A 260,819-nucleotide genomic window follows, 5' to 3' on the forward strand; every position below is an offset into this window, starting at 1 on the left:
ATGAACCATCTCGACCTCTGAGGTCATCAGGTAGGCCTGCTGGTCTGCTTTCAGTCCCTAGAGTCAGAACTAAACATGGTGAAGCAGCGTTTAGTCATCATGCACCACATATGACCTTTTTATCTATGTATCTGACACACTCCCTGAAAGCTGTATAGGTCCACTCCAACTCTCACATCTTTTAAATAAAAGATTAAGACTTCTTTTATTTGCCTCTGCCTTCCTATCTTAGCTCATTTTAACTAATTTTAAATGCAAATTTTAAATGTACTTTTAATATATTTCTAATTATCTTTTTCTTTTCTGTTTTAGTATATTTGTAATTTTAATTGTGCTCTTTTGTGCTTGGCTGAATGTTTCCAATGTTTTTAATGTTTTAATGCTAAAACATAAATTCAGTAGGCTTCTGTGATATCTTGCTTAAGGGAATTGTGCAATGAATGTCCAATGTAGATGTATGTGTGGGTTTGTCTGTCTTGTGGGTTTCTGTGTTTTCTTAGCAGTTTTTATTTTTTTAATATATTATCTATTGCACTGAAACAAGATTGCATTTCGTTGTACTTGAGACAATGACAATAAAGATATCATTTTCCATTCTATACATTTAGTTACCCTCGTGTATGAAATGTGCTATACAAATAAAGTTGCCTTGCCTTGGTTTATCATTATAACACTACTCCTCTACGCCCTGCACACCCATGAGCAGGCTGCAGGGATGTTGGGTGTCTGTGTCTGTGTGTGTGTGTGTGTGTGTGTGTGTGTGTATGCGTGTGTGTGTGTGTGTGTGTGTGTGTGTGTGTGTGTGAGAGAGAGAGAGAGAGAGAGAGAGAGAGAGAGAGAGAGAGAGAGAGAGAGAGAGAGAGAGAGAGAGAGAGAGAGAACTGACAGGTATATAGCTGCCGTCTCCTGGTGAGCCATAGGTAGTGCAGCACACGGCATTGTATGAGGATGTCATAGAATATGAGGTCCATACAGCGGGATGAACTGTGTCCCATTGAAATCAATTGTTAGCCCATTATTGAGCCACCCTGTGAATGTGGGCGAAGAGGCAGCAGGTAGAGAATTCAGCTGCTAGCTTACCGGGGAGGGCTGGACCACCCCAGCAACCGGCTTCCGGGGATTCAGGAGCCGCATCGGTTGACGGCAGACGTCGGTCGGTAACGGGGGGGGGAAGGGGCGAACCACATCATCGCCTTCATTCACCTCCAGATTTCAGCGACTTTCGAGATGTCGAGAAAGCTACAAAGGACAGAGGTCTGCGCAGACTGCAGTGCGCCAGGTAGGATAGAGGAAAATAAATAAAAAATACACCCCCATTTTTTTTTAAAAACCCTGCCGGGGTGCGACATGGAGGAAACAACAGGACGGAGCTCCAGTGGCTGTCAGAGCAGGAAACCAACTCTGGGCTTCCCAGCGTCGCTAAGGCCCCATATAAACAGTGTCAGATAGGCGTCAACACACTGAGAAAGACCCTTTTAGACCCTTTTATCGCAGATGTGGTCCATTGAGAGGAATGTTAAACATTTCCATCAATGACATTTGCAACGATCTGCAGCATTAAGTGTCAACATTACGTCAATTCACAACTTGAATAGATTTGTTTTGATGTCTGAGATCAGGATGGGCTACTTAGCGCGTTAGCTTAGCCAGGCTAACGAGCATGCGTTTTTGACATATTGTGCTGGCTTTACTATTATTTTACTATTCTGATCCCAGATGTGATGACAAACAACATCCAGATCTTATTCTGAAATTATTGTGTTAAAGCCATTCATTACCTGTGGTGTTTTCAGGTTGCACATCAGGTTAGCATTGGTAGTTTAGCTACAACTTTAGCTGGTCTAGCTAACTTTTTGCTAATGGCCAGTGCTGCTGTGAACCGAGTCAGCTAAATGGTCTGATAAATGATATACGATTGAATTTAGGATATTCATGTTCCCTGTATAATAGCCACGAAGGGGTGCACTTAGTATATTGTTTAATTATCTCGCTGTCTTAACCCTCCTGTTATGTCAAATTGACCCTTTTTAAAGCCTATTTTAGGCAATATATGCCTTCCAAACCAGCTAAATGCAGCATTAAAATCTGCATGTGACAGAAGAGGTGTGTTACTTTATCAACATCACTTCATAAAAAAATAATAATTCAGTAAGAAGGAAGAAAGATCTAATGAAATAATTACGTGAATAGAAATAATTATACATTTTTAAAAAGTTATATATATATAGATAGATGATTTAGATTATCTCCAGCACTGAATCATTTCCAACAGTCAGTGTTGACCCTGATGTTTAGGTGTCTTTTCTTTAATATTCACAATCATACTGACTGTACTTTGCTACCACTATGCTATGAAAAGCTGTTCAGGTGAATAATGAACTTGCACATTCATGCATACTCGTACTTCCACATACATGTTAAGCAAAATTTGGGCCAGTGGCAAATCTAGGTTATTTATTTTCTTTAAGTTTGTAGACTTTGCCAGCGGCTTTAAAAATGTCCTAGTTTGACAGAAAACCAGTGCTACAATCTTCTTATTATACACAGTTTGTCAAAATCAGAATGCGATTTTGTTCAGCTGCAAATTGCGTCCAGTTACAGCTGACATAAATAATCAGGTGAGATGATCGCCTGAAATGTAGATCACCGATCACAGAATACACATGATACAGCTTCAAAATCAATGTGTGATGAATCTTTTACTGAAACAGATTTGCTGGTGAGAAGTTTCACAGTGGCTTGTACCATTTTCAACTGACTGTCCATTCATGATCCAGCAGCTTGTGACGTTTTTAACAAATATGTAGCTCCTTATCCAGCGGCTTGTGCCATTCTCTACCAACATGTTGCTCCAAGCTAGCATCTTGTGTTGTTTTCGATACTGACATGTTGATTCTAATCCAGCAGCTTATGCCATTCTCTACCGACATGCCAAGCCCCCATCGCTTTTTATTGATCAGTCATTAAATAGTCTGATACATCGACGTGTCACAACTTGGACAGTAATCGGAAGAGTTCGTACTGTTTTTTGTTTTTTAATAAGTAACCATGCTTTGCTAGACCTTTAAACCTCTGAACACTGCTCCACCTTGCAGTGCAAGGGATGGTCCTGTCACACACTCATCAGGCTGAGGCTGGTAGAGTCGCTCCTCTCTCAATCAGAAGGTCGGGGGTCCGATCCCAGCTCCTGCAGTCACAAGCCAAAGTGTCCTTGGGGCAATAAACTTAACCCCAAATTGGTACTGTTCTTGGTCAGCGGAATCTGGCGTTGTAGCTAGATCCTCCTTCAGTAGTTTTCACCTTAGTGATCTCAAGCTATTCTTCCTCATAGTTATAAAGTGAGTTACTGCGGCAATGTTTTAAGATCCTTACCTCTTAGGAAGGCGGTGTCACATGAGACCAGATCCAGACCAGATTCACCCGTCCCTCTTGAATAGAGCAGAATCCCTTTAATTGTTTAACAAAGAAGGACATTTAGATGCCCCATAGCAAGAAAACGTTCATATCATTGGTATATCATTAATTGGCAGATGTACTATAATAGTGGAGTGAAAATTAATATTCTTCACAATGCTAAAAACTCTTTCCATCACACATATAATGCCTATAATGTAATAAAATCATCTATTCATGTTTGTCTGACAGACCCTGGCTGGACCAGTATCAACCGAGGGGTCCTGATCTGTGATGAATGCTGTTCCGTCCACCGCAGCTTGGGCCGGCACATCTCCATAGTCAAGCATCTGAGGCACAGTGGATGGCCTCCTGCACTACTGCAGGTACGTCACAGAAATAAGGAGTGAGTCAAGGGGGCAGGAAGCTCGTTTTAAGTAAATGCCTGAAATACCACTATTTTAAAGTGAGCATAAGTACTTCAACCTGACAGAGCATGGAGGATGCAAGTCCAATCCAACAGGCTGCAAAATTCTATGCATATTTGTAAAGTTTTTCTAAAAGCATTAAAACACAGAGCACAAGGCCTGAAGGGAGACTTACTTGAGAATATTCTTGTATTGTAAGGATGGCTTTGCAAGATGGTGAACCATCACTGAGTCATTGCTTTGTTTGCCTGTTTCAGATGGTTCAGACTTTGGCAAGTAACGGGGCCAACTCCATATGGGAACACAGTCTCCTGGACCCTGCTCAGGTGCAAAGTGGGCGTCGGAAACCCAACCCCCAGGACAAAGTTCAGTACGTATACAAAACCACCCCACCTTACAAAGTCCTGGTTATTAAGTGAAACACCAGTATCTGTTTTTGCTCATTGAGCCCAAACAATCTATTGTTAATTGCATTGCCTTATGGAATGGCACAAGGGGTTTTGGGGGGCCTGAGAAACTATATGTATGACTAGTTTAACAATTGTCTGCAAATAAGACATTAATAAGCCATTATGTCTTCTTGTTTACTTCTATATTAGCGCTAACATGAATGTATCCAACAAGGGTGTCTTCTCCCATTCCCCTTGGAAGCCAGATCCACATGCAAGCAGACACATTGCTATCCAGCAGAGTTCAGCCATTATATTCTTTTTTTATTCTACTTTGTTTACTTTATTTTTCTCATTTTCAGCAGTTGATCACTTTTTCTCCTCTGCATTGACACTGCTGAATTTATACCCACAAGCAGGACTCTCTGTGATACTGACAGACTTGATGAAGGTAGACTATGAGTTTACCTCGCAGCTGTGTGTAGTGTGTGTTTCTGTCATAAAATAGAACTGTAGATTGCTTTGCCTATGCAGGCATTACATTTCCCCAAAGTGAAGCTGGAGTAGAAGAAATAGCTGTTAGACTGTTATTGTCTTTAACTGTTGAATGGACACAAGACCAAAATAAGATAGAGGATAGTAATATGAAATACTTAAAACAAAATAAAACCATTACATGTATTGTAAAAATAACAATAACTATATTATATAATACATATATTATAGATAAATAATACACATAATATGATAATAATAAATACATATATCATGAAAATTAATATATCATAAAATACACATTTATAAATATATAATACAAATACATAAAATAAATGTATAATAATAATCAATACAATAAGATCAGAAAAAAACAGAAACATACAATAAGAAAGAATAAAAATAAAATTATTTTTAAAACATGGTTATAATGGTAATAACGGTAATAATGGTAATGATGGCAATAATGCACTCCAGGGCTAATAAGAAATTACTCCAAGTTTAAAGCCATGACCACAACTCATTTTCAGAGCAACACACCCCAGTGCATGCAGATGGGAGCAAGTCCATATGTTAGTTACACAACAGACATAAAAATAACAACTGTGTCAGGCAGAAAATGACACTAGCACTTGTGTTGTGCTACTATGCCCTGGTTTAAGATGGGCTCCATTGTCTTGAGTGTTCAGAACACAATTCAGTTCTTAGATTAAAGATGGAAAAATTATTTTCCATAGCACTAAGAATCAACTAAGAAAGAGATAAATGGTGGAGAATAAATCAGCAGCTTTTCAGTGACCTGTTTTGGGAAAAAGTGACACTCTCTTCTTACATTGCAGTCCCACAAAGTCAGAGTTCATCAGAGCCAAATACCAGATGCTGGCGTTCGTGCACAAGCTGCCCTGCCGTGAAGATGATGGCGTAACCACTAAAGACCTCAGTAAGGTAGGGGCTCAGTGTTTTACAGCCAGGTGACAAAAAATGAATGAGACAAAGTGTGAGCGCATATCATTTTCATTAGCCTTTTTTTTTTATATAGTAATGCAATAAACTCTGCACCAAAGCCACTACTCTGGCTCTTTGTTTTCCTGCACCAAGCACGCTGTCAAAATGTTGCCTCGCTGTGTGTTTTACGCAGCATGACAGTGATATGGTTTCTCATTTTGATACATCTCCTCTTTAGCAACTCCACTCCAGTGTCCGAACAGGGAGTTTAGAGACGTGCCTTCGACTCCTGTCCCTTGGCGCTCAAGCCAACTTCTTCCACCCGGTAGGAAAAAGTCCTCACATTGAACCGTCTTTCAAGAAATAAGTCAGGTTGTTCAGCTGTTTTCTTAAGGCCAGCCCTGATACTGTGTCTGTCCGCTTGTGTATGTGTGTGTGTTTCTACCTGAACATCCAGGAGAAGGGCACTACACCACTCCATGTGGCTGCCAAGGCAGGCCAGATCCTGCAGGCTGAACTGCTAGTTGTATACGGTGCAGATCCTGGAGCACCTGACATTAATGGACGCACACCTATGGACTATGCAAGGTACAAAACAGGAGAGGCACATTTTATTAATAACACAACTTGCACTGACTATTGAAATTTAAAATGATATGTTTTGTTATAGATGGGCAGGAGGGAATGCATTGAAAAGGGAAAAAAAGACAGTATCTGACTATTACTAACTATTTGCTTTTGTGTCTACGTTTCAGGCAGGCGGGCCATATAGAGCTAGCAGAAAGGCTTGTAGAATGCCAGTATGAACTAACGGACAGACTAGCTTTCTATCTTTGTGGACGCAGACCAGGTAGCTCCCTGCACTAGTTTCTGACCTACTTGCATGCACCTCAGCATCTCAGAAGTTAATTCATGGGCAAACTGTGGTTTATTCACTCACAAAGTGCCCTCTCTTACTTCCCTTCCCTTTTTCCCTCTCTTCTCCCTAGATCACAAAAATGGCCATTATATCATTCCCCAAATGGCAGACAGGTATGGACTGTGACGTTATCTTTGTATTGAAGCAGTTTTAACAACCTTGCATGGCATGGTTTGATCGCATGACGTCTCTGTGTTGACATACTTGAACTTTGCAGCTGCCTGACTCGCCACAATCCTTTTCACTGTCTCTTCCTGGCACGGATTAATTGATACTGATGCAGTTCAGTGTTCTGACCTGAGCGTGGCACTACAGTGTGTGAAACTTCCCCCCAGAGTGATTTATTTAAGGAAAGACAAGAGCACCTAGAACCCAGATTGCTATTTATGGTACAAAATAATGTAAGCTTCACAGTTATCTACGATGATGGTTACATTGTTACATTCATCGTTTCTTACCATTTCTTACCAAAGTAGAGATGCAGATTTGTAATTATATTGATAAATCATTGATACTGAAGCAGACAGTAATTATTTATTTTAATTCAGTTTACAAATCTAGAAAATCATGATGTATCCAAAATATAATTCCCAGTCTCTTCCTCAGATTGAGGAACTCAGGGTGTTGATTTGATAATGGTATTTGATCAGTTCGGATCGGTATTGGCCCATATCAAAACCGGGGTATCAGTAACAGATATCGAGACTTATAAATTTGGATCAGTACATCACTGTAAGAAACTTGTGCAAAGTTTGAAATTGTGAGGTACATATAATGCTCAGTTTGTGTCAACACCCATCGATCAACCAATCAATAAATCTTTATTTATATGCACCAAATCACAACAAATGTTATCTCTAGACCCAACATCAAGACAGGATAAGATCCAGTCCCATCTTACAGACAGGACTCAGTCTGATCTCATCTTAACCCACCATGAGCAGAGCACTTTGCAGCATTTAGCAAGTTACAGAACGAGGAAAACCTTCCTTTTAACAGGTAGAAACCTCGAGCAGAACCAGACTCATGTTAGACACACCTCTGGTGAGACCTAGTTGAGGTTGGAAAGAGGGATAGATGGAGACGAAGACAGAGAGAGATGATAGTGGTGAGACAGATAGTTGTAGCACTTGATGAATCTTATTAAAAGAACATAATCAATGTACTGCTTACCAGACGAACATTCTGCTGTGTTCTTTGTTGCTGGGGATTTTCTTGTAATTCCATTTTTAAATAATCTGGAGAGTTGGCTCAAAGACGCATTAGGTAAAATGAAACATTTTAGACAGAAGCTGGAAGAATACCCTTTAAGAATACATGTGTTCCTTTAAACCCACTGACGCAGTGTTTAGATGATTCTGACATTCACCAAAGTTTTCTTTGATGAGATTTGTTCTTAGCTACCCCTTCTCTGTCTATTTCTTCTTTTTCTCACTCATCTTCTGTTCTCTCCTATTTGCTGCGCTTGGTGGAGACAGAGCTCGTCCTAAGTGCCCAACTCAGAGGTATCTTTTCCTTCCTTGCTTCTGTTTCCCAGAGTCTTTTCCCACATTCCATTCCCCCTGTCTCTGATTTCCGATCTTCTGTTTTTTTCCCCCTGTTGTTCGTCTTCTTTAAAGGTTACACAGTGAGAACATCATGAGGTCTTACTGTATTAAAAGTTGAAAATAAAGTTGTAAAGTTAATTATGAGAGAAAAACATCTGAATCGATAAGTAGGTATGTTCACAGTGTACTGTTATATCCTTCCTAAACATCTTAAAGTTGGTTCTGAAAAAAAAGTATAGCCCTAAAATGTAATTTCAGATCTTTTATATCTAAAGATATTATATCTAATAACAGTTTGTTACAGTCTGAAGCCAAATATAGTGAGTAGGTTATGCTTTGGCTTCAGTATATGCTTTCAGATCAGATTCTATTTATCTAGATTTTGCAAAATCAAAGATGAGCCCTGTTCCTTTGACTCTACAATAAGTGTCTTCCAGGTTAACATGGCTCCAAATGGCTATCATCACTACATCAAGCCCCTCTGATCTAACACCCAGCTCTGATTTCTCCCACTCTAGAATCTGCCCTCCCTGTCCCTGCCACTCCTTGACCCCTCTCCTGTCAAGCACCTTTCTCACCCCCTCATTTCTTTTCCCTCTTTCAATCTCCAAGTCTTTCTCCCTCCCTCTGCCTGCCTCTCTTTATTCCATTAGCCTGCCTGACTTGTGTCTTCTGTGTTTTATAGTCTTGATCTCTCAGAGTTGGCCAAGGCTGCTAAAAAGAAACTCCAAGCGGTGAGTTGAGTCCGACCACACAAAAAAGTCACAGCTTATTTTCTTGTAGATTCACACTGATGCCAACTTGAATATTAGATGGTTTCATTTCTCTCTCTTGTTGTTAATATTATGTGTTAGCATACAACTGATGATCAATCTGGAGGTCAATTTGCTTTGTGTTTTTGACAGCTCAACAATCGGCTGTTTGAGGAGCTTGCAATGGATGTCTACGACGAGGTAGATCGCAGAGAAAACGATGCAGGTAAACATCATGGTTTCCCTCCTCTGTCCTTTCTTTTGACACATTTTCACTAGACACAATAATTAGAATTTTGGGAAGAGAGACATTAGATAATTAAGGCAAAATCAGGTGACCATCTTGGATTTTCACATACTTCAGACCTGGTGAAAAGTTCAAGAATTTAGGGGATTTAAAGATGGTTGGGGGGAAATTGGCTCTATAGTGTCCCCTAGCAGTTTTCAAAAGTACAACCCCCAGAGGCAGTTTCACCTAAAAAAGATGTCATTTAGATACACATATCTGGCTTCCGGATACTTAAAAAATGTCTTAACATTGGGGTGTAATATTGACAGAAGGTCCACCTTTCCAGCATCCATCCGATCCACTTAAAAGCAGTTATAAAGCTCGAAGAGACCAGAATAATGAAAAATAATTTTAGAGTTGTGCAGAAGTCGAGGGCAATGCATTATTTGCCATAGGAAGTAGATTTTTGAGCCCAGTGAAGAAAAAATACCTTTAATATAGGTTTAGTCATTGGGTGTGGCTAAATGGCTCACCCCTAAGCATTTTCCAAAATTCAGCCTCTGCATCACGTTTGGACGAGAAAAAGGATCTTCAGTGGGCTCATATATCATGCCTGGACCTAAAAAACAAAGACTAATTTTTTTGTTTCATCTTTGTTTTTCTAGTGTGGCTTACAACCCAAAACCACAGCACTCTGGTAACAGAACGCAGCGCAGTTCCCTTCCTACCAGTCAATCCTGAATACTCGGCCACACGCAACCAGGTAAGCATACAAAGACCTTTAAATCCACAATCAATGTGTACTCACATACAGATGCATTTGAGATATTTTTATTTTGAGACAATTACAAAACGGACACCATTAGAAATTATTTGAAAGGAACTTTTGAGAACTGTAAAAGAAGAGGAAAAATGTACCGTAATGTAAAAGTGACCTTTTACTCACTCACATAATACTAGCTTGCTTTTTAATTACAATGATTTTGTTTCTTTCTTTTGTATATACACACAGACTTTTGCTGGCACGCATTCAGATGTGTTTGTTTGTTTGTGTATGAGTGCTGATAATGACGTTTTTTCCACTGGTCCTTGACCAGAGCACTAACACAGGCAGTAAACCACCAGAATTTGTTTGGCTGTACTGTGTCTACATTTCCACAGAGTTTATGATGGAAAGTTTCTGGTGATTCCAGATGGATGTGTCGTGTTGTGCATGTGTGCATATATAAAAACAAAGTGTTCTGACCTGTTCTTTAGGGCCGCCAGAAGCTGGCACGTTTCAATGCTAGGGAGTTTGCCACACTCATCATCGACATCCTGAGTGATGCCAAAAGAAGACAACAGGGGAAAGGTCTCAGCAGCCCCACAGGTGATGCACAGATTTTTAAATGTGAATTTGTAAATACAATGTCAATTAACAAGGGTAATTGCCTTTTTCCTGTCCTCTCTGTATAGAAATACGATACGATGTCCTTTATTGTCCCTGTAGGGAAATTTGTCTTTGACATCAGTGCTGCACCGTTACCCCCTCTTTAAAAAAAATCAAAATGACAACAAGAACACACATAAAAAATACAATAAATAATACACAGTCATACATCACACAACATTCTCTTAAATAGCACCATAACACTTCCCAACAGTAACAGGCTATTTACTATTTAAAATTCTGATAGTGATAGGTACAAACCATTTTAAAACAATTCACATTGAATGTGTTACTTTTACTTTCAGAAGCAGTTGTGATAATAGTTTTAAACAGCAACATTTTGAATGTGCTTCAGTCCCTGTTCAGGGGGGAATGAGGAACCAAACAACCCAAACTATCTTTATATTTAGGTAATCAGATGCAATTTTAAACAAACTTATGAATATAATATTAAATTCCCAGAAGTGTGCTCTGCTAAATGGCACTAAATACTACACACTGTGCTCCAGAAAGGTCTATGATTAGTAAGTTTAATGGGACAGGGAGAGTTAAAGTAAGTGACAGGCAGGCAGAGGAGAGAGGGGAGAGATAGGATCCCAGTGTGTCAGTTCCCCTGGCAGTCTAAGCCTATAGCAGCATAACTAAGTGCTGGTCCAAGCTGGAGCCAGCCCGAACTGGAAGCTTTATTGAAAAGGAAAATTAATTTAAGCATGCTCTCAAAAGTAGAGAGAGTGTCTGTCTCCTGGACCCTGACTTATAGATGATTCCAAAGGAGAGGACCCTGATATCTGATATCTGAAGGCTTGACCTCCCATACTAATTTTAGAGACTTAAGGAATGACGAACAGGCCTGCATGTTGGGAGCGTAGTGTTCTAGAGGGGTAATAGGGCACTATGAGTTATTTGTAACATATGTATGAATGAATGAATATTTTTATTTTGGTCATTAGTTTCGAAAGAACAAGTCAACAGTTTGTGTGAGTAGTCCTCTAACAAAAAAAAAAGATAACACAATTTTACATGTTGACACTGATTTGTTTCGCACACTAAAATTTACAACAAGAAAAAAACAACAACAACAATGACCAAAATAGGAGTAGGCTGAAGCCCCAGGCTTATTTTCTACCTCTCCTGTACTATCCTTAATATTACCCAAAAAACATCAGCAGTACCAGTAGGCCCTCACTGACTAAGCGGTTCTGGGGATATTTTTCAAACAGGCAAGTTAACCTGGAATGAAAGCGTCAGACAAGAGAAGTCTCAGCAGTCCGATAATCGCATAAAAAACTGTGCAAATATAGAGAAGGACGGGATGATACACGTAATGTTCAGAGGAGTAAAATGTTGTTTTATTGTTTCCTTTGTCAGACCCAATGGACCTGGGAATTGACGATGATCAGCATGACTACGACAGCGTAGCCTCCGATGAAGATACAGACAGCGAGCTGTCCACCCAGAACAACAACAACACACAACGCAGCAATCGTGCAAAGGTATTGTACTTCAACACACAGTTTTCAAAACTAATGCACATCTTGCAACATCCACTTTAAAATCCCAACCCACAACTCTGCACATGCTGACACTGTGGAAGATAGAAATGAGTTTTTAACAAATCAGCTCTGTTCCTCTGATTGAAAGTAGTCCTGAAAAAGAAGAGGAGTTATTCCAGCATCCTGCAATGCTTGTCATGATTTGCTTTTTATGACTGCTTGTCACAGCATGATGTGCAGGGAGTGGCCAGAGTCAGAGCTGCCAAGCATCTTGTGGGTACATGATCAGCTATTCTTGGTCCTGTCACAGAATGATTGTTTAAACAGAAAGGGGTAAGTGAATGTAACAATAGGGAAGACAGGAGATGGATCAAGACAGGAAGTACAAATAACAAGTAAGACAACAGCTAAGCCCATTGGGGCGGCTGTGGCTCAGTGATAGAGTCAGTTGTCTCTCATTGGGAAGGTTTGGGATTTGATCCAAGGTCCCTAATTGCCACATGCCGAAGTGTCCTTCGGCATGACACTTAACCTCAAACCACTGCACTTGACCTCCCCTACTGCATCTCTGATCCTATACTACATCATGCATTGTTGTTAACATTAAATACAATACATTTCTTTTCAAAAGGTTCAATATTTTATTTTGAAAAGCGTTGCAAGTCTCATAATGACTTTCTCTCCACCCTGTTATCGTCTGTCTTTCTCTTCTTCGCTTCATGTCTCGTCCATCCAGAGTATGGACTCTTCAGACTTTTCAGATGGTCCCATAACTCTGCAGGAGTACCTAGAGGTGAAGAGGGCTCTGGCCTCCTCAGAAGCCAAGGTACAGCAGCTGATGAAGGTCAACAACAACCTGAGCGAGGAGTTACGGCGGCTTCAGAAGGAGGTAGGGAGTATGTAGGGGGGATGGTCGGCCAATAAGGTTAGACCAATCAGTGTGAACAGAACAGAATGTGGGAGCTGGAGAAGGAACAGATATTTGGAGTTGAGATTTTTCTTTGTAACCTTATTTAATAACGACAGAGTGTAAGTGAGTCAGCGTAATAACCCTCATCTGCTCTTCATTGTTGCCTTTGTTTGTCATTAGCTTTATTGTGTTGTTAGTGGCTGCCAGTGCCAGCTTATTGACCAGTGATTTATTCATGTGTTTGCTACTTCAACCAGGATTCAAGTCAGAGTTGAGGAAGACACTTTAACTATCAAACACTTGTGTGAACACACTGCAGACAACAAATAATGTGGTGTATTCAGGTAGTAGCCCAGTACAAGCGGGCCCTCGTTCCCCCTCACAGCCCCTTGAGAACAAACGACGTATCGGAATTCAGCCTTCCAAACCTTTTCAAAACCAATCCCTGTCTTGCCATGCAACCTGTGAACTGTCTTGACCACACATTCCTCCCCTTCCTCATAGTGATCTGAGTTAACTTGTATAAGCCTTTTACTGAACCTGTGATCGCGGATGCTTGTCTTTGACCATTCAGTTGACCCCCTTCCCTTTAACCTCCCTTATGCCACTCCCTATGTGCCCCTCCATCCTCTCATCCTCCCCTGCTTCCCCTTCCTGCTTTCCTGTAGATCACGCGGATGCAGACAGAGAACAGTGTGCTGCGGGGGTGCCAGCAGGCTGGGGGGGCCGCTGGCTATGGGGTAGGGGGGCCTGGTGGAGGAGGAGGAGGGGTAGGAGGAAACAGGCAAGGGGTTGGGGTGAGAGGGAGTATAGATGGCGGGAGTCTGGGTGTGTTTGGGACTGGAGTGGAGTCCCCGGTGCTCTCTGTGCCCTCCTCGGCTGTCCCCCACTCATATCACCACCGGAGGGACCGCCAGGCCTTCTCAATGTACGAGCCAGGGGCGGCCCCCAACCCCACGGCCCAAGGTCCCCCAGCCCTGGACTCTCTGGCAGCCCGCCTGCAGCCCCTCAACACACCCAGTGTAAGTTAGAACTTCCCTGCCCCCTTCTACTTTCCACCTTCCAGTGGCTAGTAGCTCTCTTTAGCCTGACTGCTGGGTGGTAGACCCGTCCTAAACACTTCACACCCCTTCAGTTCTCTCTCTCCCTTTCTCTTAGTTCCAGATCCTTCTCTTTGAAAGGTCCAGTTGTGCATGACCTTCATTTAAATGTGAAAGTGTTGCACTAATGTGTCTAAAAAAAATACAATCGCTTTAGTAAAGTGAAAGAAGAAAGATGGAAAAGGGACTCTGTTGTGTGTTTAGTAGCCTGCTTGACAATTTGTCCACACTCTGCCTTGCTTTGCCTCCATTGACCTTCTCATTCTCAACTATTCGTGACCGCCTAGTTAGCTCTTCTCCCTCTTGACAGCTTCGTTCAGTTAGAGTAGTAAGTACACACATGGACACTCACACACACACACATGAACACAAGTTATATAACCTAGGCTACAGCAACCTCTTTGTAGCTACATATGCAAACACACAACCACAAACTGCCACCTTTCTGTTGAGACCTCTATGGAGTCCATTCACCACCCCCTTCCACAAAGATTTACCTGTATGTTTCTTTGTTTCCTTTCTGTCTGTCTCTTCACCTGTCTGTCCATTGCTCACTGAAGTGCAGCTGTGCATCCTCTGGATGTAAGCATTCTGTCTGTCATTGCATTATTTGCTCATAGATTCCCTGTAGGATTCTTTAACATGCAACTATTCATCACTAACTGCTTATGATCCATTCTGATTCTGGGAGTCAACGTTAGGGTAAAGTATTTTTTGTGATTTTTAGATGCGTGATGTTAAGTTGTTCACCACCAGCTTGTTTAATTCATAGTGTTAGAGACCCACGTAGTTCTGATTAGATACTGAGTGAGCTGCAGAGTTGTTCTGCAGCTGCTCTCACTGGTTTACTCATCCTAGCTGTTTGCTGTTTATAAAAACATCTTCTTTCTCCCCCTGCCAATAAATATATTTATATATATATTCCTCAGTCTCTTTGGACTTAGTTGTTTCTTTTCTCAATCTGTTATCCACACACACACCTCTGTCTTTTATCTCTATTCCTCTATCTCTCTCTTTCTCTTTCTATTCTCATTTTCGTCTCCGTTTACAGATGAGAAAGGTTGGTTCTGGGGGTCCAACACCATATGGAGGCCATCATCTATCTGGATCCACAGAGATTGGGAGATACATGGCAAGTTCTTTCAGTTTATGGACAGTTTAACGATTGAGTAAGATAAAATCCAAACGGCTGACCTTGCATGTAGTTGTGTTCAGGGTTGGACTCTTACCAAACGTGAAATTTGCAGCATTATAAACATTGTATGCTAGAGTTATACGAACTTCCTGATTACTGGCAGCCAGCAGAGTTTGGATGTGCCGCTAAACCCAACCTATTTTAAGAGAGCTCAAGATAGGAGGATTTTTTTTATTGGACTGGATGAAGTGCATGACTGAACGAGGATACAGAAATTTGTGGTATAGAAATCCTTATTGCTCTCTCCGGGAATGAGCAGCACACGTGTTTTTAATGAGATTACTGTTAACAGCACTGATAGAGCATGTTCTGTGTTTTCCTTTACAGGTCCCTAAACATGAGAGGCATTGCAGTGGCACTGACAGCGACTACGACAACACACAAATGTATGAACTGTCGCTAAGGTCAGACACATTGCTTGTCACCATACATGCAAGGATGAAAGTATAACACTGACATTGCTAGTACTAATCACACCTTTGGAATTTTGAATTACTCAGAGTGCTACGTCAGCGAAGCCTCTTATTGATAAATGCTCCCTGTAACTGATGGATCTCTTGTGTTTGGTAAAGTTGTCAATTTAAGTCTAGTTACATGTTTTCTTTTGTTTTTTCTTTGTATCAGTATGCGCCGCAGCAGTGAGGAGGAAGGTCGTGGAGAATCTGAGGAGGGGAGTGGAGATGCAGGGGAGCCAGATCCCACTCTGCCATGCACAGAGGATGTCATACTAAAGACTGAACAAGTGACAAAGAATATCCAGGAGCTGCTAAGGGCTGCTCAAGAGTTTCATCATGACAGGTGAGGCACTCCAGAGATGTATGAAAGTGATAACACATGAGCTGACTTAGCCTAAACAGATTGTGTTTTATTGATTGATATATTTTTTATCTGAAATTATAAGATAAGATAAAATAATACTTTATTGATCCCTGTGAGGAAATATGGTTGTTGAAGCAACACAGACATAGTGGCAAGAGTAGAGCAAGAATAGAACAAAAATAGAGAAAAAAATAATACAATAAAGTAAAAGTAAAAACAGATGAATAAGATACATTTAAAAAATGTAAAGGTATATGCAAATATTACCCATGGTATTAATAGTTGTAATTATACTGGCAGTAAGGACATGTTAGGCAGAAGTGACAGGTGGACATGGTGTGATTATGACAGACAGTAACAGGGTGATATAAGAAGACAAAAATATAACGAAAAAGGAAAGGAAAAAAAAGAAAAAAGTACCATGTAATAATAACATTAGCAGTATGTAATTATTGTAAATAATATTATATATTATAATAATGTAAAATTATATTAAATAATATAATATAATATATTATATTAAATAATATATAATATTAAATGATATAATAGAATATGTATTGTGATATAATATATTGTCAAATCATGCAGTAATAAGTGCACCAGGAGAAAGCTCTACATTTTGTAATGGATTTTTAATACTTTTAATAATAATACTTTTATTTGTATAGCACTTTTCAATGCAAGTAACAAAGTGCTTCACCAAAACAGTAAAAACAGCCAAAAAAAAGCAGAGAGGTAAAGCATTAAAAATTAGAATAAATTCACAAAAAAAAAGCTTTACTACAAAGGTGTGACTTTTTCTCCATCTCATAATCAAAGAATGATCAGTGTTTCAAAGCTTTGCTATTTAAGCGTGGTTGATAATGTGGGTTTGGGTGATGTATAAAACCTGCAAAGATTAGACCAAAGTAACAGAGTAACAGCTGACCTTGTTCCCTTAAACATCTTGTCAGCAACTTTTTCAAAATCTGCATTTCTTTTGTCTCAAGCTTTGTCCCATGTTCTGAGAAGATCCACTCTGCTGTCACTGAGATGGCCTCACTCTTTCCCAAAGTAAGCTTCATCTTCTGCCGATGTTCCATTTCTTCCCTCTGTTGTCTTCCCCTCCTTGTTTGCTCTCTATATCACTTTGATCTGTTCCCATCTGCCACCAGCTACCATGTGAGTTGAGCTTTGACTCTCTTCATCTCCTCACAGCGCCCAGCATTGGATGCTGTCTACTCCTCCCTCCGCCTGTTGGCCTCCAGCGCCTCGCGGCTGCAGTTGGAATGTCGAAAGGCAGCTCCTTCAGATCCCGGGGCCCCTGCTGTGGACTACCAACTCCTCACTCAGCAAGTCATCCAGTGCGCCTACGACATCGCCAAGGCGGCTAAGCAACTGGTCACCATCACCACTCGTGAGAAAAAACAGTGATGCATGGACGGATGGAGAAGAAAGATAGACGGGGGATCAATACATAGGTGTGCAAAGTGAGATGGGATGGTTAGGGGTGGGAAGGAATATACATGGGAGGGGGGAGGCGACGTAAATGATGGGGGGCCATGATGTAATGAAAGTTCATAATACGCATGACAAAGGAAATAGATGGAATGCAAGAGTTTATTTTTTTAGAAGTAACACCAGAAGACGAAGAAAGGGAAAATCCAGAAGTGTGGGAGTGAACGTAGGGAAGAACGAGTGGGAAGATCCAACATGAAATCCGAGCTTGCTGCAACCGAAACACACTGTTGGGATCAGATGTGTATAATAATCAGCTCAAACTGTGTTAAGCATCCTTGAAATACAAGTACAAACCGATACAAGTGAACTGGATCCTAAGATGTTACTGCTTTATTTATTCTCACCTGTCACTCATCAGCCCTCCCCCTCCTAGTTTACCTGAAGAGAGGAAGGAAGAGTGTGCCATGACATGAGAGAGGTAAGGACAGAGGAAAGTAGATGGACCAACCGTGACAATACTCCACATCATCTCCGTCCCTTCATCCAGTGAGCAATCAGGACACTTTCACACTCCTTCCCTCACTAGGTCTCAGACATGATGAGCTGCCCAACTCAAAACCCCCAGACATATAACCTGAGCTTTACTCTGACTTGACATGCAACATCTCAAGGCCGATGACTCATCGTTGGTACACAGCATGATCCGGTATGTTTATTTTGTTCCTCTTTGTTTCCTTATGTTTTTATTTTTGAATACGCAGATTGGTTTGGTCTGCGACTCTGAGGAGAAAATCAATGACTTACACAAACAAAATACTTACACTGGAGTTATTGTGATTTATTGTTGTTTATCATGCCTGTTGTTTTTTTGTATTGATATTTTTGCTGACTGTCATTTTGATATATCTGTTTGTGTATGTTTATTTTATTGTCTCAAATAGGAATCTCATTTATGGAAATAAGGAGAGAAGTGGTGATTATGTGCACAACCTCTTACTGGAATTCTTGTAGTCATGGGTTATATCGATACGTATAACTCATGCATTGACTTCAAACATTCTCAAGCACTACATTTCTTGATAACACTTCATATTTTCTTTTAACATGTTATGATATCCTACTACAAAGGGGTTGAACAAGCTTTTAAAAGAGAAAGGGTGGACGAGGAGATTGTTTTTTGTTTGCTTTGTCCTTCATGCTGAAACCTTTGACATTTTCACAGGGCCTTGATCAACACCCTTTTTTCATGTCTTCTTGGAATCATGTTATAAATTGCCTCATATAACGCAACCAGTGGTATCATCTCAGGATCGATCTGTTGACTTTTTTTTTATCAGCTGTGCCAAGCATAAAAACAATTTGTCCAGTTTGTTTTTAAAAGTTTAACCTCCCAAAGTTAAGTGAAAAAGCCGGCTTTTTTTCTTACATGTTGGATCTGCTTATGTGTGCTTGTTTGACACAGCAGCCATCACTTACACGCATGAAAACACAGCATAGAGTTGATGCATCTGTTCAGAAAATACTCTCAACTGAAATGGATTTAGCCTGCTTGATATGAATTTGGACTGGCAAGCACAATCAACATTATTGTCTGTCATGGCCTGCTGATGTAGGCCTCAGAGATTCAGAAGTTACTAAGCTAATTCTACTAATGGGGAGATATGTTTTGTTTTCTTTTTCATATAACGCCCACTTAGGCGCCTTCTAAAAATGTTTGCGCTGTGCTGAACACATATTGTCAGACCTGTAACAAAGGACGCTTGTAGTATCCTTCTTAGATTCCAGTAGGAATGTCTTCTTAGTTCAGATTTGACCTCTGACCCTTCTCCAGTGATTGTGATGCTGGTTTCTCAAAGTGTTTGTGGCCTATCTAGTAAGCTGTTGTAGGAACTCTTGTGAATCATCAGACGTTCTCTGTAGATGAGATTTATTTGCATGAGCTGTCCTTAACAGCATCTCTATTATTTATTTTTATTACTGCTTTTTAGACGCATCGCCCAGAACACTTTGAGAGACTGATGCTACACCGCTTTTAGCACTTTTCCGTGCACTTAACTCATGTTTGGTGTTTCATTTTACACTTTTCATTACTTTGAGTCAATGACTGCCAGTGTTCCTCAATGCTGCACTCATGTCTCTTAAGGGATTTTTCTAATGTCCTCTTTCAAGGCTACATGTCCAGATCATAGACTGTTAAAAAAAAACAAAAGGACAGCGTTGCTCCGCCTTTTCCCGTTGTACGGTTTTGAAGCCAAAAAACCCAGTTCAAATGCGCAGCCATTTTGCAGCCAGAGTCTGCACAGTAGAGAATTTCTGTGTTGCCACGGTAACAAGCTTCGCCCTAAAGTGTACCGTCCTGATGTACTACAGAGTTTCTCTCTACGGCAGCTGTCAATCAAAGTGAATCCGGAAGTAAAACCCAGTTTTTTGACCTCTAATAACTAACAAAAAATAAACTTTTCAGAAAAAAAGAGGCCTTGAACATAAAACAGTCAAATAATAACTACATATCACCACAGCATACGGATGTGAGAAACATTCGTACGACGTGTATTTATTTTTTAAAGTTCAACTGCAGCCCCATTCAAATGAATGGGGGAGACAGAGTTTTTGACCTATACTGCAGCCAGCCACCAGGGGGAGCAGTTTTTGTGGAAGCCTCACTTCCAGCCGAGCGATCGGACGTCCATTTTATTTACAGTCTATGATCCAGATCAACATGGAGATGTGTCCTTGTTTGATACCATATGCGTCATACTCTCCTGATAAGTTGTCTGAGCTACAGCGGTGTCCTGACTGCTGAAACAACGACATTTCTCCCATTACTCATGCACTAAGGAGGGGCAGAAGAAAAGCTTGTCCCTTTAATTAAATCATGATTGCCCAACTTTATAGAATAGAGTAATTTATATCAACATGTATTTTCATGTTAATATTTTTATAGATATATATGTCATGGTTGTCTCTTTGTTTGCCAGAATAGGCTTCAGACTCTCAGATCTATTGACCAAACCTTGGATTGGCACTCAACACTAATGTACTTTTATATATTTTTAACCTTTTTAGTATGCTGTGGTATTACCTCCTTACAAAGTGGTATTGTGCATACTATGATCCTACTAGAATACGCAGGGAGTGTAGAGTGAGAACAACGGTTTGATTTAAGTGAGCACTCAGCAGTGTGGTTGCACTACTTCAAAAACCAGATGGGTGACATAGGATCTACATTATGTTCTGCACTCTCCGTGAGGTCCTAGTTCTAGTATAATCTGTGCAGAATGCAACAGTTGATTTAGAATCAGTAAGAAAGGTCTATCTAAACTGTCTTAGTAGTTTCCACTTTTCCTACACTTCGGCACTACACACAGAAATCTCAGAATGGTAGGACTAAGTAGTGGGTCTAAATTGCAAATGGCCTTGACCTTGCTGTAGTAAGTACATTATAGGGGCTGCTTCCAGACTGAATGTTAAAGCATCCATGGGATCATGTCTGACGCACTTTCTTCACCTTCATCATGTTGCAACTTCAGCACATACTTTTCCCACATTAAAACATACACCCTCTATCAGTTGGAGCAAGCCATGCACAAAAACAAACTACATTTCCAGACAGTGAATTATACATATGTACACACACACACACACACACACACACACACACACACACACACACACACACACACACACACACACACACCTGACACAGCTGGGGCATGTAATGTTACTGTACCTGTTTCTTTTTACAGTTCTAGATTTTGGGAGATGAGTAACAGGAGAGTTTTATTTTAACAGAATACTTTAAAAAGTGTATATAAGTAACGAAAACAATGACTTAAATGTCAAACGTGATGGAAACTAATAAGCTGTACATTTGTAATAAAATTGTTAAACAAGTTGCCGTCCTGATCTGTATTTTTTTTCTCATTGTATGGCTGATTACCTTTATAGAAAAGTGTTTGACTATATATCTTTAAGAAGTTAGATACATCTGTAGCAACCAGCAGCTCGATTATGGTACCAAATTCTGGAGCCAAAATGGAGCATCTGAGCCGTGCTGTGGTAAATAAGCAATTCAGACCACAACACATTTTTGCACCAGGCTGTTAACATGTTTATGTTTGCTGTAAAGGTTAGCTTTATTGCTTGGATGTGTATGTGGTTTCTGGAGCCAGCCTCCAGCGGACTCTTGATAAACTGCACCCCCATCACTTACTTCAACTCTCCCTGTCCCATTAAAGTTACTAACCATAGACCTTTTTGGAGTCCCTGAGCACCATTGTCTTGTAGATTCTTCTGAGTCGCTGCCATAGACGTCCTCCTGCTATCATCTCTCTCTCTCTTATTCTCCTCTAATCACGCTTTCCAACCCCAAGTCGGTCGAGGCAGATAGCTGTCTAACATGAGTCTGGTTCTGCTCGTGGTCTCTGCCTGTTAAAAGGAAGTTTGTCTTGCCGCTGTAACTAGCTAAATACTTCCAGGTGAATGCTCATGGTGGATTAAGATGAGATCAGACTGAGTCTTATCCTGTTTCAATGTTGGGTCTTTGTTAATAATTAAACATAGAGTACGGTCTAAACCTGCTGTTTATAAAAGTGTCTTGAGATGACATTTGTTGTGATTTGGTGCTATACAAATATTATGATTATTTGATTGTTTGTTTGATGATATAACACTTCTGCATTAGCATTTTTAAGACCAAAGTTTGCCTCTTGGTCTGAGGCCGTTAGTTGGTCATTCTTTTTCAAAAGGCCAAACTCTGACATGGAAACAAGTCCAAGCAGCTCAACTATGCTCAAAAACATAAGACCTGGGGTACAGAAAAAGGGAAGCAGGTGCTCTGGACTAATGAGTCAAAATTTGAAATATTTGGCTGTAGCAGAAGGCAGATTGTTCACTGAAGGGCTGGAGAGTGGTACAGTACTGAGTGTCTGCATGAAACAGTGAAGCGTGTGTGTGAATTGTGTGGAAAACAACTACTATTTGCATAACAACTTGGCAATAGACCATGATTTTGATTGTTGTGCTTTGTTAAGCTGGTTCTGCACTGGATTAAAAGTTAATTAATAAAACAGTTCAATGCTGATGCAGCAGCTTTTATTTTCTGTAGCAAATTCAAGAAAAAACACCTGACCCCAGATGTATGTATTTATAAAAAGTACCACTGCAACCCACACTAGAATTTAGCTCTAAAACTAATGACACCATTTTGTTATTGTATTGCTTGGAAGCAGTTGTAAAATGTACGGATAAGCTAGAAAATAATTCAAGCAAGATAATTGCAGTGTTTAAATCCCAGTACTTGACAAGCTAGAAAATCCTTTGCTCAGCGCATTTCTCAATAACAATTTGAATGGATCTTTATCATCACTGATGGTTTGAAAAATATTTGCAGACAAATTTCACATATTTTAGATTTAACTTTTTTGAAATTGGAAATAAGAGTTCAGTAGAGGTCTCATAAACGGATCTATCAAATATATGATACACTTGGCGTTATAGGGTTAAATAAAACACCCCCCTCTATTTCAGAATTTCTCTTATCAATTGAAAATACAACATTTCCATTGATATGTAAGGAAGCCCTAAAACAACATGATTAAATACAGTGGTCTTCTCTGGAGCCCTTTCAGAGGAAAATGCATGAAAAAGTGCCCTCTGGATGCCCATGTAGTTCATTATATTATGTTATTTAAATTATGTACTATCATCAATAATGTAGAATATATAACTTGTTTATTTTTTTCCTTTTTCAGAATTCAATTTCCACCACAATTGGTCAGATAAATATTCACCATGATGCAGGAATGAAGTGCAAAATGTTCTGAGGGACGACCCCTGACCCCCTTCTTGTTAACGCTGCCTCAATACATTTAAATTCTCTGTCTCAGTGGCTGGAGTCTCTGTCTCAGTGGCTGGAGTCTCTGTCTCACTGACTGGAGTCTCTGTCTCACTGACTGGAGTCTCTGTCTCACTGACTGAAGTCTCTGTCTCAGTGGCTGGAGTCTTTGTCTCAGTGGCTGGAGTCTCTGTCTTAGTGGCTGGAGTCACTGTCTCAGTGGCTGGAGTCTCTGTCTCAGTGGCTGGAGTCTCTGTCTCACTGACTGGAGTCACTGCTTCAGGCTCTTCCTGGGGTGTTAGGGTCGTTGCGGTCTCAGTACTGTTGATCTCTGAGTCCTCAGGCTCCTCCTGGACTTGGATGGTCGGTCCCTGCTGAGTGACCTCTGCAGCCCACTGTTGGAGAGTAATGATCATGGCTTCATATTTTTTCTGAGCTCTATGTAGGACTCTCTGAGGCTCTCATGATCCTCTTGCAGAAGCACATTTTTTGTTTTTCTAGCTGAAGCTCAGCGTTGAACTTCTCCTGTCTGATATTGTGTTCCTCTTTCAGGTCGTCGTGTTTTTCTCGAATTTCTCTCAGAGAGTTGAGCTGATTGCTCAGCCCCTCCATCACCTTCAAGAAGTATTTTTTCTGGGAGATGATGGTCGCTGTTGTTTTCCTCGGAGGGCTTTCAGGTCAGTTTTTAACTTCCTGATGAGCCACTGGTCTTCCCTCTTCCTGTTTGCATTTGACTGGACTTGCTTCTTCAGCTGGTTTTGAAGGTTTACAGCCTGATTTCTGACAGTGAAGACCTGTGTTTGGTACATCTCACCGAGCTTCTGGTATGCGCCTCTCTAAGTTTGGAAAAATCTATTGGGTCCTCCTGACATTTGCTTCTGCCTTTGTTGGCCTTGGCCACTTTCTGAGTTTGTTTGGGCATTTTGAATGATTGTTGAGTGTGGACGTCTCTCTGATACTCACCGACAACAGATCTCTGATGGAGAGAGCTGCTGTAGTATATACTCTCCCAGCTGGAATCATTGGATGTTATGTCATAGAGTCCATGTTTTTAGAACACACACACACACACACACACACACACACACACGTTGCTTTGGACAGGCACTGATGGATAGAGAGAGAGAGAGAGAGAGAGAGAGAGAGAGAGAGAGAGAGAGAGAGAGAGAGAGAGAGAGAGAGAGAGAGAGAGAGAGAGAGAGGAGAGAGAGAGAGAGAGAGAGAGGGAGAGGGTGAGTGAAAGGTGACTGCAAAAAGTTGGTGTGCCACTGCTCACACAGCTGGAAAAAGAGAGGGGCACTTGAGCAAGCCCAGAAGCGCCTCAATTGTTAAAGCAGAGCTGCAGTAAAATGTTTGATTTCTTCATATTTATTGGTGAAATGATGTTAATGTTGATGACTGAGAGTTCTCATCAATAAAACTGCTGTTTCCACATCCTTTTGTGTTATGATGTTTTTATTCTTATGAAAAATGCTTAGTTTTCATTCAGCCCTATTCAGTACCAGCTTTAAAAAAAATCAAGTTATCAGTCGCTCAAATGTGTCAACATCCACAATAGCTGTTCCAAACATCAATCCATGTACTGATATAAAGTTTTGTTAAAAAAAAACATCCAAATGTTGCAAATCACATTTACAAACTTCAGAATAATAAAAAACATCCCATACAGTGTTGCTTAGAACAGCAACTTACATATCCACATTTTAAACTTTTACATTTAAAATTAAACTGCTTCAAAATAAACAAAGTCATAAAATGTAGCAGTAAAAACAATACTTGGGTACCAAACTTCACAAGGCCACAAGGCTTAACATTGATCTTAAAACACAGAGTAAGCAAATTCTAATACACACTGTCATTTTTAGAAGGGTATGATAAAAACAGTAGAGACAAAGTTGTATGCATGTAGAAAATATGCAGCTTACTCAATGCACTCTGCAGGCTTGTCTTTGGACTGATTCATGTTGCTATGATAAACATTTGAACTCCTCCCATATTATTGTCATTATGGTTTTTAATGTTAACATTAGACCGATCGGTCAATTATCCTACTTTGCTGTTCCTGCAAATGGCTGTTTATCACGTGTCTGGTCTGCCCAAGGTTTATGCCCATTAAAAGGAAGTATTTCCTGGCAATTGTTACTTTCCAACTGTGGCAAGTTGTTTGCTCATGATGGATTAATTACTTTAAATAATACAACAAAGAGTATAGTTTTCCTCTATTCTGTTTGTAAAGAGAAATAGAAATTGATTGATTGAATTACTGATTAACTGGTGGACTGATTGATTTGGTATTCATAGGGTCAAAGTTTAAAAGGGTTAAAAGACTGTTTAGACACACCAGCTCCTTTTGCAATATTCTCTGAAGAGTGTATTTTTGGACAGTAGTTTTGTAATAAAATTGTTCCTAAGACAATGCTTGTTCATCCATCCATCCATCCAATATCTTGACCGCGTATCCCGTTTCGGGGTCACGGGGGGATGGAGCCAATCCCAGCTGACTTCAGGCAGAAGGCAGGGTACACCCTGGACAGGTCGCCAACCTATCACAGGGCAAACATGGCAAAACAGACCATTCATGCACACACTCACACCTACGGGCAATTCAGAGTGATCAATTAACCTGGTAAGCATGTTTTTGGACTGTGGGAGGAAGTCGGAGTACCCGGAGAGGACTCACGCATGCACAGGGAGAACATGCAGACCAATGCTTGTTTATGAGGGTAAAACTGTGGATGGGGACAACTGCTCTGCTGACCTAGGCCTCCCTCTCGAGGAAAAAAGGTGCAACCAACCTAAAAAGCCCAAATGCAGCCAATGAGAGACTATTGCATCGTCTGCATAGTCATTGATCGCCAAGATCCCACCGTAGCAAATCATTTTGGACACGAGATCGAACTGACCTTTGAAAGGCAGTGTGGTACTTCAGTTTTCAGGTTATCTATCAACAATTGCTCAACAATTGAAAGGCCATGCTCACCATACTGTGGGTGTAGAGATTGGATGATTTTTTTTAATACTGCTCTAAAAACAAGTAGCACCCGTTTTGCACAGCCCAGATCTCATTAGTGTTTTTACAAAAACATTCCACATATGACATTGAAAGTCAAGTGGTTGCAAACATAAAGTCTACCCCTTACCTCTTCCACTTGCCGGGGGACTTGCATGCATTATTGACATTTGTGCAAATGTTTCCTTCATTTATTCATGGGTGTTCATCTGAGCTGGAGGAGCTTGGAATAAAAACACACTCCTTTCGTCTGCCCCTTTTCAGCCTCCTCTTTGCGATTCGTATCCTCCTGCGGATTACATCTTGAGGAAACACACACACAAAAACATGATGAGATAATAAAATAGTAAAAATAAGTTCATAAAAAAAAGTTCACCCCCAGATCCCTATGTTTTTGATTCCAGTTAGATAGAAGAATCTCTGCTATCTACTTTACAAATCTGATATTAGATAGACAGTTAAAGGCAAAGAGGAGCACCTTGTGCCTCGACCCTTTGAGATCCACATACCTGCCACGCTGTCATACTCCTGTTGTGGGTCATGCCAGTAAAGACTTGGCGATGTCCTCCAGTGACGATACAGGCGTGTGTGGAGCACTGACAGGGTCAAGAGAACCAGCAGGAAGCCGAGTGCTGCCGCGGCCCACAATGCCTCATCATTCCTCTGGATCCTCGACGACCCCTTATTTACAACAGCAGCATTGACTTTGCTCTCGCTTTTGTTGTGTGAGTTTGTGGCACTGTGTGTGTGTCGCTGCTTCAACTCTCTCTCTTTAATATCTCCAACTTTATAATCCACTGTGTCACCTTCTGTGTTCTTTTGATCAGAGTTTTTCTCTTGGTTGCCATTGTATTCCATGGGGTGGTTGGCAGAGTCTTTATGTCTTAATTTGGTGGAGTAGGTACCTTCATTTTTCGAATGCATGGCAGGTGTAGCAGTATGTTTATGTTCACTGTTCACACTATCTTCAAGGGAACCAAATCCTATTGAAAGTTTTTGTCGACTAGCATTCTTAAGACTGAGCTGCCATACTGTTTTTTGTCCTGAGAGAGTCCTGTTCTCTGAAGGCAAATCTGTTGGTGATCCAAGTGTGAAATTGTAGTTCCGGGCATCCCCTGTTCTATTAAACAGGGTTTTGTTGGTTTGGTTGGACAAAAACCTGGAAACATGAGTTCTGTTTTCTTTCGTGTCCTCATCCATATTACTCCTTTGTTTTCCTCTCATGCTAGATCTTACGTGCCGGATTCTGCCTTTCTCTTTCAAGTGTTTCAAGCTTTCCTTCTTCATGTGTGACTGTTCCTCTGGTTCAACAGCTCCATTCGGCAAAGAGAAGATGGTCTGCTCACAGCATCGCCTCAGAGGCTCCTGGGAAATTATCACAACATCTACTTAGAGACATCCACTGCAATACTGTTGCTGTTACTGAAATCATTAAAGTAACCCTTCAAGTCTCCAAACCTTCATTTTTGCTGGGTCTTCCTCTGGATGTGCATGTCCCCTTCTGTCGGCCTCAGCTGACAAGGTTAACAACAAGTTGTAGTTTCTGCTCTTGCTTGAATCACCAGACTCATTTCTTGTGGATGATATTGTCTCCAGCCAATCACAGACGTCTAAAGTGGCCATGGTTGAAAGCTCCAAAGTGCGACCCCAGGATACCAAGACTATTGGCTAAACACAGAAGACAAGTTAAATTAACTATGCACACCAAAACAGAAAAATAGAAAATACATGTGAATGATCTTTCTCAATTGTATTCTATTAATCCCATTCTAACAAGACCATGTAATGGATTACATTTTAGACCAAATATACAACAAACTGCTGCTATATGTGATCCCACAACACATTGCGATTAAATATATATAAATATATGTATATATATATAAATCCTGTGTATGGTTATAAAGTGGATAAATCTAACTTGTCGTCTCAGGGTTTTAAACTGTTATTTCCTCGGCAGGTCAGCACTCTGAGAGTAAAATGTTCCAAAATACTAATGGTCTGATCCAGCGCGTCTTTGGTGAAAACACGTCATCAATCAGTGTTCTTTACTAATGTTTTAACACAGGTAAGCGTACTGTGCCAATAAATCAGCATGTTTTGGTGATGAAACCTTTGCTTAGGATTCAAGGTCCTATACCTCATTAATAACCCCAGTAACGACCATTGACTGTATGTAGCATGGACAATAAGCCATCACTTTGCCTATTGTGAGATGTGAAGATCCCCTTGATCGGTGCTGACATATTGCGCTGGTGGAGCCAAGGCATGTGCTGAGGCGACCTGGCTAGTAGAGCCTCAGGACTGATGCCATACCCTTTCAGCTACCCAAAACACACATTTGACCAGGTGATAAAACATCAAAGATCCCTGAAGCTGACTTGAAGCAGACATTTATAGCTTTGGAAAGCTCAATGACTCTTCCATTTGTTGCGTTTTCTCCTCCTCTGCTAATTCTGTACAGAACACAGCAGGAGTCCAAATTTGTCTACAGAGTTGTCAATCAATCAATTAAAAAAAAATAATACTACAGCTTTTTTTTGTTATTCAATGTGTATTCAAATTTTTAGTTTGACCCATAATCCATCTGTCATAACTGGGGAGGACTTTATGATCAATACTGCAGCCAGTCAGTAGGGGGAGCTCCAAGTCTTTCGGCTTCACTGTCAGTGAACACTTATGGCTCCGTTTTAATACACAGTCTATGGTTGTGACTAGCACCTAGGACTGTGGATTTACGCACGCCCAGAGACGCTTAAAGGCACATCTTGATATGAAGCACTATTGGAAGGAGCACTGGAGCAGGAATGGCAACATGTAACTAGAGGAATAAACACATCAACACGTATTTCGCTTTTAGCATTTAGCTTTCCTTTGACGCCATGATCAGCCTCTTGAGACCATCCCCCACCCCCACCTTACAGACACTCCTGAACATTCCTAGGACATTTTTCGAAGGGTATGTAAGCAAAGCTTTGGTATTATTACAGTTATAACAACAGTACTGTTACAACAGTATTTCAATTAATGTACAAAGGTAAATGAGTCTTCCATCCATCACTGCCTTTAAAAGGTAAGAAAACAAAAGTAAAGGGTTGGTCTCACTGTGTGTGTATTCAGCTGTTTGTGTGGAGTGATGATGTAGTCTGGCAGACAGGATCGAGCCAGGGCAGACAGAAGTAGACGTTCGCGTAGAGGAGCACAGGGATGGTAGAGCAAAACAATAGCTGCATGCTGTGAGAGACAATGTAAGCAAACACATGACTTTCATTATCTCCAATGTTTCCTTTTCATCCATGTCTTACCAAAGTAAGGACACTCCGTAATATTACTTCTATCAGTGCAGATATTGAATATGATGTCTGTTTTAATAATGTGCTGTTACCACTAAAACATGTGGAAATATTTTTTTGTAATTTGAAAAAAAAGGCAAAAGTTATACAGTTTTTAAACATGGGACTAAACTACACAAGCAAGAGCAGTATTAAAATGTATCTCAAACAGATATATGGATAAAATGTTAAATTTTAAAATCAAATAAGGTAATTCTTTGGCAGTTACAGTGGAGACAAAAGGCAGATGCAGTACCAAGGAGTGTTTGAAATTGTGACTTACGTTTAAGTTATTGAGCCAGCGTTGAGGAGGACAATACAAGTACTCTCCACTCTCTGCCCTTACTGGTCTGAACGCTCCACTACAACATACATGCACAGTGACAGACATGCATCTTAATATTCTCTAAAGCCCTGAAGATACAACTGATGACTTAACTGTAGTGTTACAAAGCAAACAAACAACAAATGGATAAAAAACCTTACCTGTTTGGAATAGTATGTTTGTAGGAAATAGATTTATCCATGCATATCTGCCTGGCTGGCTGCAAAAGAAATTAATGTATCAAATTAGATTTTATCAGCCTATGCCCAACATCCATTCCTTGATCATTTTGTCTTGTAACATCACTTTAAAATTCTAACAAGTGCAATCGTGGTTGGTTTGATATTTGTACCCAGTGTAAATTGTAGGGGTGTTGAATTTGGATGTTGAATTTGGAATAGCCCATTTAACAAAGTATTTACTTACCTCAGGATCATACCATCTGTCAATGATACGGGGAGGTCGCTGAATAGGAGATAAAAGAAACAGAACACTGGTTAAACAGCTGCATATGGTTCTGGCTACACCTAAGGACCATGTGCAAAACCTGCATGGTGAAGCCATCTGAATCCGAACCAGGGGGCAACGAAACTCCAGGATCAGAAAATGATTTTCAAATGTTCTCTAAGTGCTGAGTTATAAAGAACTTGTACCACTTATTTGTATTACTACATTATTCCAAGGTTCAGGACATCAGGCACGTGTGAGGCTGAAGAAGAGCAGGAAGGCAGGGCGCAGCTCCAGGTGCCAGATGAAGCTGTTGGGCTAAGCCCTGACCTTTCTGGGCGAAGTTGGTGAACTGGTCCCGGGGGAAATGAGCGGAGAGAATATGCGGGTCTGCTTTGGCACCACTCGACCATGGTTCAACAAAAACACAGCCCACTGTTTGTCAAGGAACGACATGCTGTCATCTACACTGGTGGATGTGCAGCCAGGGACAGCTCAGGCAGTGCGTGACTAGCAACCAAGCTAATAGCAAAGGCGACAAGGAGTTGAGTCACAACTCACAATACAGTACAGAGTGATTCCAGCCAGCACATATATTGCATCTCAATCCAAGAGTCAGGGGTTTGATCCCAGGTCCTGCGGTCCAAATGCCAAAGTAACTGTGACGTGCCATCAGTGTGTGAATGGGATCAGTTAACACTGATGGGCTTCTTACACAGCGGCCTCTGCCTTTAGTGTATGAATGTGGTGTGAATGTGTAAATGTGACATCTAATGTAAAAGTGCTTTGAGGGATCAGGAGACTCAAGAAAACGCTATAAAAACACAGTCCATTTGGATGGAAGATCCAAGCTCTGCCATCAGCTAGTTAACATTCGAGGGGTGGACATCGAGGTGGTGCCAACCTATAAATATCTAGGTGTACACCTGGACAACAAGTTGGACTGGTCCCTTAACACAGGTGCACTCTACAGGAAGGGCCAGAGCCGCCTCTTTTCTTAAGGGGGCTCAGATCCTTAGACATCTGCAGTAAGATGCTGCAGATGTTTTATCAGTCTGTGGTGGCAAGTGTGTTATTCTATGACGCAGTCTGCTGAGGAAGCAGTATAAAACACAAGGATGCGAGGCGACTGGACAAACTAGGGAAAAGAGCTGGCACTGTGATTGGAACCAGGTTGGACTCACTGGGGGCTGTGGTGGAGAGATGCACACAGAAGAGGCTAGAGGCCATTCTAAATTACACAGATGGTAGATAAGCTGACACACACCTGAATTACTTGTTTTATGTGATTTTTATAATTTTAGCGGCCAGACACCTGAACTTCCCTTCAGGGATTAATAAAGTACATTCTATTCTATTCTATTCTATTTACAAGCCTGGCATGCAGAGTACAATAATGGACTTAGTAAATTCCCAACATGTAGGCTACTGATGGACTATGGGAGATAACTTACTCCACCAGAAGTGACAGTTTGACAGTGTGTAACCCAAACTTCTTTTCCATTGTTGTTTTAGCCTGGCACCAATTTTATTAGCTATCAGTGCACCCATGCATCTGAAGCAGTGACACATTCAAAGTTTGAATAGGATTTTAATTATGATGCGTTTTTTTGTAACCATACCTGACTGGGCTCCAGCCAAGGCGTACCCGGACAGTCCAAATAAAGCGCACTCTCAGGGAGGTCCTTATCCAGAGACAGCTGTCACACACAAACAGAGAGGACTTTATGACTTATATGTTAAATAGATGCGGTTACATACACATATTCAGACAGGACAGAGTCATAAAGTCTACCTTTCCATTGTCGCATTGTGGCCCCTGGGACTCTGACACACCGCACCGAACCAGGACGACCCAAAGCGCGACCAGCAGAGTCCCTGTCAGCGATGGGGGCATCGTTGTGCTTAACAAGTCGAGAACCAGTCAGTCCTTAAAGTCTGACAAAAACACCAGTCAGCTTTTCATGTCTTCCTTTGGTGTCTAACTACTCCATGAGTGTTAAAGAAATCACATCACAGAATGCATGCGCACAAACAGCCCTCACAAAGTTTCACAACAAAGCAAAGTCTACAAATGTTGCTTTGAAATGTAGCCGTCCCTGGGTGTCGTGTTTCCGCTGCTGTCTGTCTGTGAATAAAACCAGCTGCGGGAAAGTAATAGTTCTTCTACATGACACAGTTTCAGAACCCTGAGCGGTTCAGTTATCGGGAGGTAAATTCTGAAATGTTTTCAACTTCTCACTCTTCTTCAAAGCACAGCTGTCAAGTTACGTAATTGTGAAATGACGATTTCCGGTTGAATTTCAAAATAAAATTATCATTATATCTTTGTGTCTTCTTCCGAACACCATGACACGGTTAAGTCTATTATAAACAATCTTGTTTTTATAAGGTAATGCTTTGGAAGCTCTCTTTAAATCATTGTATTTTAGTTTTCTAGTCTGTAGTAGCAGCCTTACTTTTATTTAGAGCACAGAGTCCAAATTTCGGAAGTACGTGGGTTATCTGCATACTTCCTATTCTCTTTACTTTGTTTGAAACTACGGAATCTTGTAAGGAGCAAAACACATGTTTATAACTAAGCTGATCACAATCACTGACTAAAGAATATGTTGAGGAATCAGAGATACATTATTGAAACAGTGTATATCTTTGGATGTTGGAATAATATGCATACAGATCCAAGGGAACACATATCCTCCATTATCCAGATCAAACCACATCACCCTCATGAGCTGATTAAAATTAAGGGCGAAATCATAGACTGAGCGAATTATGCGGTGCGCACTTCGTGTCATTGCTTATTGTGCATAACATTTTTGCAAATCTGATTTACCCTTTTTAAGTCTATACTCGCTTTACTGTGCGGAATGTGTACCCTTATCTTCATTTTATGAAAACTCTTGCAGTTACAAGCATTACCTGTTTAGGAAGGTGAACTGGTCATACCTGCTGCAGGACTGACACGTCTATCAAAGTAAACAGAACACTGGGGCTTAGGTGTACCTACTTTCAAAATAAAGCAGGCTATGAGTCAACAAAGTGAGCTATTGAAACGTCAGTTGCAGTGTCACAATAAATATCAGGAGTATTCATGAAAGGGTTTTGGCTGGTTCACAAAATGTAGTTGATATGTTTGTACATGTCGACACAAATAGTCTTTGAAAGATGGTTTATTTTGAAACTTGTGATGGGACGTCTCCTTGATTTTGTCTAACTTCAAACTGTTCCTGTTACCACACCCTAAAACAAAAGGAATGCAACACACCTTGTCATTTAAGTTCTTATAGGTGGCTCTGTCAGAGGAGACGTTGGTTCCTGGACAGAGGAGATTTGGACCAATATGGAGTCCCCCCGCCTTATAGGTTTGCTGATTTTTTTATTTTTTTATTAAGTTATTTAGTAGCATACTTCTTAACTTTAAAGAATGTGGGCTTTATAGAAGTCTTTTTGCAGAGCAGGAAAAAAATATTCCGGTTTCAACCTAATAATACATTTAAATTGTGCATGAGATGTGTTTAAAAAAAAGGAACTAAAAATGTGCACACCCTTTTTATTGTTTTAGTGTTCCTGTGTGGTGTGTGTGTGACTGTTTTTTAAGGTGTGTTTTAAATGTGTTTGCTGGATTTGTGACAAAGTACACCAAGGCATTAAATCCCATGCATCTGTGTTGTTTTTACAGTTAATGTTTAAACTTTGATATCAAATTATGGCAGTACAGGACTTAGGAAGTGCAGACTTTCAGTTCCCCTGCTTATTGAGGAACTATAAACTTGGAAATAAGAGTTGCAGTGTTATAGCTGGCTGGTTTGAAAATACTTTCAAAATCATCTGCAGGGTTTGAAGGATTCTTCACATATCTATCAAATTCCTCCCCCTTTGACAGGCCAGGGTGTAGTGGGCGTTGCAGGTCTGCAGGAGCCCGCAGCAGCCCCTGCAGGTAGTTTGCAGCCCCTTACTGAGGTTGTAGATCCTGTTTGCAAGGTGGTGGATGACAAGATGAAACAAGGACAGAAGGAAGAAGCAGGAGATGGCAAGGTGAGTTGTAGAGTAATTTAGAATTTGATTTTAATTCAAGGCCCAGTATTACCTTATCATCAAGTATTCAAGGCACCTCATGTCCATGATATCTATAAAAAAACATCAAATAAAGAGCCATCAATTGTCAATATAATGCTTATCAATTCTGTTCATGTGTAATTATTTTCTCTACATTGGATGCTAAAGATTGTGAGGACAGCGGATGACCTCTACTGTTTTTGTCTTTTACCAGTTGTACTCATGCGACAGCTCTCTGTCCTCCTCGGACAGTGAGGATGAGGGGTACAAGAAAGACAAAAAGAAGATAAAGAAGAAGAAGAAGAAGAAGACAAAAAAGAAGAAGAAGAAGAAGGTAAAAGTTATTGACAAAATGCATATCCCATGTTATTTCTTTTGAGACAATCTGCAAAGTACCACTCATAAACACTCAACAGCAGCAACAGCTAGTTGATCCATACAGCTTCTTGGGACAGCATGATTAAAGCTGCTCTGCCTTTTTTATTTGTTAGTTGTAGACTCTATAAAAAAGGAAAAAAAAGGGAGAAAGAATGCAATGAGTGCTGCATCTAGTCTATCTGATTTTTAGATGCAGGTCTGCAGACACCTTTTCAATGATTGGCTTACAGCAAAGCTGGAATGGGTGTGTCTGTGTGTTGCTTTGGTTATATGGTTGCTCATGTAGTCTTTCGTTGCTGAGTGCTTGACAGGGCCCCTCCCTTCTGTTGCCAGCTACACCGCATTCTCTTGGCAGCAATAGCAAAGCCTCTCCCCAGGCTGTTTGCATAAAGACTCATTTGATTAGATAGTCATATGTCACTTTCAGCACCAAAGGAGGTTATAGAAAAGCCTGTAATATTTAATGTGTACGCAGAGTTGAGCTGTAACTTCCCAATTTCTTTCTCAACAGGACTCAAGCTCATCATCTTCTTCCTCTTCCTCCTCCTCCTCCTCCTCCTCCTCCTCCTCCTCCTCATCTTCTAGTAGCAGTTCAGAAAGTGACAGTGAGGTGAGTTGTGGGTATAGCAGGATATGCCAATCTAGGATCCTGCAGTTATTTAGCAAAATATGACTCATATACAACTCCTGTTTTGTACATAACCGCAAGTTGCTGACTTATCACACCACTGGGGATTAATCATTTTAAAGGCACAAGAATCTTGATGCACAACCTCTCAATATTCCTTGAAGGAAAAAGTAGCCTTAAGAAAAGCTAATGAGACTGAAGATATGATGGTTTGCAACTATGGTTATGCAAATACTTCAGTAGTCTTTCCTGAGGCTCATATTAAATCAAGTTCTTGAACAAAAACACAAACAGTTTCAAACCAGCTTGTCTGTGATTGTTTGTTTCTCAAACTACTGCATCACCTTATTTGAGGATATTGAAAAAGCAAACAGTGGATTCAGGCCTTGTTTGTTCACAGTTTTTAAAGAGTCTCCAAGGACTACAAAATCAGCCTTACATTTTAATTTAGCTTCATATGACTGTAATCAGGTAACAGTTTTATAATCTCCCAACAGCATGGTGAGAAAATCTGGAGGACAAGGAAAAATGTTTGGCTCTCACTGTGCAAGCTTAAAGACAAGGACCAAAACATTAACAATTAAACAATTTAGATCTTCCACGGAAGTTTCAAAGAAAAAAACAAGAGCAGTATTACCAGAAAGTACACCCTAAAACACAGGAGTGCCTTTCACTCTGAGCTCTGGGTGGAGGCATTTATGTTCTAGATCTGGGAACAGGTGGAGTCTGACATGTAAGGCTCACACCCAGTGACTATGAGTGGAATTCCTTCTGTATTAGCCACGGAAAGTCATTACAGTACAGTTCTACCTTTATTTGGCAAAGGAACAACCCAGGTGTGTTTGCATGCTAAACACCACTTCAAGCATAGTTAGAAAGATTGTGTGTGAATGTATCCATCATTTGTGGAAACTGAATAAATCTCACAGTCCATGCAGAACATTTTTTGGGGCATGTCTGCTTAATTGAGATAGAGAAGGGTTCATAGCAAAGAGAGTTGGCTTGAATTTGAGTTCACTTTGCAACAGTAAGGTCTTTGCTGCTGTACACGAAGAGAGTGCTCAACCAGAAAAACTACCAGGATGAACCAAGGACAAAAAAGTATTTAACTTATTGTTGAATTCAACTCTGATGCGTTGATCTTAGTCCATGGTTAATTTTGAAAATGTAATGCTCACTTTTCAAACAAGCTCCATGTCCCAACATGCATAAAGCAGAATATTTTATATATAAAATGTATATTAAAAAAACAGCATTCAGTTATTAAATAAACATTTTGTTGCAGGATGACAAGAAGAAGAAGAAAAAGAAGAAGAAGAAGAAGAAGAAGAAGGATGAGAAGAAAGAGTACGTCTGGGACAGTGTGGTCATTTACCAGACTGGTATGTAAGACACAGCTTCAACCTTTGTTTCTGGTGCTGTTTAATGATGTTGTATTCCAGTATGTTGAAAAAAAATGTCTTTGTATAAAGTATACATAATAATAATAATAATAATAATAATAATAATAATAATAATAATGATAATAATAATAATAATAATAATAATAATAATAATAGTTTATTTGTAGAGCACTTTTCAAAAATCAAGTTACAAAGTACTTCACATGGGCAGCAAAATAAAACAGGCAGTTCATAAAATCACACAAGTTAAGATAAAGAAATAAACCATATTCTAAAAGACATAATCTTCCCCAAAAAGAACTCTAACAGAATACAATTATTTTTAAAATATATCTCTTAAGATGGTTAAAATAAAACAAAATGAAATAAAATTCAGATCAAATCAGGAAAACGATAAAAGTATGTTTTCAGAAGAGATTTAAAAGAGCTCACTGACTCAGCAGACCTGATCTCGCGCAGAAAGTTCCACAGTGTTGGATCCCTCACTGCGAATGCCCTGTCCCCTTTTGTTTTCATTTATATATATAAATATATGTTGATTTTTTTAATTGTCCATGTACTGTCCAGAGAGTTTTGTTTTGCAATAGACCATGATTCAGATTTTGTTGTGCATCAGTTAAAGCATTGATAGCTTACCAATAATTGTTAAATAAAAACAGCAACAAACAAGAAGAACGTTATGACTGTCCAGTCCAACCATGTTTATCTGAGGCAGTGGTGCTTTTTCAACCCACTATTTGACTCTTAAAAAGCATCCTAGCTAATAATGCATGGCACTATTCTAATTTATTAAAATGGTTATTTATATTTGAATGTAAATGTATATTTTTTGTATTTATATACTTTAGGTCCTGATGGCCAAATGGAAAAGCAGTGTGCAGATGTTGAAAAGTTGAACCAGGTAAGAGAGAAATAAAACAAAGTCTCTTTGTAAGCTTTTGTTTACCTTTAAGTTTTCAAGATAGCATGTCCTCTGTGTCCTGCTTCAGGATCTTGACTCATCAGATGATGAGAATGAGAAGAAGAAAGACAAAAAGAAGAAGGACAAAAAGAAGAAAAAGAAAAAGGTATGTCATGTTTTCTGAACATAAAGATAACATATTACAAAACTTCAGGTGTAACCTTTTTTAATAGAGACAATTTTTGGGACACCTGCTGGCGCTTAAAGCTTGATGTACAGACTCTGTAGTCCTTCTCACAGTGGCCCCGCTACACCTGGCCTCTGCATTTTGCTGCACGTCATCCCCTGCTGTTCTTCCCACATTACCTGTCTCTTTTCTACTGTTCCATCCAGTTAATACCAAAGTGTCTAATTCTAAGTGTCTCAAGTGATATATGTAAGATGTGTCTGTTCCACCTCTGTGTAAATAAAACTGATCTAAATGAATATGCTGAATATTTACATTTCTATTTATGTTAATCATTAATTCACAGGACTCAGGCTCCTCTTCCTCAGATAGCTCCTCCTCTTCATCGTCTTCTTCAGACAGCGATGATGACAAAAAGAAAAAGAAGAAGAAAAAGGACAAAAAGAAGAAGAAAAAGAAAAACAAGAAAAAGGTTAAGACATGTGGCAACATGGATGCTTTCTTTTATCATCTTTCTGAAGACTCCAGTTTCTTATAATTGTACAGTTTTTAACATGTAGTGTAGACTTTCATTTGCCATGTAGTCTAAAACTGATAATTCAGCAGTTGAACACAGAACACTTCTAAAAGTCAAAATTTTCATCCAATGTTTGTTTAAGTCCATGTAGCATAACATGTTCTCATTGGTTCTTTATATAGTTCTATAGTTTAAAAATGAAAATGTTTTTTTGTCATTGACACAGGATTCCAGCTCTTCGTCTTCATCCTCATCCTCATCTTCATCATCATCATCATCATCTGATAGTGATGATGATAAGAAAAAGAAGAAGAAAAAGGACAAGAAGAAGAAGAAGAAGAAGAAGGACGACGAGGATAAGAAAAAGGTCATTCTCCCTTTCTTGTTTTTGAAAAGGCTCTATTGTTCATCTTCCACTCTGTGCTGGAATGCAGAGTCAGGTCACATCTGTCCTTTTTTGGTTTCTGTACATAGGATGTACATTTTTCTTTTAACAAACATGAACAATATCTGGGCATCATTTTTATTTCTTAATGTAAAACTGTAAAGCAGCATGTGTTCTCTCTGTCGTAAATAAGATGAACAACAGTGCACTTCACTTTTGAGAACATTTGCATTTGCGTCAGTACCTGTTGGGGCCTGTGAGTTTATAAAAAGACTCATAGCTCAGATATGTTGGGAACTAAGTATTCACAGTATTAGAAATTGGCTTGAGCTTGATACTCCTTCTGATTTTTCACAGGATAAAGGGAAGTGTGAGCTCAAAAAGATTAAAGCATTGTCATCTGGTAAGTGTTTCTCCTTTACAGAGAAGAGATGATCATCATTGCATCTCAATCTATCCATGACACTGACGTAATACTGTTGGTCTGACTTCTTTCTGCAGATGGTGAGAATGCCCAACCATGTGCTGATGGAGAAAAGAAGGAAGACAAAGATGCTGATAAGGTGAAATATATTTACTCACTATAAACATGCCACAGATGAAGTATATGCACTCATGGATAGTAATGACTGTTTTTTGTAATGACAGACCAAAGAGGAGCTACAAGCCAAAGAGGAGGGGAGAGTGTCCTCTACAGTGGCTGGTATGTGTGTTGTATGTGTGTTGTTTGTGTGTTGTTGTGACTCTTAAACAAATCCAGCGTTTGTTCAGGGCTTGATAAAGACTTTGATTTGTCGTTATTTCTCCCATCCTGCAGGGGCAAAGATGGCGTTTTCTGATGCTGCTGAGGAAGGTCACCTCAGCGATGACGAAGGAGAAGGAGGGTCAGAGGGTGATAAAAAGAAGAAGAAGTTAAAGAAGAAGAAGAAGAAAGTAATTATGCCACATACATACATAGTGCTAGAGTATGAAAGCATTAAACTGTCAATACAGCTAAATGAGGAATTCAACTTGTGTAATTTACCACACTGAGATCCCTTTGAGTTACCCTTCAATTAAATTCTTTAATTTTGTAAATACTGTAATTGTCAATAATAATGTCCATATTTAATCTCTCGCTCTCTGTCTCTTCAAAGGATTCCGGCTGCTCTTCCTCTTCTTCCTCCTCTGATAGTGATAGTGATAGTGAAGATGACAAGAAGAAGAAGAAAAAGAAGAAGAAGAAGAAGAAGAAGGTACATCATATCAAAAAACCTTTAATACAGTCATTTCATTCCTTAGTGATCCTTTTTCACTATTACAAATTTGATATCTTCCCCTCTTATCTATCTATGTATCTGTCTCTCTATCAATCTGTCGATCCATTTATCTATCTCTCTAGTTGGAGATATATAGAGAGATAGACATAGAGAGAGATGGAGATATAGAGATATATAGAGATAAGCAGATAGAGAGATATCAAGAGAGATAAAAAAATATGGAGTTAGAGATAGAAATAGAGAATTGGAGATAGAGAATAAGAGAGATGGAGTTATAGAGATATGATAAGGATATAGATACAGAGCTAGAGATATGTAGAAAGAGATATAGATAGAAATATTATATGAGATATATACACACATCAACAGTCTATACATACATATTTTATCCTCTCTCTCTTTCTCTCTCTGTCTCCCTCTCTCTCTGTTTATATAAATTTACATAAACAGTATATATATTGTTTCCTCTCTAAACTACAGGATTCTAGTTCTTCCTCCGCTTCGTCCTCCTCGGACAGTGAAGATGACAAGAAGAAGAAGAAAAAGAAGAAGAAAAAGAAGAAGAAGAAGAAGAAGAAGGTACAATGAATCGAGCACACTTCAATTATGTCAATTACTCATTAGTGATCTATTTTCTGTTCATAATTCTAAATGAGCTGACTCCATTTTCTCTTGCTTTCTATTTTTTGCTCTTTCTATGTCTTTCTCTCACTCACTCACTCTCTCTCTCTCTTAATATCTACATTTACATAATTCTATACACACATATATATATATATATAATTTTTTTCCTCTCTATACTGCAGGATTCCAGTTCTTCCTCTTCACCGTCCTCCTCTGATAGTGATGACGACAAGAAGAAGAAGAAAAAGAAGAAGAAAAAGAAGAAGAAGAAGAAGAAGAAGGTAGAAGGTTGTTTTTATTTAATAACCTATTTTCCTTTAAGGATTTGCTGAAGATGAGTAACTCTCTTCCTCCCTCTCTTTTGCATTTTCTATCTATCTATCTATCTATCTATCTATCTATCTATCTATCTATCTATCTATCTATCTATCTATCTATCTATCTATCTATCTATCTATCTATCTATCTATCTATCTATCTATCTATCTATCTATCTATCTATCTATCTCTTTCTATTTATCTATCTATCTGTCTATCTGCCTATCTGTCTATCTATCTCTTTCTATCTATCTATCTATCTATCTATCTATCTATCTATCTATCTATCTATCTATCTATCTATCTATCTATCTATCTATCTATCTATCTATCTATCTGTCTATCTGTCTATCTGTCTATCTATCTCTTTCTATCTACCTATCTATCTATCTACCTATCTATCTATCTATCTATCTATCTATCTATCTATCTATCTATCTATCTATCTATCTATCTATCTATCTATCTATCTATCTATCTATCTATCTATCTATCTATCTATCTATCTATCTATCTATATACAGGATTCCAGTTCTTCTTCATCATCTTCCTCTGACAGTGACGATGACAAGAAGAAGAAGAAGAAGAAGAAGAAGAAGAAGAAGAAGAAGAAGAAAAAGAAGAAGAAGGTAGAACACAGTGATATTTTTCCACACTGTACCTTGCAGAGTTCATGATCTCTCTGTTTTAACTTCAGTGAAAGTAAAAACTCACCTGTTTGATGATCTGTCTGATATCTGATCTACCAGGATAGCAGTTCTGATGATAGCTCCTCTTCTAGTTCATCCTCATCTTCCTCCTCTGATTCTGATGATGACAAGGTGAGATGCTTTAGCCATGTGAAAAAGGCATATAGAGGTAATTCCTTCACATTTACTGTAATCATGTTTGTTTTCTTTTGTAGAAAAAGAAGAAAAGCAAGGATAAAAAAAAGAAAAAGGACAAGAAAAAGAAGAAAAAGGTAAGAACATTTCATTTATTAATAATCCTTCCAGGTATCTGTTTGATCTAGAAGTGATTCAGTTAGAAACTATTTTTGTAACACTATAAAGTCATTCACTAGCAAGGACCACGCCACACGAGAATATAAGTTTGAACATGTAATGATTTATTGTGCGTTGTATAGCCCAGCAGATGGAGACTCAGGATGGGGATAACGTCTCAGCGTTATCCTAGCCGGAGCTGATCTTGATCCCAGGCAGTACCTGGAATTAGACAAGGGCACAAAAGAGCGTTGAGTAGTAAGGGGTAAGAAAAAAGGGCAATTAAAGCAGAGCAAGGTGAGGGAGGGCGGGTTGAAGAGCAACAGACGAACGGTTGAGTAGTCTTGCTACGTTTAAGTAGGCTTGTCAGGTGATTGAGGGTGTGGTTTAGGCGTGGTCCTGCTCCCGAATTTAAGTTAACACCTTAACTTCATTAAATTCAGATTTAAAAAAATCTCGTTTTTTTTGTTTAATTAAAGACAAAAAATGTCCAGATACCTACAAATGTGAGAAGACAAAAATGTTCTCTGTATTGTGACATTTCTGAAAACAAAAAATATCTTATGTTGATTTTTTTTCTCTTATCATTTATTTTCTTTAGGATTCTTCTTCTTCTGACTCCTCCAGTGACTCTTCTAGTGATGATGACAAGAAGAAGAAGAAGAAAAAGAAGGATAAGAAGAAAAAGAAAAAGAAGGACAAGAAGAAGGTACATTATTATGTTGCATTTGTAACACGGCATCCTTAACATTACTTTATACAACAACTGCAATACTGCAAACCATTTATTCAAGTTGTACCTTTACTTGTATCAAGGACACCGATTCTTCCAGTAGTGATGATGACAAGAAGAAGAAGAAGAAGAAGAAGAAAGACAAAAAGAAGAAAAAGAAGAAGAAGAAGGTAAATTAGACTGTAATCTAGAAGAAGACTTTATTTTAATTTGTATTTAAAATAAACATGACAGAGGGTTGTATGCTCTGTCTTCGTTCAGGACTCAAGCTCTAGTTCATCAAGCTCATCTGATAGTTCCAGTGATTCCAACAAGGAAAACAAAAAGGAGGAGAAGGAGGAGAAGGAGGACAAGAAGAAAAATAAAAAGGTTAATTTCTCTTAAAATCTAAACAACATCAGATTATAAGTGATGTGAAGGGTTTACAATGTCTTTTATGTGTTCGTGTGGCCTTTAGTGTCCGGGGTCACCAGGAAGTGAAACAGACAAGACTAAAAAGATGGTACGTTTATTCTCATATATTATGATCTGAAAGAGATTATGGGGATCACAAAGTTAATGAACTTTTTGCAGAGTTAGCTGTCTTTCAGTTAATCATGTCGTGTGGTGATGTCGATGTCATTCCAGGGAAGCCCTGATGCTGATAAAAGTTGTGACCCAAAAATGGAAAGTTTGGGGACATATGGTGGAAGAGTTTTGGCTTCAGGCAGCAGCACCTCCAAACCTGTTCCTGCTACTGTCACCTCCTATGTGTCCCTCCCCTCCAGACCAGCTGTGAGGCGGGATCCTCTCAATCCTTCAGCCCTCTCTAACCCCTCTGTCCCTGGCTCCACTCTGAGTACTGGAACCCCATTTCGCAGACCTCCCAGCCCCATGGAGACATTGATGATGGGGAGTCCAAGGATGCCTGGAGAGGGAGGGACCCGTACCACCTCTCACCTCACTTCAAGTGACCTTCTAAAGGGTCCAAAGCCTTACCATTAACACATTATTGCCAAAGATCAAAATAAATGTGACCTTTTTTTTAAAAAAAAAAAAAGCATTGCTCACATGATAAAGCAATAATGTTCATGTGATCATGCTCTTATAAGGCCAAATAAAGACAAAAACATGAGTCATCATGCATAATAAAAGCAGATGTGTTTGGCGTGTTTTCTGGTGAAATACTGGTGAGTGGGTAAATATGCATTGTGACATTGAAAAATGTTTGAGATAAATAAGAATACAAAAATAAGATATACATTTTTGTATCTAAGCAGACTTCCTGGCTTAAATGTATAGTTACAACAATTCACTTTGCTAACTTTGCTGATTAAAACAAAGTTTACGACATATGATGATCCCTTCTTGATTTCTTATTTCTAGAAGTTGATTTTAAATATTGTGTGTAAAGTCTACATCTCACCTCTTTCTAATAATTTCTTCTGCATAGAAAATACAATATGATTCTTGTAAAGAAGCACAGGAGAGTGATTGTTTGCATTTCCTCTCTGGACTGATGAGGACAGATGTGATGTTTGTGATAGCAGAAGTATAAAAGTATATTCTGAAATGATTCATAGGCCTACTTCAGCCTGCGAACTGTGCACTTACACTTATCTTTCCTTCACATTGTCAATACTTGGTTATTGAGGCCATGTAAATGTGTTAACTAAAGCAGCTAGTAATGAAATAACATGCTGGACAAGCTTTTCCAAGTTTGTCTTATATTGTTTATTATAAAATAGATCCCTTATTGGTCCCCAAGAGTACTGTTCAGCATAATATCTTGAGTTGCAAGAATCCCGCACACTGTCCAACATGCAAGTAAAAAGTTTAATGGCAACATTTCAGTGCTAGACCTTCATCAGGCAAACATGTTGTTCTTGCTACTCAAATTTTGTGAGCTTCTTCTCACTTCTCTCCTACGTACCTGTCCTTCGAAGTTGATGTGCGAGGCCTTTCCTTCCAGACTTAACCTAATTTATTTTTTTATGTCTGGAAACATCACCAATAGATCATATTTTAATGACATGCACTGCACATGTTTGTGCTTGATGTTTAGAATTCAAGATGGAGAAGATTTTTCACCTTGTTATATGTTTCAAAAAACCTCAAATAAGAGTTTCTTGAGTTTCTTCAGTTTTTACATTTGAATGGAAACTATCTACCTAAAAAACAAGAACTATTAGCATTCCTTAATCTACCTATCTTCTCTCATTTTGGTCCCATTACCAATAGCGTGTTTAAAGCAACCCACATACAGAGGCTACCGTCCTCATCCCAGAGGTCGCCAATTCGACTCCGGGCTGCAACCATTTCCTGCATGTCTTTCCCCAACTCTCTGCTCCCTACGTTTCCTGTCACTCTTCAGCTGTCCTATCAGGCAAAAAGTCCAAAAAATATAACTTTATAACATACACTTGCACCGTCTTGAATCTTTAGTGGCCTTTAAAACAAAGTTCAGGCCCCTCTTTCCAGACACCCACTGCTTACAGTTTTTCTCAGTCACTTTGGTACATTTTTCGAATCATCCTCGACATTTGCAAAACAGTAAGTGCATTTCTCAAAACAACTCACACAAATAGCAAAACACCATGGATTACCTGCAAAAGCTAGTATCTTGCTCTAAATCCTTAGTTCATCTCTCAAAAGTAAATATCTGTGTCAATGAACATGTCAGTGCCATCAGAATGACAAGTTCTTGTGTACGGATAAGACAGTCAAATTGCTTAGTCATGTTGTCAATATAACAGTGTACTCTGGAGAGACGTTCTGATGTAAACTATGGCTAAAGTTTTGATGACAGATATTCTAAATTGTAAGTTACACCTTAGTGCATGTAGGAGATTGATTGCAAGAGACTGGACAAGATTCACATTTACGCTTTTACTGTTTGTACTTTAATTTGTTGACAGACCATGCCATTGCAATACAGAAAGAAAAAGACACCACTGCATAACACAAAGAAAAAACAAAAAAACAAAAGTAGAAATGTGAACATAGGGGAAACTGTACATGCAGTGCTGTTAGAATTACAGTGCAGTGCAGTCTTCCTACATCTCCTGACGTTCCTGTCTGTTGGGCCTTCGTTAGAGAAAGTCAAGATTCACCTGGGAGCAATTTACTAATTCAGAACAGATTTAGAAAAAAAGTCTAATTGAAAGGTACAGAAATATGTCTGACATATTCTGACAACATGTTCAATCATTCTGCGTGTGAAAACTTATGTGATGAACTAATGTCTAAATGTTGAGGTGGGTGAGACTATTCAACAAAGAGCCATTATAATACATTTTGATCAACATGACATAAGCCCTTGATAATGTAGGAAACAGCAGAGAATTGTACATAATCATTTGCATGGATATACCAAAGCATTTGCAACTTGTTCAAAGAAATGAGAAACTGCTTTTTTGATGTACACAAGTGATGCAATAATGTGAAGATTGAACAAGTAGTTTTGAGAATTTCAATTCTAATCTGAGAAATGTACCAAAGCCACTGAGAAAAACTGTAAAGTTCTGTGTGAGTTTCATGGTAACAAGGGAATCATTTCAAAGTTCTATCGTTATATTTTTAACGGCAATATACCACCCATTGTCAATTGATAGTCTTTGGTGGACGGATGTCCCTGATCTCAGCCCTGACGTTGACTGGAGCAATGTTTAGAAGATGGTAAAACCGTATTCCAGGAATCCCAACCATCAATTAATACACTTCAACTTCACCACAGGACTTATATGACCCCTCGTAGACTCTTCAGCATGAAACTGAAGCCCGACCCAAATTGCACATTGTGTCCATTAGGTGTAACTAGTACTTTTTACCACATGATATGGGAATATGGGGTGTGGCCACTTTTTGGAAAATGGTTAAGGAAAATTTGTCCCTGTTGTTATACGCGTCTATCCCATTGTCTCCTTCCCTCTTGTTTTTAGCAGGCTTGACGGCTGCTAAGACGATGGTAACCATTTGATGGAAACACCAACTACTGCTCACTCGTAAACAATGGTTGCTTATGTTTATTGATGTTGTGTATTTGGAACTTTCCACAACTCGCATACATGGAGCAAAAGCGGACATAACTCAGCTATGGTCTGTAACATTGGACGATCTTAAGAGCTTGCTGAGCAAACCCCCTCACCAACACTGTCTTACAAACCCACATACACACGCCTACATTAACATCACTTCACCACATTACCACAACTTATGCAACAACCTTGAACTTTCTTCCTTCTTCTTCTGGACCAAGCGGCAACCTCCGGTCTAAAATTATGGTTCCAATGCAAGCAATAAAAAACTGCAGTTCATCCAGGAACCACATACACACCAATTTAAAAAAGCGGATCTTTACAGCAGAAATAAACATGTTTACAGCCTGGTACAAAAAAAACAGTGTAGTCTGGATAACTCATTTCTCGATCGGCACACACTGTAGGGAGGGGATTCATAACGCTTTAATTTCAAAGATAATAAGATTACCAATCTTCCACAGAGAGGCACAGCTGACTTGATTGATTGACAGGCAGGAACACTGTAGCTGTTGGCTAGGAGGCTCAAAGCCCGCCTCTTTACGTCACAATCGCTCAACAGCAGCAATATGGCTCCTGCTGACGATTGGCCTCAAAACACTGTTTCAGAAACATGTGGGTGACGTCACAGATACTGCGTCCATTATTTATACAGTCTATGTTCTGGACCTATGTTCTGGACCTGTTTTTTTCGTAGTTTCTTTTTAGTTTGCTGTTTGTTTCTTTCTTTCTTTCTTTCTTTTTAATTCTCTATGGTCCTTGGTAATCTATGTTTGTTTGTAACTGCACAAATGACAATAGAAATTTGATCACAAAAAAAAAAAGAAAAAAGAAAAAAAAGTTCTCAAATTGATAAGTATTTCATAGCTTGTATAAGTACTTTTTAGGGCATTAACTAGGTCACAATCAAATGAGATATAATTAAGATGTAATGTCTAAACTACATTCCATGAACTCACCTCTCCTTTGACCTCACACCCTATGTAGGAGGGGTGAGGGTGTGCGGTTTCAGAGCGGGCAATCAAGGTATCTCTCCACCAACAAAACAAACACACAGCTTGTGTGGTAACACTACAAGAAAGGAGAACTTACTGGAGCCGAATGTCAGGTTTCGATCTATCATCAGGTAGGTTCAAATTTACGTCGATTGTTCAAGGTTATAATGTCTCGATTGTTACACTTTGTGTGTTTTGGTTGTTTTTATTTTTTCAGGCAGGTATTTGACTCTCAGCATAGGCACCTAAATATCTAATTTAGGCATCAGGTTTAAAATTAACATTTGTAAAACAGAAAAGTGAATCTAGTTTGTGACTGAATAGCTACCACTGTGTTGATATATTGTTAACATAAGTCCTTGTTTGTAGTTATTAATATAGAATCATGACATGTATTCTAACTTAATCCTTTAACCTGCTTACCTTGTGTCTCTTCTGTGCATTGCAGCTTTAGGTATGGAAGAACAAGTGAAGAAGGCAGAGGCTCAAAAGGATGAGATAACATGGCCTTGGAGCAAGGGTAAAGACGAGGTAGGGGCACTGTATGCAATTTTAAAAATAACAACACTTGTGTAGTTTATGAATTAGAAAACTGATATTTAAGAGTTGTTTTACCGGTGTATGTAATTCACCCTGACCCTTTTGATCCCCGCTGTTCAACAAAAAACAGCGAGCCCACACAACTGTTTACTCATTGCTAAATTATCTTGTATAAATTGAAAAAAACTGTCACAGATTTTTTTTAATCTAACCTTTTCCAATTTTAGAAAAAATGCAAGGGGAAGTCTGACTCAGGTAAAAAAAAATCTGATTGCAAGGGCAAATCTGACGGTGATGGCAAGTCAAAGTGCCACAAAGACGGAAGTAAGAAGAAGCACAAGAAGCATGGTGAGAAAAAAAATAATGGAAGCTCATCCTCATCCTCGTCTTCATCTTCCTCCTCCAGTTCAAATGAGGTAAGCCTAATGCCCCAGTTCTTGCCTATTTTATTTTTGATTTAAAATGGCTGCATTGTAGTTAAATATGTTTTACTGTGATGATTTCAAGTTGCACTTTGCAACCCCACAGGCAACATACCAGTCACACCTTGTTTACAGATTTGCTGTGCATATAAAAATTCATAACAGGTCATACCAGCAGTGCCAGTTTAGTAAGGCCTGACAGTCAACGCCCCTTTTGGATGCGTGCGCTGCTTTCATTGAAAGCTCTCTCTGTTCATTCGTCTATATCAACACTTTTTTTTCCTTCAGTCAATCTAAGTTTAGCTCCCTCTATCATGTCATCTAGTGCCAAACTGTCAAGGCTTTATTCTCTGGAAATAGAGCAGCACCTTAGTTGATTTTGAAAAATGTCTCCCATACAAAGCATGATAGAAAAGAACCGCACCCAGGGTGGAGAAAACGGGAAATGTCAGAAGGTGTGTCATTAAGTGGCCTTTGTCCTGGAAACTTGTTTTGGCATTTTTGATTTGCTTTAATTAACCGTGCTACCAAACTGCATTAACAACTTAATTCTCTTTTTCATTATAGGATTGATTCTCGCTGTGGGACTGGACTGTTTTTATTCTCTTATTTTTCCAGGAGAATAACTTTATTATGAATCTTATGATATAAAGATATGATAATTGAATCATGAAGCTCTTCAATTAAAGTGTATTTTCTTCACCACTAGATGTCAGTGTTGTCTATTTTCTTTTGTCAATCAATGCTTAAAGTCCAAGTTTTCAAGGTGGTATTTTAAAAGTTAAAATAAAAAATAGACACGATGATATTTTATATCTTAACTTATTTTGATGAAATGATTAAACAGACATAGAATGGCTTTAAAATTAAGATTAGATTAATTTAATTTTTTTCAGATTATTAAAGCACTATTTAGGACTGAAATCCTTGTTTTTATTATTTATTTCATCTGATTTTATTTTTGACCTGCAGTTGACAATCTCAGAAAGACCATACATTACAGTTCTTTAGCTCTTTCTTAGGTAAAAATGCAGAATTAAAGCATAAAAATGACTATACTTAAATACACAAAAACATCTAAACAGGTTCCATTTTTTTTTTAACAAATTTAGATTTGAGGTATAATCAGCCAAATGTAATCAAAGTATTAAGATAAATAATGTCCCTCCTTAATTGCAAATACAATTATTATATTATATTATAATACAGTCTATGGTTCTCTCCTATGGATCTCTCTCTCTCTCCTGGGATGTTCGAGCAGAATAATTCCCCAGGGTCTTGGACACTTTTAGTTAGTTCTGGAAGGGAGGTACCAAGTAAGAAATGGCGAGAGGGGAGGTTCATTGACTTTCTTTGATGTACATTTTTGGTAGAGGTTTTATATAAATATGTATTGTATATTTATTTGGGTGTGTTTGGGTTAATTTTAGTCATGGTACATGCCAATTAAGAGGGAGACTGGTATATAAGGCAGTCAGTCAATCTAGATAATTTAGATATTAAAAAGCTCAAACAAAAGTTAGGGCAGTTAGGATGTAAAAGCATTATGGATGCTGAATTTGCATTAGGATAAATTAAGAAGGCTATTGAAGGATCTGGATTTACTTCTCTGGGCAAAGATGAAATCTATATATTGTGTTAAAACATCTATGTGTTTTGGCATCTGAAACTGTTGGTTTTCCATTCAGTTTTCTAGCTTCACAATGGTCATCTATCAGTTCACACTGTTGAGATGTTAGCTATTGCTACAGCATTACAGTGGATAGAGCAACCGAGGCCACTCTTTGTTCAGATTCAAGTTCAGCTTTAATGTCATTACAGTCATTTATATCTCCCAGGCAGGACATTGTTTATGAAATATTCGAAACCCTGAGCCGGACTTCCACCGGATCCGTGTCCAGTCTGTCTCCACTCACTGGGGTTCTTCTCCGTGCTCTCTCAATCCATCCAATACCAGAATGTAACATGTTGCAGGACCACTAGACAGCTGGAGTCACAAATGTATTACTGAATCAACAATTATCCACCTCCATGATGAGCCTTTCCTCATCCATGTTGTCTTTATTAGCCTCTGAAAACCTTTAACCTGTTGACTCCAGGCCTAGCTCTGCTCATCATGGCTTTTTGCTGTTGTTGTAGTTAAGTGAGATAAGACCAGGCGATAACACAGACTTTTTTTTCTGAAAGAACGCCTGGTATTTTCATTTTGTCTAGGTGCCTGACTTCCTGTCCCTCTTGGTCTGCTCTTTTCTATTTGATGCATTGTGCTCAGGCATCTGTCAAAAATAGAAGTCTTGTGTATCAGCTGATTACGGAGCAAGTGGAAATGAACACATTGACTATAATTGAAACCTATATCAGCTCCCGTGCCCTGACGCAGCAGAGACAGACCAGACACAGATCTGGTGGAATTTAGCTGTTATACAGGAAAGCAATTGAAGATAACTTTCATGGGGATATTAGCATGTAGAGGGATAAGGGATATGAACATGTGGCTAAACAAGCAAAACAAGCAATTATGGACATACCACTCAGTAAATCTGAAGCCAAGAGAACCATCAAGAGTAACTTAACCAAAGAATGACACCACAGTTGGTATACAGGGATCACAGGGAGTCGGCTTCATAATTTACAGCAGAAAGTAGGCACAGTGAGAGCAGCTAGGAGGAATAAAACATTATAACAAGGATTGGAGTGGGTCACACAAGACACTGTTTGGCAGTGTTGGTGGTGTAGATGTAATCAGTAGAACATGTTCTTTTACATTGCCAAAAGTACTCAAGAGAAAGAAGAAAATGAAAGACAGATATAAAGAAGCTTGGAGAAGGGAAAATAACCCTGGGGAATTTACTAGAGGGGGGTTGTTTGTTTTGTTTGTTGTTATTGTTATCAAGGGGATAATAACTGTGGTCCACACTCCAACACAGTAGTTGTTTGTAGCGCACCTGAATGCTGAGCGCTGCCCACCATAAAACAGAAATAATAACAATACTAATGAGAGGGCAGTCAGTCTGTATACGTGAACATGGTAAAATGGAAATAATGAAACTCTGTTTGGCTTAAGTCACCTCTCCCTCACTTTTTCTCATTGGTCGTCACTCTGCCCCTGATATCAAGTGATGTCAGAAAATAAGGTTCAGAAAACAGAGCAGCTTGAGGAGCCAGATGATGAGGCACAAGGTACATCGGCTGACCAGCAGGGGGCAGCAACAGCCAACAATCCTGATAAGTTTGAGGAATTGAAAAGTCTTGTAAAGTCCCTTGTCCGCTCTTAGGCATCCAGAGACCAGCTGATGGAAAAAGAATCTATGCGCCAAGATCAGGCCAACCAAGCCAGTCAGCTGAATGAACCACCAGCAAGGGCGCTACACGTCCAAGAGCCCAGGTTGTACCACTTTCCTCTAGGGATGACATTGAGCACTACTTATCCATTTTTCTGGGTAACAAGTGGAACACCACTCATTACCCACAAGCAGTATCCCCTCAAGTCTGTTAAGGCTAGACAAGCTGCTAACTGTCTACTATGGCTGTTTTCAAGTGTAGGCATACTCATAGACTATGGCACTGCCCTTCCAAACATCTGAGACAGGTGTATCAATTGTTAGGACTGAAGGGCATGAAGACCTACCAACCAATACCAACCCCAAATGGATGGGCTGGTGTAGAGGTTTAACCAGACCCTGAACAACATGCTCCGAAGGTTTGTTTGTAAACCGGCTCAGATTGGGACCAGTGGCTGCCATGGCTGCTGTTTGCTCATAGAGAGGTGCCACAGAATTCAACAGGATTCACGCTCTCAGAGAACTGCTGTATCGTCAGGTGAGAGGGCCACTTGATCTCCTGAGGGAGCACTGGGAAGATCCGGGGGCTGCATCAGCCTACCTGAAGGATGTTGTCATCTGTAGACAAACCTGTAGGGAACATGTGGGGCACCTTCATTGAGACCTCCACCTGATCAAGACAGCTTGGCTGACCATCAATCCAGGAAAGGTACCTGGGCCATGTTGTCGGAAGAGTAAGGAAGGTGGAGGCCATCCACTCGTGTCTTGTGCTCACAACAGCGAGGTAGGTGTGTGCTTTTGTTATGCTGGTCAGATGGTACAGCGAGTTTATCCCCCACTTTGCTGAGAGGGCAGTAGTCCTCACTGACCTCACAAAGGCCTTGACCCCAAACACAGTGAGATGGACTGATGCGACGGCGCCTTCAACAATCTCAAGGGATCCATCACAAGTGAGTCTGTTCTATACAGTCAAGACTTCTCCTGACCATTCACACTGCAGACAGATGCCTCTGGTGTTGGCAGAGGAGCAGTGCTTTTGCAGGAAGCAGGTGCAATTTATGAGCCACAAGCTCCTTGACCGGGAAACAAGGTACTTGACAGTAAAAGAAGGGGTGTTCAGCCATAAAGAGGGCCATTGAGTCACTGAGGTACTACCTCCCGGGACGCCACTTCAACCAGGAAATGGATCATCGTGTTCTGCAGTGGTTAATCCGGATGAGGAACTGCAACACCTGTCTCACAGGTTGGTATCTGTCCCTGCAACCCTACAACTTCACAGTCGGGAACCGAGCAGAAAACATGGGGGCAGACTGTCTCTCCAGGGTACATGAAAACTGAGGTACTGTACCCTCGGGCAGAGTTAAACAACGACTGGCAGTGACAGCACTGACCAGTTAAAATTATGACTTATAAATGATAAAATGAATCACATGGGCATGTCATAATTCACAGTTGAATAATGATGCTTCATTTTCTCGTGTGTATGATTGTCCGATGTGCCACGGTTAACAGGGTCACAGCTGGGATGCCAGGCTGTTCCGCCTCGCCGTTCACCTGTGAATGTGTACAAAATGCTCATTGATGTATGAATCAACTGTGTTTCAGTAAATCGTGTAGCTTAAAGTAGCAAGTGAGGCTCAAATCAAAGTGTGGCTGTTTTGTAAATTGTGTATGGTGTTGGACATGAAACTCACCTTGGCCTACCCTCTCTCTCACCCAGGGTGTTTGGGCAAAATAATTCCCTGGGAGCTCAGACACCTTTTGATAGTTTTGGGAGGGAAGTACCAAGTAGAAAATGGGTAGAGGGGAGTTTATTGTCTTGCTTTGATGTAAATAATTATGTAAATGATTCAGGGGTATTTATTTAGCAGGTTTTGGTTGTGTGTATATTAATTGTATATGGTATATTTTTGATTTGCCTTGAGTGTTCTTCTTTAACAGTGGTTTGACGACTGCATTTTTCAGGGCCTGCAGAAAGACACAAGAGAGAAGAGACAATTTTACAATCTGATGCCTTGACTTCATGTCTAGACGGCAGGATGAGGAGTTCAGGTGATGTATAATGTCCAGGTTTTTATGGTAAATCCAATAGAATTGGGTCATGGTGTTTAAATTGATTTTAAGTGAACACAGCACTTATCCTGACCCTGATATTGAAGTACTGACTGCTTGTCTATTGTTCTGATTTTTTTCTGTAAACAACGACGCAAATTCATTGCAGACCTCTGTAGAATCAAGTTTAGTTGCTACTGGTTAAGTAGTTCCTTCCCTAACGGCACACACTGTACAGGGGATGAAATTTTTTATAACACGTTATTCTTGAAGATATCAAACTTTTGAGTTCTGCATCATTAAGAGCAGAGCTGACTTGACTGACAGGTTGGCACTCTGTAGCTGTTAGCAAGGAAGGCTAGAGCCTGCCTCAGCTCCTCCTCTTTGCCTCATTCAAGGTCAACTGAAAGTTAGGATATTATCAATAGGCTTCAAAACTCTACTTTACAAAAAATGTTTGACGTCAAAGAGATTATGTCCATGTTTTATACAGTCTACGGTCACAGCACACCATTCGTGAAGGAGCTGAATTATATACATTGGAACGGTTGAAATCACACAAAGTATGAAGGCTGTGCTAAAAATGCTAGATCAGCATATCTAATTGATAATGAGGAACTGAAAAACAATACATGGACATACTGAATGATCAGTCCCACTTTCAGCAGAGCCACTAAGAAGCATATTTTGATAGAAAACACCATTAGATAGAAAACTGGTGTGAACGCAGAAGGGTGACATGTAACTAGATGCAAATAACATCAAAAGGTAAGACTGCCTTATACTCTCTTATAGTCTCCAGTAGGTTAATTTCCCCTCATTAACTGATACTGTGGGTATGTTCAATTCGTTTTTTCATTGATAAAGGTAAAACACCGTTGTAGAAGTATACAAAGGTGTCTCTGTCGGCTATTTCTTTGAATACACTTTATTGCAATCATTGAAAATAACTCAGTAGTGAATTTAAGAACAGACACTAAATTAAAACAAATGGAAGAGGATCTTGGGATCCCAACCCATTGTCCAACAGGGTAGGCTTCACGCTGGGAGGTTACAAGTGTTAACATTCAAGTAAGATACATTTCTGGGTGAGAGCCCTTTATATTATCTTCTCTCTCTCTCTCTCTCTCTCTCTCTCTCTCTCTCTCTCTCTCTCTCTCTCTCCTAAAGCTGCTTTTCGACCGCAGGAACTTTTCCCAGGAACTTTTCTCAAGAACTAGGGACCTTTTGATTGAGGAACTGTGCACATTTTAACATCTTGGTCTAAATTTAGCTCTGAGGTCGTTCACAACTGTGAATTTTTGGTCAACTGTGGATTTTGGGTCAAAGCTCGACATATGAACTCTGGGGCATGCTCAAAACGCCTTGTCTGGTTTGGGTCAGACTGAGGTGTATTGATACAGGAGGAAATCAGCCCGAACCAGATAATCTAGGTATGGTAGTCCGACTTTGAGAAATTTGCCTTAGTATGATTTCAGTTTTGAGTCCTGTTTTAGTCAGACGAGCACAATAGATATTTTTTTAATATCATGTTAAAATACAGTTTCCATACTCTCTTGTCTCTTTCATTACTCCTCTTTCTCTTTTCGTTCTTTTTCTCTTGTCTCTTTTCTCTTTTTTACCTGTCTCTCTCTTCCTCTCTTGTATCTCTTCTCGCACCTTTTCTCCTGTCTCATTTCTCATTCCCTTTTTCTCACATCTCTCTCTCTCTTTTCTTTCTCGCCTCTCCCTTTTCCTTCTCTCTCTCTTTATCTCTCTCAATTTCTCTCTCCCTCTCTCTTTCCATCTTCAGCCCTTTTTTCTCTCTCTGTCTCCCTCTTTCCAATGGCGTCAGCGGTCTCCCAGCAACAGCCGGGCTTGAGCTCATCTCAATCATCCACTCCTGAACGCCATCAAGGCGCACAAACACAGGAAGACCACTAAAGGAACTGGTGGAATTCACCTGGAAAATAAAAGCACTCTGAGCAAAGCGTGTTTTTTTTTTAAAAGCTCCAGTTAATGAAGGCCCTAAGGCTTACCGCTTCTTACTGTGTGCTGGATATAGGCTAATTATCAGGTCTGCTGTGAAGAAGTTAAGCTACCTGGTTTAAAGGGGATTCACAATTTCAGCTGACACGTTTTCAAAATATGTAACATGTATAAGCTGTACAAGTGATTTAAGAATTAAACTGATAGTTACGGACTGTGTGATTAATTCATTGCATTTAGTGGCGTGGATTTATAATGTGAAAAGCATTGCATCCATGCAGACATTCTGCAACGGTTTCATGTTCAAGTCGCAAAAATAACCACTTTCCACACGAATTAACTGCACAGCACGTGAGAGGTATGTGAAGGTTCCTACCTCAGGATAGGGAAGAGTAAAGATCATGTGAAAGCCTCATAGACTGTATAAATAAGTAAGCCTGAATAATCGAGGATGGCTGTTGTTCTCTCGGATAGATAAACATATTAGAAATGAAAGCTTATTACTTGTATTGTGTGTTTTACTATATTTACAAAGCAGCTGTGGGTGTATGATTGGAGATTTAAGACATCAGGGCGTAATTAATCTGCCTTTTCTTAACTTGTTCTTTTTCTGCGATTCATTTATCACAATGAATGTGGGAATATGACAGCACAGTGTTTCTTTTTGACAAAAACAACTCGCATGAAAACTCATATATGTATCAAACTCAGTAGTTCTGTTTTTTTTATGGTTAGGGAGAAGGTGTAACAGTCACCTGGTATAACCCAATTATATTCTGACTGTTACAAAGGGTTTGAGTTAAGGAAAGTATGGGAGCACACACGGTTTAGACGGCTGTTGTCCATCATCCAAGGCTTGACAAACTGTAGAAATACTCTGCTCCTACATCATTGAGATCATAGCCGCTTTATTTTGAAAAACATCAATCGGAAATAGTCCGGATAAAACACCACTCAATTTGCTCCCTGGTCAGCTCTTCTGCATTATAACAGAAGCGACATGTTAGACAAATTCACAACGCAGACGGGAAAGATGCCAGCTTTTTGCTTAGTTTTTAAGTCAGTCTAAGAGAGGGATTTAATTTGCGTTTGATGGCGTTTGGACTTTCAGTTATTGCAAGCTTGCGTAAATTGTCTGGAGCGGTCGAGGAGAGAAAGAAGTGACCCGTGGCTACCAAAGGACGGGAGGATAGGAGGAGTTAAAAAAGCGCCCAAAGGAAAACGAACGCAGGTTTGATACATATGCTGTCGGTGCTTTTTCCCCACACATTTTCCAACACTTGTAATGCTGTATTGGAGAAATGTCGTTGGTGTACGCTGCGTAACACCCGGACTGCGTTCATGTCTCATGCCTCTAGAGGGATCAGTTACTTTTCTTCAAGGGAACTGTGAGCAGAGCTGAGATTTCACAGAGAAAGAAGGCATTTGGATAAAACTCAATGCATGAACAGTTACGAACGATGGGGAAGTTTCACAACTCAGACCTCTGGATAGCCTGGGTGGTCATTTTCTTCATGGAGGGTAAGTAATGGGACGATTGATAACTTGTGTTTCTATCACAATGCACCTCACAGACAAACAGTCCGTTATCCCACTACTACTGCTCATAGTGGGAAAACCAAAGCCGACTTCAACCACTACTTCTAAGACTGATACAAAATTGATAATAACAACAACAAAAACAATATTAATTATGATGATAACATCAATAATAATGATAATAATAATGACAATAATAATAATAATAATCACAACAACAATAGTAATAATAGTAACTATAACAATCTAGGGTATGTGGACAACATATCAAATGGCATAAGTATTTTCTGTCACGTGTTCTAATCATTTACAAGCCATCTGCATCAATTCTGCAAAAACAGATGCATCTGGAATTAAATTGTGCCACAGGTTCAATCTTTTCCTGTCAAAGACCCCCCACCTAATACTGTATGTTTGGATCAAGCGGACAAATCCCTGATATTACCACAAAAACTAAAGCACTGATTCAGGATGACGCTTTCCTATAAGTCGCCATGTCAGCTTACCCTGAAAGCACCTTTGGTTGTGCACATCTTGATTTTCTTTTCTGTCTGATGTATGCTTTTTGGATTTTTTACATGAGGCTATTTTATAGAAAACATGGAACCGCCATCAAAACACATCTATCTGGGGCACCACAGTGGAAGAGTCTGTTTTGTAACAGATGAGGAGGAGAAAGATTACTTTTGTATCCGCCTGATCAACTTTTATGTTGACCAGGCAGTAAAGAACAGTATGCAACCCCCTAGAAAAATCACAATATATATACCCATTACTGTCTCTTGAAGAACTGCATGTGTGACAGTAATGTAGAGGACACTTAGCAGAGTTTTGTAAAAGTAAATAGTATTTTAACATTAGCCTACTGCTACAAGAAGTGCATGTAGGTTAAGTAGTACACACACAAATATGCACATTCCAGTCTTTTTGCCAGTACATTCAGCACAAAAAACCCATCAGCCGAAGTAATGAGTGAGAATACAAGTCTGCTAGTGACTAACAGTAAGAGCGAATCACTCGGGCTATCTAGCTCCACTGTTCTATTAAATGGCCTTATTCAGGGAGAACTGCATTAGGCGGACAGTTTTTCTTCCTCTCCCTTTGCGTCCCGGTTGGGAGCTGCCAGTGTTTCTATAAATAAATTTGAATGCAGCAAAGTCAGTATCTGTTGTGGATGCTTGTTTTGTCAGTATGAACTGACCTCAACTTTTTTTTGTGTGTGAGACTTGTTACTGGATTAATCTGTTAATTATTCTAACAGACACTGGATTGTTTTGGGTTATTACCCGATGAGACTTTAATAGTTTCAATTTATCTTATGTGTAATTTCCATTGAAAAATATTCAAGGACAAAAGAGTGTTTCTTGATGTGAATTTAATAGTAGCTTGGTCCTACGCTGAACACTTAAAAAAAAGGAGTGGAGTTTTGTGAAAGGAGGAGGTAAAATCAGAGACGGGCTCAGCCATCTACCCAGTCTGTAGTGTCTGTCCTTCTCATCTCTTCATCTCATAGCAGCACAGTGAAGACGCTGGTTGGTTTAAATCTGCAGTTCCTAAAACTTGTGAAAGTTAGATGAATAAACAGAAGAGGCCTTATGCTGATAAACTAATCGGTTCAGCTGTTGTCACAACACAATCCCCCCGGCAACACCAACACAGCTCTGTCCATGATGCCCTAACTCAATGATTCACCCAGAACAACCCACAAGAGGTGTTGCAGAGACCGAACTGGAGTTCCAAGTAATACAACAAATTGAATTCAAGTGAAGGTAGTGACTCTGAAACTTTCAGATGCTTCTGTTTTTATTGGTTTTCTTCCGTGTAAATCCAATACAACATTACAATTTGAACAAACTGAAATGTTTGGATTGGACTCCAGGCTTCTCTTGTCCTGTAAGTCAGAAATTACCGTTAAAGTTTGGAGTGGGAGCACTTAAACATAAAAAGAACTAAACATTAAAAAAGGCGAATGGAGTGTGTGTATCCTCGTGGACATTAAGGGGTTCATGTTTGCATCAAAGCTGTATTTAGACCAGTTCCCCTTCTCAGCTTTCTCTGAGGGCTTGTTGCTCTGCACCTTGTAATTTAATTACCCAGCGAGCCTGGTCATTTTATTTATATGCTCATTATAATGGTTCTGTTTGAGTCTGTTTTACAATAAGTGTCAAGGTTTTGGATTTAATTTGGTGTAAAACCTGTTTAAAATCTTTTTCAGTAGCTATCAGTGTATTGAAGTTCAAGAGTTAATCTGTAAACCTACTGAACCATATTCACATGCATGCCTATTGAATATTTAAAGCTGCTTGGTTCATTTCTTCTCATACACTTGGAGGTAAACAAAAGAATGAGGGACCAGAGAGAGCAGAGTGATAAGAGCTTTGATGGAGTCTTGAATTTTGTAGCCAGAGGTGATTTTAGTTTTTTATAAACGTGTTTCAGGCCCAGTCTTAGGTTGAGCATACCCTTTGGTCTTAATTCCAATTGATGCAGAATGCTCACAATGAAAAAATCCCGTCTATGTCAGTTGTATCCGATAGGTTTTGCCCCCACCCCCCTTTTCTGCCTGCTGCTAAAAAGGAGCAGCTGGAACAAGAGTGTTCGACAGATGGAACTTTCCACCTCGATTATTTTTCTCTCTAAAAATAGCCTCTCAAAAAATTAAAAGACCTCTGGGATCGCTTGGAAAGTGCATGTGTGAGCATGCGTTTGCTTGTGTATGGATGATCAACAGAGACCCATAAAACTCAGATGATGGGGTCCTCAGATGATGGCGGTAGCAACCATCCTGGGATTGTGAATGAATTAATGGTGCAAGATATTTGGAGGAGAACAAGTGCAGCATTCCCCTGGTTCAAAAGTCTCTGAGGTACACACTTAACCAGGACTCAAAGAATGGACTGCCTGCTCTGCTGTTTCCCGAGCATCTGGGGCAAACATCTGATGTGGTCAATTTAGGGTTTTGGGGCCCTGACGTTTTGGCGTTGGTTGTACCTTGAACCAAAGTGGCAAGTGAGGAAATCCTCCTCCTGGTAGGGACATCATACCTCTTTTTTGTGGGGCTTTTTTTAACTTCTGACTTCTAAAACACCCAAAGTCTGAATCACTTGGCTTCTCTGTGGTAGGGCTTTACATTTTAGAAAGACGGTTTTCATTATCCAGTCAATGCACTTTTATTCTTCGGTGTAAGACTCAATCACATTGTGTGTTAAAGTTACTGCATGATCCACAAGATCATTGCAATGAGCTGCAAGATAACCTTTCATGGTTAAGGAGGGGTAATTGCAATTTAATAAACTCCGTTGTGAACATGCATGAGGTTAGCACATTCACTTTTTAGCTCAAAGATGAAAATGATACGCTACACTCCTGCTTCACATGGTATACCAAAGCAAGACCACAAAACACAAGTCAGTCTGCAGTCATTAAGTGTACAACAGTATCTTGGTTGATAACATACTGTGACAGATTGTACCATTTGGATGACTCCATTATCCCTTTAGAATGTGCGTGCAAAAAGCCTTGGGCTTCTGCATATTTCAGGAGGATGTCTTCCACATGTCAGGGCACCCTGAAGATCTTCTTCTTGAAATGAACAGTTTTGCTTTGCCGGCATTTGAGATTTTACAAGGCCTTACTGACAGGACTCGCTTACCTAAGAGGTATTTAGGGCATGTGGATTCAACATGACTTTCAAAAAGTGTAAATGTGCTGTTTGCATGTATAGGAAATATAGTTATTAAGTAAGTCGTATGTAAAAGTGTAAATTCAAGGAGAGTAAAACATGTTTTCATTCTAATAAATCCAAGGCAGGTGAATCACGTGAGGAAGAATTCTAAAAAACTACAGACAGAATTTGGGTCTTCCTCAGGCTATAGTTAAACAGAATAATTACTGTTTCTTTACAGAATATTGCATTGGAGCATTGTTAGTATAACATCTACATAACTGACAGATTTGAAAGAAATTACAAACAATAGTCCCACGTAACGACAGAACAGAAAATACATTCAAGTGGAGTCTAAAGACTCCATCAAATTATTTTCTATCTTCATTTAAAATGTATTTCTAAATAAAATAATATTGTTTTTTTTAAATAATGTCTGAAAGCCCTCCTTATTTTAAAATAAATGAGGTTTTTAATCAGTGTGTGCTTAACAGTTTTTTTGTATTGTATTGTCAAGCATAGTGCAGTGTTTAATCTTAAAGAGCTCAAAAAAATAGAGAATGAAAAAATCACTTTTACTACAAGTGTTCTCTTTCTGTGTGTGTGTGTGTGTGTGTGTGTGTGTGTGTGTGTGTGTGTGTGTGTGTGTGTGTGTGTGTGTGTGTGTCTCAAGGCACTCCCCAGGCAAATAACAATTACAGTTGATCCCTGAGGATCAGATTTACCCCGGTTTTTAATGACCTCAGCGGTTTGATCAACCAATCACAAATCTGCAGGTTACAGACAGGTAGATTCTTCTTGTCCTCTTGGTTCATTTGTCAATGAGATTCTTGTCATTAGTAAATGTATTAGCCACAGGGGATGCTGGCTAGCTCGGCCCTTTTGTTGAGGAACCTTCCAGGGAACCAGAATTGAAGCAAACAGCTGATCAGTATGCTGAAGAGCTAGGCTTTGTTACGTCTGCAAATAGTGCAAAAACGAATGGGCTTCCCTGTGACAAAGTGCTAATAAATTCCTCAGTAGAGCGTACTCTCACACCGAGTTGAGTGCTTGGATTGAAGTCTCTCAGAATCAGCAACATTTCATAGCAGAAAACTGTAGCCTAGCTTGCATGCCAGTTGTCCCAGCAGAGCTTACTGGCTAGCACACTTACTAGTGACATGTAAGTCATACAACCCCACTTCAAAATATCAAACTGTCCCTTTAAGATGAGAAGAATTCAGTCAACCCTGGTCAGCTATCAAACTTTGGTGCTTGACACTCGTTCGCTCAAACTTTAAATAAGCATAAACTCCAGTAGTCTGGATTAGGTCAGAGTTTTCTGATATAAGAGCAAAACCAGGACTAAAAATAGATATTTCAACTGTTCTCCCTGGAGTCCTGTGGCTTCACATCACTAATTTGATATTGATTGCCGATTGATCCACACAAGAACTAAAAGACCTTACAGCCCTTTATGAACCCAGTGGCCAAACTGGCTGGTGTAGCACTGAGAGATGTTACACGTTCTTTGGGCTGCTTTGAGTGCATGCAGTTTGGACTTTAGAGGAACTCAATTTTTGTAAATCACCCGGCGTTGCACTGCAGGTCCTCTGTGCTTTCTGTAATGGCAGGAGCCTAGCTGTCATAAATAACTCAATATTTCCAGTTTTTAAAGCTTATTATGAGGGTCAGATGTCTCAGAGGATAAGGTATAGTTTAAAAAAGATGTATAAATACGTCAGCTTCTAAAAGCTGCTCAATGCCCTGTATATAGTCTTATCCTCTTCTTCAGTGGACACATTGCAGAGTGAAATGTGACAATGACAGTGTGAAAATGACAATGACAAAGTGTTAAAGTAAAGTGTAACAACAGCACTACATTTTTACACAACTAATTTAAAACTTTCATCCTTCAAATACTGTGTGGTCTTTCCTAAAAATCCTTACACCCACAGTAGCTCAAGAAATTTAAATGCAGTATACTGCAAAAAGGGAGAAAAGAGGAGAACAAAGTGAAAACGGGGACAGATTCTCCTGCATAAAACATGCTCAGGGCTTTTCACAGCCATAGGTAATTCATAAACTGGCTGTTCAGATAAAACACTGTATTATTTGCGCTTTTACCCCCATAATCTTGTTCAGTGTCTCTCCTCTCACAATCTATTACCTAGAACCACATTTCTGAAAGCAGGAGGGTGACAAAGACATGTTTGAGTTAAGTTTTATCTTGTGTTACCTACATGTTTTGGTCATTGCACTCATCATCAAGGCTGTCATCTGAGAACATGACAACACAGCTAAAGTACACACAGTATTATATGTCAAAAAAAACTATTTGTATATATTAGCACACCAGCTTTGGGCAACCTTATTTGAAAACAACACAAAATCCAACGTAAGTTTATACCCCAAGTTGTCCATTTAAAACATGTATTACAATTAAAAAAAATCTTCTGATATTTTTAAAAGACAATCATCCAGGGGAGGAGGATTTATTCTCATCAACTGTTTTCTTTTTGTTTGTTTGTTTGTTTTCTTTCTTTTGGTGGCGACTCAATTTGAGCTTTACAAACCATGTAACTGCTTAGCTTTTTGGCCTGTTATACTGTGATTTGGCAGTGTCCCCCTGTTTCCAGATCCAAGGAAATACTTTGGTGACTGCAATGCTATGCTATCACGACAAACAAGGAGGATGGTCAAAATCCAAAACCAGTTATTATACAAAATAACTTAGCTGATGATGAACTGACATTTAACTTTGAAAACCAAATGTCTGAGCAGTTAAAAGCACAGGATGTTTGAATAAAGCTCTTTTCAGATTGTGTCCTGACAATCTCACCATCTTGTTTGGACCACTGCACTTTTACTTTGCTGTTTAGGACATGAGATGTCCCCACTGGAGTGGAAAGAGAGCTCTTGCTGTGACACACTTACGTTTTCAATAAATGAGTGCCCACGGATGCTCCATTGCCTTCCCACTCTCAAACTTCACAAGTCTCATTCTTTATAGCACAGGCCAAGATTCACAACCTCAAACATGACCTCTTCATTTCTCTCTTCCCATCCTCGTAGCTTTGAAGTTGTTCTAATGTTTTGCTTCATTTTACTATATTTCAGCATTCCTTACTTTTCACTTTCCCCCTTTTTCACTGTTTTTCTCCACCTTATATTGCACACTCTCAATTTTATCCCTTTTTGCTGCTGTGCCCCCCCCCCCCCCCCCCCCCCCCGCTCTATAGAATAATTACTTTCAGGAGAGGATGAAATTGAAAAGTGGTTCCAACTTGTTCTATCCTTGCATACAACTAATGAGCATGTCAAATCTGATGCATGTGAACAGCAGGAAGGATTGCATGGTAAGGGGCAGACAGACAGACAGACAGACAGACAGACAGACAGACAGACAGACAGACAGACAGACAGACAGACAGACAAGAATAGAGAGAGTGACAAGCAGCAGAGATCCCATCTGTGCATTTTTACAGCAGAATACACCTCAACACCTTGGCAGTTATATCCCGTAGAACCTGAGGGGGCACAGGTGGAACTATAATTAACTTAGGAAACACTTTTTTCTTTTCTTTTTTTATTTAAAATGTTTTTTGTTTTTTACGTCAAAGACCCTTTAGATGTGATAACTTTTCCCCCCTCTTTTGTTTTATTGCTAGATAAAAAACAAAAGTAAAAGATAATAGAAAAACACACGGGAAAGTACAATACAAGAGTCACAAGTTAGCATGGAGTGTTTAAAAAGCATGGGGTGGTTGCTTCGTTGATTAGTCTGTGTGTGTTTAGCTGGGATGGCTGTGGCTGTGGTAGAGTCAGTTGTCTCTTAATTTGAATTTTCGGGGGTATGATCCCAGGTCCCACTGTGTACTTGCTGAAGTGTCCTTGGGCAAGACACTCTACCCTAAAACTGACCCCGGTGCTGTGTTAACGGTGTGTGTGTGGGAATAATCTGAAATTGATGCGCAGCTTTATACATTCAATTGTCCCAGCAGAGCTGATATTTATATGCAATGTACCTGTGAAGGTTTTAAAACAGGATCCAAAGTCATGAACAAATTGTCATGAGTTGCTTTTTGTTGAGTTTTGTGACTTCCTTGTTTTGTATCTGGGTTATTCTTCCTATGTTATTCGCAGTCTTTTGCCTTGTGGGCCATGTCTTGTGTGCTCGTATTCCTTGCCTGTGTATTTCAACCCGTGTTAAGTCTTTAGTGTTTCCTGTTTTATTTTGTAGTTCCTGCTCCCTGTATGTCTGGTTTAGTTTGACCTTATGACCTTGTGTGTTTCCTTCCACTTTGATTGCACCTAATAAGTTGCACCTGTGTCTTGTGCCACACCTGTGTATGATCACAGGTGTTAACTGTGGATTATGTTAAAGTACATTTCTGTTTATTTCCTGGCTTTTTATGTTAGTCTGCATTTTGGGTCGTGACAGTAGATATGTACCTATAAATGTAAAAGTATTCACAGGTATACACATATAAATACTTATACATCCCATGAAAATGATCCTTGTATAATATTATTAAACCTGCATACTATAGGATACCCCTATATTACCATTCAGGGTAGGACTTGCAGAGGAGCTCACGTTACAATATGATATGATGAATTATGACTTTTTGCCCATTATAATGTCTATATTCTGAATTCCAATGCAGTGATTTCTGAATAATTGATCAGATGCTCATTAATCCTACATTGATGAATCAAGACAGGACAGGATGATTACCATCTTATTTATAAATCTTCCATTTTTTTTGTCTCTCAGGACTTATGTACGCAGAGTCAGTTCTAGTAGGGTTGTAATCCAGAGGACCAAGGTTCAATGAAGACCCGTATGTTGCTGCCATTTTTTCTGTTCATATGAACCCTGTGAGAAGGTTAAGCCAGTGGTTTATGTGTAGTGACTGCTTTGGTTTCCAGTGTAGCTGGATTGTTTTCATGGTGACTGTTCGTGATATGAGTAACAGGTTTCTGTATTTGGTTTAGAAAGTCTGTTGGTGTGGTGTCTCCAAGCAGAGAGATGTGGATAGAGGGATCATGCAACCCAAAATGTGTGAAAGTTTGTTTGTCACTGCTTTCCAAATGTTGTCAACTGGTTGACATGTCCAAATTGTTGACAAAGAGTTGTCTCTGCTGCCTAAGGTGCTTTATAAACAGATTTATGTCAGTGAAGTCCATTTTTTACATTTTTTTGCATACTTGGGTCCAGAAGTTGGGGTGGGATGAATGTCTAAATCATTTTTATGAGTCATCTGATAAGTATTTGGAGAGTTAAAATTGTTTCTTTAGAGCCTGTCATCTTTTTGATTTTTCCCCCTAATATGGAGGGGTTAAGGAGTTGTTTAATTTTGATTTAATGATGGATTTTAGCTGTTGGTTTTTATAAAAAATGATGACTCCCAACCCTTTACTTCTGGATCATAATACACTTTGGAAACATTTTTACAATCTATCCATGCAAATTACCACATTCAGACACCCTTAACAAATAATCTATTAGACATACGTTTGTAATCAGTGAGATAAATTACAATTACTTGTCGTTACAATATGTTCAGATAAAAATGACACATCACTTAAGACAGTCTGAAATGAAATGAATTGTAAAATCCATTTTGATGCTACTCCTGTCCTCCTATGAAGAGCTTTGGCTGCTGAGCCATGCAGCTTGTCTGCTAAGAGGTGATTTGTGAATATGGAACAATGTGTAAACTATTGAGCCAAAGCCTGAATCATCTACTAAGACAGGCTTTAGAACAGATTATGTCTGTCATTTGGTCTGTGACCCTGATTTATAGATTATAGATAGCTTTGGCTTGATTTGATCAGTTCAGTGACATACCAGCAAGACCTCATATGGACACTCATACAAAAGTTGCATGTAGACATAGTAAAGCCATGCTTAATTATATTTTGAACCACACGAAATGCCCTTCTTACCTATTTTTATGGGTTTCTTTTCCCAATTTCATATATTTCTTTTTCTTTTTAAAGTTATATTTTTGGGCATTTTTGCCTTTATGGATGGGACAGCTGAAGAGAGACAGGAAACGTTGGGAGTAGAGAGAGGGGGAGGACATGCAGTAGATGATTGAGCCTGCTACCTTTGCGACGAGGGCTATGGCCTCTGTATGTGGGGTGCTTAGACTGCTAGGCCACCAGCGCCCATCATATATTTCTATTGACACTTTCAGTGTGTGTTTTTGGACAAGCAGAGTGACAAACTCATATTTTTTGCAGACATGTTTGACTGGTTCACCATAACAGTCAGGATGTTCAATGACAATGCAGCATCAGAATGGGAGCTCTCTACTTTTTATTGGAAAGACAAATTCATAGTCAGTACTCTTTAATCAATTTAAAAGAGGAGTGTATCTTTCCAAAAATAACAAGTTATTTTAATTAGAAGATTTCCTCAGGTAATTGTTCAAAAGGATGAGTAGTTCAACAGAAACAGCTCGGTAGAAAATGCTACCACAAAGGAAGAAATGTTTCCACAAAGGAAAAAGAAGAGTCAAAATGACTCTGACTTTTTGTGTGTTTTGAACACACTTTCCCTGCATCCCAAAGCTCACAGTTTGTTCAAAATTGCAGACTTCCTGTTTACATTTCACAATAATGTTAACAAATGTGTCTTTTTAAGTCTGGGGAAGCCAATAATGTGAACTGATTTTCATCATTTTGGCGAAACAAAGGAGCTGTACTTTTAACACTTTTTCAATTTTTCAATCCAATGTCCAAAACCATAATATATCTATATTTATTTGTGCTAGGCCTGCTGGTACCACGCTTTGCCCTAAAAAATATAGAAATGAGCGACAAAGATAATAATAATCATATTAAATATTATTATTATTGTTATTATTATTATTATGGAAGGGGCCTCATACCTTCAGTCTTCAGGCCCTTAAAAACAAGTTTGTGTAAGTATAATACGATTAGCATATTTGGGTATCTCTAATGAAACTGTCAAAATTGGAGTCATCAAAGTAAGGTTGATGTACGGTCTATGTACGGCTGATGTAAACCAATTTCTGAAATGCTGCAAATGCAGGAAATATGCTGCCCAGTGGACCAATCACAGGGCTTTCGGTCCGTTTAACTCATAGTTACATTTTGGAGGAGGTGCAGGTCAGGCTACATGTGTAGGTTTCTACATTGAAATAGGGCTCTGGGACCTACAGAGTGGACCCCCTTTTGTTTAAAGCATGGTGGAGACTCAGGCCGGCATAAGAATTTATAGTTTGCCTTATTTGTTATGTCGCTCAAAATCACACAGGCACCTCTTTAATTCTGAAAGATGTTTTAAGTCTCACTTTCCATGATTGAGTTGGAAGTTCTGTAATGAGTTTTAAAACAGAAGACATATTTAAATATCAGGAGTAGTTTACATTTACGATGCTCTTTCTGTCCTTTTATTCCCCAGTCATATGTTGTGCTCACATTTCCTATAATCTGATTTCTTCATTTAAAGCTAATTGTTTTCTCCTGTAGGGGTCTTTTGTTCATTTTCTGCATGTCACCGAGCCCCCCTCCTCTTCGCCCCCTTTTTTATTAAAGAAGCCCTGTATACTCAACCTTAAAAGCTTTGTTTGGTCCTTAATGCTAAATGCCAGTCTATCTCTGCCAGGCGCCTATTTAGTGCTGGTCTCCTTGGTGATGAGAACCGCAATCAGGTCGTTCTGCTCCAGACACTGAAAGGTTTGTGCATGAGCGTGCATGTTTGAATGACTACGTATGTGTTTGTGTCAGTTTATACTACAGTTTTGCCCATCCACCCCCAACTCCCACCCCAACTCCACAGCCACTTGTTTTGAGACATATACAGTGTGTAAAGATGAGAAAGGGAGAGCGTAAATGCACTTATTTGCACATGTGTTTTTTGCTCATTATCATGTGAATGCATTGTATTTCCTGTGGACTTGCCACAGTCAAACAAGGGGGCTTCTGTTCTCTCTGCCAGGGCTTAAGATCCACAACCACAAGGCCCTAATGCGGTACTGTTCTGCACTGGCACAATTCACCAGGAGTTAAGCTCCATGGACACTGTTTTTGGCCTGACAACAATTCAGTCCATCTCGCATCTCGGCAGTCAGTCAGTTGGAATGTGATCGGACCATTTCTTTCAGAAATGTTGAATTATCGATGTTATTTAAAGACCATGATGTGGACAGGATTCTCTCGGATCCCCCCTACTTGCATTTTCTTTAGTAGTTTGTCACAGTTAGTACTTCTCTAGAGTTTTCATAGTTAGAAGTGTCACTTATAGGAAAACATACCTGACTATGGGCCTCCAATTTGTGAAGCAGCTACAGTTGGGCATATCTATTGCTGTAGATCTGGCACTATCCCAAGATAAATATAGAGATAAAATCAAATTTATGACTGAAGGCTTATGGGGAAGCATTTGTATAACTTGATTTATATTTTGAAACATCTACAGTCAAAAGTTACTTTAATTATGAATAAAAATAATATTTAAATCCACCATGTTTGCTTTAGCAATATCTTGTTCTGATGGCTCTCTGCAGACTGAGCTACTTTAATGGCTCATACTTCCACCATAATTTTGTTGTATTTGAATTGAAAAATCACTTGTGTTAAAGGGACATAAATTGGGGTGAATGTTTGAGTGTTTGTGTATTTCATAGAGAAAAAAGACAACTTGTTCTTTGTTGTTTTTATATCACATCTGAATAATCTTGACCAGTTTGTGTAACTATGCAAATTCTCTTTTCTTTAATGCAAGTGTGTCTGTGTGCACAAATGTTTGTTAATACCAGTGCTTACTGGACGTATGCAACAAGTGATTATAGTTGTCATGCATGGCTAATGTACTTCTTCGGATGTTAATCTCCTTTAGATTACTAATGAATGTCTGGGTTACAAAGTTATTCTGCATTTGTACATGATATTATGGACAGTAGAAGCCTTCTCCTTTAAGATGGACAATTGTTTTTCCTAATACACATTTGAAGAAACGAATATGTTGTGTTCAGAAATACTGCTCGATTTTACAGAGAGGGTTTACCATTCGGATTATAATTATCTTTAAATGAGTATTGTGCATTTGAGGCATCATTTCACCACCATAATGGACACATTTAAAGTGATTAAATGTCACCTTTTTCTATTAATTATATCTGCAAACATGTTGAAAAAACTTGAATAAGATACAATGTCTATAAACCCAGGTAAAGAAATCATAAGGTATAATTATAAATATCTGCTGTGTTCCAACAGAACACTTCATTTGTTTTATTTACAAATATATAATTTACATGAGCAGTATTAAAAGGTCTTATCATCAATAATGAATACTCTTTGTGCAGTAATGTAGGTTAAGGCCCATGAGGCCAAAGAGCTGGAATACAACACAAACAAATCATTCTCCGTAAAGAAAAACTTAAACACCCTCTCTAGTGCAGCCTACATTAAGGTGACCTGTATTATCTATTTCAAAGATGAGAGCTGGCAGTAAAAAAATCCTCAGAACGAGGAAGTCACCAGGGGTTTTTGATGCTTGTGTTTCAACTGTTTTACAGCTTGTCAGGGATGGTGTGTGTGTGCGTTTCTGCTAAATAGACAAGCACACAATCTCATTCAAAGGAATTCATTCCCACAATCAAAGACAAAAACAAATGAAGCCTTACAGAAATCATCAACTTGATTAGGTCTCTGAAGGGAGAAGAATCAGGTGTGAATACTGTGAGTCGTGAAATCATGTATGCCAAGGCTCTGGTTTTAAGAAATGCTAATTGTGTAGTTAAAAGAGATGCTCTGTGTCCTAAGGGAGTCTGTTCGGGCATGTAATCTCCAGCGTTGCTGCTGACCACCTGGTGATCATCTTCCTGCTTGAACACACTAGCTGAGGTGAGCTTAAGTGTAGGTGCGCCTCAGGGGAAAACAGTTTTGGCTCATTGAAGCTGCATGTTCACTGAGGAGGTCTAACTTTTTGTTCTGCTTTGTTAAGCTACTTCTTATCTTATCAAGAGGAATGAGTCACGTAGCTTGAGTCTTTGTCTTTTCATTAACATTTCCTTTTGTTTCATTTCATTGAGATTATCATTTTATCAACTTTGAGTTTCAGATGGGGGGATGGGGCTGTGTAAGACTTACTGTACTCCTAAGAAATTCAATGTGGCACAATAAGCTCACAAGCAGAGACAAACACACAAGTAAGAATCATGCTTTATGATTGATTCTTGACACAGTTGACATAAACAGTGTCATTTTGATTTCTGTCATATATTTATTGATTGGTTCTCAACGCTTCTACCATTCACACTCATTTTTGTTTTCACTGCAACCACAATGCAAGCCCACAGCATGTGAAAAACCTACAGAAGTGGCAAATGCATTTGATGACTACCCTAACTGACAAGCAGATGTCAGTACAGAGAGCCAATCAGATGACAAATTAAGACAATGACAGTGAGAACTGATAGAGTGCTGTAGTCAGGCTTGTAGACGTAACCTTCACATTCCTCTGATTGATAAAAACCTTTTTTTTAAGGCTTTAATGAATCAGAGACTAAAGAACAATCAGGCTTAAGTGGAATAACTGATTTAGACAGAAGGTATGATTAAGGTCTTTGCACAGACTTTGAATGTGCAAAGACAAGACACGGTAAATGTGTATCCAGTAGGGATGAGCATTCAAAGCAAAAATACAATTCAATAGACCTTGGTAACTAATTGTGATTAATCTAATTGCCACAACTGCACAAATTAAGTTCTCTAAACATACAAACAAGTGAAGTAAAAAAAATCCCTCTCTCTTCTTTTTTTTATATTTGTAAAGTAAAAAAAAAAGTACAGACATTTGCATTTATTTTTTAAATTTGGGGAGCACCAGTTCTTATTAAACCTGCTCTGATGATATAATTATATATTTAGTACGTGTCACAAATGTCAACCTTTTTCTGTTGCATATGCACTCATTGACAGCAATGACTGTATGCTCACTGTCAGGACAGGATTTAATTAACTTTCTCCGGTCAGGGTAGATGATAAGTCAATAATACACATGCACACACAAACACAAAGACACAGACACACACACACACATGTATGGACAGCCCTCACACAAACACATACACACAAACACAGACAAACAAACAGATAGACACACATTCTCTCTCTCTCTCTCTCTCTCTCTCTCTCTCTCTCTCTCTCTCTCTCTCTCTCTCTCTCTCTCTATCATTCTCTGTCTCACTCCTTGCTCTCCACGCAATTTAAATCAGAGTAGCTTTGTTGACATGAGGGTCAGGACAATATTGACAAATCCCATCACAAACAAGATAGCACATAAAATCAAACATTATCTACAATCAAAATTTACAAACCTACATTATACGACACTATTGTTGTTATATAAGCGGATGTTTAAAGAACCCCTTTAGCAGTAATTCATTAAAACAACATTTGAAAAATGGGCAATAAACAGGAATCCTGTGTTTGTAGATTGTAATGATTTGTGTAATTTATTTGAAAATTATAAAATAAAAAAACAATCAATATAAATACATGTGCACAGATATCACACATTCTAATGTGATGGATAAATGAAGAAGAAGGCAGAGTGTGGGCTGTGAGGAGACTGAGAACAACTGTCAGGTATTGTGATGGTTCTCTCTTAGGCTGTGACACAGATGGACATATTTTCCTTCTCTCTATCTTTCACCTTCTCTCTCTCTCTCTCTCTCCCTTTCTATCACTCTCTCTTTCTTTCTCTCTTGTTTTCCCTCTCTGCCTATTTTTCTCTCTGTTCTACACACATCAAATAAGTCAATATGTGTACCCCTGTTGTGCTGTGCCGTGACCAGAATGCCCTAACAATAACTTGCTGATGCAGTAACAGAGCACCGTCTGAACGGCACAGCTCAGTAGCCAATTGCACCGGGGTATTAAGAAAAGCGGCGTTCAGGAGCAGAGCATGGTGTTGATTCTGTCAGCTTGCTGTTTACATTGCTCTGATAGGGCACTGTATGATCTGCTTAGCCTTGCTTATGTTCTCTCAATACACAGTAATTATGTTTTCAATTCAATCGCAGGTTCAGTGTTTGTCCACACAATAGAAAAGGGAAAAAAAAGTCTTACACCCACTCTTTTCCTTCTCTCTATTTTCCTTCCCTTAGCTGCAGTGGGAGACTATAACAGCAAATCTGCAATGACGTGTGTTTAGTTGTGTGTTGACGGCTATATAGAGGAATAATTGAGGAGATATTAGGATTGGTTCGTGACTGCTTTCTCACTCAGTAAACATCAAATATGGATGAAGGCTTTCATATGCTGTTAGTCATAATATGACATAAGACACAAGCAAAAATATCACAGCAAAGATGTTACTGCATGCAATTGCTGCTACATAAAAAATGCAACTAGTAGAATATCTTGAATACCATATGTGGGATGGGAATGCTTGCTCAGCTATTTTTTTTAACATGTTTAAAATGTATGTTTTTCTGACCCGAAAAGATATTTCTACTGATTTGAATTAAAACATATTCTTCAATAGAACATCAGAATATTGCTTCCCTCCTGAAATTTGAAAATGTAATTATTGTTATGAAAACGACAGTTATAGTTGTTTTGTGTTTTACTAGGATTTGATCATTATGGCTACTGTGGGCTCTTTTTGGTGTATTTTGGGCAGATGGAGTCTGTAAAGGTTTATGTCTGTGGCCTTCCCTCTGTAGATCCCGGAGTATTTTAGTACAGAATAATCCCCACCATCTGCTGTCTCCTCCGCTACGTTTTAGTCCGCAGTATCTCTCTATCTGTCACTCTTCTGTATTCCTTTCTCATTGATTCTTCCTGTTTTACATTGCAAACCACTTCACCGAAGAAAGCGGACAATTTAACAAAAAGAATAAAGAGTGAATAACATTTTTTTTATTGCTCAATATGCTTGTTTGTCAGTAAAATGGAGAAACTAACACAACAGCAAAAGTTTAAGGGTGCAACCCAGGGGATTTTCACTGGAAAAATCAGAATCAGAATCAGCTTTATTGGCCAGGTATGCTTGAACACACAAGGAATTTGACTTAGGTGAACTGTGCTCTCTTTGTACAAGGCATAAGAATAAGACATACAAATAAAAATAAAATAAAAATAGTAAAAATAACATCAGCTATAAATACAAAAGAACAACAAATAGGCATGACTAATATGTACAGGCTAAAATAATATGATAAAAGTGCAGTGGTGGGGCGCTGGTGGCCTAGCGGTCTAAGCGCCCCACATACAGAGGCTACAGTCCTTGTCGCAGGGGTCGCCGGTTCGATTCCCAGTCGGTCGACCATTTCCTGCATGGCTTCCCCCGTTCTCTGCTCCCCACATTTCCTGTCTCTCTTCAGCTGTTGTATCAAATAAAGGCCAAAAATATAACTTTAAAAAAAAAAGTGCAGTGGTGAAAAGATGTGTTACTTGCTAAGAATATCTTTATCAAATAATGAAATATTTCAGCTTCCTCTTCAAGTACCACTAAGCTGCCTGTGCAGGGCATTTACCTTACAGTTGTTCCTCTGGAGTTGTTCTCAGCCAACCAATACATGATTTATGCAGAAATCCTGAAGTCTGCAAGACTGTATTCCCCCTTGCCCTGCCCTCTTCTCTTAGACTGATGTTCTAAGTGAGGCTGTGCTTTCAAATTAATGCAGCTTGGAACATAACAACACTTTTCCTAGTGCAGAAACAAATTAAGTCATTGATCATTTCCAGATTGAGACATTTAGCATGATATGATGTAAAGGGCAAGGTACAAGATTTATTTTTTATTATGGTGTCCATGGGTGACTCTGTATGACGGTAACAACAAACGCCCAAAATGTAAAAACTAACATGATCATGTCAGTGGTATGTAATGTATGTCAGGATGAACAGCACATCCCTGTACTAGCATACAGCTGGATTAAAAAAGACTGAATGGATTAGTGAGTGTGAGAGTATGTGTGTAAAAGTGAGAGTCAGACACAGATGGAATGATAAAACGCAGTGGTAACTCCAGTGTCATGTGGGTAAAAATGGATACTTTAAACAGAAATTGTTCTGAAATTTTAATATTTTGACTTAACGACCAATAACATCACAAAACTTTGTATTCGGCACATAAATGACTGCACTGACCAGATATTATTCTCATCATCTGACCAAAATCCATTAATATTAGAAGTCATACCGTCATCCATCCTCAACTCTCCCACAGTTTCCTCCTGTTCTGCTTACTGCTATCTTTGTTTCCCAGAGATCAGGTCCCCTGTGAGCTCATCTGAAATGACATGAACATAGACGGTTTTCTCAGCCTTGTGAGAACTTGTGCACGTCACAAGCTACTATGTCTTTTACACCACTCAATCTGCAAATTGTACTAGTTTTAACCTGACTGTTCTTACTTTTGTAACCATAACTGCCCTTATAACTTTATACCCTCCTTTGAAATTACTAATGTATAGTGGACGGGTTGCTATAGTGGATTAGGACTCCCCCTCCTTTTCAGATTAAACTTTGTAACTTAAAAAAAAGTTTGACCCCATATAGATTAGCCTCGGATGATTTACCAATTCAAAAAAGATGTTTCCTGAGAATGAAGTAGCATCAACCTGAAATAAATTAAAATAGTATGCAGACTATCTTTTTACAAAATTAATTTTAACCTGAAATAAATCAGTCCATCATAAATAAGTTTGATTGATCATTGAGAAGTTGATTGACCATTTCTGAGATGTGTTCAAGTCACATGACAGAACTGGCCTATTTCTCCTCCAGCTGTATGCCGAACTGACCAGCAGCAAGAGGGCCACAGAAAATACTCCAAGGGATTTGTAAACCACAGTGAACATTTTGTGAAATATTGGCAACAAATCTACTCCACTTACGGTACAATATTTACAGAGTAAATTTGTCTTCCACATCCCTTCCTCTCATACATTTCTTGGTTTGTTGTTCATTGGCCAGCAGAGTAAATTCAGTTGTCACATATGCCAGACATTTTAATGTAAAACTCTGTATCTTTTTATCACAATATTAATCCCACTTCATTATCAACTTGTTTATTCTTCAAAAACAACTTGAATCATAAATGCACACCTCTCCTCCCTTCATACACTACATACATACTGCCATACCTCTTACTTTTTCTGTGCGCGTCTGTTGACTTAGTCATCATGAGCACTTTGTTTCAGTTAATTAACTTCAAACATTACTTAACTTTTAATTAGTTTTCAACAATGATCTGTTTTAACAGCAGCTGAGCCGGGAGGAGAAAGGTTGTTGTTAGTCATGTGGCGTAACAGAACCACCAGAGCTAATAACGTGACAGTGTTATCGACTAACATCAGGTATAAACAGACACAGTTTACTTGAGACGTTACTGAAAAAAGATGACTCATTACAGGACAGATCCTCGACAATCAGAGCATTTACAGGACAGATGTAATAAAAGCTTTTCAGTACAGTACGTATGCCTGTCAGTGGACAGGACTGGGGAAAGAGAGTGCACTCATTCATTGTGGTATCTCTTCAAAAATGGATACATATATATATAATGCTAAAATGGCTCGACAAACATACTTTGGTGATTGCAAATATACCTGGGTAAAGTTAATGTGGAATGTTGAAGTTCATTAACTCAATAGTATTTACCATGTTGCAGAAAACATCTGATGAGGAGGGAAAAATTAAAATTTGAAGCCAGGTCTCTCTCTTGGCATTTAACATCAGTCAGTTTATAATAATTAGGGTTTTCTTTAAAATTAAATGTTACACAATGATATACACATTAAAATGTAAGACCTGAATAAACCCTTAGAATTTGTAACAGCACAACATAAGCTATTGTCACATGCTGCTTTCCACATACACCATGACTTATGTACTGTGTACGGGGGAAGGTTTTATTCTATTACGACATACCCCTCCATAATGCCTCATGCATTGATATGACTAAGAACCTCCCAAGCCCATGTAAAAGATAGAGTTCCTAAATACTGTCTTACTTGTTTCCAAGACCCTCAGAGAGAATACTTTGTAGAGCAGAATAATATTTATATGTCGGACATGATGTATCTTGGGAAGTCGATGCTGCAGTGAGTACAGTTAAAATCAAATTGCATCAATGTTTGGCTTCACTGGAAGAATAAAATGCCCCGGGAAAACTGATCCATCTGTCACTCATATCTCTCTCTTTCACTCCCTCTAAACCCTTCAACTTTACCTTTACGCTCAAGAATACAAACACACACAGTTTCAGACCTCTGTTTATTAGATAGACAAAGGTCAGAGGTGTAGAGTACTTGTAGAATGATAACATTCAATGCAGCTTACTACTGTCTAGAGCAGCAGGAAATCATATAGTAAACAACTAACTCTTCTAAACTTGTCCTGTCCTCTATCTGTATTACAGCAAAAAAGATAAACAGACTCCAATAAACAGCATGCCACCAAGTTATTTAAGGCTCATAGTGGGGTCAGATAACCAATTGCAACTGTCCTCAAAGTTGACCTTTCAAACAACCTCCAAATGAAACATAGATACCACACTACGTATCTCTTTTGTATATTCATTTGCTATCCTCCTTTTGGAAAAACCTCTTACATATTTTGTTTTGGCTTGATTAAAATACTTCAACAACTTAATCTACAAACTACCAAAAGTGATGTAATTTAATATAAATAAAACCTATTACTCAAAAATTTGATCTGAATGATGTTGCATTTGTGTTCAATAACTTACTAAAGACAATTCACAGCATGAAATTAATTTTGTTTAATGTGCACTGAGAAATCAAAGCGGTCCAGCAAGAGATCAAGAATGCTAACAGCTCCTTTTGAAATATAGTACAGTTTACTTCAACATCTGGTGGCCAGAAGTTACTGTGACATGTGTGGCACAGTTTGGGTTTGTGTGCCTATCTATCCCATTCTTTGTGGATTCAATTTTTGTAATAATGAGTGGATTCATTTTTGTTGATGGAAGGCCAAAGATCAAGGCCATTGTGATCTCTCAAAAAAGTATTAACCATAACTCAGCATTATTGGATAGTGAGATCGTAATAGAATTATGCCAGTGTTGAGATGTTTTACCAAAAGGTCAAAGGTCAGTTCACAGTGACATTATAATGTCATGTAATGCCATCCCCTGACCATTGATCATATCTTCTTGTAATGCGTTCTACAATTGCTTTGTGGATGACTCTGCTCTTTCTCTACCCTTTTACTTTTACTGTCTGATGAAGGTTTACTTACAAACACATGCCCTGCAAAGAACCACAGTTGAAAAAGGAGGATTTGTGATTGTCATTTACCTCCTGTTTGTTATTATGGTGACCTATCCTGTTTAATGTAGGCCTAGTTATGCTGTCATCACCAAATTATCATTTGAGACCTGCTGACTTTTTTTAATAAAAAAAAAAGAAGTTAAGTATATTTTGGGGCATTTTTCCCTTTGTTTGATAGGACAGCTGAAGAGAGGCAGGTAACATGGTGAGTAGAGACCTGGGGAAGACATGCAGCAAATTGTTAAGGCTGGGAGTTGAACCAGGGACCGCTGCAGCAAGGACTTTAGCCTGTAACTGCTTGACCAACAGCGCCCCCTGATTTCTTTTAAACAAACTTAAAGACGTGGTCCAAAAATACTTCTTTTTTTTCTCCCTGGTCTTTTTTTTCTTACGCTGGTTTAGCAAATTTGTAGTAACATAGGCTGGAGGGAAGACTATATCAGACTTCAAAGTGGATGACACAGATTTCTCAATTGCTACCCCAGAAGGCTGTAGCTACCACTACCTTTTCTACGTAAAAAGATTAAACCATGACATTTGGATAATTTTGATCTAATGAGCAAGTTTTTAAACCCTTTCCATTCATTTCATGTCAGGTTTCAACCTGTTGTGAGCTTGGAGTGAGGGAGACAGGGCTGGAGCAGTGCGAAGTGTCAGGTGACTAATTTAGAAAGGGATGTGTCAGAGTAATTGGAGCTAAGAGGAAACTCCTGCTACATATCACACACACACACACACACACACACACACACACACACACACACACACACACACACACACACACACACACACACACACACACACACACACACACACACAGCCTCTCTTACCGCTGACATTTTACACACTTGACCGGTTTTCCTTAATGAAACAAACAGATATGTGTGTCGAAGGAGTGGAGAGCATGAGCGCTTTTTAAGGACACTAAACAGATGGAGGGAAATATGGTGAGTTTGGAAATAGTGAGGTCAAATGACTGACTATAAGTGAGTTGACAGGAAGTGAAGAAGAGGGGGCAGGGAGGGAAGAGAGGGAACAGCTGTCCTTAGATGTCTGTCTTTGAGGGTCATCTCAGAGACATGTTTAAAGTTTCTTAAACAGTTGTAGTTGGCCACCAAGATGAGTATGCAAAACTGTGTCGCAGTTGTCTCTTTTTATCTATCTCTTCTCATCTCTGTCTGATGCATGGGCTCTCTGAGCCGACGTTTCAAAGCGCTCATCTCGGCACCTGCGGATCTGATCTTACCCATGCTTTAAGCCAGTTTTGCAAGTAAAATATCTTTCTGCTTACGAATAAAAAGAAAAGTTGACTCATAAAACAGACAATAGTGAATGGAAAGACAAGTATCTGTTTACATCTTTTTGTACTTATATTTTTTTATTGTGCAAGAAATGTGTTTAACTAAAGGCGGTGAGGACATGACAGGGTGATGTAGGGAAAGTAACAAGATGACAACAGAAGCAAAAGTGACAGCAACAATGAAAAAGAGCAACAAATATGAATAACATGGAGAAAGGAAAAAAGAAAACAAAGAAAAGGTGCACTAATTGAACAAAACAAAACAAAAACAATGAAAAAAAAGAGTGACAGTTTATGTATCAATAATGAAGGAGAGCCAATGAGAGATACGTGATTTTACCTGTTTAATTGAATAAAATCAAAATTGCATGAAGTGTTTTGAACTGACTTTTTCTCAGATTGTAATTTTGTTTGGCACATAATCATACTTAACTGCAAAGGAGTTAAAGGGATAGTCCGTTTTTTTTTTCTTAAGTGAGGATGAATGAGGTCCTCGTTAGTGTAGTACCCACAGGGGATGCCGGTCAGCTCACCCCCTTCATTGAGAAACACAGCTGAAGAACGAGAAAAGAAGCTAGGCTATCAATCACTGCAAAAAGGGTCAACACTACTACCATGTAGCTATTTTTCAGGAAAACAACCCAGTTGAGGGAAACTGAATATCCCTTTAACACTGTCCACGCAAAAGGCCTGTGGCCTCTTCATAATGTCCTGACTGGGTACTGCTTTGATTTGTTTTCCTCGCAACCTCCCATCTGCCTCCTAAATCTGTCAAGAATATGAGAGGGAGTGCTACCTACCACATTCACAGCCATGCATACAAAATTGACTTTTGCTTAAGGAGTGATAAATAATATCAAGCAATAACAATTCTTATGTTTCCTGTGATAAGTTTAGGATAGTAATGTGCATTTTTAGTGCACATACTTTTTTACAGATATGGTATCCCATTTACTTTTTGTTTGATGCACATTTGCACATGATTGCAAATATTTCAGTTTTTGTTGTCTAACAGTTTTAGAATAACTGTGTTCTTAATAATATTTATCAAAGGTAGACATGAAGATGATTATTTGTTAGAAATCAATCATCACCACCTCCTGGAGTATCAATAAAGATAATGATAATTTGATGTAAGGTCTTTTTTATGCTATCTGCTGGCATGTCTAATCCGAACTCAATTGCAAGTTACTCATTACTCAGCATGGCATCTATCTTGTTTTGAATTTTTTTTAGGTGAAGGCCACTGGATATATTTTATTTACACCTCAGTGAATTATTCAGGGAAAGTGCTTTTAGATGGAGCTAGCTAGCGAACTTTCTTTCACCTACGACTGGTTGAGTTATTCTAATGATCTTATATCTCCCTTATGTATTAGTGGCTTAACATAGCCTCTCATCAGAGAGTTTGTGGACTGAGGGCAGGATTGTTTCTCAGCAGAAGATGTTACTCTTGATATAACTTGCACAGAGGGCTGAGATGTTCTGCCTTCACAAACCTCTGCAGTGTGTTACATCTCCCCATCACCTCATGTGTGTGGCTTCATCCTTGTGTGTCCCTGAACTTTTCATGCAAAGATGGAAAGTTCAGGGACACACACATTATGCCTTCCTTTTGCAGAGAAACCCCTTATTTTTTTCTTTCATTTTTGTCTATCATTACCCTTTTATCATTTAACCACCATTTGCTCTCATTTTTTTATCCATGTCTTTGCTCCTTTTCATAGAAATCGCCTTTATACGCCTTCATCTCAGCTTTGAAGTGACCACATGACAAACCTTATCAAACAGAGCTTTATGAGCACCCCGTCTCATCTAAGGACTGTGTTCTTCAGTGTGTGTGCGCACACACCCTCACTTGTGTCTGTATGTGTGCTTGGAACAAGGCATTCTTACCTAAACAGATCTCTTTGAATACTGTCTGTCAGCTTTGACAAGATGTTCAAACAATACCCACTTTGAACATGTCTGACTTCAGGGAGCAGAGGGATTCACATCACAACACGTTGCGTTGCGAAAGCACGAGGCATGCAGCAGGAGCTCCACATACACGCACGCACACACACACACACACACACACACACACACACACACACACACACACACACACACACACACACACACACACATACACACACATTTAGTGATGTGTTGTTCTAGCTAGCAGGTACCTCCACAATATCCCCCCCCAAATACCCCTGTGGTACCACCTTTGACGGCACATAAGGAGCTCTGCCCCGCTATTCTGTCTCTGTGCTTTACACATTGTAGACAACATTAACAAGGGCTTAAACATCTCGCCTTGAACACTTCAGCTATCAGCTTGGGACTTCCAAAACACACACACACACACACACACACACACACACACACACACACACACACACACACACACACACACACACACACACACACACACACACACACACACACACACTGCTTCCTTTTTCTCCTCTTGAAATAGCCCCTAAGATTATCTCCATAGATTCTCTGATCTTCTTAAAATCAATTCCTCATTCCTCAAAGCAATAAGCGAGAAAGGGTGATGACAAAAATGAGATTCTAGATTACATGCTATCTATAGTTCTAGTCTTGGGCTGCTTCCCTGATTCATCTTCCTCCCACCCCCAGAACAATTAATTCACCTTTGGGTGTGAGACCAGTAATGCAAATAGACCATCTCCCTGATCGCAGTGCTTTCAAAATGAAACAGCTCGAGCTGCTTGATGAAAGGCCGCAGAGCTTCATGGTCTAAACACTTCACAGTCAACCTGTGAAGGCATTCACAGATAGACTGCAGGGTTTGCTTGCAGATGGAATTTCAGTGGGGATTTTTGTTTTAGTGGATCCCTAGTTCTTTGTCTACAATGAAAAATATGGCAAGATCTTATCAGGAAGTAAAATTCACAAAATTGCGATTTGTAGTGGCAGCCGGTGGTCACATTGGATGGGTGGGCTAGCAAATACATTAAACTATAAATCAAGGCAGATCAAGGGGGCGCGCCATGACACTTGTCACTCATTTATAAAGTGGTAGTAAAAAGAAGAGGAAACTGGCACATGTAGAGAAATTGCATGATTTTCTAACTACTTAGCTTGGTTGCTGTTTTCAATGAGAAATGTAGTAAGCCTGCTCATGCAAGTTGGTCACACTGAGGTCAGATGGATAGGTATATTCATGCAAACGTACCTATCCATCGTAAAAGAGACAGATTACCATGGTCTGCAGCATAATGGCATCTGTTCCCTTATGTTCATTTATAGACTGTGCCATACAGAAAAGGCATTCTCTCCTGACTCTCTTATATTTCATATTGTGAAGTATGGATTAGAGAGGGAAAGGCTAAAGATAATCTCACTCCCTTACTTTTTTCTGCCATTATCACTCTTCTGTGCTCTTTCTGCGACCATACTCTGTTCCCTTTTTTTTCTCTGTAAACCATGAGAATTTTCAATCCAAGATAAACCCCCTATTTAGAAGATGGATTATTTGTACTCACAATAAGTACAGCTGGTCTAATTTTTCTTACTGTAACTGTATTTTATACTTTCTTGTATTGCAGATGTTTCACAAACAAGTATGGTCTATACAGATTAAGAACTTTCAAAACTGTTTATTGAAACGTATTGTATATTTAAATACAGGTATTTAAAATACTTTCATATTTTTTGTTGGTTGGTGCTGTAATGACGGACTAAGTAAATCCTGTAGGCCACTTTGAAATGGTTTACCCATAGTTTCATTGTCTGATTTCAATACATGCTCTGATGATTTAAGTGTTTTTGTATTGTATTTACTTGAATGACTCAGTTTTAATTGAATAATTAAGACCTGTTGTTTTATTAATATCATTAACTGCATCTTATATACTATTAACACAAATAAGCTTATGCAAGACCTTTTTGTTTTTTTACACATTTTTTTCAAGGCTGCAAAATACAAATATGGAATAAAACAATCTTCCAAAAAAGATTTAAAAAGAGAGATTAAAATACATGAAATATGTCTGCACCCAGAGGCCTTATTTTACCCTTTTAATACCAAGGGCATGTCACATCTGCACTTTAAAAGTTGTACATAGACCTCAGTGCATCTTTTTAAAATAATTTTTACTCATTCTTTTTGATCTCTATCTCCTTGGCGATGTTCATCACCATTATCATTAGCATATTGCTGTTTTGATCTCTTTCATCTATCACAAGAGAGTCTCTGCTCTCTGAACCTTTAGGGACTGAAGTTTAACAAGAGGAAAAGAGGTGAGAAGATGGAGAGTGAGAATGAAGGAGAAAGGTGTAGGACCTGCTTATGATAGAAGTAAGGGATAACTTACAGTGAGCAGGTGGCAATGCAAATTAGAATTCCAACAGGGTGAACAGGACCTAGGTGATGACAGACTCCTATTTGCAGATTAATCTGGTCTGACATTTGTGATCAGTTTATTCCTGGCCTCACTTTTGCTGTTGAAAATGAACGACTGGCATTACTCGGTTTTGACCAATCAGGATTAAGTATTCAATTTAGCCATGTAACAACTTATGTTATTGTTGCATAGTTTTGCATCAGAACCAATTTTTTCTATACTCTTCATGTTTTTGTCTGTAGACTTTACTTTTTTGTTTTTTTAAGACAGCAGCAAGGGCAGAGAAAGACAATCTAGATGGATGACACTATTCTTTTTAATGCTGGAAGTTGAAGTAAGCCTTTGTTTGGTAGCTGACAATACTTGATTCATCACTGGGTGGTGATGATGCTGTTGTTTCATGCATAGAACAGGGCCAATTGTATCTTGTTGTAGACTTCCTGTATGTGTTCTTTTTTCCTCAAATACATTTCAGTCGAGTGCAACATGTCTAAAATGATGATGATCAGTAACAGATGTTTCTGAATTTAGCATTTCATGTATGCAATATATTATGAGAAGGTGGACTGTAGTACTGAATATCAGCATGGCTGATATTGGAACGACTGTTATTCAGGTATTGATATTAATGTCAATGTGCAGATCATCAGAAAAACAGAAAACAAAGTAGTGAAAAGTAAGAAGCAATGTAAAAATAACTGTTTTTATTTGTTTGTTTTACATCTAATTGGAAAGTACTGCTGAAAACTGGACTCATGCCAAGCAACCTGAATATTCTCCTGAACCCTGCATGTTATTTCTCACAGACTACAGTAGACCATCTGCCCTTGTCATATGTTCATTTATCTTTATACATCCTTTTGTCATGCAACCCATGAAAGAAGTCTGTTCATAATGCTTTCCCAGATACCAGCTCCATTATTTGAGACAAAGAACATCTGCTGTGATGTCAATCTACAGTATGAAAACAAATTGTTAGAATACACCATGTTAAGAGTCCTGGTGATGATGAACTCATAGGTGGCACCAGGGAGCGGCAAGGGTGTGATCAAGATACCCCTGCGTAGTACCCTCACAGCAGGGTTATCTTTAGATATGAGTCCTATATATTACAATTAAGTCAAGACATCACATCTACATGTTTTTCCCCCTGAAAATATATCCTGAAAAACCGAATCAGATGATTATTTTTAGCCAATTGCGCAGCAAGCATCAGACCTTAGACCTGCTGTACACTTACGTAAACTTTTTTCACCAGAGCCGGCCATTGACTGATGAATAGAGCAGGGCAGCCGACTGCTGCCGCTACAGTCCTACAGATAAGCAGTAACTAAACAGTCAGGTGACTGAAGCCCAAGGATAGCAATGATTCAAAATTGAAAAAAAAAAAGGCAAAATAGAAATTGGGTTTCTGTGCACATTTGTTTGGAGGCATGTGAAACAATTCTTGAGGGCATCATCAGACCATTTGTCTAATCTTCAAAGATCTGCTATCAACAATCTACTGGGGGGACTTTTTTTTTTCCATAACCTTTGAAGGGATTCTTCATCACATCATTGAAAATGGAAATGGATGGATGGATGAATGGATAGATGGATGGATGGATGGATGGATGGATGGATGGAGAAAAGTTGTATGTAATGGACAGCTCAGTATTTGCTCATGCAACCAGTTTCTGCTCATAAATTCCTACAATAAGGATACAGATACTGAGACCAAGTGCATGTTCTAACTGAATCTGAAACTGTGTCAATAACTGGTACAGTGTTGTCTAAGATTAATGTTTGTCAAATCACATGTACAGGCTTCTCATAGAGAGCTTGCTCACTCACTGAACTCCAGTTAGATAAAGAGAGCAATGCTGCCGTGTCAGTGGGCTACGCACCACTCACACACACACACACATACATCCACACACACACACTAACACACACACACAAAGAGACACACACACACACACACACACACACACACACACACACACACACACACACACACACACACACACACACACACACACACACACACACACGGAGTAGTCTTTCTTGCTTTAAGGCTTCTTCTGCTTGACTTGCAGTGCTTGTCCTCTTGTTGGCTAAATGACTCTGGGTAGCCTCTCAAATTCACACTATGATGGCGATGGTTAAATATCCCTCCAGTTAGACTGACAATGTCTATTGTTCAACTGCAGGACCACTTAAGTTTGGCAGAGCTTCTTTTTGATTTATTCAAAGACAAGGGGTGACATCAAAGACTATTTTTCATACACTCTCTTTGCAGATAAAGCATCCACATCACACTAACCCCCCTCCTAATCACACCCACTGTCTTGCCATTTTAGTGAGCTCTCAAAACAAATTTTAAAATTGTCATAATACCCAATTATAAACTTAATAATGGCAACTTGCTTTGTGGGGTTATTTTGTGATTAACATTTTTATTCAATTTTACACAACAGGTGACAACACCATGAAACACAAAATATTTACATATCACAATGCCTTGTTATGAAAATTACACACAACATTTAAAATGTATTCAAAAAGTGGATTTAAAAGACAAGTTTTAAATAGATCCCAAGCCTCTACAGTGGATGCTCCTGCCTAATGAATTACAGTCAATGATCCCTCTATAAGAGAAAGTAGTTCAACCATTGTTTGAAGGGCCGAGGTTCAACAGAGAACCAGGAATGTATTGTGGTCTTTGCAGCATTGTAACATAAATATCCTAATGAGTGTAGTATTATAAGGGTACACCTTGTGTTAACTTAAAAATGAATTAATTAAATAGATCTGGAAAATAATTTCCCTATATTGTTTCACAGATGTAGTGCTTTAGTTATGTGGGTTGGTGTTTTAAATGCCGGAAGGAACAGGGAGGGGAACCTAACAAAATGAGGACACCAGTTGGTGTTGGTGCAAGCATGAGTCAGTTTTGCTGCTTTGATGAGTAGTTGGTTAAATAATAAAGTATGGCCGTAATATAACTTTGAATGTAGAGCTAATAGAATTGTTTTTGCAAAATAAATTGGATCTGTAATGAATTATACTAGCATATTTTTCCCACTCCCTGTATTTGAACACACGTTTCACTTACACAAATGTAAACAAAATATAAAAACTTGTGTTATCTTGTTAATGTGTTGATGCAAATTCCCTACAACGCCACACATTTTTTGATGCACAATTAATGCACACACATTCACTGATCTGTAATATACAGTCTATGTCTGTGATATGACTTGCGGCCTGCCTTCAGTCTAGAGGTGATATAACTGCAGTACCAAATAGCACTAGAAGGCAGAGCCTCCTTTCTGTGTTGTTTATATGAGACTTCATTGTGTTGCGCTCTGACCAGAGTGAGGCGCTGACCGAGTTGGGGACTCTAGTTGGTGCGCGTTGGATAGAAGATGGGTGGGCTAGATGAGTCCCGGAAAATGCTAACAGCAGTTGCTCATCAGGTAGCTGAAGAGCGTTTGCTACATCTCACCAACTTTTTTTTCAGTCTGTCATAGCGCTGCCTCCACGAACCAGATCGTGAGGAGTCCCAGACGTGGCATTGTATGTTGTTCACTAAGCACTGCAAGTCAAGCAGAAGAAGCCCTAAAGCAAGAGAGACTACTGAGTGTAGGTGTGTGTGGAATCTGGGGGATACTATAGAGCTGAAGAAAGTTTATGGACACGCACACATGAATACATACTGTGATATTTTCATTACAGTCTCATGTGTATTGTGTTATTCGTCCAGGAGCTGAACGCAGCTGAGCTTTCAGTTGCACATTTTTCACAAACGCAAGTTTTCTCTGATATTCAGGATCATCATGTGTTTGTTTACCTTGGATCACCTGAAAGACATTCAGTAAACGCTGAAACAAAGTTTGTTCTCAAAAATTGATAAAATAAAAATAAAAAAAATGCTGAAATGTGTATGTCTCAGTCATCCAGGTCATGGTTAATCAAAGCGTGATCTAAAAATGGCGATGGGACTTGGTTGAACTTCAACTTCTTGAAGACATTTCAACGCTTGTCTGTAAGACTTCTACAGTTCTAAAATGACTGGAGGACAGAGTAAGAAATATAAACCTCTGTTTGTTTTCATAATGATTGCAGCAGTTGAATGATAGTTGTTAACAGGGCTGTTGACCTTTCCTGGAGTCATTAACATCCCCTGGTAGAGGATGAGTCATTGGAGCTGTCTTTACTTGGACTGTTGGCCCAAGTTCATATTACAAGCAAGGAAACCATAATAAAGATCCACCTTTTTAAGCTATATTTTCAAGCATTTTTGTCTTTATTAGATAGGACAGCTGAAGAGAGACAGGTAATGTGGAGAGTATAGAGTGGCCAGGAGTCAAACCAGCGACTGCTATGCTGAGGACTACAGCCCCCACTAGGCCAACCGGCGCCCTTAGTCTTTTTACTTTCATATTGATCCTGCAATGGCGTATTACCAGTGTCCCTGTGTGATTTTAAATTTAGGTGGGGCTTTGCGGAAGCTTGAAAGCCAGACACACAGCAGGAGCAACACAAACACACATACACACACGCTCAGACCTGCCTGATCAGTGTGATCCTGTCTGACCTCTGTAATGCTTTTGTTATTAACTCCAATGCTGGCACACCTGTGTGAACTGATGGTGAGATATTACAGGGGCATAAATATCACGCCTTGAACTGGCAATATGACAAGGAAAATGGAAAATATATAGTGCTTTTCTGGTCTTTCTGACCACTCAAAGACCTTTTACACCACAAAGAACTCTAGCTCTAATTAACACCCTCTGCTGTTGTGAGCTGTAGGTACCACATGATCAAGGTTGTGGATTGGGCTCTAGCTATTTTGACATTAAAAACTGCTTTAAGCTGTTGTATGTGACTAGTTGTAAGTTTTATCATTATGTGCATCAATGCTTTTGCAGACAGTGAAGTTAGAAAATGTCTTATATAGAGTACATTTGCTAGGTTAAGTGATAATAATTTAATGTGCTGTTTGAAGGTGAGATTGGAGTCAAATTTATATGAAAGATCGACAGATCTTGAAACAGATTCCGCTGCACTAAGTTTCAACCAGCACCTCATTGCTGCCTTGATACATTCTGTGAGACACTTCAAGATAACTACTATTTTCACATGACAGCAGCAGCTGTGGCACTGGAATGGTTGATGAAATTGTCTACAGTTATTTTGACAGACAAACAACCCTATCTGTTTACTTAAGTGTGTGTGAGAGAGAGATGAGAGGAGGAAAAAGAGTAGCTGAGAAGGCTCCTCTGACCCTAGCGAAAGTGAGTAAGGAATTCAGTTACTGCTGCAGCTGAGTGAGCTGACTATTCTAAGAAGCAGTGTACAGTTTCATCTTTGTTGAATTGAAATTCCAACCTTGGGGCCGCTCTGTCCATCTCTTTGAAATAGTGAAAGGAATTCCAGCTCTTTCTAGAGATCCAGATAACTTGGCTCAGCTCAGCATTAAGAGCCAGCTCTTTTGCATGTGTTTTATTTTAATAATCAATAGTAATTATGAAAAACCTGTTTATTTAGCTCACATCACAATAAACACTGATAAATGCTGATTGGTTTTGGCACAAGGTCTTCTTCAGAGTGGTCTCTTCAATGATTGTGTATTTGTTGTGTTGTTAAAGCAGGCGCAGTAACCACTTCTACACATGCCAGCTGTTGCCATTTAATTTCAACCGCTTCCTTTTTTTGTGAAGCGCAGTGATTTTATTCAATAGAGTAACAAACCTGGCCTGAAGTCTCTATTCTTGTGGCTGTTACACAGGAGATCAGAGCAGGAGGTAGCGTCGGCTCTTTGTATGGCTTTTTGAATTGAGTCGTAGGTAAAGCTATTTTCTTTGAACTGAGTTGCTATGGTGGTTTTTCACTGACAACTTCCACTCTGGAAAAAATGATGGCAACTTGGTTAAAAAAAGGGGGCCATTGCTCTAACGCTACATAAAAGATATCGTGATGACACCCTATTACTTTTGTAGGGCACAAAGGGAAATGTCAAGGACTTTGTATAATATCTTAGTAACAGTTCAATCTTCATAACATTCATCTTTAAGCAGAGTACTGACAAAATCAACTATTGTTATTTGACAATCCATAAAGACACAATTGGAACTATTGGAACACACCTCAATCTATTATTGAGACAAGGAACACAATTCATTATTGCATGCTGCCAGTTACCATCCTAAGCAATCGATGATATCCCAGTTAAAATGCAGTCATCATGCTGATGAATTCCACACTGAAGAAACTCAATGGCAACATGGTAGTGTCCCTTTTTTCTTCTTCTTCAGGATGCTTGCAAATGTGTGTGAGAGAGAGATAGCGAGAGATTGTGTATGTGTGTGTGCTGTGGTTTTTAGGCAGAGAGGCTGCTGGTATTATGCATTTCACGTCACAGCCAATTAAGCCTCTGCTTACTGGAGCTCCTTCAAGTGTGATTTTTCACAGGTGGAAGCGAAATGTCTCATGGATTGAATGATAATTACACCAACTTTATATTCAGACACTGAACCACAATTCCTACTCCTGTTATCTAAACTAGTCTAAAGGTTACCAACCTAAAAGCTGTGCCTCACTTTTGTCAGTTTCAGCCAGACCTTCATTTTGGGTGGATATGCTTCCATTGATGTAAAAGACAAGAAAAAAAAATCTACTTTCTTTTACAATGAAAACTCAAGCAAAGAGAGATTGAAAAAAGAAGTGAATTAAAATCATAGGACCACGAGGGAGAAGGGATACTATAACACTTGCAGCACTAAGTATCGGAACACTAGACAGACCTCTCTGCATATTTGGCCTTGAATCTCATCTGGTGTTATCACAAGCTAGAGTTAATGACTCTTCCTTGGAGCTACTCTATGTCTTAAAATTGATTTACTATTTAGACCTCATTTGGGTTGAAAGCAATCCTTGGACTTAATCTCTCCCTCTCTGGGATTGATGTAGGTTTTTCAGATATGGGAAGGAAACTCAAACATGAAACTTGGCTGTCAGTTTTTGTCCCCTTTGTGTCTCTTAATCTCACCGGTTACCGTTTTCTGTCTTGAAAGAAATAAGGTCTGAATTTCGATTTTGACATCATTTCTCGCAATGAAATGTATAACTGTTGTAGCTTGATCATACGCCAACATAGTATCTGCACAAAAATCTTGTGTGTATGAGGGGTCCCAGCCTGAACACATCCATCTATTACATTTTTTCAAAAAGCACAGTGCCACCTACTAGCAAGGAAGTTACTGTTTCCACATAATCACAGTCAAATCCCACCTGGTTATCCAAATTCTTTTCAAACAGGAAGTAGTTTTTTTGAAGGGCTTAAAGTACTTTTAGAGTCACCAAACGTGCTACACAGAATCCTGGTGGACAAATAAGATGGTTTATTAAGGGGTGATCGGTGGCGTGGTCCAACAACTGACTTAGCCACACCCCAAAAGTCCCAAAAAGTCCAGAAATTCAGCCCCCACATCCTGTTTTTCTTCTGTTAGTTATTTTTGGGGCATTTTTTCCTTTATTGATACGCCCCAGCCCCCACAGCCTGTTTAACCTAGAGACATGTGCTTACCTGGACTTGGCCTTTTCACCCTGTACTTGTTGTTAAGCTTGAGCAGAAATGGGTATTAAAAGTTAGTACAGTCCATCCTGAGGCAGGAAAGCCAGTATATAGTATGATAAAATCTGTTGGATGTAAGAGTACAAGTGTAATTGATCCAGAGTAGAGCCAAGGTACCCATCTAGCTCCAATGTATCTGATGACCTCTTGACTTCATCCAGGAGATTAAATCCTCTTCCTCCGATGAATGTTTCTACAAAATTTCATTATGCAGAAGTCTTCTTTATAGAGATTTTTGAGCTAAAATTCAAAAAAAGAGTTATTGTCCTGAACGTGTGCAAGTATGGTCATGTTATGAGTGTTTGAAGTACCTTGTGATTGCTTAGGGGACTGGTTGAGCCATTACTGTAAAGGATGTACGAGCAGGGACCAACAATTTTGAAAAATTATCTAATCGGGAATTTTTTCGAATTAAATTTTCAACATGCATTTTTCTAAGTTCCTTATCTTCTGTATTTTTAGCAAGCACAAGCAATAAATCATTTTAGATTATGATTCACACAGTGAATGTTTTGTCATTTATTTCAGCTGATCAGAAATTGTCATCAAGGTTGGACTTAGTGTGTAAATCTGTAAAGCAACATTTCACTCTCATATCTTCCCTCTTCCTTACCTTAGTTGGTTGATTTAGACAGCTAATGCAATGCTGTTGTGCCGTTCTTGGTGATCATCTAAGATATGGGGAAATTCATAACACATGGACAAAAGTGTTCAAATAGAGGAATGAGCATTACTCCAATCAAGAAAAAATGTCCTTCGTGGCCACTATACTGTTGATGAAAACTGTGTAACATCTCATTAATTATGCTCTGTAACATACTGCCAAACTAGGATGAATAAAGGCTTTGATACTAAGCGATTAACGGTGGTAGGGGCAAAAAACTGCAAATATCAAATTGTTCTGTCCTCAATATATGTGCTGTATATCTTGACAGACAGCTAAACTCTTTCTTTACATCTTGACTCTGAAGACGAGTCTGCTTGTCCACATGTTAATTGGTCCCTCAGAAAAGTGTGAAACTATAAAATATACACAACACATAATCAGTCCTGTGCTTGTCATTTACACACTGTGACACACATGCAGTGGAAATACACCTCACATGAATTAAATATTTTTAACATCACCTTATTTATATATTTATTTATTTATTTATTTATATTTGTCTCTGAACTTCTGTCAGCTTACGAACACAGCACCAAACTGCAAAATACATTCATCCTAAAATAATCCTCTTCAAACAAAGACACGGATTAAACAAAGAATACTTACCCACTATGCTATCAAAGGCAAGAACGTTCAAGCAGATGTCACAGGATTATTAAGGCCATAACATAACAAAACCATGTTGTCTAATGCCTCCTCACTTCCTGATTACAGGTCATGTGACACAACCACTTGAGGCATACTTCCTGTAGCTCTTAAAGTGATTGCAACCAAATTAAACACTACCAAAACAGGAAAAAACTTTAAACATATAAACTGTGTAACAGCATGCAAATAATAAACTGTCGTCCTGAAGAGTGTCTGATATAAAAACGTCTAAGATATTATCTTAATTGTTGGTTTAACAATGTGAGAAATCTTCCCTGTGTCCTCTCAAACAAAAACCAAACATACATTTGTAGGAGTTTTTATATTATCAGTGTTCTATTTTTAGCTCATCGTTGTCTCATCCTCATTATGGAATTAAAGGTAATTGACGGAAATTATTGTAATATTCGTGAATGAAATTATCCCTGATGGATTTGACTGATTTGTTTAACTTCCAGACTAATGGGGCTCCAGGGTTGGTAATGGTGGTTGAAGATGTTCCTGTGCCCACTCTTACTGCTTGTTTTCTGTGACTGAGGAAGCTGTGTAGCCAGTGAACAAGGAGTTGGGGCACCTTTAGATGGGGAGGTTTTCTGATCATCGGGTGGCACTGAAGTGTTTTGAAACTTAAGCAGACCTGAAGTCAAAGAAAAATCGTCAGGCAAAGTTATCAGGTTATCTAAGTTGCTGCAGGAAGGAGTGAAGGAGTAATACCAAAGGATGATCAGTCCCCTTTTTGGCTTTGTAGTAGAACAGATAAGGGTCTGACAAATGGCATGATGATGTTCAAAATCAGTTTTTCCAAGCATTTCATGACAAAGTGAGTGCAACTGGCTGGAACTGGTTAAGTTCTGAAGGATGGGGTTTCTTGGGCACTGGTATCACAGTGGATGTTTTCCATAGGGAGAGCACTGAAGCAGACCTGTAGGTCTCCCAGAAGATGGAGTGGAGAATAGGAGCACAGCTCTTGAGCACCCGTGTCTGGATGCCATCTGGTCCTTGAGCCTTGCCTGGTTGGCAGTGGCACAGCTGCCGGTGCATGTCCTCCACTGTGAAGGGCCCAGAGTGCGGTGGTTCAAGGATGGTTATGGTTTCTATGGTGTCAAATCAAGCGTAAAAGGAGTTAAAGTCTTTAGGAAATGAGGCAGGGCCAGTTAGTTAACAAATAGCTTGGGTTTTGGGTTAAAACCAGAGCATTACAAAAAAAAACTATAACATTCACACAAACATGGAGAGCTTGTCTAACTCTCACCCATCAGCCCCCTGAAATGCAAATGTATAAGATGCATTCCTTTGAGATAGGTGAAAAAAGACGCCTTAAAGTGGTAACATTAGGAAATAGATCTGAGTGAAATGTGCAAATTGTTCTTGTCTGACAGGGCTTTAAATTAAAACGCACATCTTGAAACAAAGAAAAAATAACTATTTTTGAGCCATATGTTAAAGTGTGATTTTTATGGAAATATAGAATTATATGATTTTAGAAAAAACTTTTTGAAAATGTCTTCCAAACTAAACTTATCTTTGTTAGGCACTTTGGCAAAAATGTTGATGATTAGGCCATGTATGATTTATCTTGACTTTGGCGTCTAAATAAATATCACATACTTTTTTCTCTAGACTGAGAAGTTTGTGTTTTTGTAGATTTACTTGCACTCTCACTCACTTCCCAAGTGTGTCTCAGTATGTGTGTGTGTGTGTGTGTGTGTGTGTGTGTGTGTGTGTGTGTGTGTGTGTGTGTGTGTGTGTGTGTGTGTGTGTGTGTGTGTCTGTAAAATCAACAAGCATAACCTTAACAAATGGGACTGCATCATGTGCTGATCATCCACTCGTCTGTCCTCAGGACAAACGTCTCCCTGCAACACTTTATAAGACTTCTCTGTCCTCTGTACTGTCTTAACTTAGACACATAAGAGTTTCTTAGGACTGCTGCTGTTTGAAATCAACTTCTGTAATGCAAACATCAGACAGGTAATTCAAATCAATATGCTGTGATCGGTAGAAATGAGACAACGGTTACTTTTGGCAATAATGTTTTACGAAAATACTCAACATACTGTGACAGGAGAGTTATGTTGTATACTGTGTTGGAATTGTTATTTATTTTTCAAAGAGATAAATTGATGAACATAAGATGAGTTGGAAATAAATTCAGAGATGAATCACCTGTTTTCGACTACGTATGTATGATGTCGATCTCCTGTTTGACACACTTAGAAAATTCATAGGACCATTTTATGACTTTTTAATAACAGTAATTAAAAATCTTCATAATTCAATCTATAAAAACAAAATCATGTTCATAAAGACAGTAGAACCAATTTATTTTTATGTAAGGACCTTATTGCCATTTTACAGCCCTTAGACAACAGTTCAAGCTCAGCAGCACAACTTAGTTCAGCAGTACGTGCTGTATCTTCCAAACCCCACCCATCCCTATTATCTTTGTTTGAATATAAACAATCTTTGTCAAACAGAGCATTATTTTGGAGCCCATACTTAAGGAATAATATGTGCTGATGCAGTGTAGAATCCTGGTAGGTTTAGCAAGACCTCAACAGGAAGCCAAGGTATCCGGACTTTTATAATCACAACTTAGCGCGGCAGTTAATTGAATTAATTCTATAAGATGCTTATATTAATACTAGATTAAAGTGAGTAAACTGAAACTTGAGTTAGTTTTTAGCTGTCTTGGATTGTTTTGATTACTTAAGTCCTTTTAAGCAAAACTACTCACTCACTAAGCATTTTTTCAGTATACTTCTAGAGTTAAGACCACAGAACCCAAGTTTACTTCTCCAAAATCATTTATCATATGAAAGCTAATTTCTCAAAACAAGTAAACACAAAATGTTTGGATTTTGGTTCATACAAAAACTGATACATTTATCACCTGCAAGAGCATTTGAAAAGTCTTAACTGATTATTTATCCAGTTCTAGTATTATATAAGGTTTTTATGTCTTCACAAGCAGTGGAGTTTTTGCATAAAGGGCGCTGTTCTTTAGAAGACAGGCTTCTCTATTTCAGACCCAATAATGTAATTATACTTATGTTAATAGAACAATTTTTTATAGTTGCTGGTAGTAAGTTCACTCCTTGTGTGTGGGGTCACCTTTCTATAATACTTATACTTCTGTTTGACCGTAGGGCACAGTGCTTAGTGGCTTCGTACTGGCATCGTTTTGACACTGAGTATTTGATGTTAAGCACTCTTTCTTTGATGTTGTCGATATGGTATGATACGTTTAAGATCTTTATTATTTCTGTGATTTTAGATGGCATAAGTCAGAGGGAACTTAATCATCAGCGGCTCTGTGACCCACTCTCTTAGTTGCATGCAGTTTATTTGTTATGCAAGTATGGTTGAATGTTATATAGTGTCCTGTGTTTGGATCATCAGATTTTCTTGTGTGAAAATTGCTTGGCCTCACCAGAATTTTCATGCCAAAATCGCCACTGTGCACCAATAGTGTGCATAAGTCACATTTTATATTTTTGAGGATGTGCACATAACGTGTGTTTATGTGTGTGATTGTATGTAGGAGTTTCTTTGTCTATGCCTGCTGTGTTTGCGTGTGCATGCGTGTGCGTGAGTTTTTGGGAATGGTTGTCATATTCTCACAAGGTCCAGGTGGCACGAGGAGGCATCCCTTCCAGTTGCTACATTGCAACCCACATACACACCCAAACTCACTCTGATAGATGACTGCACGTTTCTACGGATGATTAGATTACATAAGAAAACACTGCAGAGCCCTAATAGTTGGTAAACCCAGATTACACAGGATTATCGTCCCTTTTGCTCCGCCTCTGCTCTCCCCCACTGTATGTTTGTGTGTGTCAGTGTACAGGGAGAGTGGATGACAGGGGATAAAATAGAAGAAGGATGGGGAAAAGGGGCGGTGTGTGTGGTGTGGGGCAGTGAATGATGCTGCAAACACCAGAGCCAGATGGGACGGAACCTCTAAGCAGCTTAGAGCCACAGTAATCACGTACGCTAAGTTGCCATCAATCGTGTATGTGCATGTTTTTGAGTGTTGCATGCATATAGATGTGCATTTCTAGTATCTCATACGTGTAACTTAGGCAGTGCAGATGCATGCTCTGCAAAAAAAGCTAACTTTAGAGAATGTTAAATAAGATTTAAAAGATTAATTCTGCAGGAGATTCTAAGGCAAACGAGATATAAGTGGAGACAGTAAGAGAGCTGGAGAGAGAAAAGAGAAATAATTAGGACAAGCGTGCGAAAAAGATGATAATATTCCATACTTTTTGAGATATCACAGAAACAATGAAGGTGAAAATAATATAGTTATTATAGCCTTCCTGTTATTTCACCATGTGCAGTGAGAAGAGAATTAGCTTTAAATCTCCAAAACATCAAACTGTAAAACCCGAGAGAGAAGTATGCATATGTGAAATTACATACATGAATATTCAAGAATGGTGCTGCAGAACCTGAGAAGAAACAAGGGGAGAAACTGATTTATTTAACAGTGTTTTTGACATGCTATGCAATGATGCCATGGGCAAGCTGTTGGGATGCGCCCTGGCCTAGAGCTGAATGTATGTGCTGCTTGATATGTCCCTGCTGTGGCTTTCCCTGTGGAGTTTGAAGCTGCAGTATTGATTTGAACAGATCAATAGTGATGATTGTTTCCATAGGGATAATAACATAGGGCAGTCAATTATGGATAATGATATGCTTCATTTGAAAGTGTGCAATCAACATATTGTTTAATTTCTAGCAATTTACATAATCAGTGGTACTGGCCATCATTCATTTATGAGCTACTTTGTTCCAGTTGATTAAATAAAAGGCTAAAATCACATGCACTCTTTAATTCTACCACCGTAGGGTCTCATCTTCCTGAGTATTCATCCCCAGTTTCTTTGATCTCCTTCTTCCCTGACCTCCTCTTTTGAGAGGAAAGGGTCACAGCTTGCCTGACTCTCTGCTCATTGAACATTCAGCTTTGCTTTTGATGGAATTAATTTAAATGTAAATGATGCTATGATGGAAAAGCATTCATTGGCCCCAGCATAAATTTCACACTGCAATACCACTGGTGGGACCTCCTGAGGTCTGAGCCAGTCCACTGGGAGGGGAAGATAAATAAAGGAGCTATTACCTTTTCTTTGGCTATTAGGAACGGTGCAACAGGGGATTACAAGGAGTTACATTAAACAACGTAGAATACACTAAGTGCTATTTGTTAATGATTTAATCAATAAATGTCTTCATTTTGAGTTCTTCATTTCACATATACACCAATGAGCCATTTGTGTCATGATTTTGAAATTGACATAACACGATTGCACATTTGTTTCTTTGAAATGGCAGTTACAATGTAGGAAGTGCAGTAACTCCAAATGAAAATGTAAAATTAAATACAAATAAGATAAGTCAGCAATGAAACAACAAATAAGAGCGAAGAGTATTAAAGAAACTACCTGTGCTTCCTTTTATGTACATATCTGATTAATATTATAAATCAATCTCAAAGCCTGTTATTGATTGCATATATTTTTGCTTAACAGCAGTAGTCTCTTTTAGTCTGCATTACCCTCCACTTGGTTATCATGTTTTTCCCGTGTCTGCACATGACATCACAGTAGGTGGAGTTACTGCAGCTGCATTCTCTGAGAGGCAGAAAACATGAAGGCCACTGAGAAGTAGCATCAGCTTTCAAAAACACGAAAAAGATACAAAAAGAAGAAGGGGTGTACTGCAATGCAAGATCATAAAGCTGGCTCTCTTTTAATTCGGCAAGATCACCATGCAGAGATAGACGGTTTGGGACAAGGTTATGTTTGAATTTCGACTTCTAATCTTCTGAGACACCATACTTTCATCAGTTATCTGACAGATGCAAGAGGAAGTTTAGATCCTTAGCTAACAAAGTGTATATAGAAACACTTTAAATTGTAATATTATATTAATGAATCCAGTTACAGTTAAATCAAATCATAAATTATTTTGACTTCTGTTTGGCCCATTACTAAAATTATGTCCACTTTTTTTTTCAAAGTGTGAAAATTTCTGATTGGGCTGGATTTCTTGCCTATACAGATAAAGTAGTGTCATTGTTACATTTCAAGTGTTGTACAGTGGTTTACCTGCATATTAGAAATAAACAGTAATAAACAACAGTTTATCATACAGTAAAATCAAAATGTGAATTTTTGAATGAATAATAGCAAGGCTGTGCTTTGTGCACGATACCCTGGCCTTGAAACCAGAAGAAGCCAAATCACAACAAATGTTATCTCAAGTAGCTTAAAACAAGAGAGCAGGTGTAGGCCATACCCATTATATCATTAACAAACACCCAACATCGAAATCTGATTAAGAGTCAGTCTTATCTTACCTTAATCCACCGTGAGCGGAGCATTTTGCAGCCTTTAGCAAGTTACAGTAGCAAGAAAAACTTCCTTTTAAGACAGATACCTTGAGCAGAACCAGACTCATGTTGAACAGCCATCTGCCACCACTGTGATGGGATTAGAAAGGGGATAGAGGGAGATGCAGGGAGAGAGAGAGAGAGGTGGATAGAGTCAGACAGGAACAACAACAACAACAACAACACCTCATACAGACTTATGGTTATAGTGCCAATGATAATGGTAAAGGTATGTGCACCACTTCCAGGAACTGAAAATGAATGATAATAGACTGATTTCAATACAGCAGTTAAAGCCAACAGGTTGAATAGTAGCATTTAAAATAATGGTGACATAACATTGATAATAATGGTGACATAACATTGATAATAACAGTGACATAACATTGATAATAATGGTGAGGCTGATATTAATAGCTGTAGAGGCTGGATTCAGGCAGGCCCACAGCAATGTTCCAGAGGAATATGAGACATGGGAGCTCTGGGACTCCCAGGAAGGTCTATGGTTAGCAACTTTAATGGAACATGAAGATTTAAAGTTAATGACTTGCATAATGAAAAAAGAGAGAGAGGGAAACATGGGAGCTTTATCAAAATAGGAAGCTAAAGGCTCTACATCCTATACTAGTTTCAGAGGATTGAGGCAAAGACAACTGGGCCTGCAGATTAGTCCATTCATTCAACCAGAATGAGTAGTGACTCTCACATGTGTATAGAAGGCCAGCTGAATTTTTCTGCAAGCTGCATCCGGATCTCAGCCAAAATTCACATAAAGAAACCATACATGGAGTGGAGGTCTGTATTGGCTCTGTATCAGCTTCATGTCAAAATCCTGGAAAATCAAGTATAGAAGCATGTCCCGGATGCTTTTCAAAGCAAAAACCTAATCTGTTTTTTTTGTAGTGAGACTCCCCCTTGTTTTCACACAATGCTTTTATTTTGAAATTTTGTCAAGGATTGAAATTGTCCCAATGGGCAACTTTCATTAGATAAAAAAAAATCATGAAATAACTTGGCAGCAGATAAGCTATGTTAATAATTAAATAACATCAGGTTGCAGGAATATTTGGTCTCTTGCGATCTCTCCCTTTGCATCCATCTCTGCGCTCCTGTTACTGATCAGCTGGTGTCCGTGTTAAGCACCTGTTTTCTAACAATTTAGGTTCCTAAAGACCAACCCCTGACATCTTTACAACTCCCAAAAGCATTCCTTGATATAAATAGAAATGTACAGTACATAAAACTGAGTCATAATTTTGGTAAATGATTTTACTGATCAAATAACACCAGGTTAGGAGAGAAATAATCCAATGCAATCTCTCCTCCCTCTTTCCTCACAATCAACGGATTACAGTGTGTGTAGTGGATCGGTTGACTGAAGGTTGCCAAAAAAGTAAGACGGTACAGATCGGTTCTTCTGGAACCCTTCCTAGGTTCTGACAGTGGAAATGCACCGGCAATTGTGCACCATTCTGAACTGAACATTGCAGTTTAAGATGTAATGATGCCTGACCATTATGAACTTTGTTCAGAAAAAGGATGGTAAATTCTATTCTAGATTTTATGGGGAGCTGGTGTAGAGAAGCTAAAAACAGGATGTACTCTCTTTTCCTATTTCTAGTTTTACTCAAGCTGCAGCATTGTGGACCAGCTGAAGTCTTTTAAGACTTACTAGTGCAGCCTCTTAAAGGGAAATAAAATAATCCAACCTATGGGTCTGCATTGTTCTGACATAGGATGTGTCTGATTTTTGTAGTCTTGCAAAGGGGAAAAAAGATTGTCTTTGAAATGTGTGGGAGTTGAAGGACAAATCCTGATCAATAGAACTCCTTGATTCCTAAAAGTGTTGCTGTGTGCCAGACTGATGCCTGATCTAGGGCAGATATATCATTAGAAAGAATATTTCTCTGAGGTGTTTGGGGCAGAGGACAACAACTTCAGTTTTGTCTGAGTTTATCAGCAAAACAATTCTGGTCATCCAGGTCGTGATGTCTTCAAGGCATGATTCTAGTCTAGTTAACTGATTGGTTTATCAAGTATAATTGAGTGTCATCTACAGTGAAAATGTATGAAGTGTTTCCTCATGATGTTATAGAATGGAAGCATATTTAAAAGGGGGAAAAAAGCACCAAACTTTGTACTCCATAACTAACCTTGGCATGCTCAGAGGACTTTTCATTAACATGTACAAATTGAGATGGATTTAATAAATGTTAATTAATTAAACCAAGCTAGAGTGGTTCCTGTAATGCCAATTGATTGCTCCTGCCTCTGCACCAAGACGTGATGGTCAATAGGATCAAATGCAGCACTAAGATCTAATAGGACAAATACAAAGAGAAGACCACTGTCTGAAGACATTAGTAGGTAATTTGTAACCCTCAGCAGCACAGTGTTGTGCTATGGTGGAATCTAAACCCTGACTGAAAATCCTCAAATAAACTGTTTCTATGAAAGAAGCCACAGAGCTGATCAGCCACCTCTTTCTTCCGGATTTCTGAAATAAAGGGAAGCTTTGATATAGGCCTTTAGTTTGTCAAGAGGCCTGAATCAAGAGTAGGCTTTTTCAGAGGTTCGATCCCAGGTCCTGATGTTCACATGCCGGAGTGTCCTAGGGCTGCACTTAACCCCCAGCTGCCCTCGGTGCTGTGCCATCGGTGTGTGAATGGGAGTCGTCAAAACTGATGGGCTCATAGCAGCCTTTGCTATCAGTGTATGAATTTGACATGTAATGAAAGTGCTATATAAATGCAGTCCATTTACCATATACCTTTCAAGGTGGCTATACACAACAGCTTCAGTCAGGTTGAGATAACTTTTATGTGACATTGCCCCCTCTGTGGATACAAGCTGACACACAGGTGGAAAGTCAATGCAGAGAGATTTCCCAGACTTGCAAAGCTGTCACATCAGTTTCTCTACTATACCAGCAACACCAGTGCCTTCTGAGCAGACTGATTGTGACTCCATTGCTCTCCTTACTTACACCTGATCATGTGGACAATAGGCAGAAAACTAGACACTGTGAGTCTATTATTATTAGTATTATTATTCTGCTCAGTTCCCTTGTTGCAGCAATTCCACATTTAGTAGTCTGAAATACGGCTGTTGTGGTGGAAGATTTCCCCCTGTGGGGATTCAGGGTGGCTCAACAGTGCGGTATGCAGTATAACTGCCCCATTCTTTTTATATTTACTTAGAACAATTGTTTATAAATGGTATCTTACAGTGATCATTTTAAAGCTCACCACAGTATTTCTTCACAAACTGGCTTTTATGCAGGTTTGTTAAGAATTCCAATTACAAGAAATCAGAGGGTTCATTACACAAAGATGTCCCTAAAGCAAAGGCGATGTCTTTCATTCTGGAAAACATTGGACAAAGAGAACAATGCAATTTATCTGAATTTGTAGAATATACTTAGATATTTTTACATATAAAATACAGGTTTACAGTTTACATTATAAGATGACAACTTGAGCTAGATCCTATGGCCTTTGTAGATGTGAAGTAACCCATGGATCTTTATGGATATATTGTGTTTCTATTAAAGCAAAAGAGATTTACAGCAACTGCCTCTGACTGGCTACAGTATAGGTCATAAACCCTGCCTCTACTTTATTTCCAAAGGGAACATAAGTCAAACTATAAAATCAAAATACACGTCAAGTTAATACCTCAAAGAAGTTTCAGTTATGAAAGTAAGAACTAAAATAAGTATGGGCTGCTCAGTCACTCTGTGCTCGAGTTGGCAGCAGCTTCGTCTCGATAGCTAGATGGTAACTTGCTATCTGAGACTTCAGATTTGATGTATTTTCTCGTATCACATGGATTTTTTTGTTGCAGATTTTACAAATAGCCTTAACTAAAGTAGCTGGTTCTCCTTCATCATTTCGGGGAAAGCCGAACTGTTCTCAAAGCCTGAGTTGGAAAATGCTGTTATGCGTCTTCAGAGACAATTTGTATGAGCCTGCTCTGCATGTTAATATTTAGCGTGTTAAACAATTTGAATGCTGCCTTAGGTTAATAGAGCTGTAGTAAACACACTGGGTTTCATAACAAACACTTTGAAACTATCCTGCTATCAGTATTAGAATAACTTTCAGAACAATGATTTAAAAAAATAGAAATGAATAAGAAAATATGTTGGGGGAAAAATTACATGGCATTAGATAGAAATAATTTTTACATTGATCGTACATTATCAAAAAAACAGAAGTTTATTAGGAGGACACAGCATTGTAAAAGAGGAACATGTGGGACCTCATCAAAACACCAGAACTGTCTTACTTCAGGGTATGCTAGACTCATTAGAGTTCCTACAGACCCAAAATGTAAGATTTCCCAAATCTGCAACTGACCTATCTCCAGGAAATGATGTTTTATTAGGCAACTCAAGCTTCCTTAAGTATGAAGTGTCAACATTTGTGCTATATATTCAGTGTATTTCATATTCAACGGTGATATAAAATATTCATTGTATTTTATAATTGAATCCCAGTATCCTAATTAGAGCCTTCAGCCTGCCTACTTGCTGCCTACTGCTACACTTCTGCCGATATAGATTTTAAAACTACAGACTTACCACTTATCTTTTCAGAGAATAAAAGACTTGAAGGATATTCCTTAGTATGATAAGGTTTCTAAGAGTGCATCATTCTTTTGGATAATGTAAGCATTTACCAACCTTAAATAATAGCGACCTTGGCGTAGACAATTGAACCAGTCAAGATGTCACTGTGATGCTTTGTAAATACAGCCCCTGTCTGTGTTTTTACTTTGATGGAGTCATAAGGAAATCATATCTTTTGGAAATCTTACTTGTTCAATGTTCTCCCTACGGCTCTTGAGACAGAAATAGACTGATGAAGTGTGTGACTGTTTCCACACTAATTACACGATGAATGGATTCATTCTGTGGGAAGCCCTAAGTGAATAGCTTAACTGTTTTTACAGGGGCATGTTTTTTCTCTATGTGCGCATGTGCACTGCTCGAAACACGTAAGAATACATCACCTGAAACAAATAATTTTAAATGAAGAACAAAGCATGGCTGCTACTGTCTCTCTATACCTCTTTCCCCCAAATTTATTTAGGAAAGTGTTAATGAAATATCAAATGAATCTGTTTTTCAAAATTGCCCCCCAAAAACACACACTGAACTTTATTGATTTTAAACAACTATACCCTCCAGTGACTCCCCTACCCGTTTCAGACTGTCAAAGAGAGTCAGAGAACTCACTTTCATTGAAAACAACTAGAAACGATGGACAAAGAGAAGGCACTTTCAAAATAAAACAGGAAACACCAAATGCATGGGAGCCGAATAAAATTGTACAACAGAACAATGAAATACAAGACTAACATATCACAGACAGGAAACAACACAAGACATGAAACACGCGGTAAAACAGGAACTGGCTATTAACATAGCAAACAAGAAACTATGAAAGGGAAATCATGACAGTACCCCCTCCCAAGGAACGGATTCAAGAAATCCCATACTGTCTCTGAAAGAACACAAAGCAGGGTGGGCTGAGGGGGTCTGAAGGACGGAGTCAGGGCCAGAGTTCAAGGAACGGGGCCTTTAAGGCGCATGGCCTGGAGGTAGGGCATGGAGCCAAGAGAAGTTTGGAGGATGGCCATGTGGAAAATCTGGTGGACAGATCAGGTCAGGTGAATGTCCAGGGGGCTGACCAGGCTGTAAAACAGTCCCAACCTGGTGGGCAGATCAGTTCAGGCGGACCTCCAAGACACCCCACATGGGGAAGCGCTGAGCGTTGAGGGGAACACGGATCAGGGGTCAGCTGGGCTGCCATCAGTATACTAGGGGCTGGAGTTGCCTTAGCTGCCAACCTCGGGCACAGGAATTCAGAGCGCCTTTCTTGGCCGAAGACAAGGGGGTTGCCTCTATTGGAGAAGGCACAAGGGTCACCTTCCTGGGTGAAGGAACAAGAGTCCCATCTATGGGCATATACCCCAAGTCACCTGTCTTGGGACAGACACTTCGAAGGCCTTTCTAGGCACAGGCACTGGAGAAGCCATTCTGGGCACAGGCACTGTGAGAGCCATCCTTGGCATAGGAACTAGATCAGTGGGGCCTCCAACCTCCGACCAGGGAACTGGTAACGGTAGGACCTCTGACTGAGGAACAGGAGCTGATGGTGGCAGGACTTCTGACCGATGAACAGGAACTGGTGGCAGCAGGTCCTCTGACCGAGGAACAGGAATTGATGGCAGCTTGCCTTAAAAAGATGTCTATGTGCCCTGTCTCAAAACTTTAGATTAATTTGACCCAACGTGGAGAATGATATTTCTTACAGTTGGCTATTCAGCAACACCATTTAGGATTCTTTCTGCCAAGTCAGAGGCCATATGGGAAAACAGAGTACTCTGGTGTTTTTACTTCACATCCATTGCACACCTTTTACAGCAATGTAAACACATGCACTACCTTCTAATGAATTCTCTTTCTGCATTGCTTCCCTTCCACTGTCTCTCACATGCTTTTTTGCCTTGCATGTACGCTCATTTCCAATGGCTTTCTATTTTTATTGCAAACTTTTTCTTAGCTGAGGATTTGTAGGAGGCATGTTTGCCAGCCATATGGCAGTGCCAGGGGCGTCTGGAACAGATGTGATCGGCATTGGTGCTCTGCTCTGTCAAGCACATAAAAACACACAAAAGCACACTAAGACACCCACACACTCAAACACAGAGCAAGGATAACTTGATGTCTGTTACCAAGGAAGAGGTCCCAGAGTGACATCAGCTTTAAGGTCTGTTTCAGGCCCAGACCCGTGCCCCAGCCCTGGTCACCGCTCCAGCTCCATCTGTGGCTGCAGCTCTGACTTCAACTAGTTGTACCCTAAATAAGGCCATGAACTTTCAATTATTAATATTCCTTGGCTTGATAAATGTCTTTCTGTTAGGGAAAGGAGATATGCTTGTGATCTGCTATACAATATAATTAGTATCCACCAATCTATCACTCAATCAATCAATCAATCAATCAATCAATCAATCAATCAATCTTTATGTATATGGTGCTAATTCACAACAAATGTTATATCTATACGCTTTACAAAAAAGGGGGTCTAGACCATACTTTTTTTGTATTATTTACAAAGACCCAACATCAAGATAGGATGAGGTTCATCCTGCCTGTTACATTATTTTAACAGGCAGAAACCTTGAGCAGAACCAAAATGCACCTAGTTTATCAAATCCACAAATCCCAGAAACTTGGAACATGTTCCAAGTTGGAACCGGTTTTCAGTACCCAAACCTAAAGCTCGCTCCATGAGATAGATAAATACATTAATGGGTAGGTGATGTTTTAGTCTGAGTAAGCAATTTTTTATGAACTTCAAAACGTTTTTAATGGAAATTGTTGAATTGTGTTGCAGTGAATCTGGTATGTCCTTAAACATGAGTGCTATGGGGTGTTGGTTTGGCCAAGCGGTTTAGTCATTTGCCCCATGTACCGAAGCTATGGTCTTTGAAGCAGAGAGCCCAAGTTTGAATCCATCCTGCGGTCCTTCACTGCATGTTGCTCTCTCTCCTGGTTTCCTGCTCTCAGTCTCTGTAGTGATTTCCAACGAGTAATCATTGCCGAATATGATGATGCAATCTCCAATTATTTTATTTAATGCAGTTAAACATTATTCTGAAACTGATGAACTATGTTCCCATGAAGTCTCTTCCAGAGCGATGAACCTCCTCCTATTTTCACTTGTGAGAGACTCAGCCTCTCTACGCCCTCTATAGACCCAGCCATGTAACTAGCCTGTTGCAAATTAACCTTTATGTTAGTACAGGTTGGTTCTTTTTCTACACAACTTTATCAGAGTTTGGTTGTCCCTGCTCCGGCCTCTGAAATATGCCGCCAGCATCAACTTAAAAATTAGCTCTTTTTTTTCACAAAACAATAAAAAATGTCAGTTTCAACAATTTATATGTCCCATTTAAGGTATTTTCAACTGAATATAGGTAATTTAATGAAGTTATCATGTAGGCATTTGTACACGTCTTTTACACCAAACATATAGTTCAGGCAAACAGAAGTAAAGGGATTTAATTGTTACAGTTTTTCTCCCGTCTATTAAGTACTAAGTTACAGCAAGCTGTTATTTTAGCTCTGCACAACATGTGGAAACTGTGGGGAACAGCCTTTCAAGGCAAAAAATTCAACCACCAATTGTAAATCACTATTAACACATTATATTTGTAATTTTTGTACTAAAACGTAAATGTAAAAAGTTGTGGTCGATGCCGTACCTCTTGCAATGTGTTGTTAAAGCGCTGTACTAAATACCTTGTCAGGATGAGAATGAATGTGTGACAGTGCTTGTGACTTTATTTTTACATCAGCAGTGCTTTGAGCATGGTGCTTGATGAGTTCCCATTAAGCAGCTGGGTACACAACTTTACCACCTGGGTTACAATACACACTTATGTCTTTGCTTGCTTGTTGGTTTGCCCCATTGCCTAACAGGCAGTGGCAGCATCACAGGATCTGCCTCGCAAAAACAGTTTTTCTTGAAGCCCCTGGGTTTACTGCAAGAGAATAGTGCATAGTTTGTGTGGGCACAGGTGTTGATGTGTTTATGCGTTTGTTTGATCTCTGGCTTCTATTATTATATTCGCTTGCAGAAGATTCACTTATTGTTCTCAAAAACACAAATTCAGTAAGATCTCAGTGTGAAGCGGTTTAAGGGGAATAGCATTTTATAAATTAATCTCACTTGCTGTTTGAGTCCCAAAATTGAAAAAGAACCTGGAATTGGTCACAGAAATGTGGCTATAAGGCTTTTATAGTTATATATCACACAACTCAACAAGCAGGTATATCTACTTCAGGTTTGGTGCTGGTGTAGCGTCTGTGTGGGTCTCAGACAGTCCAATTGCCATCATCCATCTTTCCTTATCAAGACATGATTACTTCCTGTTGATTTTTTTGGTCATAGTTAAGTTCTTGTGGAGGAGATCTAAGTTGATTTAGTCTGTAATGTATTTAGCTGGTCTGGAAATAGCATAGACCTACAGCATATTTGTCTCTGTTGATTTGTGGTTGCTGACAGTGTAGGCCACATGAGGTAAGTAGCCTTGTAGTTCCGTGGTTTGAGAGGAAGGAGTTAAAATGGAGAAAACAATGTATTGTTTTCAGAGGTTGACTGTATGTTCCAAATGCCAAAATGAAAATGTAGGGGACAAACGATTGCAGTGAGGGATCAAAAACTATGGAACGATCTGTCCGAGGAGGTCCTTTCTTACAACATACGTTTATCGCAGAGCTTTTCCTGATTTTACCTCAACTTTATTTTATGGTTTATTTGAATTGAACCATTTAAAAAAATATTTCAAAAGAATTGTATTCCTTTATATTTCTTTCAAAGGATTTGTTTGTTTTAAAATGTGTTTTATTTCTTGATCTTGCCTTGTGTGATTTCATGACCTGCCTGTTTAATTTTGCTGCCTATGTAAAGCACTTTATATCCAGATTTTTTTTAAATGCTCTATAAATAAAGTTATTATTATTATTATTATTATTATTATTATTATTATTATTATTATTATTATTATTACTATTATTATTATTAGTTCCTCACACTCAAGATGCATGGGAGGGACCATGGAAAAGAAGAAAGATGAGAAAGATTGAAGATATACATTTTAGGAGACATAAGAGATCCTTTGCTATCAGTTTGAGATCTCAGCTGTCAGTCAGTTTTAACAGCTGTTTGCATCTGCACACATGTGCACTGTATTGATTGAGATTAAATACATTGAATCGGGTTTACTCTCTTGTTTTAATCAGTTTCAAGGCACCCCTTATCTGTTTAGAAGTCCATCTTTTTTAAGTTATTAAACTCTGGTATTGTTTTAGTTAAGTCCAATCTGCTGCAGCATCCGGTCATTGAGTGATCGTAAATACAGGCTGTGTCTACCAGTTAAAGGGCTTTTGTGAAAGCTGCTCTTGTGTATCCTTGCTCATTGCCCTGTTTTTTGTTTCCTCATTCCTCAATCCCAGCTTCTCCGAGCAGAGGTAGAGCTCTAAGGAGACTTAAGAAGCATCTCACATGTCTGTCATTAAGTCTCTTTATCTTACTCTCCAAAAGTGATCTAAAAGTGAGAGTGAAGGCGAGATCTACAAGATGCATCTTTTGGGTGTTTTGTTAAGATATATATCTTCCTGATGTGTCTTTCCTGATGTGGTGTGTGTGCTTGTGCTTTGAGTATCAAGACACTAATGTCTGCCATGTTCTTCTTGCAGTGTGTGTGCAGGCACTGGATGTGACAGTATCCCAGAGCAGTATCCAGGTGGCCCGTGGCCAAGCAGCCGTCCTGCCCTGCTCCTTTACCACCAGTGCTGCCCTCAACAACCTGAATATCATCTGGATGGTTATACCACTGTCCAATGCCAACCAGCCAGAACAGGTATTGTGTGCATCATTTAAGTATCAGGTTGTTCAAACTGAAAATAGCTTTGATTACTCTGGTGCATTAGAGTTGATCGATGCTGGGGCTGCACAATACATCATTTACAACCATTGGAATTTTCACACATTCAATAGTTACATTTAAATATCCAAGAAAATATGAGGGGCCTTTCACACATTATTCATGTTGGCCGTCTCACATACCAGCCATATTCTCCCTTTCACATGCATACGTGGTTTCTCCCTCCCATATACATATCTTCTTCCTCTTCTATATATTTAATGTAAAAGGAGAGTATGTAAGTCACAGGAGAATATGTGTGAGGAGAATACTGAGGTACGGATTTTAAAAACCGTTCAAAAAAGTGCTAGAACCCCAAAAAGCTATTCAATTACATTAATATGAGTAAATGCAATTAGTTACTTTCCCATCCTGCCAGTAACCAGTTCACAGTTTGTAATACATTAAGTGAGGATACAAAGTACAGCGGAAGTCATGGGCGTTGTTTGACCAAAGAGTCCTGAAGAAGCCCCAAATAACACTAATAATGATTATTGTTAATCCATTTAGTCCCCTCATGTTTGGATTTACAACATAATCCACGAGAGACTGTTGAAAAACCTTTTAACAACTTTTTTTTGAAGCCATCTGTCTTATATTATTTATCCATCTGCAATGTTACACATTCCAATACAGTATGTGGTGACGTTAAGGTCTGATGCTCAATTGTACGACAGTAGCAGTCAGAAATCTGTGAATTTCATGAAGAAAAATGTAAGTACCAGTAAGTTGGAAAGTAAGCAAACAAGATTACTAACAGTTTGAAGAGAAAACTAAGTTTAAAAGTCTTTATTACTGTTACTTCAAAATTGTCTGGTTGTAGTTACATCACGGCTTGAAAACACGTAGAGATTGTGAAACAGGTGTAGGGAGCTAATGGCTAATGTTCACTTTCTGCCTTTCACTCTTGCCAGCTAACAAAATGATGCACAATATTATTTAAAATGAAGCAATCGAAGGGCTTCTAATTCTGGTAGGATTGGGCTATTTAGAGTACATTTATGGACAGATTACTGAAGCTCAGAATAAACCCACACTCACTGGGAATGTCCTTTTTCTCATGGATGGCTTTACACTTTTTTAAAAAGATGTAGCCAGGGTCTGATGAGACAGTAAAACCAATATGATGTTACCTGACTGCACTGTGTAGCAGGCCTGGTTTACTTTATAAAACCACTTCCGTAGTAGCATGGTTGCCTTTCTCTCCTTCTGCCCTGTCTCTCAAACACACATATACACACTCACACAACCAGACATGTGTGCCTCTGCTTCTGTTGTATTGTTAATATTCTTCCTGAGAGGTTTAGGCTTTTGATGGTTATTTGTTTAATTATGCCATTATGTATAATTGATGCTGTTTAGTAGAATGAAATCCATTTTAAAGAGTAGTTGTTTGTGATTGTTTGTGCATGGACATTGAGGTAACACCTGGTGGTGGAAATAAGTGCTTAGATTCACACCTTGATTCCTCCACTTTTTAACAAATATACTCATTAAATACAAAAAATGTTACATTTCAAGTCAGAATAATACACTTATATTTTTCTGTTTTTGATTGTTGGTCCTTGATCCCAATGTGGTGCCCCGTTATTATTCATTATTCATCTTGATTCAAAGTTATATTTTTGGGCTTTTTGCCCCTTTTTTGTTAGAGTGGGGAGGACAGTGGTTAGTGCTGGAAACAGGGAGAGAGTGGGGGAATGACATGCGGGAAAGGGGCCGCAGGCTGGAATCGAGTCCGGGCCAACCACTTCATGGGTGCGCAATTTAGACATCAGGCCAAATCAGCGCCTGAAATATTTTTAACAACAGTAATCCAAAATTTCCTAATGATGTTTTTTTTTTATACTAATGATCAATCTCCAACAAAATTCAACCAGTGTATTTAAAGCATTTTTTTGTGAGTAGATAAAGAGTAAGAGACAGCTTTTCATATGACAAAGAGCACAGGCTTAAGCAGCTATTTTTGTATTCTCTCCTAAGATTAATTTTAATGTAATTTGGAGCATTATCAGCAAAAAAATACTGATTTGCTGATTAACTAATTGGTTGGCTGGTTGGTTGATTTACTCATGATTTATAGTGGCATAATTTCAACCCACAGGTTCATAAAGTTAATAAAACTCTCCTTCTCCACTTTTTTATTTTTCCAAACAAATATTGCAGAAATAAAAGATAACAAAATGTGAATTGTACTTATACTGTCCAGCCCTTCATTAGTAAATCTCACAAGAGATTTTCCAGTGATTGCAAAAAACATAAAGTCAACAGAACTGTAAACAAAAAGGATTAACAGATATTGACAAGAGGCTTCAAGTAAAAAAAATAAAATAATAATAACTTCTACTTTCATCCGCTGAGTAAGCATTCCTTGGGCATGAGGGAGATCTATAACTCTTACATGATGGTAATTGCTACTATCAGGCCATTGTTGTCGTCTCTATCAAGCGCTCTCTGCCTGCATCACTCTCTACCTTCTTTCTAGTCCCAACACGGTTGAGGCAGATGGCTGTTTAACATGAGTCTGGTTTTGTTCAAGGTTTCTGCCTGTTAAAGGTTTGTCCTTGCTGCTGCAATTTGCTAAATTCTGCAAAGTTCTCTGCTCACAGTTGATTAAGATGAAATAAGAGTGAGTCCTGCCTGAAAAATGGAACTGGATCTTATCCCGTCTTGATGTTGGGTCTTTGTTTATAATATAACATAGAGTATGGTTTAGACGTGCTCTGTTTGCAAAGCATCTTGAGATAACGTTTGTTGTGAATTGACATTATATAAATAAAGAGAGATTGATCGATTGGGAAGCCTTCATGATATTAACTTAATGTTTTATCTCAAGTGCAGTTAAACAACATCCCTTTCTACTATTGTCAATTTTTTCCCTTCTTATTTCTACTGCACTTCTCTGCTACCCTGGTAAAGCTTATGTGGTTCCATTTGATTTGTCTACATGCAGCTGCGGGACATACAAGCTCACCTGCCTCCCTTCCCTTTGAACCCTTGCGCTAGTCGGCCGTCCAAATAATACAATCATCTTCTGCACTAATTGTCTCACGCCTATTATAGGCTCTATATCACAGCTGTTCCCACCACACATATACACACACAGACACACACACACGCACACACAAACAGGCATACACATAAACACACACAACCACCCACAAATATATATATTTATGTACCCACTATGTTGGAGTGTGAATAAACTTACCTATAATATCAAGCACACTGCATTTTAGGAACATGTCCTCCCAAAAAAGTACAGCAAATACTGAGGGTGCAACTGTGGCCCAGTGGTAGAGAGGTATGAATGTGTGTATGGGTGAATGTGACATGTGATGTAAAAGTACTTCAAATGGTCTTAAGACTAGAGGAAGCGCTTTCCATTTTGAGATGATGGAAGAGTCTCTTGTGTATTGGTTCTTGGCGCATTGACAGACAATATTGGTGTGCATCCAGATTTGGGTTTGTGGTGCATAAAAGGTAAAGATGAGGCTAGAAAAGTGGACGTTGATTGATTGATTGAACTCATACACTATCTATCTTCATTTCTATAGCGCCAATTCACAACAAATGTTATCTCAAGACGTTTAAAAAAGAGCAGGTCTAGACCATACTCTGTTATATTATTGACAAAGACCCAACATCAACTCAGGATAAGATCCAGTCCCATCTTACATTCAGGACTATCTCTTATCTCATATTAATCCACCATGAGTAGAGCATTTTGCAGCATTTAGCAAGTTGCAACGGCAAGAAAAAAACTTTTAACAGGCAGAAACCTTGAGCAGAACCAGACTCATGTTAGACAGCCATCTGCCTCGACTGATTTGGGTTTGGAAAAAGGGGTAGATGGAGATGGAGATGCAGAGAGAGAGAGAGAGAGAGAGAGAGAGAGAGAGAGAGAGAGATGATAGTGATGATGATTGTGCTGTATTTGTACTAAGGGTTTAAAGAGGATCAGTAGCAAAAGTTTACCGCTGGGTTGGACATAAAGCTAGAGTCTTAAGACTGTTTTGCTATTACAGTGCTTTGGCACTGTAAAAGCAAACAGCCTTAAGACAGCAGCATAGCCAACCAGGTCAAACAAGAGGATGAGGTGATTTAGACATGCTCATACACACATGTATGGGTCAACAAAATTGATGTAGACAGAGTCTGGAGAGCGGGTGGAATGTGACATGACATCAATTGATGTCAATGTTCCTTTAATACAGTATTGATCACTGTTAATTGTGTAGGAGTGTCAGTAAACAAAACATAGATACAACTCAGAGAAATACAAAAAACACCATAGCATCAGGCCTGCTGGAATCATGAGCTTGGGCATGCCAGTGTAGCATGTGAGGCCCACTGATTGGATTAGTATTATTAAGTATACAGTTTAGTATATTGTCAAGTCATGCAAGGTATGTAACTTTTTAGGTCATTAGGAAAGCCAGGTCAAACTCATGCTGTGTGACACAAATTGAATAAAAGAAAAGGGGAGGAGACAACCAGACGTAAAATGGGGAAATATTTGATCAGAAAATATTGAATAAAGAAAGACGTAAGCCAGACTATACAGTTATTCGACTTTGAAATAGTCTATTGCTGAACAATCGTGCTCACTTACACACAATTCAAAAGTGATACACTCTTCTTGAGTGGATGAATGTACAGGGAGACACTGGAAATGCTTAGAATGGTTGCATGATGTCATCACAGATGAAGCACTGCCTATTCATCTGCACATAGGAGGAAAAAGCAAACATACTACATCACGGAAATTGAAGCTGCATGATTTATAAATGTTGCAGAGAACACAATCAGATATAGACATGTGCACTTTCATCCCAACTATTACTTCTACCTCATACATACACATAAACTCAACATAGAGCACACACACACTCACACACTTACAGATGGTTGTTTCCCTGCCTGGGCCTCAGAGCAGTTCAATAAGAGCTCTTTTCACCAAAGTGAATAGACCCTCTGATTTCCCTCAATGCTTTGTGTGTGCTTGTGTGCATATCTCCGTGTGAGTGCCAGAATTGCTTGCACGTAGTATATGTACATGTGTGTCCTGTTCAGATTTTGTGTGGGCCCAGCTGAGGGGTGAAAGCAATTTTGCATGTGAGTGGGTGCCTGACTTTTGTGTATGCACCAAGTGTTTGCTTGTGTCCTCTTTATCTTTTGTGTGGGCACATCTGATGGACGAGGGCTGGTTTGCACTTAGCTCTGTCCCACAAATGAGCTGTTAAATCCAAGTTTTCAGCCTGGCAGGAGCTTTTGCACTAATTATTCATTGCATATATAATTTTAATTTAAGACACGCTTACCTTACCTTCAATTCATAACTGTAGATTTGTTTTATCAATGCAGATGTCTTCTTTTAGTGTATATTATCAGCATTATAGTTTATGATGTATTGCCTGTGCAGAACCCTCTTTGCACAGCATCTGTTGGGACCTTCATATTGCAATTTAATTGCTTTCCTTTTCCAAAGTTGTAAATGTTGCAGAAAATTAAGTGTATGCTTTTATCTGAAGAAGCAAACACTACCATGAAACCATTAAAGCATACTTTAATTCTACTTTAATTTAACCTGGGAATCTGCCCTCTGAGAAAAGGTTTTTGTTTCTTTGTTTCTTTGGACATAAAACTGCCTTAATTCTCTGCCAACTGTCGAGCTATTTCCCAGTCTGAAAGTAGAACTAGGTCTCCCTCTAGTGACAGATATGGAAACAGGCTTCTAGAGACATGTTCAAGAATGAAGAATGAAAACTTTTTGGAAACGTAATGAGACAAATTTGGCACCCAAAGATACAATCCCTTGTACAAGAGGAGTGTTTTTTTTTTAGATATCAGATATTTGTTGATAATAGTCAATTATCTTCTCACAACATTCTCATTGTGACCTCTCTGCCACCTATATTTATTTCTTCCTTCCACCCCTACTGTCCAACTTCCCAATCCAGGTCATAATTTACCAGGGTGGCCAAGTGTTCAGCCTCGCCAATCACCTGAATGGCCGTGTGGGCTTTGTGGCCACCATGCCGAGTACAAGTGCCTCCATCTTCATCAATAACACCCAGCTGACTGACACTGGGACCTATCAGTGCCTGGTCAACAACTTCCCAGACAGAGGGGGGCGCAACATTGGCGTCATTGGGCTCACCGTGCTAGGTAACCAACTGCAAGTAATCAGAGAATGCTTATTTTCACTGTTTTTAGAAATAAGACAAAAACAGCTTTTATGTAGATATACAGAATATATTGGCACAATTCTATGACGCCTTGTTCAGTACATAACTGAGAACTTGTTGATTTTTTGTTTGTTTTTTGTTGCACAAAATATAGTTTAAGTTTCAGCTAAGGTCAAAACATGTGCTTTTATACTGAATAATGCTAGGGTTTTGCCTAGTCAACCTTCTTGACCCTTGGTTGCCCTGAATTTTTAGGGCACTCATTTCTTCCAATGGTAGAAAAAAAAAGTTAACAACACTTTAAACAGAGTCAGATTTATGAGAAATATGCATTACTTTTATTTCTAAATTTGCATTTAATGAGACAAATCCTTTAAAATGATTTTTAAACAGTTTACAAGCAGCATCTAAGAGGTTGGATTCATGAGTCTACTCCGCCTTTGAAGAAATGTAATTTCCTTTGCAGTAGAAAAATCTTTGACTTGCTTTTTAAAACAATTCCACCCATGCTCTCTCTTTCTGCCAGTGCCCCCCTCAAAGCCAGCATGTCAAATCCAAGGCACACTGGATATAGGCAGCGACATCATGCTAATCTGCAGTTCAGAAGAAGGCATTCCCACACCGTCCTACTCCTGGGAGAAGCTGGATTCTCTGCCCAAACTGCCGCACAACGCCATGCAAGGTATTTCAAACAAGCCGGCCACCAAGGTTCCCTTTTGACTCACGTTTGCTGGTAAATCTGACACACCCTTAGCACGGACTTAACAGCAGTCCCTAATCATGTAATGTGCGTGTCCAATAGCCCTCTCCTCACTGATCCTACTGAGGGTCAATAATGGATAGATGGAATGATTCAAACATGAGAAATTTGAATTTTTGTGTCAGGAAGTATTATTTTTGTGTTGTCCACCTTGTGTATGATACATAGAGTTTTACTTTTCTCCCTCATTCTTTCACACTGATTACAATAGTGACACATTTTTGGTTGTCTCCTGCTATCACATGCTGAAGTGTCCTTGGATAAGACACTGAACCCCAAATTGCCCCTGGTGACATGGATACTGGGGAGGTGTTGGGGCTGAAAGTTTGAGCGCAGCACTAGTGTAGGGCAGTAGCGGCACTGGTCAAGCAGAGGCAGAGACCAAAACTCTTACAGCTAAAATAGACCGCCTAATTGGGAGGATAATTTGTCAGGGGATTGTGAGACACGGACGAATGGCAAATGTGGAAGTAGTGCAGCTCAAGTTGCCTGTGTGAACTAGCTCACAGGCGTCGCTTCACATTTGTGTTCTGAATTGCATCACATTTCAATAGTATAGATATTTCAGTTAAAGCAGGACTTTGCAGCTGTTAAGCTATGGTGGCCTCAGACTGGAAGAGTGTGTTGGCTACATGAGAGCTTACAATTTACATTGTTACAATTAGAATTTTTAGCAGCAGCAGAATGATTGGTTGATAGAGGTTGAGGCTAAATCTGGTTGGTTGGCTTGCTTCTATCTTTTTTTTAAGTTGTGTTTTTCTGTTTTTACACCGTTATTTGGAGAGGACAGGACAATGGATAGAGGAGGAAACTGGGAGACAGCAGGGGAAGGATATGTGGGAAGGGAGCCGCAAGCTGGAATTGAACACGGGCTGCGACTTCACCATAAGGCCAAGCACGCTCCTGTCACGCTCCTATCTTAACCCTAACCCTGTGACATGCAAAACTCCTCGACATGAACCACATCCCAACTTGGGCATAGGTGTAAGGGCTCATTCAGTGCTGCTTGCCGCCCTACTCTTCAGCTTTGTCCACTTTGTAACATTTCCTCTTTTTAAAATTTTTATTTTTGGGCGTTTTACATATTTCATTTAGAGATAGGACAGAACAGTGGACAGAGCATTGTACAGGGAGAGAGAGCAGGGCTGGATACCCACGGGCTGTCCACTATATGGCTGAGCAGCTTAACCAGCAGGCTAAATATGTGCCCAACATTTTTTCTTTTTGGTGGTAGTCCTTTTACCTATAACCTTTTACATCAGAGGATTAAATTATGCTTTGTGTTATGTTTACGCTTTTTGAATTTGATTCAAACCTAACTGTAATTCATTTTCTATGCTTGTGTAGTTTGACATAAACAGATTTGAGACTTTCTGTCATGTTGCTGATAACAAAAAGTGAAAATCTGGCCTAACTCCACATGTTAAGGAAACACTGATGCCCTATTACTAGCAGACACCCTGCCTCAACCCTCACACTTTATGGTATTATTCCCCTTTTTGTAGTTTGTAGTTCTGACACTTAACTTACCATGTGGCTCACTGTGTGTTCTTCAGATCAGATGCAAGGCACTGTCTCACTGAGAAACATCAGCACCAGCACATCAGGACTCTACCAATGTACCTCCAGCAATGCAATTGGCAAGAGCACCTGTCTGCTCAACCTGCAAGTTGTAGCACGTAAGTTTATTCGGATATGGCTCTACTTTACTGATCCACACTGTTGAGTCATGGCTGTGAATATCTAGGGAAGTTCATTTATAGCTTCTCAAAATACTGTCAGTTGTTTGGAAAGTGTTTGTGAAACCTCTCCACTGTCTCTGCCCTGCAGCTCAGCCTCAGAGTATCGGGCTGATAGCAGGGACCATTGCTACAGGAGTCCTCGCTGTCATCATTTGTTTCCTGATAGTTGCAGTCACACTCTTCTACTGGAAAAACAAGAACAAATATGATGAGGAGGAGATACCAAATGAGATCAGGTTTGGCTTGTATCTATGATCCACAGTGTTTTTTCTGTAATTGTTACGGATTGTTTTTTAAGTCCAGGAATAGTAAAATGTCCCAAATCAATCCGTATCTAAATAAAGACTTATCTTCAAAATTCCTCATGGAGTGAAGTAATTGTTATTTTTGTTGATATAAGGTTTGCACTTATATTGCTATTAGATTATTTTGATTCCAGATCCTGTTATAGTGTTCTGTTTATTGAATATTTGTTTTTCTAACCATGACATATTAATGACACCAACTTCTATCTTCTTAACAGAGAAGATGACCTTCCTCCGAAGAGGTCGTCTTCAGTAAAGGCTTTCCATGCAGACGCCTCATCTTCAGAAAATGATACTTTGACATCTACCAACACATACAACAGCCGCTACTGGCACAACCCCAAGCCCAACTATGACACCAACTCGTATACACGCTACAATGGAGACACTCGCCATACCTTTTCTACCCATGCTCATGGACAAGGCCAGGGACAGGGGCAGGGGCAGGGGCAGAGCACAGGACACAGCCACAGTACTGTTGTCACAGCACCAGGTTCAGCCCCACTATCCCGCCATATGCAGCCCGCAACAGCAACAATTACTTCATTTGCCAATGGCAGCCACACACTACCGCCACCAAAGACTTTGGTTGTCACCACAAACTCTGCCCCTTCTCCGCCTACTATTGTGCGCAGCAATGGCTCTGTGAGCCTAAAACCTGTGGTACCTTCCCCACATGGGCAACACACACACTCCTATGCGGTGAGCCAAGCTACACTGGAGCGGATGGGGGCAGTGCCCGTCATGGTGCCTGCCCAGAGCAGAGCAGGTTCCCTGGTCTGAAGTCTGATTCCCTCTACTGTTATCTCAGACAAAAAACTAATTCATATTGTGACTTTGTGGAGTTCACCGCTGATAAACAGACTAAACATGAAGCAATCGACCAGCTGCCCTTTCACCACTGTAACTTTGGATAAATCCTAAACTGGTATTTTGAAGTGAAGAGTTTATTAAAACACTTGCTCATTGAACCCTTCATGGACAAAGCAGGACTTGGGATTTAATTTTTTCTTGGATTAATTTCCCTGGCATGTGGTCGGAACTACTTTTAACCCCTTGGATGTTTTGACAAAGTACATTTTTCTTCAGAACCATCATTTTTCTTAGCTGGCTCAGTGTGATCATCATTTTTGTTTGTTTGTTTTTTTGTTTGTTTTTTGGACTCAAAGCAATCTGTTTTAATCTTAGAGTGTCAATTCAACATAGTGAGACAGAAACAAGCATGTCATATACATGTATTTGTCCCTTGTTTTAGAATAACAAATTAAGACAAAAATATTTCCAATGATTTGATAATTAATATAATTGACTGTACTAAAACCGACAACATTATAGAACTCTGAAGAGAGAAGAGAGTACAATAATATAACTATGTCAAGTAGGCCAAGAGAGAAGGGTAATATTGGTCACAATACATTGCATAGTATATTGTGCTTCACTTCATGCACTTTTCTTTTTGGTTATGCCACCATGGAACTGCTGTCTTATGAGCAATATTTTTCACCTATTCCGCAAAAACAAGTTTTTTTCTCAATGCACAAATTACAGTCAGCATACGACAATCTACAAAGCTTTGTATTTTGAAAGAAAAACTACACAACACTTTTCTAAATAGACAGCTATCATTCACTTAATGACCAGACTAGACTTCAACTCTCTGGTGTTTGTCAAAAGTCTTTACTGTGTTTTTCCTTGCTGTTGTTTGAGACACATGATACTGCTTTGCGATGAAGTTGTTGTAAATGCTAACATGGTGTGACGGCTAACGTGATGATAGGAATCAACCCAACAAATATTGCAACAAGAACTGGACATGGGGCACCTGCTCTTCCAACTGAGCTCAAATATTTTCAACACATATTGTAACAATAGGCTAAAATTTTAATTTGATCATGTCTGAATGAAAACATATATGACAACTCACTTGTCTTAATTTTAATTTATTTGTAACAATGTCTTACAACGTGTTACAAAGTCTGTTACGGGACTGTTCTAATGTTTTGAATTTTTCAATCCTCAGTCATTATTGTGCATTATCTAAAAAGACAGAACAAATAACTTCTTGTTATTCCATCATGCAGCATAAATAATTTTTTCAGAGTTTGAAGATGCACTGTTTTGGCATTCAAAGTCTTATTTAATTTATTTAACTTATTTAACATGTGCTAACTAATCCATCTTTAACCTGAAACAGACTCATGGTAAATCGTGTCCAAATGACTTCCCTGACTCCAGGATTACTTTTTGTTTGCAAGAGTCATAAGATTTATGTCTTAATCCATTTTCCTTAAAGGCAGACGATCCAGTCGCAGTCCAGAAAAAATGCCATCCTTTGCAGCTAATTTTATGTACTTAAATCATAAATTATCTGACTTCCTCTTAATCCAAACAAGTATTTTGAAAACATTGGCAAGAACTACTCGCTGCTGCACTGTTGTGCTGCTGATGTCATCCCTTAAATTTACACTATGGTGGTTTCATGACAGCAGAACAGCTTAAAAAGTGGTTTGATTGTTTGTTTGTCTATTTCTGTTTGTCTGTAAAGGGTAATGTGGGCCTACTGGTACTGATTTGCCGGTCAAAAATGAATCTTTTTTACAGAGAAGGCAAGCCTGAGTTACTTCTAGTGTTGAATAACCTTTTATTATTTTACCCTTCTATCAGGTACTACAGTTTGTCACAGTTTTGTTCATCTTTGTACATTTAAACCCCTCTATGCAAAATTTCAGAACCATTATTCCAGAAAAGTTGGGACACTGTATAACATTTTAATAAAACATAAATTGATGGTTTGCAAATCATTTCAACCCTATATTTAGTTGTAGTGTAGTGTTAATACAAGATATCAAATGATGAAACTGAAAAAAAATATTTTTCTATCAAAATGAAATGCTCATTTTGAATTTGATGCCATTAACACATTTTAACAAAAGTTGGGACAAGGGAATATTTACAATTCTGTTCGCATCACCTCCTAAACAAGCATTTAACAACTCTGTAAATTTTCTTTTAACCAAGTTCCTGGAATTTTTTTAAAGTCAAAGGTTGTCCTATACTGATATTGGATTTCAGCTGCTCAACAGTTTGGGTCTGCTTTATCATATTTTTTGTTTTATGAGAAGTTGAGACTGCAATAAGACAGCTGTAATACCAGCAGAATGTGCAAGGTCTTCCCGGAAACAGGCATCGTTAACATGGCAGTATATGTTGCTCCATATTGTCCAGCTTCAATGGTGCTTTCCTCTTTTTAGACTTTAGTTATCTTTATTACATTTATTTCATTTTCACTTTCATATTTCAATTTGATATTTCTCAATTTAAAAACACATTATGCACCTTTAGAGACGGCATAGTAGCTTGCGAGATGATTTTTGCGCAGAAGTGGAATGTAGTCAAATATCATTCAATAATCAATAACCCCATCATCTCACAGAGAAACAGCACGCAAGCTAGACTACAGTTTTCTGCAGATTTTTCCACATAATTTGGCTAATTTTGAAAGACACCAACTGGAGCACGCAGTTTAGGTGTAAACTCTACTGTGAATTATTTTCAGCACTTTACTTTATCACCAGAAATCCTATTTGGTTTAGGACACAACACAGACATACTCTTCCGCTTGCAGCCCACTGGTCAGCTGTTCAGGTCTGCAGGCTTCAAAGAGACAAAAGTACAACTAAACTAAATAATGAGTGATTCTACACCCAACAGGCAGAGACAGTAGACCGTATAAGAGTAACATGTATAAAATAAACTAAAGGCAGGATGTAGTTAGAAGGTTACAATCAGCACACACAATATAATAGCGGGGATATCGACAGAGCAGAAAATTATTTATCGTTTTTTTTAAAGGTTGACTGGACTCCAGACTCTGATTGGACTAGTGCGTGACATAAAGTGAAACCATAGTGGAGCAGTAAATGCAGCTAAATGAATGCCAACTTCTGTAAAATACCAAAGAAGAAGAAGAAAATGAGTGTTTATGACTGCGCCGATGACGTGACGTCTACTGCGTACACATGTGGACACCTTCATGAGCTGGAGTTTTAGGAGGAAAAGGTGATTTAATGCACCAGAGTAAAAAGTGGAAAATTGGCATCCATTGTGGCTAGTACAATAACTAGTGACATACAACTCACATCCTTTTAATAATCAATTAGATGCACGAATAACTACATCTTTAGAGTAATTTATATTCTCTTCTTGGTTGTACTTAAAGATGAATCCCTTAAAAAAAAGGACACACTTTACAGAGGTACAGATGTTCTTAAGCTCACAATCTGCACTGGGAACCAAATGCAGAACAAGTCCATTTTGTAGTTGTCTTGCAGTTCCCACTCCCAACCTATCACTCCCTGACCAGCTCTATGGCCGGATATCAGGCTTCACAGGCTGAGTTTTTTTTTAGAACTTAACATTAACACAGGATTTTTGGATGTGATGTTGAGCCAACGTGAGTGATTTCAAATACAGAGTCTATTTAGATGCAGTGCCACCTGAGGGCCTATCGCCCTTGTTCCTTTTGTGGAGATTTCTTAAAATTTGCTGAAATGTTGCTGATTTATAAAATGATCATGTATTTTTCATCAAACAATGACATTTTTCAGTCCCAATATTTGATATGTTATCTTTGAACTCATTTCAATCAAATATAGGGTTTCAATGATTTGCAATCTATCGAAATCAGTTTTATCAACAGTTTACACAGCGTCCCAACTTTTTTGGAATTGGGGTTGTACTTCGGGGCTTAGCTGTAGTCATTTGGTCAAGTCCAGCTGTAACATATTCACAAACATTTCAGACTGGTGTAACTTTCATTTTTAATTCAGTTTGCACAAGCCGTGACAGGGGAAAAAGTGCACAATCCCCAGACAACTACTGACATTGACCTAAGATAAATTAACATCTCATGTTCTATCCTGATGATTGGTTGGTGGGTGGTACACCTGCTGGTATATGGACTGTGTGTGTACATGAATAACGACATGTAATATATTGTTGATTGTAAATATGTAAACAGAACACTAAGGGATGTCTCTTGGTGTGGGGTTCAAATTAAATAGGAAAATAACACTGGAACTTGTAATGAATAAATATATTGATACAGTCTAGCTGGAATCCTACTTATTTGCTTGTTTGTGTGAGGCATGTGATGGTACACATTTCCTTTGTTTTTAAAGGTGTCAGTAATATTTTTCAACGATAAATGATAATCTATACTTCGGTCAAAATGGATGCTTATGGAGCGATATTATTGTAACAAAACTATTTGTAAATGCGTAACTAGATCCACAGGATAACAAGAGGCAGCTCGAGGACATTAAGGGAGAAATTGTGAAAACCACCACCCAACTAGACAAAGGGGACGAAAGAGTAATGAAAGCAGAGGAGAGAATCCAACGGACATTGTTTTCACATACAGTAAGTGAAAATCTCCATATACCTGTCTCCCCAAATAGAAAAGGCACACCTCGCACTCGGACCCCAGCCACCTGAAAATACACACTGGTGAGATTCCTGAGCTTTAAAACGAAGGACACCATTCTCCGTTTAGCATCTGGCAGGGGAAGCATTAACCTGGATAATGACTATGCACCGCGCATCCTCCAAAAAAGACTAGAGTATACAGAGGAACCCAAAGACATCACAAAACTATTTGACATCAATTATGGCCCACTGAACTCAAATATTAAGTCAGGGTGGAATCATCAAAATAAACATCTTGCCACATTTGCCCAGTCTCCTCCAAACGCTTCCAGGAACTGTACCAACCAAACAATTAATATAATTGGATGTATTAATAGCTAGATACTTATGGCAGGAGAAGACTTCTAGGAACTGCTACAAAACATTACAATTGAGAAAAGAATGTGGTGGTATGGGCCTTCCCTCCTTACATGAGTATTACTATGCAGCACAGGTAAGACCATTTCCTTGTGTATGCCAGGATATTCCACAAGATGGCAAGGAAATTGAGAATACATTAACAGAGGGGGTACCTATTACGGCTATGATTGCAGATAACATATTAATAAACAACCCAGAAAAAGTCAGGATACCCTCCATTACGTCCCAAACATAATAAAAAGTCACCATCCGCTCCCTTACATTCCCTTCCTTTTAACAGGCAGAAACCTCAAGCAGAACCAGACTCATGTAAGACAGCCATATGCCTCTCCCGAGTTGGGGTTGGAAAGAGGGATAGAGAGGCGATTAAGAGAGAGAGATGGTAGTGTTGAGACGGATAGTAGTAGTAGTAGTAGCAAAGTAGTAGAGTCAAGCAGCTGGAGTCTGGAACATCCATAGTAATACTAACAGTATCCGCATGCATAGGCTAAAAGTTGTTCAGACTCATTCTCCAGTTTCTCCAGCAGAGGGCTCGTGTTGTTTACAGCCCGGTGATGAACATGCTTTGACTGGCAGTGATGCAGATAGGAGAGGAAGGAAACAGAGATGGGAGGGGTGCTTCTTTAATGTTGTTTACAAGTTATTCTCTAATTTCTCCAGCAGAGGGCGAGTGTCGTTTACAGCCCTGTGATGAGCATGCTTTAACCTGCAGCGATGCAGGGAGGAGAGCAGGAGAGGAAACAGAGAGGGGAGGGGTGCTCCTTATGCTGCTCATCCCCGTCAATATCCGGAGCCGGTGGGCGGTGCTGAGACCCCTGAAGATACCCAGATAGCCTGCTGATGCCGCTGACCAAAGGATCCGATAGGCCAGTGGGGATGCTTTTGCGTAGTGCTGTCATATTTTGTATTTTGTCAGGTGACGCGCCGCGACAGAGAGTCTGATAACTTGGAATGTTGAGACAACAGTCTTTTCTTTGTCTTCCTGCTCAGAGAATTCAGAGATAAACAACAATAGAGGATTTATTCTCCGGGAAACAGGCAGGGAATAAGGAGCTGCTTCGAGGGCTGTCAGATTGAAGCAGCTGGACTGATATTTTTTCCTCTTTTACAGGCTTATCTTCCATCATATTTCGTTAAAGGTTTAAGTCATCTATAGGCCGGTGGGATAAAGAGACAAAGCAGCAGCTGCTGAGGTAGGACTATGCGCAGACAAAATCCAGATCTGCTTATGAGTGTTTACGCGCTTACCGCCTGGGATGACAACGAAAGACGTGATGCAATTTGGTGAAAGCTGTCAACATTGATTTACAACAGAGGGCCCACCTCGGCGCATCTGTGAGTGTTAACGAGGCGTCCAGTATCCCGGAAGAGATTGACACAGATCAGAGCCCTCTGTAAACAAACAACGACGTGTTTCTGCAGGTCTATGCTCTTTTCTCTCGCGCTCTTCCTTTGGAGACTCTACCGACATTTCTCCATCATGTTCAGCACAGACAGACTCACAGTCCCGGAGTATGTCAGCCGGCTGCAGAGGGGCAGGAGCGGCCCTTGCCCAGACCCCAAAGCGGTCTCTCCGGGCATCAATGCTGACGTCCAGGCGGTTTTGGACGGCTCGCTCCCCGCCCTGCGGTGCGCCATCAAAAGGCTGAAGTCAGCCAAAGAAACCTCTGACTCCGACGAGACCAGAGGGGCTATCGCTGAGATCTTCCAGCTAGTGGAGGAGGCCTGGGTCCTGCCCACTGTAGGCCGTCAGGTGGCCGAGGAGATCTGCAACAGGATTCGGCTGGATGGAGGCCTGGAGCTGCTGCTGCAGCTTCAACAAACACCTGCTGTGGAAATCACCTATGAGTCTGCAAAACTGCTGGAGCAGATCCTCATCTCAGAGAACAGGTAGAGTGTACAGGGAAAGACAAAATGACACGACCTGTTCAAAACGACACAGTCCAACACGAATAGGTAATATTTTCACTTTAGATTGTGTCAGGGGGGTTCATTATACTATATGAGGTGTTTTTTGAGAGTCTTATACATATACAGTATGTTTTCTGTATTCAATATCCTCACACACCCAAAACAAGCAACATAAGAACCAATATAATACGAACAAATTAAAAAGGAGCACATGCTATTGAGGTTTCTTGATACCCAAGATAAAACTGCAGAGGCTACATCTTAAAATAAACCTCTCTGCAACCTAATATGATCAAGATAGATCAAGACTTCTGACAGCCTTACAATCAGAAAGGCAAATGCATTCAATTTTTTTCACATAGTTGGACATTTTCATTTATGTTTATGACCTACAGAGGAAAATTAAACTATCAGTTACAAGACTAATCGGTTATTTATAGTAAACAAGTCGCCAAGCAGGTGTCAGGTAGGGATTTACAGCAATCTATTATGCCTGTTTTGTCACATTACAGGGTAAAGGTGATATGTTTGTGAAAAGGCAGCAGGCAGGATGAGATTTGTCATCATAAAAACAGCTGAAACATTTAGATAACAAGAGCAAAGAGATAACACTAACATCATGACACACATAACACAAGGTCCACAGGGGTCACCAAAATTGACACAAGCCAAAAGTTCCTCACAGGATCTATAAGCATATCCTCTTCCTTGTACATTTGCAGATTTGTATTAGTTTAAACAGAAATTGAGGAAATCACATGCAACATTACTTTTTAAGGAAGATTTCTCACCTGCCATCACAAGCTAAAATGTTTCATTTGACATTGTTCAGTGTGACAAGGATGCAGCCTCTGTGCATGGGCTCCACCAGCTTAGATTATCTGGCATCCCAAGAATGACTAATTTCGAAATAAGTTTTAATTAACTTTTTCAGAAGTTTCTCTTCGACTTTCTCTTTTGTATTACATTCCTTCAATCAAATTATTTATATGATTCAAGTTTTGTTTCCACATTTACAAACTTGTGTTTACAGGGATTACATAGCCCGTCTTGGTCTGGGGGTCATCCTCAACCTGACCCGACAGCAGGAAGACGCTCAGCTGGCCCGCAGTGTATCAGGGATCCTGGAGCACATGTTCAAACACACTGAAGAAACCTCTGTTCACCTCATTTCTAATGGTGCCCTTGATACCCTCCTCTTCTGGTGCCGAGGCACAGACCCCACTGTTCTGCGCCACTGTGCTGTGGCTCTAGCAAACTGTGCCATGTACGGAGGCCACCGCTGTCAGAGATGGATGATTGAGAAACAGGCAGCCGAGTGGCTTTTCCCATTGGCTTTTTCCAAAGAGGATGAACTCATTCGCTTCCACGCTTGTCTTGCTGTCGCTGTGTTGGCTGCAAACAAAGAAATTGAGAAAGAGGTGGTGAAGTCTGGAACCTTGGAGCTGGTTGAGCCGTTCATCGCCTCTTTGGATCCGGATGATTTTGCCCGCAGCTTGCTGGACAGTGCAGACAGCATGCAGGGCAGGACGGCCTCTGATCTGCAGCATCTTCTGCCATTACTAGACGGCACAAGATTGGAGGGAAAGTGCATTGCAGCCTTTTACCTGTGCGTTGAGACCAGCATCAAGTCTCGCCAGCGAAATACTAAGGTACGATAATGTTCTACTTCTCACAGAACTCAAGATTGTAGATGTCATTGTCTGTGACTGAGTTTGATTGTGTTTTCCTTTGAAGATATTTCAAGAGATTGGAGCGGTGCAGAGTCTAAAGAGGATCGTCATGTACTCCAGTAATGGGACAGCATGTTCCCTTGCCAAGCGGGCGCTGAGCATGATGGGAGAAGAAGTACCAAAGCGTATCCTGTCAAGTGTCCCAAACTGGAAAACCTGTGAAGTCCAGACTTGGCTGCAGCAGGTTGGGTTTAGTGCTTACAGTGACCGTTTCCAGGTATGTTCAACCACACCGTGTGATAAATATGGGCGTTAAGATTCATACAGTATCTGATATTTCCTACTGTCTGTCTGTTATAGGAGCTCCAGGTGGATGGAGACCTCCTTCTGAACATCACAGACCAGGATCTAAGCGCTGACCTGGGAATGACTGCAGGTCTCACTCGCAAGAGGCAAGTGGTACAAACCAAACCTCAGTGTCCGATGCCGAACTTGTGACTGTTTTATAAAACTCGGTTCTTTCTCACCTTCAGGTTTTTGAGAGACTTGCGTGTGCTGAAAACATACGCCAACTACTCCACATGTGACCCAAACAACATGGCTGACTGGTTAGTTGAAGTAGACCCTCGTTTCCGTCAGTACACCTACGGCCTCGTCCAATCAGGGGTGGATCGCAACAATGTCCAACACCTGACCGATCAGCAGCTCCTGCACGACTGCTATGTTAACAATGGAGTCCACAGAGAAAAAATACTGTCCCTTAGTAGAAGGCCTTTAAAGCCATGCCACACTGATGCCCAGCCAGCAGGACCCGATGTGTTCATTAGCTACCGCAGGACTACCGGATCCCAGCTGGCAAGGTCAGAACTGAAACAAGATTAGTGGAATAGGAGGTCAATTAGGCAAAGGGAGTAGTGAGTTAAATCTAAGCAAGAAGGCCAGAGAGCATCAATGTCTCATTGTATCCTCATTGCTCATTGTAATCATCTGTTTCTCTTCCTGCTTCAAGTCTGCTGAAGGTGCACCTGCAGGTTCGAGGATACAGCGTCTTCATCGATGTGGAAAAACTAGAGGCCGGTAAATTCGAAGACAAACTGATCCAGAGTGTACAAAGGGCACGTAACTTCATCCTGGTTTTATCTGCCAATGCGCTTGATAAGTGCATGGGGGACACTGCCATGAAGGACTGGGTGCACAAGGTAAGAAATTGTCCACAAATTCAAGTTGTTGAAATGTCAAGTTATGGTTTTATGTATTACTGGAAATGCTTGCATCCCAACCCCTTATCAAGACATCCCATGTTCACGATGATACTAAAAAGTACTAAAAATTGGTGAAGGGAGCCGATAAGGTGCAAACAGATTCCCAACCCAAAGAAGTTATCATTGGGTTCTAACCAGCCTCTTGGCTGAATGTCTTTGAGATAAACACAAGGTACTCAGAGAAGATCCCAACCCACTATGTCCTTAACTGATACATTTAGTAGCCTACCCCATGGCTCCTGATATCCCCCAAAGCCTGAGATAGAAAGGACAGATGGGAACCTCCCTTCAATGATGTTTCGTTTAGTTAGGCCCATGACACCTCAGAGAGGCAAAACAGTTAACTCTGGTGTCTCAGAGAAACCCCCCTAACCATGCCAGCTCCCACTGTTCATCATATCCACTAGCAGAACACCCCAACTTAATAACCCAACCCATACAGTACTGCCATGTTCAAAGGACCCAGGCTCCATACATGCAAGCTCCAGGTAGTGACAACACTGATACTACCAACTCTACCACTTGAAGCGCCTGAAGCATGAAATAACATGAAACTGAACATTTAAATTCATGGTGGTGTCTAAACATTGGTTTGCTTATTTGTTATGAAATGCACTGAACTCATTGTGTACTGATCAATTAGACACAAGTATTTAACAGACAGGTAATGATGAGGTCTTGTTTTGCATTGTCATAGGCAAACCACATGTTCCCATTAAATCTCTACTTAATTATGTCTAGATTACACATCCCTTTGTTATTTGAATCAGGATCTGAAATGTCACAAACCTCTGTCTTCTGCCGACATCAAGTCTTACACCATCTCAGTCCTGTTGCTTTCATGTTCCCTGTGTAAACACTTAGCTGAAATTACATGTCACATAAATATTGATGTGAAAAAGATGGGATCAGATGTTTTGTTTATTTTTGCTTGCAGATGTTCAAATGGATTAGTGCTTTGACATACTCTCATTAATTTTGCAGGAGATAGTCACAGCCCTGGCGGGGAAGAAGAACATAGTTCCTGTCACAGACAATTTTATGTGGCCTGACCCCACGTCTCTGCCCGAGGACATGAGAGCAATTCTCAACTTCAATGGCATCAAGTGAGTGAATGAGATCTGTGAAAAACTCAAATAAACCAAAGCTAAAACTATAGCCTTGAATATATTTGAAAATCCCTTAATCAATAGGTTTAACAGCTAATGTAGGAGTTCAAATTTGGGTTGCGTGATTTTCACTATTTCATTTTTCAAGCTAAGATTATTAATATTTGAAAGCCTCTTTAATTTCTTCATAAATAATTCCTGAATACAGCTTCTTGTTGTTTGAGAAAGGTGTTGAGCTATAAGGAATTTATAATAGACATCTTAATTAGATATTGTGTGTATAATTGAATGCATGTTGTCCTTTTTTTTTTTTTTTAAATAGATGGTCCCATGAATATCAGGAGGCCACTATTGAGAAGATCCTCCGCTTTCTGAAACAAGACCAAATGGACAGCACAGACGCCTCCAAAGTGCAGAAAAAGAAATAAAGTGACTCTGTTTGATTTCAGTTTAAATATCCTTCACTGATGCCAAATTTCAACATGGCCAACCGTGAGCCGGCCAGCAGCTTATTCAGCAAATGCATGTGAATTAGATTACATGCTCACACACAAAGACCAGATATAATATACCGCGAAACAATAAATGAAATCCAAAGAGTGGTTTCATTGTATATGATAAACTGTAAGCCTTTAACAATAGTACCCTAACACTGCTGTATATGTGTAACCAGGTACAGTATACGCCTTCTGTCTCTCAGGAAAATAACTGTGATAGATCAGCCGTCATGGGCACCCAGCAAGTCATCAAGTATCCATTTCTCAAGCTTTCACTAACACATCAATGTACTCAATCATCTTTTGTTGAACTTTGTTGAACGTTTTTGTAAATGTATTGTTTGTAGCAGAACAGAAACTTGTCCCAGCAGATGTTTGTATTGATGATGATGGGCTTAGTCTGATGATTGGGACATGACATGTTGTCCAGCTACATAATGTAAAGCTGTAACCCTGATGCAACTGAATATTCATATAAGGGATGTACATGCAAGAAATATTCCAGTGTAGTGTTTGACATTTCCTTACCTCAGTAAAAGTAGGTACAAATTTCCTCCGTCCTGAAAGTGAAAATGATAGTATCTGCTTTAAAGACATGTAACCAGTTATAAAACGGAGTGACATATTAATTCAGTATACGCCTTCTGTCTATCAGTACAATTCACCAGGATTTTCCAACTTATTTAAATCTGTTTTTAATGCAAAACCTGCTTTAAAGTGAGATTTTTCATTGCAAACGTAGTGAACTTAATGAAAGCAGTGAAGTTAATACAATGAAATCCAGCAGTATGATGCACAGAGGCTTTTGACTATAAAGAACTGACGGCAAATTATATCACACCTGTGCAAAAAATAAAGATTATTATTAGAGAGTATTACAAATTATTTAATAGAGCTGGATATAAATAGTAATAAAATATGCATCAGGATGTGATTGTCACAAATTATTTTGTACAATTATTCTACTTATGCCTGGTTGCACCGGCCTCTCTGCAGGGCTTTTTCTGGTCTAGCCTTAATATTGTTTGCCTTCAATGTCAACCCATGTTATTGTACTATTATACTATAGTCCCTGTATGATTAAATCTTTATTCCAAAGTATAGTTAATCAGTGTTTAATTTTTTATCATGATGTTTTAGTGTCAGACAGATCATTCGAAACGAGATGGAATAAAATGTGTTGAAAACACTCAAAGACTAAATCCTTTATTTTCACTTCATTAAACTGTGGGACATTCAAAGAAAAAAAAAATTCAACCATCATCTCTGTCACAAACTATCAAAATGATCCACTTTTATTTTAGCGACTTAATCAATGCTACTAATAAATATTGCACACCTGATTAGGATGAAGAAACAACAGCTTCACAGATCCATTATGTTGGATAATACGTCTACAGAGCAGCTTTGACCACATGAACAAACAAACTACCGGCCAGAGTCGAAAATAATCTCTTAAGGATCAATTCACTTAACCTTTGAACTACCCTTGAGCATTTTGAAGCCGATTTGGTAGCTCCTGTTCCCTCATTGTGCCACCAGGACCTGACCCCTTTGTGCATATTGGCTGTGGGCCTGTGCTCAGGGAATATCCAGTGTTGTTTGTGCTGAGGGGAGGAAAGCTGTCAAAGGAGTTTGGACTGTGAGCTCTGCTTTGTGGAGCGGTCAAGGAGTGCTAACCGTTCCTCTCTCTCTCTCTCTGCTGTGTACCAACAAAATTTGGGCTGTTTGGCCCTGGTCATCTCCCTGATTAGGGTAATACTATGAGGCTTAGGTGCTGACATAACTGTTGTAAATCTTATTAAACCACATCTAATAACTTCTAGCCTAAGTAGTCCGTTTTCCTTCTGGCAAAAGCAGCAGTACCACACTGGGAACACGTCTGCATTTACCAATTAGTAAAAGTACAGAAGTATCACAATAAAAACACACTGCTAATCACTGAGAATGACCTGATTCTGCATATCATATTTCAGATGTTCACATTAATGAATTACTGTGTTAACTCTAATGCTGCACTTTCAATCATGCTATCTACTATTGGGAACTGGACCCATGGGAATCCATAAAGTCTTATCTTATCTAAACCTGTGAGCTAAGCATCATAATCAAAGCAGTAACTTATATAAGAAGTGAGAAGTTCAATACCAGCTCTAGGTGTTGAGCAGTTGAGGCATTGACTTCCCAACACTGAATGAAAAGCAGAATGGACAGGGTGGGAGTGTGGTTGGTAAAAATAGCTTCATCTTACAGTATGTACTGTTTACCAAATCACATGACTTTGATGGAGTTTGAACTCAACAAAAATGTGTTATCTGAAAGGTTGACAACCTTTAAAAAGAAAAAAATACTTTATTTTAAAGATCTGAATGAAATAAAGATCTTTGGATTGCACAAATATATCGGTGTTGGCTGATATTTACCATGTTAACAGACATCCATCCATTTGCAAACAATATGCCGCGCAGTGATAGCAGTAGCCAATGTTTATCTGTCTTATCAAACAAACTCTCATTTGTTTTCACAGTCAAATGTGGAAGTTAATGTCAGCAGAGTGGGAGTATCACATCGTCAGTGAGATATGTTTCAGTGACATTTTAAGGTGAGGGACTTCAAGCAGCAATTTAAATACATTCAAACTTATAGTTCATTTGAAAATTAGGCATAAAGACTACAGAAAACATCAGTATCAAAATTGGCTACAGGCTCAATTGTTATTTTTAGCATTGTACTTAATTGCCATACACTCAATATAGTAACTCTATTTTTTTCTGAGAAGATATAATAAGGTCATCTCCAAACGTTACTCAATTGTAGGGATGGGCATTTCAAGCCAAAACACTATTCGATAATCATTGGCATCTATTCAACGATTATTCGAATACACAAACACCTGTCCCATAACAGCCTGTTTGTGTGGCAGTCACGTTAACCAGCACCGGGACGAGGAGCTGCTAGTAGCGGACACTGACAGCATATGTCTAGATCTTTACGTCAGTGTTTCTGTGAAGCAGCAGCGTGGTGGTATGTTTATATTTTACAGCCATGCTCCCTCTCTGAATATCCATGTGTAGTGTGACATTCAGAAACGAAGGGAATCACTGAGACTGTCGCAACTGTTTTCTTCTTTTGCTATTTAATGCAGTTAGCATTCTTCTTCGCTTTAAGACGCTCTATAGCCACCGTCTGGCAGGAAAACCGTACTACAACCAGGCACCAGTAAAAACGATGAAAAATTGTACTTTTAAATTGAGAAAATAGTAACTCTTTGATTTTTACAAAGTGAACAAATATTTGAATATTCGAAAATCATTGCCCATCCCTACTCAATTGAGTTTAAAAATATAGCTTTACTGGCCTGTATGTCCCCTGTACATCAATCAAGAAGTAGCAGCATCTGACTCACCTAAAACAAAAATCTATAAGCTCACAAGAAATGTTCAACATTTTAGGATAGAAAGTTGAAGACACATAAACATACATGGTAGAACAAATCATTTCAAACACTTGGTTCAGTAAAACAATGTCAGTAAGTTGGCTCATTCTTCTCCTGTCTTGACTCCAGAATGCCCAATCAGAAGAATCCTGTTTACAGTCAGCTGTCCCGTCACAAGTCTCTCCCAGCATTACACATCAGGTCACAGTGGCTGGCTCTAGGTCAGAGCTGCTCACCTCATAGATCGACATCAGGAGGAACGTTTACTCTCTGACAGGTTCTTACCCTCTGGTTCTTCTCAGGTCAGCACAATGTGGAGTCTCTGTGGCCTTTCCTCTGCGCAGAACACTGAAGGGAACTGGAGAAACAAACATAACAAAAGCTGAATGAGCTAATCCTGAAAAAGTGGAAATTAAAATGATGAATCATTTGAGTCAGAAATCTAGGTTGCCGCACTGGAGGTCATGCTCCACTGAAACATGGCAGACCAAAGAAGTGTTGGCTTGATGATCAAAAAACATCCTGTTAAAGTTGAGCTCACTCTTAATTGGTATTACGTAACAATTAGTTCCGTACGAGTAACATTTTAGCTCATTTGTAACTTTTATTACATAACAGTTAGTTTCCTGCAAGTGATTTGATCAAAAGAGGCTTTACGTGAGCGCTTGAACAAAGTACAATGGCAGAAGCACTTCATCCATAAATATCATGCCACCTCAGGGGAGCAGAATACTGTAAATTAAGTAAGTGATAAAAGTATAGTGAGCAGGTCATTATACAAAATAACAAGTGGAGGGGCCTCGTCTTCCCTGAAAGGATTCTACAGTGCATAACAACCAGCCCACTATACATAGATTATGTCACTTGAACTGAAACTTTTGATTCAATGATCATTTTATTGATTTAAAGATGATCTATATATTCCAGTCAAAAAAGCCCTTCATTTTAATTCAGGGTAAAGTATAATATTAGACTTTTTCTGTTGGCAACCTGAACAGATGCAGAAACTAACAACAGCACTTGTCCTCGTGTGAGGGACATGTGCATATAGTCCTCCATCTCAGCATTTTCCTCTCACTCAAGACTCAAGAACCAGACCTGTAACACTTTCTGAACTCGAATCATGTGGCAGTTTGTGGTTTCCTGATGTTGGTTTTCTTCCATTTGGTCGTCATCCCTTTCACTTAGCTCTCATCCTTTGCTTGCCTCTGCACCGTTTGTCCTGCTCTCATCTTCTTTTATCTGCTGGTGACTTGTCAGCCATTAAACACTAATCTTACGTTTTTCCCTTTCCAAATAAATAGATTAATACTAAGAAAATCCTCTTTGTTGTTTACCCAATGCTGCCGAAGACTTATGTTTTTGTTACAATATCAAAAAGAAGATGTGAAATTATGAAGTTTATGAATGTGCAAGACTCCTTTCTGCCAATTGATTTGACATGAGGTGTGTGATCTAATTCTCCCTTGCAGCACTCTTGCTGTTCAGAATTAATAACTGATATCATGGGGTTTGAATCAGAATCAGGTATTTAACAGACAGATGACTTAGGAAAGCCAGGAAATAATTTGTCATACTAACATTAACGCAAGGAAGTCTGATCAATCTCATACTCTGGAGGATAGATAGCAATACAGACTAGTGTGAGTGCATTATAACACTTATTTGTTGTTTGTTACTACATCAGTCAGAGTCACAACTGGTAGCTGTTTGACTAAGTTAAACGAGGGATTAAACAACAAACACAACTGTTGTATCGAAGCAATATCAAAATCTTGCTTGTAATATTTCTTACATTGGGTATTGGGTTGTTACTGTTATTTGCTGTCCATGTACAGTAACCTAGACATGCTCTGAACAGTGAAATAGGAAACCTTTGTCCTAGTTGTTTCCACGCTACAATATTAAGCTCAGGTCTGAAGAAAAAGTTCCAAACTCAGGAAGCAGTGTTAGAAAATGATGATGATGTCAATGATGCCAAAGTCAACTCACCCCATTATTCCAGCGGGGATGACAAGCAGAATGGCAGCGCAGAGGAAGAGGAAACCCTTCATGAATTTCAAGGTGAGGGGGTAGATTGAGTTGAACAGCCCACTGCCTACTAGAAAACATAAACTTTCCATACAGGCAACAGTGGCAAACAGGGCGCCTGAAAGAAAGAATAAAGACACATTATGTACATTACTTTCAAGATAGCTCTCACTATAAGACATCTCCTCATGAATTCATATATTTGCACAAGAAAACAAGACCCATTCTCAACACTACACTATTGCACACAAGACAGCCTGTTTTTTGTTTTTTTTCACATGTTCAGTGACTGACCTTGTTCTGATGGGCCAACCAACCTGGACAGCTTTGATCTGAGCACAGGTAATGGAGCCATGAAGAGGAATAACAGAGCATAGCCTGAGGACAGAAAAATAGACTTATTCGACATATAATGTGGACTTCACAAAAGCCAAAAGCCCTATTTTTGAGAATCAGCTAAAAAGTGTTGCTCCATGTAGTGTATTTATTTGCCAAAATTCTAAATCCTGCTTTTGTGCTTTTAAATTTTCATTACTTTGCAAGGTTCAATTTGTTCTAATTAATCTCACAGGCCAATCGCCCAGTATCCAAGGTTTTCAACATGTTCAAGGTCTGTTTAGTCTGTCTTGTTCTGAGCTTTGGCTACTTGACAGCTTGTGCCTGATAATGTGAGAGTTAGTTCACCTGTGGCTGAAAGAGAGTGCATGTTTTCAAAGTGTTTGGCAGAGCTTGGAAAGCACAAACAAAACAGGACAATGAGAGTGAAAGGACAAAGTTCAACTCTTATGTTTTATTAAAGCTACCGTAAGGAACTTTACTTTTCTGTCAGTCTCAGCAACCCAGTTGAAAAAGTGTCTTATCTCTTTGCTGATCTTGTCCTGTACATGTGTAAGTAGTGTTTTCTGATGATTCTGTATTCTTTGAACTCTTAAACTTATTATGCAATGTGACTTTTTACAGCTGTAAATGTAAAGAAAGGCTGTCTCAGAAGTCTGCTGTTGACCTCCTCTTTAGAAACCAACTTAGTGGCAGCATTAAAATAACTATAGAAATAATCAATCTACTTGATGATGGTCTTATTTTCAGAGATTTTCCTTTTGGGCATTGTATGCTTTTATTTGGATAATGGACAGTGGACAGAGAATAAACAGAAAGTGGGGGTGCAGGTAGGATTTGAACCCAGGCTGCCTGCTTCAAAGACTATAGCCTCTACACATACTATTTAACCACTAAGTAAAACCAGTGCCTTGATGATGGTTCTTTTTTACTTTTGTCAGTCATGCAGAGGCAACAATATTAATTTCAGTCTGTTTCATGACCAGCAATAACATCCTCACAGGAGCTTTAAGTTAATATTGAATAAAAATGCTCAGATATGTTGTCATGTTTGAGATAGTTTGGTTGGTCATATGTTGGCATGCTTTGTAATTGCTTCTTTTTTTTTTTTTTTTTTTAATAGGACAGTGAAAAGTGTGGAGTTAGGACTATGGCCTTTGTATATCAGGCACAGCCTTTAATCGGCTAAATAATCTCACTAATGCTAACTTAATACTAAATAAACACTGTTTACCTCACATGACACTATTGGTTCTCTCACCTATGAACATGAGCTGGGTAGTGTCAGCCACAGAGAACACTAGCAGCCCAGCAATGTTGGAGGCCAGGCCCACGATAGCCATCCATGGGTCCTTCAGGCAGAGCTTCATGAGCTTCAGCCCAATCAAACTGGTGAGGTATGCCATCTGTTGAGCCGCTGCTCCATAGCCAATGAGGGTTGAACTCCAGCAAAGCGGTGAGCTCAGCTCATACATTACGTACAACTCCCTGCTGCCGAAATGCACAGTCACCACCAAGAAGAGGCTCAGGAAGTGAAGCCACAACCTGTATCTATGAGCACTTCCACCTGCCTGGGCAATGACGCCTCCTGTTGAGAAGAGTTGCCAGACATTTTTATGATGACGGTAGGTGAGAAGCTTGGCACTTGGGTCTGGTATGACAGACTCACGAACAAACAGGTAAACATAAAGAGCTGCCCCCAAGTTAGTGGCCAGTACCAGCCAGAATGGGTTGATGTACCTAAAAACAGGCATGAAAATAAAATGTTAAAAAGCAAACTCGTATGGATGATAATTTGTTTGAAATTATAATGCATAAAACTTACCCCTGTGCCTGTCGCCACTGCCCACCGATGATGCTTGCTAGCATCCCTGCAAGGCCTACACATGCTTCCAACACTGCCACCCTGAAGGTGCGCGACTTTTCGTCGCTGATGTCTGCCATGTATGAGAAGCAGCCGGCCAGGACGGCACTGAATTCACCTGTAAGGCCACTAAGCAACCTGGCCACTAGAAAGTAGATCAAAGGCAGCTTCAGGTACATCACCACAAGGTAAATCCCTGCCTGGATGGCCATTCCTATGTTAGGGATGATAAGGACAGGTCTTCGACCTGCAAGGTCACTCCAAGATCCCAGGATAGGCACCACAAGCAGGGCAACAGAAAATCCCCCAAGACTAATGTAAAGACTCCAGTGAGCTGTCAAGGTTTGCACTTGCTGAAAAAAAAACACCAGTCAAAAACATATATGAGCAAACTTACTTGTTACATTGTGATAATACAAGTTGTCAGTTATTTCCCTCAGGTCTACCAGTGATCACGTTTATCGTGCACCCTTGGTGTCATTTTGACCCTAAATTGATGAGTAGTGCAAACATCAGGGTTCTGTGTCTTTGAACAGAACTGAAAACTGCTGACCTGTGTAAACATTTCTTCTCTCTCCAAAGTAATAAGCTGCTGAGTTTCAACTTGTGACTGTTGTTCCTCTTAGGAAACTGTTCCTTAGTTTATTGCTGCAAGGTCTCTCCCAATATTGTTCATTCTGTATTTAATCTATGTACCTTAATTTCAGGCACAGATGATCTAGCCTCTTGTCACATTTTCTTCTAATGTGCATGCAATCAAAGCTTCCAATGCTCCCTTGCTTCAATTGTGTAATGTGTGTTTAATTAAGGCATGTTTAGTGTCTCGTAATAAAGCACAGTCATTATTTAAATGTTGTAATTACATTGATACACATCATTCTGTTGTTTTGTTCTCTTGCTATGCTTCTGTGTTGCATGTTTTAATCAATTGAGAGCTTGTCAGCATTTGAACAAGCCATTTAAATGATAATACTTTTGACCAAAGCAAAGGATAACAGACTGGTTGAACTGGGACTGAGTTGTTAATGAAGTCAACTTTAGTAAAGTTACCCGCTGAAGAGGGTCCGTTGCATCCGAGCTGTTGCTGCACCTCACCCCCCTGGATCCATTGTATCCGAGGTCATCGCTGATCCGGTCCCACAGATATTGTGTAGCCAGGGGAGACTGCAGGGCGACTGAAAACATTGAGAGGAACATCACCGGCTCCACGGACACCGGCAGCGAGCACGTATACGGTGGTCTCCAGGAGCGGGTTGTCGAAACCGAAGCCTCATCATCTGGGCGCCCACATGAGCCATAAGTGGACCTGTCCTCGTCCATGGACATGGCGCCGAGTACATCTCCGGGGAGGATAGCTGCTGTGTCCCGCTCGTCCATGTCAACCCGTCTTAAATTGAACACATGGACTGTGTCACCCTCAGTTACTTTATTCAGAGTAGTTCAACACATTCACTTGCACTATGCTCCTTTGCGTAACGCAGTGTTTTAGCTGCGTAGCCTATTAAAGTGCATGCTCTCACGAGGTGGTTTAGACTGTTAAAGTTGAGTGAAGTGACACGACTTTGGAGGTAACCATAGGAGGTAACTCATCTACCAGCTCAGCTTAGAGGAGGTGTAGCCGGGGCTCAGGGACTCAGGAAAGCTGGAGCTCAGCGCCCCAGTCTGGGTGAAGAGGGGAACTACATGCAGAGCCGGTCCTAACCGACTTGGTGTCCTAGGCAAGATTTTAACTGGTGCCCCTTGTATTATAAACAACTCCAACAATCACATCACATATACACTTAAAGACTCCAACTTTATGTATTACAGGTTTCCTTTGTTTTAAAAAAAAAAAAACCTCTAAAAGAACATTAATAAAATGGTAATAACACTGATATTTAGCAGGAAAATAATAATACAATTTCAAAATGCATAATGTAATAGTAGTAGAATTTATTCAGTCATTATAGAACACAATAATGTTCACAGTGCAGACACTTCAAACAAAGCAACAGTAATGTAATAAGTGATGACTGAAAAGGCAGAAGCAAAATGCTTATTTAAGCGTAGCCTATATTTTCTAATTAAGCTAACAGCTTCCAAAGTGTAAGGAAAACAAAAAAACAACAACTACAAAAAAAGACAGGTAAATCATGAACGCTTAAAGACTTCAAAAACTGCTTTGCATACCATTATTTTTAAAACCAAAAGTGAATCACAAGCTTTTAAAGGTTTACTGGCATAATTTCGCAATTGAATCCCAAATTGAATTAGATAAAACAATATTGTTTTTCCTGTTTTCCTCACTCATTTAGAAGCACCCCCTATGGATGGTCGGCGCCCCTAGCATTTGCATACTGCCTATGCTACGGGCCGGCCCTTACTACATGTTTAAACTACAATATCAGCCACTGAGTGTATCTTAGCTTGGTTCAGTGAAGTCACCATAGGCTACTGCTGTGATACTTCAAACTGTGTGCAGGTCACAGGTGCAGGTACACAACCAGACCATAGGCCTCGCTGAAAGTCATGAATGTGTTGTGCAAGAAAAAAACAATATTATCACTGTTTTTGTGATTATTCCTTATTATATCATGATGTAGCACACTTCATACAAGATAAGTTAATTTGAGACGTGCTATGAGCCTTAACTGTGAACACATCTACTATTGTTTGTGACAACAGCTATAAGATATCAACACTTAAGCTTTACAAGCTTTGGATACAAAATTCAAGACAAATGTTTTCTTTTTCACTCCATAGTGAAAGTTATACATGATAACAAAATGGAGGCTTAAATGAGGAGTTTTCTTTCTCCTGTTTTCTGTAATTCAGTCAGACAACTCACGTTTACTTAAAATAAGTTTATTGCAGCATACAGTATTGTGTTTGGCGTGTGGGCTCCGAACTTCATTACTCCTCGTAGATTATTTAAATGCAGACATTAGGAGTAATGAGATAGGACTAACCCCCTCGGAGCCCGCAGGTGGAAGCCGGGGAGGAGGTGGGGACGAACTTTCACACAGCACTGAGCAGGACAGCAGGAGCACTGGCAAGCAGAGGCAGAGACAGGGAGGCTTGCAGTTTAAATAGACCGCCGAATGAGGATGTTGAGATCAGCTGATAGAGAGGTGATGACGTGTCAGTATGAATGAGCGCAGCTCGTGTTGTCTGCCTGAACTAGCTTGCAGGCGGCGCTCCATTATTTGCAATTTTGTATTTTGGTAATCCATTTTCTAAATGCACAGTGAGAGGGTGTTGAGGTATTTTATTGTAATTTTTTTTTTTGTGTATTTTTAGTGAATTGTATTATTTATTTTAGTTTTTTTAATTTAAATTTTTCTGTTTTCTATTTTGTAACAGGTGTTTTTTGTGTCAGCTAGCATTTATTGTATTAAATTGGACACACCCACCCAGTTGGTGAGACGATGAGTAACGCCTCGGGCTGAAACGTGTTTGTTTCTTTTCTTTTTGCTGCTGTTAGATTTTTGACAACTCAATTGCAATTGCTGACAATTTCCAATAAAATTGTCCACTTTAGTAGTTTTTGAGTAGTTTCAACATGCCAATTTTCTTTCTAGCAAAATAAAACCAAACCATCAATGATCATACTGACCACTTTAAATGTATCTTCTTACTCCATAGGTGAGAGGGAATAAATTAACCTCTATACAGGGACACCTTCAGGACAAAGACCTGGACAAAAAAAATGATACCTGATTAACCTTTACAGGTAACATTTTTACACTTCACAGAAACAAACCAGTTTTATGTTCTCTTTTTATGTTTTTACTGCCATTTGAAATGAACACTTTGGCATCTAACACAAAACACAGTTTGGCACTGCTGTCATCTTTTATAGGTTCTCTATCTTTATAGTTTGTGATATCTACTGTGGAAAATCACTGAAAAACCTGTGTCACTTTAACTCTGCTCTTAAAGAATACTCCATAAAGTAATACATAATATGTCAAACCTCATAAAGACAAATGCACTACGAAAATACACCACATAAAGTGCTACAAATTTCATTGAGAAAGCTATGTGGGCAAAGTGTTAGTTCAAATTTTGTTCTTAATATACAACTCTTTCTCCCTAAAATGATCCTCTAAAACATTCTTAAATCCACAAGTTACTGAAGGTCTTCTTCTATCATATTTAATAACATTGATAGGTCGTTATAAGAAGCTATAAGTGTATCTTTGAAAGCATTTTGTAATATCGTTACTAATCGTAACTTCCTTAAAAAAGATCATCTCTATGTTTTTTCTCGTTAGAGCCTTCACGATGATTTTGTAAAATCAAAACGACAAAACACAAATTTGAGTTCTCTTCTTCACTCTGAGTCATTTTAACTGCTGTCACTTTCTGGGACTATGATCAGAATTAGATATAAACTCAAGGTTGCCTCAAGCTGTAAACATCACTCATCACTCTCTCCTGAGAAAAACTTTTCAACCACCTACTGAACCCACACACACATTCACACACACCAAAGACACAACACACACAGTAGAAGTTTGATCTGGTTTTTCTACATTTCAGCTCTGGGAGGCTTTTTCTTCCAAGGAATCACAACCTTTCTCTACGCCCACGTCATTTATTTATGGGGCCTTGAACCCTACCGCCTCGCGTGTTTGTTTTTCATAGATTACCTTCTCTCCTGCCAGTTTTATGAGACATGAACAATAGACACATGGCTTTCTAGTTCCAGTCAGGTGTATTCAGAGGTTATGAGTGGATTTGATTCTAATAAGGGTTACATATCTTAAGACATAATCAGCATCAGTATTAAGAGGTTTCTTTCATCAGTAATAAACTGTTGGAAAGACTTTGTTGGAAGAATGTGAGAGTGATTAAAGGAGGTAAAACTCACATTTTAATTCATAAGAAAGCCGACCAAAAGTTCAGAGGTGTGGTTGAGGTGTGATGCTGCTCCTAAAACTTATAGCATCACAAAAAAAAGCTTTATTTTTCTGAAGATTACACCTCTGTATTTTATCATCTCGTTCACGTTTTATACCCCTTTGAGATACAGGGAAACACACCCTGCGCCTCCTCCTGAGTTAATTTTTAATCAGCTTTCAGGTTGACATACTGCTAACCACCATAAATAGCGTGACTTGTCTGTAACTGTCTATATGATATTTTTCCTCTCTGGCTCTTCATCACTTTGGATGTCCATCACACCTTGTGGATCATGGCTGGATTTCTTACTCATCTATGGAAGAATAGGAATTACATCATCATAGTCTTGACACCTCTTTTACTTCTACCTCTACCGCTCATTGTCCAAACGCCGGTAAGAGAATGAAAAAAATCAGTCTAAATGTTTTCTTTCTGCAGGGATATATTTTATAATTAACACATATTTGGGCCACCACTTTGGTTTTGATTTATTGTGAAATTTTAAGTAAACAGTCAGATATAAGCAGGCTGTAAGTTGCAGGTCGCATTTATTGAATTCAAAGGAAGTCAGAGCTATATGCTGAAACATTTCTACATGAGGTGTTAGAAGTGTCCCTGGATCACCTCTAGAGCGCATACAGGGTTAAGAGGTCAAACTGGTCACTGATCTACTTAGTTATGGATTTACATAGATCAGAAAACAGGTCAGTCTATATAAACATGGATCAAACATTAAAGGACACATCTGATTATTTAATTCCTAGAGTTTCTGTTCATATCTAACCTTAACCTTTGGCTTTTATTCTAAATATCATAAAGAGTTGCCTATAGCAGTGCATCACGTGAATAGCATAGATACCAAAATCAGCCTCACCCAGGTCAAGATGCACCACATGGTAGAACGCCCATTCAAGTGATAAACTGATTATTTCTGAGACTTGAGCACAGAAAAGCACAGATGGAGCTTGACAACATCTATCAAGAAGGCTGGAGTTTAGACACTGCTTCATTATTATGTTCAACCTTTATCTACTGATATTAGATTTCAAAAGTTATTTCAATGAAGGTCTCCAGTCCAGTATTTCAAAGCAATTTAACAACATTTGTGTTTGTTGCAATAAGAACTCATTCTGAAACTTAACACAAAATAAATTGGGCAACAATTTTAGAGACTTATACAACAATACAGCTATAGTGTGTAAGCTTTAAATCCAACAGGAATTTGTTTACTCAGGATAAAACAGTGCAAAGGTCCCGATACAAAACTGAACAATGTTGACAAAAACAACTGTATGGTAAAAACAACTGTGTGCAGTACACAAGGATATCGTTGGAGAGATGTGTAATTTGTAAATCGTATGGGAGTTTTGTTTTATAGAGATGTGGTTAAAAGTCAATGAGGTGGATAATGCCGATTCTGCTGTGCATGACTTGTGATTTAAAATTACGTACAGCCATTAAGGACATCTGGACTCACGGGGAAGGTTGTACTAACACAATTTCACTTGAAGATTTTGAATTATGTTTTGAATGAAATGAGAATTTATTTCTAGCCTGTCTTGTGTTGTTGTCGTTTCTTATTCCCAAAATGGATTAGATCATAAATCTAGAGAGTAAGCAACAACATTTGGTTGCCTTTGATAATCAAAAATAAATTATGACATCTGGATGCACTTCCATTGTCTTGACTTAAGCAATGAAGTACTTTCTGGACATTAAAGCATCCACTCAATGACAAGGCCAAGATATTTGTTTAGTGCATCAAGTTATTCAAAGCATGTGTACTAAGCATGTAAAGCAATATATGTCTGTCATTGCAGGAGGCAAAATGTGGCTTTGTGATAATCCTCATGGCGCTGTACTGGTGCACAGAGTGTCTTCCTCTAGCTGTGACTGCTTTGCTGCCCGTCATTTTCTACCCCATGCTGGGCATCATGCAGGCAAACAGAGGTATTGTTTTCCTCATTTTGAAGGAAGGAATAAGCTCGAACATGACCCTATCAAGAATTTCGCTTTTCTCTTTTCTTACATCTTCCTTCAGGTTTGTGTGCAGTACCTGAAAGATTCCAACATGCTGTTTATCGGTGGGCTGCTGGTTGCTATCGCTGTCGAGAAGTGGAACCTGCACACAAGGATTGCCCTTCACGTTCTACTTATTCTGGGGGTGAAGCCATCTCTGTGAGACACTATATTCTCTGCATGCATGAACCTACACACTGCAGATCAAATATTCATTACAAGGCTTCCCCTGAGCATGAAAAGTGTATCTAATCACATGATTGTCTCTTTACGATCTGTCCTGATTTTCTATAAAATTGTTCACCCTAAATCCTCTGCAGCCTGTTGATCGGTATCATGAGCACCACAGCCTTCCTGTCCATGTGGATCAGTAACTCGGCCTCCACAGCCATGATGCTGCCCATCGCCAGCGCTGTGCTACAACAGCTGTGTGATACGGATGCTAACACTACAGGGAGAGATTGTAGTGTGGCTGAAAATGATGGTCAGGATAATCAGGCATTCGAGATGGGTGACATTAAAGAAACTGACGAGACGGAGCACAAAGCAAAAGAAAACGGCATCCACATGGGTGTGTTACAGACCTTTATAAGACAGTTTTAAACCTTTTGTTTCACTAGATGTAAAAATGTTAACTTGCTTTTTTTAACTATTGTTGTTTACATTATATATACATTATATTTTGCAGATGCAGATAGAGTTGATGACAGCGGAGGGATAAAAGAAAACGGGGTGAGATCAAGTAGGTTTTTCAAATGTTCTTTCATGTAGCAGCCTGATGAAAATAAATGGGAGGGACTGCCAGATATAGTCCCACCACTACTTCTGTTAAAGTAAACTTTCTCAGAACTCTTGAAATCCAACAGTGATAAAAAAGCAGACAAGCAGGAAATTTTAAAAGTAAGATGTTTTTCTGATGATCTGTCATTCCAGTGGTGAGTCACGAGAGTCAAGCTGACGAGCAGAGCAAACTGAAGACATTGCAGAAGTATGAGAAGTGGAGGAAAGGCATGAGCCTGAGTGTTTGTTACTCAGCCTGCATCGGTGGTACGGCCACCCTCACTGGAACCACACCAACTGTCATCCTGCAAGGCCAGATAAATGAGTATGACCGCAAACATGCAACTAAATGAAGGCAATACTCAATAAATCACAGTTATTAACTTCTAAAAGGTTATGATTGTATTGTTCTTATCAACAGACTCTTCCCAAAAATGGAGGCATAATTAACTTTGCGAGCTGGTTTGGTTCGCATTCCCCAACATGGTGCTCATGCTTGCCCTGTCTTGGCTATGGTTGCAGTTCATGTTTTTTTGGCTTCAAGTAAGTGTCATTGATTGAAGTCAATATCTGCTGTGGCATGGACTATAATAAATCAGAGTGACTTACCTTCACAATATGTTATTTCAGCTTGAAGGAGGTCATTTGGATGTGGCACAAAGAATGACGGTGACAGTAAGGCGTACCAGGTGATCAAGACCCAGTGCAAAAATTTGGCAGGATGAGCTTCGCTGAGGCCTCTGTGCTGACTATCTTCACGCTGCTGGTTCTACTTTGGTTTACAAGGGAGCCTGGGTTCATACCTGGTTGGGCAACTGTGCTCTTCAACAAAGAGAAAACGTGAGTATTGTATGTACACCTAAGTCCACAATGATCAGTCATCTAACTTTAGTTTACGATTTTTGGCCCATGTTGTATAATCTTTGAATTGTCCAGAGCCAGCTGCTTGAAATGATGACCAAGCCATGAAATAATCCATTAAGTATTGGGTTTACACATACAAGGTTTTTTTTGCTTCATTTCTGAAATAAAGTTGAGTGTTTCCTCATCAGGTACGTCACAGATGGCACTGTGGCCATATTAATGTCATCACTCTTGTTCTGCATCCCGTCCAAATTGCCCAGGTGCTTTGGGAGGTCTGACGATGGTAGGCCAGCCAGCATGTAACTCGTAATTATGTGTTTGCAACAGGTGCATTGGTTGTCATATCACATCATAAATTAAAAAATGCCTGCACTAATTTAAGATCTGCAAAACAACATATGAAAATCAATTTTATTATTCTTGAGTTGTATAACGATTTTACGCTGTCACTGTCATGTAATATTTGTTATATTTTATCAAAAATACATCAGCATTTAAGGGACAGAAGAAGCTTCTATCTGATCTTTTTAGCTCTTTCAGTGCATGTTTAGACAGCCCAACGGAAAGCAAAAGTCACTTTTGAACCACTTTGCAGCGAAGGTGTCACATGAAGACAGTGGAGCAGTTAAATACCATATTTCCAATAGCCTTAACTGCTTGTGAAACTCATCTCGCTGATTCAGGCTTTCTTATTGAATGTTGTCACAACTGCTTCCTGAAATGTAGCCTGATAGCACCAAGGTCAAGTCTGTACAGTGCATGCCGTGCTGCTTCTTAGACAAATTACTTTTGTATCAATATTTTTTTTTGTTTCTCTCTTGGTAACCTAAGTTAGGTGTGTCCTTCTTCTGCCTTTAAGCAACAAAGTCTCCTCTACTCCTAAAAAGTGGCAGAGCAGTCTGTTTTGAACACAGAACAGTGACATGATGATTTACACAGGCCCTGTTTTAAAAGTATGATGCAGCCGTTGAGGTGCCAAAGTCCATTAGTCAACTGGGAAATGAAAAAAAAAATGTCCAAGGTCTGGTTACGAGGTCACGCTCTAATCAGGATTTTGACGGCTTCGCGGTTTATCACATTCCCTTTTATCTTTACAGAGTTCAACACGGCCAAACACCATATATAAAGACAATAAAAACCAGTGCATTCTAAAGTGTGATCACATGCATTATTCTCTGTGTCTGACCTAATGCACAGCAGTAAGATGTATAGATATGAGGTGCAACTTTACTTTTGTTATTGTTCTAATAGAGGACCCTGCTGAAGCCCCTCCACCACTGCTCAAATGGGAACTCGTCCATCAAAAGATGCCTTGGAACATCATATTACTTCTGGGTGGAGGTTTTGCATTGGCCCATGGGAGTGAGGTAGCTGTGCTGATCATAAAGTTATGTAGATGATCATCCCTTGAAACATTTATGTTAATGCCCTGATGTTGATGTGTTCCCTCATTCTGTGCAAAGAAATCTGGTCTTTCTACGTGGCTGGGTGAATGTTTGATACCTCTGCAGAGCATCCCGCCCTTTGCCATCTCCATCCTGCTGTGTTTGTTGGTGGCCATGTTCACTGAGGTGGCCAGCAACACAGCCACCACCACTCTCTTTCTCCCAATACTGGCCTCAATGGTAAGACAGAGCATGATATGACTCTTTTATCTCTAAATCAATTTTTCTATTTCTTGACACTAAAGTTACAGTAGTTGCTTGCTATAAGGTTGGTTAAGCTCCTTTAAGAAACATGTAGGAGGGCAACCAGTTTCAGTTATCCAAAAGTCTTTACAGCATTTTTTCAAAAATCCCACCATGGTGACATGATGGATTTAGTCTAGTTTGTTTAGTATGTGTTTGAATGTCAGATTGACTCTTTTTGTCCAGGCCACAGCCATCAAGATACACCCGCTGTATGTCATGCTTCCCTGCACCATCTCTGCCTCGCTGGCTTTCATGCTGCCTGTGGCCACCCCACCCAACGCCATCGCCTTCTCCTACGGCGGCCTAAAAGTCATCGACATGGTAAGACCCTCAGAATAGAACCTGCTAGAGAGCATTGCACGAGGAGTTTTGCATAAAAGCTCATATCCAGTTTTGAGATGAGCAGATTATCCTAATCCTTCTATCTGATCATTTGTTGTTTGCATACACAATATCCTGAATGTTCATATTAATAGTCAAACATCTAACTAATCCCCAGAAGACTGAGCATGCAAAAGGTAATGTATACATGTCTCTCAAATAATTAGAAATGATATTATGAGATTGCTTTTAATCCCGCTCTGATAGGATGTTGACTAAATACTGCACTGCTTTTGACTTGTGTCAAAATGTCAACATATGACCTTATTTTCCGGTCACTCCAGGCTAAAGCGGGATTCATGTTGAACATTATTGGAATCGTAACCATCAACATTGCCATCAACACATGGGGGGGGGCCTTGTTCCAGCTAGATACTTTTCCAAGTTGGGCCAATGACACCCAAAATCCTTGAACATGACCACAAGAAGGTGGAAACGAGGAGAAACTGCTGGAGAAGAACTATTTCAGCTTATCTTTCGATCAGGACTGGACTGGGCTCTCAAGTGACTTGGTCTTTTTTGTCAAGCCCCCCTGAATACTCCAGACAGTACAGCTCGAAGTGCACTGAAAGCTTTTCCCGAACTGCCCACCCTGCAGCTTTTGATCTGACGCCCTGCCTCACATTGTGATTTTCTTCAGAAACAATTGGACATTCTGACCAGAGACATTGGAGCAACTCGTGCTAAGGTTTTGACTGAACCTGTTTCCCTTCAGTTTGGTGAATCATTTTGGACTGTCAGCTATCAAGATATTATATTTAAAGTGTGAAAAGTCTGACTCAAATCTATTTACAAGGTGTTTTTTTATTCTTGTTTTATAAAAAGACATAGAAATGACAAGTTTTTGTTCAAGCAGACATCAGTCCAGAACTATGATGTGACAAAATGTTAATAGTGAGCTCTTATTTCAACTATAACAATTGTTTTATTTAAAGGTACAGTGTGTAGAAATGAGAATGTGAAGTGATACCTTGCAGTCAGATTCTAGATTGAAACATAGCATTAGCATCTTGTTGTGGAACCTTCAGAAGCGATGGTGGCCTTCGGGATCTTCTATTTGTCAAGTTTTTTTTTACCATCAAAACCCTTTATCAATACAATTTTTTTTTATTTTGCAAAAAACATTGACTCTTTTTATTTGATGGCCACCAATTAAATACAAAAAAATGTATGGCCTGTACCAGCTTGTCCAGTCTGTGATACTGTCGAAACGTGTTTTTTTTATTCTGATGATTATACACTAACCTTATCATTATAGGAATATCATATTATATATATACCAAATCTGTTCTGCTGAATGCTGCTAAGTACACTGTACCTTTACTTCACTAATGATAAATTATTAAAAGAATTGATAATCAAATACAAGTTTAAAGTGCTATTGCTTAAATATTTAGTAAGTAGAGGTGTTCTTGCTATTGAACAACATGGAAAGTTACATGTGAAACCCTGAGTTTCAGAGTGGACTGGAAAGAGGGATCTTTTCACAAAAGTGAACAATAATCATTCCTACTTTGATACTTAGTAGATATGTAAAGAACAAAAATGTTTGGTATAAAGATCTTGCAGGTTCTCTGTACTTTTTTTAAGAGTTAAATTAAATGATGGACTCAAATCTCATTGCCATCCATAGGATTAGGACCACTGGGTCCCCAACTGATTTAAAGAGATCCAAGAGAACAGAAGGCAAATCCCTTCAAGGGTCAATGAGGGAGAAGGCAAAATGATTGAAGGTAAGGGAAATCAATTATAGGGAACGGATTGAAAAAAATTCATTGAACTCCTTGGCAAGGATTTGTATAATTTTGTTCCATGTGAGGCTAGGAGCAGAAAAGGATTTTTAAATGGTGAAAATACAGTACACACAGGTCAAACATGTAAGCAGGACTGAAATCAAAAACATTTTTGTTCAATCTGTCAACCGTACCTCTAGTAAGGACTAAAAGAGAGCATCATGCAAAGGAGAAACTGTCCTCTCTCATTAGATCCCCTCTCACAGTGATGGAAGTTCATGAACTTGTTATGGATATCAGTTGTCAGAGGTAAGCAATCATCTTAATACATATTTTTTGATACGTTTAGTCTTAGTCAGATCATAATTTTTGTCCATCCTTTTTGTGTCTTTGTTATCTTTAAACAGATAAATTCAACACGTGTAATGTTTGTCCTTTATTTCAGTGCCTGTTTAAAGCCTTATGTGGATTGTAAATTGCTCATTTAAAGCTTTTGATAAAACTTCAACAAAAAAAAAAAAGAGATAACAGAAATAACCAATTAAGGACAGTTTGTCCACTTGACAAGCTAAAATGATCCGTCAAGTTGACCAGTTGAGTTCAACATTGTAATTTTCAACATTGTAATTTTCTAAGGTTTATGGTCATGTGATGTGCACAAACTGTTCCTCAAGAAATGTCAATCAATATGATACACTATGACCTGCAATGATATGCATCTTAGAAACCACTCTGTATGTACATAACATTTCTGAAGATGTTTTCAATACGGGAGATTAACGCAGGTGAAATGGTGGTTGTGAACGTACCATACTTGGAACAGTCACTTGGGGAGACAGCTGCACATTTTATCATGAAATATCCCTGGGACAGGAATAGTAATTGCTGATTTTATATAACCTCACCCTGAGCCAAAACGTGATGTCAGTAATAAATCTTACTGCCTCAGGGACCCTGAATGTCTCGCTCAGTACTCTCAAAAGACACTCGTAAATTAGTTCTTTGTGACATAAACTATGGAATTAGATTTACATTTACTTTATCTTACATTTATCGTTTGATTTATGATTATGTTTTATTCGTGAATCCTTAACAATTGACCTTGTAGTGATAAACATATTGCTTCATTCCACATTTTTGGGAGTGTCAGTTCATGAAAGCTGTCATTAAAGTAAATTCATGCGTAGAGGATGGACACAGATTAGTGTTAAAGTGTTGACTAACGTGTTGTTCATAAAGAAGAAAGCTATAAAATGACTCCTATATGGGATGTTTAGCCAAATGCTATGTTATCTAGGTGACATCTTCAAGATCTCGGTGACTACAGACCCTGAAGGTATGGCTGAGTGATGGGAAAACAATCTGTTTTTCACCAAATTGGACTTTGATTTATTGGACATCATAAACATGGAAAGTTCAGTGGTCTCAACCTGAAGGGTTGGGAGAGGAAACACAACAAGCAAGCAAAAGAAGCATACTTCTGCTATTCATGAAAAAAATCCTTACAATTGAAGTCTTCATTTCTGTCAGGCTTTTGGGTTACAGTTTAAGTTATTTGACCAGTCAGGTAGATACTGCAGATGTAGCGACTACAAAGAGCCAAAAGCCGCTGAGAGGCTGACGCTGGGCCTAGTTATTGCCAGACGCGCTAAAGCAAAAATCACTAACGCACAAAAGTAAGTTTAACCTTTTATTACAAAAAAGGATGATAAACTCATGATAAAGTGCACAAACAAAATTGGAAAAGTAAGTGATAAATAAGCGAAAAAGCAAGCGCAAAGCAAGTGTAAAGCAAGCGGTCAACAAAAAGTACGGAGACCCAGCTCACCCCCTCTCTCTACTTCCCAAACAAAGGAACACAGGTGGCCTAAATTAACTCAGTATCCCCGCCCCTAACACATGACCCGTAAATAACCTAATTAAATAATCCCACAATAAACTATATTGTAAACAAACACCATAATAACACCACAAAAAGTATACAAACAATATCCTACCCTAAACCTCAAAATAACAAAATATAAACACTTGAACTCCCTTCATGGCTCCAACAGCAGATAAGACATGATGGTCAGTTTATGGCAGTTTACATCATGCAGAAAGAATTCAAAGACAATGATATTTAATAATAACAAAGTTACTAAAACATTGATAAGTCAGAGTGGCACATTTCAAAGATTAAAGGACTGAGAGCGCTGCCTTGTGGAACACCATTTTTTGGGTGTAACAGTCTTTTGAAGGTTTCTGACCCAGGTGTTCTCAACCTGTAAGGTGTTGCAACAACTCAGGACTGTATCTAATATTTCCCACTGCCCCCCCTGGTATTGCAGTAAGAAATTGGTCTGCAGTCAAAAGAACATTTTTCCCATTTACCCCAATAATATATCTCACATAGGTATTATTAAAAGGACACTTTGAACTACACATTTTTTGAGTTCTAACTCTTTTCAGATTTTGTTTTATTCTTTCAAAATAAAATGTTCAGTGGATCATATACCCAGCAAGTGAATGTGGAAGTTGGTTGATAGTTTTATCCTATAGAGAGCACAACATTGTGAGCCCTGTATTTCATTTTATGTTATTTATTTATTTATTTATCTATTATTAATGTATTATTTTATTCATTCAGATCTGCTTTAGCTATTACCAAGACAGCCACTGTGTGCATTAATATTTACCTCTAAATCAATTTCTGTTTGATGTTTACTCATTATCTATCTAATTTAAAAATGTTAAATCATTGTTAAGCACTTTGAATTGCTTTGATTTAAATGAAAGGCGCTCTTTAAATCAAACTTGATTGATTGATTGATTGATTGATTGATTGATTGATCCACTTATGCAAGAATACATGACATTAAAATCTACAAAGATTGCATGATTAAACATCAGAGACAAAATTTAAAAACAGTAATCAAAACAATAACACACAATGGGCTAAATTTAAAATCAAGAAGATCACAATAAACCTATTTAAGTAATCTCTAAAGTGCCCACATTACATCCATCCAACCAGTAACATACAATGTATGACAGAGCTTGAAATTTCAGTGAAAAGTGCAGTCTATGACGGAGTGTTAGGGCCAAATTAACAAATATATATAATACAATTTTGTGAATAAGTCATGATGTTACAAGAATAAAGTTAGAAATAAGTCGGAGTTTTGATTCATGGTTGACCTATTTTGAAGGGATAGTCGAGCAATTATTCTCATAATTGTATTAGTTTTTACCTAAAATCGCCCTGAATAGAATTAAAAACATAAAAACTAAATTGACCAAGAGTTCTCCAATTATGTTCATATATTAGTATCATGCAAAATATAATATATTGAGAGACTTTGTGTCATGAGATAGTGCTTCTAAATTTTTAAAAAAACATTTTTTATTAGTTGAACTTAAGGGCAGATGGAAGACCATTCCTTAACCTCATATCTCTGTATAGTGCAATACAGTGCTTTGCATCAGTATTTGTGAGTGAAACTGCAAAACAGCCTCTAGAAGCACGTTTAGGATTGAAATCATGGCCAACACTACTAAACACAGATTAAAACAGAATAAGCCCTGTATGAATGTTTTATTGTTGTTGAACCAGGCAGATCTTTGTGCTACTGTTTCATTCAGATGGTTATAGTAATTAAGATACAAAATGACAGGCAATAAAAAAGTCACATGATGGAAAGAGCAACAACATTTTGAAGCACAGTTTGGAGCAAGCTAATGTTTTGTCATTTAACCAACATAGGTGGCAGAGAATATGATTGTCAGAGTAGTTTTGTCATAAATGGACTTCAGTTCAAAGTCTAAATAAAACATTCAGTCAAAACAGTGAGAACCAATGGGATGTCATTTTGGTGAAAATTGAAGATCACTTTAAATGTAATGTGCTAAAAAAAGATCCAGATAAGTAAGTCACGACTGTCATTTCTAAATGTCACTTGGAATCAGGGTGCACATTTAAAAATAGCAGAATAAAAAGTGCGTGCACAGATAAAGGTGAGACATCAGCGTGATTAAATCCGGTGATGACAGTAACCTGTCAAGCTGCCAAAATTTATTTCTTTGTAAGATGATGAATCAAAACATGCTCAGTGTAGTTCAGATCTTAATTCAGGTTTGTAAAAACAAAGACTGTTGTTAAACATTGTTAATTAGTGATTTGTATTTTATAAAAAAAACACCTTACTTCTCTTTAAATGATAAAAGATTGAATACTGCTTGGTTTTTCTTAACATTAAATTAGACAGCAGCAGAGGATTTTCTTCTCATAAGACAATGAGACTTTCACAGAAGTGCCCCCCGGAATTTGTTCCCACAATACACCCTCCTCAAGAACTCCATCTCTGGCAGAAAAAAGCCTTCAGCGAGATTGTTGTGCAGAGACCTTGCACTGTAACACAAGAGTTTATTCAATCTGTAATTAATCCTCTGTCTCTCTGTCATTCTGCCTCGCCCTCTCACTGAGGACAGGGTTTGTACAAGCTATAGCTACAAGGTAAAGGGTATTACTGTTTTCCTGGTTCATCGGGAGGATAGGATAGGAATCTACCTGTATTGACATACCTACTACTCCCTCTCCCTCTCTCACTTTCTCCTTCATTTCTCAACCTCCCTTGCTTTTTGAGACTCATACTCTTACTTTTAAAGTTTCAGACAGGAGCTGGAGTTTAAATATCCAGGAAAAAAATTAATAAACATCAAAAACGTGGGCCTCTTGGAGCATCAAAAAGTGTGCGTAGGAGCTGCATGTCATTAGTTTGACTCAACATTCTGCAGACCACAACCGCCTGGTTTATGGGTATGTCCATTGCTTTTGACATTAATTCCTATTGGCTGAGTCGAAAGGGAAATTTCCAGACTGACAGCTTTGTTTACAAGAGTAGGCAGCAGTTTTGGTTCTTCTAACTTTGCATGTGTTCCTGTATGATTTTAATGCACAGATGATCCTGCATATGTTTGCTTGTGCACATGTTGTTAAGTGGAACTTGATTATATTTAAGACAGCCTTTGCCATGGGCAAGCTCAGAAAGCAGGGCACAATGCCCGCTCACTGCCACTGGCTGTGATCTGTACTGTATCTGGTGTCCCATTCACACAAGTAACCATTCAGCTGGGCAAAGAAAGACTGATAGAGGGAGAAAGAGTGCACTGCCAGCTGCCAATAACTGAACCAGTAGATCTGTTGGAACCTGTTGCAGCAGGTTTTTCTTTCTCTTATTTCTGGGCTATCCTGGACCTGTGCCAAACACATGCACACACTCACACATGCACACACACAGGATGAGGATGATACTCTGAGCTGCCAAAATCTGAAACCAGCCCATCAACCATTTCCATACTTATTTAGACAGTCAATCTAATCGAAGTGTTGCACTGTCAGGACTGTGAAAGAGGCGTGAGGTGCACTGGTCCACACGGGAAAGGGACACAGATGTTTACAGTTGTTACAGGCATGAGCGAGGAAACCCAACAGAAGCTACAAATCCACAGAGAGAAGAGAGGTCGTTTTTTATTGCAAAGGCTAGGTGAGTTAATTCAATAACTTTGCAAACAGTTAAGGTGTTAGTATTTACATAAATTCTTTGCTCTTAAAATACACATTATTCCTACATATTTTTCACCTCACATTTTCATTCTGATACTATTGGCACTGCTGCAGGGAATGTAGTTAACCTTTGCAAACTTGTAGCGACTGCCTTCTCTTGTCAACACTGCTGACTGAACTGTGTCAGTAAATTATCCAGACAATTATCCTAAGCATGTTCCTGTCTAATAACAACAGTATAATGAGTTAGCCCTACCTCATGAACGCGTGTGTAAATCTCAGTTTGTGGTGAAACGCAGTGATTATGAGCCAATCGCTGTACTGTGATTCTGATGGTTGTCAACAAGACATATCCGATTTGGCTAAGAAGATATTTACACTTCGGAAGAAGTACGTTAGCATGTGTTATACACTGTGTATGGATAATTACCTGATATTCTCAGTTAGTTAAAAAACAACCTGTTTTCAGACTCCGGAGATCACTGGGGGGTAACCCTTAATTACGATTATATCAAGTCATTTACAGAAGCAATTTAAAAGACGAGAGGCTGATTTACGTCCATTAAAATCACCAAATGCAATATATTCTGTCATTAAAGTATAAACAATTAAAAGACAAAATAAAACTCTGCCTTTTCAGAATTTCAAAATGATCCTTTAATATTTTTTTTTTTAAAAAGAGAAGGGATGAGTCATCTAAACTTTACGGACGCAATCTCACTCAAAACTTTTTAAAATGTCTTCTTTATCAAGTTACGTTAGACTACCGAACACTACGGCACCTTACCTTCCTACATTTATTTAAAGCTTTAGTACTAATAAAGCAGAACACCTTATGTTTGGACTGCAATATCAATGTGGCACTAGCCTGACCCGACACACAAAGTTTTATAGGCCAACACCCAGTGGTGGACAGTAATAAAAGTACATTTATTTGAGTACTGTTTAAGTTCAATTTTCACTTACTGTACCTAACTTGAGTGTTATTTTTTTGGCAAACTTAATATTTTTATTCCACCACATTTGAAAGACAAATACACTTTTGACTACATTGACTACATTTCTATCAATGCTTTAGTCACTCACCTCTTTTCTTTTGAAGTCAGCTGATACATATTCTTTTCTTTTCTGAAATCAGATCCGAAAGACCGTAAACTGCGTACTTGGTTGGTGTTTGGTTTGTCTAAACGTTGTAGCCGTACCTCGGTTGAACGTAGAGCAAATGCAGAGCAAACATTATTCAAATCAGTCCGTTCATTTAGTTGTTGTAATGATTGCTACGGCCAAGGATGACGATTATCTACCTGAGCACCACGGACATATTTTAAACCCACGTTTTAGGTTTTTGAAATAAAGAATGATTGGTATTGTTGTAAATCTCTGATCTGTTTGCCACACAAACTTCATCACAGCCAACAAAACATCCACATCTAACCTGAGAAAGCATGTCAAGGTCTGGAGCTACAAACTTGTTTTATTACAGATGAAAATTTTAAACTTGTCTGTGCTTGTGGTAACTTAGTCCCTATTTTTATTTCATGGTATACTTTTTAGATATGAAAAATTGTTTTCTAGATAAACATAATGTAGCAGAATATACACACCTTGCCTTCCTGACTGCACTCAGTCTTTGTGAATATACGTTTTGAGATACTACGAATACTTATGTATTTAAAAAAAAAAAGTACTCCAGTAATTTTACTCAAGTATTAGTTTGAAGGAAAAACTTTCACTTGTATTGGAGTAATGTTTGACCAAGAGGATCTATACTTTGACTTAATGATGAAGACGTGGACTTTGTCCACCACTACCAATGCCTTATTAAATGTGTTAAAAATCCAGAATGTATGTCATTACATTCAACAGAACTGTACAGTTGTACACTTTTGTATGGTCATACTTAAAAGGGGTGGTAACTTTATAATTTCATGAGGTTTTATCATAATAGTCCAGTCAATATAATGTAATGTGATCAAATAATATGAACGGATGTTTTGTTCTTAGCTTAAACCAGAATTTGATCTGAAGGAGGACTTATGGTAATGCACACCAAATAAATTCAAAGAAATAAACAATGTTTAGTCACTATTTTTAGTGTCAGGTGGTTATTAAACGGGGGTTCCTTGAAAGAGTGTGCACACGTAAAAGTGTGATTACAAAATGTTTTGGCATCAAGTCGGAAAACTTTCAGCAAAACTGTGGACGAGATTGATCATATCAGGCGTGGTTGTTTGTGCTCAGTTGTAAAATGACATTAATAAAGATTCTGGGGAAGACGCCCCATTACAGACCGCACAAAATGCAGCAGAAGAAAAACCTTCAACTCTGATCAAGCAGCTTTTTTCTAGCTTTAGTTGAATCATCCAAACATGAAAGATAAAGAGATATAGATAAGAGATAAAGAGATTTAAATAAGAGATGTAAATAAACATTGCTAGACTATCTTGCCTACAACGTGTTGGCACTCACCTCTAGCACTTATTTGTTGGCTGTCTTCCTGGATTTACCGCTATTGTTAACTGCTCTGTAACATGGAATCATACCACCATCATTTCCAGTTAGGGTGCCGATACTCTGCCAGGGCGGCACAATTTAAATTTGAAATGGAGGGTGTTAGGACTCCGGGACTCTTTAAACACTAAAGCATCCAGATAGAGTTTAAATGAAGCACCTCATCATTAAAGACATCTGAAAACACAAATATTCAAAGTGTGAAGAACTGAGCCAACATAAGTGTTAAAAAGCAGATGTAGATGATTATTTTTTTTGAAAGTTTGGAACCGCAATTTACCTCTGCATTACACAACAGTAATCAAGAATAACATGAAAGTAATAAATATTGCCTGTTAAGAAAAAAAAAAGAGCAAGTAAACTTGATGTAGACCAATAGATATAGGGAGTCATATAAATTCAAGCATATTCCTGGAGAAGCATGCAGATTTAAAAAGGAAAGTACTATTGCAGATATGTAAAAATATGACATGTAAATTAATTTTCATGAAATCAAATTCAAACGAAAAAAAATAAAATAATGAATTCAAACTTCAAAGCCAGCTAAAGCCTCTGATTGTGTTACAAAAGCATGACTTGATATTAATCTATAACAACACATCTACATTTAAAAGATGATCCCTTGAACTGAAATTTAAATTCTGGTTTCTCTGAAATGTTGTGAAGAAAACTTCCGTGAGTAAAATGATCTAAAAAGTGTGGAAAATTGGCGACAGTGCATTTGCTGCTTTATGTTCAGCTCTATTGAGTAACATTTGTGTAATAAAACTCAAAGAAATGTCTGTGTAGATGTAATAAAGTTAAAACTGCAGCAAAGCAAGTGATACTTATTCAATAAATACATTTTACAAAATAAAAATAATGCTTTTGATTGTGGGTGTTAGAAAAATGTTTAAAGGTCAAAGAAGGTTTTTTTTCTTTATTGTTTGCAATACCACTGAATAATCAAGTTTTACATGTAATTACTTCTTATTTCTGAATCAACCCTAACCCTACCTCTGAACAACACAATTGATGGTCTCAAACAAATTAAGAAAGCAAGTTATTCTACAAATTAACTCTTTAGAAGGCTCATGTTAATTAGAAACCATTCCAGGAGACCACTTCATGAAGCAGACTGAGAGAATATCAAGAGTGTGCAAAGCTGTCATGAAGGAAAAAGGGGGCTACTTTACAGAATCTAAAAAAATAAAACATATTCTGTTTTTTTAACACTTTTTTGTTAATTAAATAATTCCATTTATCTTCTTGTATAGTTTTGATGTCTTTGGTATTAAATACAGTGTTTCAAATAATTAAAATAAATACAAACCCTTGAGTGAGAAGGTATTTCCAAACTTTTGACTGGTAGTGTATATGTAAATGCAGCCTTTAGTGGAGTCTCAATCAGTCTGAAAAATTCTGCTGATTGTGAAAAATACTTTAACTGAGTATCAATCAGAATCACTACTGTGACTGCATCATGTTTGTTTTCATCTGAAGTTAGGCTGTTATTGATCTAATGATCATAAAAAGAAAAAAAATACAAAATACAAATTTGGCTTTAAGAAAATCTTAACACCGCTGATGAGCGGACATGCCGGTCAAGCAACTCTCGGAGATAAAGTTTAAAAAATATATTCATGTAACAACATGACCACTTCAACCGGTTTTCAGGTTGTTTACTGTTGTTTTTCCTGAGTATGTTCTGAGTTTTATATATACACAAATATCTTCCCTCGTTACCTTTGAGTCATTTTAGTACAAAATCCCATTTTGTGTGGCTTTCCCCTCACTGCAGCTTAAATGGTAACACACAAAGAGAGTTACAATTTTAAAACATGTCTTCATTTGGCGAAATAATGCTGTACATGTCAATGCTTGGTTTAGTCTAGCCTGATAACCGCCTGACCCATGAGTCTTTGAGTTTTATGAGTCTACAATTGCCTCATCTGGAGCTATGCGCTTCTTAACAGCCAAAGAAAAGAAAAAAGACTCGTTATCTCAACCCATAACGTATTCTTAGTTTTTATTCTTTTATCAACACATTTTAGAAAAAAAATGCGGGAACTTATTACCCCCCCATCTCTGCCACTGCAAGCACCAATGGAAGGGATCTTTTAATGCCTGGTACTACAATGGAGGAAGAACTACAACAAGCAAAACCTGTTTAATTATCCCTTTGGGTGATTATCATAGTCGTAAAAATTTATCTTGCTGCCTTTTCTGGTAAATTACACTTAATGATAATAGGTCAGGTTGATTATATAAATGTTTAACAACTGAACAGGTTAAAACATTAAAAAATGAGTTTAATACATGATAAACATTCATGTTATTTTAATGAAAGGTGCTACTAACAGCTTATATCACTAAAAAAACACTGAGAGTAGATGTTGAGTTGTTAAATAAAAAAAAAGATTTACCAAATAATTATTTCAAAGAACGGATGTATACAGTTTACTTAAGAAAAGTGATAGATTTGACGGCTCAACTTGCCTTTATGTTCAAAGAACCAATCAAATAAACAAAAATCTTGAGTGGTTATTATGTGAAACATGCGTAACATTTTCTAAAGCTAACCAGAATCTAATATTAAATATTTTGGTATCAGTAAATAAAGAATGATTTGAAAAAAGTAAACTAATAAACAGTGAAAGCAGGCATGGTAATATTGGAAAGCAGTAATTCAAACTTGTCTGCAGTAACTTGAAGCACCCATGACCTCTGCTCTGGAAAACTTCTGTATAAGTACACTTTATTTACCCACTTACTGATTTGGAAGATGATAGATTACAAAGTATTTTGGCTGAGGATACAGAGATAACCTCAGTGAAGATTTTATTGTCAGTGGCATTTCATGGAAGCCAAAGAATGTGAAGTGGGCACGTCTTACTACCTGTCATCTCACGAACAAGGGCATCATTGTTGATACTGTAGCAACTGCACTATTAATTCTCCCAAGTAGTCTCTGCAGTATCTTTGGCTACAAACTAATGACAAATACAAAATTCAGTTGAACCTTTGATGGTAATAATCCTTTAATCCTTGCAGTTGACCCTCACAGTTAAACTGCTATTTGTACCTTACATGTACTGATGTTACATTTTAGTCACAGTTTTGCGAACCCAGAATTGTACTTTAAAGCACAAAACTTCTTAGTGTAAAATACTTTCTAATCATCTGAATTAACATTATAGCATCTGCTGCACTGAAAATACAATTTAGACCAGTTTTTATAGCTGCAATGTATTTTCTCAAGCCCCTGTGAGGACTTTCTGACTGGTTATGAAACACATTGAAATGAACAGCGATGCCTCTCATGGCCTACAAAAGCAAACAAGACAATCTACAAGATAGATTATTTCTTTAAATGTAATTTTTTAATTCCTGTAACCTCAGGGTAGGTATCAGAGAACACTATGTAACTGAAGAAATACCCTTAATTTAACTTTTTCTACATTAAAGATTCACAGTGAGTGATACGTTTGTCAGAAACCATAACTTACACATGCACAGGAAAAAAGTGCTGCTTTGTCCAGAGGGGGCGTCAAAGCCCACAAACAAAAAGTTTCTCACTGGAGCATTAAATTAGCTTGAAATGGTATTTGTGCAACTGAAGAGGCACTTTTAGGAAAAAAATATATTTTTTATAGAACATAAGAACAACTGTATTCATCCTGGAAAAAAAATATTATAGGGTTAGAATAGCCCATAATTACAAGGAGGGCATTTTCTTTAAACGTTATACCCAGGGTGGGAATATTGTACCAGAGTGTTTCAGGTGGCAAATCAATTAACTGTTAATAATCTGAAAAAAAAAAAACGATTTAGTGCTTACTGATGACAATGACGAAAGTGAATCTTCAACAATCAACAATCAGAATAAAACAAGTTTGATAGCAAATTGGCTACCGATAGATACATCTTATTTAGGTATGTCACTATTTGCTAGCTAGCTTTATTGTTAACCAGGAATTAACACCTTTCGTATCTTCTTGTATAATAAAATAACAACAAGAAATGATTGCATTCAGCCACTTCCTTGTCCGGTAGCTAATATTTTAACACAAATTTGGCTAAATCTCCCACCAGATTTTCACCATCCATTATCTTCTCAGTTTAAAATAAATTGGAAACCAATGAAATGTTCATGATTTATCAGATTATCTATCTTTTCAGCCTGAAAAACAGCAGTATGAAAATATACTGTCAGAGGACAATGGCCGGCTTCTGATTATGGTCGATGCAAAGGCACAAAAAACTGGGCTTCCTCTCTACATGTAAGACCTGTGTATCCATGGGTCCTCCCTCACAGAAAGTAATACAGCCAGAATGGCGTGTTAACTGTACTTGTGCACATGCACACACACCTCCTCTTAAGTTTCAAGTTCTCTTACTGTAAGTGCATCCGTTCTGGCTTGTGGCGGAGTGTCTGTCAAGCAGAGGAGAGGGTTTGTTGCCACAGTGAGGAAAAGGCAATTTCTCAACTTTCACTCTAACACCTTAGCCTCCTTTGATCCGGATCGAAAAAAAACTGATTTTTACCTCTCTCACAAACACACGCACACACAGTACAAGAGAGGTCAGACCTTTTTTCTCTGCTTCAGCATTATTTAGCTTTACGTGACCTTACTGCCATGGTTTGATGGCAGTTTTAATGAGCTTGGTCTATGTCAAGGGGTTGAGATTACTGTTACTGGAACCTGGGCCACGTGTCTGTCATCTCTGCTGGGATCAGATAACACTGCGCCATTTATGTCCATTGATGTCAAACTTTGGTGTTTTAAAAAACTAGCACTGAAAATGAACTAAACTGTTCCCACGCTTGTGCTTGTCATGGGACAAAGTATAATCTATGTTTTGAAATTGACAGTAAATATGGTGAAAGAAAGTGCTTTGTCAAAAAACACAAGTGCCAACAGCGACAAAAATCAATACTTTACTAAAAATTAATTGGATAATCGTTCAGATTTTTTCTACTATTTGACTCAAAGTCAAAGTAACAGATGGACATTTTTGGAAATGTCACAAGCTTTCTACTCAGAGTAAGATGAACAGAATGACACCTCACACGCCTGTACTGTAAACAAGGTGATAGGACTACTTGGTTTGGTTCATGCCAACCAAACCCGCTTAGCTTAGCAGGATAGCTGGAACAGCGAGACAGGCTTAATGAAATCTAATCTGCATGTTCCAGTATTTTTTAAGTTCACCAGTTCACAACGAAAATCAACAGGAAGATAAATTCACTTTAGGACAGGACCCGGCTAGCAGCTTCTTCCTGTTTTTCAGTATTTCTTAAGGCTAAGCTAAGTTACTATTGGTGAAAGCTTCATATTTACCCTACAGCAAGACATTTATTTTGATCAACATATGTAGCTCTGGTGGAAAACTTATCTAATCAATGTTGTGTGACCTTTGATTTGAGTAAAGCAACTGATAGCTTAAATGATAAAAACATACTATACACTGCAAACTATGCAGACCTCTGGTGGGCCAATTAGCTTTTAGAAGAATCAAAATAGCATGCCACGAAGAGTGTATGAGAGTGTATTGTGTAGTTTTCTCCAACAAATCATACTAAGTCTGTTTTCTTTTCTCTCCACAGGAGCAGATTTTGGTGCAGAACATCAGACTCCTTATTCCCCCCCCCCCCCCCCCCCCCCCCCCCCCTCAAACATTAACCCCTCAGGCGAGCCCACATACCAGTGAGCCCTGTGGGACCTCCTGTTAAAAGATGGCAGAATCACAGGTACTGCTGTGCCTCCAGCATTTTGTGTTTTAATCCAAAATAACGTCTTCTGTGTGCTTTGAGTTGCGTATAACTGTTCTTCTTTACTCCATGATGCATAGACTTCTTGATGTTTGTGTATTAAATAAATGAAACCCAGAACAATAGCATTTATTTACATAGCTTTTCCACCAACAAATGTTTTAACTATGATGCCTATGATCAGCATTTCCAATTAGTTAATCTATCCCACTGGACGCACAATCAAAACCAAGCTAAAAACCAGTAGCCAGTTAGACTAGCTTAGCATAAAACTGTGGAGCAAGTCGAGTAAACTAATCTGTTTCTGTTTCAAGGCACAAAATAAATGTCAACCATCACCTTTAATTCCAAAGTAAACACATATATCTTCTCTGTTTATGCAGTAAACTGTTTTTGTTTAAGTGGAGTTCTGCGACTACACCATTCCTTTTTGTTTTGATTACCTAAGTACAGAGCTAAGCTAGCCTAGAGTTCAGCTAACCTTCTCATGGCTGTAGTGTCTATTCTTTCAGTAAAGAGTGAAAAAAGCTAAATGTCAAACTCCTTTAACCTGTTGGAGGTATTGTGTATCATCATATATTTTCTCTTGCTACACAAAAAGATGTTTGATTTTTACAATGTTTATGAACATGGCTGGCTGAGACAGATTATTTACTATCAGACAGGAGGTTTTAATGGCCTCAGAGGATTCACAGTAAGCATCTTGGCAGCTTCTTGGTCCAGAAATGGGATTTGAGACAGGATTTACACATTAAGCCTAGCCCTGATTGGTTTGTCAACAGTAAGTGTAGATTGTCCTTAACTTTTGTGCCCACTGTGATGATCATCACATCAAAGACTTTAGAGGATGTTTACCTTTCCCAGCAGGAGAGCAACACCTTCAGCTTGAGCACTACAGCTGCTGACCGGAGGCACAGCACGGACGGGACCACCATGTCAGGGTCAGGATCGACTCTAGGACGAGGCTCTGTTGGCTCGGACCATTACCATCCATACCATCGAAGGCTCAGCGATGGAGCAGCTTTGACTTCAGATTGTCTCAGACAGTGCTCATCTACCTTCAGCTGTCTGCAGGACGAGTTCCACCCTGAAAGTTGTTTACACGGCTCAAATGACAAGGCACCAACATCTTGGGACCAGTACAACGGCAGCGTTCAGGTTTCTAGACTAATGGTACCCTTATTTCATCCCCACATTTTTTATTGTGTTCAAAAAAACTATCTAGTGTTTAAAGGGAAGAATAGAATATCAAAACAGGCTTAATAAGAGTATATTGGACTCTGAACAAGTATAGAAGGTGCTGCATAACAGCAGGCTGTGTTAAAAGCCCACTGTTTTCTACCAAGTTCACCACAACAACTCTAAAAAACATATTATGTCAATAACATGATCACCATTTGTTTCAACTGCCTTCAAGAAAAAAGGGAAACGGTTATAGATAAATTGTCGAAGAATCATGTAAAAGAAAATCTTGACCCTCTTATTGATGCTTATCCGGATATTGCTGGCTACACAAAAGCTTTGGAAACTTGGCAGTACCAGAGGCTATACCAAAGTCAGACGACAGCCGATGGGTCTGGAGATTGCTATGACTTTGAACTCCAAATAGCCAACTGTTTGTTATTGAGTTCACATGTTCAGCTTAAGGGATGATAATATATATCGTTTCTGTGTTTACAACCTATTTCTGTCTCGTATAAGTGGCCATTATAGCCGAAATGGATTTCTTGCCTGATATTCTATTAATCACAGTAACTATTGCTCTAGTACAACTCAGTCAAGATGGTTGCGGTGAATTTAACTATTTTCTTCCTTGTATTTTCAGAGTTCCTACACAGAACTACCAGCTGTAGGACTAGCAGAGCCTCCCTGTTTCCTGTCTCAGAGCTATCCATCCTTCACCTCATCCAGTCCACTACAACAGGTGAGGAGTCTGTTGGCTATACCAAAGAGAAATACTCTTAGGCGGAGTGTGTGCGATTATTTCATTTTGAAATACGGGTAAGGGAGTAGATAATCAGGGTAAACTGTGTATGTTCAAAGTATCACAATAATCTAAAGAGCAGAGTAGAGGTATAGATACCAGTTATCTGATATGATATGGTTGTTATCATCAGAAACAACAGTATGGGTAAGAGCTGGGGAAAGCTGTACATTAGTCATTTAGAGATCAATAAATAGGATTCAGGAAAGCAAATGGAAGGTAATGGCATCAAGTCTGTCTATATACTACACCTGTTTTTTACTGGGTTTTTTTAGGTTATGGTTGTATTCATTTGTGTTTTCTCCAGGTCTCATCTCAGCTGCATCCTAACAGCGATCAGTCCAATGGCACAAAGTATTCTCTGCAAAGTTACTCCAATCAGTCTCACCAAGAGAGCCCCTCACAGTCCCTCTTCCCCAAGCCCATTTACTCATACAGGTAACCTTTCATCACATTTTGACATTAAAATTGTCAATATGTATATTACTTCAATGTTTTTTGTGGCATACATTTAACTGAAGCATTCTGATAAAGCAAAATGTAGTATGTTTAAAATACTCATGCAAAAATGTTCCCTTCATGACTCTAGCATCTTGATCTTCATGGCTCTGAGGAACAGCAACACAGGAAGCCTGCCAGTCAGTGAGATCTACAGCTTCATGACTGAACACTTCCCTTATTTTAAGGTATCACAATTAATGGTCTTAGTGTCACTACACAAATTACATAGCGCTTTACAGGGGGCACAAGTAAAATCTATTTTCCTCATGCCACATGATTCTGCTTGAGTATCTCCATGCTCCAAATAAAACGTACCTCTATAGACCATATGAAAGCAGAAGAGGTATTTAAAGTTATGTAACCAAAGAAATGTCAACTTGCATTTTCAAGCATCAAGCTCAGCATTTTGCTTGTTGCCATCTTAGTGAAAAAGGTGACTATTTGGAGATCACCGGTTGGATCATGCAGCAACCTCCGGTCTTAAACGATGAAGCCCATGCGAAAGCGATATAAACTGCAATACATTGAGGATCCGCTTGAGGCTGGCTGCAGAAACACTGGAAACCACATAGACATGAATGGGAAAAAGACGATCTTTGCAGCATTAATAAACATGTTTACAGCCTGGTTCAAAAAACGGCTTGGCCCTAAGAAGCTAGATATTGAGATTATGAGTTTTTGCCCAAATAAGGACATGACTGATGTGACTCCCAGACAGGAACACATAGCTGTTGGCTAGGAGGCTCACACTCTGCCTGGTTGAGTTCCGCATTTCCAATATGGCTGCCGCCGTTGATTGGCTTCAAAACAGCTCTCAGGAACAGATGGGTGACATCACGGTTACTATGTCCATATTTTATACAGTTTATGGGTTGGATACATGATGCAATGTTGCCATAATAGCTATCAGGTTGCTGTGCTAAGGACTGCTAATCAATGGTAGCCATACTCTACAGTTTAACCTTAACCAACTTGCAACCAATGTACTTTCCACATCCTCATCATTCCAGTGAATGCAGATCACAGACTGTACAAGAAAATGGTCGGCACAACTTTTAGAGCTCCCCCTAGTGACTGACTGGAGTACAACATCATGAATGATGCCTCCACAGATTGGACATGGGTCAAACAGGAAAATTAAACACGTCACATAATTTTTTTTCTCAGACACTCTTTCAGTCACAAAAGTTAGCTCTCATCATGCCTATTTCCATGTGAGTTCATTTTTCGAAAGCAGGTTAGTTTCGATTAGTGATTTGCTGTTAAAAAGGAAGGGTGTGACGTCATGATTGAATGCTCTGTTGACAAATGCAGCTTCTTTACTGGATTAGCAAAGTAGGGAAGGAATGGCAAGAGAAATGTAACGCTACTAACACTGATACAAGAGTCATTGAACTTTCCATAACCATGAGTGTCCACGTAAAATCAGCACAAGAGTCTGTTCTGATGTGGACTGTAATGATCTATGGGATTCTTCACATTTTGTACCCAAGTTAAATGTTTTGGTTAGTAGACAGAATATGGCATAATTCCTGCGCTCTACCAGCACAGTATGTCAGCTCCCTTCCAGCAGCCTTTGGCCTCATTTTCAATCGACAGAAGGGGAGGGGCATGTCTTCCATTTCATACAGTCAGTGACAGGGATGATGGCACTTCTGCAATCCATTCATTATTCTGCTGAAAGTTATTTCCAGTCATCTGACCTGTTTGGGTCTTTGTCTCCTTTGATAGTCTGTTTTTTTCAAGAGCCGTTGAGCTGACTGAGGAGTTACATATTTTAAGTTTTTTGATGAGAGTTGCCAGTAAGCGTAAGAAGCCTTTCATTACAACCCATAATCAATCAATCACATGCTGGAAAAAAGGTGAAAGGAAGAAGAAAAAAAGACTGACAGAGAATATATACCCGGAAGCAAATGTGTGTGCATTTATGTAGCCTGAGGCTAATTTGCATCAATTTGTATACTTGCATTGACTTTGTTTGTAATCACAAAGTAGAAAGTGCTCTGCCTCAATGGAACAATAGGTATGTCGTGCCTGTTTTTCTGTCTCCTTCCTGAGTCTTAACTCTGGTTATTCTACATTAGCTTTAAAGTTCACATTCAGGTTTGTAACATAAGATCATCCCAAACCACTTCATTGTTGTAGCTGACACTAATTACTCTCATGAAATCTTTCTAATGTCTGATGATGCGCAGAGAAAAGCAATGTGCTACACCTGCAGCCTGGTGACACGGGACCATAGGTCAAACCTGTTGAGGCATGAAGCTGGCATGCAGTGTTGAAATGAGGAGATATTAAAAGAGTATGCTTGTTCATGTCATATGTAGGATTGTTTTAAGGATAAAGCAGGGATAGATTCAAAGTTTTCATTGACAGGGTACCAGTACACCTCTGTGTTTCATGGTCAAATTAACATGCTGCAAGACTGAACCTATATGTTGGTCGACATGAGTACTGTACATTCTCCAAAGGATTGCTGTCATCTAACATCCAATTAATTCAGACCCACCTCTGGAAAGAGCTCAAAGATTTGCTGCCATTCATATTCAAGAAGGTGCTCTATAGATGGCTGCTCTCCAAACAGCTGCCTGTCACATTAAACTCAGGCTGCAGGGCCAAAAAAATACACGAGGCAGATGATTAGTGATACACCAAGGGGAGTCAGATGACTCTGCAAAAGCTCTAATTTTTATATATCTGAATTCTTTCTGAATATTTTCAGTGTCTTATAGTTCATTTCAGTTCAGCTGGCACTTGATAAGGCATGTAGATATCAAATATGCATTGCAGATGGTAGAAAGACTTAATACTCCCTCAAGGGTGGGCAGGGAGCCCGGTCTCTGTATGGATTTCAGTGAAGTTGAAACACAACATTTCACAAAGAGTGCTTAAAAAGGGATATTTCAGTTGTCTTTTTTAAAGTGGGGTTGTATGAGGTACATGACACTAGTAATTGTACTAGCCACAGCGGATGTGGGTCTGTTCGGCCAATGAGAAACAGCATGCAAGCTCTTCCAGCAACTGATCAGCTGATCGGGTCTATGATGCACAATAGAGTTTGTTATTTCAGCTTAGTCTCCCCCTTCAGCAGTGAACAGCGTATTTTAATAAGGTATCTAAACATTTCGTGTGGAGCATGGGTTGTGTCATTGTGGAAAGAAAACAAACAGAGCCGAACACTTACTTTGAAGATGCACTTCCATTCGGCTCTCCTGGTTTCTCTGTTTAACTCATATGGTTTAACTCCTGAATACTGGAGAAAGTCGGTACCAGACTTCTGCGTCCAGTTCAGCAGTAGACTCTGGTTGGTGAAAGTCGCAGACTGCAGTCCTGTATGATCTGCTGGTATTAATTCCCAAAGGTCCAGTGGTACTGTTGATTGCATGTCTTACTCATGACAGCAAGTAGTCCTCTCAGTTTGTGTGCATTAGCTCACAGTTTACACACCACCAGGTAACTGAGCGATTGCTCCTACTCTTTTTACTCTGATGCATTTAAACACCTTTTCTTCTTGAAACTCCAGCTCATGAAGGTTTCCACGAGTGTCTGGAGTAGACAGCATGTCATCGGCGCTATTAGAATCTTCTTTTTCTTCTTCTTCTTGCGGCTTTACAGCAATTAGCATCAATAGCTGTTATAGTACCGACGCCTACTGGATTGTATTGGAATTACAATGCATCAATTTACAGTGCCCATCTTAAAGCTGCTGTTGGTAGGAATGGTGTAAAAAGCGTTACTTTTTTTCTGCTGGGTTTGGAGAAAAGGTCATAATGCGCATCAATACTCATTGGTAAGTGGAGTAATTTGAGACTATTGCGAAATCTCGGCGTTTTCCAATGACTTTGTATCAAGCAATGTTATTATTCCCCTCATTCCCCTTATGACAGACCAATCATAGGGGGGCTAAGAGGAAATCTGGTTGGGAGGGATAGTATTGACATTCCAAGTCCCTCTCTCTGAACAGTTGTTTACTCTGTGACTACCAACAGCAGCTTTAAGTGCTCCCTTCATGCCAAGTACCACTCTAAGGCCCAGTTGCATGGGCTTGCTCCAGTTCCAATCCAGCTCCTGCCCAGAAACGTCTTCTATATCCAGGAACCATTTTGCAGCATCCCGTACCATTGTATTACTTAAAGCTGGGGTTGGCAGTCTCGGAAAACTAGCATGAATTTGAATGTAGCATGTCCTCATGACTCCGTCTAACCCCTCCCCTCCTCCCTCAGAGCTCCTCCAAAACGAGGAGGCGGGCAGAACAGCAGGACGGGATTTGAATGGTTTAAAATTTTGGCACCCAAAAAACGGTGATTGGTTGTTGTTTGCCCAGGTTTACTCTGGCTGTAGATAGCAGCTTTTCTTCGCTCTTTTTTAAGAACACATTATGTATTGATTGCCATCGGGACATAAAGATCATTTTAACCAGTATAACAAAAAGTGTATCTAAATCTGATTACCAACCCCAGCTTTAAGATGTTGGTTAAATGTTTAGATAAGTTGAATATCATATATCCTAAATCGAAACATATATTAGGGGATCATGTTTTGGTGGCCTGCATCAAACCTCCAGCACTATAGTGCATCAATGCCCAACAGAGAGGACAAAATGGGACAAAAAAAGAGATGTCACATCAATGAAAACCACAGTATGCCACTATGACCAGCTGGCATACTTTGCACAAATATCATTTACAATTCTTTGAAGGAATGTATAATCGGCTCATGGGGTATGCAATATTAGCTCCTTGAATGTGAAAAGAAGAGGACCATTGACAATTAAAAAACAAGCCATAGGCTTCGAAATGTACCTTCAAGCTTAGGTAAATATTCCTCATTCCAGTGTAATGTCAAATTCAGCCATAGGACATTAACTGGGTATAAACTGGATGAACAGACAAAGCAAGAACATGGCCCTGCTGCTTTGCTGAAGTCAAAGTGAGAAGAATTTCACATCTGCAGACTGAATGGGAAAGAAAAGGGAATGATAACGGGGTCAGGCACCAATGTCAAAGCCCAAGAGAGAGGTTGGGTTCAACCACAGGTCACAGCTGACATTTTAAATTGGAAAATAATTTAAGTTTGCCAGTTGTTCAGACCCACGGATAATATCTTTATTTGGTTGTAGTGGTTGATCATGACATGCAATCTTTTTCTGCACTGAAACCCAAACCTCTGTTTCCAGACAGCTCCTGATGGATGGAAGAACTCTGTGCGTCACAACCTCTCCCTGAACAAGTGCTTTGTGAAGTGGAGAACAAAAATGGGAACTCATCCCGCAAAGGCTGTCTGTGGGCGCTCAATCCAGCCAAGGTGGAGAAGATGCAAGAGGAGCTGCACAAGTGGCGTCGCAAAGACCCTGTCACTGTTCGCAGGAGCATGGCAAAGCCAGGTGGGTCCCCCAATTCTAGACCACTTAATCAGTTTTTGCTTGCTTGCTTGACCTGGAGCTTGAATTCATCTGAGCTGTGTTGTAATTGTAGCACTTCTTGATTAATTCAGAATTGATACCCAAAATGTTCCCTACAGAAAACCTTGACCGTCTACTGGGTGAGAGACCAGAAAAATTCAGGTCTCTGCCACCTTATACCAGTGCAGCTCTGTTATCGAGGGGGCCCCCTAACTATGGCATCAGCTCATTATCCTGCAACCCAGCCCAGCTTCAACCACCCTGTCTACCTGTTCCACAGTCACAGTATGCAAATATTCAACCCCAGCAGACCTGCTATATGCCCCCTGGTGCTTCTCATCTTAGTAAGTCATTTACCCTGTACTCACCCTGTGGACAGCCAACAGCCACTGGAAACCTGAACTCAACTGTGGCTCCAAAGATGCCACCTGTTTACAATGGCGCCCCGCAGGCTGATTACAGCACTGTTCCTAGGAGCATGCAAGAATTTCTGCTAGAGGGAGACGCCAGTTATGACATTGACACACTTGACCCGAGTCTGACCGACCTTCAGCTGCAAGGTATGAGAGTATATCTGTTTTGCTCATGTTTGTATTTTCTGCTTAATGCTTTTGAAATGTGGATATGTTTTCTTAAAACCACAGGCATGAAAAATTAATTGCTTTGCTGTAAGTGTCCAAATGAGTAATGACTGTGTGTCTCGAGCCAACAAATTATTCTTCCTTGGAAAGCTATTCCTGTAGCTGCAACAAATACTCTTGTTTACTGTTAAAAAAACACCTGACAACTGTTCACTTTCTCAGGCAACTTGTGGGAGGAGCTGAGAGAAGAAAGCCTGGTATCTGACGCCCACATTACTACCACAACCCTGTCCTCAACCTCTTCTCTGCAGGAGCAGCACATCCAGAGAAGCTGCTTACAGATCACACCTCCTCCTGTCAGTGGGACGGCTGTCTGTCCGGCTAAAGCAGGGTATGAGGTCGGAAACATGTTAGGTGGAGGACAGCCGGAGCAGCATGGTTGTTTGAACGGACTCCATCCTGGAGTGTATTCAGGGGTGGAGAGCCTGGCAGGATATCTGACTTCTTCCTGCACCACACCAATCTCCCTAATGTAAAGATTGTCTATTAACTTTGTTTGTTAAACTGAAATTAAGGTAAATGATGCAGGCCGCTTCATGCCACAGTATTATAAGCTTGGTGGTTATCTAACCTGTTTGTTTACCACTGTGTTGCAGACTTTGTTGGGAGAAAGGGTTCTCACTGTTAATATCCACTCTCAAAAACAAGCAGAGCTGATAAAATACGGGCTATCTTTGACTCATCTCTGTCAGTTTCAAAAGCTATTTCTTCCCTTAGATTTTGAATTTACAGAGCTCCTAATAGTAGAAATAACCAGCAATATGTGTGCATATGTGGACAAGAAAACAGGAAAAACATTTTTCATATTTTTGTTGTGAAAGTAGTTATTTATTGTGTTTCTGCAGTTTATTAACAAATCTGACATTATCGTGATATTAATTGATAGATGTTTAATTGTGTCATACGTAAATCTTATTTCATATTCAATTTAGATGTGTCTCTGTCCAAGGGTTTATCTCTTCTTTTATGACCAAAAGGCCCATAAAATGTTTTTTTAGTATGTCTTCTGTTTAAGCACCTTACTATGAGCTGACTGTTGCAGCTCCCAAAGATATTTGTTAGAACTGTAATAAATGAAAATGTGAAACTAATGTAACTTAGTAATTAAAAGTGATAATTTTACAGACATAAAATATATGTAAATCTGCTCCCCTGGGCTTTACAGTCTTATGGGGAGGTAACATCATTGTTTAGATGCCAGTATGCAACTTGACTAGCTAGCTTTAATTTGGTCTCAAAGCGTGTTTCTCTAGTAGCAGTATGGCACTTTTCAAAATCTCATAGGATAAACTCTAATACATCATTTGTATTTAAAATTAACATGTGAATAAAAAAAACATATCTCATATTTGTTGACTGTTGTGATGGACCCTGGAGTACTGGTGTTTAATACAAGGCTAACTTGATACATGATGACAGGTGGTGCCATGGTAACACTGCAGTAGGACTGTTGTCACAGAAGATGGCAGCAAAGACACTCAGTGATGTCCAACTTATTCCATATGAAGAGATATCTTCCAAACAAAGCTTTTATTATCTGAGATTTTGGCACTGCTGTGCTCCAAAGTAGAACATCCTTTGCTCATCTGTTTCCTGGGGCAGGTGCTGAGGAGTGAGATCATAAAAAATGCAAACTTTCTTACACCAACTTTTAAGAATACACAGTACCAGTCAAAAGTTTGGATACACCTTCTCATTCAAAAGTGTTTTTATTTATTTTCAACAGTGTATATTAATACTGAAGACATCAAAACTATGAAATGATATGGTTTTGTATAATGCATATTATACAAAACCATATCATTTCCTAGTTTTGATAGTTTTGACACCATATACCTCTGAACAACACAACTGATGGTCTCAAACACATTAACAAAGGGCAAGTAACTCCACATATTAACTCTTGAAAATGCACCTGTTAATTCAAAACCATTTCAAGAGACTTCCTCATGAAGCTGATTGAGAGAATGCCAAAAGTCTGCAAAGATGTCATGACGGCAAAAGGGGGCTACTTTAAAGAATCTAAAATATAAAACATATCCGGGTTTGTTTAACACTTTTTTTGTGAATTCCATAATTCCATGTGTTCTTTCATAGTTTCCAATCAATCAATCTTTATTTGTATAGCGCCAAATCACAACAAACGTTATCTCTACACGTTTTACAAACATAGCAGGTCCAGATTTTACTCTATGTTCAATTATTAACAGAGACCCAACACCAAGACCCACCTTAATCCACCATGAGCATTGCACCGTGCAGTATTTAGCTAGTTACAGCGGTGCGGAAAAACTTCCTTTTAACAGACAACCTCGAGCAGAACCAGACTCATGTTGGACAGCCATCTGCCTCGAGTTTTGATGCCTTCAGTATTAATCTACAATGTTGAAAATAATTACAACAAATAAAGACCATTGAATGAGAAGGTGTCCAAACTTTTGACTGGCACTGTATTAAAAATACACATTTCAGTCCTAGATCTTCATCTTCATCTTCATCTGATTTGTGCTATAGAATATATTTTTGAAAGTAAGACAATGTAAGTGAGTTTGGAATTATTGACAGAATGTATGTGATTCACTTTCAATAGTCTGACAAACATGAGTAAAACAAAACATAAACAACCTGAAATCTATGTAATATGTTTCTTCAGCACTTTGAACTACTGAGAACAAATAATGTATATGTGAAAGCATTTAAGCATTAACTGGTGTAAGAGTGTTATTGTAAATAAATCTGATTAGTTTTTGTGTGAATTCTAATGTGTGTTCTCCATTCTTAGTTCAGTTGGTTGTTTGTGCAGAGTTAAACACTTTGTGGCTGCTGAAGAGCAAAAAGTGTCTCTGTGCTCACCTTAAATATGAGTTAGGACATTTACGAAGCACTGTTTCATTTTCAGCTGTTGCAGAATAAAAGGATATCAAGATTTCGAAAAAATCCTGTATTTATTGCAGTGATGGAATTCTCGCTGTCAAAACTTTACACACATACTTAAAACATGAATCATAATTAAAGTACACACAGTGTTCAGTACTACAGAGGACATACCAGATATCAAAACTGGTATCTGACTTCTGGCTAAAGAAGGTGTCTGACACTTTAAATATGCTATTTCCTTAAAAAAAACTCCTGAAGTAATTATAGTAGTACTATGAACATGAAAACACACAACAAATGACACATTTACACAGACAATATACACGTTTCTGTTTGTCATTCAAATGAACGATGGCAGACCAAAGTCATTCAGATGTGTGCTACAAGAAATTCAAGAGACTTCAGCGGTAAGATTCCTACACAAACTAGAGGAATATTAATCTCTATGGGTTCATTATTAATAAAGTCATTTCTGTCTTTGTGCCTCTGGTTTCATTAAGACATATAACGCTCACAGTCCCCTTCTTTCCTTCATGTTTGTCACTATCAAAACCTACAAAATGTAAATGACTCAAAGTTTTCCTGATGACCAAGAGGAACCCACGTACACAGACTGAAATCAACAGCATGTACAGACACCGCATGTGTTCGCTGCCCACACACTCACACACGCACACACACACACACACACACACACACACACACACACACACACACACACACACACACACACACACACACACACACGCTGATGCTAAAACTGCTAGAATTCAATGTTCCTGCAAAGAGGCAGAGGGAGAAAATCTATTGGTCTGGCAGCTTAATACCTGAATGTAAAACCATTGAGTTAACAGTAGAGACAAGAGTGTGAATCGTCCATTAATTCATCTGTTTCTGGTCCTGAAGAGGTTTATGGATAATGGAAAATGTCTAAAACAGGGAGAAGTAAATGATGAAGGGTTGTCTTCTTCTACGGCCCCCCACTGTAGGAATAGTCTGCCTTGTTGTGCATCACCAGCTTGTTGTCCACAAAGTAGAAGCTGTCGGACTGCGTCTCATAAGGGTGCAGGATCATCTCTTGCACTGAGAGAGAGAAAGGAAACACATCACTCAGGATTTGCATCTCTAAATCCTGTTAGATCTAATAAAACGTCTCTGTGTGGGTGTATTTGTCTCTTGTTATTACGTGTGATGTGACACTCACTGATATCCTCAGACAGCGCCGGGAACTCGTAGATGTGCTCGCATGTGTTCTTGCTGCTGGGCATGCAGAAGCCAAACTCGAAATCAAAGCTCTTGAGCAGCTGATCACGGAAATAGTGTCTCTCAATCATTCGGAAATTGTTGATGGGTGTGTCTCCAACTGTGAACTCCACTCTGCGGAGACAAAGGGGGGAAATTCATGAAACGAAAAATGCAAATGAAAACACAAACTTTAGAGACGATGCAAAAGGGAGCTATATTTTAAATCAACATTTTGAAACAATTTTCTAAAATCTTAAGTAATGATGCAACTCATGAACCAAGCAACAACCTCTGGGGCTGAGAAAATAACACATTTACTGAAAAAGGTGATTTTTCTGTTTAAGAAAACCGTTCAAGACATCTTTCAGGGGTGGACAGTCATAAAACTCAGCAGTTTAATTATTTTACAACCTAAAGTTGCTTATTATTCAGAGCATGATAGCTTTTGGTGACGTTTAGATACTGCTTGCTGTATGCTAGGATTTGATAAGGCTAGTACAGGCTCTAAACTGGACCTTACAGTTCAGCTAGATATAAAAAAGCTAGAAATAATACTGAGCATGAACACAAATAATCATTTGTATGGCCTAATGCAGAGCTGTCTTTTTTGCAGTTGAATTTACAAGCACCATTTTGATATTTGCCTATTTTACTTAAGTTGATGACTTCATGATTTTTGGCTCATATGCCGAGCACAGGTTTTGAAGGAGACAGAGCTGCAAGCATTTTACTATTTTATTTTTATTCTTTAACCTTTATTTTACAAGGTAAAACATGTTTGAGAACCAGTTCTCATTTACAAACATGGCCTGGCCAAGAGGCGCCAACCTAAAGCTAGGTTAGCAGCACTTAACAGTTAAGCACTGTCAACAGCATTTCTACTCAGTTAAACAAATTAGGATGTTTTTATTACTGTAGACCTGAAATGTTGGTCTTATGCTGTGTCTAAGCTGTAGCGCTGTGAATAGCTGGGTTAGCCTGGCCATTGCCATAAATGCTGTACTACTCACAGAGCAGTTTGGCAGTATTTTGATCTATAAAGTGGAAATAAAGTTGCATGAAGGTTGTATCTGGTTAAAATGGCATATAACCACTCAAACAGCAAACAGTGTACCAGGTCAGACATGTGGACGTTAATCTGCATGGTGGACTGAAAGCTGGGGATGCTAGCACTGCTAACATTAGCCGCACTCTGCACACCAATTTGACATTGTTTATCAGTGATCTTGTGTCTAGCTGTGTCAAACAACCTGTACTCAGTTTGACTGTTTTTTGACTGCTTTCTCACCTTAAGAATTTTCTGCTAGTCACAACTTAAATGTCAATTTTGACAATTGCTTTGGAACAACCTTAGTATAATCCCAGATTTCTTCATGATGTGGCTTTAAAAGCTTATTGCATTTTACTTTATCATTGGCCTATTTTTTGTTGTTTTTGCAACTACTTCTTACAGTAATGCTGACATTGCACTGACCCAAACACAACCATGGCAACAAGTTAAACTGGAGCATGAAGGATAATAAGTGAGCAGAATAAACTGGTTACAAACAGATTGTATGATTTCTTATTTGGGAACCAAAAGACCAGAATAAAAATAAGTAAGAACCAAACTGGGATGTTTCATGAACTGAGTGGTAACCTGACTTCATTTTAGAGATATTCTTAACCATAACTGCATTTGATAGATGAGTAAGGCCAAAACTATGAAAGTTCAACCCACAGGTCGGATGTTCCCCAATAGATCCGCCTTTCAAAACCACTACCAACACATATCTTCCTCCAGTGCAATGTTGAACAGAAACCTTCCAGAAGGCCTAAACGATCTACTAGATGCAACAGTTGTTGTATTAAACTAAAATCACAGAGTAGGAGTCTGATGATGAACACAGACTGATACTCTGTTCCAGACTCAGCGGGGGTTTGACTGTTCTGAGTGTTCAGACTCATCATCATCAGCCTGTCGTCCCACACTGATGCCCACACACACCTCCTACATCCAGTGTCTATCTGCTGTCAGTGCATCACAGTCCAAACATGACTGCATCATTCGGCCTTTTGAATTTTTCGGGGGGCGAATACATTAAATTGTAACTTACGTTGCCCCAACCTGCCGCAACTGCAGGAAGGCTGGAGTGAACTGGTATCGGACAAAACGGCCAGCATTAGGGTCACATTGCTTCCTGCCTCCTGCTGCACAAAAGACAGTAAAGTTTAACATTTTATACTGAAAGATAAACTTAAATTACACTATGGAAAGAGAGATGAGGGGAAAAATGGTTTACAAAGTGGTTAACTACCATCATCCAAACTTTGGGGCCCTTTTAAAGAAAATGTATGCTCTGACCTGGTGTTGGAGGCTTTGTGATCTCAAAGAGGACTGTTCCTGTTTCCATGTCACGGATCTTAAACCTGGTGAAGTCGATCATGTGGACATTTTCCTCTGGAGAACAAAGATAATCTGGAAAAGAGAGAAGAAAAGACTCTTTAGGCTGCACTCTGAAACAATACTACAAACAGTTTCTCTTATTCATTTATGTACATTGTACTGCAAATAAAGAAAACATCAGGCTGATTATAAACAGCCATCTTTGTAGTTCTACGCCAAGAAACTGAAATATGTTGTTTTGAGCAATTCTGCATGTCTGCTCTGTACATTCCACTGTAAACTAACAAAAAAAAGTCATGCATCAGAGGTGGTTCAACAACAACAATCAGTACCCACCACACATGTACCTGTCCTGTACCTTGGTGAACTGTACGACTTATTCAGGGGTAGTGATGCACGAGGCTGCTCCACATTTAGACAAATATATACATACAACACATACAGTATCTGTCACTTGAACAAATTGCACTTTCTCTCCACATTCTTTTAAAACACAGGTGGCATTTTTCCACAAAAGCATCCAACATAAATTAGAAGATGTCATGTGGAGCAACAGTATTGTCTAAGTCTTTATCTCTTTTTGAGAATGTGCTTAATCTGAGTGTGATTAAGAGTAAAGTCTCTCCTCCCTCCTTGGAAGACATAAAAACAATGGGATTAAGACAGGAAGTGTGTTTTTAACAGTATTCATTGAGTGATTAAACAAGAAGGCCCGTTTTTGGTTTGCATTAGTGAAGATCTAGAAGATGGATTTTTTACATTCTTGCTGAATGTTTATGAGTTGACTTACTTACTTATGCACTTAATTACTTATTTATTTATTCATGTATTATTTATATTCCTATTATTCACAGAAACAAGAAGAGCTTTGTTAGTATGTAGACATTTGCAGGTCATGTATAGTGCAATGTAATGGGCATAATTTATTTAAATCTGGATGTGATATCCATAATCTTTGTCTTATCTTTTAATGCATTAGTTTTAGTGGTTGATTGTTGTTGTTTTGCCTTTTAACCACTTGTGTTTTTTGTACCTCTATTATAAGTTGTCCTTAGCATTCTGTTTTGAATTCTTTTCCATTTCAAGCGCAAATTTGGTTTGATTGGATAAGAAAAAATGTTGTAACTGGATACAAATTCAAGTTTAAAGCAGACTTATATATATATTAAAGCAAAAGATGCCACAAAACACACACACACACACACACACAAACACACACACACACACACACACACACACACACACACACACACACACACACACACACACACACACACACACACACACAATTATCCTTCCTTATATAGCTTACACACCACTGAGGTTCAGAAAGTCAAATGTCAAATACCCTGAGCAGGATGACAGATACAAGCATACTAGTGTGTATGTTTGTGTGTTAGAGAGAGAGAGAGAGAGAGAGAGAGAGAGAGAGAGAGAGAGAGAGAGAGAGAGACACAGAGAGAGAGACACAGAGAGAGAGACACAGAGAGAGAGACACAGAGAGAGAGACACAGAGAGAGAGAGAGATATAAAGTCTCTGGCGGCAGGGGGTGGGAGAGAGTGTATGAGCATGTGTGAGACACCTCCCTCCCAATGGGGCAGGATTAGGCCTAAGAGGCTTATTGTGTTTTACCATCACATGGACCGACTAGTTGAGAAACACACACGCACGCAAGCACGCACCCAAACACAGACATGCATGCTTGCACGCGCACACACACACATGCATACGCATGTGCGCACACACACACACACACACACACACACACACACACACACACACACACACACACACACACGCGCGCGCGCGCGCACACACACACATACACACACACACATACACACAATCTCATTAGGGTTATGAAGCGGGCAGTTATTATTGGCAGTGTGTGTTGCATAAAGGTCAGAGGGTCTTCAGTGACTTCAAGCAGCCTACTTAAAAAGACAGTGTGGGGGGCAACGATGAAGCCGAAACCAGGAAAACACAAGACATTGTCTGTGTTTGCATGCCTAGTCTAAACTCTCTCTCTCTCTCTCTCTCTCTCTCTCTCTCTCTCTCTCTCTCTCTCTCTCTCTCTCTCTCTCTCACACACACACACACACACACACACACACACACACACACACACACACACACACACACACACACACACACACACCTTAACTCATGCTGCTGTACTTATTTCTGAGGTATAGAGAGCAGATGGGCCTTGTAGGCTTTAGCCACCTGCTCAAAGGTATTAATAGACCTTTTCATAAAGAACAGTATGCTTTACCTGACACCTGGTCTATAAGTGGTCCTCTTGTTGAACAGATCCCTTATGAGCTAACTGTTTCATACAGTGGACCAGATATTGTTTACACTGATGTTCCGCTTGAGTAATACCTGGCACAGTCTGACACTTACTGTTGTTACAACTACATGAAAGTTGGATTTTTAAGTTGCAACATCTCACAGTTAACAGCATTCCAATTCAGACAAATGCAGACAATGAAGAAGAGGGTCATTCAAATGAGATTAAGGTGACTATTGAACAACACTGAAAGGGTGTTGAGTATTATCTCTTGGTACTTCTAATGTTTCGCTTTATGAAGAGTTACATGACATATTAAGAAAATTGTTAATCCCCTAGCAGAAGTCTCATATTTTTAAATGTCTCTTCTCTGATGTCAGCCGGATTCATTTCATCATTATGTGGCTCTTAATGTTTACATGCACCAAGTTTATACAAAGCAGTTCTTTGTATCAGTTTGAAAAATGCTTTAACATAATCCTTTTAATTGTGTGTTGTTGTCTTCATTTTCTTGTTTTGTAATGATAACAGATGTAAGTTAGTGCATCATCTTTAAATAAGAAAATTTTAATCCAACATTAGTTATTCTAAATGATAGGCAGCGGCGTTATTAACACACAACATGAGCATGTATTGGTTGATATGTAAGTAGAAGCACGTCCAGAGTTAATCAACAGTTCTACAAATTTAGTAAAATGGTATTTAGCTGCGTATCATATTTATGAAGTATATGCATGCATATGTGCAGAGAATGCATGTACACCTTGCACTGACATGCATATCATGTATTTTTAAGTGAATGACGTCATATGTGTGCACATGCACTGCAGAATGTGTGGCGCACAGCATGATTTAAATTGTAAACAAACTGTGACTTTCAATGTGAGCTGAATGTTTCCATGGTAAGCATCAACAGAGTGTAAAATACATTTTAATGGAAAATGCCTCTGGCTCAAAACTAAAACTCAAAACTGCAAAGACTTTATATTTCCCCTCCAAGCAACAGTGAGATGGTTACAGAGCTGCTGTGTGGTGCAGTGCCCTCTAGAGCAAGATCATTCAGTGTAGAGGAGCTTATCTGCTCTGAGAATACTATAAGTACTATTAGCCTGCAGTTAGTCAGAAGATGTGGTTCTTCCAGAGCAAAAACAAGGAAACACAAGTAGACACTTTAGACACTTGATAGGATAGTACGTGTGAGATGAATTTAAACCATACTGAAGCTTCGAACAATCATAAACTTGATTGCTGTTATAAAACATAGTGCATAGTTCAAGCATATTTTACTGCTCTTATATCGTTGAAGAGTAACAATTCATATGTACATTTGGTCAAAAGGTCGAAGATATGGAAATGTAAAATGCAGACGAGTAATTGCAGCCTCCTCATTATGATCAGTGAGAGGGACTTATGTAATGTGTTGATGTTTATATGAGTGTTATACTGCTGATACAGTACAGTGGGCCGTGTTATTATGCAGCACTGAACACAAATAACACCCACTTCAACCTGCCATGAAGATATTAAAGTGTATGGACATGTTTTCAAAAGCTGTTTTATACTAAATGCATGGGTTTTCAAGGTATGATTGCTGATCAGCCACTTCAGTAGACGTTAGTAAGCCCTCGCATACACTGCTTGCCGCAGACCACTTGTTGCAAATGAGGCTTTGTAGAAATGTCTGAAAATCTAGATGGCCGACAGAGGGACAAATGGTATGCAGCTCAGGAATATATTGCAAATCCTGCCATTGCAGAGGATCCTGGTGAATGTTTTTTTGGAACATCAAGTAGCAACTAAGGTGCAGTGTATTTGTTGCAATTCAGAAGTTTTAATTTTATTGGACATGACACATTTCTGGCTATATTTAATTTGCCGTTATAATTCCCTATGATACCCTCACCAAGGCCCATTTAGTAGGTGAGAGGGAGTTACTGAAGAACAGACTTGGAGATCCAGTATTAATGTATTGTTAGACAATAATTAGTTCAGTAGTCAGTGCGATTCTGCCATGGTGGCAGATTTGATTATGAGTTATTTGGTAACCAGGAACCAGCCAGTGATTGGTACACAACTAAGGACACATTCATTCTCAGTGTAATTGGTGATCATTGTTATTACTCATTGGTTACAATGTACCAATATAATTTAAGGCTACTAAAATCAGTAGTAGTGACATAAGATGAAGTTATGGCAAGGTACTCAGTTATTACACAGTAGTAAGCAACACTACTTGAGGTGAACATAAAGTAGTCTATTTAAAGCTTAAAAATAAAAATATATCCCTACACATGTACAGGAAGAAATCAGCAAAGAGAGACGATACTGCTTTATCTAAAAGGGGCAACAAAATCAACCAAATGTTCTTTATAGGAACTTTACATTACTAATAATTCGGGAGTTTTTACTGTTTTTCTAAGGTTCACTGGCTGGTTGATAGTTAATTTAGAGATGACTAATACAAAAAATGACTGAATTATAGTTTTGTTCCACACTGCAAAACTGTAATAAAGAGTATGTGACTTACTGAAACACTTACAATATTCATCCCTAAACTGTGATTATATCATGTATATGATGAGAAAACACATTCTTAAGTCTAAAAGTTCAAACCATGCAACTCCAAAGCGTAATATATGACGTTTTTATTACCATGTCTGTGGCACTAAGTAAAAAATCTATTAACAGTGTGCTGAGTGGATCTTGTGCTGCTGTCAGTGAGCAGCTCTCTCTGTGGGCAGATGACTGATAAATGTATTTTGTGAATCAGTGGTGGCTACTCGCCAGACCCGTTGAACAACACAGATGGAGCGTTTATCTGTGAAGTAGAACAGCAAATGAAGTCACTTTCACCCTGTTGAGTGAAAGTATTCACACAAAACTGTGTCCCACCTACAGTCACATGAAACCCAGAGCCTGCTTCCAATACTGCATTGAACACACTTTGATTTTATGACGTTAGCACATGCAGCAGACTGACTGAAGATTGTTGACTGTATTGTCTCTCAGAGATTTGTAATTAAATGAGTATTAATTAAAATCCATAGATCCTTAGATATTCACTATTAAGTGGCAGGGATAACTGTGATGGGAGAAAAAATAATGGTGAACAGTTGAAGATAAATAAAACTAAGGAGAATGTTGACTGCTTTTGGGGATGAATTTTAAGCAGCAGTTTGTCGATACATTATGAACCTTTAGACCTCATGATCAAATTGGTAATAGGTTTAGAATTGATTCTTGAAAACGTAGGGCTGAGACAATTCAGCCTCTAGCTTCTACAGTTCATCCTTTGGTGAAATGGATCGCACTCCCTGAATATTGCCCGGTTGTATGCTAGAAATAAGTGCTAGAAAATATAGGAAAAACACCCTAAAGGCAAAGGCCAAACATATCTGCAAAATAAAAGTATTGATAAAGAAGTTGTTGGACATTAAGGGAGTGTAGTATTCACCTTTTTGCAGAGAGGTGGATGAAAAGTTTGATCTTATGTCAAGGGTTGCCACCTTGGATTTCTGAAAAAAAGGGACACTCGACCAATTGTTTGGGGCGGAGGGCTCAGCCACTATTACTGGTTCTGGTGAACCTTTTTTGGTCATAAAAGTTGCAATGGCTGCCTGTTTTTGTTTGTTTGATACCGCAGCTTGATACTTTTTTGTTTTTGTGTTTGTCCCGTCATATTTTACAGAGATTTTCGCCGGACACAAAATGCATGTGGCGGAAAAACTGTCTCTCTGGGTCGGCCGTACCCATTCAAACTCTGACAGTGTCACCCAGTCAGGATTGTAACTAGTAAATCGTTTTTTTCGTACTGGTGGCACAAATTTGCTCCATGTATTTGCTCCATCTCCTTCCTTGTCAGTTTCAAATGGAGAGGCCAAAAGTTGGTGAAAAGAAGACCTCTGCGTGAATTCAGCTTGCTGTCTCTCTTCGGTCAAGTTTCCCTCCCTGCTTGAGCCGCTTTGAGCGCTAGGGCGTGAGTGTGACATACGCATAGATGGGAAGAAAACAGAGACAATTTTAAATAGCCACAGAAGCACGGGGGACCTTTCTCGACAATAGAATGAAGGAATCAAATGAGGTTTTTGCATTTTACCCAAAAGACGGGACAAATTGTGTCCCGGACGAGATTTTTATTTTCCCGGGACAGCTGGTGAAAAAAGAGAACAATTCTGGGAAAAACGGGACGGGTAGTAACTCTACTTATGTCAAGCTTTCCCAAACATGGCAAAAGCTAGCACTTTGTTAGTTTAGCTTAGCATGCCAAGACAATTTTTATGACATAAGAAACTGCTTTAGGGGATACTTTTTCAAACCTTCACATAATAAGCTAATAAGATATCACAACTCAATTAGTGAACTTGAAAGGTGCTTGTTGAAAAGAGCTTGGCTAGCTGTCTACTATATCCAAGTTGTTGATGAGCAAAGCTAACTATGTGCTCGATAAGCCATGTATAATGTACAATTGTTAGGGATGTAGCTATCAGAGTTTTAAACATTTGCAAGAAAAATAATGAGCATTTTTAAAAAGACAGCTCCTTTAAGATTTTAAAGAAGAAAGAATTACTTATCATTTATTTCATTGTTATGAAAAATAAATCCAGTTGCTTCATCCATTGTTCCTCTTAAAGAAAAGAGGAAATTATCAATGCTGATGAATGACTGTACATAAAAAAATAACAACATAGCATAACAAAAACAAATCTAGTCTTTTTTCCATACGCTACAGAACAGAATGAATCCCCTCGCCTCTAAATTACGACACTAAATTGTACCAGTTCAGTATTCTAAATCATAATTTACATATTCATAGCTCAGTTCTTTGTTTCTGTTCTCCTTCCATCTTTCAATCACAGACACACACGCACACTCCAGACGCAAAAGTGCTCCACTTCACTTCCTTCAACACTGTCACCTAGCAACACTCCTTCTGATAGTGTGCCAGCTCGATTAGCCCGCCTTCTTCCTTCCCCTCATCCACCCGGCTGCTTCGCAACAACAAGCTGAGCAGCAAATCAAAGGAGTGTATCTCAGGTTAGGCATCAGTGGCATGCAAATGAAATGATCCATGACGGATGAAGCAATACCTGAGGCCTCCACCCATAGATGGAGAGGTCTTTCTTTTGTTTTGTATCAGAGCCAGGAAGCACTAAAGGAATCAGAGTTTGCAGGTTTGATGCTGAATATTAAGAGGGTGTGCGACAGCTTCCACTTCAATTACAACGCAACATTAGACTCTATTGTTCCTGTAGGGAAACACGTCATAGACCCCAAGCACAGGTGATGTGACTGCCATGATTATACCCCAGTCTTTCAAAACGCACAATGCTGCAGTTCCTTTCATGACTTATTGTGATTTCCACATACCTCATTTCTTATTTTTGACCATGTTAATGATTTCTAATATTTTCCATACAAAAAGTCCCAGATCAAAAACAGCAACATAATTTTTTTGTTCAACACAATCCCTTTCACTCAAGTAAATACAGCCCTGAAAAGATATGTCAGACAGAGAGTAAAATTAGCACAGAGTCTTGAGTAATGCCATGTTCTTGTATTCAGATACGCACAGCTTGTCTGACACCAAAGTGGCATTCATAAAGAGCAAGCAAGTTGCCACTTATAGCCCCTTAATCCCAAAGATTAGCCTGGAGTTACCGACTTTCAACCACAGGGATTGACTTCACATGCCTTATTCTTTCCGTTCGACTCTGTGGCCGTCTATCAACACAGAGAAAGTGTGTTGAATTAAGCCTAGAACATGAGGCAGAACAATGCGGATATGTTTACTTGTCTTCACGTTTAAGTAAGTCATAGCCAAAGGCAGCTAGTGACATTAGCATTACGCCTTGATGTGCATACCTTTACGTACAGTGCACCTGTGTCAGGAGGTGTGTTTCATGTCTCTCGGTTTACAGCACCTGCAGGCAAACTGGCAGGAGCTCAAGTTCATGCAGAGGTTGCATTCAGAGCAGCTGAATGCAGATGAGATTCATTTCTCTCATCTTCCATTGGCATGCACTGAGTGGAAAAAACAACATTCCTATCTGAAAGGGTTTGATGAAGAAAAATATTGTGATCGCAGCTCATTGGTTAAGAGACACACTGAACCACAAAACAACAAAAAATTAGCTTAGCACAGCATTAAGAGTTGAAACAAGGGAAAGCAGCTGGCTGGGCTCTGTCTGGAGGTAACCTTATCCATCTCCTAGCTCTTCTAATGCTAATTTATTACTAAACAACAAGACATAATGTGTAGGTGGGTGCTCTGAGGTCAATTTGGCCAACTCTTCTTGTCTTCCCCTGTCTTTCTTCTTCCCCTGAAGCTAAACCAGCTGTGGATTTGATAAAGCCTGGCAAAAAACTTTTTAAAATCTACAAATCTCATCAGAAATAATCATATTCAAACATTAGATCTTTGCATTTAATTGTAAAAACAAATCCTTATGTCTACATTGCAGAATAAGCTGATTGCCAATGATCAGGAACAGCAAGCTAAGCATGCACAGCACCTTCTAAATGTTATGAAAGGTTCAGCTGGAGATTATGGTTTGGTTGGAAAAGTAGGAAAGTTACACAAGTCAAGTTACATGGGGAGGGAAAGTTATGCACTTTACACAAGTTCTGTAGCACTGGAAGCTAACCTTACACATAGGACTTTATTGTGGTGTATGTCTTGAGTTTGCAACATTCATTCACTCTGTTCCTGAACTACTATTTGAAAGTAAGGTTGGTATGATTATTTTGAAGGCAAAAGAAGGCAGGCTTTGTAAACTTCTTAAGGACCCCAGTCAGTTTTTAAAATTAATGTTATGTTTAATCAATACCTCCTTCAAATAAACTGCTCAATAGTCAATCTGAAGCAGTCAAATAAATATCATTTAACTAGAATGGCATCTTCCATAAAATACACCAGAATGGTGTCCTACCCTACAAGGTGTCCATTATCAGGTTTTAATGGAAGATGAAACCATTATTCTTTCCCCTGCTGTTTTTCTCTGAGTCCATAAAAACCTGATTATTAAAACCTCCTTGGGCATTATTCCATTTACACCATGACTCCTGCTTAAGAAAAAAAACATAAGAACCAGAATCAGTTTTTAAAAAGTCATAACTTCAGTTCCCTTGAATCGCAGGAAAGTCCTCACCAGTAACTAGAACCGGTCGTTGCTATAACTTGGCAGGAGGAGATATTGCTTTTTTTCCCCCCACAATATTAACCACAAGATTATGTTTTCTCTGGAACTATTTTGATGCCCGACCCTTAGTTAAATTACACACTGGTCAGAATCCAGTTTGCCTGAACTATGATATAATTGCAAATTGAATGTGCAATTGTGCACTGCTAGGAGCCTCAGGAACGAATAATAAAGCTGGTATAAAAGTTGATGTATCTCAATTGATTAATATTATAAGGAAGATAAAAATGCCAAGCATGTGAACAAGAATCTCTTTTGTTGGTCCATTGGGTATGGTGTATTGTTTTCCCTGCACATGTATAAAATGATAGAAAATTATTGATGATAGAGGACTACAAACTCTACAACAAAACAGCAAAAACAGAGAATATTATTGGCTTTGTTCCATTCAGGATCCCTGTTTAATCTGATTTAGATCTGTCAGAAACTTCATCCTATCAGGAGAAGGTGCAGCATTCATTGTCTCCACTGAACAGCCACAGTCATACACAAGCAGAATGTAAAGTATGGGAGAGCCTGTAACCAGCTGATTGATCAAGACTACAGCCAAGCACAGGTATAAAGGAGTGTCGATTACTGATGTGTAACAAGCAGTCTGTCTCGTTGTCAGATCACCCTGAAAGAGTAACCTTGTGACAGCTGTGCATGGGAGATTAAGAACAGGCTGCACCAATCAATTTTAATTAAAGCTGTATCCATTGTGTTGGCAGACATCACAGAGTGGAGATACTGACCGCCGTAGATAAAACACTGCTCTGTGTCCCAGACTTATTAAGGCCAAATAATTGATCTCCCATTAGTGTAATAGGAGCTAGACAAAGTATCTCATATGTATGAGGCAAAATTACATACTGATGTAGATCCTTTTAATCCAAAAAATACCCACAGTGTAACAGATGATCTGACTTGGCAGAGCTTTAAAATGATTTATTTTAGGGTCCTTGTGAGGAGATTTAGAGATTTAACATATTCATTTTTGAAAATGATCCACCAACTTCACTCAGGAAGTGGAAGGATATAAACTTCTCTCTGGTACTCTCTTTTTTCATTACACGCGTGCAGCTGATGTGACATCATGAATGCCTCTGAGAAGTACAGTGTACACTACAGCTCTGTGTGGCCAGTTTAAAGACATATGAAAAGATTAGATGTGGGGGAATGACAGCTGTTATCTTCTCCATCTCTCAATTTGCAATGCCTTTAGTAGAGGATCATAAAACTGTCACAATTATACAAGTCTACTTGTAAACAATAAAGGCCAATAAAGTTGAGACTTATCTCAATGCACAGAATAACCCTGCTGGACCTGCATGCTTTATTGCTTAATTAGTGTAAATGATTCTTGTTTTATGTTCATATCTATCTGTGCCATAGTTTATAAGAAGATAATATTTCTTATTTAAGTCTAGGATATCTCTTCCAACCTTAGGGTTAGTCAAACATTTCTGAGGATTGAAACTGCCTTCAGACAGACTTGAAACCAAGCAGCAACCTCTGGTGTTGGAAAGTGAAACAAATTCACAAGTGCACAAAACTGCAGTTCCTTGAGTGTCCACTTGAGGCTGCATGCACAAGCCCAAGAATCCTCATTAACACCTAAGTTAAAAGGCCCATTATCACAGCAACATTAAACATGTTTACAGTCTGATTCAAGAAACAGCTTCGGTCTGAATAGGTCATTTATTTTTCTTTATCTAAGTGGGAACACATTGTTTTCAAGTACTCATCCATCTTGATGAGGTTTTCAAATTAAAAGTGATGCATATATTTGCATAATTAGGGGTGTGGTTGAGGTACCTGACATGTGTGCATGATGTAGCTGTTTGCCAGGAAGCTTACAGTCTACCCCACCTCCACCTCCTTGGTTGACTGAAAATCAGGTTGAGTCAGCATTTCCAATGTAGCGACTGCTATTGTTTAGCTCCAAAGCCCATCTTCAGAAACCAGTGGGTGACATCAATGAGACTACACCCCTGCTTTATACAGTGAATGCTTGAGACATGCATGAAGAAAATATATTTCTATGTCTAGTTGTTTATAGACACAGCTCTTGGAAAACAACTGCAAAAAGAGAGGAAGTAGGATCATCTTTTGCTGCATCTGCGTTGACCAATCACGTGCGTGTAAGCACACATTTTTGATGTAAAAAACTAATACGTAAAAGCCTTCTTTCACTTCACAAAGGATGAAACTCTGATAAATTACTGAAGCTATATAACCCTCTCTACAAACTGCAATGCTATATTTTACCATCTGACCTCCATATCTTATACAACACTAACAAACCAATGCAGACCCTTCAGTTATTTAACAGCAGGGCTGCTTTCAGTCTGAAACCCTGCTCACACACACTTTGGCCGGGGATCAGGAGCTCTAGGGTTGCCAAGATCTAACTTTAGACTCTACCAAACTGTTATGATTTGTCCAGCCTATTTTCATGTTTGTCTGAAGAGTTACAGAAAAAATACTCACCCCATTTTCACCTAGCTCAGTAGAAGTTTTTTGCATAGGGTAAGGAGGAACATATTGGAGTTGGACCTGATCCAACAAGTGAAAAACCTCTCTTCTAATAATGATAAAAAAAAGTTTTGATGTACAACTTATATTTTATAATATACATGTGTTTTCTGCTATTTCCATAAGTAAGTAAGCCCCTCAAAGTGCTGTATGTGAAATATTTCCATTTAAATCCATTTAATGTTCCCGCTTCTGCAACGACCATAAATGAAACACATCTTACGGTTTCGGAAATATTCAAAATGTTAGTGCTTGTACATTTGCTTGACTTTTCTCCTTAGCTAATTCAGGGTTTATATCTAAATCTCTTGAGGTCACAATGAGATGCATTTTATCTTGATATTAGGAAGCCTTCACTCTGTTGCCCTGACTCAAGTGCACACACATGGAAACAAAATTAGACATGGTGGATAAGAGAGGAGCGGCAACAACAAAGAAGTGAGCAACATCTGTTTTCACTCCTCTGTTGTCTGGGAGGAGATACTGAAATTGAAGCTATAACAGGTTAAAAACTGTCAATTACAGCAGCAGTATTTCTCCTTATGTCTGCCTGCCTACATATCCATAATCATCCATCATGTTGACATAAACTGATAATGTCCTGTGTTTTTGTTTTGTTTTAAATCACAGCAGCTTCTCTGGATCGCGTTTCTTCCTCTCTCTGCCTGTGTGACAAAGAGATGCTGTGCCTCGCTTATCAGCACTGAACCACTCTGACACGCTGGAGCTGGGCTGCCCCCAAATGGTTGCATTTTCCTCCCAAAAGCCCAACAAGCAAAGTCATTTACACTGTAGGGGGAGACATTTTCTTTCCTCCTATTTTTCTAAATGCAATTTCCTTTCTGTTGCAGCAGAAATGAGTGTTGAATGGTGCGGCAAACCATGTTTATCTCTGCCGTAAAGGTGTTTTGAATGGTCTGTTGTTCAAAACGATTGGGCCTTGGGGAGGCATTTTGGTGCTCTTGTGATTTAACATGAAAAAAGAAAGCATTGTTTCATTCATATAAACATAAATTTAATTTAGCTGTGGTTCAAATAAATAGATGAAATGTTGAAAATGTACATTTTAGCGAACCATACATGTTACATGTTTTTATTGTATTTTGCTGCTGTGTAAAGCCAGTTAATGAATGGCTTGGGAACAGAACAACAACATTTCCAGTCTGATATCCACAACGTAAAGAAACACATTCACATGTCTGCACCTGGGTCAATAATTACCCAAGGTGTATTGTGCTGTTGGAGACTGCTGCGTTACAGCCCTCCTGATATAATCCAGATTATTTAGATGTCAATGGAGAGTGGAGATTACAGCTCCATCATGGGTGATTTAGGTGTAATTGCACTGGTGGGCACCAAGCTTTCCATTGGAGGGGGGTATCTAATTACCACAGATATGATGGTCTGGGGAGTCTGTCTGAAATAATGAAGAGTTTTTAAAAGGGGTTCAGTTTTGATTGAATATTGTCTGTAAATCACTGCTTTTAACAAGAATAGAAAGTGAAATGAGATTCATCTTAAATAAAATATATAAGCTTCTTGTCTCTGGTGTCAAAAGTTCATTAAAAGAACCATTTGAGTGAGGTTTAAATCCTGTTACTGTTGGTGTCATTGACTGCAGATAATGTCAATACAATGCACACACTTGCTCTTTTCACATCTTTCATCCACTCAGACCCAATCTCACAGCGATATATTTTTAGCAATAGCCCAATTCTATCACCAAAAACTAGCATTCTGGCTTGAAAACCCTCTCCCTCTTGCACAAAAACTTCCCTCCAGTCCTGTTTGCATGACATAACATGCAAACAGTTTTCATAACATGCGAAACAGCAGGCTGCCAGTATTCTTCTCCTGTATTTGTCCTGGCTGACTTACTGTCTGGGACGAGCTATAATCAGCTGATCACATCTCTGGCCACCTGTTACAGTCCCTTTAAAGCCACAGGTGTCTCTAGGTGAGGATGTAGTGAGAGCCAGATTTCCTTCAGCAGGATTTGAGGAGCAGGAAGTACAAACAGTGCTCGGTTTCTGTGCCTACACGGTGTGTCAGAAACACCCACAAACACACATATTGGTGCTGATTGTGGGTAAACTCAGCATGTTGCTTGAACCATGCAGCATACATAAGTGTCCTTGGATTAACCTGTAGGGCTCGATGACGGTAACACACATTGGTTAAAGTAATAAGTCCTGTTTAAAGCCATAGAGACTCTCCAGACTGTGTCGCTGTCCATGGTATCTCTGTGTGTTTCATAGATTAACACATGGATATGATACATTAGAAATGCACAATGGACAAGGAAGCAAGAGCAGATGGTTTGGACTAATCTCCTCTAAATGTACGGCATTAACTACTCTTCTCATCCTGCCAATTACAGCAGCAGGTTACTTACTCTTGGTTATCTTCTGCAGCCCCAGCACATCTTCGGGCGTTATTACGGTATTTCTGCGCAGTTCTTCTTCAGTAGTTACCGGGATCCCCATGTCTGCTGAGTTGCAGCCTTGCTGCACTTTCATGTCCAACAGAAGAGGGCTGATCGGTGCGCGACCTGACAGGAGCTGAGCCTTTCTGATGCTCTCTCTCTCGGCTTCGTCGCCGCAGGAGCCGATTTAGTTGCGTCGCAGCCTTTAGACGCGCGCTGGCTAATACACCGTGCAGCAAACAGGCTCTGTGCTGCTACAAGAATAACTCATTCTCCCTGCCTCCTCCCCTTCTCGATCCGGTAAAAGATAAAAATCAGCCCTCGGCTCCCACCCTCCCTCGCTCGAGGCTCATCGGCTCTCTCACAAGCTATTTAATCCAAATCCGCTGGCTTTAAACCGAGCGCTGCTGCTGCGTGGCTGTCCGTCTGCGCGCCTCGTCATCTGCTCAGACATCAGCGCGTATGGACCGCCGTATGAGCGTTTATATGATATCCTTGAAATCAGGCCTTAGTGTCAGCAATATTTAAATTAGCACTAGTTAACCAGTTGAATACTTTAAACTAGTGGACAGCAAAATGCTCCGACATGTTAACCAATAGGCTAAGGGCAGAAATATCTACGAGTGATAGTAGGGAAAAGCATATTGACAGTACTTGTTCACTAGTAAGACTAAGAAATATTTAAGCTACTATTTTACTAGTCACCAAAATAAACAAAAAAAAAAGCCCAACAACTCAGTTAGGGTATTTTAAAACTTAGTATTTAACTTATGAGGTTTAAAATGTTTATTTGTAAATTACCTAACAAATAAATACTCACTAGTGACAGATTTAGAAACCTTACTTTAAACAAGTGAGACTAACTTAGTTAACAAGTTACAGCCCAAATGTTCATTAGCTGCACTAGTGCTTTAAAGCTGGGGTTGGTAATCAGATTTAGATACACTTTTTATTATACTGGTTAAAATGATCTTTATGTCCCGATGGCAATCAATACATAATGTGTTCTTAAAAAGAGCGAAAAAAGCTGCTATCTACAGCTGGATTGAACCTGGAAGGGGGGTGGCAGAGTCCTGAGGAAATGCTACATTCAAATTCATGCTAGTTTTCCGTGACTACCAACACTAGCTTTAAAGCTGCTATTGGTAGGAATGGTGTAAAAGACATTGCTTTTTTTTTCTGCTGGGCTTGGAGAAAAGGTCACAATGCCCATTGGTACTCATTGATAAGTGGAGTAATTTGAAAATTACACTTGATTAGTTTCACCTGTGTCTTATATCACACCTGTGTCTGATTACCATGTAACAGCTCGTTAAGTTTTTCCAGTGCTTTCACCTGTCTCCCTTCCATGATCCCTATTGATTCTTATGTGAATTTTGCTTATGACTTTTGTGTTATTTTCCTCAGTTGGACTGTGTGGGTTTTTTAATTGTGTTTTTGGACTCTTGAAAGTAGGTTTTCTTAATTTTGCCTTTTTTGTCTTTTTGTTTAATACATATTTTGTCTGCATGTGTACTCTCGTCTTTAATTTGACCATCCCAGGTGACAAATTCTTGAGTCTGGTAAAAATTATCTTTGAATTCTTAAATATGAAGGATCCAGTTGACATAACTCTTAACCATTTAATCCACTGTTGATTAAAAGAAAAAGGAAATCATTTGTGACACTTAAAGCAATGCTTTGAGTGAAAGTCTAGTGATAACATATGACTGTAAAGTAACAAAGGAGGAGATTGTTTCAGCTTTGAAGTATTTTATTTTTGCCTTACTTTTAATGCAAGTTGTTTCAGATGCCAGCATCCCTGAGAAAGTGTAAAATGCATATCTCCTGGACAACCCCATCAGCCAAAAGATTTTGATGTTAAATGACAGACAGGTCTCTACCCTGCTCCGGTCACTGAGGTTAGCCCTTTTGCTCTGTTATGAGGAGACAGCACCTCCCACTGCCTGACAAACTTACTGCAGGTCATGTTCAGAGCTAAGAGCTGTCCATGGTATTACACTGTGAGGAGTGATGTTACTTTCTTTCTTTTACTCTCCAAAATCCACAGATCTCAAGAGAGCAAGAGGCACAGAGGGCTTTGAACAGGCGTATTGGCATCATTTTAGCTTGAAACACATTGTGAATAAAAATAAAATAAAATGATTATAATAGCATTTAAACAAACTAATAAACACAAATTTAAAGCTTAAATAAATACAATAAATCCTATTATCCTTCTATGAGGTCTGTAGACAGAGAGCATTGCTACCATTTTTATGTTTCTCACAAGTTTGTGACAGTCAGAACTTCTCATAAGATTAATTCACGAAGCCACATACTCCAAAATCCTACCAGTAAAAGCAATAACAATATTCAAAAGCCATTAGCATGTTTTCCTAAGTGGCTGTTGAAGAATTCACAAGAGGAGGTTGGCAGCATGGCGAGCTTGACTCCCTGCTATTCCCTCCTGTCCGCCCGCTGTGTGCCAGACTCGTCTCTATGCGTTCATCTCAAAGCAGCCCCTGCGATGCGTCTGCATGTCCCTTACCCTGCGGATGGACTGGATCTGGGGGTGGTGGGCTCCCCACTCATTCCAGTGCTTGAAGGGGCCCATTTCCAAAATGTACTGGAAGCCACGGTAGCCTGGGTACTGGTAGCCCACCCAGCTGTGTGGAAAGAAACACAAGTAAATAAATAAACCTGTAAGATCCCCCTACTATTCTTACAATACCAATATTATCACATAAAGTAATCCCAGATCAGTAGCTCTGACCTGTATGCAACCATAGACTTGAGTTAGGTGAGGAAAAAACTATAACGACTTACGTTCCACCAGTGACCTGAAGGCTGGCGACACGATCCTGGAAACCGTAAGACCACAGGCTTGGAATATCCTCATCACACACCTCCATCTTACGACCCTCGAAGTTTGGACACTCATACAGGCAGATCTTGTGGTCCTGGGCATCCTATCATGTACAAAACAAAAATAGATAAAGCTTATGTGAGGAACTCTTGGTTTTGTTGATTTTGGCACCCCCTGTGGACAAGTGGTATCTCTTATCTCTGCTGATTTCAGGTCTTTCTCAAACCACTCCCCACATCCTGTACTGACACACTTCCGTCCTACTCGAGCTCCTGTGGAGGATATATCGCATTGTGTGCCATCAAAGTGTGATTACCATTAGTAGAGCTAGCACCACTAGCCCTTAGCCCTCCCTGTGGGTCAACGTCAACATGCCCTTGCTGGTTGCTCCAGTAGAGTGGTGCTATGTCAGTTTAACCAGACACAGCCCCCATACAACTTTACCTCAATTTTTCAGATCAAAATACGACCAAACTGTGCCATGCTACGAAATGCCATCTGGCCTGTCAACGTCTGGTTCATAGTCCATTATAACATTATGACCCTAGCCATTTACCAAAGGTAAAGCCCGGTGGTCTACAGCTTAGACCATATTACTGGCATTATAGAACTACAATAATATATTAATAATTAGTTTAAATCACTAGTAATCATGGTGCCAACCAGCAAGGGTGGCGATGTTTAATCGTTAAGCTAGCTCAATGCACACATCCTCAGTAGAAATGGAGTTAGGCAGCAGTTGTAACACCGAAAAATTCTCTTAGTCTGATCTTAACTCACCATACGCACAGGCCTGACTGACATCATGCGGTCACACCTGTAGCTGTTGGACCAGGTGTCCCAGCGGGGATACTCTCCCTTCTCCAGGATGAACATCTCACCGGTCATGTTCTGCTGCTCGTAACCCACCCAGCTAAATTAACACACAGAAAGAGGGATATTCAGACCCTGCTTGAGTATACAATGTGTTAAAGCACGTTTTGTTGTTAGCTGAGTTTTGTGACCTACGGTCCACTCTCTACCCTGATGGAGCCGATTTTGTTGAAACCCTTCTCACACAGGTTACGGCACTCGCCGAACAGGTCCATTCTACGGCCTTGGAAGTTCTCAAATTCGAAGAGGTATATCTGGAAAAGGAAACAAGCCAAATGTGATTACAACCCTGATTCCCCAAAAGTTGGAACGCAATGTAAAATGCTGATAACAAAGGAATGTGATGCTTTGCAAATCATTTTAACTTGACATGTAATTGAATAAAGTGCAAAGGCAACATATCAAACTCATGGAATAGTGGATGTATTTCTGAGGTGAAATATTTTCAACCAATTTACTTTTCAGTGTAAATCAAATTAAATTAAAACCGTTGACGTACCTTTTGATTGCGCAGACCAATGGCAGAGTGGCTGCCAATGCTGCCCTGAGCACCTGAGTGAGACATGATCAGGTCTGGAGGAAGAAGCAAAACATCAGTCAGCCATTTTTAAAGATAATTTCTGGGCTTCAGAAGAATGACGTTACTGTTTCTTTACTACTTGAATGTAACGTGTGCTCCGGATGAGGTGTTTCAGGTGATCTCATCTCTGACAGAAACAATAAACTCAACCTTTTTACGACAAAGAGTTTAACGACAAAGACGCTTTATTGATTTTGATTGAATTTTGATAAAGCTAACGTACAAATGGATAGATGGACATGAACTTCTACCAGAGTAAATGACGATAGAGGGAGGTGAAATATGTGCTCTATTGCACTAACCACACCCAACCATGATGTCATGGACAACCCAGAGTACACTTGTGCAGCCGAGTGAGATAGATGTTCACAGCGTTTACTCACTCATCCAGGTGCAAACTCAATTGAAATCTATTTTCTGGATGGGGAAAGTAAGCTGTGTCCTACCTTAGTAGTCTTGAAATAATGTTGTTCTTTGAGCATACCTCTGTTTCCCGTGAAAGCTTAGCATACATGATTATCTTTGAATGCTTTGCTCGCGCTAATGTATCTGGAGTTTCTAATTAGCATCACAACTACATCTGATCTTTCCTTAAAAGTAACATTTTCTCTGTAAATTTCAAAGCACATCCACTGATGTTTTGTCCATTTCAAGACTACAAAAATACTGAAGCCAAAAAACATTATTCCTCAAAAACCTGTATGATCTGTTATTCAAGGCTCAGGTAAGACACATTATGCATCAACAGGGACAACATGAGAGCAGCACTTACACAAAACTTCACACCCTGACGCATTTTTTGTTAAAATTTCAACTACTTGGATGAAAAGTGAAGGTTTATGGTTTTATTGAAGCTAAACCCCTATCCACCTTCTTCCAGAGTGTAAGAAAACAAGAAAAACGCATCTCTTTTAACTTCCTCTAATTCAAACAGTTATTTTTAAGTAAGAAAACCTTAAAAGTCAAAACTTACAGTTACTGTTGCAGGCTGGAACCAATCAACCCTTGGAGAAAGTGATGGACGCAGGCGTTGTCATGGGGGATATATATATACATTCACATCCAGCCAGAGAATATACATGCTGAATTCTGACTTCTCATTGGCTGTGAGCTGTTTGAAGCATGGTGTAGGGTCAAAGGTCAGGCTGCTTATCTGTGGACGAGTCGTGCTGACTCGGCTCTCTGTATTGTTCTCCAGCACTATTGTGGAGGGGGGGACTGGGAGCGGTCACTGCCATCAGCAGAAAGTTTGCCTGCCCCTCCACGCACACACATCGAACACACCACACACACACAGGCACTTTTTAACATTTACACTTCTTCTTTCCTTGACTTTCTATGTTATTTTTAGTTTAGTTTCATCCTCCTCTTCTTTTTTGTTACCCACTTTGTCTTTTACCTCCATGTTCTCTCTCTTTTTCTCGCCTTGTTCCTCCTCTGTGCATCTGGCTCAAACCTTTGAGCCCTGTGTGTAAAGTGCTGACTGCAGTAGCTGCCTCTGTCTCTCTTTTGTTTCAACATGCCAGTGTTTGACACAAATTTCTGCTTATTGTAGCGCTGGACCGGCTGTATTCATACAGTACATCAAACACCAAATCCACACCTACACCTGGCATTTGTAACATCCAGTATTATCCTAATCATGTGACCAAAATGCCACACATACTCTATGTGAAATGCCTCTTAAGTTTTAGAAGCACAATAGAAAATGTCCATCCTTCCTCTGTGTTCTTATTACTGATTCCTCAATCTGGCTGTTAGGTATGAATATATACCCAAAATCTATGGCATTGTGATCTTTTAAATGCTGCTCAAACAAATTGCATACATCTCATGAGCCCTTTATTATTTATTCTGCCCGGTGTGATGTCAATATCTGTAAAGCAGATGAAAGACAGTGGTAAAAAAGCCTGAGGGTAAATACTCACAGTATGAACTTTTAAATGAGTTATTAGTGCATAGAAAAAGACCCCGCAGGAAATGTCATCTTTTGTTTTTATAATGCAAACATAAGATCAAGATATCTGCCATCTGAGCTTTTTTTCATTACATAAAGAGCAGACACAAAAAGAAGAACATGGAGAAAACCAGACCAGTGTCACTTTGAATCATATCAGTTAAACCAATAGAAAAAAAAAGAATATTATAAGAAGCAAATATTGGACACCTACTATTTAGTTTGAACCTTCCAGAGGTAACATTCTTTAAAGCTTGCACTCAATGCCAATATGATGGACTAGCATTTCTGTTGAAAGGCTACAACAGGATGTCTTTCACTTTGTCCACCCCACCCAGACTCAGATTTAGATGTGTTTATGTGACTAAAATGATATATCAGATATATGTTATATAGTTAATTTCAACCTTTACAAATGTACTTGCTCAGCAAATATAATGTAGCTTGGCAGAAAATGTCATCTTTGTATCCGTCATTATCTGTCTGGGTGTGACTGAAATATAAGTTTGCTCAGACTCTTTACAAAAAAAAAAGAAAATAGATGTTTGATTTTGCTCTCCTTAAAGGTAATAAGCAAGTGCTTTGACTTAAAAGAACCAAAATAACTCTACTGATTCAGATAGTCAGTTCATTTCTTGTCAGCTAGGAAAGCATGCAACTTTGTAATATGTGCTTTAGCAATTAAAACTCCAGTGAGGAACTTTTTTGATTGCGTGCCCTTGAGACAAAACTGCAGCACTTATGTTTTTGCTGATTTGTGTCAAGCATGTGTAAGTCATGTTTTTCCATAACAATCTCAAAGTGCTTATGTGCCTATGATGAATATTTGTTGTGGGAAAAGTAAAATAAGGCTATTTCATCAGTGCGCTAGAAACTGACTTGTCTAACACATACCCCATTACAGTAGTTACAGGCATTTCATTTAAGTGATAAAAAGACAACACGGTTGATTTCAATCTGTTTCATTACCAGTCAAAAATCCCTCATAGGAGCTTTAAAATGCATGCTGGGACTTTGTCAGCTTGTTGGTAAAGTGGATCAGTTAGAGTTTTGTATAATGTATTGCATCATTCCACATTTCAAACATTGTTTAATCCAAATGTATAAGTCAAATTGAAAAGTATTGTAAAACAAAATTAAGTTTCATTCTCTGTAAAGTTGTATAACTCTGAGGTAACACAGAGACAGAGAGACAGTTTTACTTCAACGTCCATCAATGCATTTTGTGTGTACGTGGGTTTGTGTGCATTGTATGCCCTGAATGTATGGGTGACTTCATAAACAGGCTGTTGCGTGTCTGTCTCTGTCCATGACTGTGTGTGTGCATGACTGAGCATGTTATACACACATGCTCACTCAGGAGGGAGAGAAAAGGTGAAAGGACAGGAGGTGGGGGGTCAGTCCGAGGTGGACGTGATGCTCAGGTCAGACACAGAACGGCACAGAGTGGAAAGAACTAAGTAAGTACATTATTGAGATAATAATTCAGCTTGTGTTTTCAACATTTTCTTCACTTGTGATCCAGAGTGTGACCATAATGCCAACAAAGTAACATAAAATAGCTCAAATGTTCTGTTAGCTGCCTGCTGTGTCTGAATGATTTCAGTTTTGCTTTCCCTTTTCCTTACAAGTGATGATCTGTTTTCTGGACCAGCAGCCATGCCAGGACTGGTGGTCCAGCCCACTTGTCAGGACCCATTTGAAACTTGTGCTTATCTGCACTGGGCACGGTGCCCTTCATCCAGTCCCCCCTGAACCAAACTAAAGCCCAGAAGCTCAGAGCGGAACAATGACTGGAACAGCAATGTGCTGACTCCTGCCCGGACCCACAGGCCCAGCTGCTTTTCAGCACCAACATGTATAAATAGGTCCGTTTAGTTTGGGGTCAGGACGTCGTTTTTGTGGAGCCCCCCTGTGAGCACTGCACCACTATTCTTTGGGGCCAGTCAGGTAAGCCCTCCATCCGAATCTCATTCATCCTATAGAAAGGTGCAGACCATTGTGGCTTTACATTATTGTGTCTTTTGTTCTCGTTGTTTCTGCTGAGCCATATGAATGTATGGACTGAGGTCAGACATGCACAAAATGCTTTAGACACACTGACTGTGCAGGAGCTGATGCAACACCTTGTGTCTCTTTCATCAGCATGTGTGATCAGAAAGAAAGGCCCAAAACATATACCATACATTAAGTTTTCTTATAGGTAGGCTGAGATCATTTCCAATGCAGCATTATGCAGCAAAACAGCTTGATCCAAACAAGTAATCTGATTGGACAAGAGGTATTCCCTGAGTGCTGATATAGAGCACAACAGCAGAGGACACAGACTTAGTCTAGAGCTGTTACACTGAATCAAACAGGCCACCAAAGCAACTGTCAACATCCATTAATCATTCAATGATTACATGATGAAAAAAAAATAGTATTAGTGTTGATGGCAAAAGTGATAATAGTATGAACAAAATAACTCTGCTGTTACTTCTATTTTTTTTTTTTACTTATATATGGCACTTGTAGAACTGTTGTTTAGTAACGATATTAAACTTGCTGTCGCACTGAACACCAGAACAGCCTGCTGCCTTGTGCTCATGACTGAATAACTGTGCTGATACTTAGTACAACAACACTCCCTCCGGTGTGATATTGTTTTGATATTAGGGGATTCTATTAGGTGGTTTCAAATTGATTACAAAAAGCATTCTAACACAAAATATATGCCTCCAGCATGGAGAACTGTTTCCCTTACATAATTTTAAAATGTGGGCATAAATATGACTCTCACTGCTCTCTACACTGCAGGTGAGCAGTGAACAGACACACGCAGTAGCATGGCTCTAAATGATCCTAACCCACTGGGACCATGGAAGGTGAGTGGGATGTCTCACTCTGTGTGATTAACAATCGATTACTTTAAAAATCTATTTCATGCCTGGCCTGATGGTGTTAATGATGTGTGTCTGTACACACATCAGTGTGTGTGTGCACATGGCATGTGCATACTACATGTATGCATTTGTGTCCTCCTCTCTAGGTCACAGTATATGACAAGGAGAACTACCAGGGCAAGCGGCAGGAGTTTACCTCATCATGCCAGAACGTCATGGAGTGTGGGATCGACAACGTCCGCTCCTTGAAAGTAGAGTGTGGAGCGTAAGTCACACAAAGATTTCTAAAGGAATTCTAATACATTAGGAAATTCAATGAAACTGAAGTTTGAAATATTTTGCACAAAATAAATCTAATTGAATGTTACTAATTATTCATTTTATCAGTCAATCAATCTTTATCCATTTTGCACCAAAACAAAAGTTCTCATGATAATTTAGCGAGCAAGTCTGGACTGTACTAAAATGTAATATTAATAACAGAGACCTCAAATTAATCCCCCATTATCAAGCACATGGCAACAGTGGCAAAAACAGCTTTTTTTTTGACAGGCAGAGAGCTTCAGCAGAGTCAGACTAATTCATGAACAGCCATCTGCCTAAACCATCTTGAGTAAGTGGGCGGGACAGAGAGACAAAAAGTCTCAGGTGCTACCTGAGGCCAACCACACGGTAAACAGTTCAGGGGGATGGCCGGGAGGCCGACCACACGTTAGAGATAGTTACTCCGGTGTTGGCAGGGCCTACGAGTGAGAAACAGGAACTGGTGGCAGATGGCGCTCTGTCAGAACAGGTAGCATACAACACTCTGCCGGAACAGGTAGCAGACCGCACTGCAGCTGAGACACTGAAGGGCTCTCTGAAATAAAGTCTTCCACCCAGTCAGGCAACATTCCTCTCAACCATGGCCTTGAAAGAATTTCTTCATATGCCAAAGAGAGGGTTGCCTCCCTTTCCTCTCTTCTAGTGGCACATGTACAGTCATTCCAAAGGCACAGTAAATTAGAGGTTACTTCAGGAATTTCACCAAAAAATACTGTCCGCTCAGCCATAGTTGGTTGTTTCATTCTGTCACAGTTTGGAGAAACAAGACAATGAAACAGGAAACTCTTAACACACAAGGAATACAACCGAAGACATGAAATACAAGGTAAATCTAGATAATAAAACAAGTAATACATAACAGAATACAGAACAAGGAAAACAGACACACACAAAAAATCAACTCATGACAAGAATTTTAATTATAAAAACATTTTGCCTTAATTTGTGTCACTTATCCCTTTTTAGCATGCTGAACATCTGAGTTTAAAAAAGTTTACTGATGGTTTGATACACAACTCTTTATTTCTGTGATACAGCTGGGCAGGATATGAGCACTCCAGCTTCTGTGGACAGCAGTTTGTGTTGGAGCGGGGAGAGTATCCACGCTGGGAGTCGTGGAGCGGCAGCAACGCCTACCACATTGAGAGGATGATGTCTTTCCGCCCCATCTGCTCCGCTGTGAGTCTCTGTCCTACTTCAAATGCTTTTATTTCCTGCTGTCTGACTTCTTATGTGTTTCCAGACACATTCAGAATTTAATAGCACTAAATTAAGAGCCAACAAAGTAACTTAAGCGAGCTGGATGAAGCTAAAGTTAGACTGTGGAGCTATGCGATGCTATACACTATCACAGTTTGGCAATCCCACGCTATCAGATACAATGTGGTAAAAAGTTTGCATCATTTTAACAGACTGGAAGGCTTTCTTCAACATTTTGAGTTTTAATAAATGTCAAGATTTTAAACTATTAAGATAGAAGTAAAAGAGTAAAACAAATCAGTCTCATTTGACAGGAAGTGAAACAGTTAGTGCCTGTGACTAAACAAAACTATAAATACATGCAATAAAAGTGGCCAACATAATTTCTAGTGTACTCCAACTGGTCTATACTATACTAAAATAAATACAGCTGATGTGTTTTAATTTTGTTAACTCTGACTGAGCTTGTCAATACAGAACCATAAAGAGTCCAAGATGGTATTGTTTGAATGGGAGAACTTCATGGGACGCAAGTGGGAGATCAACGATGACTACCCCTCTCTGCAGGCCATGGGATGGGGCAACCACGAGCTTGGATCCATGCAGGTTCAGAGCGGCGCGTAAGTCTCCACCCCTGCACTCAGATGAACTGCTCTCACATGCTTTTAGCATTTGACTGCTTTCATTTACCTGTGAGCTAAATATAGAATCTATCACTGTTTTCCTCTCTTTCTCCAGCTGGGTGTGCTACCAGTATCCAGGTTACCGTGGTTTCCAGTACATCCTGGAGTGTGATCGTCATGGCGGCGAGTACAAACATTACGGAGAGTGGGGCTCCCATGCTCAGTCCTCCCAAGTGCAGTCCCTGCGTCGGATCCAGCAATGAGACCTACAGCCTTCTCTCCACAGCCTCCCACTCTTTACCTCCTCCACCTGTATCACTTCCTCCTCCTCCTCCTCCTCCTCCTCCTCCTCTTCTTTCCTCTACCCAATCATTCCAAGCTTCAGCCAGCTTTGTCAGGCCCTAAGGCTCACACTTTCTAGTGCTTCATGATTAAGATGTTTGCTGCACTTTTGTTCTTTTGTTGCCAAATGAAAATAAAAAGAAAGAAAGAGCAGCCACTGAAGAGAGGCCCCTGACTGATGCCCCACTAACAGAGAAGAAGAGGAAGTTAAGGGCCACATTGTGGCAAGGTGGTGATGTATCTCATTGTCATTGCTCCTCTTATTTATGGATAAACACGGTGTGAACAGTGAGTGACCTAGAAGGAATGGGCAACTTGAAATAAACAGGCATGCAAGATTCTGCTGCTAAACCCTATGGAGCTGCGGTGTGATTTGTTTTTGCTCTTTGCTAATGAAAGTTTTATTATGAAGGATATCAAAAAACCTTCTCTGTTTGAATAGGACACTCTTTGAACTCTCTAGTATGAAAGTAATGCACAATGTTAACACCATTGATCACATATTCAGACGTATCAGTTAACTACTGGAAATGGTGTCAACACCAACCTCCAATATTGACTGAACTGTAGGTGATGATCAGAACTGAAGAAAAGTGGTAAATGGTCACTACAGGCATGCACACAGTGAAAGCTGTTAAAAAAAGGGGTATCACTACTGGACATAGACCTGAAGCACTGATAATAAAAGCAGTTATACAAAATAGATCTTGCCATTTTCAAATGTTTTTGGGTTAACAAACATTCAGCCATACAGCAATAAATATTTTTTGTTTCAAAGTCTTCACAGCATAAAGAAATGTCACCCCTGGCCACGCCTCTGGACGCGCCCCTGCTGATGTTTGCATTTTAATCCTATTGTACCATTTATAGGCTATGTTCATTCTGTGCCTTGAATACTGCACTAATTAAAGTCTTGAAAAGGTCTGAGGCAAAGGGTTCAAGTCCAAATCAAATAGCTCAGATGAGGAGGTTTACAGGAGCTTTGAGTCAACAAACAAACAATCTGCAAATCTGACTCTTAAAGACACAATTACAAACAATCAGCTACATTCACTGATAACAGAAAGTCCTTGATGTGTTATTTAAATATAGTTTTTAAATCGTTAATTTTTCATTTTGTATAAAGAATGTATACAAAGCCACAAAGACATACATATCTAAACAAAGAGAGCATGTTGTACAGAGAAAAAGACTCAGTTACAGGTGTTAAATTTGAAATGAAGATACAATTCTTAAGGGTTAATTATCATGAACATTTATTCTAACCAATATATAAGTTATCTAGGCATGGCAAGGCAAGGCAACTTTATTTGTATAGCACATTTCATACACAAGGGCAATTCAATGTGCTTTACATTAAAACATTAAATGCATTGGAAACATTCAGACAAACATAAAAGAGAACAATAAAAATGACATATATAATAAAACAGAAAAGAAAAGGATAATTAGAAATATATTATCAGTAAATTTAAAATTTTCATTTAAAGCGAGTTAAAATAAACTAAGATATGAAGGCAGTGGCAAATAAAAAAGTCTTAATCTTTGATTTAAAAGAGGTGAGAGTTGGAGCAGACCTGCAGCTTTCAGGGAGTTTGTTCCAGATATGGGGTGCATAATGACTAAACGCTGCTTCACCATATTTTGTTCTGGCTCTGGGGACTGAAAGCAGACGAGTACCTGATGACCTCAGAGGTCGAGATGGTTCATAAAGTAGCAGCAGATCAGCAACCTGACCTCTTGGCCAGGTCGCCCTTGGAAATGAGGTCTTGATCTCAATGGGACTTATCTGGTTAAATAAAGGTTAAATAAATTAAAAAATGTATTTTGGGCCTAAACCATTCAGTGCTTTATAAACCATCAGCAGGATTTTAAAGTCTATTCTCTCAGAGACAGGAAGCCAGTGTAGTGATCCAAGAACTGGAGTGATGTGATCTACTTTTTTGGTCCATGTTACTACTAAGAATCTACTAAGAATCCACTAAGAATCCACTAAGAATCCACTAAGAATCCACTAAGAAATACTTATATAGGGTGCTCAGCAAAAGGGGTGTTCTGGAAGTGATTTTTCAGTCATTACTTTGAAGTGGCAGAAAAAAACAGAAAAATGTCACAACATTTGCTTACCAAAAAAGGTAGATAACATAGATAGATAAATCATGTCTAGATACTAGAAGAGCTATGAAACGCTATTTGTGAACACTCGTGTTAAAAAAACTCTGTTGACATGTCACAATAAAGTGCTATTTCTAAACCATTTAAATAGACCAGTGTAGTTCACACTAATGGATATGTCCTTGTTTAATCAGACATTTGGTTAAAAGAGGAAAAAAATAGATCGTACCACCTTAAGAGTGACGTCTTCATGTAGCCCCGCCCCTCGTGAGGTGAACGGAAGTGGATGGAAACAGGCTGAGGCCAGACCATAGACATCAGACTGTCTCAGGCAGCGAAAACCGTCTGTCGCAGGGGAGCCAAACACTCATGATTTATTCGGCCCTGGTATTTATAGTTTAATTTAAAAGTCCGGATGGTGTAGAAGTAGAAGGAACATCAACATGGTACACCTCTGGGAGCATTTCTTGACGACGCCGAAACTACGGGGGTCACTTTTCCTCTGTCTTTTCTTTCTTGTTGTCTCTCCTGGTGACGCCAGGACCCGTCGGGCTCGGAGCGTCAGCCCCTCAGCTGAGGACATGGTAGAAACTTACACTGCCTATTATAATTATGTTGACCTCACTGGACGCTTACAGTCTTTAGCCAATAGCTACCCTGGCATAGCTGCCCTGTCGAGTATAGGTCAGTCCTTGGAGGGCAGGGAGCTCTGGGTGATGCGGATCACTCAGGACCCCAACACGGACGCACCGTGGAAACCTAAATTTAAATACGTGGGAAACATGCACGGGGACGAAACCGTGTCCAGACAGGTGCTGGTGTACCTTGTGGAGTACCTGCTGACTACGTACGGGGAGGACCCGCGTATAACCGAGCTTGTGAACAACACAGACATTTACATCATGCCCAGCATGAACCCTGATGGCTTTGAGAAGTCCAAAGAGGGGGACTGCAACGGAGACAACGGCGGACGGAGTAATGCCAAAGGCGTTGACCTCAACAGGAGTTTTCCTGACCAGTATGATAATAAGAAAACCGACCCAGAAAGCATCCCCGAGGTTATGGCTGTGATCAGATGGATTCAGGAGAAAAAGTGAGTGTCATTCTTCTATGAAACACACTGCATGGTCTTCTCTGAATCCACATGCACCCAAAATCCTCAGCTGTTGGGGATCATGTTCCCCTGAGCACATGCTGGAAGGAATCACTAAACTTCATCTCAGACATGATCATGTGTATGCCACAGGGCAGTGTTGAGAGAGTGACAAACATTCCTGTCAGTGAGCAACTAAATCATTTTAATGAAGACCAAGATGATTTCTAGAAAAGTTAATTGACCAAAAGATCAGAAGCCCCTATTTTGACTATAAACTGGTTTTTAAATTTACATTTTCAACTCAACTCAAACGTTATTTATAGAGCACGTTTAAAACAACCTGGGTTGACCAAAGTGCTGTACAGATAAAAAAGCAGCACAAATGACTAAAATTACATACAATACAATATGAAAATACAATACTAAAATGCATAAGCACAGTGCAAATATAAAATAAAATAAGATATAATACAATCAATTAAAATTGTAATTAAAATTATGCCAGATTTCCACTGAAACTTTATTAAAAGCCATATTTTAAGTAGATCATGCAAAGCTACCCAAGTCTCCCGCTCCTCAGGTGTGTGAAGTTTGCTAGTGTAGTGATAGTTAATGCAATACACTATCTATTCACATACTGCCACAAGAACTATTAACTAAAGGAATATTACTCGCCGAACAAGTTATTAGCTGCAGCTGTAATCTGGAGGGTGTGAAACATTTATACCAAGGAGTAAATCAGTTTCCCTTTTAGTGTTCATCCTTGTCTATGCAGTTGTGGCTCACAACATGTGAGCTGGAACTCTTGTCCTAGACCTAGAGCGTGATAATGGCATGACGCGTCAGACTGATCTGGACACAAATATTCAACAGCTTTAAGTGTCCCTTCCAGGCCAGCTTTAGTCCTGCTGAGTGAAAAGGGATGTCACGTTTCTTAACAACACTTATTCCTGTCTGATCTTAATGCAGTGATCTTTCTGCAGACACAACTCTCCAATTTAATCCTCTAGAAGTACTCACATGAGCATGTGCTTCGAAAACAGATCATGTTTACTCAGCCTAACAAAGACATTTCCTTGAGTACGAACTATTTTGAGCCAGCTCACACAGATAATGTGTTTGTTCAATATAAGGAGTCTCTCTCTCTCTCTAAAATGTGCCTTTGTCTCCCCAGATTCGTGTTGTCAGGGAACCTTCACGGCGGCACTGTAGTTGCCAGTTACCCTTTTGATGACTCACCCTTCCACCAGCGAGAGGGCTTCTACAGCAAGTCTGCAGATGACGGTCTGTTTCGCCACTTGGCCTCAGTGTATGCACAGCACCATCCTGTTATGAAAACGGGCCACCCGAACTGTCCCCAAGAAAGCAATGAGAGTTTTCAGGATGGCATCGTAAACGGGGCATGGTGGTATGATGTTAACGGTAAGATGATCCAGTTTTCATATCTCAAATGTCTACTCTGGTGTTTCAGGTCTGACTGTGTATGAGAAGTCAGATGCAATCGATATTGGTATGTTGGAGGACAACAGGCTGGTCAAACTCCTTACAGTATCTATCATGAAATTCCATCCTGTGCTGCCGCTTGATATCTCCACATCTTAAAGGCAGGAACACATGACTCTTAATCGTTGCACTCTGCATGCTGAATGTGAGATTATACAAGCTTCAACCTGTTTTGAGGAAACTCTAACTCAAAAAATGATTACAAAATACTTCTCCCTTGATTAAGCAAAGCAGCTATTGTACAAGAAAGACTTTACCCCACACCAAATCACGAGCACAAATCAGCCTTTAAAGAGCTGAAGTAACGCTTACAAATGCAGCTTGAACAGAACAGAACAGAACAAATTTCCAGACCAGAGCGGCTTAGAGTCAGACTTAAGGAGCCTTACTCTGTCATAAAATGAACCCAGTAAAAAGGAAATGTAAAGCAAAGTTCAGCATTCCTTTTTATGTTGCTGCTCTGTTTTACTTGTCATATGCAGAGTAAAGTCGGTGTAAGCAGGCCTCAGTAAAGAAAGACACAGCATTGTTCACTTTCAATGCTCAACCAGCTATCATATCCGAGTCATACTTTCAGCCATTGAAGCACTCGACAGTATGCCCCCATTTTAAGTTGGCCAGGTGTCAGAATGCTGAAAAATGTGAGCACATAAGCCTGGAGTGTTACGTCTGTCACAGCTTTCAATTACTCAGTGTCAGAGCAGCAGGGCGTGTACAACGACATCTCACTCTGTGGTCATAATTTTGCTATTCATGCTACACATGATCTTCAATTAAGTGTCTCTTGCCGACTAACCTGAAGCTGCTTTTGTTTTTATCCATGACTCAAGTCAGGTCGAGTCAGAAACAGATCTCCTGTTTGCAACTTGAGCAGAAACTCGATCAGCACGCTGTCTGCCTTTGTTGTGTTGCTCTGACCGAGGGGGTAGGAGGTGGTGATATTTGCAGCTTCAGGTTACCGCACTGCTTTTACTACTGGAACACGGTTTGTTGTGATACCTTGTAGGGTAAAGATACAGCTTATTTCACACTGATGCTCCTTTTTCGTTAAATTTTAGCTTCCTTGGTTCTTATTCTGCACCTTACTTCTCCACTCCATCTCCACTTGTGTAAGATGTTAGTGCACACACCTTCTGATTCCATTCTATAGCTTTAGAAAGTGTTTGAACCTAGACTTTATTTACAAAGCGCTTTTCATACAATGACATTGGAACACAACGTGCTGTACATAAAAATAACTTAGAATAGAATCAATTTTAAAAAAAGAAAGATATGTATAAAAATAAACAAAGATAAAAAGACTCCCCCATCCTAATCCAAACCCCAGCCCCAACTCCGAACCCACCCCACAATTCTAAGGTGAAGAACACAATATATGCAACAATAATAATAATAAAAACAATGAAAATAAAATAAATAAATAAATGAAAAAGAAGTTGCTGAACAAACTAAGGAAATGCTACCATAACATTTTAATGAGGAAACAAAAGATGTTAAAACTAAACACAGGAAATTAAACTCACCAAAATAAAATACATTTCTGAGATAATAAAACACTAAAATATTAAGCCATTAAAAGAAAATAAGATGCTATACTATAAATAAAACTAAACTAAACTAAATTAAATTGAATTAATTAAAAGTGACTAAAATTTGAGCTAGATAATAAATAGATAGATAAATAAAGCAAGGTGAAATTAAACTGTTGTAAGAATAAAACTCGAGAGTTTTAGCGAGACTAAAAATGTAGGTCTTGATTTTGCATTTAAAAATGTTTATGCTCTGTGCATATTGTCACTTTATGCTTGACAAAATGCTGTTACCTCTCTTAATGTTTGCCACCAGAAGGAACTAGAGTTGTAAATTATTACCAAGACCTTCAGCTTGTGTCTAATTCACCCACTATTCACTCCGAGCCTGTAAACACAGCTCCCACCAGAAGCATCGTCTGTTCCTCAAGATAAAGGCAGACTGTAAGAAGGTAACCCAGGTGAATGAACAATGCTTGTGTCTGTCTGACCCGTCTCATCGCTATGAGTGGACACAATGTCAGTGCTGCTGAAACTGGGCTAATGGCGGATGACGGAGGCAGTCAGGACTTTGTGTGTCATAATGAGAGGCCCAGGCAAAGAGCCAGTACAAGGAGTCAGGAACAAGAGCTTTTTTGTTTGGCAGTCAGGGCTTGAAATAATAATTCAGCATGAAATGTTATGTTGACTCTTAAACTCGTGACACGGTTCAGCTGCTGAGCTAAGTGAACTTTACTTATGAGCTGTCATTTTGAGAGCCGTGCACTCCTGTAATGTTGGAATGTACATGATGTATTTTCTTCTTCTCTTTTACGAACATGATGTCAGCTTTGTTGTGTCATTTTTCTTGGAGTCAGAGTCTGAGCTGTTTATAGGTCACTAAAACTGGAGGCTAACTTATTGCAATCCAGAATGTGTTGAAAAATGCACGTGACTCCTTTTGGAAGAGAACAAGATCCAGGATGTGGTTTTTACTGTACGGAAATACAGCTCCATTGTTGTTATAATCTGAGGATCTACAAATACCGTAGAACATACAGTGTATCTCTGCGAACTGCTGAGTGTCACCTGACAGTTCATATTTCTCAGAAGTTCCTCTTGTTAAATATCAGTTCAGATGTTCAAATAAAAGTGACTGATATCATTCCACCCTTGTTCTCCGCACACATTCAGCTCCCCACTCTAACTTTGGCTCTATTGTCTGACCGCTCATTTCCCGTTAAGTTCACTTCAGGGTGTGTCACTGGATCCCGGACATAGGCAGGATATTTAAGGCTGGGTCTCTCTGTCTTCGTGTTTGCCATGTTCTATCAGCATATGGGATGTGTTTACTTAAGAGCAATGTGACTTGATTGAGTTTAAACTGCTTAAAAGTCACTTAGCACAGGACGACGCCCTTAAGTCTCATGACCCGGAGAGAACGCTTAAAAGTGTTGATTGTCAAAGTCTTACACATCGTCTGATGTTATTTGCTCGTCACTGTCAGGTGAGGGTTCACAGCTACGTTTGATTTGGTGGACATAGCACCCTGCTGCCTCTGCTGGAGGGTTAAACCATAGACTGTATAAATAATGGACAAGTATCCGTGACGTCACCCATCTGTTTCTGAAGCGCTGTTTTGAGGCCAGTCAGTGGCGGCAGCCATATTGGAAATGTTGAACTCAACATAACTGCTGTCGAGCTAGTGTGACGCAAAGAGGCGGGTTTTGAGCCTCCTAGCCAACAGCTACAGTCTTCCCACCTGCCAATCAAGTCAGCTGTGCCTCTCGTAATGGAAAACTCAAAATCTTAATATCTTCATAATTGTTGCGTTATGAAACCCCCCCGTACAGCGTGTGCCGATCAAGAAATGAGCTATCCAGACTGCACTGTTTTTTTGTACCAGGCTGTAAACAGATTTATTTCTGCTTTTGAGATTGGCTTTTTTGAATTGGTGTGTTATGGTTTCTGGTACTTCTGGAGCCAGCCTCAAGTGGACACTCGATGAACTGCAGTTTTTAACATTTCTGCATTGGCTTCAATACTCGCGGCCAGAGTTTGCCGCTTGGGTTAAACCTCTAATGAATGACTCTGACACATCTCTACATACCACCCCTATGAGGGCATGGTCCCCATTGTTTTGAGTGTTTGCACCCACCTGCTTGGCTCTGGTGGACTATTCCAGGAACGGCTAGTTGTAGGAAAATGGGCAAGCAAAAACACTGCCTAAAAATCTTCCCTGTGGAGACCTTTTATGTTTTTTCACTTCTTTTAATCTGAAGTTGCAAATTCTATTTTCCACTGAAAGCAGCCGCACACCCGTGCTAAGTTACAAAGAGGAACAGCTGGAGTTCCACAGTGGGGGACTCAGAGGAACTTGCATTTGTGGTGTATATTTTGGATGCCTTGCTGTCAGAGCCAAGGTGTTTACCACATCACAGCCTGCAGTTTTTCTCCTTAGTTTGCAAGCAATTCTGTGTAATTTCCTCTGCTGCATAATTTGCTGCTGTTTCAGTCAGGCAACAGTGCAACTCTCAGGAGGATCAGCTCATACCGAAAGCAGACCAAGGCACAAGTATGAGGTCTGGTTCTTTAACATAATGACCAGGAGAGGAGTTGAATCCTCATAATTCGATTTTATTCAATTATTGTTAAGTTCAACAGAAAATAATTGAGTTAAATAGTTCATGAAAGACGGGTGTTTTGTTGTCACTTTTCTTGTGTATGAAAGAGAAAGCTGAGAGAGAGAGAGAGAGAGAGAGAGAGAGAGAGAGAGAGAGAGAGAGAGAGAGAGAGAGAGAGAGAGAGAGAGAGAGAGAGAGAGAGAGAGGAGAGAGAGAGAGAGAGAGAGAGAGAGAGAGAGAGAGAGAGAGAGAGAGAGAGAGAGAGAGAGAGAGGAGAGAGAGAGAGAGAGAGAGAGAGAATAACATGGAGCAAGGCAGACTCATTTGAATTCCAAAAGTCTCAAATAAAGCCACAATCATCCACCTCACTGACCACAGAGAAGTTTGAAATGTAGAGTTCTGGAGTTTCCAAATATCCAGACATTAATGTTGACCCAAGGAAACAACCCTATAAGTGGAATAATGTGCTTGGGTTGTATTTACAGCTTAAGCTTGTGTGCACAGACCTTTATTTATCTTTGGGGGTGTGTTTGATGTCCTCCTCATTGTCGCTGGTTGGAGTCCGGTTGCTTTGCTGCAGTTATTTGTCAATGTTTGGCCGTTGAGCCCCTTTCACTTCGACTGCCTCAAAGTGACAAACACTGGCAGTTTTATTTGGCTTCCTGTGGCCGCTCAGCAGGCCGCTATGGCAACCCACCAGCTCGGGAGCCTCTGGGTGCCTGGTGTCGCTCCATTGGGATAGTAGAGCAGAACAACCTGCCCTCCTGTGTGTGTGCGTTCGCCCTGCGGGAGGGCTAGGTTGGCTAGCATAGAGCAGATGTCATGGCTTGATGCCACATTAAACACACTCTCCTAACTGTGGCCAAGGAGAGGCTCAAGCCTTTCCAGACATGGCCTCTCTCTCTCTGTTATTCGAGTGTCCACACACCTGTTACGTCCCAATAAGGGGAAAGAGCATAGTTTAGTGACTTCTTTATGATTATGTTTATTCACCGTATCACCTCTCTTAACTATATGACGTAGGATGAAATGGTTAAGTTATGCCTAACTTGTTTATTCAATTGCTGTTCTGTTAACCAGGTGGGATGCAGGACTATAACTACATTCATGGAAACTGTTTGGAAATCACTATGGAGCTGAGCTGCTGCAAATATCCGCCTGCTGCTGAACTCCAAGGGGAATGGGATATGAACAGGGAATCACTGCTAGCCTACATTGAGCAGGTATGCATAAGTTTGAGTTAGGGTTCATGATAAATCTGCATTTAGTATAATGAACAGACTGATGTAATCTATCTATCTATCTATCTATCTATCTATCAATCTATCTATCTATCTATCTATCTATCGATCTATCGATCTATCGATCTATCGATCGATCGATCGATCGATCGATCGATCGATCGATCTATCGATCTATCGATCTATCGATCTATCTATCTATCTATCTATCTATCTATCTATCTATCTATATCTATCTATATATATATATATATATATATATGCAAATGTATATATATTTATGTGTGTGTATTTATACGTTTAATAAATATATATAGTATGTTTAGAAATATATATGTGTGTTTTATATTAAATTTTTTATATATATATATATAAATAAGAAATATATAAAAATATGTTATATGACCTATTTATCTATCTATCTAGATAGATAGATAGATAGATAGATAGATAGATAGATAGGCACTTTATTTTCATTGTAAAAAGTCATACAGCAAAACGTTGTTCCGTAGCATTGACGTACAGCAGCATTACAATCTGTTGTTTATTGTGAAGTGTATTCTGGTAAAATTACTTTATTTTTAAAAGCATATTCTCAGATTCAAAGCTCACCTGAGAACTCCTACATATAATGTATTTAGTAGAGCAAGAGGTTTTTTAGTAATTAAAACTCTGCTGTCTTCCAGATCCATATAGGCGTTCGAGGCTATGTGAAAGAGGCCGTCAATGGAAGCGCTCTTGCAAATGCCGGCATTGTGGTGGAAGGCATCCTCCACAACCTGACAACAGGAGAGTATGGGGAGTTCTACCGCCTTCTGTTACCAGGAACGTACAACATCACAGCTGTGGCCCCAGGGTGAGAAACACTGTCAAACTACATTTACATAAGAGGTTTTCAAAATCCAAGCTTCCGCATTAATTACAACTCTTGATAAACAATAAGTAAAAGACAGGTTTGAAAAGTGATGTCATCAGTGAGCCTTTATGGAGTTTATTTTTGGCTGCCTTTTGCTTGTTGATTGTTGGCATGTAACAATAAACAGAGAACACAAAGTAATCTGGCTTTCCAGACAAGCAAACAATGAAGTACAGTCTTCATGTCAGTCACTGATTTTACTGAAGGTGCTGCAATTACAAATGCATAACATGAGTTACTTCCTCTTGTGGTTACAGAGTAACTCTAAGAAAAACGTGTCTTAAGTTCCTCATACCATTTCTTCCTTGTAGATCAACAACAAAGGAAGCTGCACTAACACCTTTTATCTCACAGCATCTTTAACACATAGTTTTGCAGCTTCCTGGTTCAGGGGAAACCCTCAATCACATTACATCTGTTCTCAGATACACCGCAATGACAGTCAGTGGCGTCCAGGTCTTGGAGGGTAAAGCTGTAGAACTTAACTTCACCTTGGCACCGGCAGTCAGTGAGGCTGCAGGCAGCACCACTATGAGTACTACATCCGCCCTGCCATCTACAAAGGATCCAAACACTTCCACCATCACGACAACCATCAACACCTCTACTTCCACCCAGATCCTCACAAATCCAACCGAGATTGACAACAACAGCCCTCCTGTGCTTCCAAACGAAGAGCAGATCATCCAGCCGCAGGAATTTCGTCACCACAACTACGCAGACATGGAGCTGTTCTTACGGAAGTACAGCATCGAGTTCCCCTCCATCGTCCATCTTTACTCAGTTGGGCGCTCGGTGGAAGACCGTGAGCTTTATGTGATGGTCATCTCAGACAACCCAAAAATACACGAGCATGGTATGTCTTACATGGTTGCGTAGAGAAACAACTAAGGATTATGTACTTTTGTTTACACCAGGGGTTCCCAAACGTTTCACCCCGCGACCCCCAAAATATAGGTGCCAAAGAATAGCGACCCCCACTGTCCCTCAAAGTGATTTAATGCAGCTAGTCTGCCGAAAATTAGCCTGTGCCGTTATGAATTAACCGACTGCTACTGATGCTTTTGATAATTAACTGTTCACTTACCCTAAACTTAGGAGTCACTAGGCAAAAAGAAAGACAGAAAACTCATTACATTTTCTATTTTCAAGGTTTTATTTCAAGTTTAGTTACTATTTTCGTTGATATCTTTCACTATAATGGGTAAGATGTACTATTTTTAGATCACTTAAAAAAAAACACATTCTGGAAGACATCTCACGACCCCCCATTTGTGTCTGACCCACACTGGGAACCCCTGGTTTTACACTCTGCCAAGACTTTATGTTATAGGAATTTTCACTCTAACTTTCTTTCTTTTTTATTTACATGTCAGGTGAGCCAGAGTTCAAGTACGTGGCTAACATGCACGGTAATGAAGTGGTGGGGCGAGAGTTAATGCTCAACCTCATTGAGTACCTTTGCCGTAACTATGGGACAGACCCGGAGGTCACAAAGCTTGTCAACAACACCCGCATTCACATCATGCCTTCTATGAACCCTGATGGTTACGAGGTAGCCAATGAGGGTAAGAGAAGCTGACATTCATTGGCCTTCATACTCACGCAAGAAGGCCCAGGTGTTCTACTACTACACAAAGTAAAGGAACATTTCATACAGAACTCCTCTGTCTTCATGTGTTGATACCTGTTAGCTGCTGCTGCTGCTGTCTAACAGGAAAGAGAGACGGAGCTGAGGTTCTTTGCCAACAGCTCATCGCTATCAAATATTTCTTCCCAGGTGACGAAAACGGCTACAGAGGGCGAAACAACAGCAACAACTTTGATCTGAACCGCAACTTCCCCGACCAGTTTGTCACCATCACTGAGCCGAGGCAGCCAGAGACTGTAGCTGTGATAAACTGGATGAAGAGCCTCCCTTTTGTCCTGTCAGCCAACCTCCACGGAGGTACAGTGCTATTGTAAACTCTGAGTGCCACACATTGTAATCATACTAAGCTGCCTTTTGAGGACAATTCTTTGTTAATTTTGTTATCAGCACTAATGAATTTATTGATTTTTTGCATGCTTTTATTAATCTATTATTGATTGAGAGGAGACATGTCATTTTGTTTATAAAGTCAGTTCAGAACTTTCAGTGTGTTCCGGCGGGAGACCCACATTAACACTGGTGTGCTTTATCTTATCTCTGTGTTGTAAAATCAAGGTTCCTTGGTGGTCAACTACCCCTATGACGACGACAAAAGAGGGACAACTCAATACAGTCAGTGCCCGGATGACAAAGTCTTTCAGCTGGTGTCCAGGGCTTACTCTCAGGTAACTGGACCTTGTCTCTGTTGGATCAATCAAAAGACGATTTAAGGACCGTGGAAAGACGACTGAAACTTGAATACAACTGCACTCTTTGTTAAGTTTTCACTTGTGTGTGATGTTTGTGCAGGAGAATCCCTTGATGCACAATGGACACCCTTGTGAGGACATGTACCCTGGGGAGTATTTTCAGGATGGCATCACCAACGGTGCCAATTGGTACAATGTCCCTGGTATGCCCAGATCTCTCATACTGCTTTTGTATTCATCACATTTATTTCTTCCAAAAGCAATCAGCTAAAGTCCTCTTTTATATTTGACACTTAAAGGAATTTATATAATCTGGAAGAGTGTATTTTATATTTTATTATAAGATTTGACTTCCCTTTCACATCCTTAAAGTAAGTTGGTTGGTTTGCAAAGCTGTGATCAGTCACTGGATCTTCAATAGTGATCACAGTACTTGGTAGAGATTTAGAATACAGAAATCTTGGCTCTCTGTGCCTTGGTGACCCAAAGACAGAAATGCTGGCAGGAAGACATATTGCACCACCTTCCATTAGATATATGACTTCACAGATGCGACAACCACATAAGTCATCCCCTTGTGGCTTGAAATAAAAGCTTCTGGGTTTGATGTTTGATGTGTAGTTAAGATGACGCCTTCTTCTCCAGGTGGCATGCAGGACTGGAACTACCTTAACACAAACTGCTTTGAGGTGACCATCGAGCTGGGCTGTGCGAAATACCCGATGGCCAAAGAACTGCCCAAATACTGGGAACTAAACCGACGAGCCTTGCTTCAGTTCATACACCAGGTGATATCACAAATTAATCTCCTGACATTACCCTGAGCAGTCCCCTCACTGTGATTGTTTTCAAAGCCACTCACACCTGTGTGGTTATGTCTGTTTGTAGGTCCACACTGGGATAAAAGGCACAGTCTCTGACATCCGGGATGGTACAGGAATCCCAAATGCCACCATCAGTGTGGAAGAGATAGAACATAATATCAGCACGGCTCGGACTGGAGACTACTGGAGACTGCTGGCACCTGGAACTTACTCCATCACTGCCACTGCCCACGGGTGAGATTTAGATCTCAGAAGGAAGAAAAAAATGAAATGTCCTCCTGTGTGCGTCTGTATTTTTATGATATGTCGTCTTATTTTCAGTAATGTTAACTCAAGCTAACTTTCTGTTCTGCAGTTACAAATCCATGAGGACCTACGCCACTGTGCCAAGGGATGGAGTAGAGGTTGTGGACTTAAGACTGACAAGTATACACTCTGACCACTCCTCTGAGGGACCCCAGCCCACACAGAACCCGTCTGAGAAGGAGTTTGAGAGCTTAATCAAGGACCTGTCTCTAGGTCAGGGTTTGGAGCAGCTGACCAGGAGCACAGACACTGAGAGCAGCTTCCGCTACAGGCGCTACAAAGAGTTGTCAGGCTTTGTGAGAGGCCTCACCCTCAACTTTCCCAAAATTACATCTTTGCACAGGTAGGCGGGGTTGATCTCTTTCCTGTACTGTCTTTAAACTTCTCAGCAAGGTTTTCCCTAAACTTAATTCTGCCAGATCTGCTCTGTTTATTTCTCATGATAGTGATTTAATCATGTGTTCTTTTGTCTTTGTCTTTCTCTAGTTTGGGCCAAAGCATAGAGTTTAGAACTATTTGGGCTTTGGAAATCTCCAACAGACCAGGGGAAGCTGAACCATCTAAACCCAAGCTGCGCTTTTCAGCAGGGATCCATGGTAATGCCCCAGTGGGCACAGAGCTGCTGTTGGAGTTCGCTGCCTTCCTGTGTATCAACTATGGCAAGAACCCAGCCATCAGCAGGGTGAGTGTACCCCTCTGAAAATATGTCTTTGAATGGGCTGATAAAAGACACTGTAGAGCAAGAACAAGTCACAGTAAATAAAGTAGGCCAGTAACTGTTCCTTCTTTATTCCCTCTCCCAGCTCATCAATGAGACCCGGATTGTCATTGTGCCGTCTATCAACCCAGACGGACGAGAACAGGCAATCGAAAAGCAGTGCACCTCCACTCAGGGCTTGAACAATGCTCATGGAAAGGACCTGGACACAGATTTCTTCGGTCAGTTTGTTTTTATGTTTGCAAAGTTTAATCAAAAGGCAGACATAAAAAAAAAGACAAACACAGGATTTGATCATCTCTTTTTAATGTTACAAGCTTACCCTGACTGTCCCATTCTCTCTCCACCATTTCTTTTCATCTATTTTAAGGTAATGCGTCACAGCGAGTCGTGGAGGCGCAACCGGAGACCAGAGCCATGATGGACCTGATTCTAGATAAAAGCTACACTCTCTCTGTAGCCCTCGATGGAGGCTCCCTAGTTGCTACCTATCCTTATGACAAGCCTGTGCAGTCTGGTAAAAACATACAGAACACTGACTTTGATTCAAATCATCTTTCAAAAACTTCAAGCTGCCTTCTGTGTGATATAATATGCACCGGAAATTTTACTCATAGATTTAAGGTTGTGTGTTTCAAATGGAACCACTTGCAAGATTGCACATAGTTGAGATCAGGGGTCAAAATTTGCGTTGGATATTTGGCTTGTATTGCCGTATATTCAGCCAAACAATCTAGAGCATATTCTTAACATGTGTGACCAGATAATTACTTCGTCCTGGTGCTTTCAGAGACTACTGCATGTTTCCTTATACATTTACTTAGGAAACATACTCCCAAGAAGACAAACCTTTTATATTTCTAAAACTGACTGATTTGTATAAATCAGTTTGATTAAAGTTGTGCTCCCAAAAACAGAAGTAGGCCTTTTGATTGACAAGACACTGTGGTCACTCCTCTAGCACCACCTTCAGTAAAAATATGGTATTTTTATCCCTGATGTGACTATTTCCAACACTTGACACCATGCCTGGATGTAACTAGAGGAGCTTTCCACCTTGTTTTTGTAACATTAATATTCACAGCTTCAAAGTACTTTCCTCATAGCCCTGATATTGACTTTATTTGAATTCATTTGAAATGTTTTGCAAATAATACACCATCTTCAGCTTCTTAAAAAAATAATTTTCCACATGTCATTTTTTCCCAGTTGAAAATGAAGGAACATTGAAGTACTTGGCAAGTGTTTATGCCAACAACCACCCAAAGATGCACCTGGGGGACACTGGGTGTTCAAATAATGGTCAGAGTATGTAACTTTATCTCTTATAATGATTTCTTATGTGAAGCCTGGCTCAAATGTGAGTCATTTATAAGACTACAGAGGTTAACCTCTCAAATAAACGTATTTCTTACTCAGTAGGCAACATCCCAGATGGAGTTATGAGGGCAGCAGAGAGACAAAGTCACATGGGGAGCATGAAGGTAAGTCTGTTCCCAAAATGTTATGCTTTGGGATTTTGTTGACAATTTTGTTTATTTTTACATTTTTTTTCTGAGTCAAATGAGAAATATGCTTCTGCTCCAGTTTTGTCCCATGTGTGATCTTCTGTCTACTTGTCGTTTCAGGACTTCAGTATGGACTTTGGCCACTGTCCAGAAATCACTGTGTATTCAGGCTGCTGTTTGTACCCTCCTGCTGACCAGCTGGCCACACTCTGGGCGGAGAACAAGAAGGCTCTCCTCAGCATGTTAGTAGAGGTATGGTGCCAGACTTAATCCCACAACTTAGGAGTTTCACATTGCTCGGCATAGATTTGAACACTTTTGTTACCTTTGTTGTCAGACACGCTAACTTTACCCTCTTCTCCTGCCTCATCCAGGTCCATAAAGGGGTGCGTGGTGTGGTGAGGGACAGGAGCGGAAAGCCTATTGTTGGAGCGATCATTGTGCTGAATGGGGGAGTCAGAGTCTTTACTACAGAGGGCGGGTATTTTCACGCCTTGCTCGCTCCTGGAAACCACAACATTGAAGCTGTTGCAGATGGCTACCAACAACAAAGACAAGAGGTACGTGGTTATACTGCTGACATACTTTGTTTGTTGCTAAATGGAAATGTACGAGCTTTCAGGGTGAAGACCATGATGGGAAAGAGATGACAGCTAAACATGTTTGTCATATTTCCTTTTTTGGTCATTTTGAATTTACACAAAACTGAGTCTTTTGAAAATCTAAATTTGTTATGTAACTGAGATTTTTTTCAACTGTGCCTTCAAAAGAAGTCGTAACGTTAATGATTATTTGACACAAGACGCATTTGGTTTAGATGTTGAGGCCGAGTAAAGCAGAAGGCTTACAATATTCACTTTTGACTATTTTTAGGACTGTTTTGAAAGTAGAAATCAGCTTTCCCCTGGGTGCAACCACATGATTAAGTGGTAAACATACAAACAAACACAATGCAATTAGTTGATTGACTTTCAAAGAAATAACTTGATGAACTGAGGACTTTAGATACAAACCTTTTTTTTAAAAATGCACAGAAATTGGTCTTCATATCTCTTACATAATTGACTTGATGAGGACTTTCTTTGCAGCATGATAAACACAGTTAATTTTTTATACAAACATTTGAAATGTTAATTCAGCTTCTAAATGAATCATTAAAAAACAAACAAAAATGGTAGGAATAGAGGAGAAGACAGAAACATAAAGCACACTCTTGACATTGATAGAAAGTCTGTTGGGGGAACATCACCGTGGTTCCCCTTTCCTGTCTATGTCTATGAAAGGTGTAGGCCGGAGCACACAAAACCTCTCCAAAACCTCCACCTTTCCATTTGTCTGCTGTGAAATCTGAAGCGTAGGGTATGCAAGCTCTTCGAACAGACGCTCCTTAATGTTGCGCCCCAGCTCCAGACCGTATGCTGTGAGCTTACCACTCGGACTTAAGAGCAGAGGATCCACCACCGAGTGATACGTCTGCTGGTACTCTGGCACGGTGAAGCCGTGGATCAGCAGAGGTCCTGGCTGACTGTTCAAGGTCTTGTCTGTCGTATCGAGTGCTCTGTCTCTGTGGGGCAGTTCTTCTGGAAGAACTGCAGCGTTCTTTATGTGCCTGTCATCCAGGGGCTTCTGGGAGTCCCCTTCACTCTGCTCACACACCAAGTCTAAATCACACCTCGGAGCCGGCATGTAGGTCCTCTCTTTGACTGTCTCCCCATATTTTTTAGGACAGCGAATACTCTGCCTCAGGCCATAGGGACGCATTTCATTCCTCTGGAAACTGAAAATGATGTGAAGATCAGTTGATTAGAAAGTCTCTCTAGATTATTCTGTCTGAAAATAACCACAAAATCAACATGGAATGAAAAAGAAACCATGACGTACTGACTCTTTGGTAACAACTCTTTGTGTGCATGTTCAGACAACATTACTGAATCACATCTGAACTTCTTTGTCTTTATAATAACTCTGAACAAAGGAGAGAAGCCCCATATCTGTCAAGGGAAATCAAGCAGGATACAAAAAAAATAATTCTGAGTTTTTCATTTTTTACCTGTCAGAAGAAAGCTTGGTATTTTTGGATTTTTATGAGTCAGCACTCTGATGCTATTCTAGACATTTAAGAGAACCTGCAGCACATTATGCTAAGCAGTCACACCTGCAAATGAGGCTTGCTAATCAGGTGATTAACAGCTCCATTTCAGCAGGGAGCTTAAACTCACCACTAAATGGATTTTAGAGCCATTTGGAGAAACAGCCAGAATGGATCAGACTACGAGGTACGACGTGATGTTTTGTCTTTGTTTTTTCATGTAGAGAAGAGTGAAATGTTGGTTAATTAAAGACAATCATCCTCAAAAATAACAACTAAGAACACCACATTTATTTGGGTTTCATGTTGCATTTTACATCAAGCAGTTGTTAAGAACCTTGGTGAATAATTGCAAACATCTTACCTTGAGGCCACGAAAACTGGTATTAGAGCGTGTTTGAATGTGATGTGTTACGTCGAATTCTACTCTTCTAATGTTGTAATAAAATCTGATAGAGTCCATGAAGGCTACAGGGTTTATGGAGTTCCTCTTCTGTGTTTCAGGTTGTGGTATCGTCCTATGAAGCTGCTAGCTCCATCATCATTGAGTTCGACATGGACAACAGCATCTTCGGGCTGCCCAGGGAGTTTGTGGTGGCCAGTGCAGGTAACCGAGCCAGATGATCACTGTATGATCACGTAAAAATAAAACTGACATTCATGTTTTTGCTGTTTGTTGATTTAAGAACCCTTTCAACAGCTAGTATGTGTTGTAGCTTTTATGCTGAAACTCAGATTTTAAAAGTCTTTGGCAGACATGCTGAGCTTTCTCTTTTCCTCTGCCTCCCTGCAGCCGCCTCCATGACAGCTCTGGTGGTGACGGCATGCATCATCTGGTGTGTGTGCGCAGCCAAGTCCAACCGTCAGAAAGATGGCTTCCACCGTTTGCGTCAGCACAGAGACGATTACGAAGACGAGATACGGCTCACCTCCATGGGCTCCAAGAAGTCGCTGCTGGCTCACGAATTTCAGGACGAGAGTGAGAGTGATGAGGAGACACTTTACGCCAACAAAATCTGAGGAACATTGCATTTTTTTTGGCGAATGGCATTATTTTTATTTTATTTTGATCCCCTCCCCCCTTTAATTTAACTCCTGTTCATAAAGGAACAGGTTGATCTGTCTCTTTTTATGGCTGAGACATAAGAGTGATACTGACACTTTATTCTATAACACCAACAAACTGTGGACTCACCCCCCGTCACTCGGTCACAACTGCTTCTAAACTAACTACAGAGCATCCTGCCTGTGTGTGTGTGTGTGTGTGTGTGTGTGTGTGTGTGTGTGTGTGTGTGTGTGTGTGTGTGTGTGTGTGTGTGTGTGTGTGTGTGTGTGTGTGTGTGTGTGTGTGTGTGTGTGTGTGTGTGTGTGTGTGTGTGTGTGTGTGTGTGTGTGTGTGTGTGTGTGTGTGTGTGTGAACTGAAGACCTGGCTTCTTCCACTGGATCAGAAGAGAAAACAAACAGAAGATGAAAAAAGGAAGGACGGGGGGGGAGTGTTTGGTCAGCCGTGGCCCTCATCCGTCCAGGTTTTGAGTCCTGCAGCTTTTTTATTTCCGAGCCACACAGCAGTGCTTTTTTAGACCACTATCTGTCCTGCAGGAACGAGGGATTCCTGCTGATGAAAGTCCAGATTCACTTTGATTTAGTGGATGTGAAATGAACTCTGAATGGAAGTGCTAAATCTCACACTATCTCCTTGTAATATCATGCATTTCTTTCTGTTTGCAGTGAGGAATTTAGAAGTTATATCTTGTTTCTTGTATCTAAGAAAGCATTGCCACATTACATAGTGCCCAAACCTTTTGGGAGACTGAATCCAATATTGTGCCTTGGCTTCTGTAAAGTTTACAGTCCGCTCAGGCTGTAGTTTGAGACAGAGAGCAGGGACATCCAGAATAGATAGTGCTTGGTCATACAATCCATCTTTTACTCAGGTGGTAGGAAAAGAGAGGACTCTTGAGGTCTGCTGGGATCCAAAATTGCACTGTATCTGCACGGATAACTCTGGGGTAGTTGGCCCGGTAGTTCCTGAGCATGTCCTGAGTCAGTGTTGTGGGAAATAAAGGAGCACTTCAAAAAGCTTTGTGTCTGTTACTGATGAAATGCTTAAATGAAATCCTTCCGAGGAGGGGCAGTGTGCTCTCGTGTGTATGGAGGTCACTTGCACTAAATGGACAGGGAGAATAGTCCCATATCATTGACCAGGAAACAACAGGAATCTCTGAATATGTAATCACAAAAAGAATGTATTTCTTTTTCCTGTTTCTGTTTGAACTTCAGATTTGTTTTTGAGCAATTTCAAACTGTCCGTATGTGGTAAGCAACTTCAATGCATGTCACATTGAATCTGTACCTTTTTTGTTTAGGATTGAAGATGTTCATGCTCACCATGTTCTGATGATTTCTTACAGTAAGGAATACAAATTCAGTTTTAATTTGTGTGTTTGCGTTGATTCCCCCACTGTGTCCACCAAGTGCAAGTAACATTCAAGGTTTGTCCGTCCATGAAAATCACTGTCAATGTTAGAGCCATCTTTACTACATGATTTGAAGGTCCAGTGCAAAGAAAATAATTTACAATGTACTTGTAATATAAAAGCATAGAGATTATAATCTACTGAACGGAACCAAATTGGACCCTAAATTGAAAATGCTATGCATGTTTTTCATCACAGTTTGAAACAACACTCACCTGCTCACTAAAGCATTAGTTCATCTCTTCTTACTTTGAGAGCTTCTTTTCCTCTCATGGTGAATGCAGCTATCATCAATAACATCAAACCTGATATCTGTATAAAGAGACAGTTTTGTATGTTGTTTTCTTTCTCACTCAGCGTCTGTGAATGCTTGTATATGATTTCTGAAAGTTGAGTGTTTGTAAGGATCACGCAGTGTTGGTGTGGAGGTTTTATATAAACTGGAATCGGCTGTAAATAATGTTTGCCTAATGTGAATGGGAAAGAAATATGAATGCACTCAAAATATTTCCAAAAAAACATCTGTGATATAAACAAATACTCAAGAAACACAGTGAAATAAAACACCTCACAGCTGCTCTCTTGTTCTGTCGTTGCATTGTATGGTACTGATTTTACTTTTTGACTCATACTTCCTGCTTCACTCAATCAAAAACTATTTGTCACTGGTGTCCTTATTTGGGAAATACTGTGATTATGTTAAAGGTTTATAAAGTAAAACTAAGTCATTAAAAAAATGTAAGTTAAAATTGATAACAAAACAACAGTCCCACAATAACATGAATACAAGCTGGATATCAACAAGTTGGCGAACTGCTGTAAATATCTATTCATTTTATTTTATAACTCTTTTTTTTTTACCCTTATTTCATATTTATATTTTCTCCACAATTAATCAAAACAATAGTTTTGAGAAAAACAGGACTAGTAAGAGGTAAGTTTTTAACTATTACTCCCTTTCCCATGTGTCCTCTGGAGAGGGGATTAGAGGGAATAGGTGTTAACTCTCTCTAAACATGAATGTATTTAATCTTATTACGACTCATGTAGTGATATATGAACAATCCATTCACCGGGTCCTTTTTTATTGTTTTTAAATTGGCTCCTGTGTTCAACTTCACCCTTCTTGGTCTTGGTAGAGGAGATAAGAGGGAAGATAGTAACTATATTCATCATGAATATATCTGAATTTCCTTTTAATTTTTGTTCAAGTTTTAAGTTGCTTAATTATTATTGGCTGTCTCAATTTTTTTTTTTTTACAATAAAAAGAGATGGAGGCAGGGAGAGCGCGAGGACAACATCAAGCATTGTTCATGTCATGGTCTACCAGTCTGAACTTGCTTTCTGTTGCATGGTTCATATTTTACACAGAGCCCTGTTTAATATACACAAGGGGATGCAACTTTTAGGTTGTATAAATATATATATATTTTTAATTCATTCATTCATCTTTAGATCAGTACTTAGTGTCAACTTGTTGGTATATTTTGTTGGTAGTCAATTTATTCGTAGGATAATGTATAGTCAGTAAGTGGTTTTGCTAAATGGAATCCCTTCAGGGTGGAAAAATCCTGTCTCACCCTGACGCGTTCTATTTTTCATACTTTATCTCTTTTTAATCTACTGCCTTTTAGTAAGAAAATCATACAAAGTCATACCACATACACTCCTTTAATATGTGTTATCAACCAGGAAAAAGTAGACAAAATGCCTTTTTTTGTAGACACCCTCAACTTCTACTGTAACATTGTAGAAGTAAAAGTAAAAGCCAGAGTCTTGTTAAATGGTTAATCATCTGCACAGTGTGGGCTCCAGAACATGTTATAGCAGTCTTTCACCAGCTGAGGGCAGAGAAGCACAAAATAACTTAAGTTAATGCGGACATATTCTGTCTTTAATACTTTTGTGATTACATTGAAAAGCAGAGGTGTATTACATAACAATATCTCAGTTCCTTTTTCCTAAACCACAATGTGTGTGTGCATACAAAGCATTGTTTGCTCTAACATTGTATTTTCAGAGCATTTCTTTCCTGCTGTCTTTTGTTAAATTGATTAACACCACATGAAATGAAGTCTGCTTTCAGCCTCAGCAGTGTTTACTCCAGATTGTTTTTAGTGACTAAATAAAACATCTGGGGTAAACTCTACTCTGACCTGTCTTTGCGGTGTAGTGTGTGAGAGTGTTGTCAAAACAAATGATTCCATCTAACATATCAATTTGCCCCGTTACCAGAAGGGAATAATCTGAAACCATGACCACAGGAAGAAAACAAAAGACCAAGTTTTGTCTGATACTGAAGATTTAAAAGGGAGCCTTGGGCAGGACATAATGTGTGTCACTGATAGTGAGTCATCATTGCCACACAGTCCACTGCTAGTAGTATGATGCACTTTGAACAAGTCCAACCTGGGTTTTTCCATTCCATTCCATAAACATTTCCCTTGGTATTTGTATGGTATAAAAACCCCAACATTACTTATTACATTAGTATTACATTCTCCCCCAATATAAAGCCTAGATCAAAATCCAAAATTGGAACATGAACATAATTGGCAAATTATGTGTTATTTGACTTTTTATTTAGTTGCCTGGAGAAATAGACTAAACAGGCAATGGCAGAAAAGATGAAAAAGCTGGGTTAAAGCTGCTGTTGGTAGTCACAGAGTAAACATCTGTTCAGAGAGAGGGACTTCGAATGTGAACACTATCCCTCCCAACCAGATTTCCTTTTAGCCCCCCAACACAGATCGGTGTGTGCAAGACTAAGGTGATTCTTGAGCCTGATGGGACAGCTCAGGGTATTTTAACCCTTTTCTGTCCATCGTTGATCTGTGGTGGAAGGAGGAGGAGGGAGGCAGAGGACTCAAGAGGTTACAGTATACTGTGGACCAAGGCACCAAAATAAATACATAAAGAAATAAGGAAGTAGAGAAATAAAGAGGTAAGAAATAAAGATAAAGTAAAGAAAAAAAATAAAAATAAGGAAAACAAAAAACACACTATGTGTGTTTCATGTATTAAATGTACTGTGTTTATGTGTTTATGTGTGTGTGTGCATGATGTGTGGTATGAGCTCAGGCAGCAGTGGACAGGCTGAGGTTACTGGGTTATGGAGGGCTCAGTGGGTGGAGGTCTTTTTGGAGTTGAATGATGAATGACGAATGGCGTGTGTGGTCATTATAGTGCCGGACTCATAACCAATCGGAGGACGTAGTAGGTGCCGCCCCTTAACCAATCAGGACAGAGGATTGGAGATTAGCTATGATTGGTCCGTCAGAACGGGAACACGGGGAATAATAACATTGCTTGATACAAAGTCATTGGGAAACGCAGAGATTTTGCAACAGTCTCAAATTACTTCCCTTACCAATGAGTACTGATGAGCATTATGACTCTTTTTCCAAACCCAGCAGAAAAAAATCTATGTTTTTTAAACCATTCCTACCAACAGCAGCTTTAAGGATGACATAATGCAAAAACATGTTTTATTGTATCTAAAACAACAATGGAACCTCACAATTCCAGATTATGGAACCCCACACATAATAGTTCATCACTTAGTTTATCAAGCCAAGGTTTCTGTTTATGTGGCGCATGTTGAGGCAGGTGTGACCATATGCAGAGGTCACACCCTATGGTCACACCTGGTAGGCTGGTAGTGTGCATAAGTAGTGTGCTTCATAGTGTGCTTGCCTGACAGGCTCAGCTGAGGACGTTAAAAACTCTCACTGCTTTTGGTTCCTAAGCAGCGACGTCTTTCACTGACAAGTGACGTACCCCGGAAGTTGGTGACGTCCCAGAATAACAAAGATGGCAGGAATAGGAGGCAGCAACTACTGGGAAGGTAAGTGAGCTACATTTGACACGATGTTCATCCCACACCAGTCACAGTGACATACATGTAAGTGTTTATAATCCGACATTTAATTCACCAGGGTCAGTTGATGTCGTATTCGGCTCTTACGCCGAAGCTTCAAACTCATTACGTGTCTCTACGACTAGCCCCTTTCAAGCTAGCTCACACACCGCCATGCAAGTCAACGTTATTCCCTGAGCTGTTAAATCTGTGTCGCACCTCAAAACAAGTTATCATCTATAAACGAGTAGAGCCTATACCACCAGATGTCAGAATAATTAGATGTTAAGAATTTAAAAGAAACCGTGTCCTCCCTTTCCCTTGTATAATATGGAAGTTAGCTCGTTCAGCTAACTTGAGTGCTGCGGGTTAATTAGGGTTGCTGATAACGTTGCCATTGCTTCTACTTTCCAAACAAACCAGTATAATATAAAAGCGAATATATATGATGTATACCCCTGTGTTACAGATCTGAGGAAGCAGGCCAGACAGTTGGAGAATGAGCTCGACCTGAAGTTGGTCTCCTTCAGTAAACTGTGCACCAGTTACAGCAGCTCCAGGGATGGACGTCGAGGAGAAACGTAAGATACTACTTTCTGTCACACCTCCAGAGTTAACAATCACCTCAAAGCAAGTCAAACCACTTATTTTAGTACAGGGTACGCCAAGGTAAGAGTACAGCTGGCTGAAATTGGATTATTGTGTCTTGTTCCCGTGTTGTTATGGTTTATTTATTAAGGGAAGAGATAAATGAGATCACACACACACACAAACAATAAAATATGTATTTATTTATATAATAGTTTGCAGAAAATCACAGGACTTTAGATGATTGTGTAGACCAATATATTTAAGATAACTGTGTTCTTGGAAACAGTTATGGGCACTTACATTACTTATTGGTGTTTTGAAAGGAAAGTTTTTCAGATGAAAATTACTGTTAAGAATTAAGCCTCCTGCTACCCTCAAATCTACTAACATCTTTTATCCCTTGGGTCAACTCAACTCAACTTAACTCAAACTTTATTGTCATTCATCTGGATAGCTTGTATACAGCTGAACAAAATTTCTCTCCTCACATGGCAGGTGCAAAGCAGTGCAAGTGCAAATAAAACGACAGACAAACAATATACTGACAACAAAGACATAATATAAAAAACAAGACGAAACAAAATGAGGACGGACTAGAAAAGGCTGACTATATGAGTTAAACTAAACTAGACTAATTATGGATATGGATATGGAGCGAATAGATAAATAGATAAAACAGTAAGTGAGGTAGTCAATTTGAACCTGCAATTTAAACCTCCAGAAACTGATTGTTTCCTAGGTTTATGTGTCAGGTACTTTATGTTTCTTTGTTGACTACTTCAATAGGCCTTTAAATTAAATGTATTTCAAGCATAAACACAATTTAAAGCATTTAGAAGGACCTTATTTGTAAAAGAGAACATCAAACTGCTGCGAGTTTGTCATGCTCTCATCGGCCCTGCCTTGTTTCTATGTTATCAAAACATATGACACAGGACGCATCATTGAATGTCTTTAGACATGGTGGCTGGAAATATTATATCTCAATATAAAGCTTGGCGGTTCGATCTCAGCTCCTGAAGTCACATGCGGAAGTGTCCTTGGTTATAGGAACTTCAATATCATCCGAAACAACCAAAACAAATGCTTGTAAAATGTTGATATTTCTTATCTTATATACAGCTAATACAGCCTGGGGTCAAATTGACCCCAAGGAACGCCAATGCGTAAAATTTTTTTACAGGAAATTTGAACATATCAACATTTTAATTTTGTGTTTTCCCAGTTGTCCCCATTAAATTAGGAGAAGTCATGAAATATGAAGCCAAAAAAATGATGTTAATTCATTAATTTAGAGACGTTAAACATTTAATGGGGTCCAATTGACCCCAAGGATAATAGGAGGGTTAAGAGTACTGGAAGGTGCAGCCCAAAAGTAATTGAATCCCTCTAATGGTTACATAAATGAAAGGATGCATGTTCAACACTCTACCTAGATGAGATGTTTATTCTCTTGTAGGGTACTTTGTTCAATTAGGGAGGTGTTACAAAAGTTTTTCCTCAATCAAAACAAATTCATCATTTATTCAATGGTCAGAAGGATTATGAGCATTTCAAAGTGGCTTGAGTTGCAGTGGTCAGAGGGCCTGGATATGTTGCCAGCACAGGAAAGTGTTGGCTTCAGGAAGGAAGTGTAAAGAACAATGCATAGAACTGTGAAAAACCCTGTACACAAATGAACTGATTCATCATTGCAGTAAATACACTTACTATCACAAGCTCAGAAACTGAAATCTATTGAAATTATTAATATGTAAAGGATTTTAGATGATGGCTAGGAAACAAGTTTTTATGTCCTTCCTTCCTTGGTTGCTATGTAGTTGGTGTTATAAAAAGATTAATTGAAGTTAGTTATGACTTATTTTCATGTAGATCTTATCAAATTAGTTTCCACAAAGTTTCTGGTTTGAACCTGTGTGCAAGATCTTTTGAAAAGCCTTTTGCCATCAAGTTTTGGTGCTAAACTTAACATTTAATTAAGCCAGTTAAACAAATCATATCAGTATCAGTCTAATTTTGTACTATGAAGATACAATAAACCTTTCAAATGTTTTCTTTAGCGTTGAACCCAAAAAACATGTAGTGCAAGCAAACAACTTGGCATCCCTTCAAGTGCTCTCCCTTCTCTGTTTTCCTCCTGAAGGTCAGACACCACCCCGCTGCTTAACAACTCCACCCAGGACAGGATGTTTGACACCATGTCAGTGGAGATTGAACAGCTTCTGGCCAAAGTGAGTAAATTCTCATGGGCTAGTGGTTTCTTGAAGGCTTGCAGAAAGCCTGAAAAAGAACAGCACTGAATTTATGTGGAGGCTCCCACTTTTTATCAAGGACATAGAAGACTGTGGGTCTCGTCCTGGTTTGCTTTGGACCTCATCATTCTTAAATGTTTTAACGATTTGTTTTCTATCCATCTTTCTATCAACTCATCTTCCATCTCTCTGCCAGCTGACTGCTATTAACGACAAGATGGCGGAGTACACCAACACCCCAGGAACGACATCTATCAATGCAGCACTTATGCACACACTGCAGAGACACAGAGACATCTTACAGGTCTGCCTGCTCAATGTTCTTCATTGTTTCTCTTTAATCTTCTCTGTTATTTCTTTGAGAGAAATTCCCTTCTTGTTTGGTATTCCATAAAACATTTATTAACTGTTTTATCCTTCTCTACTGACATTTAACATTTTCTCTTTGAATGATTCCTCTGCAGGATTACACACATGAATTCCACAAAACCAAAGGAAACTTCTTGGCCATCCGGGAACGAGAAGACCTCCTCGGGTCTGTCAGGAAAGACATTGAGTGAGTATCCCGTCACAACACTTTGTGGTTTATTTAAACACGCAGCTGATATACCAGCACATGTTTACAGCTATCAAAAAACGTAATTTCTCACACTTGAATATGAATCTCCAATGCACAGAGATCGCTTATAGATTGAATCGATGAGTGAAGGTACGGTAAACGAGTTGTCAGAACAAGCCCACATTTTGAGTGTCTCGCTAACATGACACTGTACATGGTGCTGCATACAAAACAAACAGTACAGTCACATGATGCATTGCTCCTGTTTGATTTTGGTGGCTGTGGAGGAAAGTAAACCACACACATCATTCACGGTGCTTCTGTGCTGTAGACCTTATTCATTAGAGGGATGGTTGAACCTTGACTTCCACCTGGCATGCTCTTGAAAAATGTTTGCCATTAAACCTGAAATAATTCATAGCCTATTTGGCCTTGCATTGAGAAAGTGTGTCCTCTTCACGCATTGGCTCAGTGGTGAGTGAGTGTATTGAAATGAGATGGCGGCTCTCTCAGACCATGACTCTTGTCGTTTTTTTATGTAATGGCTTATTGATCTGTAAGACGCTGTAGTGAGCATACAGTGAGCACTGCAGGTTTCCTATTGATCCACCTCCTTCAAACTGGTATGCAGAAGGTCTGCAGATGCATCACAGATGTTCCATTGGCCTCGCCATCACTTTATATCTAATCTTTGTCTCATTAAGCCCACTAATTGCAATTTTTAGTGTCCTTCTCTGGATGCTTGTCCTTGTAATAAAAGTATGCTTCACACAAAAAGGAACAGAAACACATTAGATGTTTAAAATAGCCAAAATTGTATTACCAAAACATCACAATGCATATTTAGATTTGTTCATTTTAAAAAAGGACACCCTAAGGGATACATATTACACAGAAAACATCAAACTTCATAAAATCCAACATATATGGTAGATTAGGTTTGTCATTATTCATTATTGTCCTTAATTCTTTATGACGGATCTATTTTTCACATGTTTACCAAGTAAAAGTCGTGTTGTGTTCATGCCAGGTTGTTGTGAATTATGTGGTGCCTTCAATTCTCATTGGCTTTTTCCAATAAAATATTATCAGTGTAGTATAATAATGATATTAATAAAAATAATAACTTTATTTTTATAGCATCTTTAAAAACAAATGTTTACAAAGTGCTTTGTCAAAGCCAAGGATGTTTAAATAACAAAGTGAACCTTTTGACAGACAGAGAGGAGAGTAGGAATTTTAACAATGCAAAAACAAAGTACAACGCAAAGTGTTAAAAAGAATAAACGCAAATTAAACAGAATGAAGTAGTGTGACAATAGACCAATAAATCATTGTTTAAGAGGTTTTTCAATAATAAATAAATTAATAAATAAAAAAAAAAGTAAAAATAAAAAAGTAAATAAAGGCATTCAATGGCAATAAATGAGGTTTTCAGAAGAAGAGGACAACATCACATCGGAGAATATAGAAAAAGTGAAAAGGATAAATTAGGGACATTAAAATAATGAATGAAAAAAAAAGAAATTATAAAGCAATAAATAATGAAATTAAATAATCAAGTTAAATCAAGTTAAAACATGAATTAGTTGGATAAAAACTAAAAATAATAAATAATTAGAAATAAAGGCGGTTAAAAGGATGAAGTCCCATAAAAGCAAGTCTGTAAAAATGGGTTTTAGGAAGATATTTAAAAGATGTCACTGACTCTGCTTGCCTTATCTTGTTGTTGATAAACCAACATATTGGATTTCAGGAATATACAACAGAGAAAAGCTGTGCAGCCCTTAGCCTACAGGAGAATGATTGAATTATAACTCACCAGACCTTTCACCATTAGTGGTCCACTAAGTCCCTCCCACCAAGTGACGCACCAAACATAATTCATCATCATCAATACATCTATGAACAATGATAATTGTGAGAGCTGATCGATGTTTATTCAAAACAATTTAAAAGAAGCAGTTGGTGTGTTCTGCACAGCTGACACAAATCACGAAACAGGGGGAACAGATGGAGAGACGCTGTTTATTTCACAAAGTACACTGTATTTATAGCTGACAAATATGATCACAAAATACTATAGTGATTTCAGTTACGGTTATTGTTGTGGAAGGCCTCTGTGTGCACACTTCTGACACAGGTAGAAGCTAGGTAACTCTACTTGGCACAGAGTTGCTGTGATTGGCTTGTTACATACAAGCTTACCCTGATTGGTTGTTTTATTTAGCCTAGAAGAGTTTAAATAAAAAAGGGTGGTTGCTCTCAAACACAGATTGGATATTGTTTCAACTTATATTGTTACATTGAAAGGATCAAAGTTTGTCATTTTAACAAACTTCTAATAGATAATATTGCTAATATTATCAAACTTTGTCCCTCTTTCAAAAATGCTCCAACATACCTGATGACACTAGACACACTTAAAGGGACATGTCCCTTCTCTCATTGAATAAAGCACCTTTATTACAATATAACTACTACACTGGTCATTGTCCCTGTAGGTTTATGGAATGATGTCATTTTGTGCTGATCAGTGATTAAAGTTAGTCTATTCCTCAAGTTTATATATTTTGAAACTGCTTGCATCAATGCACCTCCTAGCCATTACACTCTGATTATCATTCAAAGTCATGCTGAAACCAAGCGATCAGATTGTGCCTGTATACCCACTCAGTTAGTACCGCCCTGTGAGGTCAGCGCTACAAGCTACAGTTCACTCAATCTTCTCATTAAATCCCCCTGCTAAGTAGTACGACTGACCCTGCTAACAGGCTCAGTGCTGATGAATGTAATGCATCTAAATGAGCCAAGGTGTTGACCCGGTGTTCAGCCAAACGATGACTAATGTGCTTGGGGGCGTCTAATGAGGGAACCATCTGAGCTAACAGGTAGACTGAAATTCATGCAAACACAACAACAGTTCACAGAGACCTGGAGTTACGCTTTACAGAGAACTATTACTCTAAAAGAGGAATTAGACCTTTATTTGCTTACTGATTTGGGGACGGGGAAATAACAAGGTAGGACTTGAAAATATAATTAATATTGGAAACATTTTTAGCCTGAAGGTGAGTTAGTTTTTTAAAGCCTTAATCTTTTAACTTTGGTTATACGCTCATGAAGAAGAAAAATATAAATAATAAGGTAACTTTGTGAGAGAATCAAAAACTAAAAAAAGAATTCCCCTGAAGTCACAAAATAATGGGAGTGGGTTTGTTCCCATCTAGAGTGCTTAGGAGTGAATCAACTCTCTATAAAATTTTAATAAAAGTGACGAAAACATTATTTTTTGCCATATATTCCATGTTTAATTGTGTATTGAAAGCAAAAAGACAAGATCAGTTTGTTTATTTCTTGAATTTGTATCCTCTCATGACATATTTTTGCAGCAGCTATCTCATTACCTTTCTTTTCAACTAGAGGGCAGTAGAGATCTAAGATATGATGCAAACCTGAGGCTGCTCACTGTACATTTTAATGTGCATCTCTTTTGTTTACGCTGCAAATGCAGAAAAATCCATACTGATTAAAAGAACCAATGCACACTGTTTCAGTTGTGCAAGCACCTCAACAAGGAAAATGACATTCTATCAAACACTGTATCAATACCTTTCACTTGGTCAGCAAAACATACTCTCGTGCACCCCCCCACACACACACCCACACACCCACACACACACACACACACACACACACACACACACACACACACACACACACACACACACACACACACACACACACACACACACACACACTCTCACACTCACACTCACACTCACACTCACATTCAGCTGCATTCTTAACAGCAGGATGGAGCGGCACTGCGCACACGCCTCCCTCTGCCCCTGTTTGATTCTAAATGTCAGCAACAAAAATGACAGCCAGCTGGTGATTTACATCAGTGCCCTTTTAAAAAGCATTGCTTGAGCCATGAAGCTGGCTGTCAGTACAGGCAGTTGTAGCCCCACAGATGCACCAACTCGGGCTGGTGAGGCAGCGATCTCGTGCTCAAGACACAGAATATAGTATTTCCATTCAGCAACTTTAGATGGCTCACTTGGGATGAAGGAGGCACATTTGTTCTTGGACTGCTTACAGTTAGCTAAGTGGGGTTGGATGTCTGTCTATGGTATATGTGTGTGTGTGTGCCTACTGTAACGTTTCCAGATCCCCCTTCCTCCCATTCTCTTTATCTCGTTGCCGCCCAAACAGAGGGTGGAGGTGTGTTAAATGACCAGAAACCCAGGAGAGCACTTGGAGTCTGCTGTTAAGGGACACAGATGGCTTGAGTTGCATCAATCGAAAGAAAATGGGTGTTATATGTTGTCCCTCTGAGCCGTATAACAACCAACCCATTATTTTTGACAGCTTTGCTACCCCATCGCTCATTTATAGCTGCTTCTTTTCTGACACCTTTAAAACCTGAGTCTATATGGTGCTATTGAAGCAGTGGGCTGTGGTATACATAATTCCTACAGTAGTGTAAGAGCTGTACGCCATTTGTTGGACCTCATTGTCAATTTCTCATTGTCCAGTCTGACATGAATGGTCCCGTCCTGGCACCAGAATAATCTTGTCTTTCCTTCCACGTAGTTGTAGATCAGATTTCTCTGCTCTCTTTTCCACTACCATCACACTGGTGATTGTTTCCTGTGTTAAGTTACTGATAATGCAAACGGATTATTTCCTGCCGCTTGCTTCACATTAGAAGCTTTCCACTGGTGAACCACAAGAAGGCTTTTACTGTAAAGCACACACAGGAGGAGCAGTGGTATCGGCGCCAAGTGCTATTGATGACATCAGTCTACGCAGCACTTTTATCAGTGGATCAGATGTTATATCCTAAGGAAAAGAAGAGATAGCCACAATGAGTGAGTGAGATAAAGAGATTAAAGCACTAGTCTGTGAAGTTTGTGTAACTTGGCACACCTTTAAAGTCAGCCCAACTTGAAGCATTCTATTTGGTGCCTAATAAGCAGGAGGGCAGGAGGCTTCAAAGAACTTGCCATGACAAACAAAATAACAGGTAAAACAGAAAAGGGAGTGGTGGTGATTCAATGATCCTTTATACAGCTGATCCTGACGGGCTCTGATTTGAACTGAAAATAATCGTAGTGGCAGACTTGCTGCAAAAAGCTACACCAAAGACTGTCTGTTAATTGTCAGCGTTGAAAGGTACATTTGAAGCTTTAGATGTATCCAAGGTACTGAAGTAGGTTTGTATTTATTCTTTGTTTTCAGAATCAAAATCAGAAATACTTTTATTTATCCCGGAGAGGGAAATTCGGTCATTACAGTGCTCTTCTAAACAGTATGTAAGAAAGTCAAAATATGAATAAAAGAAGGAATAAGTTAAGATATAAATACGAATAAGTAGATAAAGATAAAATAAAACAAAAAAAAAAATAAGATAAAATAATAATAAAGTATATACAGAAGCGGAGAATAGTTTGAGTTAGCTATGTACAAAAGCGCTGGGAATGAAGGAGATATAAACAACATATATAAGTATGTTAAAGTGGCAGGGATACTGCACAGTGTATTGCACGGTTATTGTAGGGTTATTGCACAGGGTATAGGTTATTGTTCAGTGATCAGAGGGAAGACTGGTTAACTTTGTCATTGCCTGAATGCTGAAAATTGCCATTTTCTTCTTGTTTGCAAATGTTCTGTCAGGTTATAGAAATAGTATATGATTTGACTTTGTTGACAGTGTTTATTTACTGGTTTATCTGCTTCCCCTTTCCAGGACATACAAGAGCGGCTCCGGGGTCAACAACAGAAGAACAGAGCTGTTTCTAAAGGAGCATGAGCACCTGAGAAAGTAAGTTAGAATCTCACGTTTGCCACATTTGAGGAATTTGAAGCAGTCAAAGATTATAAATGAAACAATTGTAGGACACATCTGTGTGCTTCTCTGGCAAAAATGATCTATAGACTTAACTGAATTACTAAGTTACAAATAAGCACATTCTTAACACACATTATCTACTTCATTACATAACTTGTTTATTCAAGCTGAAAAAGTTGAGCAGACTTTTCCTATGACACGGTAGGTCAAACCATATTCTGCCAGCAACCTCATCAGCGTCCTACTATCACTTGGCTGACTCTCAAGCACTGCAAAACAGCATGAGGTGGTAGAGTGTGCGAAATCTGTATGTGTGTACCTGCGTGTGTGTGTATGAGAGAGAGAGAGAGAGGTGCGAAGTACCCTGTGTGGAAAGAAAATTTGGTTGTCAGCAGGGCATACACACACACTTTAAAACACCAAACAAAACAAAACCCAAATAACCCACAAAGAGCTTTTAACATTGCTGAGGCTTGAGGATAATTTCAGTGAATACAAAGCAGACTGATTGATTCTCTCTTTGGCTAGATGTTTGTTTCCTGTTTGAGCCACTCAAAGGAATAATGCCTCAATTATTCCCCAGCAAAGACCTCTTTATTTGTTTGAACAAGCTTTACTGTATGTCATCTGACATAGTGTGGCTTATGATTGTTTCTAACAATTTTAAATGAGTGACTTATACGAAGTGTCACTAAATTAAATCTGCAGAAACAAAATTATATATTTTTGAACATTTCAAGGTTTCTACAGAAAACTGGTAGACTTTGCTTTGCTTTATACAACCCCTGTTCCAAAACAGTTTTTCATTGTTTGCAAATTATTTAAACCCTTTATTCAACTGAAAATAGAAGAAAAAAACTATGTAAACAGATGAAATACAGTTAGTGTTATTATACCAGATGTTGGAACTGGAAACTTTTTTTAATGAAAAATATATGCTAATTTTAGATTTGGTGCCAGCAACATGTTTTAAAGAGGTTGGGACAGGGGCAAGTTTAGCATCATGTTGCATCACATCTTCTTTAACAACACTACAAACACTTGGGAAATGAGGAAAGCAGTTTTGAAAGTAAAATGTTGACTAATTAGAACAGTTCAGGGTTTTATTGAATTTTTCGTTTCATGATTCAACAAATGCTTTCAATTATTGGCAAGTCAGGAATGAGGGCACGCCAGTTTGGCACCCAGACTCTTCTACTACAGAGCCATGCTGCTGTAATGTGTGCAAACTGTAGTTAGGCATTGCCTTTACTGAAATATGCAAGGTCTGCCATTGGCACTTATGCATCCTCATACCATCAGGGATGCTGGCTTTTAAACTGTGTGCTGACAACAAGCTAGATGTTTCTTCTCTTCTTTAGAGTGGAGAATGTAGCGTCCATAATTTCCAAAAAGAATGTCAAATTTAGATTCCCCAGACCACAGGTCAGTTTTCAACTTCACCTCCGTCCATCTTAAATGGGCTCAGGCCCAAAGAAGTCAACTGGTGTTTCTGAATCATGTCCATAAGTGGTGTCCTCTTTGCATTATTACAGCCAATACTGTTCCCAAAATGTTATAAATTAACCTACTGACTCGGGAGATGTTTCTCCACAACAACACAACTTTTTCAGTGTTTTGTTGTCCCAACTGCTGCCGGCACCAAATTTAAAATTAGCATACATTTATCATAAAGCATCTACATTTTCCACTTTCAACATTTTATATAATAATAGTAGTAATAATAATAATAATAATAATAATAATAATAATAATAATAATAAGAACAACAACATTATTATCTTTTGGAATGTGTTTTACTATTTTCAGTTGAATATAGGGTTTAAATCATTTGCAAGCTATGAAAAATAAACAGTTTATTGTTTGGATTCTTTAAAGAGATAGCATAATAGTTACCGCCTTGAAAATCTTGTCACATCATATTTAAAGTAAATAAATGTCCCTTAACTTTTAATTCTGCAGCACATCACTGTTTTGGTTACCAAGATTCACCAATCCACGTGTATTGGTACTGGTTACAGTAGGTTTGAAAATAATAGAGAAGCCATTACATAGGTATAACAAGGAAAGGTTACCTGAGTGGAGTTTCATGACTGAGAGTAAGGAGGTCAACATGGAGCGTGATGCAGAATGCTAACACTGCTATACACATCTAAAGTCAATGAATTAATGAAGCTTCGTTACAGCAGCTTTCTTTTATTCCAGCTCCAGGGCATATTCCAACATTGTTTTAAGTTGCTGTGTGATATTTAATATTCAATTACAAGGAAAGAGCCAAGTGAATACTTTCATAGATTTCTTTATGTAAAAAAAGAAGCCCTGAAAATAAGACATATCGTAGGTTGTATCAGCTTTGGGCTTTTTTTTATATCTTGGCACGACTGCGGAAAGGAAAATAGTTTCATAGGAATCTAAAGATAAGACCATCTCCAACCCCCTCCAGCTTTCCCAGCAGCCAAACTCAGGCTTGTGCCAATCGAACTGATCAGGATATCGATGATTGAATTATCCTATAAAAACCACAACCCTTATTAGAGGGCATCCCCAGACCATTGGCAAAGATGGGCAGGGAGGGGAAAGAGAGGACTGAATGTGAGGATCATGTTGCAGTTTATTGATCCTATTAGAGCCATAAAACAGGAAATAAGGCCTGAAGAGAGAGGGCTGAAATGTAACTAGAGCCTTCATCTGAAGTCTTCCCAAAGGGAAGGGCAGGGATACTCGATGATGAGGAGAGATTTGGGTGAAAATACTCTTATCTGTAGGCAGTGTCGTGAATGAGGAGGTTTCACTTTTGTCATTGAGCAGGATCAATTTGGAAGTACAAAGATTTTGTAGATGACTTTTAAATGCAGTTCTCAGCCGCTGGTGTAGATAGCTGTCTGTAGAGGTGTAACTCTGCAGCTCAGCTTTTTCATTAAACCCCGTTTTGTTCCCTGGGCTACTTTACCATTGGCAAGTGAGCCTCCATAATGATTAAAATGATCTTTATTTCACATTTTTAAAGGGTAGATTTTGACTGTTCGTGTGTGTGATGCTAGAACAAATTGGCCAGTGACTCACCAGCCTTGCCAAATTCATCTACTAAGACTAATCCCTCCCCAACAAAATAAAACAAACAACAACAAAAAGACATCTCTGTTCCAGGTAGCTGACGGGAGCATTTGGAGGTTTGCCAGCCTGCATGTATTTTCAGCAGAGTCAAATAAACAGATTGAGACTTTAGTATTTTTAAATATATTCTCTTGTTAAGTATTGTTTGGAAGTGGTGTTGAATTTTAAAACATGAAAAATACTCGAAAGAATCCTAAAACAGTGAGATGTGCTGGTAGCAGTGTTAAAGCAAGGGTTGGTAATCACGGAAAACTAGTATGAATTTGATGTAGCAGATCCTCGGGACTCCATTTAACTCCTCCTCTTGGAGCTCCTCCAAAATGACGTCCCCGCTCACTTACATGAGCGCCGCTGATTCGGGACCATATGATGGTGACTGATTCAAGACTGGTCCTCAGCACATCGTTTGTGTTTTGCACTACGTTAACTCATGTCTCACTCAGCGGTAAGAAAACACCAAAACATTATCATAGTGAAAGTTAAAAACACAAACAAACATGAAATGTGCGTGCAGGAGGCCGGCAGAACGGCACGACGGGATTTGATTGGTTTCATAGTTTGTTTTGGCTCCTGATGGCAGGGATTGGTTGCTGTTTTCCCAGGTTTACTCTGACTGTAGATAGAGGCTTTTTTCCGGGCTTTTTTAAGAACACATTATGTATTGATTGCCATCGGACATAAAGATCATTTTAACCAGTATAAAAAAAGTGTTTCTAAATCTGACTACCAACCCCAGCTTTAAGAAGATATAAGGATGCCGCTGCCTTCTTCTCATGCATTCAGAGTTTGTGATGGTTTTCAACTCGTCACTGTATCTCCTTTTCACCTTCAGAATCTAAACTTTGGAATATGACACAGGAGCTACTTTGGCTGTCTTAGTTTCTAAATGAAACACCTCTTGACCACCAGAGGAAAAACAGATCAATGTCCGGAAACCGCACTGTGATTTGATCTTCTAATTTGGGGGGTAAAATCAGCTTCTACAAGCTACTTAGATTTGCTTAATTTAGCATGTACTACTTTTAATTTGAAGCTGAAACCAGCTCTTTTCAGGTGAGTGATGTCTGAACACTAGGTGGATAGCAGCAGCCAGCTAACAGCGTATAGCTGTCTGTAAGCACTTTTTAATGTTTCCTAATGGGTAGATTAATTTAATTGTAATTTGATGCTGTTGAGTTGTACAACCTACCAGCTCAGCTTACCTTCCTTGTCCTCCTACGTCCATCCTTCCGTATTTCTACATCAGTTTTTCCATCTCAGTGCAATAAAGGTCAGCGTTCATAAATAAACTAGAGAGAGGGATGGAATGGTCCATTAAGAGTTCGTATTGTGAGAGCTATAATGGGAGTGGTCACTCCAAGAAGGACTTCCTGTCTAAGAGAGGAGTGTTTTCACACAGCAGTGGTGTCTGTTTGAAGCGAGGGAGATTTTGACCTCACTTTGACACATATTTAGCTTGTTTTCAAGTAGATCTAGATATTCTATTTTATTTTCTGACAGCGTTTTATGTTCTGTGTGTTTTAACTTATTTTACCTCACTGTGCAGGACTTTGCTAAACTTGATTGTTTTTTTAAATGTGCTATATAAATAAAGTGGATTGGATTGGAGATCTGTTGAAATGTGAAATTTACGTTTTTCATCATGTTTCTTCTTGAACTAGCTTGAACAATTCAGAGGAAAAGAGGAAGGTATTTTATGATGTTCTGGTTTACATCTCTCCTTAAATTAAGTATTCAGTTGGGTACTCTCTTTCTCCACTTCACTAGCTGGAATTGATCGCAGCTGTGCATTGGCCATTAAACTAATCAAAGTCCAAGCTCTGCATTGGAAGTATGATTTACATTTCACTTCAAACCCTGATGGCCAACATAACTCCAACCACTTCTCCAATCTACCTCATTGTCTGCGTGGTCTTAGCTCTGACAAAATGTAGTTCAGGGTTCCCAGGCGTCCTGGAAAACCTGGAAAACCTGGAAAACAGTTGACCAGTTTTCCAGTACTGGAAAACACCTGGAAAATGGGAGAAAAAGTAAAATGTCCTGGAAAATCACATAAAGTCCTGGAAAATTATTCCAACATGGCTGCATGCGACCTGACCCGATTAACAAAACACATCCCCATTCATTGAAAGTTGAGTGCACGCTGTGCTGGAAAAGACAGCGACACTGCACAACTTTTTTCACATCTTTTCTCCTTCACTTCATAATCATGCATTCACAGAAAACGGGGGTATATTGTTTATGTTTTATGGTACATTTGGCTCAATTACCATACTCTAGCTCAGTTGTTCTCAAAGTGGGGTCCTGGGACCCCTGGGGGTCTGCGACCCATAGCTTGGGGGTCCGTGAAATAATTTGAATACATTTCTAATAAATTATAAAATTGTGCTGTGTCATTACAAAACAGCATATACACCATTGTTATGATACCATTTGGTGGCTGAAGGGATATGTGAGTCTTGCTACTGTTAATTTTCTGAAAGCGTTTAAGATCAATTACTTGAAAAGTATAAATGTTGTCATGTTGAGTCCACAAGGAATGAAATGACCCTCTGTTTTAAAGGATACAAGTGGTATTACTTGATTCAAATTGAAGTGGTATCTGTTTATCACTGTGGTACAGGTCTGAAGTATTTACATTGATACATTTTACAATACAAATAGTTCCAAGGATAACTAAAAGTGCAAATGGTAGTAAGCATGTGCTTTAGTTATGGGAAGTTCGGCTCTTTTCAGAGAGCCGGCTCTTTTGACTCGGCCCCCAAAGAAGAGCCGGCTCTTTTGACTCGGCCCCCAAAGAAGAGGCCGGCTCTTTCGACTCCCAAACGGCATTTAATTTAGGGTCTTTTGTAGCCGTATGTTTTACCTTAACTTTACAAAAACTAATGGTTTGTGTTGAAAACCCTTTAACAGTGTTTTTATGAGAAGACTTATAATTGCCCAACTGCGTGCATTTATTCTGTTACAAAATCATTCTAACCCTGATCCTAGGGTTATGATTAGGGTTAGGGATAGGGTTGTGATTACGGTTAGGGTTAGGGTTGGGATTAGGGTTAGGGTTAGGGTTGTGATTAGGGTTAGGGTTAGGGTTGTGATTAGGGTTGTGATTAGGGTTAGGGTTAGGGTTGTGATTAGGGTTAAGGTTGTAATTAGGGTTAGGGTTGGGGTTAGGGTTAGGATTAGGGTTAGGGTTGTGGTTAGGGTTGGGGTTAGGGTTAGGGTTGTGATTAGGGTTAGGGTTGGGGTTAGGGTTAGGGTTGTGATTAGGGTTAGGGTTGTGATTAGGATTAGGGTTAGAGTTAGGGTTAGGGTTGGTTAGGGTTGGGGTTAGGGTTGTGATCAGGGTTAGGGTTGGGGTTAGGATTAGGGTTAGGGTTGTGATTAGGGTTAGGGTTGGGGTTAGGGTTAGGGTTGTGATTAGGGTTAGGGTTGTAATTAGGGTTATGATTAGGGTTAGGGTTAGGGTTGTGATTAGGGTTATGATTAGGGTTAGGGTTAGGGTTGTGATTAGGGTTAGGGTTAGGGTTAGGGTTATGATTAGGGTTAGGGTTGTGATTAGGATTAGGGTTGGGGTTAGGGTTAGGGTTGTGATTAGGGTTATGATTAGGGTTAGGGTTAGGGTTGTGATTAGGGTTATGATTAGGGTTATGATTAGGATTAGGGTTGGGGTTAGGGTTAGGGTTGTGATTAGGGTTATGATTAGGGTTAGGGTTGTGATTAGGATTAGGGTTGGGGTTAGGGTTAGGGTTGTGATTAGGGTTAGGGTTAGGGTTAGGGTTATGATTAGGGTTAGGGTTGTGATTAGGATTAGGGTTGGGGTTAGGGTTAGGGTTGTGATTAGGGTTAGGGTTGTGATTAGGGTTAGGGTTAGGGTTAGGATTAGGATTTAGGTTTAGGGTTAGGATTGGGGTTAGGTTTAGAACCAGAACTTAACTTAAGCATATAGAACCAGAACCAAACTCATGCAAAAAGAATCAGAATCAAACCCTACCAGAACCTAACCAGAACCTAACCAGAACCTAACCAGAACCTAACCAGAACGGACCAGAACTGAACCAAACCAAACCAGAACCGACCCAGAACCGAACCAGAACCGAACCGGAACCGAACCAGATCCGAACCAGAACCGAACCAGAACCGAACTGAGCCAGGTCCGAACCAGATCAGAACCAGATCTGAACAAGAACCGAACCGAACCAGAACCGTACCAGAACCGAACCAGAACCAAACCAGACTTAAACCAGAACCAAACCAGAACTGAAGCAGACCCGAACCAGAACCGAACCAGAACTGAACCAGAACCGAACCGGAACTGAACCAAACCAGAACCATACCAGAACCAAACCAGAACCGTACCAGAACCATACCAGAACCGAACCAGACTTGAACCAGAATCGAACCAGAACAGAACCGAACCAGAACCATACCAGAACTGAACCAGAACCGAACTAGAACCGAACTCAAGCAAACTGAACCAAAACCAGAACGAAACTCAAGCAAACAGAACCAGAACCAACTCAGGTAAACAGAACCAGAACCAACTCAAGCAAACATTACCAGAACCAAACTCGAGCAAACAGAACCAGAACCAGAACCAAACTCAAGCAAACAGAACCAGAGCCAAACTCAAGCAAACATTATTAATGTCCTCAGTTTGGCATTGAGAAAAATCTGATGCCTCAGCTTGGATGGGCTGATCCGATTTCTCCTCTCAGTGAGAATTTGCCCGGTCTTTGAGAAGACAATTATGACGGGGCCTTGGACAATTTTCTCACCTGTAAGGGGTCCCTGGCTCCAAAAAGTTTGGGAACCCCTGCTCTAGCTAGTAGGAGTGCAAACTCCTGATAGTGAAAACAAAGGGAACAAAAAGAGCGACACAGCTGCACAGAAACTCCATGTTGTAGACATCGCTGATCATAATAGACATCGCCATGCAGGAAGACAGCTTACATTTTTCTAAATCTCTGAGAGATCTTCAAATACAGAGTGCGTCTTTACACCGGTGCGATTTTTCAGAGTTTACGGTAACTCAAATAAAAAAATGTGACATTTGCTTTGTTTTATATCGACCACTTAGCAGGATGAATATCATGATTAAGCAGGTATATTTTGAGTTGAGTTGAGAAACATTTGTGGCCATTTTTGTCATTCAGTTCTATTTAGGTCATTAATGCACTGATCCTCTGATCATTATTATTATCTAATTATTTCAATAAGGCAGCTTCCTGATTCCTTTGCTGGCTCTTTTGTTTTTTTCTTAGCTCATTTTATATTTTTTGAGAAAAGAGAAAGCTGAGATGTTGCCCATCATTGTTACTTGGTTGCACTAATAAAGTGAAGTGCTGTACATCTGTGGTTGCATTATTCTATTATCAATTTGCCATCATTTTTAAGTATGTAAGAGATGATTTCATTGATAGCCATAGACTACATGTCTTTCAATGTAGACTTCCACTGAGAGGAACATATTAGACTATTATAATTTAGACTGTCATACCAGCTTGATCATCAATGAAAATATCCTGGAAATGTCCTGGAAAATGATCTCTGGAAAAGAGTGGGAACCCTGGTAGTTGTATGAATGTAGAAAGTATAAAAGGTCAGTTGAAACAGAAAAAAAAAAGACACATTCAGCAAAAAGCTCTAAAAGCACTGATATGTCTGTATGAAGTGTCCTGATCTTTTATTCCCCTCATCAGTTGAGCCCCTGCTTTCAGTTTGCCTGGCATGAAGTTCAATCTGAGCTGCCAGTTTCCTGCTATGCTAATGTAATCAGTAGAGGAGGGCTCTGAGGATTCTGGGTAAAGGCTCCATCCTCTCTGTCTGACCCAATGCGTCCTGTTCAGTTTGTTAAGTTTAGTAGTCCTGTCACAGGCGTACCAAACAAAGATATCAAAGTTACCGAGGCGTTTTAGGTCGCTTTAGTTCTACGCTTGGCTCCTGGATGGTTATCAAGGTAAGACGCTTCAAAAAACGGATCAGGGCATGTGCTTTTGTTTAGCACATCATCCATACTCACGATTCAAGGATTTAAAGAAGTGATTCTAGTGTGGACTAAATCCCTTTTTTCACCTTTAAAACGAAGCCCTCTGTCTTGTGTGTCCCTTCATGTAAATCTCACGAAACCCTGTTAAATGAAGCACTGTAACAAAGATTACCATCTCATTGAGTGTTGCATTGTACGAGATGTGTGTAACATGTAGCTGTGCATTCTGAATCAGCTCTGGGCTTTGATTCGTGACCGCTTTCCCTCTTTGCTGACGATGCAGTCTGCTCTCTGTACCCACTGCCAACATTAGCAAGACTGCTTTCCTGGCGATGTAATTAACGTTTACCTGGCTAGTTCTGTCGCCTCATGTAACTCCTGCCAGAGCCCACCTGGCAGAGCACTACTCTCAGAGGGCTGCTTTAAAGTCTCTTCTTTTACTGACTTACCTCTAATGCAGGCATCTCTGTGTTAATGTTTGTGAATGGACAGAAGAGAGAGCAAGGAGGCATGAGGGCAGGGTCGTTTGATTCATCACGCTGGGAAAGGCAATTAGCTTTAAGCTAACCAACGATTTAATGACTGCAGCAAAACACCACTGACCGGGGGAAACGGAAGGCACCCACTAAGAGCTGAAACCTCAGATGCACATACACAACCCTGATGTCACTATCAGCCTCACCAAAGCAGCTGTGGTTTGATGATGGATGATGAAAAGCATAAATCTTTTGGCTCATCTTGTTGCTGCATATAAAAATCCCATGAATCATGGCTCACTTCAGCACACAGCCACTCTCCCTTTTTCTCTTCAGCACATGATTTGTGAGGGTGAAGACCTTCGGCTAACAAACAGTTACAGGTTAATTTCTCTTTGTCAGTCGTTTGTCCACTGTGGATTTTTTTTGATCAATTCAGGATGCTGTCATGTGGCTGTCAGGACAGAGTAACTCCCCACTCTACCTTTCATTCTGTTCACATGCATCCTCTCTGTGAGAGCACTGCTAGATCGGATGTGTCCTTGAATCAAATTAGACTGAAGGGCTCAAGGAATCTTAAAGTAACTGAGTTTGGAAAAAAGAATAAGGTTGTTTTTGTAGACTGCACGATCCACGGTGCTTGGCATCACGACTTCCCGTTGCTGCATCCTCCAGTTCCAAAAATGTATTGTGCCATATTTGCCTGCCAGCCGTCATACTGAATTTTGTTCCAGCTACAATCCCATTTCACCCACCCAGATTTATTTCATGTAAATGATTGGGTTTGAGCGTGACAAAGACAAATATGATAACAGAGTACTGCCAAATAACAGATTGGTGCTTGTGTGCAGCGCTTTGATCCAAGAACAAAAGGCTGTCGGGTCCACACTGTGACTGTACGATGTCCGTGAAGTGTCTGCTCTAATGGGCAACACATTTGTGACATACAGAGTCCTGCAGTAGTGTTTTCAAAAGTAAAACCTCATATATGTTAATGATTGATTGAATTTCTGGAATTAAAACCATCCATAATGTTAGAAAGGTAAGGCGTTTTAGGTCCACTGACAGAGAGACATACCGTAACATCACAGGTCATTGGCAGGACCAGTCTGAAAGTAATTACATCAATATATAAACCAGAAACAGGTCTGTCCTCTGAGACATCACAGCTCTCAATACTTGACCACATAAGTGACCTCTTCTGCCCACAATCATGTTATTTGGAAGCTGTCGATGGTCCCTTTGGTTTGTATGTATCATTTTAATACAATAATCAATGGGTTGGTGACCCAAGCTAACACCTAAGGCCAAACTGAGAAGAACATTAAGGAGAGATTGTATAGAATAAATGTCCACTGTGAAGCCACCTCTTGGTTTAGGATTGGTGTAGTAAAGCATGGAGATAAGCACATGGGTGTGTTTTTAAAGATGTGTGTTCTTCAGACCAAGAGATGGCCCTTGTTTAGCCAGTAAGGCTTTCCACCATAAGCAAATTTCGGGCCTTTGGTTGCTTTTAGGTAACACCATGCCCCTTCTGTTATTTCAAGTAGAAAAGACAGCTGTTGTAACTACTCGTTTTTTTTCGTATTTCTTGGGATCTATCACCTCCATCGCTGTAATGCTATCCATCACAAACATATCATATAGCTTTGTTTATATTGGTTTTAGCTGTCGTAAAATAGTAGTAGTTAAAACATAACCTTAACCAACTGGTTGTCAGTGTAAGAGTTGGCATGTCAAGTCAATGCTTGTCCTGATTCACTCCTTTGTAATGTATTGCCTTCGGCTTTAGGAGTAGTGCTGGTAGTCAAACCCTGTTATGGAACGAGAAAAGTATGTGCATCATCATAAATAAACTGACGTGGCATCAGGAATAAGGCAAAAGAGCATTGGCACTGTGATGGACGACCAAACCAGAAAGTAAGGAGAGGCCTTCGAAATGGTCAAGGTAAGGTGTAAATGGAAGTTTAGTGGATCAAATTCAGGAAGGAATCTTTGAAGGACCATATCGTCTTTCCTGTAACTTTGCTTGGACACTTGAGAGTGCTGAAAGCTTGACTGAAAGAACATATTGAGCTTGGCAGCGAGGATGTGGATGCTGTTGAATGGCTGTTGAACTCTGAAACACAATCCCTGATTTTTTGTTTGTTTGGTTTGGTTTGGTTCTGGGAACATTATCCAAATTGATTTCAATTATGAAATTGCCCTCAGAGAGCATTGTTGTTTATAAGCAGCGTAACACACCACACTGGTGTTACAGCATTAGAGGTTTGTGTGTTTGTGTACGTGTGCCTTCTGATAGTCTCTGTAGAGCAAAAACAAGCATTCGTTGCTGGAAAGTAAGCTCCAGGATCTGTACAATTGAATTCTTTATGGGTCTGTAGAGTCTTAACTTTCTGTTCTGTGGGAATCATCCATAAGAAGAAGTTTAACCAATCAGATGCTATGCCTTTTCTGTAAGAATGCCACGTAATTGACACTGCCATGTGTTTTTTTTTGTTAGCGATTTTTCTTTGGGTTGAAACATTTCACGTGTCCAATACTTTGCACTGAATTTACCACAGTATTGGGGATCAAAATATGTGTCTGTTTGCATGACATCTTATATTGACTAACATGAGACTGGGTTAAAAATGTCTTTATTTGGGATGCCGGTGACATAGTGGTCTAAGCGCTCCTCATGTACAGAGTAGGGATGGGCAACGATTTTCGGATATTCAAAAATTGTTCACTTTTAAAATGAGAAAATATTCAAATTAACTATTCAATTTTACAAAGTACAATTTTTCGGGGCGCTGGTGGCCTAGCAGTCTAGGCCCACGTATAGAGGCTATAGTCCTCGTTGCAGAATTCGTAGGTTTGACTCCCGGCCGGTCGACCATTTACTGCATGTCTTCCCCTACTCTCTACTTGCCACATTTCCTGTCTCTCTTCAGCTGTCTTGTCAAAAAAAGGCAAAAAAGCCCAAAAATATATCTTAAAAAAAAAAAGACAGTGGCTATGGAGCGTCTTTAAGCTGTTTGCTTACCTTAGTAAGTAACAATAGAAGACGAATGCTAACTGCATTAAATAGCAAAAGAAGAAGAAAACATTAGTGACAGTCGCAGCGATTTTCTCCGTTTCTGAATCTCTCACTATTACACACGTCTTTCCAGAGTCCAAGCATGGCTGTAAAATGTAAACACACGTTACGCCGTGTCACAGAAACACCGACATAAAAGTCGAGACAGACACTGTCAGTGCCCGCTGCTAGCAGCTCCTCATCCTGCTGCTGGTTAATGTGACTACCACACGAACAGGCTGTTAATGGGACAGGTGTACTAAATGTGAGTGGGGAGATTATTCGAATAATCTGCGAATAGATGCCAATGATAATCGAATAATCAAACAGTATTTGAGCTTGAAATGCACATCCCTGTCACTTTATTGGTGAGGTCACTGATTCAACTCCTGGCCTCGACCATTTGTTGCAGGTCTTCCCCCACTTCTACTCCCCATATATCCTGTCTCTCCATCTGTTCTATCATAAAGGGCGAAATTGCCCCAAAAAATACAACTTTGACGAGATGTCTTTATTCAACAACTTTTGCTGTACCGAGTGCACAAAGACGCTGGTGATAGTCCAAAGATTCAAATCGTGTTCAGCTGTATCCTGTTGGGTGACGGTGTGTGGGATTTGATGAATGTTGATAAGAAGGAAAGAAAAGCTAATCCAGTTCCAAACATAATCAAATTGAATTGAGTGTAATGTGATTTGCTTATTACCTTGCCATGTTTTGTTTTTTTCTGCTTCACTGCCTCATGTGGATAACTAACCTCTCCTTTCCCTTCCCCCCTCCCCTCTCCTGCTCCTCGTCTCCAGCACGGACAGACTGATGGATGACACAATAAGGTGAGACTTATTTTGCACCTATATAGGAACACATATGCATATGTAACTCATCTCCTCCACAACCCCCCCTCCACCTTTCTCCTTTTCATCGTCTCATCCACCTGCTCTCCTGACTCAAGGCTGTCAGTTTGCTGCTGCAGGAATGAACTCTCATACAGCCTAAATATCTCATAGCAAACAGGCTGAATTACTGAACTGAACAACACCAGAGCTCTAAAAAAGTCAGAGTGATTTATTGCTGCTGTCGAGACAAAAACCTGACCGTGTTTGCAGGCTTTGCTCAGACTTTTGATCAGTGAGCTTTCGATTACTTTCCTTTATTTCCCCTCTGATTATTAGACAGGGAGAGTTCGATGCATATAAAAGCATCAACAGTGTGATTTCTACTCATCATGTAATATCCTCCATGCATAAATTAACTATGCTATGATGACTTCTGTAACCCTTGTGACACAGGACAACACAGCTTTCTGCACTGATTTATGGGTGTCATCTATTTCTCACCACTCCTTTCACTCCCTCAGACCTGAACAAATGATAAATATGTTGTTAGGATTGATCTCTCATCCTTTATAGCCTGGTTTCTCTCATATTTTTCCTTTGGCCTCTTCCACCTTTTGCCCTTTTAGATTCTTGTCTTTCCATCTAGATAAGATAAGGGGTAATTTTATGAATTTCTGCGGTAATCCCAGGACTAGATTACTCAAAATGATCAGTGATAAAGCCTGAAATAGAAAAAAGTGATATTACTATCCCAACACAAGCTGAACTTTCTAATGCAGTTTTGTGTGCATCTGTCTTTGTTTGTCTTTTGTCTGGTTGGTCTAGCAAATGTTAATATTAATAATAATAATAACAATAATAATGGTGGTAATTATATTAATAATAATACTTATTATTATTATTATTATTATTATTATTATTACAAGATGATAGGCAAAAATTTAATAAAACGTCTTAAGTTTAAAGCAGTAAATACTGTGGCTCAAAAATACATCCATTGTGACGTGTCAACCTGGCGCTTCTTTTATTACATATTTTTATTAAAAATAAAGTATGGCCTAATCAATACATCTGGCAACATTTGAATATTCTACATGATTTCAGTAGTTGATCCTGTTTATGGTATATCGGGTGACATTAGAATGAAAGTCAAATAAATAAAAACCTTGACCGTACTTGGCTGGGCTCCTGGGCTCCTGGGCTCCTGGGCTCCTGGGTTCTGGGGTTCCTTGCTCTAAAAAGTGACAGATTTAAAGCAGTGTGTTTTCTTCAGCTCTTAATTTTCATGAACTGCTTAACATTGAGGTACTGGCTCGTCGGAGCAGCTGGAGTCAGCAAAGTGTTTTTTCCTGACAGAGGAGAACACGATCCCTAAAACATTGCTCCAAGCCAAGAGTGCGGAGTGTCAGGAGATGCCATGCCCTCACACACACACACACACACACACACACACACACACACACACACACACACACACACACACACACACACACACACACACACACACACACACACACACACACACACACACACACACACACACAACCTCACAGCATCCTCTCACCTCCCAGCTTGAAAACAAAAATCTCTGTCATTACTCACTTGAATATCACTATGTATATATAAGGGTTTTTAGTCTACACTACTTTTTGCAGAGCCAGTTTTGTCCAATAAAAACGGTGCAGTTGTGAAGGACACAGTGATAAACAGGAACGTGTGTGTAACAGAGGCTGGAAGTTTTCCTCTAAACTGCACAGCTGCACTCTGCTGCGCTGAAAGTTGCTGAGGCTCAAGTTTGAGAGTGAGAGCGGTACAGTGTCACAGCAACTGTACACCTACCTTTTACAAGCATAGCCGACTTGTGGAGGACACGATAGTGTGATTTACACTTCACACCACAATAACTACCTTTAATGCAGCATGGGCGCATTACTATACCTACTATATCTTTAAAGATCTGATTATAATACTAGCACATACAAAGATGAACACTCCTGTATCGTCTCAGATGTTAAGTGTGCATGGATGTTATATAGAATTATCATCAAATGCAGATTAAACTTAAAATTTCTATAAATCAGGCAAATATCTGTTAGTTGAACTTTTAATATTAAGTAAATTCTGTTGTTCTACGTCACAGTTTCATGTTTTCCTTCCAACTGGATGCTCATTTCTTCCATAAACAATCCCTAATCAATTGCTGTCAAAGACGGTTTAGAGTCCTATTGACAGCAACCACATGCGGTGTTTTGTCACTTCCCCACTCACCTCTCTTTCTTTTTAGTATTGCCATGGCGACAAAGGAGAACATGACCTCCCAGAGGGGCATGCTGAAATCCATACAGAGCAGGGTCAACACTCTGGCCAGTATCCTTTATGCTGTGTATGTGTATGATGCAGAAAGCTGATGACAGGTTGGAATCTGAAGGGTTAAATCCTATCTACTCTTTGTAATTGTTTGCTCCTGTTGCTGCTTTTCTGTAGCAAACAGTGGTTCTTTGTTTTGATGGGTATGCACCATTTGAGAGGAGGTCAGGTCAGCAGCTTAAGTCATTCTTTGATTTTGTGGAGACCAAATAATTCAAGAACAAGTGATTAAAAGGCTCCAGCTGTTTGAACAAGGGGACAAAACGTTTTCTAACTTTGCAAATGGATCCTTCTAAGGCAAATATAAAAACTGTTTTTACTTAGTGTGTCTAATTGGGTTAAAATGCACAATCTAAAACATTCAAAACTTCCTCAACTCGACCCTCCTAGACCGTTTCCCAACAATCAACAACCTCATCCAGCGAATCAACCTGCGGAAGAGACGGGACTCCCTCATCCTTGGAGCAGTGATCGGCGTTTGCACCATCCTCCTCCTGCTTTATGCTTTTCACTGAACACCCCAGACTTGGTAAAATCTTGAAAGCAGCAGGATTGACCTGCTTCTTTTTTGTAGCATGGGACCCCCTGGGAGACTGAAGCTCAGTGTTTGGAGGACCCTGGAGAGCTCCCTGAGCAGAAAGACTTTGAACTGGTCCAGTTCTTAGACGGGAACAACTCGGACCAACATGAACTACTGAACTTGTATTTAGTGGTGGGACGAATGGAGGACTTGTGGTTGGGTCCTCCTCTGCCGACACAGGAGTGAAGACCAGAAGTACAAATACAACATGATTTTAAAGAAATTCTATTAACTCACTTTAAACTGAGGAAAGTTATGAAGAGACGGTGAGAATGTGTGATGCTTTATGTTTTTCACAGGTGGAAGGATTTTTAGTTGAATGGTCCTTTTTAATGATGGAGTGGGATTGATAGTTCATTGTGGGCTGTAAAATGTGAATTAATAAATTATTCATATCAGTATGTGCAAAAAAGTGTGACACTACTAGATACTGAGCATTTCAACCTTTTTCAAATGACTAAATGTAGGATTTCAAGTGTACTGAAGAGTGTTCTGGGTTCTCTATTTTAAACGTGTGAAAATTAACTATTACCGTTATTGCATTTCTAATTCTGGCAAAACACTGTTGCTTTTTACAAAAGTATTTCATACCATAACTAGAGAGTTAACAGAGAAGACATGAGGGAAAGTATGAGGCGAAGAACCAAGATGCCTCACTAAAGCCAAACCATATATGTGAATCTTAGTAAGAGCTACAACCTCCTAACCATCCCTTAATTTTAAATCAACAGATTTAATGTTAAAACTGCAGATGTATTGTTAAAACTATGGATTTAATGTTAAAACTACAGATTTAATGTTAAATCTATGGATTAAATGTTAAAACTACGGATATAATGTTCAATCTACGGATTTAACATTATGGGCAAATTAAACATACAAAAAATTAAGACAAAATAAACGATTAATCTGCAGCTACTTTCAATCAATAATAATGATAATAACAATAACAACAATAATAATAATAATAATAAAAACAATAATAATGTTAATAATAATAATGATAATGCTAATAATAATGCTAATAATAATAATAACAATAGTAAAAATAATAATTAGAATATTAACTAACTTATTAGTATGGTTTATTTGGAAACATTGATGTAAAACGCATCTAATTTCATCACTAGGCTTTCTTCCACTGGTTACATAAAACAAACAATATTGGTGTGTCATGCAGGGCCACAGGAATTTGTGAGAGGCATTTTGAGACAAAGACAACTTGTAAAATAATCCCTTCTGTTTTTGTTTGTTTTTTCATTTTCCAGAGCAAACAGCTGTTGGGGAAAAAAATACACAAGTTTCTGTCACACAGCTTACATTGCCAAACAAACAAAATGCACAACAGGAGGTCGTCTGTCCAACGTGTGGGAGTTTCTCAAAAGCCATAGAAGCACCTCTATGAAGACTGTCTGTCTTTCTTTTTCTATTTGTTATTTTTACTTTTTGGCTTTTATGTCATTACTGGATAGGACAGCTAAAAGAAGACATGAAAGGTGAGAAAAAGAACGTTATGAGCAATGTGTGAGGACCTCTGAGACTCCTGCTCCATCAGTCCTTCTCACTGACAGACTTTTTTAGGGTTGTGGTCACATTAAGGCCAATAAGACAGAGCTATATAGTGTATTTGGAATAAGCTTATTTTGAGGAAGTTACTCTAAAAAGCAAGAGAACAACACAAACCAGTTGGCTCTGTTTTCTCCATCACACCATTCCTAGTTATATTTTTTTGTTGAAGAAAAATGGAAACGCTGCTTTAAATATCGCCCTTTTACACTGTTAAAAATCCTGAATATTCCTTGTCTAGTGTACCTGGCAGAGCCCATGCGCCTCTATTTGATTTCAGTCCACCTGGAACACAAAGTGACGTGAAGATTGAAGGCAGGAGCTGAAGCATTCATGGGAGACGGGAAGGATTGCAGGCGGGGTCTGACTCATTAGATGAAAGTCCTGCTTTGTTGGTGGCGGTGCCGAAATGTGAGAAACATCAATGTGTTTTTTTTGTCTCATAGCTCCAGGCTGATACTGGACTTGAATCCAAATAACATAGGCTCACTTCAATGGAATGAGGAGGATAAATTTGGGTTTTGGTCCTTGTTCCTTTTGTTTGATGCATACCTCACAAAGAAAAGACTAAAGCTCAGAGGGACTGGGCGCACTGCAGCTTTTGCATGTTGATCTGAATTTCCTTTTTACTGTTTTACAGCAATCACACAAGCATTTCCATCGTTCCCTGAATACCTCACTTCCTTTTGAAGGGAAACCCTGTGCAGGAGTCTATATTTGGACTAGACGTGTACCTGCCCGCTGTCAGCAGACAGCAGATGTGCTGATGTGTTGAACTTCTGAATATTTCAGCCTCTCAAACTGAACGTCACCCAAGCAGAACAGAGCACTAGATCCTCCCACTTAGGAGAGTTGTGCTACAGCAAGTTCTGACAAACTCAGGTCTGTGTATTCACAGCGGCTGACATGTTAGAGTGTGTGACTGTGAAGAAATCAGAGGCTATTTTGAGCAGTGTTGACGAATGAAAACGTATGGGAGGCTTCACTCGTCTGATGACGCAATAGCCTCTATTGCTTTCTCTTTAGGTGTTTATTGATAAAGGACATTTTTAGTATGAGGTTCAACAAAGGCAGAGTTCTAGCCATTGGTAAAAATAAAACTACATTTTTTTAAAAGAGTAAAACTGTAATCTTCAGCGGTCAAGTAAGGAATTGGATGTTTCAAAGGATTGCATCAGGCCATTAGTCTGCAGGGTGTGTAGGTGAGGGAGGCAAACCTGTTTTTCACCAGGAGCATCTTTAAGCTGCACTTGTGGCAGATTTGATAAATGGTGTTTATGTCTTTCGAGGCACAGTTGTGAATCAGGACCTGCTGTATGTACAGGGTTCAGTTTAAAAAAAAAAAAAGAGCAGTATAGTGTAGTGCGCTCTGTTACAACACCTTTACACAAGGTGGAAATAATCTGTGAGTTTCAATTAAAACTGAACACTACAAAGACTTTCCCCAACAATGTCCATGTCATAGTACAGGTGTACTTCTCACTGGTTCCAAGGTAAGTTAAATAATTCATTGTTAGGATCGTGTTTTTCATTTGTTGGGTCATTATGATTTTCACATTAGTTTTTACTTTCACAAGTTTTCTGTAACAGTTCAGAAAGTTAGCTCATTATCAGGCAATGCTTCTCACACACAAATTGCTATGTTAGCCCCAAAACTAAGCAATGTGCGGTCATGAAGCTTGGTTCTCACATGGTCCATATATGTTGCTAATTCTGCTCAATCCTCAGCAATGGCAGCACACTGACATTTTCTTGTGTTTACTTGAATATCTCAACAACCATGCATTGCTGTGACACTTTGCACTAAATACTCTTCATAATCCCTTCAGGATGAACTTTAGTACCTAATGTGGTCTCAGGGCCTCTCATCTGGCATCACTAGATCAAAGGGCTTACGGATGCATTAGCTAGACTTTGTATGTAGCTAGGGTTGCCAACTTTCTCACTACTAAATAAGGGACAGGTGCACGATGCCATGGTGGTGTGAGCATGATGTGTGAATTCAGCATTTATTAATATTCTGATTGAACTGGAAATGCAGAAAGTGTGTATATTCCCTTTAATCCTTACTGTATCATTATGTAACCTCATATGAATAAACCTCAAAGAAACCACAATTTGGCTCTATACATAGAAAAAGGCAAAAGA

General features: G+C 39.3%; 15 protein-coding genes and 3 long non-coding RNA genes across 30 annotated transcripts; 12 read left to right on the forward strand and 6 right to left on the reverse strand.

Annotated features, from left to right (window-relative positions):
* The first annotated feature begins 931 nt into the window (after nucleotides 1–931).
* On the forward strand, nucleotides 932–21,381 carry git1 (G protein-coupled receptor kinase interacting ArfGAP 1). 3 transcript variants are annotated; one of them, XM_034701372.1, is made up of 20 exons: nucleotides 932–1,279; nucleotides 3,646–3,779; nucleotides 4,079–4,191; nucleotides 5,545–5,650; nucleotides 5,889–5,975; nucleotides 6,108–6,238; nucleotides 6,406–6,500; nucleotides 6,640–6,682; nucleotides 8,802–8,850; nucleotides 9,022–9,094; nucleotides 9,763–9,860; nucleotides 10,355–10,466; nucleotides 11,895–12,019; nucleotides 12,756–12,908; nucleotides 13,598–13,951; nucleotides 15,081–15,161; nucleotides 15,552–15,628; nucleotides 15,849–16,022; nucleotides 17,036–17,099; nucleotides 17,244–21,381. In XM_034701372.1, the coding sequence occupies exons 1-20, from the start codon at nucleotides 1,228–1,230 to the stop codon at nucleotides 17,457–17,459; spliced, it is 2,337 nt and encodes a 778-aa protein (XP_034557263.1). In that variant the 5' UTR covers nucleotides 932–1,227; the 3' UTR covers nucleotides 17,460–21,381. The 3 variants fall into 3 exon arrangements, with proteins under 3 accessions (XP_034557263.1, XP_034557264.1, XP_034557265.1); XM_034701373.1 differs by having other exon boundaries at nucleotides 15,552–15,610; XM_034701374.1 differs by lacking the exon at nucleotides 13,598–13,951 and having other exon boundaries at nucleotides 933–1,279.
* A 3,378-nt stretch (nucleotides 21,382–24,759) lies between these two features.
* tp53i13 (tumor protein p53 inducible protein 13) lies at nucleotides 24,760–33,392 on the reverse strand. Of its 3 annotated transcripts, none has more exons than XR_004633884.1 (10): nucleotides 32,232–32,714; nucleotides 32,059–32,136; nucleotides 30,416–30,454; nucleotides 30,151–30,209; nucleotides 29,948–30,026; nucleotides 29,438–29,566; nucleotides 27,791–28,000; nucleotides 26,842–27,697; nucleotides 26,463–26,634; nucleotides 24,760–25,865 (listed from the first exon to the last, which is right to left on the reverse strand). XR_004633884.1 is itself a non-coding variant. In XM_034701640.1 (10 exons), exons 2-10 carry the CDS (start codon nucleotides 32,331–32,333, stop codon nucleotides 26,528–26,530), a joined length of 1,659 nt encoding a protein of 552 aa, XP_034557531.1. In that variant the 5' UTR covers nucleotides 32,334–32,374; nucleotides 33,359–33,392; the 3' UTR covers nucleotides 25,926–26,527. The 3 variants fall into 3 exon arrangements, 2 of the variants coding, with proteins under 2 accessions (XP_034557531.1, XP_034557530.1); XM_034701640.1 differs by lacking the exon at nucleotides 24,760–25,865 and adding an exon at nucleotides 33,359–33,392 and having other exon boundaries at nucleotides 25,926–26,634; nucleotides 32,232–32,374; XM_034701639.1 differs by lacking the exon at nucleotides 24,760–25,865 and having other exon boundaries at nucleotides 25,926–26,634; nucleotides 32,232–32,374; nucleotides 32,482–32,715.
* A 33-nt stretch (nucleotides 33,393–33,425) lies between these two features.
* On the forward strand, nucleotides 33,426–40,065 carry LOC117825653 (protein FAM133-like). Its single transcript, XM_034701567.1, has 12 exons — nucleotides 33,426–33,801; nucleotides 34,323–34,474; nucleotides 34,710–34,829; nucleotides 35,385–35,483; nucleotides 36,787–36,883; nucleotides 37,753–37,805; nucleotides 37,894–37,971; nucleotides 38,339–38,393; nucleotides 39,396–39,457; nucleotides 39,543–39,597; nucleotides 39,712–39,786; nucleotides 40,031–40,065. Exons 1-12 carry the CDS (start codon nucleotides 33,780–33,782, stop codon nucleotides 40,063–40,065), a joined length of 903 nt encoding a protein of 300 aa, XP_034557458.1. The 5' UTR covers nucleotides 33,426–33,779.
* A 26-nt stretch (nucleotides 40,066–40,091) lies between these two features.
* LOC117825714 lies at nucleotides 40,092–40,977 on the forward strand. The gene is made up of 3 exons (XR_004633885.1): nucleotides 40,092–40,129; nucleotides 40,634–40,732; nucleotides 40,960–40,977. It is a non-coding gene; the product is annotated as an uncharacterized LOC117825714 (long non-coding RNA).
* A 706-nt stretch (nucleotides 40,978–41,683) lies between these two features.
* Nucleotides 41,684–41,916, forward strand: LOC117825715. The gene is made up of 2 exons (XR_004633886.1): nucleotides 41,684–41,724; nucleotides 41,845–41,916. It is a non-coding gene; the product is annotated as an uncharacterized LOC117825715 (long non-coding RNA).
* A 5,500-nt stretch (nucleotides 41,917–47,416) lies between these two features.
* On the forward strand, nucleotides 47,417–49,494 carry LOC117825713 (corepressor interacting with RBPJ 1-like). Of its 3 annotated transcripts, none has more exons than XM_034701643.1 (5): nucleotides 47,417–47,442; nucleotides 47,815–47,953; nucleotides 48,271–48,353; nucleotides 48,590–48,778; nucleotides 49,352–49,494. In XM_034701643.1, exons 2-5 carry the CDS (start codon nucleotides 47,929–47,931, stop codon nucleotides 49,355–49,357), a joined length of 303 nt encoding a protein of 100 aa, XP_034557534.1. In that variant the 5' UTR covers nucleotides 47,417–47,442; nucleotides 47,815–47,928; the 3' UTR covers nucleotides 49,358–49,494. The 3 variants fall into 3 exon arrangements, with proteins under 3 accessions (XP_034557534.1, XP_034557533.1, XP_034557532.1); XM_034701642.1 differs by lacking the exon at nucleotides 47,417–47,442 and adding an exon at nucleotides 47,494–47,589; XM_034701641.1 differs by lacking the exon at nucleotides 47,417–47,442 and having other exon boundaries at nucleotides 47,654–47,953.
* A 7,526-nt stretch (nucleotides 49,495–57,020) lies between these two features.
* igsf11 (immunoglobulin superfamily member 11) lies at nucleotides 57,021–124,179 on the forward strand. Of its 2 annotated transcripts, XM_034700304.1 has the most exons (8): nucleotides 57,021–57,316; nucleotides 57,444–57,606; nucleotides 109,844–110,007; nucleotides 116,034–116,241; nucleotides 116,788–116,943; nucleotides 118,578–118,700; nucleotides 118,852–118,999; nucleotides 119,287–124,179. In XM_034700304.1, exons 2-8 carry the CDS (start codon nucleotides 57,525–57,527, stop codon nucleotides 119,849–119,851), a joined length of 1,446 nt encoding a protein of 481 aa, XP_034556195.1. In that variant the 5' UTR covers nucleotides 57,021–57,316; nucleotides 57,444–57,524; the 3' UTR covers nucleotides 119,852–124,179. The 2 variants fall into 2 exon arrangements, with proteins under 2 accessions (XP_034556195.1, XP_034556194.1); XM_034700303.1 differs by having other exon boundaries at nucleotides 57,021–57,606.
* On the reverse strand, nucleotides 75,373–94,242 carry LOC117824833. Its single transcript, XR_004633724.1, has 3 exons — nucleotides 93,120–94,242; nucleotides 92,460–92,517; nucleotides 75,373–75,554 (listed from the first exon to the last, which is right to left on the reverse strand). It is a non-coding gene; the product is annotated as an uncharacterized LOC117824833 (long non-coding RNA).
* Nucleotides 124,180–125,597: 1,418 nt separating the features above from the next.
* Nucleotides 125,598–133,192, forward strand: sarm1 (sterile alpha and TIR motif containing 1). The gene is made up of 8 exons (XM_034701818.1): nucleotides 125,598–126,805; nucleotides 127,860–128,478; nucleotides 128,564–128,776; nucleotides 128,860–128,951; nucleotides 129,033–129,359; nucleotides 129,509–129,698; nucleotides 130,746–130,867; nucleotides 131,193–133,192. The coding sequence occupies exons 1-8, from the start codon at nucleotides 126,342–126,344 to the stop codon at nucleotides 131,296–131,298; spliced, it is 2,133 nt and encodes a 710-aa protein (XP_034557709.1). The 5' UTR covers nucleotides 125,598–126,341; the 3' UTR covers nucleotides 131,299–133,192.
* A 507-nt stretch (nucleotides 133,193–133,699) lies between these two features.
* On the reverse strand, nucleotides 133,700–140,648 carry slc46a1 (solute carrier family 46 member 1). The gene is made up of 6 exons (XM_034701819.1): nucleotides 140,085–140,648; nucleotides 138,996–139,387; nucleotides 138,432–138,910; nucleotides 137,129–137,212; nucleotides 136,796–136,952; nucleotides 133,700–135,161 (listed from the first exon to the last, which is right to left on the reverse strand). The coding sequence occupies exons 1-6, from the start codon at nucleotides 140,409–140,411 to the stop codon at nucleotides 135,107–135,109; spliced, it is 1,494 nt and encodes a 497-aa protein (XP_034557710.1). The 5' UTR covers nucleotides 140,412–140,648; the 3' UTR covers nucleotides 133,700–135,106.
* A 3,565-nt stretch (nucleotides 140,649–144,213) lies between these two features.
* On the forward strand, nucleotides 144,214–150,394 carry LOC117825484 (solute carrier family 13 member 2-like). The gene is given in 15 exon segments (XM_034701349.1): nucleotides 144,214–144,315; nucleotides 145,742–145,876; nucleotides 145,963–146,099; nucleotides 146,261–146,511; nucleotides 146,629–146,686; nucleotides 146,890–147,045; nucleotides 147,114–147,184; nucleotides 147,187–147,267; nucleotides 147,351–147,422; nucleotides 147,425–147,560; nucleotides 147,773–147,867; nucleotides 148,836–148,951; nucleotides 149,048–149,209; nucleotides 149,459–149,596; nucleotides 149,941–150,394. Coding segments are annotated over 15 exon segments (1,839 nt in total). The 3' UTR covers nucleotides 150,070–150,394.
* A 14,705-nt stretch (nucleotides 150,395–165,099) lies between these two features.
* Nucleotides 165,100–175,260, forward strand: foxn1 (forkhead box N1). The gene is given in 9 exon segments (XM_034701474.1): nucleotides 165,100–165,179; nucleotides 166,068–166,373; nucleotides 167,026–167,124; nucleotides 167,492–167,622; nucleotides 167,774–167,870; nucleotides 172,862–172,919; nucleotides 172,922–173,068; nucleotides 173,206–173,646; nucleotides 173,890–175,260. Coding segments are annotated over 9 exon segments (1,608 nt in total). The 5' UTR covers nucleotides 165,100–165,164; the 3' UTR covers nucleotides 174,204–175,260.
* Nucleotides 175,261–176,653: 1,393 nt separating this feature from the next.
* Nucleotides 176,654–195,035, reverse strand: unc119a (unc-119 homolog a (C. elegans)). 2 transcript variants are annotated; one of them, XM_034700373.1, is made up of 5 exons: nucleotides 194,641–195,035; nucleotides 180,194–180,307; nucleotides 179,946–180,039; nucleotides 177,809–177,981; nucleotides 176,654–177,687 (listed from the first exon to the last, which is right to left on the reverse strand). In XM_034700373.1, the coding sequence occupies exons 1-5, from the start codon at nucleotides 194,762–194,764 to the stop codon at nucleotides 177,575–177,577; spliced, it is 618 nt and encodes a 205-aa protein (XP_034556264.1). In that variant the 5' UTR covers nucleotides 194,765–195,035; the 3' UTR covers nucleotides 176,654–177,574. The 2 variants fall into 2 exon arrangements, with proteins under 2 accessions (XP_034556264.1, XP_034556263.1); XM_034700372.1 differs by having other exon boundaries at nucleotides 177,331–177,687; nucleotides 179,946–180,036; nucleotides 194,641–194,949.
* Nucleotides 195,036–196,389: 1,354 nt separating this feature from the next.
* On the reverse strand, nucleotides 196,390–200,036 carry crybb1l3 (crystallin, beta B1, like 3). Its single transcript, XM_034700371.1, has 6 exons — nucleotides 199,945–200,036; nucleotides 198,891–198,964; nucleotides 198,527–198,645; nucleotides 198,299–198,431; nucleotides 197,479–197,621; nucleotides 196,390–197,318 (listed from the first exon to the last, which is right to left on the reverse strand). Exons 2-6 carry the CDS (start codon nucleotides 198,954–198,956, stop codon nucleotides 197,150–197,152), a joined length of 630 nt encoding a protein of 209 aa, XP_034556262.1. The 5' UTR covers nucleotides 198,957–198,964; nucleotides 199,945–200,036; the 3' UTR covers nucleotides 196,390–197,149.
* Nucleotides 200,037–202,301: 2,265 nt separating this feature from the next.
* Nucleotides 202,302–206,649, forward strand: cryba1a (crystallin, beta A1a). Its single transcript, XM_034700374.1, has 7 exons — nucleotides 202,302–202,388; nucleotides 202,560–202,878; nucleotides 203,728–203,795; nucleotides 203,960–204,078; nucleotides 205,175–205,316; nucleotides 205,815–205,957; nucleotides 206,076–206,649. Exons 3-7 carry the CDS (start codon nucleotides 203,757–203,759, stop codon nucleotides 206,221–206,223), a joined length of 591 nt encoding a protein of 196 aa, XP_034556265.1. The 5' UTR covers nucleotides 202,302–202,388; nucleotides 202,560–202,878; nucleotides 203,728–203,756; the 3' UTR covers nucleotides 206,224–206,649.
* A 2,031-nt stretch (nucleotides 206,650–208,680) lies between these two features.
* cpda (carboxypeptidase D, a) lies at nucleotides 208,681–226,190 on the forward strand. 3 transcript variants are annotated; one of them, XM_034700635.1, is made up of 21 exons: nucleotides 208,681–209,510; nucleotides 210,688–210,935; nucleotides 216,229–216,371; nucleotides 217,076–217,245; nucleotides 217,731–218,161; nucleotides 218,682–218,873; nucleotides 219,086–219,253; nucleotides 219,512–219,621; nucleotides 219,746–219,848; nucleotides 220,291–220,433; nucleotides 220,534–220,703; nucleotides 220,825–221,118; nucleotides 221,262–221,457; nucleotides 221,579–221,714; nucleotides 221,864–222,010; nucleotides 222,703–222,801; nucleotides 222,913–222,977; nucleotides 223,122–223,253; nucleotides 223,376–223,561; nucleotides 225,595–225,697; nucleotides 225,884–226,190. In XM_034700635.1, the coding sequence occupies exons 1-21, from the start codon at nucleotides 208,861–208,863 to the stop codon at nucleotides 226,108–226,110; spliced, it is 4,113 nt and encodes a 1,370-aa protein (XP_034556526.1). In that variant the 5' UTR covers nucleotides 208,681–208,860; the 3' UTR covers nucleotides 226,111–226,190. The 3 variants fall into 3 exon arrangements, with proteins under 3 accessions (XP_034556526.1, XP_034556524.1, XP_034556525.1); XM_034700633.1 differs by having other exon boundaries at nucleotides 208,696–209,510; nucleotides 222,916–222,977; XM_034700634.1 differs by having other exon boundaries at nucleotides 208,696–209,510; nucleotides 222,703–222,795; nucleotides 222,916–222,977.
* LOC117825040 (uncharacterized protein C22orf31-like) lies at nucleotides 223,999–225,183 on the reverse strand. Of its 3 annotated transcripts, none has more exons than XM_034700636.1 (3): nucleotides 225,052–225,166; nucleotides 224,883–224,966; nucleotides 223,999–224,778 (listed from the first exon to the last, which is right to left on the reverse strand). In XM_034700636.1, exons 2-3 carry the CDS (start codon nucleotides 224,924–224,926, stop codon nucleotides 224,247–224,249), a joined length of 576 nt encoding a protein of 191 aa, XP_034556527.1. In that variant the 5' UTR covers nucleotides 224,927–224,966; nucleotides 225,052–225,166; the 3' UTR covers nucleotides 223,999–224,246. The 3 variants fall into 3 exon arrangements, with proteins under 3 accessions (XP_034556527.1, XP_034556529.1, XP_034556528.1); XM_034700638.1 differs by having other exon boundaries at nucleotides 223,999–224,781; nucleotides 224,890–224,966; nucleotides 225,052–225,164; XM_034700637.1 differs by lacking the exon at nucleotides 224,883–224,966 and having other exon boundaries at nucleotides 225,052–225,183.
* A 5,095-nt stretch (nucleotides 226,191–231,285) lies between the features above and the next one.
* Nucleotides 231,286–257,517, forward strand: gosr1 (golgi SNAP receptor complex member 1). The gene is made up of 9 exons (XM_034701836.1): nucleotides 231,286–231,416; nucleotides 231,898–232,009; nucleotides 234,163–234,250; nucleotides 234,468–234,575; nucleotides 234,736–234,827; nucleotides 240,586–240,660; nucleotides 254,126–254,155; nucleotides 256,443–256,525; nucleotides 256,916–257,517. The coding sequence occupies exons 1-9, from the start codon at nucleotides 231,383–231,385 to the stop codon at nucleotides 257,038–257,040; spliced, it is 747 nt and encodes a 248-aa protein (XP_034557727.1). The 5' UTR covers nucleotides 231,286–231,382; the 3' UTR covers nucleotides 257,041–257,517.
* The last annotated feature ends 3,302 nt before the right edge of the window (nucleotides 257,518–260,819 follow it).

This window comes from Notolabrus celidotus, chromosome 14 (assembly GCF_009762535.1).
Source record: "Notolabrus celidotus isolate fNotCel1 chromosome 14, fNotCel1.pri, whole genome shotgun sequence".
NCBI classification, from domain to species: Eukaryota; Metazoa; Chordata; class Actinopteri; order Labriformes; family Labridae; genus Notolabrus; species Notolabrus celidotus.

Coding starts and splice junctions, on each gene's coding strand:
- LOC117825040 (XM_034700636.1), bottom strand. CDS start 224,926: ATGTTGTCTGAACATGCACACAAAGAGTTGTTACCAAAGAGTCA. Junction 224,779..224,882: donor GAGTTGTTACCAAAGAGTCA/GTACGTCATGGT, acceptor CATCATTTTCAG/TTTCCAGAGGAATGAAATGC.
- gosr1 (XM_034701836.1), top strand. CDS start 231,383: ATGGCAGGAATAGGAGGCAGCAACTACTGGGAAG. Junction 231,417..231,897: donor AGGCAGCAACTACTGGGAAG/GTAAGTGAGCTA, acceptor CCTGTGTTACAG/ATCTGAGGAAGCAGGCCAGA. Junction 240,661..254,125: donor GAGCATGAGCACCTGAGAAA/GTAAGTTAGAAT, acceptor CCTCGTCTCCAG/CACGGACAGACTGATGGATG.
- cpda (XM_034700635.1), top strand. CDS start 208,861: ATGGTACACCTCTGGGAGCATTTCTTGACGACGCCGAAACTACGGGGG. Junction 209,511..210,687: donor AGATGGATTCAGGAGAAAAA/GTGAGTGTCATT, acceptor TTGTCTCCCCAG/ATTCGTGTTGTCAGGGAACC. Junction 221,458..221,578: donor AGAACCCAGCCATCAGCAGG/GTGAGTGTACCC, acceptor TCCCTCTCCCAG/CTCATCAATGAGACCCGGAT.
- igsf11 (XM_034700303.1), top strand. CDS start 57,525: ATGCATGAACAGTTACGAACGATGGGGAAGTTTCACAACTCAGACCTC. Junction 116,944..118,577: donor GCCGCACAACGCCATGCAAG/GTATTTCAAACA, acceptor TGTGTTCTTCAG/ATCAGATGCAAGGCACTGTC. Junction 119,000..119,286: donor GAGATACCAAATGAGATCAG/GTTTGGCTTGTA, acceptor TCTTCTTAACAG/AGAAGATGACCTTCCTCCGA.
- cryba1a (XM_034700374.1), top strand. CDS start 203,757: ATGGCTCTAAATGATCCTAACCCACTGGGACCATGGAAG. Junction 205,317..205,814: donor TCCGCCCCATCTGCTCCGCT/GTGAGTCTCTGT, acceptor TTGTCAATACAG/AACCATAAAGAGTCCAAGAT. Junction 205,958..206,075: donor ATGCAGGTTCAGAGCGGCGC/GTAAGTCTCCAC, acceptor CTCTTTCTCCAG/CTGGGTGTGCTACCAGTATC.
- tp53i13 (XM_034701640.1), bottom strand. CDS start 32,333: ATGCCCCCATCGCTGACAGGGACTCTGCTGGTCGCGCTTTGGGTCGTC. Junction 30,210..30,415: donor ACAGATGGTATGATCCTGAG/GTAAGTAAATAC, acceptor TTTCTTTTGCAG/CCAGCCAGGCAGATATGCAT. Junction 27,698..27,790: donor AAGACCCAGCAAAAATGAAG/GTTTGGAGACTT, acceptor ATAATTTCCCAG/GAGCCTCTGAGGCGATGCTG.
- crybb1l3 (XM_034700371.1), bottom strand. CDS start 198,956: ATGTCTCACTCAGGTGCTCAGGGCAGCATTGGCAGCCACTCTGCCATT. Junction 198,432..198,526: donor ATCAGGGTAGAGAGTGGACC/GTAGGTCACAAA, acceptor GTGTTAATTTAG/CTGGGTGGGTTACGAGCAGC. Junction 197,319..197,478: donor CTTCAGGTCACTGGTGGAAC/GTAAGTCGTTAT, acceptor CTTTCCACACAG/CTGGGTGGGCTACCAGTACC.
- LOC117825713 (XM_034701643.1), top strand. CDS start 47,929: ATGTCAGGTTTCGATCTATCATCAG. Junction 47,954..48,270: donor AGGTTTCGATCTATCATCAG/GTAGGTTCAAAT, acceptor TGTGCATTGCAG/CTTTAGGTATGGAAGAACAA. Junction 48,354..48,589: donor GGAGCAAGGGTAAAGACGAG/GTAGGGGCACTG, acceptor TTCCAATTTTAG/AAAAAATGCAAGGGGAAGTC.
- LOC117825653 (XM_034701567.1), top strand. CDS start 33,780: ATGGAGTCCCCCCGCCTTATAG. Junction 34,475..34,709: donor AAGAAGCAGGAGATGGCAAG/GTGAGTTGTAGA, acceptor GTCTTTTACCAG/TTGTACTCATGCGACAGCTC. Junction 39,787..40,030: donor AGGAGAAGGAGGGTCAGAGG/GTGATAAAAAGA, acceptor GTCTCTTCAAAG/GATTCCGGCTGCTCTTCCTC.
- unc119a (XM_034700373.1), bottom strand. CDS start 194,764: ATGAAAGTGCAGCAAGGCTGCAACTCAGCAGACATGGGGATCCCGGTA. Junction 180,308..194,640: donor GCTGCAGAAGATAACCAAGA/GTAAGTAACCTG, acceptor TCTCTTTTCCAG/ATTATCTTTGTTCTCCAGAG. Junction 180,040..180,193: donor CACAAAGCCTCCAACACCAG/GTCAGAGCATAC, acceptor TCTTTTGTGCAG/CAGGAGGCAGGAAGCAATGT.
- sarm1 (XM_034701818.1), top strand. CDS start 126,342: ATGCTCTTTTCTCTCGCGCTCTTCCTTTGGAGACTCTACCGACATTTC. Junction 128,952..129,032: donor GCAGGTCTCACTCGCAAGAG/GCAAGTGGTACA, acceptor TCTCACCTTCAG/GTTTTTGAGAGACTTGCGTG. Junction 129,699..130,745: donor TGAAGGACTGGGTGCACAAG/GTAAGAAATTGT, acceptor TTAATTTTGCAG/GAGATAGTCACAGCCCTGGC.
- slc46a1 (XM_034701819.1), bottom strand. CDS start 140,411: ATGGACGAGCGGGACACAGCAGCTATCCTCCCCGGAGATGTACTCGGC. Junction 138,911..138,995: donor CAGTGGCGACAGGCACAGGG/GTAAGTTTTATG, acceptor GCCTGTTTTTAG/GTACATCAACCCATTCTGGC. Junction 136,953..137,128: donor GGTTGGCCCATCAGAACAAG/GTCAGTCACTGA, acceptor TCTTTCTTTCAG/GCGCCCTGTTTGCCACTGTT.
- git1 (XM_034701372.1), top strand. CDS start 1,228: ATGTCGAGAAAGCTACAAAGGACAGAGGTCTGCGCAGACTGCAGTGCG. Junction 5,651..5,888: donor CCACTAAAGACCTCAGTAAG/GTAGGGGCTCAG, acceptor TCTCCTCTTTAG/CAACTCCACTCCAGTGTCCG. Junction 10,467..11,894: donor AGGTCTCAGCAGCCCCACAG/GTGATGCACAGA, acceptor TTCCTTTGTCAG/ACCCAATGGACCTGGGAATT.